Here is a 288,358-nt window from a genome sequence, read left to right on the forward strand (position 1 = left end):
CATATTTTTTTCTTTTAAAGAAGGAGAAATCCAGGAAGAGAATAACTGCAGTGGCCATGCTCAGCTATGCCTACATTTTCAGTTTGACTCATCTGATCTTGCAGTCCTTATTCAAGAGTACAGATCTTGCAGGCTCTAAAAGGCAGAGATGAGCATTCAAGGATTAAATTCTTTGTCTCTATCAATCTAGGTACAGATACTCAACACTTGGCCCCGATATGGTAGCAGTGCTAGGGGACAACACTTACGGAATAAAAAATGAATTTCTCCCCCAACATACATTGAATGTGACTGCGGCTATACAGGGAGTGAATCCAGTCCTGTGTTTTCTTAATAGATATTAGACTGATTTTTAAGAGAACCAGCAAAGATTTTGGTTTTAAAAGCTGATTCGCACAAAGAAAAAACCTCTAAATATCAGGAGCTAGCTATAAAAGCTTTGGGGAGGACAAAACAAGAGACCAATAATCACAGGAGGATAGAAAAATGCAGCAGATTTTGGTAAAGAAAAAAAATCCCCTATAAGGACAACTGTATTTAAAAATAAGGAGGAAAAAGAGGAAGAAAGCAGGCAAAGAAATAAAGAGAACTGACTCTAGGTTAGAGCTAATTCACATAGGCTGACCAACCATAATCAATTGCCCTGTTGGTGGTCTTTAAATAAAGGTCAGACAAAATTGTACCGAAATCCACATGGGGATTATTTAAGTGCTTATTTAAGACAGTGGGTTGCCTGTGGGAGGCAGTGCTCAGTGCTAGTTTCACTGTATTTCTAATAGTGTTTAATTAGTTTATTATTGCATTTGGAATTACCCCTTTCTTAGAGACTTTAAAATCTTTTTGTACTGTTCAAAACTCTCTTCCATCCACATACCTCCCCAGAGATGCTATAGAAACATACATTTTTGAGTTCAAATTCTGTATCTTCATCTTTGCATCTTATCAAAGTTCTCAGGCCTCACCAATAAGCTCCTATGCAAACAATCAATCAAAATATCACCCTCTGCTCCATTTTTCAATGCTCGTCTTCTGCCCCTATCATTGAAGCAGCATACCACGCGCTCCATGCACTTGAGAACCTTGTCATTCCAAGATTGATGATGAAATCATGGCTGTTTACCCTTTGGCAAGCTCAGTTATCAAGCACAAAGTGACAAAAATATTTATCTAGAATGGTCTGCTGACCTTCTGTTCCCACAGAAGTTGGATAATTGGAAAACATGTGCGGTAACATGGTCTGTATGGTTGCACAGGCAACAGAAGTCTGCACAGCTTCTGAATGTAACCTACATAGATCGAAGAAAAAGCTTTGGAGCAGGGACAGCATTGCTGTATATTCTCCTTGTTTCCGTAACACACTACAACACTTTAAATCAGGTATACGGCCTTGTGGACAGTTTCTCATTGGTTGAGAATGCACAGTATCTCTTTGCCAAAATACCTCATCTCCTTACCCACCCAAGGGAGAAGCTGAATCCTTTCAAAAGGCAGTCCTGTATGTGACTTTAGTACATCCAAAATACATTTTTTTTTCCAGTCTTGCAACTCAGGCCTGTCCAAGGCTTTGCAGCTGGACAATTTAAAGCCTCTAGATAGAATATATGAGTGCATTGGTCCTGTGAAAGGCTTAGGTTGAAAATCCTGTACTCCTTAAAGCAAGCAGCTTAAGACCAGTTGGTTTCGAGACTCAAAAGGGATCTGTGAGTAGCCAACATAGGTCCCTTTCAGAAACTTCTTGTTTTCCTGTTGTTAGGCAGCCTTCAGCTCAGAGCTCTCACCACCTAAGAGCAAGCACTTCATTGCCATCACCATCAGCCAGCTCTATGCGGCAGGCACCAAGGGGACTGGAAGGCACTATTGAGCAGATGCTGTCACCGCCAGTCTGCCATGGTAAAAAATGGAGGGAAGGAGCACTACATGAGAAACATGGAGCTAGCTGCTGCTTGGCTGATTGCCACCCTGCTAGCCCATCGTAGTGTCCAGTGTCAGACTGTGTACAGGATTTGAGCTCACTGAATGAAGCATGTTGTTTCAAACAGCTCATCTTTTTCTCTTGGCAATAAAGTTGTCACTCCCTGAGACGCTTGCAAGTAGCAGGCTGAACTCTTCCCAAAGGTGTCAAAGCTAAGCTTGCCTTCAGGAAAGTCTGTGGTACTAATGAGAAGAAGATATTTTTTAGGAGTGTTGGTTGTGGAAAGTGAGCCTTGGTTTTTGAAGCAGAAAAGCAGATTGACCGGCAGTCTATAATTGAGCTGCAAGGAGAGTGTACCTTGACCTACTGAAAGAGTTGAATGTTTGGCTTAAGCTGGTGTATGTATTATAGGGTCTAACTGGAATTTTCAAGACAAAAGTTCTCCAAATCTGCACAATTCACTGTCCATTATCATTACTGTGATTTTAAGCCTAATTTTACACAGGGCCTGAAATGGGAGCACTGTTGGGTTCTTGTACTGCTCACCATGATATAAATATATAAGGAGCACAGCAACATACAGACCTACTTTAGGACTGAAACTACTCTGAAAAGTGTCCTTTAAGGCAAAATTGATTTAATAATATGAGAGTACTGTAGGGAACAGTTTCCACTCTTTTTTACAGAGAGTGTGCAAGTTGGTCTCTATCTTTCACAAAATGGTATTTGATATGAACTATTATTAACTGAAAAACATAATCTGTTCAGTGAAACATGCTCATTTTCTGGTCCTAAATTGTTTCTGCTCCCTAAAAGCACCAATCCTGCAATAAATCAGAACACAGGCTCTGCTAATGTTATGCTTGATGCACATATTTATCAATCTGATAATTATGCTTAAAATAAGGGAGGGAAACAGAAAAAGGCTGACTGAGAAAGAATTCTGATCAAATGCTAGAGGCAGACACTGTTCAGGTCTGCTAGCACAGAGGTTTACAAGCAAACAGAAAGATAAAATGCAATTTTACATTTTATTCAGTGCTGTTTATTCAGCTCTTTTTCCCTAAGAATCATTATCAATATTCCGTAGTTATTTATGCTTCCATTTCTGATGGATCTTGGGCTTGGTCAGCAAATCTTTTCTAGAATAAAGCATTCTTTCTTTTCTATATCTGCTCACAGATGTTTTAGGATGAGATATTGATTATCCTGTAAATGGACAAGAAAGCAGTTGCTTTTGAACCAGAGGCTTGTTTTCCTTATTACAGCGCTAAACCACTTGCTGTTTTTTTAAACCTATTCAATCCCTTGGTTCTGTTTCACCAGCTTCCCTTCAGGGTTTGGGGGTGTTTTTTTTTTTTTTGGCTTCTCCTCTCTCTAATCCTTGAGGTTGCAAAATTCCTAGGGTATTTCACTATTCATGCTGCACAGAGCTATGAAAACTAAGGGACAAGCGTGTGTGTTTGTTTCTACATATGCTTTGAAAACTTGGTGATGCAGTGATACTGCCACTCAAATATTATTGGCTATACGCTTTTGTGATGAGTTAACCTTGGCTGGCCACCAGGTGCCCACCCAGCTGTTCTCTCCCTCTGCCTCCTCAACAGGTGGGGCAGAAAATAAGACAGGGTCAAGATACAGACAGGCAGATCACTCACCAATTACTGTCACAGGCAAAACAGGCTGAACTTGAGGAAAAAGAATTTAATTTATTACCAATTAAAAATAGAGGAGGATAGTGAGAAACAAAGACAAAACTAAACCACTTTCCCTCACCCCCCCTTCTTCTCAGGCTCCATTTTACTCCTTCACTCTCAACTCTTCTATTGGAGGAGGTGGGGAGGGAGGAATGGGGAATAGGGGTTGTGGTCTCTGTCACTTTGTGTCTGCTTTGTCTCTGCCACTTCTTCCTTCACACGCTGTTCCCCTGCTCCAGCATGGGCTCCCTCCCACGAGATGAAGTTCTTCAAGAACTGCTCCAGCGTGGGTGCCCCACGGGCCACAGACCCTGCTAGGAAACCTCCTCCTGAAAGGGCTCCTCTCTATGGGCTGCAGCTTCCTTTAGGGCATGTTCACCCGCTCTAGAGTGCTCCTCCATGGGCTACTTCACCGTGGTCTTCTCCAGAGGCTGCAGGGGAATCTCTGCTCCAGTGCCTGGAGCACCTCCTCCCACTCCTTCCTCTCTCACCTGGTGTCTACAGGGCTGTTTCTTTCACATTTTTTACACTTCTCTCTCTCACAGCTGCTGCACAGTGTTTTTTTACCCTTCTTAAATGTTATCACAGAGGCACCAACAGCATTGCTGAGGGGGTCAGCTTTGGGCAGCAGCAGGTCTGTTTTGGAGCCAGCTGAAAATGTCTCTGACTGATATAGGGCAACTCCTGGTCTCTTCTCACAGTGGCCTCCCCTGCAGTCCCCCCTGCTACCAAAACCACGTCACGTAAACCCAGTACATTTTTTGTTTTTCAAACTTCAAAAGAGTATTTAGCTTGGAATGTAGTGGCCATTAAGGATCCCTTTGAAAGTCTTAGAAATCTGATTTTTTGTCATTGGTATCAAACTACTGTGAGCTGAATCTTAAGAAAAAAGTAACAGGCTGAGAACAAGAGCCAGTTCATGAGTGCTTTGTTTTCTTGCTAAACCAAGAAGGTTTGGCCTCCTGAATAAGTGATTCACAGTCCTACCAGCTTCCTAAAGATCTGTTTGTACTGTATGCATCAGATAAAGCTGGAAGTTCATGAGTATGAAAAACAAAAGAAATCATAGGAGACAGAGAAGCGAGGGCTGAAACACCAGAAGAGTAAATAGGCAGCAGAAGTAAATGGAGGCATACTGTGTTTATTTGTGCATCTTCGACCTTACAAGATGATCTCGGTGGCCACGGAGCACATATGAGGCAGTGGTAAATTTCTGAAGTTTCTGAACTAGAAAGTTCATCATAAGCATACTCTTATTTGATTTTTATAGTCAAACATTTTTGTTTCCCAAGCGCTGCAAACTTTTGCAATAGACACCCATATTTTTAAGTGAAAATGTGTGAATGAAAAAAAATTTTAGTGCCTTCAGGCTGAAGGGCAATTTGGAGGGTGAGGCAAGCATTGCTGTTAGCAGAGAAAAATGTTTGAACTAGGAAGAGATTTAATATCCAGAAGCTGGTGTTATAATAATCCACAAGTGTTGTAACACAGTATCACATACTATCTAAGTCTTGGGTCACAATCATTCTCTTACATAGACAGTCATGGGCTCAACTTTTGCCTCGCAGTAATGAGCATCAATATCCAGATCTGTGAAGTTACACTTGTGTAAAAACTGTGTGGCTAGAGGTCGTCATTTAGAAAAGTGATGAATGGAATCACAATAATCTTTAAAAGTATTCTTGAAGGGAGCTTGAGGCAAAGCATCTCCTAGAGTCAGCGCTTCCTAAAATGACACTGTTAATGAATGCATGACAAAAGCACTTTATATCACCCACATTAAAGAAAAAGCATTTTGCATCCTCTTGACTCTTCCGTGAGCTAGACTAATAGTTTTCTGTCACAATATCCTACCACATGCTTCCAGTCGGTGAGAATAAAGCACATTCCAAGTCACCCGTTGAAATAAAGCAGCTCACCAGGGTGCAGCGTGGAGAGCCGCTTCCTCTCCTGACAACTGCTAGATAGAGGCAGCACCCTGCCTTGCTATAGCCCATCAGTGTGTATAGCTTTACACCTATTCCTTTCCTTTTCTCTGTTTACAGTGGGGTTGTAACTGACCCCTACTACTTCACACCTCCTTTCCCTTCCCGAAAGCAGCTAAACAGCTTCCAGGCTCTGGTAGGACCCTGTCTCCCGGCCCGGCTGACACTCATGCATCAAATTCTTTGACAGAACACTTCATATGCACAACTGTTGGAAGAATTTGAAGAATTTGACTAACAACAAAAGACTGGCTCAGTTAAGCTTTTAAGCTGGGAATTATAGTCCACTAATGTGCTGCTTGGGAGCTTTGGGGCTGTTCCACGCCCAGTGCAAGCCAAAAAAAAAAAAAAAAAAATTCACATCCATTTCACTCTTGTTTCTTGAGGTATATTCCAGGCTGAGCTGTCAGTGTGAGACAGGGAGACAAAGACCGGGTGACACCGACATGCCTCTGACAAGATGAGCCATTCAGAGGTGGTGTCATTAAAAAGAATGTGCCATTTTCTGACACAACTGAATACAGTACTTTGCGTACCAAAAGACAGAAAAACAGTGTTTTACCTAGAACTCTTCTCTTTTTTCTCAGAACTCTAATAAAAAACCCCATGATTCCTCCCAGCTATCAAATTATTCTGGCTTTTAAAACCTTCCTTTTCCCTTTAGCTTCTGATGATTGACTTTCCCTGTAAACTGCTTTGTAATACTCTGTATAGAGGACAGTACATAAAAATGAATTGCATTGAGTTTGATCCAAACATCATTTGACTCAAAAATACACTGAGGTTTTGGACTGGTTTTTCCCCCTCCCCATTTCTAGGTCTGACTGGCAAGCCAAATAATTTCTATTTGCTATCATAAAGGCTAAATAAAAGGGCAAACAACTCATTGCTGTTTCAATAAAATTCATGTTGTTATTTCAAAATGTAGTTCTCCTTTGTCAGTCCCCACCCCCATATACTCATTTGTACACAATGCCACTTCGACTGCTGATGCGTTTGCGTATTACAGAGTCTGCAGAAATGATGGGAACAAGTTATACCTCTTTTGGTAAACCTGATCACTGAAGAAAGGGTGAGTCTGTTGGAAAATTAGCCTTTATTTACAACACTGACAACAGTGAAAAGATGTAGCTTCTTGCTATTGTACTGAGGTTATTACCTTCCTTGTAGTAAATCTCAGGACACCCAATTAAAGTTAACTCACAGCTTGCAACAAGCAGCCTGTAAAGTTTGCTGGAAAGAGCTGCCATATTGTCATTCAAAGTACTTTATACTAAACAAGTGCAAGACAGTGATGAAACATCTAATTATCTGATTATGCTGCAAGAATAGTTTCTTACATGTACTGAATTTTGCATACCATCAACAAATCAGACTGTGTTCATCACTGACTCACATAAACAAAAAAAAGAAAATAAGATAGAACAATGGGTTTCAGCTACTATTGTTCCCAAACAGCAGAGACATTTTTGCTAGTACTTCGAAGTAACAGACCTCTCCAGCAAAGTGGAAATTCTGGGGACATCCAGCTCAGGAACAGAAGTTTGTTCTGTCCTGGTTCTGACCCTGTGTGAGGTGTGTGGTGGCCAGAGACCAGCCATCTGCATGGCCAAAACCAAGGCACCACGATGAGAATGGTGCACAGGCTGTTTGGCAGAGCTGGTGCTTCTTGGAGTAAAAAGATTTTCTATGAGAAGATGAAGAAAAAAACCCCACCCTTAGGCTTATTTCAGATTTGCCTGCCCCTGGCACTGTACAAGGAGCCCTTCGGAGGGTGGGTGAGGCCAACAGACAAATTCCTGTGGTGGTGTGATCCAGGGTGGGGATTAGCAGCTACTCCATGAGAAGGGCTTGTGCATTTGCTCTTACCCTGGAGAGATCCCATCATAACTACCCGAGAGCCATGGTGGAAGCTCAGACCTGGACAGTTAGAAAAAATGGACACATTTCAGTTTTATGCCCAGGTTTATCCCACAGCTGCTTGTTTGTTTAAACAATTCAACCAGTGACAAAGGCAGAAGAGCATCAGCAAGGAAGCTGCATTATTTTCCCATCAGCTTTTCTTTTCTGCTGATCAGGCTTACCATGGCTGGCCTGCCAGCCAATTGCACAGACAATACATCTGGTACTGCATACACAAAACTAAACATGGGTAAGGTACTCTAATTTCTTTTCCTACAGTTTGGGGCAAGACAGAGGGGAAAAAGGGTTTTTTTGATATCTTATGATAATAACAATTTCAGTGGAGGCAGTTTTTTACTGTGCCACTACTTCACTGTGAGTATCTTCACATCAGCCATAACATAGTCCCACTTCTTCACAGTCCCAACTGTCACGCCATTATACATAAATCGTGGCCTCATGGGACCCTCTTTTCCAGAAGGGAGAAGCAATTTAGCCTCCACAACATATCAGTCTCCAGCTTGTCCTGAAAAGGCTGTCAATTGTGCTGAATTATGTATAAAATCAATACGAGGTGCTGCCTGACAGAGATAGGTTGACATTAGCAATTTCGTTTTCACTGAGGGGGGTCACAAGTCTCAAATCTTCATGACCACAGAATAAGTGCCCATTCTGTCCCTGCTTCTCTAGTTCCAAAATTATACCCATTTAGTCACATTTTTAGAATTAGAAAGAAGTCACAAGATGATGATACTGTCATGAAACACCTCTTCAATTGTCTGGAATGGGCAAATTTATATACTGTTTTTAATGGGGTATTATTATAATCTGCCCTCTTCTACTCTAATTTCATTATACTCTTTATTAAATGGACATTCACAAACATGCTTTTTGTGAGGGATCCCACACAGTGTTGTATTCAAGTAACAAAAAATAGCACTCTTAAGCAAGGATTTTCAATGGCAGAGAAAAATCTCCCCTGCAATAAGATTCACAATTAAGTATGACATATTCATGTGAGTTAGGAGGACAAATAGTTTTGGGATGATCTTCAGGGAAGCCTGATGTTTTATTTGTCACTGATTATGAATCCTGTCCTTGTAAAACCACCATCACTGTGCAGGTATATTGAATGAAGAGGGACTGTGGCCCACAGACCTACAATAAATACGTATGCAGCATATAGCTCATGACCCAGCACTTTACTATATGCTTTTTTACCACTGTATGTATGACTGGAGCAGTGTTGAAATCTAATTTCATGGAGTGATCTTTTCCCTCTCCTCTAGAATGGCAGCTGATCCGATATTCCTGTGGCAGCTACTAAAGGTCTGAATGTCTAGTGGTCTTTGAGACCATCAACCAACAAAATTGCCATCAAAATTCTCTTCCAAATACTCAGTTCTGAAACAGTTTTCTGTAAAAGCTCATTTAAACAGGGTCACCTGTCATTACAGCATGGTCCAGAGTTCAGCAAACATAGCACCTTAGTGAATACAGTGCGTTGTAACAAACATGAAATCATTAAAGGACATTTGTCAAAAAGAAGTCAACTGATGATAACAACTTGGAATTGTTGTCAGTCTATTTTCTGAAACAAATGTATTAATCTTATTTTACTGGTTATTTGAGATTGTTTAGCTTAATATACTATCATACATGGCTGCAGAAATGTTACAGACGTAAATGTTTTGTCTGAGCTGAATGCTGCTTTGGGGGCATTCACAATGGGAGTATTTCCATTGACTCAGGAGCTTTGTATCTGAACCCACTTTTGAAGGGCTGTATTCTGCCACTCTTAGTTACATTCTGTAATACATTGCTCCAGTAGACATGTTAACACTACTGAATTTTGAAGTGGCAAAATTTTTCATGAGAACTTGACCTGATGGACTGCTATTCATCAAAAAGGATTGCCTTCCAGTCTCTGAAGGACAAGCCTGAAGGTTTGTGCTCAAAATGTTTCTCTATGGTCCTTGTCCCATATGAAAACCTTATTGCCATTTGAGTCTTGTCTTCAAAGAGCTATATTATTTTGTGAATAAATTCAGAAGATTTGTGATCTGTTTCCTTCAGGGTAAAATCTAGAGCTTTCCAGAGATGTTCATGGCAAAACTCAAGAGGCTGTTTTCAAAATAGTGGCATTCACTCAGTGTGTAAAATACCAAGGCACAATTCCCTGTTCCTGAGCATGGACTGGGGCTTTTTACATCCCAAACAGTAGTTTAGGCTTTAAAGTCTTTTCTCAGGAACAGCAAATATTTGATTAGTCATAGCAACAAGGATCAACAGGAAACACCAGAGTAACTAACTCAAAGTTAGAGTTTGGATTTTAGGTGCTTTGCAGTCAGAGTATTCCAGCCTCTAGTCAGTGTGAATTCTTACCACACAAAAAATGAGAAGATCAAAAAACTTGGCAATAGCCCGGAATTCTTCTGTTATGAGACATGACAGCAGAGTAGGTCTTTGAAGTTTCCTCTCCCATTCCATGAGGAGTTTTTAAGGGTTGGTTCTACATTTTTTGGTCATTTTTCTTGGTTGCCTTCATTCTGCCCAAATGAGGAAAAATCAGTTCTCAGAAAGATAGGGCACTGTATATTGCTTCCTGACTAGGTCAGGCTAAAAGATTAATTTTTGTTTATTTCTCAGTTTATCTTAAAATAACCTTGCTGAACAAACTGCTCTTTATTAACTTCAAGTCAAAACATACCAGTAATGATTCTACATTTTTAGTGTAATTCCCTCTAATCATCCTAGCACAAAAATTCTGCTTGTTTTTATATCTGCTTTATACAATGCCACCAGTAATGAATGTTCCAGAATTGGAACATAATTTTGATTATCTGGCCATTACTTTTGATTTATGGAGCACAGAGACAGCTGGGTTTTTATAAGCTCGCCCTGCAGTACTGCAGATAACAAATGTAATGTAATAATCAAACTTCTGTAACATGGAACACAGAAGGGGTGGGCCCACAGATCTGTCTATCTATATATACCCATACCATATCAACAAATTTTATCTTCAGAAGCAGGAGTATAAAAGTAATTTGCAAAATGCTACTATTCACTATTCATACCCAGAGCGAAATATGTTGCTTTCAGAACCAGTATTTAGGCTCTTCGGGAGGGGGTAAACCACCTGAAGGTGGTTTCACGAAATTACATAAATGTGTACCACCATGAGGTTTACAAATGCATTAGTGTAAAAAAAAAAAAAAAAGCCTCTCAAAAGAAATGTATTTTAAGAAACAGTAATAAATATAGGCCATTGTGAACGATGCAAAAATCTAGGTTTTTTTCTGGGTGCCACACAGGAAAATACAAAGTCAGCAAGAATGTTCCCCATTAGAAGGAAAAAAAAAAATCATTCACTTCAAGGAAGAAGAGGTTGACCATTTAGCTCAGTTACAGGAGATCGGTCAAAGTTCTGAAAACAGCAGCATAAAAGCTGGTTACAGAAACTGAAAACGGGAAAGGGGAAACCAGAAATACTCTCTCAGGCTTGCCAATAGAACTAGGAAAGTAGAATTTGTTAATGCAAACAAAAAGGTTTTAAAAATGTATACTAGGAGTGGGAAATGCAGCAAGCAACATCAGTAATTCATAAATCAAAAAGCATTCCTTTTGTTAATAAGAGGCAAATGGTTCTAAATACTTTCTAAAAATTAGTCTCTCACAAGGTGGGGGGATGAGGAGACAGATGGAAGCAATGAGAAAATAATGACCATCTTGTCCAGGTAGTGGCTGATTGTAAAGGTGACAAGGGAACGGTGGGGAGGAATGAGGTGAGACACATGGGTGCCCATGGGCTCCAGGTTTTGCATTCCACGGGTCATATGTGGGTGGCTTTTGTGTGCTCAGGGAAGAGGGGCCAGGAGATCTACAACTACACTTACATCCTCCAAGCGATACAGTTCATGACACACACATAGATGCATCCTCTACAGCCAGACCTACATGGAGGGCAGTTCAGAGAGCACATGCCCACCACCTCACCCTGACTGATCTTTCCAAAGAGCTCTATGGGGGTTGTAACTTCACATTGTCACCACATTAGCGTATGCCCTTTTGTAACAGAAAAATCAAGAGAGTATACAAACATGAAATCTGACTGTAAGTAGCTACTGTATTACTGGCAATTGCTGCATTTTTAGATGTTCTAGAAATCCACAGAGGTTGCAGGGGAAAATTACTGTTTGGGACACGAAACTATGAAAAGGAAGACAAGCCTTCCCAGCTATTGCTATGTTGAGAATACATCCTCAAGTGTTCAGCCAAACAAACAAACCAAACCAAGATTAAGACTGATTCTCTGAGGCTGTAAATTGATGAATATGTAGAGCCTGATTTAAGATTTAGCACTGTTCAACTACCTAGGTAAATTGAGGGGGAAAATTGGGAAAGCTTGGTGGTGGAACGTACCCCAGGAGGAAAGGCAGCAGCGTGACACCAGGAGCTTCAGAGAAGAGGCATTTCCAAGTTCTCCACTATACCAGAAAAGCTATTTGGCCAGTACAGAAGCATCAGGTTGGCTGGAGAGTGCCTTGCATTGATTGATCAAAGGGTCCCTAACAAGGGATGCTCTTTCCCTATCCGTATGATAGAAGGCATCTTGAGTCCCTGTGGGAAGCACTTAGCTGTTTGTCCTTAACCATTCTTCTCCTCTTCTATTTCCCAGCTGGGCTTTGTTGCTAAGGGGAAAATTTTTCATTATTCCTGTGACATATATTAAGTAAAGGGCAAATATCCTGTGCTTTAGAGAAACTCCTAGGAAAGATCCTTGCCTACAGTAAGACTGAAGAGTAAAGCTTATGTAAAGAAAGGTAAAGGAAATGAAAAATGGACGTCATACAAATCTAGGTCATCTCTGGCTGAATGAGGAAAACTGCATAAAATATGCCACCGTGGATTAGGTATTAATGCATTTGAGTGACTTTGCCGCATTTTATTTGAATAATTAGGGACTTTGCTTTTACATTCCTGATCCAGAAAGGTATGTCTGCCAAAACCATGCTACTCCTGCTAGAAGGCTCCTTAGGAGGGTGGGAGTAGTTGTGTAAGGTAGGAATTGGCAGTGGCTTACCTGAGACATCCTGAATGACTACAGACAGGTTTGAGAGACCCTTTTGGGGATGTGTGTCCCAGCACCTGTCAGAAGACATTTTCTGCTGTGTGTTAAGGTGAACAGGACTATGGCAGAGTAGATACAAACGTTCTTCAGGGTAAGGAATTTGGCAGGGTTCCAAAAAATACTATGTACCAAGAAAGAGAACTCCCAAGAAGCATTTGTGTGGCTTTTACCATCAGAGCAACTGCTACTTTGTCATCAGAAGAAAATAATTGGCTGTCTAAAATATTTTTGTTCACAACTGAGAAACACCTTCTGTCTGCAGACCAGTGCAATACAGACACAAACATCTTCCATTTAAAATTTACATGAATTTATAAACATTTTACAAAGCAGAGTCAAGCAAGACAGAATAACTTGGAGCACGGGGAAGAAGTCAGTGCTCATTGTCTGCCCTATCAAACTGATTTATGTGAGGGTTGTATATTCAGAAAGATCACAGTGAGCTTTACAGCCAGCTTATAACAGTGCTACAGCACAGCCAAAAGCACCAGTAAAATGACCAGGCGAGAACTCAAATGTCACTTGGGGTTCAACTAGTTGGAGGGAACATAAGTATGTTTTAGACTGTTATGGGATGAGTATTAACATCTTCCACCAATACTTGGCAATCCCAGAGGAAACACAGGAAGCTAGATCCATCCACATGTAGGGCCTTGTGTATCCATTTAAGATGTTTATTCCCCCAAAACACCCTTCTCCGCCTTTTTCGCCCCTGAAGTTCAGGACATAGGCTATGAAGGGCTATCACTGAAAGAAAATACAAATTGTAGAGAGGCTGAAAGTTGTTAAGGCCTTGTTTCTTGCCAGTAACTTCCCCTGGATACAGCGTCTACAAGACAGAGATAACATGTATCACTGCCAAATCCCATTTCCAAAACAAGCTCCCAGAATTTTCCAAGACAATGTGGCGCCTAAAGTTCAGCCATCCCCTTCCTGTCAGTGCAGTCCTCTGATGGGGATTTAAGCACGTATCATGGGTACAAAACCTGGTGGCACATTTCTAGAATAAGAACCAACCTGAAGCTTGATGAAAGAGGATCAGTTCAAATATCTTTTCTTCTTATAAAAGCATTTGAGATGCATAAAAATGATTTACCTTTTGTTCTGTTCAGTAGACCTAATGCTGACCTAACACTAGGTTTGAGAACCGTTGCTGCCATTTCAAAGCAGCTATAGATAGAGCTGGAAGATTGTCTGATCAAGATAAAGCTCCTATTGCTGTGCAAAAGAGCTGAGTGCTCATAAAAGATGACCTCTGCTCCATTTTAAGAGAAAAATGTGCTATAGCTAAACTGGAAATCTTTCACAAATCCTTCCCCCTCCATATCTTTTTAATGCTCAACATCAATTAAATAAAATTCATTTAGCATTTCCAGTTTGTTGGTTCCAAGTAAGAATAACAGAATTATTATGCTTAAGATACATTTTTGCCTGAATTACAGAAGATGGAAAATCGATGTGCTAAAAGTGGTCTTTTGCCCATTTAACATGCATTTACAGTTTAAATCCTGCCCTTTATAGAAGTTTTCCTTACTTAACTATGCATAGCCAGCTTTTCATTTTTAAGTCCTGCTCTACATCTTTTTGCCACACACTGCTAATTAATATGGAAATAGCTTAAAGAAGGTCATTGATACTTTTGACACTTTACTGAAAAATCAAGGCTTTGTCACAGCATCAAGCTATAGTTACGAATACATGTGATAAACAATAGCCAGGTATGCAGATCCTGAAATGCTACACCCCAGTCTGAGAGGATTGCTAGCTCTCAACTTTCATCAGGGGAGATGTGCCCATGAAAAGCGCAGTAAAGAGGAGCTACCTCACATGCAGCGTATCATGTTTCCCAACTCAGATTTCTGGATTTACCTCTGGAAGTCACAGCCAAATTATGTACATTACAGTTTGACTGCTGAGGAAGCACTGAAGTGGCACCATGCTGAAGAGCATCACCCGCAGACTAACTCCCTGCCCACCCAGCCTTCCCAGCATGGAAGGCTGCTACACCAGTCCCCACGCCCGGATCCCCTCCCGCTGCTCAAATTCTCTCAACAGACTGCAGAGCTGTGGCATTTCTGCTGAGTCTGAGCTTCACACTGTTCACAATTAGGTCCTTAATGAGTGTAAACATAGACATTAAACCTGAGCAGATTGTTGCAAGTGAAAGAAGGCAGAACTGCTGTACCTTCTATGTTTGCTTTGTTTGCAAATAAGTCATTGTAACAGATTACAAACATGTTTAGTAATGACTAGTCTCCTAATGGGACTTTTTGATAAAGCTCCATGACCATGAGCACCTCCTTGAGGGACACGATCTGATGTGCACTGAAGTTAACAGGGGCTTGTCTCTACTCCAGCGCAAGAAAGTCCAGGCAGCAGATGACTGCCAGGATCTGCAATTTAATTTATAAAACCCGCAGCATAATCACACAATCATTAAACTGTCAGTCTAAAAATGAGCCAAAAATGATGCAAGCTCTGTTATTTAGATAATGTACATTAAACCAAAGAGCTACCCATCGATGTGGAATTGAAAATTTTGAACTCCCAGAAATGGCACAGACCACTTTGCTTTCAACTGGGAACTTGCTTTCCAAATTTGTGCCAAATTTGATATGCAGCTTATTTTCAGTCCAGCAGTACTGAATGCTAAAGCTGTGCACAGAACTTCTCACAAAACTCAAATGCACTTTGTGTACTTTTATTTACTATAGTCAGGGCTGCCTAGGTAGGACAAAAAAAATGCCAAACCAAGCACCAGATCCAAAATTAGCATTTTATTCAGAACGTTGGGGTCAGAGGTGTATCATTCATATTCTGGTACACAATACAGAGGCAAAGCTGTTCTCAGAAGTCTCTCCAGTTTGAAAGCTCCTTCCCCCTCCCCTCCCTGCCCCTAAAACATATTGTATATTTACTCGTGCCACCAGTATCAGGCCAACTCCCCTCCCCCCCCTTTTTTTTGGTACAAATTATGTAAAACTTTTGTGCTAAGAACTTTTCTCCCTCCCCAAACAAAAAAAATAATAAAAATAAAAATAAAAAAAATATTGAGTACTCTAACTACAGTTCAACAATTGAATCAATGTCACTTGTTTGCAACCTGTTTTGTAAATACTTTATCCATAACGAAAGATATAAACATGCAAAAACCTGAATCCATAGTCCAAATAATACATACACATGTTCTGAAGTTTCTGCACTTCTCCACAGACTATGCCAATAAAACATTATGTACACATACCATTTTTTACAGTGAAGTGGGAAAAAAATACTAGAAATTAAAAAAAGAAAAAAGAAAAGTGTACATGGATTAAGACCAAAATGCGTCTAACATTCTAGCATAAGGAAAAAAAAAAATCAATTCTGCTACAAACTGGTGATATGAAAACTCCCTTTATTTGCAACCAGCTGCATAAGTTTTAGAATTTTAGTGAAAAAAATCCCCTAACATCTAAAACTAGAATTAATGTACATTGTTCCACCTCATGGTCTTCTCTCCCAGATAATAAAATTGTTCCATGAGGGTTTTTTTTGTTTATTTTTAATTTCCTTATTTTAATAAAAGCAATGCGATGTAACAAAAGCATGTTGAAGCATATTGTGTTTCACCTTACTCCTCCCCACCCCAACATATTTTGTCTCTTTAATGCATCATTTCATAAATCAGTACCATTAAAGCCTTAAACATAAAACTAATTCCGATCTGAAAAAGGTACAAAAAGGCACATAAAATCCCAGTGCTTCTGTACTGTAAAATTCAAGTGTAACTGAGCTCAATATTTTTTTCCAAACAGCATTGGATCACTGATATTCCACGGAGCCCAAATTGGTTTGCAGCCTAAGCCAAAGCCTTCAGCAAGCACTTGTGCTAGTAGACTACAAAGTTAAAGCCTAGCTTCTGTATGCTTTTGGGGAATATCAGTTGAAATGTTTGTACGTGTCCAAAAACAAAGTTCACTTTGAAGTTCAGTCATCACCTCCACCGTACATATCAGCAAGTTTCTTGAAACGTGGGCCCCAGTCATTTAGGTAGTCATAGTCTTGCTCACCACCACTACTTGAGGAGTTAAGAGAGCTCAAGGATCCAGCAGTGGAGCCACTTCCTTCATAGTCAAAGACTAAGAGGGAGTCATACGGTGGGGCTGTAGGGTCATTGTCGGCTGCTTTAAGTCCCTGCAAGAAGGAGAGGGAGAAAAAGACGATAAAGTTCTGTATCTGAGAAAGAGACAACACATAACTGGAATATCACAGTGTAGTTATCTATCAATCACCATGTGAGAAAACCAAGTTCTTGTTGTTCTGCAATCCGATTCAAAACGGATTTATGTTTTTGTAACTCCACCAAGAACTTATTTCAATTTCTTTCTGAATGGCCAGGTTTCTAGCATTACAGCACTGGAATTTTGAATGTAGCTGCAAATACAGCTCTAACAAAACCTTAAGAGAACATCATGGCACTAGAACTGATGCTAATAAACATACAGTTTCACAGCTACACAGCTCACAACCTGCAACATGAGCAATATGGGACTGGTTAAACAGACAGATGGGGAAGGAGAATAGACATGTTTGCAAAGATTCACTTTAACAACCATCTCACATGGCCACTGACATTGCTGGCCTGCAGTCCATCTGCATGTGCCAAAAGCCATATTTAGTTCTGTAAAATTCATGTACCTCTGTAAGCTGCTGTGAGAAAAGATACAATATGCTGGCTTAAGCCGTATGTGCTTTGCCATAACCACCCATAAGATTCCACCCGTTCTTCAGAAAACACACACACAACGACATCAAAACTAAATACACAGTTATAATCATTTTTGTTTCCTCATTTCAAAGTATTCAGGTTATCAACACACAAATATTGGGTCTTCAGTGATTATAAATTTCCACTCTCTAGAGCTGAATAGCCCAAACTAAAACAAACAAACAAAAAAAACCTGTCAGAGGAAAGTAGGGAAAGAACCATACTTCTTCCACAGAAAAGTCTCTTCTCTCCTTGTTTTCTTACGTAAGTTCAAACCTAAACAGTAATTTTAATTTTAGAGTATGAGACAATTGCTCTGTGCTTATCCTGGGAAGATTTAAAAATTGAAAATAAAAGGCTGAAACCTGATGTTAAAAGCCCTCTTGTGTTTTGGATTTTTCAACCTCACAGTTTCTTCCACATCATTAGCAATGCTTTTTCAAGATTTTCCACGTTGAATAATGGATAATATATCTTCCAGAATTCTATAAGGCTGAGCTAAGATTTTATTGCTCACTGTTAATTTTAACCAGTGCTATTTGTGCTGGTTTTATTTTTAATTTTTAATGTTTATTTATTTAAAGAATGGCTTTATTATACTCCCAATTATTTGAAGGATCAAGTATGCCTCCTTAGAATTATTTAACGTATTCTGTTTTTAGAAAAGTAGGTTTTACTCTCAACTGTGTCTACTCTAAATATGACATAATGGAAACAGATGTTGATTTTTCTTCTAGAAATATGTATATAGCTAAACCCATTAATTAAAGCATATGGCACTGATAAGGTAAAAGAGAATCTTGGCTCTTTATTGCCTATCTAAAAATCATTCAGAAGCGTGCAAAATGTACCTACAATAATTTTGCAAATCAGTGGTGGAAAAGCCCAGCATATTTATCACACTAATGACCTCTAATCAAGAACACATTTTGGACTTAAGACTATCGTTTCATGTAGTACAACGACATGAGCAGGTTATTAATAGCCTGCATTAGAAGCACAATTTTGAATTATCTGATAAGAATAATTGGTGGTGCTTGTTATCTTTCTCTTTGGAGTTTTCCATCCTGATAGCCAGAATAAGACAAAAGATTTGAGATTCCAAAAAGGCAATAGCAAGTGTTGGAAGACTTCCCTTATCCAGCTTCAAAGCTGGAAATAGTTTTAAGGCTTTCTCTCAATTTCTGCTGCTGAAGCAGAAATGCAACTTTACTTCTTTGGCAGAAACTGACCTTATAGTATTTACATCATCCCTTAAGCCTGCTTGGGGTGACAGACACCCATGCTTTTCAAACACAGGTGACAAGGAAGGAGAAAAAAATACCACTTGAACTTAAAGAGTGCTGAGGTATGAATTCCAGGTATCAATGGGTAAAAGTCATTTAGAAAGCGGGCTCGGAGAAGAAATGCTATTTCTCTGCAGTTCTGCCTAGTAACACCCAGCCAACCATGGGATACTAATTTATTAAAAATCAGTGAACAAAACATTTTCCTACATCTCTGAAGAAATTCTGATATTTATCAGCCATCCATGGCAAGAAGGCAGGCAGCCTCTCTCCATCTTTTTTTCCAAAGGGGAAGTTGGATTTCTTTCCAACTTGCTGCTCCTATCATGATCGCATTTAAAAAGAAAATGGTTTTGAGCTACTGACTTACAAGATAGCATCTCAGTAACAAATTCACTGTTTCAAAGGTTGTGCTTACTGTGTAATCCATTTCATTCAGAAAACGTAGCTACAGGCCATGTTATGAAGCTGTTGATTCAACTGCACAGCCCAAGTTACACCAACATTTGCACCTGGTTAAAACTTCCTCAGATTCATAGTATAATGACTGAACTTAGTCTCCAACTCTTCAAATGACAACCAAGTTTTCTGCTATATTTGTGTAGCAAGTTACATACTAAAATGACAAAGAATTACTACAGTTTCTTCACTTTTCCTCTGCTAAGCATATTCTCTGAACCCACCCAATGCATTGCTCCGATTTGCTGTTGGGTTCTATAGCATATCCAAAGGTGGAGTTACTGGATGCAGCTTCAGCAGTGAAATTGGCTTATGAAGCTCCCTTCCGTTTCAGCATTGCCACCTTTTTTGCTTGTTATGCCATCCCCCTTCAGTGGGTGGTACCACAACCTGCTGTACTGGCACAACTGAAAAGGCAACAAATGGCTGCCAAGAACTGCTTCTACTGATTTTGCTGCCATGGTATTGTCAATTGCTTCTGCAGAAATCTCTCAGATTTTCCCAGATGTGTTCAAGAATCTCAGAGCAGTGGAGCTGTTATAGTTATTTGGTTTACAGTTTCATGATCTGAAAACCCAAAGTTTACTAGATAGAGAAGCTTATTCAAAAACAGAATTGCTGGGGCACACACTTGGGACCAGGTGATCCTGCTGGGAGATAGCGAATCATGTCACAATTCCTTGCATTTGCTCTACCACCAATGCACAACAAGGATCACAAAAGAGCCATGGCAATACAAAGGTCTGCTTGAGACCTAGGACAAACTGAGTAGCGATCTCACTTTTTTCCTCTTCCTCTTTTATATATGTTGTGACAGCTTTCACATAAGGGGCAGAAGAGGAGAAACTACAGTGCCTTGGCTGAGGAACAATGGCAACCTTAAGTTATACTTTCCTTAGTATGTGTAGCATTCTCAATTTGTCTCAAATCAAGGCAAAGCAAATACCTCAGAATCTTGAGCTAACATGAAACATTACAAAATCTAATGCTTTTATTTTTTGATTAATTCTACCACTTAATCAGACTCAGCAGACTTTTGTTGAGAAGGGAAGGAAGAACAGAACCCTACAGGGAAATACAAAAAATTCGTTGAAATCTGAAACTATTTTTTTGCTTGACAAGAGAAAACAGAAAACATTGAGGGACGTTATTCTGCTTGGAGGTGCACTGTATCAATAACCATTTACTAAGAATGAATGAATTGAGGGTCCTCCGTATCCTCATGGGATGAGACCTTTAATTTGTAATTTAAATTTTGTTTACCTCAGGCTATGTCCTCTATTGATTAGAAATATATTCTTAACCACAAACTCTCCACCACAATATAATTTGTTTAAGATTTCTACAGACAGCATAGGTGGTTCCTGAAAACAGGATTAACAAAGGTACTTCAAACAGGCCTAATTTACACTGTCCTGCAAATCCTGACTAGTCTAAGTGTTAATTATGTCCCACACTCTGCAGGTTGTGTTTTAAAAGGCTCAAAATGGAAAACAAGGTCTATGGAGAGTTCTTAATAACACATGACTTATTTCACTGACTTGTTTGTACACTGGACTGGAAGAAAAGGAGGTTTTCCCTTCCCCTCCTTAAATTACAGATTCATCTATCCATTGAAACAGACAAAACAAGAAAGTCCCTGAGGTCATTTAGCTTATGCCTGCAAAACATATTTTGATTATAAGGCACCTCTGGAACCTTCTTATTTTAGAAAGTCCATAGCTCTGTACGTGTTATCTCAACTTTGTAAGTGTTATAAAAATACTTGAAGTTTTTATCATACTTGTAACTTGTTTTTCAACTAAGAAGTTATTAGAACACAACAAAATACTCATACTTATGTATGTCTTATTGAGTTAAGTAGATTTAATACAATGGATGACGGCTAGAAAATAATACACCAGAAGAAATAGAGAACTGCCAAAAGGAAAGAAACAAAATGACCCACTAGGTCTTTTTCACTTTTTGTTTCTATGGCTCTGTAATAAAAGTAAGAAGAAAAAAAACCACCCCGCTTGCTTGGCAATGGTAGCTAAATCCTCCAATATCTGAAATCAATGACCTATAGTTCTTTTTTGTCAAAAGTTGGAGTAATTCAGAGGCTAATCTGAACAATGCTGGCTGTGTGTCTGAGGTGCTGGTGAGCATTCAACAGACTAAATTAATTCCTGCACATGGGCCAGCATCCCAAAGGATCATGCTGATCAGTATCTCTGCGAATAGGGCCAAGTCCTCCAAAAGACCAAACTGATCTCCAAAAGTGTTGCATCTTTTCAAACCAATGGGGTAATGCAGACTTTGGTACTGAAGTACTGACAACAAAAAGGCAGCCTCTCCCTGCTTAGCTAGTGACTGTGCTAGTTTTGCGGGCGGTTTGGGTTAGGGCTGTTCAAGAGAATTATTACCCCTAATAATGTTGAAGCTGGATGCAGAGAGATATGAACTTTTGCCCTTTCTTATCTTGCTATGTTGTTTTCACAGCTCACCACATCTTCTGTATGACCTGCCCTAAGAAATGTCTGCTATAGGTTTTACCCAAGGTATTTCTTCCATTTACTCCAAGTAAAACTGAGATGAACTTACCAATTTGTTTGGGTATAATCTTGCCAGGACTGCAGGCGGAATTCTCTGAAAGTCTGAAAACCTGTGCAGCCCGAATGTTTATGCTCTAGACACTGATAATTTGTAGATTTAACTGTAATAGTGAGTACTACTGTGAAAGACTGATTTTTTTTTTTTTTCCCAATAGACTTTTTAGAATCACATTTACCATGGGAAATTTTAACATAAAACACAAATTAAGATGAAACTGTTTGAGAAATAAAATCTCCATTTTGCTCAGACTTCTGGCAAAAGAGACAGAGCATGGACAACCTCTGGGTGGCTACTGTCTGCTAGAGAGAAGGTTAGGTGGAATGCCCCATAGTAAAGTGGCACATTGCTGTGAAATCCTAAGAAAGAAGTACCTTATGAAGAGAAGAGACTAAATATATAATGCTTGAAACATAGAAACTACCTCATATAGTTTCCATCAATCAGAGAATATAATTAATTCTGAGCTAATTTACAGACAAGAAAATTGCCATGTTTTCTTCAGTTTCATATATATTTCCACAGTTAATTTTATCTTAGAATCAGCGACATTATTGACATTATTTTACTGTGTAAGAATAGCTGGGAGAAGCTTCCTCTTTTGGTAGATGGCAAGGGGAAGCACAAACAGAGGTGCTGATCTAATACAACAGACAGCAGTAAGAATATTACTCCACACTCATCTGCACTGCGATATAAATACACTGGGTTAAATCAAGACAGCATATACTGTTTCTACAGCTCCATGTGTACATGTTGATGCTATAACCTTCCAAGAGTGATAACCTACTGAAAAACAGTATTGCAAGAACAGCTTGCTAAGTAATTTAAAAATCGTGGGAGGCTGGACAAACTTTGGCCCCTTTCTGGCTTTCCTGAGAATCACACTCATTCCTTGTCTTGGCTATGTAAGAGAGTTTGATAGCTGCTTTGAGGACAAGAAAAATCTCGGTATTGAGAGTTATAGGTTCTTCCTGACCACCTGCCAGGTGGGTAGCGTCTGGTCACAGCTGTGTGAGAATAGGATGGCAAACTCTGATTGTTTGGAAGAAGACAAGGAAGCCCAAGGAAGTTCTTAGTGTGCACACTGCCTTGGCCAACAATGTGGACCTCTTATCATCCCATGTTTCCACTATTTTCCATTATTACAACTGTAATATTTAGAAGTGCAAGGCATGCAAAAATCCTTTGTTGAGACATCTCTTTCTAATACAGCCCTTCCCCAAACCTGGAGTCTCTTAAAATACAATGTTTTATGAGAATATTTGTATGTTTCCTGCTAGTCATCTCCCTCTAGGTTTTTTTTTTTTTTTTTAATAATTGCATTGCTGTATACCTTAAAAGCAGCAAACTCAATTTTCGGCAGCTTGCTAACACAAAACACTTTAGTATATTAGCCTGACTTTTCTTCAAAGCAAACATTTGCAAAAACAGTTCTGCAATACTCTGCAATACCTGTCCAGCTCTAGTTGCCAAGGAAGATACAAGAAAATCAGAGAAAATAATTAACTACCACTATTCATCTCCAGAATACAGCTTATTTTTAAGCGGTAAATTTTGAGTTAGTATTTGTTTTCCTATAATCAGGAAGCACAAAGAAACACATTCTCTATCTTGAATACCACAAAACCAATGATTTAGGACTGACCAGTGATAGAAATAATGAAACAAATAGTTGTAGGAGCATTTCTTTCAGAACTGTGAGTAATCTGGTATAGTCTGAATCTTACTTACATTTATCTTTATTAGATTGAAGAATCAAAGATCATGCAAAGACTTTTAAAGCTCTGTGACAAGGCAAGTATTAAAAGCACTTACATAACATTTAATTTAGCTGCCCTGCTCACTAATCGTATTTGATGGAATTCTTTTGGTCTTATTGAAGGTACTGTATTTCCACTATTATCTGGATTCAAAGGGTAATATATGAGGAAAATGAAAATGAACTTCTTTCATTATTAAATTACTGTGAATTAATAAATGATTTTAGGCTAAGCTATAATTTTGTTAGTCTATTTATTACTTGGAATCCATAGAATAATCCTGCTTGGAGAAACTGTGGTTGCAGCTGATAACGTATTGTGAGTGCAATTAGTACAAACAGACAGAAGTTAATTGATATATCTTCCCTTTCTGTCTGAGTGTGTTAATTAAATTTGTCTGCACTTTAAAAGAACATATTTACTTCTATCTAGCAAGACAATTTTATATGTCTAAGTAAGTTTTAAAAAGTTATTATGTTCAAACATAACAGCTACTCATGCAGGGTAAACAAAATATAAAAGCTTATCAGATCTTAGGAGGAAACTCTTTTTCTCTCCTTTACCTCATTAATGAAGTCCCCAATGTCCCCAGGATGAGGAGCAGCTGATCTGACTGGATACTGAGGTTCTGCATGGATTGGCCTTTCATCAAGACGTCTGATTCCAACAGGTTTGATGGCATCTGGTTCCACAGTGTCAGGCTGCTGGAGCTGGCTCAAGTCATAATCCTGCAAAATATAAAACAAAGGCAGTTAGGAGAATTTCAAACAATATCTGTTAGGGGGAAACATGAGGAGGAAAAACGAAAAATTCATTTCACCAGAAGTCCTGTTTTCAGGATTGTAATGCTTACTAAGTCAATAACATTGTTATTTGCATACCAACAGGATGTTATTTGATTTATACTCCCCGAATCTACCGTTTTGATTCTATTCCATCAGATTTGCAGAGCTTCTCATAAGTTTTCCATTGAGAAGTAAGGATTTGAGTAGTGCTATTAAGAGACTAAACACTTTGCCTAGTAATGATGATTTACTGCATAGAGCAAAGATGCCAAATCCAACTCTTATTTTTCTAAGCAAATAAATGCCAGATATTCTCATTCTGAGAAAGAGGCAAGCACACTGCTCTGTGGCGTTTTATAATACCTTCAAAGAATGAATTTAAGACTCCTTGCTGATTTCATGTGGCTTCCATAATATCAAAGCCAAAGGGGGAAAAAATGTTGTAAGAAGTACAAAGCTCCTCAGATTTGGCCTTAATTCTAAGCACTTTCTAAAGATTACTTGTGGATCTGTTCATTAAGTACTTGATGCTGCAGTTTCAAACTCTGGCAGACTGATGAAGCTAGCATAGCACTATGAATTCCAATAAGCAGCACGTATGTATGTAAAAATTTTAATTAGATGAATGTTTATGCACTTAAGATAGATATGCCTGAATACTATTTGTAGAGTGTGATGCATTTCAGCATTGTCATTCACCTCACTGTTGTCATGTCTAGAAGGTAGCCATGCTCTAGGGTGCCTTTGCACAAGGCACTGCTAAAAATGCATAACAAAGAACTGGGTTTAACAGCTTAAACTAAAGCCATTCACAGACTACCAGTCTCATGTCAATTCTACTGTATGCCAGATAGCCTGCCCCACAAATAATCCAGGCAGTTAAGGTACATCCTAGAGTAAGCTCCTTGATCATTAATCTCTTTTCACCAGTGTTGTTCTGGTAAAAATCTTATATATAATCTCAACTTGCTGGAAGCTGTCTGTGCAGACAATTACATTTCCATTGATTCCTAACTGGCTCCTAAAGGAAGGAATGCAAGCATTTACTTCTGCTGTTACCTCATGGGATGTAGGTCCTTTCTGAGAGTATTACTCTGTGGCTCCAAACCCAGACTTTTCAACAGGAGGTCTGTTGACAGCAGTGAAGGTAGTTTGTTGGGAGAATTGTAACTATCAAATCCACTACACCTCCTAATTTGTTACTTGGGTCCTCAGCTGACTGCACACAAATATATAGTCAAAGAAGGTGGAACAGCTCCACTGAGATCTGAGAATGCAGTTTCATATGCTTTAATTAGATTACAAGATCCTTGGGGCAGAGCTGTAACTTCTACCCCTTGGCTCTTCATGTACCAAACAGAATAGTAAGTGATCTCCATGAAGTGGTATGAACTGGAGAAAAGTAAACAGAACAGAACTTTTTATCCTTTCCCTTTTTATTACGTAAAATAAGTCAAAATAGTTTAGAGACATGCTATCGGAAAATCCTATCAAAAAGAGAAGGCATGTTATAGGATTTATAAATATATAACACAAGAGTGCTTTTCATATCCACCCAAAAGATAAAGGTGGAAAACAACAGGGAGAAATGAAAAATGCAGGTTTTATTATACTAAGCATTCATTAGGGAAGAATTCAAACAGGTATGGTTAAATAACAGTATATTAAAACAGGAGAGCCTCTCTGGTCACTTCAGTTTTTATAACGATAGAATGTTTCTTCCAATCACTCACACATGCATACTACTCTTTTTCTGATTAGCAGTCATACAGAAATGCAGTATGAATCAAGTCAGTCTAGTATCTTCGCATCTAAAGCCATCCTCTTGAGCCTATGTACAGTTGGAGACATCTCTAGGCTCTACAGCTAAAAAGACAGCAAAGATTGCCATCTGCAAGGCAACAGCAGTGCAGAATGTGTCCTTACATGGATTCCCACTTCGGTTTACTTTTCTAGGATAATTTATGGCACTGCCATCTAGCCTTCTATTAAATATATTTTGCAGGTCTATTAGTGTCTGGACAGGAAGAGAAGATCCATTGTGCTTATTACCGCAGACTATGAAATCTCTCGTATCATTAAAATCAATACTAACTGAACATCAGGTATGGCAAGTCATCCACCATTTCCCCAAAATGGGGCCATACCAACACAGCATCATGCAACAACTCCAGCTGTTTCAACATTCTGTCTTAAGTCAACTCTACTCAATTAATGTGAAGTAAAAGAAGAAGAAATATTTTAAAGAGCCAGGGTGTAAGCTGTTTAGGGCTCCTGAAATTCCATCTCTTCACTCAATGCTGCATTCATGGCTAGAAAAAATGGGAAAGCTTTTCATGTATTACTTAAAGCTCCTGAACAGACTTTAAGGTTAGTCTCAAACAGAGTTTGTTAAGACACAGTTAACTGCAGAAGTGACAGCTAAATGGAAAACTGTGGCACATCAGAGAGAGAATAAGACATGCTGGGACAGGTTGGGACAGCCAGCTTGGAGCAGCATTCTGGGTCATTACTTTTACTCAATTTCAGTCAAAAATGTTTTGTCTTTGCTCCAGTCTTTTTCCATATAACCTGTTCAAAATGACAGTCCGCTGCAGGACTAATGAGGAACAAGACTAGGCCCTCCACTGGAAACATACTTGAGCGAAGGTTGTGAGCATCTAATTCATACAGCTGCCAATTTTTGTCACAGGTATTTATTTACTTATTTATGCTGTTTAGCCCTAACTCCAGCAATAATACCTCTCTCCCTTCCTTCAGTTTGGATTTAAGCAAATCCAAACAGAGGGTTTGAGTTTTTTCTCCTCAAACTTCTGGACAAGCTTAGATTGCTGATGGAAGGGAGAATCTAGTATTAGTTTTTCTCTGTTGGAAGGTTGCTAAAACATATTTGTTTGTTCCCATTTTGCATCGAGCAAAAATTCAGGCCTTTAGAAACCAGAAATTTAGACTAGTCTGATTGTCCAAATTAACAGTCAACAAGGAAACTGAAGTCTTCCATTCTATGGTGGGGATCTAAGTGAAGCAAGCTGAATGAACCCTTGTCTTTCCCCTTGTTTATAAAAAGATCTGTTATCCCTGGATGAGACAATAAAGCTATCTTTTAGATAACTGGTGGTTACAGAGATTACAACCTTAATGCTTTATCAATATAACTCTCTTGATGTAACCACCAGCACTTCTGTCTCTTTGGTTAGCATCTCTAGCATGACTATTTGTTCTTGCTGAAAAACACCCTGACACCTGTATTGAAGCAGAAAAACTTCTGGTTTTGATTTGCTTTTAAGAAAGAAAATGAAGTCACAACGTATGAAAAGGGCATTTTATCAGAAGTTACATCTTGTGAAATCAAATAAATTGCAAAAAAGCCTCGCAAAACCCCAGCAATCCCCTCCTCTCCAAGCTGATTACAAACATTGACTTTATTAGCTATTCACTTAGTTCTAGACAGCTTTAAGCAAAGACTTACACCATCACTAGCTCCCACCTTGTATTTCTGAAACATGAGATCCCAGTGAGACAGTCTGAAACGTCAAAACCACCTAGTCAAGCACCTTACCAGATGTGTAGGCAGAAGTGTCCAAAATCCCAAAAAGCACTTTTTAAAGAACATCTATATAGTAGTTGGAAACACAGTCCAAGTATCTCAACTTGAATACAAGAAACGTCCAGAATAGAAGAAAAGGCCATTTAATATTCTTCAGTAATTGCTGATTTAGAAACAAGATAATGTAGCCTTCAAAATCTCTTCCCTTAACTTCCTCCTGTGTAAGGCAGCTGTTCATTTAACAGCACTTAAGTAACAACCCCTCATACAGGAGTCATCAGTTATGGCAGTAGGAGGTATTTTTTTTAAAAGTACCTTGCTTTCTGACTGACTGCTACCAGATTCTACAATCCCTGGGAAAAAAAAAAAAGCAAAAACAAAAAGAGGGGATAGGCCAGGAAATAAAGTCTCTCAGAAGCTTCTAGTTTTACAATGTTAACTTTTTTTTCTTCTGGATTAGCTGTTCTGGTTGTGTTTCATTTTAGAAGAATTACTTAAGTTCTTAGCAAGAAACTTAACAAAGTAAAAAATTTTACAGTAACTGGACCTGCTTTATATGAATGCATCCTGAAACATTACAAAGCAGAACTGCAAACAACAGAATCAAACCACAACTTACTAAAACTATAAATTGCTATGCATAGATGGGACTGACTTTTTTCCAGATAGGAAAACTCTGAAAATATTGGAATATATTACCTCTAAATTGAGCTTTCCACTACAAAGAAGTTTAGTTTAACACTAACAGTTTAACACTAACAGTCCTAGTACATGCAACCTGATTGACATATTCATTAATGGTTTATGAATCTAGCTTTTCTGTTATCTCAGAGCTCTCAGTATATTTCCTGGCCATTCATTAGACTGTTATACACTTTCAGGGAAGACTTGGTTTTTTTACCTCATACAGAACTAAAGCTTTGGCTATGGATGAATATAAGCCTGGACATATGACTAATATAACAAAACCACTACACCTGTTTCTCATTTTCAAAGGATGTAGTCTTTGCAAAGAAATATGAAAGTTCAGCTCTATCCCCATGCAAGAAATAATCAATTTAATTGTCACCAGATCACTTAATTTGATGGTGAGAGCTGTAAGTGTCATTCACTGAATAAAATCAGATGCAGTGGTCTAAGTGCACATAAAGCAGCATTTGCAGAAGTTTAGTGTTTCACCCACCCCTTTTACAGGACGGTGCCTTAGTGTAAACCCAATTTTATTTTTGGCTTAAGAGAATAGAGCAAACTATGACTTTAAGTACCAATGGATAAAACACACGTTCTGCTTTGCCTTTGTGGTCCAAAGATAAGTACTGTCTACTCCAATAGAGAAACGGGATGGGGAAGTAAGGGAAGAAATACTTTATACAGCTGAATGTTCCTATCTGCCAAGGTCTTTTAAAAACAAAGGAGGAGGAAGTGAAAACCAATTCTGCTATATCTTACCATTCTACCCCCAAACCCACCAAACATCACCCTAAAAAACTGTGAGAAATCTGCACACAAAATATTGCCCGAGTTCTGCAAAACACTCCAACCCACCCTAAATCTTACATCTGCTGAAATAATGGGACTCCAAAAAAAGCAAAGCACAGAGGACTGACTAAATGTAGGCTGCAGGTGGGAGGGTAGTTAAAATGCCTGCGCTAACAGTTGCTCTTTATTTGCCACTCACTTTTTGATTACCTTCTGCCATACTGCTTTTCCCATTTGTTTTTATTATAGATGCATCTGGAGTATTACAAGTTAATAATTTTTAAGATAACCAAGAAGCTAGCTTATCTCTTTTAATAATAAAAAAGGTGAAAGTTAAACTCTAGCTGCAAATAAAATGCAGTAACACGCATAGGTTCTAGACAGGATAAAATAAAACACAAAACAATTTTGTAATGGAATTATGGAAACATTACTTTTCATATGATGAGCTAAAGATTCACCAAGGAATGACAGTAATTCCTCCACAGGAGCACTGCATGAGTCACTCATTCAAAAAAATGAAGTTAATGTCTTAGTAAGCAAACACAATCTCCAAAATAACTACCTTCTAATTATAATATTGTATATTCCTAGGGATATCTTAGCAACAGTTGTTTCATTCATTATCATTAAAATTTCTGAATATATGTTCCAATCAATATAATGCAAAACAAAGGTTAGGAAGCAAGTGCAAATGATCTGAGTAACACTCAGATAGGGTGGTGAAAATAAAATATAATCAAATGGATTTATAGAGTTAATTTCAGTAGGTAAGGACCACTGTCATGTTTACAACAGAGGTTATGACAAGAACCATCACACAAGACCAATGTAATCTGATATGTAGGCGTACAGAAAGTTATGACAATAAGAAAAAAAACAAACAAAAATCCAAAGGATCACTCAATTTGTTTTTATCGATCACACACAAATGCTACAAAGCTGCTACACTTTTCTATAAAGGAGCAATTTCTGCCTAGAATTTAGATCCTGCACACATAAAAATAAAGCATAATGATTTTATTTTTAATGCTATTATCACCTTTAAGATAAATGCTACTGTTTACTTTCTCTATATAAACATGTAATAAAACATGACAAAAAGCAAGCTATTGACTAATGTCTGAATACACTTGTAAGAAAAGGTGATGTAGGAAGGAACTCTCAGAATACTTAGGAAGAAAAATACTTGCATAATAGAAAAATCATTGCAATAAAGTCTTGTGCTGAAAAGATCCGAGGGCAAGATTAAAATACAGGTTCAGAACAGCTGATCTGCAATACTTTCAAAGCATACCACCCACTTGCTCTGGCAACTTGCTTCAACAGGACCACCTGCATGAGCAAGTACTACTAAAATTCAGAAAACGCTATAGAAATGGGCTCAAAGGAGATGAGAAGATCATCTTGTGCAATGAGATGTATACAAAAGCAATTAAATGGAAAAAAATGTATCACAGTTTTCAGGTTGACATATGCTGCATGTATCCCAGTTGAGCACCCACTGCCTTGATGCAAATCACACAAATGGCCTGAGATATGCGATGAAAACGCATTAGTGATGCTTCTGGGTTGTGATCTGCTATGTGCATGAACTATGCTGCAGACATGTGCTAAGGGCTTTAACATTCAGCCAACATGAGGTTTTGGTATTTGGAATTGACATTAATGTTACAAGTTGAGAGCACATTGTGTTGGGGGAGAATATTCATCACTTGTATCTCACACCTCCAGTTTGATAAACAAGCTCTAGATCATGCAGTCCATTAACAATCAAGGCAGTGATTACCAGCTTCATGATTTGTACCTGAAGTAGGCACATCTACTTCAGAATGTAGCAAACTCTAGTGTCCCCCACCCCATACCCCAACTGCTGGGGGTTAAAGACTCAGATGCAATTAAAAAAAACAAAACAAAACAAACCCCCACAACACTTCCCCCTCCCCAAACCAGTAACCAAAGCAGTCCCACTGACTTCTACGGCACAATGCTGACTCAAAGCCTCCCACAGCCCAGCTCCTGTAAGTCAGGCAGCTGAATTGTTAAAACTATAAAATATTAAACAAAATCCTGAGAAGAATCCCCAACTTCCTATCTGGAATATCTCTGCCTCCTTCCTCCCTTGTCCCCAGCTTCTGCTAGGAGAGTGATCTTTCCCAATACCAGGAAAAAATGTTTCTGCCTGGAACGACAGGAGTGCTGTACAGCTTTCGGAGATGTGTTTTTCAGCCCGTATTTCCAAGAAACAGAGTTTAGGTGAAAAAAGTCCAGAACATTTCCAGTGTTGACAATGCTCTTCCGTGGGGAGCAAGCTAACTTCAGTTATGATCCACAGCTCAAGAGCTTTTCTGATTTAGGGAATTAAAAGCATGCTTCCCAACTGCTGTGGAGATCACATGAGCCTGGGTGCATCATGCCAGGCTAGAGGAAGATATAAACCATTCAAGAACCTCAATTTTCTTTACAAGTATTCAGTCTGTCACAATGAACATAGCAGGCCAAGATGGCCTCGGATGGGATTAACAGGAGACCTTCACGATGGAATAAACCACTCTTTTATGATGACTTCACATCATAATTCCTTGGAAATGCTAGAACAGGAAAAAAAAAAAAAAACAAACAAGACCAAGCAGGAATTCCACCTTGTCGTTGACAGTTGCTATGACTCACAGGAACTAGCTGGAATTTGGAACCCATCAAATTTGTCATGGAAGACATTACTCTGATAGCATGTACAAAGAGTCTGAAAGGAACATGCTGAGCATGCTTTATTGGTTTCTGGGTCTGCTGTGACAGCTCAGAAACCCAACTGCATAGTTTCCAAATAAATAAATAAACCCTCTTAAATAAATAAATTACTCCAAGAGCAAAACTACAAGTCTAAAAGTAGATTGGTTCAGGATGCAGAGTCCTAAATTCCATCACTTATCTTCAAGCCCTACCAGCCATATCTTCAAGTCACCTAAACACCTGGGACAAACAAGAAAAATATGAGGCCACATAGGGTAAATCTTCAAGTATTCATCCAGAAAAGCAGGAGATTTTAAATGGGCCTAAGTAATTTGCTTGCTATAAATAAGAGTAAGAAATTTTAAAAGGTACAGATTATGAAAATATCTGAAGCTTTTAAATATTAATTTTACTGAGATTCACAAGAAGCTTTGAACATTCCCTTCTATTTTGCTGCATGAGGTACATACACCCTGGGTTGGATGATTCTGTGTTTCTGAGTCACCTTGTGCACTGCCTTCTACTGAAGCTGCTTGTTCAATCAAACCTGATGGTTTTGGGGAGAGTGCACCATAAAAAGTTAATATTGACGTAAAGCATTTTCCTCTGTCTTTTGCTGATGACTTGTGGATGCAAGGTTGACATGAAATAATTTTTCTTGATTTTAATAGAGCGGTGGCAGTTTTACGCTATGAAGCCTCATTCTGAAAATAGATTTTTGATGGCAGTCTCATGATTTTTTAGAACACTTTGACAATTTAACGCTTACTTTAATTTTGAGAAAAATGTGAAGATCTTTATGGCCAATGCCTTTTACCCACGATGCTCTGCACACAGCTTTGCTTGTACAGTGTTTTGCTAAGCCATGGTTTGCAAAAATGAGATTACTACTTGTAGGGAACTTGCTGGGACATTTCAAAAGCTTAGTATTCCAAGTTCTTAAATCTCACATAAAATGCGTGCAAAACCAAGTAAAACCCAACCAAATATAATCCTCCCTCTTACCCCTGGGCACAGGTGGTGAGGAGGGCAAGGAGGGAATCAAGAACAAATGAACCCAGGAACTATTATCATTTAGTTAAGCACAGGCAGAAATCAGATTTTACAAAATGTCAAGCCAAAATAAAGTAAAATAATCTCCCTGAAAAGCAAGACAACTTATTTCCATCATCCATTTTAGATAGAAAATTAAGTGCCTACGTGAAAAGTCTGTGCTCTCTGTTCAGTCATTCTGGACATGAACAAATTCCTAACTTTGGAGCTGTGGGAGAATCTACTCCCTTTTTACCTACACAGTGATCTGAAACTCTTGCTACAGAAGTGATTATAAAAGCTTGTGATGCTTTATATGAGCTTTTGTTTTCTTCTCCTGAAATGTTTGTTATGTTTGGAGTGTGTAAAGACCTTTTAGACCCTCAGACACTATGATCTACTGCTCAATGGATCTGGAAAGGGACCAGTATACCTGAACTATGTGGCTGGCAACAAAGATAATTAATTTGCAACAGTGGCCTTAAAATTTGTCTTAAGAAAGCAAGCACAGGTTTTGTGGCTAAAAATCATTCAATTTTCTACAAAGCCCTTAAACCCCTCTGTGTCTAGGTGCTTCCTCTGCTCACTGTGAGAGGAAGTGATCCCAATTTCAGATTTCTTACCACTTTACTGCTACTCCACCCATTAACAGTTTTTCCTTTCATTGCGTGTGGTACACTCATTCACTGCTGGTGAAAGGCTTCATTTATGGATGGTTTACATCCTGTAATCTCTACAGCGTTCACACAATGTTACCTCCTGCCGCACTACCCTGACTATATCTCTCACAAAGACAGTGCTTTCACTGGAGAGGAGCACAGTACAAGATGGACAGAGGAGAGACTTCAGCACCATTTCTAAACTGTATTTTACTCTCATTGTACACTGTTACAATGCTTAAAGTTTCTGATCTGCAGCACAACCGCTCCCAACATTACTCTTAACATCACCTATGACTTCCAAATAAACAGTATATAATCTGAGAAATTTACTGACTCTGTCCTGGGGGTTGTGTGGACAACAATTAAAAAATAAAAACCACATAAAAATTGCTGAACAGATCCTCCAGAGAATTGTGGGTGAACAAGAGCTCGGGATATGTGAACTGGAAAATTAGTTCTCACAGGACTGAGTTTTCTTCATGTTTTTTTTAAGCTTGTAACCCTTCTGTGCAATAACAGATGCACAGACAGGATGCAATTCTTGTACTCAAACTGTCTGTGTACAAACAACTGGAATACATACATAGACTCAAAGGGTTGTCTTCAAATTATTTAGTAACATAAGCAATTTCCAAAACTGCATAAACTGAAGTTTCCTTTGCAAATTGCTGAAAAAGAAGGTTATGCAGACAAGCCAGGAAGTATGAACAGTTCTTGGGGATATGCAGGAAGCATGGAAATTACTAAGGGGAACACACATTTCAGACAAACAAACAAATGAGCAGAGGGAAGCTATAAATGTCCGTACCAGTGAAGTGAGACACTTTTCAGATAACTCAAGTGCTGGATGACTGTGACTGGGAATGTGTGGAAGAATTACACTTAATTTTTCAAGGCTTTTTACTGGAAAAATTTCTTAGGCTCTATTATATGCACTGTTCCCTTCATAATTGTTACAATTACTTCTACCACTAATAATGTGCATAAATCTACTGTTTGTCATGTTCATAAAGCACTTAATAAAACTCCTCTGAAGGAAGGAAATCGCACTGCTTGGAAATTCATTAACTTGGAGAGAGAGGGAGAAAGAAGCTATTCTTAGCATATACACATCACTCCTAGTCCTCTGACATATCAGCAGTGGTTCAACCAGAGGTGACATGAGAGTAAATGCATATGGCACCTGCCTGAAAAGGTATTTGAATAAACACAGATGTGCCCTGACAGCTACTTGAAACGTAAATACTTTCCAAGCTGAAATCCCCATAGTGGCCAATCTGTCAATAGCCAACATTACTGTGGATCTAGAAAGGCATTCACCCACCACCAAAAAAGGGTCATATTTGGAATAGACTGTATTAGGCATTCTGCACTAGTGATTCTGATCCCCGAAAAGGTGTGAAGAAGCTTTACAGAGTCCAACGAGAATGGATTTATTTTTCATTTAAATGTAACAACCTTAGTTGGAACACGGTCAGAATGCCGTGACTGTAAGTGGACAAGATACTAGCTTTACACCTCATCCAAAAGGCAAGCAATTGGTATTTCTGGAACTGCAAAAAAACAACATGAGAAAGCAATGTTATATTTCAGGTTTCTAAAACATTGCTAATTACCTTCAGCGTTTAATGTAAAAATTAGCTACCTATCATAATGTGTCAATGGAAACAAAATAGATAAAGTGCAGAGTGAAGTGCAAATCTATATGTAAAAATCATTAACGATTCCTCACCTGATCTTCTTCTCCACCACCTTCTTCATCGTATTTCAGAATGTTGTCCCTCACATCATCTTCTGGATCAATCAAGAGTTGCTTTGCCTGACGCTCTTTATCACGGCGTTTCATCCACACCACGAACATCAAAACTAAAACTACATTTCAAAAAGGGAAGACACAAAACCATATGTTGATTCTGAAGTACAGTCATGGAAAACCATACAGATCGAACATGAGGAGTTAAAAAAGAAAAAAGCCAAGTTGGCTTTGACTGTTCTGGATGGTTTGGTCTTTTTGTTTTGTTTGGTTAGGGTTTTTTTTTTTTTTAATAAAAAAATTCACAGAAGGCAGCTTAAGCAAGAGATGTTTAAACTCAGGCTGCTATAGGTAATTTGATTTGGAAATCAATCACATATTCAAGGTCATAAGTCACAAATCCATTCCACATCTGCAAAATAAACTTGCCATGAAACGAAGACTGACCAAGCTTCATAAACCACTGGATTCAGAAGGGATTCTCTCTAGTAATGGCAAGAATTCTAAAAAATTGTGTTATCTGTATTTTTTCTCATATGTCCCAAGAATATACAACAATCTGTATAGTTTAAGTAATTCTGATGTTTGAACATCACCAAGCTTAGGCCATTTTGGCATACAGCTCAGCAGTCCATATTGTTGCCTAAGTTTAGATTTATGTTTAGAAGCAAGAGGAATCAGGGTTGAGGAAAAAACACAGTGGCATTTTGAGCCACGTATTTTAATCTTTAATCTGAACAATTTCAAGTTATGCTGCTTGTTTACACACTAAAGCTGTTAAAGAAAACCAAATGAGAAACAAAACAGAATAAATGAGTAAATGAACTCCTAATATAATAGGCATGTTTCCAGTGACAACTATCTTCATGGAAAGAAATTCATAGGCATCTAGAACGTCAATATATGAAGAATATCTTAAAGGATTTGATAGTTTCAATAAGGCGCTGTTAATTCAATATCTAACATTTTAAGAGTATCTTGTATCAAGAAAATAATTGTACTGTGCTTGTGTACAGCCATGGGCTTAGCCAGGCTCAAATACTATTATTTTTTTTAAATTACTCTTTTCCATCATTTTGTATGTTCTAGACTGGTGCACAGTATACTCTGAATGGGTTAATCTCCTCGTTGTGTTCCACCACAATCAGAAATCAGTTAACCACAATGTGTAGGAGAGCTAGCATCTAATTTACTACACTGGACAGACACTCAGTCATGATGTTTAGTCATTTCCCTTACTGAATGCACTCAACACAAAAATAAAGTACTAGCACAGCTTTATGTAGCACTTAAACATACACGTCTCTGTTCCCGCATGGCTGCCTGCTCGTCGGGCCTTATATGAAGGGCTGTGATATATTGCTTTCCAAAATCATCAAATAGCCTACTTATATTAATCTGAAGTACAATACTAGTAACACCAGAGCACTCCTTAAAGGCACCCACTGTGAGTGGTGTCAAAACACACAGTACCAGCAGCACAAGAGAGACGAGATGTCTGGGGGCTAATCACATCTTCAACCTGGTCACTGACGTAACATAACAAGTGCCCGTGGGCATAGATGGAAAATCTCTTTCACAAACCCACTGTGGAGTTAGACTGCCATGCAAGTGCTAAGCATGATCTGTCTCACATACTCATAATCCTTTAGTATCAAAAAGTTTTCATACTCGTCCAAGACATTAAACTAAGCAGCAACACATCTTGGACTTCAGTCTTTAATCACCCCCCACCTCGTCTTTGTCAAGGTACATGGGACTAAAACATAAGATGGTATGTGCAAAAGAAGAATAGAAGAGTTAGGATTAAGAGATCTATGTACTCACTGAGCAGGATGATGATACAAAGCAGAATTGCAATGATGGCACCAGTGCCCAGCCCTGCACCAACGATCCGGTCAACGTCAGTGCAGTCTCCGTTTATGTCACATTGGCAGACTTTCACTTTCAGCACAGAAGTGCTAGATGCATGTGGATTTCCAGAATCTGTAATCACTATGGGCACATCATAGATACCAGCCTCCAGGAACCTGATCCTTAAAGAGAGCTGGGCGTGATCGCCTGTGTGTGAAAATAAGGCACTTGTTAAAAAGAAACATACTGCTTATACGGGTTTAAAACAGTATTGGCAAAATGAGCTCTGCATTAACTTATTGTTCAACCCACTATGTAACACTCAGGATAACAGACTTCTTTATTAGTGTGAACATCTTTTCCTTCTTAAAATTTCTTGTTCTTCGGGGAACTTACACTAGAAAGTGCTTTCCTATTCATATTAACTAAATTCATGTACGTTGCAAAATAACACCAAAGTAAAATACAGCAAAGCATATGCAATGGTTTCTTTAAAATTATTATGATTTCTGTAATGTTAATTACCACTAATTCGAACAATGGTCCAATTCCTCTTAATACTAGCAGGTGTGTCAGGCAGCTCAAAGGCAAACGGGCCTGCATTCGGGTCTATATCAGGGTCTACAGCAGTGATGTTAATAGCGTTAGGCTGTAGCGTTTCGCAAGTCGTGGCTTCCTTTGGATTCACTTGGGGGGCATTATCATTGATGTCCAGCAGGTATATCTGAAGTGTGCCAGTTCCGCTCATCGGGGGAATTCCTTAAAGAAAAGAAAATGGTATTGAGCCTGTTTCCAATTGCAAAGTTACTTAAATGAAGCTATACCAACACTTTTCAATTACCAGGTACATATGTTCACATCAGTTTTGGGAGTCTGTCTTTGCCAGGCCAATCTAACACTGTCACCGCTCCTGCTAGCACACAAATTCTTATGTAGTCTGTACTCAGAAAAAACTGCCCTACTCAGCAAATTCAGCAAATAACTGCAGATCCACAGATCAAGGACTCAACCACTTTACTGACCAGACAGCCAGTTTGTCTCCAGAGACAGTCCACATCAAATGCTATGAAGAAAAAGGTGCAACATTGGAATAGTTTATCCTCCGGAGAAATTCTTTTTGTAACTTTGAAGACTTATGATCACTCTTCATCACAAGTGTGCTATTTAAATTCTTTCTAATACTGACTTTCAGCACACTACTTCTAGACATTCTTGCTATCGATATCGAATGTGTGATACTTCCATAAACCTTGCTAAAGTCACACATTTATGTGAACATGTAGCACTGAATTTCTCAGTATAATTAGCAATGGTTGTCATTCCACCCCCACCCCTTCCCCATAATCTTCCAGTTCCATTTAATTTTCCTCTCCAGAAGGGAGCCAAAAGGATAGAAATAGTTGATAGAGCTTTGTTATACCATATCAGTTTGCACAATTTTACCATTTGTCTGCTCTCCAAGGTAAACAGCCTCAGTGTTTCTATTTTCCAATCTAATGCGAGAATGTTCCTAACCACACCTGTCCATCTTTCTGGTACGAGCAGTACAGCACTCCAGCCAAAATCAAAGGGCTCATTTCTGAGCAGAGATTGTTAACTGTCATTAACAAACTGACAATGAAAAGACACTTTTCTCTCTGCGCTGCTGCAGCCTGAATGTGGAAAAATACAATACCCCTCCCCCAACATGTTACTCCCCATAAAGCCCACTCATGTTGTGCATTCACTCAACTTACTGCACTCCTGTTTCCTGTAAACTCGACTAATGTAACTAAGCAGCTAGGAAGTATGCAAAGTCTGACACTAATACAGACTTCCAACTGGATGTATTCTAAGCATATCTTGTTTTCTGCCCCAGTAAAACTGAATGCTATTCAACCACACAAAAAAAAGCTTTTTGAAGAAACATACGATGTTGATACATACCATTATCAGAAGCAAGAAACGTTGCATTATACATATTGTTTTGCACATATATTGACTCTCTGTCCAAAACAGCTGTGGTAGTTATTTGTCCATTAACAGGGTCAATTTTCAGCCAGTTTGCAGGATCTGAAAGTTTTGAGTACCTGTGTATTTGATCACAAGTTGTGTTATTTATTTGTCAACATAAATATTGACAGAAAAGACAATATTTTCATTTGTATTCCGAACACATTTTTTGAATTTGAAGACAGTATTTCACAAATTTCCATTTATTAAGCCTCGTTGCTAAAATTCTTGAAAATACGTATTAAAAACCGGCCTACATTTAGATTCTTGAAGTGCCCTGCCATGTAAGTTGTCATGTAACTGGAGGAAATCCTAGAATTACCATAAACTATACAACATTCATAACTCAAGACTCAATTAAAATATTCATTAAGAATCCCTCTTGCTTGTTCTATACCTACAGAGCTGTTCACATTGACTTTTATCTTATCAGAGCACTGAGAGCAGGAGAGAGGTAACAATGGATAGAGTGTTAGAGTAGCACTAACTCACACTATTCTAGCTCTCGCAATATCACTTAAAGTTAATTTTTTAGAGGCTCTGCTTTTACTGCATGATTCTCATCTTAATCTGAAAGAGCGTCTTTCAGAACCATCCTTCTATCTGATAAATTTGCCCTTTGACATTAATCAAGTGCAAGCTATTTTAGGTCATTAAAAATGTATATTATCCTTAAGTCCTCATGCTATCATGTCTACAATGGTTATAGCCAGAAATGAGCAAAATATCAGCAACAGCTAACCAAAATTAAGAGAAAATAAAATTGTAAAAACCTTGATTTTGGAAGGAAAGACAGAAAGCAAGTTCTGGATTTTCCTCTGTATGAGCTAAAAAGCTAGGAACCTGAGTCCTGGCCCACAGCTAGTCTCTGTGCCTTAGCTCTGCAGTCAATGACCATGTTTTAAACAAGGTGTGAGAAAGCATGCTTTAAGATTTCCATGTTTTATTCTCTTTACTTTTCTCATTTAGCACAGTTTTAAACATTAGACAAATTATGATCACAGATATCGGTACAAGAGTTCACAGATGGATAACAGCAGCACTTCGCATTGCTGAAGAATAAATGAGAAGAAAACCCTTCAGATCTGGTCAACAATCCAATGTGGTTTTGCTGCTGTGTCAAAACTACTAGTTAATTTAAATTGCAAATCATCTTAGTTCAGACAAGCATGTATATGCTCTGACTGAATTTGTTGGGATGCCATGTATACTTTAACACAGATGCACAACTTCATGCTACCTTGATGAAGTGGGACTGAGCATTAAAGGATGACCCAGTTTACAGATCTATGAATGCTGGTCAGGTCACCTCTACAGCCAATAATCCCCTTAGAGAGTACTGCACAAAAGCCACAGGAGGTAGTTGGACAGCTGTGTGCTATGGTAAACGCATTCATTTCATATGCGGACTCTTTGATCCCCACCCATTCTGTAACACAGATATCACATTCCAATTGTTAAATAACTGCAAAATGTTTATACAGACCTTAGAGAGGTTTGCTGCATGTAGCGATCTGGGTCCTGAGCAGTGAAAGTTGTCAACATGCTACCAGCAAGTAGCCCTTCTTCTTGACGTACAAGCTTAGGGTTTGGAACAAAATATGGGCTCTCATTCACATCAATGACTGTAATGGACACGGTTGCTGTTGACTGAGGAGGATGCTGAATCCCCTTAGCCAAAGGCACTTGATTTTCTGCAGCTACAGTAAGTACAAACATCCTGTTTGTCTCGAAGTCAATAGGCTGGGAAAAGCAAAGAGCAGGAAGTGTTAACACTTACTCACAATAGCAATGGGCACATAATAACATTTTTACTTTAAAGCACATTTTAAAACATTACTTTTACAGCTTTTCTGAAAAATGAGCACAGAACCTAAAGGGAACACACTAAATGTAACAGCTCAACACAAGACTGGGTTGGGGCTTAGCTTAGCAGCAGCAGTGCTGAAGTCAGAACAACTAGAAACTTTGTCATTCCTGGATTTAACTTACTCTGGTACTGCCATTAGAGGTAACTGAGGAAACAAAGTAGTTTTATCTGGAAATGATGTAGAAACTCCCAGCTTTGTGCCAGGCACTCAGGTGAACAGATGTGCTTCCTGAAGAGCTCTGCTGGGGAGAGAAACCTGCCTCTCTCTGTTATGAGGAAGAAGGTTTCCTTCAAACAAGATCATGACCATACCTAGCACTGTAGATCAGAAATTCTCATGCCCTTAATGTTTCACTAGAAAGGTTCTTTGTAATCCCATCTAACCCTACTTGTGGTATACCTGCAGCTCCCATCTTCACAGTCCAGACAACCTTCAGTTTGGGGACTTCCTCACTGAGCCACAAGTTCAATTTAAGGAGGAGTAAAAACATTTTGAGGCTGGAGTTCCTCTGTCGTGCTGCATAGGGGTGACGCATTCCCTGAGATCTGATTAGCCTTAGCACTATGCACTGTACTATTCACACTGATTCTAGACTTGAAGTCGTCCTGTACCTTACAGGGGCAGTTGGCACATGACAGTATGAAGTCAGTGACAAGAGACAATCCAACCTTCATTACAGGTTGACAGATCAACTCATTGCACTGCCAATAAAAACTGTAGGCAGGGTTCCAACTGCTCCCATGTCTGGGTGCTAAAGGAGTGCTACAAAGCACAGACACATACGTAATTCTTGCTGGAAGACTGTGATATAACAATTGGTACCTCTGGGGAAGCACAGTTATAAAAGAGAGACAGTTCTTAAAAAAAATCTAGTGTGAATTACCATTATAGCTGTACAAAATTGTATCTTTTTGTCACCTAGATACTGAGAAGATTAAAAAAAGGGAAAAGAATGAAGGAAAAGAAGAGTGAATGTTTTAATTTCCAAATGGGAACATTGGCATCTCACACTTGACTTTGGAAGTGGCCAACTCAGAGATGAGACACTTATCAGAGGGCCATAAGGAAAGGTGGCTACTGCCTGCCTGGCAGGTTTAATTATAGAACCACATTGTTATTATCACTTGAAGTAAGTCACCCCTCAACACGGAGCTGTGTTGGCTAGAGAATGAAGATAGACAGGTTATTCCATAAAAGGTATTTAAATGAAGTTTTAAAAATAGCCAGTCTTTAAAAGCCTCTTGTAGAAGTAGCCTCCCACCTATCACTTTTTCCTTTCTGATTGTGCCTTGACTGCCTATATCTGTTCCTTAATGGGAACATGTTGACATAAAACCCACAGACAAGTGTGACTACTAATAGAGGCCAGAAGGTAGGAAGCTGTTCCTTTACACTAGTAACAAATACTAAGCAAATGCTTTTTCACATATTAATTCCTATCTTTTGGCAAATAAAGCTTCAAAATTTGTGATTTTCAACAACCTACCCTGACTTTTAGAATTCATCAACTGGAGCAATACCGATAGCATAAGCAAGGGAACGCTCCAAGAGACGGATCGCTAACTTCCACAAGACAGATGGTGCCCATCCATTTTACTCTCCAGAGTTGTGCTAGCCTAGGAGTTCACATTTTTCCCCCACTTATTCCATCTGCTTAATTCTCTGAAGTACAAGCATCTCTTACCTTCACAACAGTCACCAGCCCATCGTTGCTATTGGGATCGGTCAGGATGGTAAATCGACCTGCAGGGTCTCCTCCGGTCATTCGGTACATCGCATTCCATGCAGGTGTGTGGGGCTGATCTTTGTCCGTTACCGTCAGATTCGCTACGATCACATCCACCCTGTTTTCTGGTACTTCCCCATAGAACTGCAAAAAACCAAGAAAACATTTTACCTTGGCTGCAGAAGCACGGAAGAGCCATGCCATACTAAACGTTCATCAATGTTAGGGAGAACATCTCTCTTCACTGGAGCTCTGGCAGTTTATCTGATGAATACCTGAAGCCACCCAGAAAACTGATGGTTTGATTCCCTTGTCAGCTTTTGCCTTTTGGCCCAAGCAGAATACCATACCTAAGGGATATATGTTCTGCACCTACTTCAATTCTGTCTCCCAGTATGCTATTTAATAAATAATAAATATTTACTGTCTGTGAATATAATGAGAAAAGCAGGGAACGGTTATAAATATGCACATCCTTCCATTACTCCTACCCTGTACTTATGTAGTAGTACCATGTCCAAAACCAGGACAACTTACAGTCATGGCGGTGAACTCTGGAGGATTGTCATTGACATCTGTCACAGTGATGACAGCAGTTGCTGTGTTTGAAAGACCATATGTTGGGTTTCCTTCCATGTCCGTAGCTTGAATTATTAATGTATATTGTTGTACTTTCTAAAACACAAAATGACATCAACATAAGTTTTAGACAAAACCAACATTACCACAGAATAGTGGGTGTTCCCAAAATTGCACTTCGCTAAGCAATGGAGCCTATCACACTGTTTATTCTAGTTAGTATCACCTGAAATGACAGGAGCAAAGTTTGTGCCACAGGAATACAGCAGCAGGTTGCATCTAGCTATGTTGAACTACTGCTTGATATACTTCGTTATCACTGAGATGGGGACACACTGCCTGCTTCCTGCTCTCAAAAAATCAAAACCACTTTATACAGTTTATGCTATTTTCAGATTTAACAACACCTTTCAGATGGGGAAAAAACCAAGAGTGCAGTTTATACTAAAACAGGGTAAGTCCTCATTTAAGAGAACTGAGCCAAGGTAGGTTTGCTGGCCAAACGGCCACAACTGCCAAGGTTTTGTTTCAGCAAAGCACGAGTATAAAACTGCTGTTGCAACTTCTTGCGATTGCTATGGAAACCGAAGATGTCAAGGCTAACAGAGAGGAGTAAGGGGGAGTGAACAGCCACACGGGCTATTTCCATAAATGTTAAACATCCCGGCCGAAGATGGCCGCCGCCGCCTCCTTCACCGCCCCCCCGCACGTGCCATCACTAACGGCCTCTGCCCCGCGCCGCGCCGGGCGCTCCGCTCTCCCCTCACGGCTGGAGCCTGGCCAGGGCTCCCTCAAGCATCAGAAATGCCTAACAGAGACCTGACTTCCAACTGGTGAACTGTTTAAAACAAAGTCGGCAGGGCTGTGGTTAAAAAAAATAAAATATTAGAAAGATGTCTTTTGCGTAGAGTTGCTGAGAAGTTGATTTTAACTCGTTGATGGTTTCTACCGTCAGACACAAATACTGTGCATGCTTTTTCATTTACCAGTTCAGTTTCCTAGCTCACTGAGAGCTAGGTGTTATCATTCAGTTCTTTCCAACAGAAAACACACAAACGTAAGGAGTTGCTATTACTTTGAAATACCACTTTCATGAATGGTTTACTAACACTGGCAAAAACCTTCCAGAAAAATAAAAACACTTAAAGAAAAGCCTATTTTTTTCCACTTGGTACCTTATTGTCTCCCACTACTTAAAGACTGGGGTATATGACAGATTACTTCTCACGCAAACAGTTTACAAAAAGGGACTATGGATCTCGATACAAAAAATAAGCAAGGACAATTCCACAGATAATACCTAACTTTGTTTCAAATTTTGGCCAGACTCTATGACAGACATTAAAGATTTAAATAGTTATGCACCCTTCCAAGCAGCAAATATAAGCCACTGAATAAAAAAAAGTTTTTAAAATAAGCTGTATGAATCTTTTATCTCCCACTGAAGGTAATTTATGCTCACGTCCTCTTTCAAAAAGGAACCCTTGCAACACACCCCAAATGTGTATTACTACATATGCATCCCACGGTTCTTTAAAAAAGCAAGACTGATATTATTTATAGAGAAATGCAATATATATGTTTAACAGTGCACAAATATGTATATGAATTCTGGCTTGGAAAAATATACTTGCAAAGTGACCTTCAAAAGGCTTAAATAAACATCCTAAAGGTTTCCTTCACAACACCAACAAGAGAAGCAGTCACAAGGGAATCAAAGAAATATTTTTACCACTTTCATCCAGGAAAAAAAATATACTTTACTTATTGCGAAGTAATAAAATCTAGAGCAGTATTGAAGCAAATCTTGCAGCCAGATGATTCTACGTTATTGAAACAGCAGGTGCTTCTGATTCATCTGGGTCTTAACACATTGATCCCAAGAAGCAAATTTCATTAAGGAAACACCATTATTATCACACGGAGACTCAACTTCCGTACAATCTTCTTATTTAATTCCAACTGAAGCAGCGCACTAGAAACTTCCCCCCAAAAGTGCCCCAAAAGACAGTGTTTATGTGTTTTTTGTTCGTTGGTTTGTTTTTTTCCCCCTTCCCAGCACTCAGATACAGAAGATCAACTGCTAGGAATGAAATTCCAGAAATCAACAAGCACACAACTTTCCAAGCATGGGGAAATTGGGGGAGGTGGCTCTCCTCTTTTTACTGCAGGTTGAGAAGCAGCCAGAAATAAGCCGTGGAGCATGTGTCAGCAGCCTGCGCAGAGACTCTGCAGCACACATCCAAAAATGAACTGGCAGTTTCAAGAAAGAACGCAGACCTCATCAGGTCACATCTTTCCACTTCAGCATAGTCCAAATAAAAAAGCACTTCACTGAATTAACCTCACGTGAAGAAGGAATGTCAGTGCGTAAATTTAAGTACCCTGCCTGACTTCTTTGGCTCCTCCAGCAGTGAGGCAGATGTTTTAATGCCGAAGTGAATTCCACAGCAACAGCAGAGGAAGTAAGAACAGCTGGATCTCATGAAACAGCATCTTTGGGGATAGCAAGTGAAAGATTTCTACTGCCTTTAGCTGAGTCCCCTTACCTAAGCAACATTCCTCCCGTGCATGTTAGCACAGATAATGCATTGTGCATGTTAACCTAAAATACTAGCAGATGAAGAATGCTATCAGAGGAACCACTCTTTTTTTCCTTTTTTTTTTTTTTTTTTCCAAATGCCTACAACACTTATGCTCCCGTAAATAACGTGTCACATAATTTAAAATTGTGTCTATCCTATGAGTCTAATTAAAACTTTACAGAGAGAGTCAAGACTTAGAGAAAAGGACAGAATGACAGAGGTGGTAGCCCAGCTGTGGTTCATGGACAACAAGGAACCCTGTGCAATAAGGCACTCCCCAGCCCACTGTCAGAAGACCTGCTTGATTTAGATCTGGCTTTCTAGACTCCTGGTCGTTTTAATTTAATTGACTTCCATGAAATGACTCAGGAAATGAAGGAAGTGAACCAATGGCTTGGGAAGGAAACCATTTTCTCATATTAGTCTAATTTAATATTTGAATTATTTAACATTAATCATTAATATTCAACATGTACAAGAGATGTTTATAAATACTCATTTGGGTATCAGTACAGTGATCCATCAGAAAAACTGATGGCAAATGACAAGGCTTCTCCATCTGACAATGTGAGGGTCTAAGCTCTGAGCTAAATCACTCTGGTACAGTCACTAAGTAATAAAACTCAGAGTTATTGCTATGTCCTTCTGAAAGTTCACCTGTCAAAGATGACCAGGGGATTTTAAAAAAACAAGGGCAAAGCTGCCCATCATTCTTTTAATTTAAGAGGGCAATACTGTAAAGTTCAGAGTTTTCCTTTCCTCAAATCCATCCTCTTCAAAACCAACTTAAATAAAATGTTAATGAAACTTTAAAAATTAATTGCAGTATCTAACAGTGTTTAGCTTTTCATATCTTGTTTGTCCCTTTCAAACTGAAAGGCATCAGAATATTAGTAGCCAACCCAGAGCATCAGAAAGTAATTTTGTCTGTTTTAAAGAAGTATAAGCAAACAGCTAAAAGCTGAACAGCAAATCCAGTTTAAAAAAACCCTTCAGATTTAATGAGCTAAAATGAGGTTAGTGAAACAGAAGTTGAAACAAGATGTCTTGAGAAAAGATTTGTTTGGATTTTATACTTTGTTTATAAGATAATGCTTATCTCCTGTGAAGTTTTCAAGTGGTTCAAAAGCACAGTTAGTCCATGCAGTTGGGAGGGAAATATTTTTATTCCCACCTCACAGATGATGGATGAGCCAGAGCAGAGGATCTGGCACCCTCCTTCCCTAGTGGCGGGCACAGTGAAGAATTGTCTAGACAGAACAGGACTTCCCTGCATGTAGCAGGGAATTAGTGACAGTCAGATTTTTTAAATTGTTTTTAAAAAAGTTTTTGAATGTCCATCCAGGCCTTGAGACAAGTGTCTATCTATGATTTTTCCAACACTGACTGGTTTACTTCTTAGAAATGTTCTTTTCAAATTCAAAAAAAAAAAAATCGGTAATATTTTTCCTGGTTTATTGTAATAAGCAAAATTCAGATCAAGGAGTTACCGCAAATTTAAAAGCACACCATCAAGACGATTTCAAATATTTACAACCTCTCTGTGAAGAGCATGGAAGAGGACAGAAGCTCTCCTGGAGCTTCTAAAATGAACAAAAAGTATAGCCTACTCCATTTTCCATCTACTCTTTGCCCACAGAGCTCAGCAAGAGGAAAGGGCTGGAGCTGATGAACACCGCCCATTTCAGCACTCAGGCCAAGCACCTGAGGTCCTTATCTGCATCGCTGTGCTTTCGTGTGTACCTGTTCCTTAAAAGCAAACGGGCTTATGAGATAAGATCCTTTCCACAACCCTATGGAACTGAGAATGACTACACATACAGAATGCGTGGGTCCAATCTTCATCACTAGCCTAATTTCCTTTCTCCAGGTTTTTATACTCTGGGCCTAGAACAATCACCAGTGCCAACGGGATGAAGAAAAGGAGAAAGTTCAGACTGGGGAGAGGGAGAAGTATTTAGTAAATAGTATTTAGAAGTTACTAGTAAAAATGTGCATCTTCACAGTATTAAGTACAACTCGGCCTATGGGATTAAGACCTGCCATACCTCTCTGTCAAGCCCAGCTGCTACGGTGATAATGTCACCAGTCTCGTTGTTGATTGTAAACATGTTTGGAGAGGGGCTGCTCGGGGCCTGAGACAAGATTCTATATCTCAGCATCCCATTCTGTGCATTGGGATCATCAGCATCAATGGCAGTAACAGTCATCACGTAGGTTCCTAGCAGCAGGATAAATAATTGATGTTATATAAACAGTTTACTCAGATTACACAAGATCACTTACAAGCAATGGTCAAAGCATGTATTTCTTTTGGTAAACTCTGCACATTCCTTCTCTTACTTAAAACAAACTGGTTAAACCCAAGACTCACCACCGGAGTAATTAAAATACATAAGAGGAGATAAAAATACTTTGTGTTTATAAAATATCAGATTAGCTTATAACTGAAGAAGCTCCATAAACAATGAAATCCTACAATTCTGCCATAAATAACATTTCTGTAACAACACAGCTTCTCACGTTTAGATAAAAACGTTATTAATTGGGCCAAAGGAAATACACTTAATGTTCAGAATTGGTGCACATACTGATAGTGATTGAAAATCAATGTAAATAATACTCTTTCAAAGGTCTTTGAGGTGCATCTCAAATGTCAAGTCAACACTGCAAAGTGACAAAACACATCTCTTGTGCTAACCTTTCTAAAAAATTCATTTTGCACTACTGACAAATTAGGCAAGTGGTTTCAGCCACAGAACAAACTTTAGTCTGAGCCAATTAGAATTTTAATGAGATGTGAACAACATTTAGGGTTTTCTCAAGAATTCACATGAAACTGTTTTGATTTCAAATCCCACTATTTCCAAAGTCTCTGAGATTCAGAACTAGAACTGGAGCTGTTGGTATTTTGGAAATCTCTTAAACCCCGAGCTGTCAACTAAATGAATGTCAATGGCTATCATGAACATAACTGGAAAAAACTGTGACACCATAAATAGGATTTTCAAAAACAGTAACCTAAAATTCATATTCTTAAAGCCTTCTCTGGTTTAGTTTACATACATATACTTTCTGCTTTTGGAAATTAATCCTACCATGCTGAAAAGTGAATTAAAAATAAGGTGAAATAGTAAGACAGCATCTGAGATTGTGCTTATCACACTAAGACACTTTTGAAAGTGTCACAAAGTCTGAAGGTACCCCCTTTATCACCTTCAAAATGTTACTGCATACCTTCCCCCCCCACTTTGAAAGCCCATGTATTAAAATTACCTGGCTTTGATCCTTCAGGGACTGTCCCATTCCAAACCTGGTGTAAGAATTCAGGTCTATTGTCATTCATATCAATGACATTAATAACAATGTCAATCGGATTTTCCACCTGGTTTCCATTTACATCCACTGCATGCGCTCTCAGCTGCAAAAATAATCAAAAGTATTAGAATTTGCACAACATACAGGCACAAATAGATACAATAATGGTGACAGGAAGTTTCAGGCCAGACATTTTTAGCTCGATGCATTTTGTTATCTGCCACTGCTCCCTCATATTGACCTTTTAAGTTTTCAGGTTGCTAATGGAACTCCTGTTCAGACTTCTAAACTATTCTAAGTTGCAGACTTACTTCTTTGATTTGCTGAAAATTAATTTGAATCATGTAATTTTGATTAATACCAATGCCTACTGCCATAGATAATTCTGGTTTTAATAATGACCAGTAGAAAACAGACTAAGAATATGCAGGTTTATATTAAACAGCTAACAACTTACTAACAGTCCACAGGAACACTGGCATCACTTTCAAAAATTCTTTACTGGTATTTTGTGTATTGAATAGACATGAATGCATACAAAAAGTTATGGAATACATTTGTGTTACCTGGAACACCAAGGTAGGGTTTGTGACAAATCACTGTCAGCAATCACACTGAAATTCCAGGCTAACATTAAGGTAAGGTTTATGGACTGAGGTTTCAAAGATACTGAGACACTTAAATTTAATGCCCCAATTGTCAAAAAGGGCTGAGTAACTACCTTTGACAGTCAGGGTTACCTAAATCATCTTAAATTGGACAGCCAAAAGAAATAAGGAACATGGTACTCTCTGAAAACTTAAACCTATGCATCCAGGCCAGAGCCTGGCAATTGCTAGGCAAAAGAGAAACTTTCTCCTGCAGCAGTCCTGCTGAAGCCCATTTTAAATCGATATATACATATATATAGATATATATAGATATATATATATATATATATCACACACACACATATACATATATCTTCTGGCCACAAACTTACTAGGAAAGGAGCAAGAGGGCATTATTCACTGACCACTCTGGAAATGACTTATGTAAATGTAAACTCCTAAGTCAGTAAATCTTGAATTGCCAATGCCAGTTTCTCAGTAAGAATCTTATGGATGCCGGAGTTGCTCTTCTTTTGTGAGAGCCATTCCCCTCGCCTCCCTCCAGATGCCTCCTCTGTTCGGGCGCAGCACTCGGAGGGCTTCCCAGAGAGCAAGGCAAGGAGTGTTTTAATCCGCAACATGCTGGAAACTCTCTCTAGGCGCTGAGTTACTTCTCTAACTATTTCAGCATGGTGTCTCAAAAAGCAGAGACAACCGTAGGTCATAGCCTGGTCTCCCCCTTCCTTCAAACCTTCCTTTTCCACTAATACTGGAATCTGTGGCCTACTTTGTCAATTTCTTTAGAGCAAAGAATATCATTTTCATAAGCTGACAGATCTAATTTACAGTTCCATTAAAATGCTTAGATTTGCCCCTGAAAATGAAAATTGGTAGGTTCTTCTTCCCATCCATTTCTCAAATCACAGCTGCCGCAATTCTAATAGCATTCACGTCCTTATTTAAGTTGCTGAATTAAAAGTAAACTTTTGAAAAATATACAGTACAGTGGAGACTGTGATCAATGGCCTGTATTTGAAATATAAGATACAGTAACCAGATTTCAATCTTTTAACATTACTTTATCTAAATATATTTAATCACTGTTTACATATGTTAATGTATTTAAGCTGCTTAAACATAGTAAGAGTTAGCCTTAGTAAGTACAATAAATACAAATCTGCTACAAACTCTTCAAATCATATCTCATAGAAAACTAAATGCCGGCTGCTCAAGTCATGTTTGAAGCAGATGTTAATCTTCAATTTGATAATCTGATTTATGGTAAATTAAACTCTTACATGAAAAGAAGCAATCTGCTCCCGGTCTAAAGGCTTTGTCACAGACAGCTGTCCTGAGATGGGGTTGATGATGAAGATGCCAGTTGGAGGTTGGTCAGCTCCTGGGCCAGTCACACTGTACCGTAGTGAGAGGCTTTTATCACGATCGGACCTAATCTGCATGTCAAAAAACAAAGTTTACATTAGCTACAAACAACCAGTGGATGGGACTGCTGCTGAGACAAGCGGCAGCTCTTCTTTTTTTTTCTTCTTTCATCTTTAAACTAAACTTGTAAAAATAATTATTCTGGAAATGGTATACAGTTAGTATAAGGCTTGAAGTTTACAACTGCACTCTTTGTCAGAAAACTGGTCAATGATTTTTCAGGAACATAAAAATATCCCTGCTTATTTCTCATAATAGGATGAACTGTATTAAACCAAAACAAGTAAGTATTCTTACCTTAAACAGAATTGTTCAGTTTCTAGACAAAACATATACTATCATAAAACTACATAAGAAATAAAAAGTCTGGGTTTTTTTCCCTCCTCCTGTATCTTCCCAGACCAAAGCTACAGACTCTCTTCAACTACTGGCAGTAGCCCTTTGGAAACTTGCCATTCTTGTTTAAAGACTGAACTTTGGTCTCATCTTCCAAGGAAAAAATTAAAGGGCAATGCAACTGTGAGGAGCAGGTGAACCACCAGCACGTACATCAACAGAACAGAGCAAAACTATATCCTATCAACTTGGGCTAATGCTCTACCAAGTTGCAACAAATGGATCATGACCAACCAGTACCATGGTTGGAAGCCCTCTCCTGTGCTGGGCTCCCAGCAATGGCCATGTCTGTGCTGCAGAGTCCTGTGGAGCAGCTTTGTGTCTTCACCCCATCAGATCCCGTTTCCTTCTGCCTCCTGGTGCACTCCTCCTCCTTCCCCTCACCTCCACACCCTTACCCAGCTGGAAAACTCCAGTGAAGGAAACTAGGGAACTCCTGAACCAGCAGAGATCCTCCTTAACTGCTTAAGAAAGTCATTACAGCACTTATCACCCAAACCAAGGTCACCTTCCACCAGTACATGAGCACAGGGACAACTTAAAAAAACCTAACAAATGCAGCTCAACTCACTATGCAGAGGTAGCAACAGAAACCAGTCCAAAAGACTCTGATAAACATTTGGACAATGAACAAGACATCATTTACACAAAATCTCTTCAAGAGCTCTCCAAGGGACACTGAAACCACATTTCTATTAACTTCCTTACCCTGACTAATTCCTGAGGAAAAGGTCCTCTGGAATTTTCTGGTAGGTTGATTGGAGGAATAACCCAGTCTCTCTTCTGCCTCTTTAGAGGGCTGCTGTGCTTGTATTGTTGCCATGGAAATATGATGTCTTCAATTTTCTTTTGGTCCTTTCCCAGGTACAAGATAAAATTAAGCACATGTCAGAAGGAGAATTACTAGTAGACATTATAAAATAATTCAGATACAATTACATAATTGACTGAAAGGCTGTCTTTCTGCTGTATTCCTAGAACTGTTTTAATTGCATTCACAGTGCAGTATGAAAATAACCAATATTATTTACAACTGCACTGCAAAATTTTAAGAACTCCTTTTTTCCTTATTCAGGGTGGAGGTGAAATGGAATTATAAACCATTTATAGCATGGCAGTACTGTGTAAACTATTCTGCACTTTCTGAAAAGTAGTTAATATTTTGCAGAATTTAATAGTGTGCCTTTATGTATTTCTCATTAGCTAGAACTTCAGTTCAGGTAATGTGCTACTGTACATTAAATTTAGATCTGGCTGTGCTAAAATATAATTTGAGTTCCAAGAGAAGTTTAATACATACTGGTAAGGAATGTCTCAAATATTTATGACCCTATTAAATCCCATAGAATTAATGCTGTAATTATTTTAAACCTATGTCAGCCATGATGGATGCAGTAGATGACCCACTTTACACATTGGGCATTAATCTCTGCTGGGTGTCAACATTCTCTTCCTATTCCCTTCTCTATCTGCAGTCATTTCATCCTTTGGATGCCAGGACACATACAGTCATTCTAGCTTGCTTAAGGGTAGAGACAGGGTGACAAAAATGTTTTCCAAATCTTTTAAGAGAAAAACTTTTTCTTTTTTTTTAATAAAATCTAATGAAATATGCCACAGAGTAAAAACAGATGCCCAACTGAAGGCCAGATTCCACTGCTCTACATTCTGCTGATGGTAAGGTTGCCTGAACTGGATCTTTGGAATGAACAGTGCATGCCCTGGCATATCTAAGCATCTGGTCTTTTACTAGACTTTTACCGACAAAATTACAATATTTCCTTTGTTAAAAACATGCCTTAGCAGATTTAAAACAATCATTAAGTAAGCAAACAAAAAGCAGAGGATTACATAGCTTTGGTCTCCAGTGTGTTCTCAGGAAAAATGTCTTGCATAACCACACCGTCTATTTTGACATTATGCTTAAATCTTTAATGCGTACCTATTACAAATATGTCAATCTATGAATAAATTTTGCTCTTTATTTGAAAACTAAGCACTTTATAAGAGAAGGTAAGAAACAGCAGGCAGCAAGTAATAGAAAAAGGTAGTAGACCTAACACTGTTCTCCTAAAGTGTTATTTGTATATTGCTAGGTCTGATTTTTGTTATAGTATATGGTTTATCCTATGGCAGCTTCCAGCAGAGGGAGACTATCTTCCTTACCAAATAGTGCTGGAATCATGAATAATTTACAATCTCCAATTTGATTATGAAGGGACAAGACAAAGCCAATATTCCCTGCCAGAAATGCTTTCCTACTACTGCTGTAAATCTGCAGCTCTCATCTAATAAACGTGACTGATGCACTCTAGCACAGATTTGTTTATTTTGTGGTTATATTTAACCGCTTGAATAAATACTGTAATACTTTCAAGCAATTTAAAATAAATGACCATGTCTGACTTAAATTCAGGTATAAATCTCAAACTATACAAACAAAAAAGCTCAAACATAAGTGAATCCTATATACTTAAACAGGCATGTCTTTCCATGCCTTAGCAAAGCTACAGAATAACAGACTACAGAAAAGTTCTTTCTAAAGCTCCAGCTTTGCGTGCACTAGGTGCCCATTAATAAACTGCCTCATGGAGACGTGCATGATAGACAGAATCAAATCTCTATTTTTAGGTTTGTTTGTGGAGATACATTTATATGGGTTGCATTTAGTTGTTTTACCTTTTCTGAAGCTCCTGCGAAGACTGGTTCAGGGGTTAGCTTCACTCTCATTTGCCATTCTTCCTGGGTTTCCTTGTCATGGGCAGACACGATGAACTCTGTGGGCTCTGCTGAAAGTTGAAAGCTTCGCCCTGCATAGACCACACCATCTTCACCTACTCTGAAATCTTCTGGCTCACTGCTTCCAAAGTGTATTTTTTTGTTTCCATCACAGCTCTGAAACCTCACTGCAAAACACATAAAATGAAGAACAAAAAATGAAAAAGCAGCCCACTTGAACTCAGTGTGACATAAAATACATTAAGAACAAATATTCAAAAGCAGAAGGACTTAACTTGTTGCTGCTATTATCATTTGCACTTCAGGGGTCAGTCCACATAACAGCGATATCCTTCTGTGGACTGCTAGGGAGAATTTTTAACCCTAGACAGACTGCCTCTGTCTCAAAGACCCTCCCCACCCCCCAGCAAGAAAACCATTTCCCTCCATGTCCTATGCTACATTTCAGTTGGTTCCCAGTGGAGCAGCTACGAGGATTTGCACCTCAAGCCTCACAAAGAAAGATCCAGTCAAGCCAATTCATTAAAAATACTCAACAAATTTAATTATGCTGCAACCATAATCGCAAACACAACCATGCTTCCAGCGTCTTCTCTGCCAACAGGGGTAAGGCAGAAACCCAGAAGTCCGTTAAGAGATTAACTTCTGTGCCCAGCTCAGCCTGCGATTCAGCTGTATCATCCCAAGTAGGTCACCTGTGAGCTCTGGGCCTGAGTTTCCTCATCCTTCATCTACAAGATGGAGGCAGCAGTAAATACTTACCTCACTGAGAAAATCTAAGTTAAAGCCTTCACTTTTTTTCCCCCTTTTTTTTTTTTTTAAAGCTATTTCACATACCACCCATGTCCATTCATCTACTTCAGAGTTACCCATTCTTGTTTAATTCCCCCCCTCCTTCCTTTCGTCCTGTCTGAAAGATGCATATTGGAACAAGAAGTCAGTAAAACCGATTGTATAGATAATGATGTGAAGTGCACAAAACCGAACTGATAACAGGTTGCTGCTTTCTTTACCCAATTGCTTTCACTACCACTTATCTTTTGGGTTACTGCAAATAACAGTAGGTAAAAAATGAAAGTGTGCTTTTATAACCAATGATCGTTCTTTAATGTTTCCAAAGCATTATGAAATATTTTGATTGTATGGGCAATAGAAGTGCAAAACATCATTATGAAGGTTGTGCTGAAATACACATAGTGAAGATGAAGATGAAATGAGGCTTTATGCCTCATTTCAGTTATTGGACTTTTTATATTGTGCTAAACCATGCACAAACTATTTAGCTTCAAAACCTAAAGGTCCCTCTCAAGAAAAATCGCTGCTAAATGTCATGCATCATATGCTTTCTTCTGTAATGCACTGTTTCCAGGAAGGTACTCAGAAGAAGAATTGTACCATTTTGTATTTGAACTTCAAGGACTGAGCTGATGTTCAGGTGACATATAAAATTTGTTTCCTTACTGCACCCTTTCAGTTATCCAGAATCCCCCACTTGCCCTCTCCTGACAGAAAAGACTGTACTTTAAAAGGGTCCATCATGTACAAAAATGAGATAAAGCACAGCGCTCCTCCAAATGAATGGTAAAAGGTCAACCTTCTTAATACTGATCTTGCTGGGCTGGGCAGGGATACTGCTCTTTCCAGACAGCCCACAGAGTTTGAAGGTCTCCCTCCATGAAACGCCAGCCTCAATTTGGGGAGAAGAGCGTGCCACGTGCACAAAGCACTGAACCCAGGAAGAACAAATCTGCCTGGGTAAAAGGCTGAAGCCTCACCACTAGGGATCCTCCTGTGATCTTCCTTGCAGATGTTGCCTCAGGTCTTTCACATTAGCAGTGAGAGTGCTTAACTGAGATGCTAATAAATACTCAGCCTCTCCCGTAAGTTTTCATATGTATTATTCTCTGGGCAATCCCATTGTTTTTCAAGTCCATCCTACCTGCTCCATAAAGCACAACTTACTTCCTTTCCTATGCGCTACAGTCTACAGGTCTGCAAGATTTGCAGAAGCTGATAGGACCTCTGTTCACATGGGAGGAGAAAAATCAACAGGCAGAAGGTCCAGCTCCCAGATGTTGACCATCCCATCGATCAACCACTCTTTTCAACACTGAGCCTTGTGGCTTGAGTCAGCTTAACATGACAGTATGCTGAAATACAACAGCCAACTGAGAAAATGCATAGTTCTAAGCCAAGGATATAAAACTATCAGTTAAAACAACTGTATCAGTACACAGAAATCATTACCACAGTCCTAATTCTGTAATTCTGATTAGCCAACCTTCAGAGCTAGATATTCTGTATTGTTTAGCACAAAAATAAAGAAGTATCCAAGTAGAGTTTACTCAAAAATCACTACATCTAATGATTTAAGAACTTAATGACTGGACTACCAAACAGCTCTGTTCGTACTTGAGTTCAGAGGCACAGACCACCCATAACCCAGGCATGGAGAAAGCTGGGCCTCATCCAAGCATCATCCTTGCTCTCAAACAAAACTCTCAGTTAGAAACAGTTCACAGAGACTACGGGAAAAAAAAACAGCAATATAACGCATAGCTCGCTCTATGCCCCTCCTGACCTCTCATCTCGGCTACAGCTGCTCTCAAAATCTGCTCTTCAAAAGAGTGTCTCGACCCAAAGGACGAAGAACAAGCCAGATTCACCTCTGGCTCTTCTCAGACTTACTTCTGAAAAGTAGGGAGTGGGAAAGAGAAAGAATATTACTCTAAACTTTGATCATTACCGTTTTTCAAAAAGGTGAAATTTAAAATTAATATTACAGTCATTATGGTCCAAAAGACTAAGATATCACAACAATATTTTATAAAAAAATTATTTCCCAACTATTGCACAGTAGGGTAATATATTCATTTTTTAGATATTCAAATTCTTAAAGAGGATTTGTTCCCCCCACCATCTTCTTACATATGGACTCCAATAGCCAAAAAAAAAAAAACCCCAAAACTACACCAAGAAAAAAACCCACCCTGCTAGCCACTTCATTGATATTTCTCCTCCAGGCAACTGTATATTATGAAATTCAATCAAAATCCCTTTTCTTTGACAGTATCCTGGTAAAAATGTATAAAATTGTCAATGCTTTGCAAGAATTATTCTTCCTTTGCAAGGAGCACACATTAACAAATTATACTCAAGTATAACCATCTATAATTAAATTCCCTTGACAGAGTACAGGTTGTGCAGTAGCTACTCTCCCCCCAATTGCATGGTTATCAGTCTTGTAAATTCAATTTAGATCACTTTGTTTCATTTTTCAGTGTTCAACTAGTATGAACAAAGAGTGATTTCTGACTGTAGGTTTTTAGGCAAAGATTTTTGCAAAAATGCTATAGGAATTTTTTTTTCCACTGAGGATAATGACTATTTATACCAACTGTGTTCTTTCTAACATGGAAGGGAGGCATGCTTTCCAAAAGTCACTTTATGTTGACAGATCAATCGTATGGATTCTTTTCATTTTAAGAAAGGTTAACTAGATATACTATGCAGCATCTTAGTCATTTTACATGCAGTAGAAAGCGTATTCAAGTATCTGATTTTACTGCTTTTTAATAACACTCTCTGCATAAATGATCAGATGTATCTCACAATCTGTAAAAATAACTCATGGATTTTTAAATATTTCTGAGTATCTTCTCCCTCTTCTGAAAAGTATCTGCTTTTTAGAAGTATTTTATTTGAAAGCACTAGGAAGTGTTCAATCATAATCTAAAATATAACTATTTTGGTTTTAAATGAGAATACCTTTGGTCATATTGAAGCAGTAATATGCAGCATGGAAGTAAATGTAACTAATTCACATGCTCAAAATAAGGCCACATACAAGGATTTACAAAACCAGGGTCTTTAAACGAATCAAAATCGTAATTAGTATTAGCATATTATTATTGTTTATTAAACATTAGACCCTAAGACAAAAGGCCATTAGTATCCTAATTTGGGAGCCTTTTCTTGTCCTAAAACCAAGACAAGTATAATCTATTAAAAAAAAAGAATAAAAGAGGACCTCAGTGACTATAACATTCTCAAATGAAAATCTACAGCTCTGTGGTATTAACACGAGTTTTCAAGTTAATGCTCTTGCATAGAAATAATTACAACATATGCATATATGTGTAGTGTACAAATGTTAAGAACTAAACATGCAAATTCATGTGAAGTGCACTAGACAGCTACACCACTTGTACTTAGGTCTAACAAGATGAATGAGTCCTATTATCTAGAATAAAATACATGTCTAACCTCATATACCTTACTAGTAATCTTCAATTACCTAGAACCGTTTCTCAAACAATAAAACCCCTTTTTCATCTGCTCATGTTGGTTTGCAGTCTTTGACAACCTGCTTCTCTTCTTTTTGTCTTAGGCAAATAACACCGGAATTACTTGACCCAAGGACTGATCACAGAATGATATAATGGGTTATATTAGTAACATCAATTTTTCATTAACATATTCATGTACAATACAGAATATTAATACAGAATTTTCATTACTCGCTTTGATCCCGAGACAGTTGCATTGAGTTTGCCATCTGGATTTTTGCACTTTGAAAGTATCCAATTCACTTCTAGGTAACATCCACATGCATACCAACAAATAAGAAAGCGTATTTCCTTCAGTAAATACGCTGGAACGGTATTATTCCTCTTGAATGCTATTCTCGATGTCTAAGCATCAACCTCAAGGCAAAGGCTCACTTCGAGGACATTATGGAAATTGCAACAAATTCCAAGTGCTAACAACATATGCACTCCAGCAATACAGTTAAGAATGTGTATCATAAAATGGAAAACCCAAGTATATTTAATCCACTGAGGATCACTATGCAACAGATAAACAGAATAAGAAAGTAGCTTACATACAACCACCTGCCAGATACCACTTTTACCTTTGACAAAATGAGAAATTATATGGAAACATTCTGCTTGAACTGTCTAGCTACCTGCATACTTAATATCTGAACACTGCTTTCTCCAAGAACTCTCTGTATTTAACAAGGCTTCCTTCTTTTCAGAGAGAAGCTGGAGAAAACTACACTAAAACACATTAAAAAAATTAACTACTTCATAAATTAGTCATTTATTCAGACTGGTTACTTCTGTATCTGTAAGGTGATCTGTTAGTCCTACTAACAGAGTGCACATGCTCATATTTCAGCTCATGGCTTCTTGCAGTGGCATGTGAAATGCCCATGAGACATCCTTTACTACATTTAGAGATAACCTTCAAGAGAAGTGTGTTTTTGACATCATGGTGGACTGTTATAACCACAAAGAACTGAACTACATTCTAACTTGCTTTATTACCAGTAGCACTTTTAAAGTGGGTGTGAGTTTAGAACTTCCTGACACCAGCTTTAAAACATTATTTAATTTTTGATTTTTTGATACATGGGCAGTCTGCAACAGCTAGGAAAATTTCTTGTTCTCACCTGTAAGCTGAGAAAATTAGATACAGAATTTGCTGATGTGAGATAAATATGGAAGATAATCATGTTATTTTAGACAATGGCATTTTCCTACCTGTATTATAATTCAATTTTTCATTATATCCTTAAGAGATACTTCAATACACCAGTGTTGTTTCTAACAGGTTCTTCTAGTCTTTTTTTCCTAATCCCCTTTTCTACATTTATATTCATGCACTGTAGTTTATGTTATACTCCAGACCATCCAGAAAAAAATCTCAAAGCGCTACTTATTTTGACCTTTTCTGGAGTAACCAAACCTGCAACACTTCAAAAGAAAGCCTGGCTGTCAAAAGGCAGCTGCTTACCACTTCCTGAAAGACAAACCCACTAATTCAGTAATTGCTTTTGAAAACCTCTGCCTTTGTGCTTGCCACCCCATCCCACATCATGTAGAAGGCTACTTCAGCCGGTCACACGAAACCAACTGGAGTTTTGCCACTTACTAAGGGCCAAATATGGCCATTTGCTTCTAATTCCTATTTTCACTTGACTTCACAAGCTTTACAACCTGGTGCCAAGTGAGAGCCAGGCTATGAAGCTACAAGAGGGGAAAGAAAAGTGTTACACCAAAAAGTTTCAACTGAGATAGAACTGTGGATACATTCAAGCTATTTACCAACTTCAGGTGTTTCGTGATCTGACTCATAGCAGCTTAACTGTCCACATTTCCATGCCGTACTGTTTTAATCATTCGTCTATTCAGTTAGGAAAACAATAATTAAAAGGCAAAGTGATTTCCAAGAGTTATGGTTTAATTCATACTGTACACTTATTTCATTAACTGAAAGCACTTCCAGAGTGATGTGCAGCAGGCATTAGGTAAAACCTAGTATTAATATATGACTTGACTTTATGGAAATTAAGATGCTAAGTGAGTAGTCTACTTCAGAAAAGCTATAAAGTTGCATGATATTCTGGTAAAAATAATCTGTGCTAGTTACTGCAACTAACGCTCATTCAATGCAACTCTCTTTCCTGCCCCACTCCCCAGACTGCTAGTTCTAGATAGACAAATATGCATGTTTCCTAAAATAACATATTTTCAAAGCAATCTGGCAGCCTACACAACAGAAGGACAGTGGACATAGACCTCCCTCTCCTTATTTCTGCAGCATGTATTTTTCATTCTTAATCTGTACAATTGTATTTTGAGATCTTTTCAAGTATTTTGTTGCAGGGTGCAATTGGGAAATATTAAAGCCCAGTGCACACTCTGTTCTACATTAGAAGACTGTCTCCTCATAAACCCTACCAACTCAAACATGAAGGTCTATTTTTAAAGTATTTTCGTTCACAGGTGGCTATCACCAGACTGTTCGATTCTTGCATTCACAGTGAAAGACTCACACAGCTCTTTAATAAAATGCCATCTAGTTTCCAGTTCCCATAATCCTCTTTGTTTACAGAACAAAGTCGTAACAGGCATGCCAGAATGAAAATGGGGATAATGTTCTTTCTATTCGATAGAAATGCCTCTGCAGCTTTTCAGAACAGGAATACCAGCCATCAGCAAAACACAGTACTGGTATCTCAAACAGAGTCCAAATTATGTCTGATTCACTGATCCTTTTCAGTCCTTGCCTCTACCACTCACTGACGCAAAGATCTTCTGCGCTTTGACACCCCTTTTGTCATTATTTTAGAAAAAATAAAATGCAGAAAAGGAGAATAAGCATCTTCAAGAAGGGGAAGTACTTATATTTCAACAACTGCTTTTGTTTTAAAACACAAACAGGTTTCTTTACCTTTCCCTCCACTCTGTATTGTTTAAGGCAGTTTCACTATAGATGAGCCTATAGGACCCTGCAGAGTTATGTGCCAGCTTTTTTTCTAACTGATGCTAGCTGAAAGAAAACTCAGTAATAAATGTCATTTCTGTACTCTAGAGTACGCAATGCACCTTTAATACTTTCTCAAGTATACTATTCTACACAGTAATAAAAAGAAGGATTAAACACTAATCTCTTATACACATAATGCATCAAGTGACTACACCTGCTAAAATCCAATTTGGTAATTAAAAAATATATCTACTGAACAGTCAAACCAGGAGACTAAAGAGAAAGTACTGTCTCTGCAGATAGCTAGCAGAAAACAGTTTCAAAATTCAGGCACTTAATACAAACCTATTTTTACCTCTATTCATTTTTATGTGACCTTAAGCAGTGTAAGAAACAAATACCTACAATTATGGTGCAGCAATTAAAGGGCAGTTTTACTGCTACAGTAATGACTTAAGTATCTAGTAAAAACTAGATAAGCAGCTTTGCCTTTCAGTCTATCTTTAGAAAATGAAAAAAAAAAGTTAGCTTATTTTTTCTCCCCCCGCCCCTTGTTAGTAATAAGGAGAGTGAGAACACAGAATAGATGATCTTGTATGTTCTCTTTGCTAACTATTCCTGGCCTAAAGTCCTTCTAGGCTTTGGGTTTCACTTTTTTTTTTTCCCCCCTAGCTCTTCTTTCTTTCTTTTTTATACCTCTTTCTCCCCCCCTCTCTCTAGGTGTTGTTTTCTAGATTTTTTTAAACTTACTTTATTCCCTGATGCTCCTATTTTTCCTGCCCCCTCTTTCAACTGTACTTCTGACAGAGGTGCAGAAGCATTAGCAATTTCAGGCTGACAACCCAGGTTGCAACTCAGGCTTCAAGTACACCTAGGCAGAAAGGGCCTGTCACTGGAGGGCTGTCTTTAAAAAAATGAGCTAATTAACTAATTAAATAGAAATGCAGGCTCCTGGAGTTTCTGTAAAGAGCCAGGACTTGCTGAAATATCAAACAGGCACGTACTTCAAATGAGCTGATGATCTGTTTCACCAACTCAACCGTCAGCAGTTTTCCACAGTGGCTTAAGCCCCCACACTAAGAGGGGTTTAGGAACAACAACAGAACATAGGGGAGAAGCATGCACGTATCACGTTTAGGCTATATGTCACTTCTTACCATGAAAAGAAATAAAATTAGGGACTTTTCTCTTTAAATTACAGGACCACTCAGGCAGAAGCGAGTGTTGGTTTTGCACAGCATTACAGCAAACAAAAATTCCCAGCTGTGACAAAATGGCAGTGATCCTGTCAACATTCCTGCTTCCCATTTAAAAAAAAAAAAGTCTTTCAAGATGCAGGGCCATTTAATATTCTGTATTCTGCTGCATACCCCAGGATACCACCTGTCGCTTGGGAGCACATTTTGCCGTCCCTGCCAGGTGGCTATGGATACAGCAAGGGGAAAGGGGACAGTTTTCCCTAAAGCTGCTCTTCAGCTTCACAGACCAACTCACATTTAACTGTGATGACCCTCCACAAACATCAGTGCTGCTTCTCCTCTCTCCCGTCCTCCCTTCCTCTCTCTGGTCTGTCCAACACTGGTGGTTTTTGTCACTCCCCCACAGGTCATTCCTCTGTGCACACTATGGTCTGATTTTCTAAAGCTGCAATTATTTTTAATGATTTTTAAAAGGTCCTTAGTCATCCTCAAGTTACCACAGCAGCTCTGCATGCCAATTCTTCCCTGTAAGAGGGCTTCTGATATGTCTGGGGGAAACCTGGAGAACCTTCCAGTCAGCAGAGCTGGACTTGGACACAACTGCACCAGCATCCCCACAGCAAACAGTGGGCACAGCTGATCTCAAAGCAGAACTACTCTGTACTACAGGGGTGCTCACTACCTTAGCAAATGTATAATGGTGAAGAAATACCCTATTTGTGTGAACACCATGCTTTTGTATCAAAAAAGAGCAAGAAACCTACCAGTTGCTGAACAGGGTGGAAGAAGAGCAGACAGCCTAGCAGTATTTACACTGATGTGTTAGATAGCAATAAAAATCATAAATCCCAGGGATTATACTATCACCGGATCATGTCCAGTAGGCCTTGGGCAGAAAAATAGTTGCCATGGCAGCTTAATGTTATCTAGTCAGACCTCAGGTTTTTATTATTATTATTAAACACAGATATCTGACCTTAAAAAAAAATATAATCAAAAAAGCACCTGGTGAGTGGTGCAGGCTAGTACAGTGTATTCCACAGCCAGGCCACAGCAGTACTTCCTATAACAAAGCAGAGGACTCAAAAAGCTAGGGTGATATGCCTATCTCATTGTAAGGGAGTACCTGTGGGTAAAAGTAACCTCTAAATAGGTATTCTCTCCCTCTATGTATAGCTTTCATGATTTAAAATGGCAAAGGTGACATGCTAATTAATCATGAATTAATTAATCATTAAAGAGGGGGAAATACCAAGAGAACTGTCAGGAAAATGCCTGATTTCATATACTTGTAGGTACCTCCATCATGTTTTTCATTCAGTAGCTTGTTATAACATCTGTCCAAACACACCTCACATTCCCCCTAGATACAATAAATGCGTGCAGATTCCTTAAAAATAAATGAAGGAGCACTAGTATTAGCCATCCTATTTCAGTGAATTAGAAAGATATAGGAAATCATTTGACACTGCTGGCCATGGACGTTCACCTAAAACTTTGCAGCATCATAGTGAAATCTTAAAAGTCCTGCACATAGCAGCAAAGAGTAATTAGTACATATTTTACATGTTTCTCCTCTTGAGCTAAAGTAAGTACAACAATCAGAGAAAAAAAAAAAAAACAGTGCTGGGATACTCTTTAGTGACTCGCACTTACTGAATGCTCCTACGATTATTAATTACTTTTAGTTTCTTAGTTGACTACCTAGACCATATTCTCAATGAGAGGAAAACCATCCATCACTGCAACATTACCAAATCTCAACGGCATAAAAAGAAAACCAAAAGAGGAAGAGAAATATGTCTTCTTTGGGCCTGAGCTACAGACTCATACCTCTGACTTGAGATAAAATAATAATTCAAAAAGACTCACGCAAGGTCCACCTGGCTCTAGGTAAGTTAGATAAACACTAGCTGCAAGCAGAAGTAGTATCATCATTTCATGTCTGACTGCGCTATATAGTGCAAACTCTGTAAAATTACTAACATGAGGTCACTCGTATACAGCTGACACAGTTTAAGTCAAAATTAAAGCAATGCTACTTTCCTTCAAGAACATTTACCATTCTTTGCGTATCTTGTCTAGGGATTACAAAATTATGAGGCTCAAATAATCCACTTAAATTCAAATTGACAGGAATAAAATCGACAGGAATAAAAAAAGCTGTTATGTTAGGAAAAAACACTGATAAAAACTGTTTTCTTTGCAAAACACAGACAAGCGTGACAGCAGCACAACATGGTACCTGGATTAATACAGGAAGGAAAAAAAAAAAATCCTCGGATACAATATGCAGACAAATGAGAGGGATACAGACAGACTTCATTCAAGAGGCAACTTTCAATACAGCCACCACAAAATTAAGACATACCTTAGGATCCTATACCAAGACAATGTTGTGCAAATTTATGCAATTTATTCCAGGTGGGAACAGAGACAGACGTGGCTGAACAGACTCTTATTTAACAATCATGATTCAGTCCAGTCACAGAAGAACAGAAAAGAAAAAGAACAGATCTTCTGATATATTTGAAGATAAACTTTCTATGATAAATGCAGCGCTTTTTTCTTTTTTCTTTTTTTTTTTTTTTTGGTGTGTCTAGACTTTCCTATGGGCTTTCTAAGCGCAAAACACAAGACACTTGACATTCAAATTGTGTTAGATTGGAATAATGCCTGAAAATGGCAGGGCTTGACTGATCGAGCTAGAACTGAAAATTCTACTTTTAGCAAAGCCTAAGGACGGCAGCAGGATATTACCTTTCCGAACCCTTTTGCTGGGTTGAACAGTTACATGAGCTGCAAGACCAAAGACTAGGCTTACAAATATCGCAATGAAAACCCCACGTGATAATGGCTCCTAAAGGGAATAAAGGGAATCATTAGGATTCATTTATGGATGTGGCAATTAACCTATTACTGTCTGAGTCAAGACTATTTTGCTGAGCAGCAGTGAGGTATTGTACTCTATGCAGTCTTGACTTTTTCAATTATCAGTCACAACATCCTAAATTTCTTAGTAAAGATTACACCCTCCAAACGCCCAGACTGCAAAGTGTCTGGGGATTATCCCTACCGCAATCAGTATAATGGGACTGATCTTGAGAGTCCTAGGTACTAGAGGAAAGTAGTAGTAACTTCTAACATTTACAACGGTCCAAGCACCTGGATAATGGAAACATTCAGTGGTAACTTCCAGAACCAGCGCATAACAAAAAAGAAACTAAATTTGCCTTTAGAAACCCAATTACTGTCTTACTCCAACAGGAAGACATTCCTTGCTTTGCTTACTAGAAGACTAAATATTCGCTTCCAAAAGGAATCTGAGAGGAAAAGCCCCATTGTGACAATATTTCAATGGCTATTTCAGCTGCCATCTGTATTCCTCTCAATTCTTCTCAAATATTTGAATTCCCCAAAAAGACACCTGTGGCATTCACTCATGAGAACAAACATCTCTTTTAACTTCCTGTCCCCCAAAACAATACCAGTTTGCAAAGAGAATAAAGAAGGCCATGCTACACCTGCTATGTAATTCAGAAAATACTACCCAGTGTGTCCTACAGTAATGACTGCTGATGCAGAGATATTTTTCCCTAGGATAAGCATTATCATGAACATCTTGTACAAAGATCACCAAAATGCTGTACTTTGATAGCTAATATAAGCAGATTCATGATCTATCTAAATGATTGTGAAAGTTACTCATGGCAAAATTCTTTCCTTTCCTGGTGCATGATGTGAGGTTCCTCTCCAGTAAAACTCAAGACACTTAATATAACCAAGACATGTCTTTGTATGCATATGAAAACGCTTTCGGTCCATAAATGCAATAGTTTCACCTATCGAGAGAAGACAAAAGTCATTCAGTGAGACAACATACTGAGTTTCTGTTGAAACAGAACTGTAGAGCGTGAAATAGCAACCTGTCATCAGATGTTGGGAGTCTGATGTTCAGCAGCAGCAGCTAAAACCACCCTCTCCTCCCACCTACGTCTGAGGGAATTGACAGCCATCTGCCTGCAGGTCTGGCCAGTCTACATCAGGCAGGCAAGGACTGGAGTCAAACTCTGCAAGGCAGTTTAGGATCTATTTCGCTACAGTTTAGGGCTGTGTTCTAGGAAGTTTAAAAAAAACCCAACAAAACAAAACAACCCAAAAAACCCACAAACAACAGACCAACACAAAAAAGCCACAAAACAGCCTCCCCTCACACACCCTGAAAATCAAACCAAAAGGAAACCAAGGCTCACTGTTTTTTATCAATTTCAAGCAACTTCAGTGCACATGTTCTCCACTACAGTCTACTTTCTATTAAAATGTGTACACTGTAACCACAGAACGGACCCATATCCCCAACGCCCTACCTCCTTTTATACTAAAGGTGAGGAATTCCGTTGCCCTCAGGAAGATGCTTCCAATGAATACAGTCTGAGAGCCTGAAAACACAGGCTCGGTAGTTGTCCGAAAGGCACTATCCAGAACATGTGGCATCACGCATCTTCAGTTTTGTTTGTACAGACTGCTCACAGGGACAGTACTGCAGACCTTCCTACCCAGTGGGGAGAGTGTGCATGGCTGGTGCATAACACTTTGAGGTGATCAGACAGGTTAGCAAGCAGTATAATCAATTTGAGCAGCTGTCTCAGCCAAGCGCTCTGAATCCAGAATAACTTATTAAGTTGGGCAATGCCCTCAGTAAATGAGTGATGCGTTATTTTGATTTGCCTCTCAGGGCTCAGATCCGTGGTATCTAAAACTCACCTTCCCATGAGAAAGGGATTTCTGCAAACTAAACGCAGCCTCTCCAGCAGCAGGAGGAAGCAGCGAGTGAAATGGAACAGATCTGACCTTACACTAAACATCTGAGCAACATTTTAAAATACTGGCACTGAGACATTATTACTTGGTTTTGATATGCTGCCAAGGGAAAGCAAAGAGCCATTGAAAATTGAACTCCATTTAGAAGTTGCATCCATTTTTCAATAATCCTTGTAATATTGTGTCCATAACTTAAGGATGTTACCAAAGACAACAGACTATGATGTCATAAAATAATAATATTCATGTGAAAGTCTTAACAGATTCAGGCTTAGTAGCATCTTAAATCAAAAAAATTATCAAGAAACATGTAAGTGATGCCACAAATTAATTGCATACAGTAACTCGGGTATGGAGAAAGGCACTTCGGTAAAATTAACAAGACTTTTGGCTCACAAGCACACAACATGGCTGCTGTTCTTTATTAGAAGTTAACATTTTGATGAAGTTCACCACAGAGTTTTTGGTAAAAAAATGCAGTGATGTCACTTCAAACGTGCAACTGTTAGCATTCTTCCCATTATAGACATAACTTACTGATTTCCAAAACACTGGTATCACCAATCTACATGCTTTTTCCTTAACTCCTGTGCTGCTGCATGTCACCAACACTAAAATTCAACTTTTTCTTTGAGGACCAAGGAAACCGAATAACTTGAGACATCTGATATTTTAGTCATGCAACTGATTTATCTGTGGTACTCAAAAAGCCCTCAACATAAAAATCAGTAACTGCATTCAATCTATTTACAAATCGCATTCAACTGTCTCATGTACAGCTGAATAACTTTGTTTTTACTTTTGCTTACCTTCAGATCTGATAGATTTCTGCTCTTTTGCCAAGTATTTCAATGTTAACTTGTTTTACTATTAATTAATCTCCCTTTCTTTAATACACCTTGTCTCCATCACATCTTTTCTTAACCTGCCTTCTACATATGACACAACCCTATTCTCTGCATTCACATTTTTCAACTAGATGACTCCAAGGGCTGTTTGCCATAAAATGTGTCCATGTTGTTCAGGGCAATACTATTCCTATAGGTCCTTGTCTCTTAGGTGCCAGTGAGATCTTTCTATCATTCTCCCAAACAGAAAAGATGGGAAGAGAATAAAAAAGTTTCAGCTCCAAAGGTAGCAGGCACAATAGTCTTCCCAAAATCTTGATGCAGGGTGGCACAGCCAAGACAAACAGAAATGCCTTAGGAAATGGATCTCCCTCACCTGGGACGGCTTACCACATGATATTTTAGGAGATAACAACATGGGACACATCACTTCTTTCCACTATTCCATCAAATGCGTTCTCCCCATCACAACTAGAGATGCTCTTATCTAATGATGGATGAAGAGCAAACATAACTCATGCTGTCTTTACAAAAGATTCAGAAACAATTATTAAAGCCATTCTAACAAACAGGCAAGACCTAACTTCACAAGACTTCCACAAAGGAATCAGAAAGCAGCACAAAGGTCTATGAAGAAAAATTGGAAAGTAATACTGAGTAATCAAAAAAATGCATGAGAAAAATCGAAACACCACACTCAAAACACTGTCCTGAAAACCTGTCACCACTTAAACTATGTATAGAAATCTTTGTCTTCTTATTTAAAAAAAAATAAATGAGTATGACTCATGTAAATGTTTCCCCTCTTGTCCAACAGGACCATTCTCTCTTTGTAGCCTCATGAGGTCAAAAGCACAGTCGAGCCTGTGGTGCTCGTTGACCTGAAGGGAAAACGGAATGTTTAAGAACAAAAAAGCAATGCAATTTCTCTAGATGAAAATGGAAAGGATCAAGCTTTCCCTAAAGGTCTTTTCAGTCAGGTAGCAGACTTTATTCCAAAAATATTTATTAAAAATATTTGATACTTTTCTTGGTTATGGTCATCAACTGCAGAAGGCTGAGATGTGCAGGGGTTTTATTAGTGTAAGAAAGAAGGCTTTGTCCTTTTTTCACTTGAGCGCAAAATGCATTTAGAAGGCTTAATCAACAAATGTATATAACTTTGAATTAGAGAACTAGCTCATCAAAACTAAACACAGTTTTGATACTGTTTAATGATGTGCTGTAAAATATTGCTGCTTTCCAAAATTAAATTTACCACGTTTTTAAAAGGTGTATTTATGTTTCCTGACAAAGTACTTTATTACATTTAGTGGACCAATAGCCAAGTCTACATTTCTCATCTGCTCATAAAATATCATGCACATGTAGTAATGATTTAACTATTTCCTTTCCTTACCATAAATGACAATTCAAAGAAAAACAAACAACAAACTTCTTGGGGGCTTCAAATGCATCTACTCCAGAACATGTTCTAAGGTAAATAAAAACTGTCCAGTAAAGGAGGCAGGGAATGGGACATACTGTCTATCCCTGCTCCTATTAATGCTGCTTTACTGGGTGACCCCGAGGAATGTCCCTTCCCAGCCAAACAGGAGGAGCTTCCCTGCAGAAGCAAAATGGAAGTCGAGAGATGAGAGGTGAGAAGGATCCACTGCTACAGCTGCCAGGACTGAGCCGGGCAGTTTCACAGAGCACAAGGAAAGCACCATCTGAGCCTAACCACAAGCACAAGCAGTTTCTTCTCCTCCTGTAATTGCTACAGACCTTTGTCTTTCCAGACAAGAGAAACCATCTCAGCCTCTCCTCGGATGAGGAATTTATGCTCTGACACACACACAGTTTGAGAATCCAACATTAAACGACACAGAAATGCTGTAGCCCTGAGTTTTCCAGTGATGCTGCTGCAGGGGCAGCTCTGCCATGCAGGCAGGACAAGGGGTCACACAGGTCAGCAAAATATCAAGGGCAGCAAATTGTTTAGTGGCTATTTTGTTTACTGTGCGAGTGACTTTTGACTAGGAGAGGTGGTAATTCTTTCCAGCTTGCCTTGGGCAGTGAAAGCTATAAAAGTGTTTGTACTTGACGAGTGTCTAGGGAAATCAAGCTGACTCCTAGGTCTGTTTCTTTATCAAGTTTGCCAAGTGGTACACTATGTGTGGCACACTTTTATATTTTTTCCCTGTCTTCTCCTGCCCCAATTATTCAACATAACATGTCCAGAAATAGTATTAAGCATGCCAGTCCAAAAGCAAACAAAAAGCAGGCAAACAAATCCCTCCAACACTCAGTGTTTAGCAAGCTGCTTTTGCAAAGGTTTACAATTTGAATAAGAATTTGCCCTCATCTTCATAGGAAAACACAATGCCATGCAGATTCCTCGTGAGAAAAATCTCTCAGGCTAAAGATTTGCATGGTAAGTTGAAGGAAGCAATAAGCGGCTGAAAAATAATTTTACTTACAGCTTGGCAGAAGTTAAGTGACAGTGCCCACTAGCAGGCATTACCAATGATAAAAACAGAAATATGGATTTTTAAAGTTTATTTATGGACCATTTTGTAGCTTATGCTGCACTGCTATCACATGTTAAATGAGAAATTACAACACAGTTGGTGACAACAGGGAATTTCAGTAATAACCTTGAACAATGATTTTATCCTTCCCCCAAACCCTTATCTAGGAAAAAGTGCAATTTTTGTTGAAACTCCTAAAACTGAAGTCAACTGTAAAATATTACATTCTTTGAAGAATAGGAAGGTGACTTTGGCTAATACTGATCCATTTACAGAGAGGAACAACCCACCTTTCAAAATGAAAATGTTCATTTAACATGAAACACTGAAATCATTAAAAATTTAACAGATTATAAATGGTGATTATTAAATGCAACTACCAACAATAGCTCAGAGAAAAGTGCTTCGTCTTTTAGGTTATTTTGATAGCATGCAGTAGATTAAAACTAATTATAGTTTCAAGGTCTTCATCATTATGTAACTCAATGCCCACATCGGTGAGTTTACTAAAAACATTACATAAACGTGAAACAAATGATTTATGGTACAACTGAACAACTAAAGGAGGGCAGCCACAATATTAGGGTGAATTTAAGCAAGATCTGAAAAGCCTGAAACAACCAGCCATAGTCTGGTAATGTAGTAAGTCCGATCATACCCACCTTAAGTTCTTACAAGTCTATATAAACCCCTAAACCCTATAAAAGTTCAAGTAAGCCTCCCCCCCCCCCCCCCCCAACTTCTAGGCATTTACTGCAGTGCTCTGTTAAAATTGTTGGATGGTGTCTAATGTAAATTTGAGTTCATGTTGTTTTCAAAAAAACCCCAAAGATTGAAAGTGTTGAAGTAATCTTGGTATTATTTATACTTGCCTTAAATAAGGCGAGAGAGGAAAAAATTAAGAGACTGCTACAGAAAAGAGAAATGCATGAGTTTTCACTTATAATTTCATTTTAAAAGTTAAAAAGCCTTCCCAGACAGGCATCTCAAATTGATAATAAATAGATAAAACAACAATCCAAGACCAGTTTTTCCAGAGCAAAGTCACTGTGTTTGCAAAGAAAGCACTAAAGGGAAACAAGTAGATACCAGAAACCTCTCTGTACAACACACTGGTATTGATTTGGGAGAGTTTGGTATGCATGAGAACTGCAAGACTGCATCCTAGGGAAATGAAAAGGAGCTACAACACAGTTTCTGATGACTGGAATCTTTCCACCGAATGGAGGATTTGCTCCTGTGGCTTTTCCTAAAATTTCTCATGGCTAACAGCAAAAGAGGGAAGAAAAAAAAAATTTAAAAAAATCAAGGCTGACAAAGCATGAAGCATGTCCCAGGCTCCCCCCTCCTTGAAAGTATACCCCCTTACACCTCAGTTAGGCTGCTCTGCAGAGACCCTGGTAGAAAACCAGAGGAAATGTTTCTAAACAGATAGTGCTAAGGGAATACATGACTGGTCTCAACCACTGCACACAGGCAAGGGGGAAATGCTTCTGCCAAGTTAGTTATGTCCCTGGTCAGACATATCATGGGGTTGCTCTCATTCATTCCACTGCAGACTACAGCTCCACTAATACTGTCTTAATTCCCAGTCCTTTCTTACTGTCTACAGGCAAGTCCTTACTTATCTTTTCAACTATATGAACACAATGCTTGCAGAAATCAATTTTATCTTTAAGATACTGTATTCTGACATACAAATAAATTAATGGTCTACAACAAACACTAAGTGGATGCAGCATCTTCAGGATCTGAGATGGATTTGAAAGCGTATATAACACAAGCAGAATTGACAAAAGATCCTGAATAAAAATCTCCCAACTTATATAAATTATCTATCTAGATGTTTGTCTGTGTATTTTTAGAGTACAATTCAGGTTGACAACAGAACAACCACTCAGGTTGGAATTTGCCATGAAAGAATTTAATATCTTCTTCTTTCGTCTCAGCGTATGGGTCTCAGCCATTTCTGAAAGTGATAGTAGGAAAAACAGTTGCTTTACTCCTACAGATGCCCACGCTAACTACCTTGACAAGGCCCATCGTGGGGATAGGGTGTTCTTGACTGTTGCAGCTATAAAACACAAATAATTACATTCTCTACTCTTCACTTTAAGCCAAAAGAGACCAGTCTTGTATCCAGCTTCTCCTAGACAACTGTAAGGAAACAGGATAACTGTAATTCCCGAAGCTCCAGACCACAATGAGTGACAACACGTGCTGCCCTTGAAACCGTGTTTCATCACCAGTTTTCTCCAAGCAAGTGGCAGAGAAGTATGTTACACAGAAGGGGACATAGAGGGCACAGTTCTGGGGCAGATGAGCACTGGGGAAGGATTGTGATGTTGGTGCTCAGAGAACACCTCATGAATGATTCCCTGCCCAATTCTGCAAATTTGCAAATCTGCAAACTGACATGGTAACTACACAGAAATCCTAAAACTAAGTATTTTTACTATCTAAACTTAAATTTGAAACCAGCAATCATTCAAGAAGGCGGCACACATGGTCAACAAAGAGCATGCAGAACACAAGATTCAGTACATCTCTATTCAGTGGCAGGAAGGCATCTATTATCAGATGCAGAATGGGCCTGAAATGCAAAGAAAGCCAGCATTGTTGCAGGCGTTACTGGGAACATCCTAACTGCTCGTTACAATTATTCAAAGAAAGATGTGCTGGGACAACCCAAAATAATATCTTTAAAACTGATAAATCAAAAATTAATTATTGTGATAAAACTGAAACTGAAGCAGGCACATAAAGTACTTAGGTACTACCCAGAAAACTCATGGATAAAACACAGTTAGAGGTTGGCCTTCACAGGCCATCTCGGCAAGCTCACTATAGAGCAGCAGTGAAAGATGCAGTCAGCCTTTTAGACATGGTTGTCTTGGAGACACCAGAACACACTGTATTGATGACAAAGGAAACAAAAAGCTGGATGCACTTTCTAAGGCTTTTAGTCTGCTCTCTTTCATGTGGAGTTTATGGAGGAGGGCCTCCCTGGGATGGGTATGCAGAGAATGCTGGCAGCAGGACCAGCCCATTGAGGTAGAAATCCTCACTTGCTTCGGAGAGTGTTTCATGCAGCCCGAGAGCGCCCTTTATCCCTGGGAATGCGCGACATGGCAGCTCCAGCAAATGAGACTCGCATTTGCTCACTTTGAAGGTTTAGCTCTGCACGAGCGTTAAAACCGTTCCACATAAGGATCTTCAAGAGAAATACAGCAAGCAGTGTCTCCTGGTTTGTGCAAGGGCCCCGGAGCGCTCTGGGGACTCTCTCCATTTATCTGAGTGGTCTTCATCTAGGCTCCTTCCAAACTATAGGCAGAAATCTGGCAACGTACTTTGAGGTAACAAAGCTACAGAGTTTTCAGCAACTAGCAGAGGAATGGCTAGTGGCATTTAGGCTGTAACTATGAAAACCATCAATTTCTATCTCAGTGTAATCGAGATACACACGGAAAAGAATTTCAATAGAAGTTTATTTTTAAAGAGGCCATGAAGAGTGAAACCTTCCTCTTCTAATTACCAAGTAACTTTTGTAACTCTACAATGTGTAACTTCCATACCAAACTGTCAGATCCTAGCTTTGTGAAGAGATAGGCCAAGCATGTAATTTTTGTCCCCCTTTATCGTGCTTGGAGAGGATGGCTATTACCATGAAGCAGCACTCAGTTTGAATGGACCTCTGCTATGCTGCACTGTACAAGGATGTTTTCAATTTGCAGTATTTTTCATTGATAATCTAATTCAGACCTACATCAGAGGATGCCGTGACAACAACAGTTATCTACTGGCTTTAGATACATACTGTCACATGTACCTATCAGTGCCTGAACTAAGCACTAACACTTAGGTCTAGCTGGATAGTGTGACAACACAGGCCTAAATAAATATGCTGGAAGGCTCCCTGTGTCCACACCTAAACCTCATGTAGGACAGGCGTGATACTGACTGTTACTTGCAAAGAGAACACAAGGGTTGTAGTTATTTCTCACAAAAAAAAAAAAAAAAAGGAAGGTCTCACCCTGCCACAGGCTGCCTGCCTGCATGAATGTTTATAAATTTCCTGATTTCACACGCTGCTGACTTTTATATGCCCACTTCCAAATTCTGTGAGTACACCAAAAATTGTGCATGATATATCAACATTTAGTTCTGACTGACAGTAGGATGGGTAAAGATGAGACAAACAGGGAAAAATTGATAATTTTCCACTTCATAACCTCTTCTTTCATGCTGCTCCTCACTTTTGTCTGTACAGTGGATTGAAAAGGAGGAAAGGAGTAAGGCTACTCAAAGATAGGTGTTAACTCCTTGCATTCCCAGTGTGTTCTGAAGGGTTATAAAATGGACAGATAATAGGTACCTGACAAAGGCATATTGGAATAATCAGCACTACCACCATCACGCCCTAGAAGACCTCTCAACATCTTTACGTAAAACCACACATCTATAGTAGATGATTGCTACCCTCTCAGAAGTATGACTGGCAATAGCAGAAAACCTGGCTCAAATGATGCAAAAGACACTCAACTTGATGGTATCAAACTGCTGCTGGTGTATTTCCAAATCACCCTGCTTATGCAATAAAGCAACGTTAAGATCACCACCTCTTAGTTTTGGCCCTTTTGTCTTGCCACTAAATACAAAACAGTGTATTGTATTAACTGAATTGCTGACAGCAGCTGTGGTTTTGGGGACCACTAGAAATCAAACTATTTATAGATACCACAAATATGGATTTTGGAATCTAATTTCAGTAATCACATAGCTTAGGTATATCCAGACCAGGTCAAACATCATCAAGACAGAATACCTCTCAGTTGGAGAGCTTGTGATTTCAGCAAGGTTAAAAAAAAAAAAAAAATTAAAAAAAAAATATCCAGAAATCCTGTCCCCTCTATAAAGTGTACTTCAAACAGCACCCAGAACACTGGTTGACTGTACCCTTTCCAGGGCTCAGTCTGTGGTGCCTACTTTTCCGCTAAGGTTTCAGTATCCTCCAGCAGTATTTTCTTGCAGAGGCATGCCACAAACAGGACATACTGCCGCCCACATTGGCTATACCTCTTTACACTCACAGCGCGAAGCTAATACTTCACTGGTTGATGTTGACAAGTCCCTTTTTTGTATGTCTGTAGTATCACAGGTCCGTACTTGAAACAAACAAGATCTGCCCAGCATCCCAGTTTTTTCTTGGGTACAAGCCAAAAAATCCAGGGAATTTAGACTGACCGCTCATGGCTGCAGCATCCTAATGACCAGTGCTTGGTTGTTCTTTCTCAAGTGCAATCTTTGACTTCTCAATCATCTGTATAATACAAATCTGCCACCATTGCCTTAAAACAAACCAGCAGAACAAGTACAAATCTGAAAACTAGTGTTAGTTTCCCAGACTGGGCCAATCTGGCAGGAAAAAAACCTCTCCGATACACCTTTTACAATTTCTTTGATGATGAGTAAATCAATACACTTCATGTACAGATGACCTGTTCCTTGGGGTGGCTACCTCGTGTACCTGAAGCATCTGTGATAGTGCAATTCAGCAGTATTTATGAGAAAAAAAATATTCTATTTCCTCAGTTTGTAAAATTAAAAACCCAGCTATCCAACAGGGAACACCAGTGATACAATGCAAGATCCTGCCTCCCACAGAGGGGTCCGCTGCTACGAATACAGGTGAATTTTGCACTCATGGTATGATGATTCCTGCTGGGAAGTATATAGAAACTAAATAGTCAAGCTGTGCTATCACCATTTCTGATGTGGATCCCAATGGTAAAGACTAGTCTCAGAAACACACGAGTATGCTTTGATGATGATACATGAGGCAGAACACACACTATACAATATTCCTTCTCCACCCACTTTCATTTTTAAAATAAACAAAAGAAATATTACACAAGATTCATATAGTAAATGATAGCATCCATTTCGTGATGTTGCACTAGAGACACATTCTAACAGGCAGGCAAAGCAACTGGAGATGAACAAACCAGGCACTTGCATACACTTCTGCATCAACGTCACTCTTCAGGCTTGATGACCACTTGCAGCCTACCTCATTTTTTTAGACGATGCTCTCAAATGCTGCTCAGAATTGGGGCACAAGATGTTTTTACACATCGAATCCATGGACATTTGATAAAACAATTACACAACAACCATAATGTACATCTGTGGTAAGAAAACTTTTAGCTAGCCCTTTAATCTTTCCCTAGATCCAATTCAAAAACCTCAAAACCACACACAAAAGTTTCCTCCTGACTCCCAGAAAAAAAAAATTGAAAGTTCTAATCCTACTTTTCAGGCAAACTATAATTAAGATCTTCTACCACATCTATTTATAGACAGGTGCAGTTCAAAAGATAACATACTTTTACTGATAGCTGAATTGTTCCATTGTGCCCATGCCATATTGGACATCTATTAACATTATTTCACCATAGCAAAGCTGGGAAACAGCAAATTAGAGGTTAGTTCCTTAGAGAGCATTCCCCTGTGCCCTAGATCAAAATCTTGAATATCACTGTAGCTCAGTTTACCGGATCTTTTGTAAGGGTCTGCTCTGTGTAGCTGATGTACACAGACTGCCAAACTTCAAAGTCACCACTGACCCACCTACTACGTCCTGGTACAGCAAAACCTGAAACCAACAAAAAGGGACATAACTGTAAAAACTAGAACCTGGAACATTTTCTTCCTTCCTTTTCTCACAGAAGAGGGTGAAACTCTGTGCACCTATTAATATCTGGAAAATAAACCTCTGTATGTTTTCTGTATCGGCAATAATCAGCCAGCGGACTAAATTTTCACAAAATCACTGTCGCAAATAATTATTTGCAAACTAACATTAAAACTTTTATTATTAAGTAGAACAGGTCTTCTCATTCTTTGCAGCAGAAGCCACTTCCATTACTCTGTTTTACGGCAATTCTATTGCTTATTTAGACTTCAGCACTAAGGGCTACGTGACTTACGGATACAATTCTAAACACAGGTCTTTTTCCAATTTTCCAAAGCCAAACCTTCATCTTAACAGATAAAGTCAGAATTACAGGAACAAAGGGTGATCATGGAGGAATGACGTTTGTCATGTAAACATATACAGTGTTATACCACACAATCAAAAAGCATATTTTGCAGCCTTAGCCAATACAAATCACCGTGAGGTCATTTATAGGATTTGTCTGACTGACTGGAAAGCAAAGCCTGAACTATTAAAATCATTTGCATTAATACAAGTACTCTCAGTCAACAGGACTGCTTATATGCTTCGAACTGGACATATGTAAAATCCTTGTGGAGATGCAATCCTGAACTGTTATACATCTCTGTATTCATACAGTTGTTGAAATACTGAAGTTTTGCACTCCTGCTGCTAAGATCACTTTTATAGCTCTAGCTGGTATTTACATCCATGCTGTTCCTGTGGTGGAAACTGGCAAGATGAAAAATTTGGTAGGAGATGCTAATAAAAATGTATCTATGACTGATTGCTTTATTTAGTTACCTGCTTCCAAAATAGCAAAAAATCACTTCAAACCCGTCAGAGCAGGCTCTTAATACTATATTTTAACATTATTTCCTCTAGCTCATTTTCCCCTTTTTAAAATCTATGTATTATATCCCTTCCCTATTTTCTCCAGCTAAATCCCTTTTCTATTGTGCAGATGCAAAAAAAATGCAAAATGAGCCTGTATTCCTGCTGTGGGATTGTGTCACTGAAGCAGAGGGAAGTTCACTAGAATTATATACTGTCAGCTCTGCTCTACTCCCACTGATGCTTAGAAAGAGTCTTACTGTACAGGAGAGAACAGAGATGCAAAGCTCTAGCATACAGCAAATATGTATGGGGGGAGAAAGGCAAAATGGGAATCCTGGTGTATAATAAATATTACAGACGCTGACTGTGTGTGTAACAGCTTGCTAAGCAGAAGCAACAGGAATTCTAGTTCTATAATCAATGGTCTTCCGATTTGCTTCGAAATTATAGGTGTGTATAACTCATGGAGTTGGGGGTAAATCATTGCTTAAACTCAGTAACGTCAAATAAACTACACATTAACAATTAAATGTTTTTCCCTTCTAATGCAATATTCATAATATCAAGTCTGACAAGTTCCTTTTCAGCTAGACGCAGCTAAGTACACTTCACAGAAGAGATCTGGTTGCCTGTGAAGTTGTTAAAAAGACTCAGAACCACTTCAGTTCTCACAGTAGTCATTCAAGTTTCTGATGGACGGGAATCTTATTTTCAAAATAATTTCAACATTTAAGACTTCAAAATATACAGGTTATTGCTACACTTACTCCAGAGTGGTCACATTCCTCCATTGGAAATTATCTGTTAAAGAGTGAAAGTTTGCTAATAGCACTGCTGAAAAACTTTGAATTTTCAAAGACTGTATTTGTAATTGATATTAAAAGCTCAATTTCCATTTTGAGAGCAGAACAAAAGAATAAAAGACAAACACTGAATTGAAACTTCTTGTATTAACTTGTTTCCATTAAAAAAAAGTTTTCTTTGTCCTTTATCCAAAGCACTAGATACATAAGAGAACTTTACATACTTTCTAAAGGACCATCAGCAAGCACATTTTCAGAATTACAGCTTACCCCTAAGAAGATTGATATTGTTAGTAGTTGGGGATAGAGAAAAAACACAGAATGTACTCAATGTAAAACAACAGGTTTTTCTGTATCTTAGGACATTTGTATTGCCTGTATATATACACATGCTCTACATACACATACTAATAAATATATATGGATGCATATCAATGCTGCCTTAGGGAAACCAACTGTTATTTATTCCAGCCCTAAGTGAACTGTATATTTAAATCCTTGATATAGGGATGCTGTTGATATTGTACTGTTCATCTAAAGGCTCGTGTCTTCAGCTGATCCTCCAAAGAACCAGACTTACAGAAAGTATCTGGCATATATTTTACTCAATTTTCTACTCAATTTATCAAATAAATATAAACATTTTAAAGATGGCAATGACTGACTGAAGATGGTGGAATTCATTTCAACCAACTGTAGCGGGTGCAAACATGTCATTATCTGGATGCTTTCTGTACTCAACTGAAAGACAAATTGCTTTCCTAAAGGGTTAAGGCAGGCTGGGCAAACTGCCACCTAAAAATAACTCCCTTTCCACTGAAGAGGCCAGAGCCCAGACAACATACACTAGAAGCTTAACAATGAAGGGTAAGTTTTATATGAAGAAGTATCTTTCATTAGGCCAACTCGCATAGTTTAAAAAAATGACACAAGATTTGGGGCACACAAACCCTTTTTTGTTTTAAAATCCTTACAGTGTTATTTTCAGCTGGGCAAGTATTCTTATTTTGGAGCTAAGGAAAATCAAACATACAAAGTCAAAAGATTTGCCCAGGGCTACTGTGCAAATCACTAGCATACTAAAATCAAAGATCAAACAGTTCTGGATGTACATTTGGGGGGCTCCTTCCCCAGCTAACATGACTTCTCTGATACTTGTGGAGTGCTTGCACTGAACAAGGAGAGACTTGTGAAAATGCCTTAATTGAGTTTTTGCAGGGCATATTCAAATCATGAAGGTACTTCGGTGTCATCGGCCAAATGAATACATTGGCTGACCAGTTCAAGTCACAAGAAAACCACCCATGCCCCACCAATACTGTGTATGTTTCTAAAATGATCTAATACACTTACGGAAGTATTTCCACAAAGTCAAAGAACAGGCATCTGCAAGGAGGAACAAGGTGCTTTTTTTTTTTTTTTTTTTGAATAAAAATTATAACCTCACCCTGAAACATTTATTCTTGGTAAGATTAACTGGACTGAAACAAGAGCCTGTTTTTAGGCAGTGTTTCTGAAAAGAAGAGTGTGAGTCAGTACAGATCAGAAGTGGTTTATACATACAGATATCCAGAGGGAAAAATTACTGAAAAATTTGTTTACAGATCTGAAGTTGAGACTGCCTACAGGTAAATAGTCTAGATGAGAATTAGTGTCTGAGGGTGACCTGTCTTTCAAAAGTCTCTGATCTGATAGAATCCTTCCAGTGAGCTATAGCTAGATATCTGTGTACTCACCCCTCAGGGACTCATACATGAGTCCTGACCTTGAATGGATACCAGCTGGCCTGGCAAAGGCTCCTACCACCGGATCCGAAATAGCCTTGATGATATACCCACTGTGGGTTGCAATTAGCACTGCCACTTGACAAGGAATAACGTCTTCTCTAGTTTGCGTTGCAGTTGATGGGCACAAACAAAAAGCCTCCCATAAACTGTTGAGCAGTACCCAACTGAGCAGGAAGAATCTGGAGGGAAGCTTTAATAGGCCATTGAAGAAAACTGCGATGAGCCAAGTATGAAACAGCAATAGAAATAATAGTGGAAGATTGCAAAACAAAGGCATAAGGCCTAACGAGAAGATGTGCCAGTTGGAAGCAGGAAGGAGCTAACGCTGGAAAGGAGAGATCACAACGCAATTCTTAAAGCGATGAATCAGATAAAAATGCCAGGTTCCCATTGTGTTTAGCCTGTGATGCATTTAGCTTCATTGCATATCTAGGGATGCTGCCCCCTCATTTCACTGTACTCCTTGCCTTGTTCTCAGCAGATGGCAACACACTGTGCCACCAGCTCCCACTCCCAACAAAGGGGCCCCACAAACCCACACTGAAACTTGCAGAGACTCACACAGAAACTGACTGCTGATTGCTTTACTTTCTCCTCCTCTTTCCATAACCTGTAAGATATACCTCTAAAACGTTAAGTGTTAAGCTTAAGAACCGGACATCATGCCGCTAAGCGCTGCAGACAGTGAAGCAACAACTCCCCAACAAGCATTGTCTACACTTTGTAGAAGCTCTGTTTCACCCTTGGTACAACCTCGCACTGCTACGGTTGCAGGGAAGGTAGTAAGACTAAAGGGCTTTGAGCAAAGCTCATTTAGAAGATGGTGCAAAGTTTCCAATTCATGTGTTTACCATTTATGGAAAAAAGTGACTTGTGATTACAGAGGGAAATCAAGTACAACATGAAAGAGATGCTGCAAACTTTTTCCTAATTTTCTGAACCTTTGGATATATTTCTTCGCTCCGTGTTGGTAAAATCTTACATAACCACTGAAGTTACTGAAAACACACCATTTCTCTCAAAATGCCCAAGCAGCCAACCAAAACATTAATTTGGACAACTATGACAAGGCACTTCCCAATCAGGACCCATTCAGGCTTAAAAAGAGTACCAGCTGCTGAATACAGGCTAACGCAGATACAGTATCTGGCACTCCCAGTCTTAGAGAAAGACATTTCCTTCTTTAGAGAAGGAGGCTTTATTATCTTTGAAAATTTCTGAGATTTGAGGTAAGAAATGCACACAGACAGAAGGGAGCAAAATTAGCAGCTGGAAGCTGAGCCCTTCAGACAAGCTGGCAGAAGAGATCACATATTTATTCCTAGCAAATATACTAACAGCAGAAGATCCACTGCTTGGAAGGAGGTCTGTCCAAGTTATGTATGAGAGGTGTCCCTGCTATTTGTGCTTTGAGATTAAGAAAGAAATCATGAATGTTTGAATCCTTCCTCATTTCTTCTCTTCATATTTCTAATTACTTTGACTCAACCTCTTCAAAAGTCATTCTTCCACTAACAGGAGGGAGAGAAACACATGCAAGGACACAGGAGGAAGTACCAGGCTGGTCCTTCCACAGACAGAAACCTGATAACTACGGACTTTAATAAGCTCATGTTTTATGTACTTCAGTATATTAGATCAGCAGCAGATGATACAGAAGGTGGGACATGAGGAACACAGGCTGTTACAGCAAGGTTCCTAGGTCTGTCCAGGATTTGCTTCTCAAATTATTTATATAGTTCGTAAGAGTTCTTATTTAATAAGCATTTCACTAAATGGCCTACACATTAAATTCATTGATCAGAAAGAATCAGTGCAGAATCCTGTCCTGCATAAAAAAAGAATCACATCAATACCATCTGTAGAGCTATTCTCAACTGGCAGCATTGCAATGAGAAAACCTGCACTTTCTACCTGTATAAAACATTCTCACAATCTGGATATATGAAACATTTAACACTGATCATGCAAAAAAATTGTTATTAAAATGAATACCCACTATTCCTGCTGCATTCAAAAGTGACCTTTAGTGGTAACAGTTATGTCCTGCCAGTCGCATGGACAAACACAGTATCTTCCATCCTGTCACTAACAGATGATCACTATGATGATGATTTACAGTGACCACACTTAATAAATAAAATTTCATAGTGAAGAATGCAATGTTTCCCTATCAACTTGCTGAATTAACTGATGAGACTGAAATGGGATTTACAACCCAAACAGTTTGAGTAAGAACAAAAGGATTCACTCTGTTCAAAAGAAATCACTTTCTTTGCTTTTTTGGGACACCTCAGAACAAGTTAAGTTCTTCTATTTCTGAAACAGCATAGATGCAAGACAGCTGCTTTCACAGTCACCCTTAGCACTTCCAGTAGTAAATATGCCTGCAGATAAGTATGTGCCTGAGGGTTTGATTTGCCTCTCGAGTATGAAAGTTTGTGAAACTGTTTCTGTCCTTTTTAGGTTGTTACTTCAAAGGTAGTTTAAGGGTTAGAAAATGAGTATCAATTAAAAATAAAGCCAAAAGTAATTCTTAGGAGTGGAGCAGATCATACTTTTGCTTTAACAGCCTTCACAGAAACGTAACGTATGTTTCCTGCATTTCAAACAATGATATTCCAACTAGTAAACCCTTTTCATATATACTCTGTAATACATTAGGAGTCAGTTGCCCAAACTGACCATTTCATTGTAGGTTTTAAACTCCATCTCATTTTCAAGAAAAGCCTAAAACTTCACATTGCATTGATACTACTTACAAGTCCATATGTGTCTCCCCTTTGCCTTCGCCCCCCCCCCCCCCTACCGGCTTCTGAATGGTGCCAAACAACTTACTGTTTTGTTTCTTTATTAATACTCCAGTGACTTTTTGCTGAACAGAGCAAGTCTAGAATCAGGAGACAAGACCACAAATCTCAGTTTCTCTACATATATCCAGCCTAGTTGCTTAACAACTTTATTATCCTAAGAACAGAAAACTATTCTTAGAGAAACAGCATAAAAGTTACACAAAGATTTACTGTTTGGCCCTAAGAAGTATTCATTGAACACTTGGACTGATAACAATGTGCAAACAAAAAAAATATTCACCTTGTCCATCTTCTAGTGATAAACCTGCCCCATCATTTTGTATTATTTTTCTACAACTAGCTTTTCCTTATTAGATGCCAACATTCAAAACCAAATCAAATGCCACTTTAAGTACTCCCATTCATTTTAGTCTCTCACAAACCAACTCCATTGCATTTAGACATTATGTTAATATGTTACTTCTGAATTCAACTCAAGAGAGGGGGACAAAACTACTACAACTGCTAAGTGCACAAGGCAGAGGCTTGTTAGTGCTACCATTGGACAAAATCCTAGTGAAGAAAGATGATTGTGGCTAGTTTTATTCATTATTAAGGTAGACAAGACACATTCCCATGTTTACACTATGGAAAACAATCCTTTCAGCTCTGAATTTGAAGCAACCAACAAGCAAAACTGAAAAATATTTTTCAGAATCCGTTTTAGTGGATTAAAGCATCTTTTAAGGCATACATTTTATATAGGGTTAATTTTGCAAGCAATAGGAAGAAAACAGCTTTTAATGTAAGGATGGTTAGCTTCAACTCAATTACCACCTTTTCTTAAATAAGAGATACAGGTATATTTACTTCCTTAATGCTTTTACATTTCTGCTTCTAAAACAAAATTTTCAGCACAAGGTATGCTCAACAATATGTAATACGCATAATATTTTTAGCCTATAGATGATAAAGAGATGCCAAACGCCACGAGAAGCCCAGGGCTATTCCAGGAGCATGAGAAGTCAGGAAGTATTTTGGATGTCCCTTTGAACTTTTAAGAATTAAAGGCTAATCTCCTTTTTAAAAGGGAGATTGCTTAAAGCTTTCTGCAGCAGATAAAATCTTTACTAGATGAACTACATCTGTTCATCACATTTAGAGTTAGCCACACTGGCCATCTTGGAATAAAACTCAACAAATCAGGGTGGAGGTTAAAAAGTGATTATTCTGACTTCAGTCCCTGCACACCCACACTTCAGGGTGAGCTCCCCGAGTTCAATGGGGGCTTGTGCTCAGCCACCCTTTCCCAGCCCATGCTCTCATCTAATTACAATTTCTGTATCCTCTGGTCCTCCAGAACTCCCCTTACCTTCCTTTGTGTTAAGGCACTAAAGACAGTAATTTACGTCTAATTAACGGAACTGAGTCATAACGAGCTTCTTTCTTTTACGCGACTTGAATGTTAAATGTCCAAAATAGCCAATGAAACCCGGCTTTTAGTCCTGCTCCGTGTGTTAAGTTTCTGCAGCACAAAGCTGTTATTCAGGCCTCCTTGCTTTGCATACAGTCGGGGGGTCGGGGGTTATTCACACTGACAAATTCTTAAGATGGCACGCACAGAGGGGTCTCCCTGCCCGCCACCAGCTTTAATATTTTAGCTAAGCAGACATGTTGCGACAGGCTCATCCTTCGGCAACGGTCGATTTTCTCCTCCAGCTTTGAGATGGCATCCTTTTACCAGTGGTTGAATTTGACAGCACTCTTTAGGAGAGATCGATTTCCACGCAAAAAGAGACAAAAGGCGGGACTAAAGTTGGAAAGCAGGCGCACAAAGGGCTGTGCATCTGCCCAAAGAAAGGCGTGATAAACCAGTTTTGCTGCTGATCTGAGATGAACCACCAAGATGTCAGTAGGTAAATCAAGGCTATCAAAGAAACCAACTAAAGCGGGAACAAAAGCATGCGTAAAAACGTCACAAGAAAAGAAACTGAGTTGCTCCCTCCAGTAAAGAGGAAACTGTTGCTGATTCACTGAATCAAACCACAGTAATACAAAGCAAATCAACAAAATGTTTAAAGGTACTGACCAGTCATCCCAAAAGACAGGCCAAGTTCTTCTTCTGTGAACTACTCTACTTTCATCATTGTGTTCTAAATTCTATAGACAATGCTGATGGTGCATATACTACACAAATACTAATACGTTACTATAAGCAGGAAGACAAAAACCAGCCCAACCAGGACCAGGATCACCAATCCACAACCTTGAACAACTTCCTTCCTCCATATCCACGTAAGGTACCAGAACTTCAGAACAAGTTATCAAACATGCCCTTCTGTCTGCACAGCTCAGATGCCCCCCCCCATCCCCTCAACTATGGATGGAAAACAGAAAATTACAAGTAACGGACTCTGTGCTATTTTGTGGGCTAACAAATGCAATAAAGACTCCAAATTATCTTTTTAATCATTCTCCATTGAAGTAATTCTATGTGTTAGTTGTAAAGTTAGGTTTAAACCCGATCTTTTCCAAACTTATTAGAGTATCTTCTTTAACGTTAAACTACCATGCCTAATGTCAAGTGACACGTAAATAGTTATACATCCACCTACTCATTTTTATCTGTAGTTCACCAAAAGTGCAAAGTTGTGACAGCAAAAATAAAACCTCAGACTAAAGTTATTAATATTGAAATCATGTTAATATAGAAACATTCAGTGATTAGACTTTGTGTCAGTATGGTCACCCTACCTGCAGCAACCTACATTTCCATACATATTGTTGCCTCTAACTTTTCAGCCACCCTCTCAAAAAATGTCATGGAGCAAAAAATAGCTTAAACAGGCATGTTAACAGTTTCCAGCTGCTCTGATTTACCTCCCCATTCCCTCTACATTATTTTTTTAATGCAAACTTTGCTAGTAAGACAAAATGATCTTTTTTTATACTACGAAATTAATGCAGTATGATTTACTGCATAAACTTTTAGGGGTTTTTGGTTAAAACAGATTGAATATATTAAGTAAGAACTACACAGTTTTTCTTCCCCCCTTGTGTTGGTCAAAATAACTGATGCATATTAAGCTAATAATCTAGTTGCTTGGTAAAAATATTTAAATTGCTTAATAGAAGGAAAAAGTGATTATTTTTCAATTGGTTAAAAGCACTATTTGGTGAAACTGAATTACACTAAGAGCACTTTTAATTTTACAGTCATATGAAAAGAAAAAACAATGTACATTTAAAAAATCATGCTTGTCAAACATTCATTTTGTTAATGTACTATTCTAGTCTTCCATGTTAATGGCTTATTAAATGTAGTTTTCAAAGAAATCTATCATATAAAGAAAACAATTTAAGTACATCACACTATATTAAAACTAATCCTCATTTGAAAAAATACTGGTAATGAAGTAAGTTTGTAAGTTGAATTGCTTTCAGGAGCAATATGAATTCTCAGTCAATTAAAGAATTGGTTAATCAAACATTAACATTCTTAGTAAAATTTCTGCAGTCTCTTTAAACCCAAGCATACGTAGTTTTACATTTTCCCCCTCGTATACTATTTTTCTTTATATGAAAACACAGAAAAAAAAGACAACATATCAAGAACCACATATTGTGAGTTTGTCAAGGATCCTCTTCCTTCAATTAATCCAGTTCTGCACCTTTAAAACTGAGTCAAATGGATTTGCAAAGGTTGATTATCATCATTCGCGTGTAAAATGCATTTTTACTGGAGGAGTACACAGGGCAGATAAAAAGACAAGGGGGAAGGCAACTGCCGATAAAAGCATACACCAAACATGAAAAACTATTTCCAGAATCATTTTTTCCCAATAATCCAGATGAGCACACAACTAAAACAGAGAAATGGCAATTTGCTCATGAGACCAATTTGTTTGCTAAGAGCATAAGGTTCAGGCTGATGTGTACCACATTTTCTCAGAAGTTCCCAGAGCACAGTTGCCTGGAAGAGGTATTTCTGAAACAGTATACACTGTGTTTCTACCCACAAAGCACAATACAAGGTGCATCACAGATCACATCAATCGTTCCCTGAAAGAATCCAAAGACTGACCAACAAAGCTAGGCAAAATTTTCTCCTTCAGTATTTGTGAAGGACTTAAATAATATAAAATTTGGTTTCTTTAACATTCATTTTAACCACATTATTTTCTACTCTTCCATTTTAGCAATTATTTTAATATGGTTTTTGCAAGTAAACTGAATTATGAATAAAACCTTGGTGGACTGACAGTGTATCAACAGATGACGTTGTGCTAAACTCAGATTGCTTCAACAAGTGCTGTACTAGATCTGAGAGCACCTTACCTTCTCCTCCACTATGAAAACTGAATGTGAAAGTTTGCTTCCTCATGTAGATGAAAGTTTACGTGTATACAATAAGAATTTACTCCTACAATTTAGCAGTGGTGATCAACAAAATTTTAATACTAGACAAAGACGCCAGATAGGATTCATTTCTGCAATTTAAGTCTCAAATTTGTTTAATTTATGTGGCAATGTAGTCATCCATTTAACAGTCTTCCAAAGCAAAACTTGAAAAATCTATGGGAAATTCGATTTCAAGACAGGGATAAAAGATGGCTGAAAACACTGCTAATAAACTCGTATGTGTGTCAGTGTGGGTGTTTTGTTTTGTTAACAGATGTCTCCCAACAGGAAGCCCCCCCCCCCCAGCTCTTCCAAATACCAGGTTCTTAATTCTCAGTTATTGGTTCCACCTTGTTAGAAACTGTTCTTTACTTGGATATAAAAGCTGTTTTGTTCCTATGCTTAGAGAATGACCAACAGGAACAATAACAGCGACAAAAATTCAGGCTGGAAAGAACTAGTTTTAAGCCCCGTCTCTACGCAAGGCCTTTTTAATTGCTCGGTCAGGTTCGGTACTTTTGGGTTCATGCACCAACACAGCTGCCACCGATGCAGAGCTCATACAACATACTGGATGCAGCATTTTACAGCAATGCAAAACATGTGCCTCACTATTACTACAACATTACAGGACAGGATTTGCAATGAAATACCAGTGTTTTCCACTCCGGTAAGTTTTTGCCTTTATAAGGCTTCTGTGCTGGAAACACAAATCATTTCAAGGAGATTAAATTAAGTGTTTGACAAAGGCTGTTTGTTGGTTTGGGTTTTTTTGTCGCATTGGGAGTTTACCTTTGCATAATACCATTTCAGCAGAAAATGTGCAAATGCTCTGAAGAGCAAAACTGTGGCCGATGCATTTTTCCATTTCTGGGAATAAGGAAAGACCCACTTTTCCTATACACAGCAAGATAATACCTTGCAGCTGTTTACATAGTCATAATAAATAAAGAGCCAATATCAGATATCAGATCTAACTTTAAAACATTACCTCTCAGTTCTAGGATAGTTAAACAGTAACAAATTTTCATCAAAAGTTCACCATCACTGTTGCATTTTTAAAAAAATAAATAAATATGGACTTTTTGCCAATATCAACTCCAAATATTGCGTTAAAGGCACTCATCTCGGGCTTTTATTAAGGTCATAGTGATGACTACTGAGCCATCCAATCTTTTCTACTTTGGAAGAGACTCCAAATTAAAATTGGAAAAAGTCTGAAATATAACACTAAGGGCATTTAAAAATACATTACTTCAATACCTTGGGACATGGTGAATTGAAGTGTTGCCTTTTTGTTCCTTTTTTTTTTTTTCATTTCTGAATAATTATATGAACAGAGACAAGCAAAACCTCTTTTCAGAAAGGCAACGTATTGTTCACTTCAGAGCAGAGAGAATTCACATCCCAGCACACAGTTCTTCATGAGTATAGGACTCCACTGAATAACATTTTCACAGTACTGCAGACCACAGTATAAATCCTGGGTCACAATTAACATGTCCCATAGCTCTATCACAACAGCTAAAATTCCTCATGTGACCTAGCACAGTACAGCGCTGGTATGTGCTGAAGGGACAGCTATAGCAAAAACATTGTGTTTGTGACCGAGGTGGAGAAATGTATCGCATAATACATGTTTCTCTCTGGTGTTCATTTCAGAAGCAAAAACACACAGACAAAAAAAATGGAAGTATTTAATTTTGGCCAAAATTAAGCGTGACTTCCACCAGCATGAGAACAAGAACAGAATCCAATAAACTACTTCTAAAATGGCACTGCTATTTTATAGGAAAAGAATTAGGATTCCAGGGAGGTCCTCCTCTAGCTTACATTATTATTTGTTTTGGGGTATTTCAAAGCATTTCAGAGTGCTGATTTCATTAAGTGAGTGAGTTTGTCCTGCTGTTAGGTAGGTTAGTTATGTGTACTCTGCAATGCAGAGAACAGTCTAAACTTCTGCTGAGGGCTTCTATTTTCTTCAGTTCCCCATGTATGGTACCAACTCTGTGCTGTTAGAGCAGAGCAAAAGTGATGCACCTACAATTGTTATAAAAAGAGTAAAGAAAAACTGTCATCTTGAAAATATTGAACTTAAACTACAAACTGTCAGAGAAACTGTAGGGATTTATGCGGTCCACCACTTGTCAAGTTTTTTTCCTTACAGTTCTTCTCCTATTACATAAATTATTTCCCTACGTATTGAGTCTTTCAGGTATGAACATATACGCTCACACAGAAGCCAAGGTTCATGGATGAAACAAGTTTAAATCTAACCAGTCATCTCCTTACTATAGGGAATAGTTCTACTCTACATGTGGTAGTTAATAAAATGTTGAAGACTTCCAAAAGGAAACAGTCAAGCTGGAGAAAGCCAAAACATGGCAAATGAGTTGTGTATAAAAAAAAATATTTCCCATGTAAAGCAAAGGGGTGTGCTTGCAAATAAGTCTTTGCTATCCTAAATGCTCTCTATTAAACAGTATCTATAAGGATTATTTCAGTAATAAATAAATATCCGACATCTAACACCCAGGCAATTTGTTCCAAGCATTGGGAAAAAGACTTCAGAGAGAACTGTGGTTTCTGGCGATTTACGTTAAAAAAACCCAACAATTCTTTAATGATGAACACAACGTTTAAACTTGTACTACCAAACAGGGTTGTGAAGTATTACATCACCCACCGAAGCTTGTCAGAGGGAAGACTACCTGTCAATAATTATACATTCTCATATGCCTCTTTCAAGTCACAAGAAAGGAAACACAGGGTTTCCAGAGAGGTAAAAAAATGGGCATCATATCTTTCCTCAGGACATCCAAAACCAGCTAGGAACACGCGGAAGCAAGCAGTTGTCGGTATCTTTTTTTCCTTTTGTGGAGGCAAATTTCATATCCATTTTCCACTGGATATGTACTTCTCCACCTATCCAACTTAAGTCTCCTGATAGTAGAGCTTATTTTCTTAATACATCTCCAGCAGACCTTCCAAGAATATACAAACAACAGACAGAAAACGTAGTAAGTAAATAGCTATCTTCATTACAAATGAGCTTTAGAGCTGACACAAGGCAGTTGGCTGTAGAGACAAGTCATGGTTCCTCAATGCATTTCAAATCCTTATGATATTTGTTGTTTTACTCTGCCATAAAATGTTTTAGAAAAAAAATCTGCTATGCCAGGAAAAAAAAAATAATCTGAGATTGAGAGATTTTACCTATTAGGTAACAATTCTGGGAAGCAATGATCCTTTTATTTGCTTCAGTTTGGAGATCCATCTTTCCTCACTGGTGCTTACTTGCACCCAGGGGGGGCAATGAAACTCAAAACACATATTTCTTAAAAGGCTGCTGTTAAATTTGGAAAAGCATATATTATTTGGGGGAAAGAAAAGATCATTCTTGCTTGCACTGATCCATTGCAGACAGCTGCCAGATGGGACAATTCCCCAGACTGATCTGCTTTCTGATTCTGTTTCGGATACCCAGCTTTCCTAAGTAATTTTAATTGTCTGACATAAAATGTCTGGCAATAAGTCATACATATTTCTTCTGCAACTTGCCGTAAAAATTCTACCAGTTCTCACTAGAACAAGAGTTGTCATGATTTACACATTTGTAACAACCCCCTCGTTTCTGTCAACTGCTGCTTGATCTTTGTTTTAAAAACACCATTCAAACACACAAAGTGACTAAGGGTTACCAGGTCAAGAAAATACAGCTACCAAAGGACTACAAACCTACAGCCTCTTTCATAACCAGATTATGACTAAATTGCTATGCTTCTTTAAAGCATTTTCCCCTCCACCAAAAAAACCTTACATTCATTATATCTACTTCATGATGACACTCCCTTTTAAGTCAGTGCAGTAAGACTTTCTTCTTCCAATGACCTACAGGAGACAAATAGCGTGGCATATGCTCTTTGTGGCTATGTCATCCAGGAAACCTAGAGGCAGGATAATTAGTCATAAATGCTTCATCTACTCTGTTATCGTCTCTTACTAGTACTCCAAATCCTTTGTTTATCCGAGTCTAAGAAAGAGAAGAATAAAGACAAACCAAAGTAAGTTAAGCAACAAACCTAAGAAGGAGCCTGGCAAGAACAATTAATATTGAAAGATTAAAGAGCTGAACATACTGTATATCTTGGCTAAGCAACAAACGAGGGAGTCATGATAATTATCTGCAAAGTATTTGAAAGACACAGAATAGGGAGGAGGAATTCTGTAAGGCTGCATAACCCATGAGGGTACCACAAGAGCACCAGCCCGCATAGATAAGGACAAGGGTCGCAGAGTATCAGGAAAAGTCTTGAACAAGAATTGCTTACCATGCAGTTGTGTTTAAAGAAGTAACACTTCCCCTGACTTTCTTAACTTCCAAAACCCTGCATCATCTCTGGAGAAAAACATCCTTTTGTGTGGGAAAAACTCTTGGCTCATTCCAAGCTATGTGACAGCAACCAGCCTGTGTCGTTCACCTGCAGAATTTGTTTTCTTCTCTGCAATTTTGGTGTTTTCCCACATGGGCTTTGCTGGTACAGCAGGAATTATAAAACATGGATTTGGAAAGCACTATCACGGGACAGATGAATATGTTGGTTTTGTTTGTTTGTTTGTTTGTTTGTTTTAATAAAAACCACAAACAGGAATAGAAAAATAAGAAAGCCCTTAGAGAACCCTTCTCAAACATGAAAAAACCCTAACCTTTGAATTAAAAAAACCCCACCGAATCCACAAAACAACAAAATCCCCACCTACTTCCCTGGAAGAATGGGGAGGCAATACTCTGATATGCTCCAGGGATTAACACCTTACCACATACAAAGGAGTGAGAGAAATAAGAAACACTTCCCTCTTTGCTTTTTCAGGTGTTGAGTAAGATTTACTAAATCCTAGCCCATCTTTTTTTCAGTTACATGAACATCTGAAAAACATTCATAAAACCATATTATGAACCACTTTCCAGAGACAGCACTGAACAGGGCAGTGGCAAAACAGTAAGGTTGCTGAACCTGCATATTCATGCACGTGTCAAACCAGTGTAAGATAGAGCAGATGACAGAAAGGTTTAAATCCCAGGAGTTCATGTACTTCTATGTAGGAATTTCCTCACATCAGCTTTCTAACTGGCATCGGTTTAGAGAAACTATCATGGGAAAAGAAAAAGACAATGTTTTTGGCTATGTCTCACTCATGAAAGCCTGTACATGACTCCACAAGATCAAGGACAAGATAGCTGCTAAGGTTCAAGGTTAGCAACACTGGCATTCCAGGAGAGCAAATTTACATCTAGTCTTTGAATACGTCTGTGGTTCTCAGATTTACTGAACTAGAGAGGGAGATGTAAAAATACATCTAGCAAAAATACCTGACAGTCAGAAAAGTTACCTATTTGTCCAGGAAAAAAAAAAAAACAACCCCAAACAATTAAACAAACAAATGCATCACTAGATACATACTTCATAGGGATGATAGAGTGCTCATTTATACACAAAAGGAAAGACAAAAGAATGGAATTATAGCATCCTTTCTAGAAAGATGCTTTCCTGAACAAAGTAATGCATTGATTATGAACTGTGAACCAAATGCAAAAGCCGATACATCTATGAGAGTGTTAAGTAAAATTATTTTTGGAGGGTGATGGGTTGATTTGCCTAAGTACCATGAGAAAGGGATTTCTTTTATTTGTAAGTATACAGCCTATCTCTTAACAGTATGGCTGCACCAGCACCACAGGGCAAACTTGCCAGAACTAGAGCTGCAAAACTAAAGGCTTGGCTGAATCCACACAATTTTTAATATTGAATATGATAAAGAAAAATGCACTTTAAATGTAGGTTCCAGACTAAAAATGCAAGGCTAGCATAGAGAGTGAAGCATAGCAAGGGAACATAATTAAACTCATACAGTAAGCGTATTTGATGTAGATCTCACTGACGAACAATACCCTAGGAAGTACAAAGCCATTTTTACAGCCACACTTTCCAGAACACACACATTTTAGGGTGAAAACAGAATGTAGCATCCTCTGTCGACTCTTTTTTAGTTTGCTGTCTGAATCCTGTACTTACCATGGCTTTCAATTCAATTTCTAGAATAAGTCCCATTCTATGAAATGTTACTAGGCTTGTGAGAGCCTCTAATTTTAGATAAAAGGCCCTTACAATACCTTTTATGAGGTTTCCCTCCACCCTATAGGGTTGTATTTAAAAACAACATCCCTTAGGTATGGGATATAGCCTCCTAATTGGTAATAGCTTGTTCAAATATTCTAAAGCATTTTCTGGCAACACTGACCTTTGGTGTTTGCTGCTTACAGTAATTATCTTTTAGAAGGAGAAAAGCATCATTACTTTCCTCTAAATGTGATAGCTATCGGTTAATAGCTGTAAATATAAATAAGGGTCCCAAATAATGTCAGATTTATATGATGCTTTTTCCTTAAAAAAAAAAAATTCTAAGGTCAATTTTATTTTAACAACGTAACATAATAATTTTTGCCTACTGCTTTTATGACAGGGTGCTGTCCCAAAGGGCACCCCCTACAGCCCTGCCATCACCCTGCCCAGACTCTTTGTTCCCTCTGATTTTTCCCTGTAACTTAGGTACAGTTCACAGAATTTACATTTCCTTTCTTGAAGTCTAATTTTATATCTTTATTCAACACAGTGCCCCTTGGCTCCACACACCAGATAGCAATTAGATTTTACCCTGTTTGAGGGATAGCAGACTACCATGTGATCACTCCTTAATTTGACTACCACCCCCTTTAATAACCAAGTTCTTAAGCAAAACCCACATTATTTTACTTTTCTTTCTATTATTCAAGTAATGTTTGCTTGCAGTCTCCAAAACAAATGAAAAACTAAGAGAAAGAAATGCACCCAAGTTATCTGATCCCCAAATCCTGGACAGGCTGTCAAGTAAGATCCTTACTTACAGCCTGTCCTTTTAGACAGTGCCAGGATTACATTTCATCCTTTTACTACCCTCCCTCCTCCCTCAAAAGTACCTTTGGCAGAGGTTGTCAAGTAGAAGCCTGTTAAATGGGCCATCTGCATGGAGTGAATTTCATCCACAAACCCCATTTACTGCTACTCAGTATTTGTATATTTTGTTCATGAATCTTCTACTATATAATTTATGCAGTCAGTTCAAAAGTACACAGAAGTCATTAGATGAAGCTGAACATTCAGTCTACTCAGAATTATGTTATGGAACTCTTGAGCAGCATCAGAAATGAGATTATTGGATTCGCAATGTAAAAGCGAAGAAGGCATAGAGTGTCTTCGGTCAAATAGCCTCTTGCTTTCCTGTATTTCAAGTTTACTCTTTGGAAAAGAAATATAAAAAAATAGTAAGTGTAATACCACATAGCACAGCATTTTGGCCACCTCCTTTTTGGATTACTAAGTCGCTGCCTTAAAATGATCAACATCTCAAAACTTCGTGGAAAGCAAGAAGCTTTAACCTGTGCTCAAATAGCAGACATAGATGTTGGGGAAAGCATGGTTTGGCATCAAAACGACCATCACAGAATCCAGATAAACTTCAATTAAAAAAACCCTCTAGAACAGTTTTGTAAATACAAGCCATTAAAGAAATTACAACATTCTATCTTTTCTCAAGTTAATAACCCTGTGACAAATAATTTATAAAAGAAACTCAGTAAGAATGCTTATTTCTGGTCATTTTGTTTTATGAGTGAGTATAAGGGAATTAGTTTTAAGAAAGTGATCTTTTCCTGTATTAGAAATAATGTTTGTTTGTAAATTTCTAGTTCTTGTATGCACAAAAAATGTGCCACAGACAACTATGTATATACATTGATTAATTTATGTTCCCAAACCTACACACATAACATACAACTTGCTTCTTTAGCCTACCTGCACAAAGAAAAAAATTTAGTGTTTGCAAATGCCTCATTCTGAGGCAACCTTTCTTGCAACAGTAAGCAAAAACTTTCTTTGTACATTTTGGTTAGCCAGCTTGCAAACAAGAAAGGAGATAAGACAAACTGTTAACATCTTCTGTAGCTCAGCCTTCACTGTCTACCAAAAGAAAATCCTCCCATGTTGGGCCTTGAAAGAATACTTTTCCTTTAGTATCGCTTTTGTAGCTATTGACAAGATTTATGTTCAAAGAACTCCTTGTTTACAATACAGATAGTATTCTTCCATGAATTAATTCAGATTTTTTAGAAAATTGAAATGGTTTAAAAATCCACTAGCGCCATTTTGGTCAACAAACAAAACAATAACCCACAACTGGTGGGGAGGTGCTGGGCAGAGGGGGTTGGGAAGACAGAAATATGGGGGTGAGGGGGGCTTGCAAGCCAGTTAATTTAAAAAAAAAAAAAAGTAAAATCTAGATGTTCAGTTAGCATGACAAATGACGAAGAGAAAAACAGACTCATTTTCTAACACTTTAGTCTTGGCATTTGACCAAGAGGTCCCTTCCCAGGAAGAAAATAAAGCCCTGCAAGCTACCGACTGCTCAAAACATCTTTAAGTATAAACTTCTTCTGGACATTTATTCATTCTTAACATATGCCCTCATTAACTTTTTCTTCTAATTGCAATCTCAGTCAGTAGATTTTTTTTGTTTGTTTGTTTTTTTGTTAGCCGGTGCTCTAAATGGGTCCAGCAGCACAACAGTGAGCAGACAAAATGCAATGCCTGCACCTGGGGCTCTGCCAGCACCAGTGCACCCCGATGGGCTGATGCTCCGGGCTTCACCATGCGGCTGCTGCCTGACTCCTTCCAGCCCATTAGGAGAGTCAACCTCAGCATCAAAGCCAAACTCAGAGTTACTAAAAATCAGGTTTGCTTTGAGCGGGAAGGTGGTTGGACTTCTGCACTTCGTTTGTACTTTAAAAAGGTATGGTGTTTATCTGAAAACTTTTCAAAACTTGTAGTACCCTGGTAATCTCGGACATCGTTGTAGTAAAATCGACCAGTCACACTCTCCTCCCTCAGCAAATCACTAACTTAAATATAGGCTGACTTCAAAGTCTGGTTAGCCCTATCATTCTTGCAAACAAAGTTAAAAGCAGGAGTGAATTTCCCTCCCTGTTTTTAAACTGACACCACCTCTCCCCACCCTGTAATCTCACTTGGAGAATGAACACAGCCCTTCGAGTACTGCATCTTGTGGAACGGCTTCCTACAAAGCAAAACCACAAACATTTAAGTAGCTTGACCGATTATGGGGTTTATGAGAAAGTAAGTTAACTTTGGTCTTGCACCACATCCCAGGACAACAGGAGACAACTGCAGCATAACTTCTCATAATTCCTGCAGAACCATTTATGCCTCTTTGCTGTGTAACCCCCGCACTTCTGGTCTTTCATTACACTTTTAAGAATGCATGCAATCTCCTGTTAAGAATAATTCCACTATTCAACATCTCAGTTACATACAATTCTTGAGAAGGTGGAGTAGGGATTGGTTTTTGTTCTGTGAGCCTTATGAGATGATCAGTTCTTAGCAAGCAAACCTGATGTTCCAACATCACATGCTTCACAGGGCTGTTTACAAGACACAAGAAGGCTGTATGAGAAGGGAAAGGTAGATTTGCAGTGTGATCTAGTTAGAACCAATAGCACTAGAAATATATACCTTACACTTAGAAGTGTTTTTGGCATACACTAGCAATGGATGGTAGCTTTCAGTTTCCCACCTTCTGGATGTGCCACAACTTAAGCATATGCACAAGGAGTTGTCAGCTGCTCAACGACAACGGTAACCTGTTTCCATAGGAGACTACTGCTCCTACAATGCTAAAGCAAAGGTACATTTGGCTCCTGAGGTATGCACTGAAAAGATGAGGCCTTTCTGGTTTGGCAGACTGGGGATATGGAAGAGAAGGACAATGGCAGGAACAGTGGCAAGAGCAATCCTGGAGTCTGCATTTAGGAAAGCACAATGAAAATGTGAAGATGGGCAGGGCTGGGTCCTGCTTTCAGGGAGGCAGGAATATAGTGGGAATATAGGGAAAACAGATTTGGAAGTTCTTCAAGTAACTCCAGAGCCTCTTGTTGCGTGGCACGAACTTAGGCCAAAAAGGCTAATTTAGCCTACGTGCAACTACTCTGAAAAGAAATGAAGAGTGGAGCAAGACGACTCTATCAAAGAAGTTGGGGGCTATTTTTGCAATGCTCTCATTAGGTCTTACACACAAAAAACCCTAGAGAATGTCTTCCAAGGTTTGCCATGAAGCAAAACCAGCTTTTTTGAAGATACTTTAGCTAACTAGTAAGAAGGATGGAATGAACTTTACGTGGCATTTCAACAGTCCTGTCCTGTCAGAAGATTATAGACATCACAAAATATGCATACTGGGCAATGGTTAGACCACAGATAGCAATAATGATAGCCTGTGCTACATAGGGCTTTTCATTGTCAGCAAGCTTTGCAAACAAAAAAAGCATCATCACAAAGGTCCTTCCTAACAAAATTTTGCCTGGAAAAATATGAAAGAGCTTTAAACCCCTGCCATCTTCCTCCCAATTTTCCTTCTTGACCACATCCCTCTTCAGACTTCAGTTGGCAAATAAATATGCCAACGAGTCTCTTTGCTCTCAGGGAGTGTAAAAGACAACAGAAGACCACCTTGATTTAATGCAATGGCACATTCACTATGTACTATATACTATATAAATACTTAATACTATATAAAACTGCTGAACCATACTTGCCAGAGATTCACAGGTCTAAGACTGGGAAACGGAGGGGTTTAGCCTTCTCTTAGGGCAGGATCATCAAGGCAGATTCTACAGAATTAGCAGTATACAGCTGGTGTAAGAAACAGCTTGATAAAGCCCATCCCCTCCAAGTCAATATGTATTTCAGCAGTAACCTGGATCTTTAAAACAAACAAAAAACCCTACACCCACAAAAACTTCAGTTGTCACCAACTGCTAGAAAGCTCACCCCAAAGCTTTGTGAACCCACTCCCAGAACTGTCACAATATATATTTTCTATTCTTTCCACATCAAAAATAACTTCCATGGTGCTGTACCTCAGTGTAGTACTCTCCTCCCATTAAAGATTTTCTTTGGACATTTTAAAAGCTGGGTTACTTTAACAGACAAAGGCTGGGTTGCGCATCAGGTCTAGCCACCTAAGGATCAAAGATTCTTCGTATTACTGTCTGGTCCCTTTAAATTAACAAACATACACGGTTTTACATAGACAGACAGACGAATGAGAAGCACAAGACTTTTGCTCACATCGTAATGATTTTTCCCCACCACTACCACTTTAAGGTTATGTTGTTTTATTTCTTTTAACAGTATTTTTTTGCATCACCTTTGCATGTTTTATTGTCATGCACTGCAGACTGCACCAGTACAGAAACAAATGATTTCTCCATCCAACATGGCAGAATTTGACCTCAGTTCTTCCTCTTTCAGCTGTAAAAGGATGCTCACAGAAACATGAGACAAGAGTTAGCTACCAGAAGTATTAAAAGTTATTAGAAGTATTTAGTATTTAAATCTGCACTGCCTGTTTCCCTTGATGTCTTATTTTTTGCTTCACTTTTGACTGAAAATGTCACTTTTGTGTTTTAACTTAATGCATGAAACAATGATGACTACCCATTACAGGCTCCTGTAGGCATCCAGTCTTTTTTATTTCCTATCTCTGCTCTGTAGCCAGAGACAAAGTCACTGGACCAAAATAAGCCACAATCACTTTCTGCTGACCAAAGGTGCCTTCAGTATCCAACCTCCATGCAGCTGCGGCAGGACGGCAGCTGGACATACGGCACATGCACCTGCGCGCCCACGGCCCATCGGATCTGACACCGAGGTGACAGCTAGAGATAAGGGCCATCAACTCACTGCCACACCGCTCATGTAATTTGCTTTAAATAGCCTTGGTATCTGTACCCTTCAAAGAGAAGTTTGATGCACATGCACCTTCTGGTCTCACTCTGAATTCACTCACTCGATACTTTTTTATTTGTCTTTATTTTCCACAACTTAAAAAAGAACTGTATTTAAGGACAGTAACTTGTAGCAACAAAAAACTTTCTTCTCCAAAGCATAACTGTAGATTAACAGAGGCTAAAAAACTAAAGAAGACGACAAAAAAAAGAGGGGGGTGGGGGGGTGTTAAACCATCATCCTCAGCTTTCTCCGTGCTAAAGATACTGACAGCAAAAGGTCAGAGGTTACTGAAATCTGTCTTCTATGAGAAGTTCAACTCTGAGCCTCTGTTGGGGTAAGTGGAGATCCCCCGTTTTTCTTACTTTTTCTTTACAAAGGACTATTTCAGCCGAACATGTAAAAAGACTTTATGTTAGGGTTCCTTACATTGTCTCTTATGCTGCAATGGGCGAAACAGAGAGCTGCTCTTTGAAAAGACTTACTTTTCCTCTCTAAAGGCTATTCTACTTGAGACAGTCTCTGGAAGCTTATTCTATAGCTAGACCCTTCTTAAATAGAAAGATTATCTTCTTTGAGACTTGCTTTTTACTCTTTTTTAAACGCACTTTCAAGAAATGCATCTCAAGTCACCCAAGACTTTGAAGATTGCGATTGAGCCTTCACTCCCACTGCAAGGGTGGAGCACAGGTCTAATCTTCTTAGATAGAGATTAGCCTTGCTTGGTAGAACTGGTGGCACGCTGTGCCTCAGTAATCCCAGCGGCCCACTGCCCTCCCTCCCACGGCACACAAATTCCACCATACCTGGGGGCTGCCTGTGCCTCTGCCTCTAGTATCACGCCTGTTGGTGGCCAGCAATATCTCACTAGTATGTGTGGCTCCATTCAGAGCTATCTGATCCCAGAGCTTTCCTTCCCAGGTGCACAATAAAAGGTTTCTAGGTCAGACAACCAGACTCATCATAAACTCAGATGGAGCACAGCTGAAATAAATCTTGCTATGACCTGCCGGAGCACAGTGCTGGTAAGATAGAAAATACAGTACTGAAGCAGTGACAGGACACAAGCTACCTTGACCAATAATACACACAAAGCCAAGTAGTATGGCAAACAGACTGTGACAAATTAAAACATTTAAGTCAACAACGTTTTGTTTCTGTGAAGGCAACCAAATGACTTCCATGAGCTAGGTACTTTTTATTGGTAGCCTTCTGTATGCACGATATCCTTTGGAGGGCAAAGGCTGCACCATGGGAGATGACAAACTGGACTAGGTATCAAAAACTGATATTACATAGTGAGCTGTTGAAGGCCACGGAACAAAAGACAAAGGCTGCACAGCAGATTACATAAAACCAAAGGGGGTTTTGGTTTCTTTTTTAAAAATCAAAGCCTTTAGTACACAGCACATTTATTGCATTATTGAAAAGTCCATCCACATCCCTTAACATTTTTACTAGGAAGTTTAGAGCAGTGATGCCTGAAAACTGTAAACACTGCTCTGCATTTTTAAAATCATTCTTAGCATCCAGCGCTAGAAATCCTGTTCTTCCAAAGTTGTGCTTACTATCTAAGTCAATGTCATACAGCTTTAAAAGTGTTCCTATATACAAAACACCAATGCTTTAGAAATTCAGGTAATGAGGAATTTAAGTATAAAGACAGACAACGCTAATACCTGTGCTGGATTTGTGTGATGAGGGAAAAAAATATGAATATTTGCACTAGCTTATCTTTTTTCGTTATACAGTTATGTACATCATACATCTTAACAGTCAAATGAACCCTGAGAAGAAAAGCTGGTATTGCCGGCACTGTGTATGTGCTCTACAAAGCCCACAGATCATTTACAGACTTGGTGAGATGCTAAAATTGTCTGGGCCTGGTCTTCCAGTGCTCCTCACTCCTACAAGGCTTTACGTGGCTAAGCAGGAAGCAATTAAGTAGATAGGAGAGGGGAAGGAGGAGAAAAAAAAAAAAAAAAAAAAAAGTTAGTTCTTGGCCCTTTTTGGAGAGATGGAGAAAGCAGGCAGGTAATACTCCTGAGGGATTATGGTGGCTGAACAAAGGCAGGGACCTTTTTGGCAGGTGCCATCTCCCAGCCCACCTCTCCTACAGCAAGTACAGCAAGTACTCCACCTCCAAATCACCTCCAATCCTTTGGCATTTCTAATGACACACAGCAGGGTCTGGGCTCTTGCTCCCTACAGCAACAGCAACTGGAAAGTGAAGGGATTCACGAGAAGTAGTGTGATGTTCCCTGCAGAGTTCCCTGCAGCTCCTACATTAGGATCAGCTGAGATGTTCTGCTCTTCAGCACTGTATGGCAACATTCATCTTCAGTGTTAACCACTAATTTCTACTAAGTAAAATTCATTTTAAGCTTTGAATGCAACTTCTGTGTTGACTGAATGACAAAATCTTACAATTTTCTGCTGCTTCAAGAACATAAATGAGAAAAAACAAAGCAATGCATCTAACGAGAGCCGAGCTTATACTTATATAACTTAATTGCCATTGAGGTACTGCATTTACCACTTGAAAAAAACAAGACATCCCTTATTTTCACATCTATTGCAGTTTGACAGAAGTACAAAAAAACCCTTATGTTTAACTACCAGTCTTAACTTGTAATGGTAAGTACACAGGAAACTACAGATTTCCATATTTTCTCTCACCATGAATTTCCCAACTTGTGACTTGGAATAAAAGAAAAATCTGTGATGAAGTCAATCAAATCACTGAGACTTCTCTCTCAAGTCTGGTTTTTCCTTGTGCTTTCCTCCTTCCTCAGAACACTTGCAGTAAGACTGAGATGCACTTTAAATATCATGAGCTATTTACTGATCTCCACTTAATAGATGCACAGATGCAAATATATCAAAATTGTTTCTTTGAAAATATTCACATTCAGTGCCTTGTACAGCATTCCAGAAAACCAAAACATTACCAAGTTTCTAGTACTCCTTGAAATTACTCTACTTTTTCCAGTATTACAGTCTACTTCTGAAGTTTTGGACCATGACAAGTATTCACCCATGCAAGGCAAGCAGTCACTGAATTCAGATGAGGAAATCATTCTGTACTACTTCTGTCTAAATACTACACATTTATTTTCACAATGTTCTCATAGAAGTACAAAATATTTCAAGTGTAAAGGAAAAATAGTAACAAAGAAATGTCTCATTAATTTTTTGACTCAACAATGACAGCGCGCCCCCCCCCCCCCCCCCCCCGCTTTTAAAGTCTGCTTAGGAAATGAAAATTATTGGCAGAGCCACACTGTATTGCATCGAAAAGCCCCCTCTGGCCACAGCTGTCAGCTTTTACTTTTACAATCAGGATCTGCCCATGGGCACATAGATAGCTTGTAGCTAATAGGCTCATTACAAGTCAAGGGCAAATAAAAAAAATATTCCATAAAACCAATATGAAACATTAATATAATTTAGGATGTTTAGATTATGCAGTTGCGCATCAGTATTCTAATTACAAAGAAAAAGTACTATCAAACGTTCAACTTTAAGTGAAAACCCATACCAGGAAAACATGTAAATCCTAAAAAAAAGCAAGCAACAGAACTCTTGTCCACTGGTTCAGATTAAAATAAAATCAGATATCAAAAAATCTTTATCTGAAGAAACACGCCTATGCCATCAGATACATTGCTGTTCATCATACACAAAGGTACAGTAATTATTAGTTTCCAGACACATCCTTATTCCCATTTCTCCCTGAACAGGAAACCAGCATCACTGTCACACTCCCTGTAACATTTATATAACATACATTCTGGAAAAGAGTTGCAAGTTATTTTTACATAAAAAAATCTATAGAGGATTCTACAGAATCTCCCTTTTCCAGTTGAGATAGTCCAAAAAAGCTAAATACTAGAAACTTATTGAGTCTGTGGTTGATTTTAGACTAGCCAGATTTGCCTTGAATTTCAAGTATTCTCAGAAACTCTGGAACTTATTTTCCTCTTTCTTATACCACATTTATAATTCTGTAAATCCACTAGTTTTGCTGAATTACTTTTATGCTGACCACTAATTTAAGAGGAGAAGTAGACTGTGTTATATAAATATCTTTGGAGTAGACAGTTTAAAAGGGGGCTTTTTTTGTTTTTCTTAATGGGAAGTTTTAAAAATACTGTCCAAAACAAATCACAGCATGCAGCTTAAAAAGGAAGCATTCCTGTTGTTTTCAACACAAACTTAATCTAACACCATTACAGGTCACAGGGAATGTTTCTTTTTTTTTTTTTTTTAACCCCAGTTGCCACAGTAGAAACACCTGGAAAAAGACTTCAGCCTTAGCTGAAGAGCAGCAAACCCTGCCACCACAGAAACTTACTGCAGAAAACAGCTGTAGACCACTTTGGAAGTCCCTGTGGCCAAATGGGGAGCCCTGGGGTTCTTCTGCCTTCTGCCCCACAAAACACGACCACCCCCAGCAACCTGTCGTGCCTCTCTGCTGAAGACAGTGCCTCGCAACACCGGACAGAAGGGCATATGCATCCTTGTCTTGCTTCTCTAGTTCTGCTGCTGCTGCCTTGGCGTCAGCACATCTTTACTGATAATTCACAGGAGGGTTTGACCCTCAGAGGTGAAGCCCAGGCAGGCAGCCTAGGTGATCAGCCCTGCTGCAGAATGGCAGTCTCCAGCAGAGAGCCAGCATGGATACATGGAGGCAGCAGCATCCTCAGCTGCAGCAGGAGGCTCCAGCAGAGATGTACCTCAAAGCTCTTCACACAGAAGAGTTTGAGGCACGAGCGTGCCGTTGAAGCCTCTGGAGCACCCTGGGTAGACTGCCGTGTTTTAGACCCCTGGTAACTAAAGAAAGAGTTCATGAGGGGGTGCATGTAAAAGTGGCTTACAACTATGGTAGTCAGCTTTGCTTGTTTAATTTTGTCTTACAGATTTGCAGTAAGAGCTACGACCCTTCTTGTCTGAAGAGACTGCTGCTTGTTTAGGGGTTTACTGCTGGATTGTCACAGTGGAGGGAGAGGGACTGGACAGACTGGAGAAAAGATTAAAATGCTGCACATCGTTATCATATTTCACAGAAGGACTTGAGTTAATGGTGAAATATCCATGATTTATACATTCATAAAAAAATGTAATCACAGTGAAAAGGTCATCTTATTTGCATACTAGATGCTCAAATCAACCATTTCGGTTCTGCAGATCTAAAATGACAGCAAAGCAATACTTCTGGCCAGTGAAAGACACAGGATGAAGACCTCAGTGCAGGATGAGCAATATTTACAGACAGAGCTAGGATGCACTTCTGGCATGACAATTAAAATGACTTAGTCAGAAGATGCTGCTAAAGGAGGTGGTCTTGCAGACCAAGGTCCCATCACCTTCTTCTCCCAGAAGGCACTGCAGCACAGCTGCAGGACAAGTTGATTCATCCAGCCGATCCAAGGGAATATCATTCCTCTTTTGCTCCAGGGTAAGCCTGCCGTTTGATCAGCCAAATGCATTGATCCATACTGAGGCTGCACAACCACTATATCCAGCGCAAAAGAAGCATTTGGACCTCTGGATAGGGCTAGGAAGAGATGTGGGACTGCCCTCTCCAATGGTAATTTACCCTTAGATCACTTTATTTGTAATCCAGAATTCTGCCTTAGACATGAGAAGGCAAATCTGCCTGAGCTTCTCTATCGCCAGTGAAGACGCACTGGGTTGTCGTCGTCTTTGAAGTGTTGTGACTGGCATCAGTGAAGTAGTACCATTCAGACCCTCATCAAAACAGCTCTTTCTGCCCACCCCCCAGTCTACCACCACTTTTACAGTACCAAAACAGAGACCAAGTTTTAATTTAGCTGCCTCCTGCACAGCAATGCAAGTGCCTCTGCACCAAACCTCCCAATGCATTTGGGTCTGACAAGTAGGCCTAGTATCAGCAAATCTTATTTTACTGCGCATCTGGTTTATGTTTGTCTCTCACTAGCAAGATAAGCTTCTCTATTTGGGAGCTGCTGCTGCTCTGCAGTTCTTACATGCTCCAAATTGAGGGAACTGTACTCTTACTGTGAGGGAACTCGGGGCAATCAATCTCCTAAATTGGCCTCCTAAGCTTCCTGGCCATTGTCAATAACCCCTTAACTATCCTTTTTTTTTTTTTGAAAGCAAGGATACCGCCTAGAATCTGCAACATCCATCTCGTAGGACTTTGGACACCTGATGATTCAAGTCATGGAGACACTAAGAATTCTGCAGTCTTCAGCAAAAACATTTTACAAGCTAAACTTTAATTTTCATATTCACTACAGTGAAGAAAATTTATTTTGAACATTTTGTAGGAGCATCAATTCAAAAGATGAGAAATACCACATTCATCTGCATGCACACAAGTTTGGAAAGGCAGGAAAGAGACTGTGTATAAATGAGTATTAACCCCCCGGTCATTTTATCAGAACTAACAACCCAAAGCCACTTGCCTGTCCCTTACTGAGTATGACAGATCTGACTGTCCTCTTGGCATCTCCAGCTCTTTCTAAAGGTTTGTCTAATGTCACGATTTCGTTAATAAACATTTTCCCTTTTGTTGCTGGTAAAATTACCAAAGTTAACAAAGTATGTTGATATAAAATGTGTAATGGTATCAAAGCAGTTTGCATTTACCACACAAAGGTGACCTTTTTCCCTCTCTCAGTTTATGGCACAGTACACTCAGAATTCAATTTATCCTGTGGCAGATCAGTGCATGGGTAGCAAAAATTTTTAAAATGAAAGACAGCAAGATTCTTACTAAAGCAATAATAGAGAGACTTGAGAAATCTAGCACCAAACAAAGACCTCTAAGCAAACAAACCATGTTTTGACCTTCAGTGACATTTTAACACTATGTACAGCCTGGAAAATTCTCTGCATCATAAATACATGTGGCTGACAGTCATTATTAAAGCACTTGTGTAACAGCTTATCAAACAATTCATCTACCTCTACACCTTTACAAAGCTACACAAGAAGGTATTGCAATTAAAAAATATGTATAGGGAACTACATAAAACCCTTACCAGACTCTGCTCATCTGCTAGGCTCATATTCACAGTATTTTAATTATCTGCAAATTAAAAACATCAATTCTGACCCAGAGGAATAAACACAGACCACCTCCACCAACAACAATCAGGAAACAAACTGACAACATAGTGTTCCAAAACTCTTTTGGATTTCTTTAACTAAAGCAGTTATCAATTTATTTCATGGTATTTTCAAAAAGAAGTCATCATGAAAAACACGTAGCATCCAGTTCACAGATAACCTAGAAGTTCATAATACAGGATTTTCAGAGTTTGTGGAGGAAACTAAGAAAGGTTACAAGGTTACTCTATCCCTATGTGAGAGAGAGAAGAAAAAAAAAAAAAAAATTCTTCAAACAATCTCCATTTTGCTTCATTCCAGAAAAACAGGCACCTTCCTATCCCCCCTCCAGTGATCCTTACCAGGGAACTGAAGCACCAAGTTCATTACAGCATATTGATCTACCAAACAAAGCGGCCCTCATCCATCGATCGGCTCCAGCCAAACCCCGCGCTGCCTGCGAGGCCATGCGTAGCACACAGCTGTGGATCACTCAATGAGACAAGCAGCACAACACGTTTTCCTCCCCAAATGGACCCAGGCAGAGCATTCTTCTATGGTATGCAACAAAAGTCACACAACCACTTTCAAGCAAACAGCAGGCAACCTTCAAAAACAGCTTTTCCCAAGATCTTATTTGGTTACCCTAGAAAAAGTTTAAGTACCGCATGAAAGTTGATAGTCACTTACAGGAACTAACGTTCAGACCTTACTTCTTCAGTCTATTATTGATGTCCTGCATGATAAAAGGGGCTTCAAAAATTAAGAAGCATCTTTGTGTACTTTTATGGGTGCTGTACGAAGAACACACAACTCAATACTATTACGACTCAATAACTTGCCTTTTCACAGAATCACAGAATCATCTAGGTTGGAAAATACCTTGAAGATCATCCAGTCCAACCATTGACCTAACACTGACAGTTCCCAACTACACCATATCCCTCAGCGCCATGCCAACCCGACTCTTAAACACCTCCAGAGATGGGGACTCCACCACCTCCCTGGGCAGCCCATTCCAACGCCTAACAACCTGTTCTGTAAAGAAATGCTTCCTAATATCCAGTCTTTTCATTTGAAATCAGCTGGAATATAAAAACTACAGATTCATGAGACAGTGGCCACCTTAAGTCTGGCTTCATCCCTGCGCTATGACCTGCCCAGCAGACCAGAGCAGCCACACGAAGTTTTGCTGGGATCACAACACATATTTCTCTCTTGCAATTGGGTCCTAAATCTAGGTGCACCTGTGCTTTTGCAGGCTTTGCTTCCTTTAAACAAACCCACTGAAGGCTAACAAAATCTTTCATTTTAGTGCCTACTTTGGCTTTTTGAGTTTTTTTTGTTGTTCACCATCTGTAAATTACAGAGCCTTTGTTGCAAAAATCAGGAGGAGGAAATAACTAACAGATCATTTGCAGTTCTAAGAACTGATAAAATCACCTTCTCTGAGGAGAAAATGATCCATTTTTATAAATAATGACACGTATCTTTCTTAAATATTTAATTTGCACACAAGCACAATGACAACATTTTAATTGAATGAGACTTGACACAGTCAGAAGTACAGATAGCGACATGCAGCATGAGAATGAAAGGGGTTTCTTTTGTTGTTTAAGTTTCAATGCAATACAGACTTCATTCTGGTTCTGGGAAACACGCTGAATCAATTGCGGGTAGGCAAAAATACCTCAGACACCTGAAATGCTAGATGTGCTTTTCGCTTCAAGCTGTTGTAACTCCTGCCCTCATATATCTCAGCTCTGCATAAATGCACTCCAAGAGGTTAAAATTTCACTCCATTTCATTGCTTCTCTCTTCTAGACAGCCTGGAAAGAACTGTGATATTGACCTTCATTCAGCTACCTTCATACACACGAACGCTCTCTGCCTGCACGTGCTGCCCCAGTTTCCACTAATTTCAGCAGTTATTTCTGCTCTTATGTAATAAGTACTTTTCCAACACAAACTCCTTCAGAAGAAATCAGACCAACCAAGGCTCTTTTTGCATAATGTACCAAGCAGCTATCAGCTAGTAGCTACTGGATGCAGATGACAGACTGGATTTGAACCTGTGACCTCTAAGGGACCTACACTCGCCCATTAGCCATCCCCTGAGAACTGAATTAATCAATTTTTTATAAAAGCACAAACATGCACTAAAGCACTGTAAAGGGAAAAATGCAGTTATTTGAACAGAAAAGTGCATACTGAACAGCAAAGCCAAAGACTTTCACTGATGTATTATTTCCATAGTGTAAAAAACATACTACCTGCTTTATAGAAAACTCTTAACACAAGTTTTTTGGGTTTTGATTTTGTTTCATTTTTTTTCCCTTGAAGAAGTCAGATGATAACCAGCACTGAAAACTAAATCTATGCAAAGAGTAATTGGATTTAATGAATGAACAGTGATAAGAATTTGATTTAGAGAAGTATGTTCCAAAGAACTTTTAGCATAAAAAAAACACCATGGACAGCTGATGGAAGGAGTACATGGGGATGACCCACTGATACAGTCATACTTCCATCTGCCAACAAACAACATGCTTACAGAGGGTAATGAGCAGTTATCAGTGTGTCAATGACTGAGAGATGTTTTATCAATTAGAAAAGAAAGAGCTTAAAAATATCCTGAAATCCAAATTTTAAATGTATGATCTGTATTTACCTTTGCCCACAACAGTTTTTATGCAACAGCTTTGCTGTATTGTGGCTCTTTGTAGAAAAGTAAGTTTACAAACTACTTGAGCCAGGCATTAAGTTAACTTAAAGTTTAAGAACCTGCACTCTATGTAGCAGAAAACCCTACAACACAAACACCAACAATATTTTGTGTATCCAGATTCTGGTACAAAGTTTGGAAGTTAAATGGCTATACAATACAGCAATAATTTTAATAATGAACATAAAAATGATCTAAATCCAGGAAAGTCAACAGAGTAATTTCTGCTAAACTCAGCTATTCAATCAAATCCTATGTGCACTAGTAGTTGACAAAACCTCAATGAAATACACACCCAGTATTATGTTACTAATGTTTAAAAGCCACTGGCTTGTGGAAGGGATTTTTTTTTCCTCTTCTCATGTGCTTGAACCAAAATATTGACCTAATGTAACCAGTGAGCCACCATTAATAAAACCTCTGTGCTGAAAAACAACTAGGAGCTCACCCTCCACCCACACATAATTTTGATACAGGTATGCTAAATGCAGAAACCAAAGTCTATTTACATAGATGTTTTGCTTGTATTTGATTGCCAGTTTACTTGTATTTGAATATCAATTTGCAAGCTAATTAGAGAACATTGCTGAGCCCATTACAGAAAAATAGTGCTCCACCATTAACTGCAGTGCTATCTCACTAATTCCTTTAAAGACTGGCTTCAAACACCATCTTCATCTCCATTCAAAACAATTAGCGTACATTTATTTCACATTTTAAACTGCAGAGAATCAAATTTTTAAACACTTTAACAGATTGCACTGCTATTTTAATAGCTTTTATGTTACAAATTATGCTTTTAGGGATTTGTAACTTTCCTACTTAAGAGAATGTTAAACTGGAACTCACAGAGGGTCTTAAATAATTCCTCTTCTCTACAACCTGAGAGGCATGTGCCATTAACTTTCAAAACCAAACAAAACCTACTCCTTAAAAGGCAGCACAGTGCACAAAGAGCTTGCTCCTGCAGGGGAGCAGACAAGATCATCATATCGGCCACTGCTCAGAGATCTGCCAAAACACAGCAGGCAGTAAAAGGGAAAAGGAAAAATTCAAAATGGGCCAGTTTCTGAAGCTCTGTGAGCAGCTCAGAGGAGGAGGAGATGCACCCGAGCAGTCCTGTGCTGTGCTGCTACTCTGCCCGGAGCATCAGTGCCCACCATCAGGCAGGGGCTGCAGCAAGGTGAGGGACAGCGGCCATGGGCAGCGCTGGGTGCCCTGGTTCTCCGGGATTATCTGCAGCTGGGCTGGTGGGTTAATGGGATTGCTCGCTGTCATCTGCAACCCAGCTAAGAACCACAGGCGCAATTCGCCACTATGCCTGGACAGGGCTGGGATGCAGCAGGCAGCAAAGGATGGGCAGGGAACTGATCCTCAGGTGCACAATCCCGGAAAAAGTTAAAACAGCAGGAAGAAGTCTCCTGGTTGCAGGGCTGGGAGAAAAGGGAGAAAACAAATCAACAAAAAAGCGCCTCACAGCGAATCTAACACAGTGGAGTCTCATTCAGCTATGATCTCCTTTTCTCTCATCACCCCTAACAGACCCCTTTCCTCGTTAACTCATCTTTTCCACAGCAGGTCAAAATCAGTAAACCAAAAAAGCAAGCTGACCCAGGGAGAACTAGCCCACCACAAAAAGCAGGGATAGTTTAGGGTCAGATCTAACTCACTTACCCTGCAGCCACATCACTGTGATATATTTATGACTCGAGGAAAGAAAGTGGCATTTTTGGTATACCCTCTCCTAGCTTTACTTAAGGCTGGCATTTTCACATGGACTTAAACTGCACATCTATAATTAAGGTGAGAAACAATGAAAAAAGCATTATTGGTACCAATTCACCTGTGGCAAGAAGCAGCAGTGGGTTTTGAGACCACTCTCTAGGCACTGATGGACTCCACACGCTCAAACCCAGTGCTGCCTCCAGAAAAGCAGACAAGCCATGATGTGCAGCTATAGATACTTCTTTAATGAATCTCGTATCCTGGCTGTAACGTCAGTTTATCTTCAAAAGGCTCTTCCTTGTGCATGTTCTGATCTTGGCTGAATACTCAGATAATTAAGTTTCTTGGCATTAGCATAAATTGCAAAAAAATGGGAGATGTGGGCATTGTGTTGTCATTCTGATGTGGAAAAGGCCTAGCAGTTTCTCCTAGAAAAGCTTCTCAGCAGTATCTGCTCCCTTAATTCACTTTGGTGAGCTCCACTGGGTCCTTGGCATTTCCCTCAGGATGGATATCAGATGCCCATGACTAGCTCAAACTGGATGTCATTAGGAAATCTGAAAGTACTCCAAGGTATTTTCCTTCCTACCTTAGGTTGCTTCTGTCCTTTTCCTTTCAACCAATGCCAAGTTTCTCTGTTCTTTCTAGAGTTGTGGAGTACCTGTGCTTTCCTTTCCCTCTTGAACCACACCAGGGTCTCTATTTTTAATCTCCATCCATTCCAACATCCTTCATCACCCAGATTCTTCTGCTTCCATCCTTTCCCCAGCCTCAGCACCATTCTCCACTCCAGAGTTTCACCCCACTCATCCCCCAACATTATTCTCCTTGGCCTCTGGAGGACAAATCATCCAGCTGGGGTATATGGAGAGGAGTGGAAAACCATCCATGTTGTGTTAAGTTGGAAATATATAAAGGACACCGAAGGCCAGTTACTCCTTCTACAGCCTAATCAGAAGATAACAACAATTCTAGTCATTTCCCTTCTATCCAAAATCTTGACACTGTTCCCTTGCACCTTCCTACTGACCCTCCTATATTCTCAGTTCAGCAGGGCTGACTCTGATGCCCAGGTCACACCCTGGAAGTTTGGAAGTGAACTCTTCCAAAAGCTGTAATTTCCAGATTAAAAAATGCCTTTGAGTGTCACAAGTTAAACCAAAAGCAATGAAACTGCCTCACTGCATTCAACCAAAATCAGAGCAGTTCAAACTGTACTTGGATTTGTCAACTGACATCCAAGTGTTCAACACAGTAGTATTTGATTTAATGTAGTCATTAAGTGTTTAAATACTACTGGAATTTATCTCTATTTAGTATGGCAATATGCTCTGTAATAAAGGGTATTTTCCTATAATATCGGTTCAATAGGATGTTCTAGTAAACTTCTCTTCCAGATTGTTAGAAAGATGACACGTCAACAAAAGATGTATTGTACTCTTAAGTGAGAATTTGAATGAGTAATTACACATACCATGTGTCTCACGTTATGCTAACACAGATGGCCTCACCTGAGTTTTTGCTCCATGTATTCCATATACTAATCTACCCACATAAAGAAATAATTTTTATTTTTTTAATGCAGCTGTTGCAAGCAACAGCAACTTTTCTTCTATCACTAAGTAATTCTCCCATACCTAAGGGCACCTTTGTCTGCTGGGGAGGCTTTCTGCACAGCTTGGCAACTGCCATTCCTCCCAGCTTCCCCTAGAGCACAGGTCAGTCTTGGAGAAGGCTCTAACTATAGCAATTCCAAGAGAAATACTGGCCCCTTGGGAATCAAGGCCAGATGGCATAGTTTAAAACAGAGCTAAGGCTACACTAAATGGTGTTAGAAACAGTATCAAGCTAGACCCAGCTTCAGAGGCAGAAACAAACATCTTCTTTGCCATCCCCTGTTCAGCCATACCCAGAGCTTACTTGAGCAGCTGACAACTCAGCTCTTATAATTTGTATTTCTGCACGCAGAAAGGACACTACATTTGAGATCCTCGTAAGTAACCAGCTGAATATAGGAAAAGGGAATAAGTACTAATTAATTCAGTGCATTCCAAATAAATGCACCATAAACAAAAATGACTATCAGAGCTGGACTAATTAACTAAGATAGTAATTTACACATCCCAGAACACTGCAACCATTCAGGATTTCTGTAATTTCTCTGTAAGTGTATTTTTCTCTTTATCAAGATGTAGTTATAAGAGTCTACACTGGAAATAGAAGCAGCATTCCTTTTGCAGGAAATAAGGATGAGTCAAGTTTTTTCTCTGGAAAAAGTGGACAGCCCAGCTGAAGTGCCTCTACACCAACACATGCAGCATGGGCAACAAACAGGAGTTGGAAGCCACTGTGCTGCTAGAAAGGTATGACCTCGTTGTCATTACTGAAACTTGGCTGGACAAATCCCATGACTGGAGTGCAGCTATTGACAGCTACAAGCTGTTTGTAAGGGACAAGTGAGGAAGGAGGGGCAGAGGTGTTGCCCTCTACATCAAGAAATGGACACTGTGAAGAACTGTCTTTGAAGAATAGCCACAAGCAGGTTGAAAGCTTATGGGTAAGAATTAGAGACCAACACGACAAAGGGAACCTTGTGGTTGGTGTCTGCTACAGGCCGCCTGATCAAGGGGAGCCTACTGACAAAGCCTTCATACTCCAGCTGCAGGAGGCACTGCGCTCGGAGGCTCTTGTTCTGCTGGGTGACTTCAACCACCCTGACAACTGCTGGAAAAGTAGTATGGTGAGCTGTAGGCAATCCAGGAGACTCAGGAATACACTGAGGATAACTTCTTAAGTCAGGTAATAGACAGCTCTACCAGAGGGTATGCGATAATGGACCTGATGGTCACCAATGCAAGTGAGCTAATCGGTGACGTCAAAACTGGAGGCAGCCTGGGCTGCAGTGATCAGGCACTGGTGGAGTTTGCAGTCCTGAGGGATATGCGTCAGGCGGAGTAAAGTCAGGACCCTGAATTTTAGGAAAGCAAACTTCCAGCTGTTCAAGGAGTTAGTCAATAGGACCCCCTGGGAAACTGCCCTCAGGGACAAGGGAGCAGAACAGACCTGGCAGATCTTCAAAGACACTGTCCATAGAGCACAAGACCTCTCGACCCCCAGGTGTAAGAAATCAGGAAAGGAAGGCAAGAGATCGGCATGACTGAGTCAAGAGCTGTTGGTCAAACTAAAGGGCAAGAAGAAAATGCACAGGGAGTGGAAGCAGGGACAGGTATCCTGGGAATAGTATAGGGATGCTGCTTGGTTGTGCAGGGACAGGACAGGGAAGGCCAAGGCGTGAATGGAGCTGAACTCGGCAAGGAATGCAAAGAATAAGAAGGGTTTCTACAGGTATAACAGCCAGAAAAGGAAGGTCAAAGAAAGTGCAGCCATCCTGATGAACAAGACTGGCAAACTGGTAATAATGGATAAGGAGAAGGCTGAGGTACTCAACAAATTTTTCACCTCGGTCTTCACTGGCAACCTCTCTTCCCACACCTCTTGAGTGGATCAGCTGCGAGACGGGGACGGGGGGAGCAAAGTCCCTCTCAATGCAAGAAAAGATCAGGTTTGTGACCACCTGAGGAACCTGAACAGACATAACTCTATGGGACCTGACGAGATGCATCCTAGAGTCCCGAGGGAATCGGCTGAGGTAGTTGCCAAGCCACTCTTCATGATATCTGAAGTCACAGCAGTCAGGTGAGGTCCCTAGTGACTGGAAAAGGGAAACACTGCACCCATTTTTAAAAAAAGTAAAATGGAGGGCCCTGGAAACTACCAACCTGTCAGCCTCACCTCTGTGCCTGGGAAGGTCATGGAACAGACCACCCCAGAAACTATGCTAAGGCACATGGAAGACAGGGAAGTGATGCAAGACAGCTAGCATAGGTTCACCAAGGTCAAGCCTTTCCTGACCAACCTAGTGGCCTTCTAATGTAGGAGTAACTGCATCAGGGGACAAGGAAAGATCTACAGATGTTGTCATCTATCTGGACTTCTGTAAGGTCTTTGTCAGTCCCACACAACATCCTTCTCTCTAAATTGGAGAGGTATGGAATTGATGTGTGGACTGTTCACTAGATGAGGAATTGGTTGGATGGTCACATCCAGAGTAGTGGTCAACAACTCAATGTCCAGATGGAGATCAGTGACAAGTGGTGTCCCTCAGGGACCAGTACTGTTTAATATCTTCATCAATGACATAGTGGGATTGAATGCACCCTCAGTAAGTTTGCAGACAACACCAACCTGAGTGGCGCAGTTGACACGCCTGAGGGACAGGATGCCATCCAGAGGGACCTGGATAAGCTCGAGAAGTGGGCCCGTGTGAACCTCATGAAGTTCAACATGGCCAAGTGCAAGGTCCTGCACCTGGGTCAGGGTAACCCCTGGTATCAATACAGGCTGGGGGATAAAGGGATTGAGAAAAGTCTGCGGAGAAGAGCTGAGGGTACTGGTGGATGAAAAGCTGGACATAAGCCAGCAACGTGCATTCACAGCCCAGAAGGCCAACCATATCCTGGGCTCCATCAAGAGAAGTGTGGCCAGCAGGTCAAGGGAGGTGATTCTTCCCCTCTGCTCTGCTCTACTGAGGCCCCGCCCCACTCGGAGTACTGCATCCAGCTCTGGAGTCCTCAGTAAAAGAAAGACAGGGACCTGTTGGAGGCAAGTCTAGAGAAGACCCACAAAACTGATCAGAGGGATGAAACACCTCTCATGAAGAAAGGCTGAGGGAGTTGGGGTTGTTCAGCCTGGTGAAAAGAAGGCTCCAGGGAGACTTTATTCAGCCTTTCAGTACTTAAAGGGGGCCTATAAGATGGGGACAAACTTTTCGGTAGGGTCTGTTGCAATAGGACAAGAGGTAACCGCTTTAAACGAAAAGAGGGTAGATTTAGACTAGCTGTAAGGAAGAAATTTTTTACAATGAGGGTGGTGAAACATTGGAACAGGCTGCCCAGAGAGGTGGTAGATACCCCATCCCTGGAAACATTCAAGGTCAGGTTGGACGGGACTCTGAACAACCTGATCTAGTTGAAGATGTTGCTGCCCACTGCAGGGTGGTTGGACTAGATGACTTTCAAAGGTCCCTTCCAAACCAAACTATTCTATGATTCAATGATAATAGCGAATTTAGGATTTTTTTAACTACAAAATGTATTTCCACCTCTAATCCACATATTCTGTAAAACCAAAACATTTTTTTTAGTACATGTTTATAGGTTTCTTTTAGAATGACTTCTTATTTAGAACTCAACTGATGAATTCTTTGATACTGGATATACAAATTGATCCACATACTACAACTCCGTAACAGCTTTCAGGTCCACCGAGGGATAATGGAGTTACATTTCTGAAACGTTTGTCCTGTGCGCACATCTAAAACATCACTGAATTTCATTACTTACATTTATTCTTTTTTTATATATATAAAATGTACTACATACAAGTTTGCAATGACAAAAACAACAACATTAGTCAGTAGCTTAATACTAAAGAGTAAAATCAGGTATCACGTACAAATCAGACATAGAGCTTTAAAGAAATTAAAGTGAGAAAGAAGGAGTCACCATTCAAATAGATATTTTACCACTGTTCAGTAAGGTGAGCATATGTTACATATACTCTAGGTTATATTCTATGTTTAACTAAGGAGTGAGGAAAAGGAAGTAAGGAAACCACATCTCAAGAAAAGCAATCTCTTGCTTCAGCAAAAGAAAGCTCTGATTTTCAGGGGACAAGTATCTGAGAATACATTAAGAACTTGGTACATGAATAGACAACAGGCATCATAAAACAGGCACTGTGCTAGTGTAGTTAAGAGCAAACAGAAGCATCTCTTCCAATCCTGGATAGTAAGCTCAATAGTGACACAGAAGAATTTAGGATGCTGTGGGGTACGGAAATAGGACAAAACAGGAAAGCTGTTTAAGAAAAGAGGAGGAAAAGGATTAAAAAGGCAAGAGACTGAGAATTGGAATGCAACTGTAATGTAAAATAAATCAACAAGGCACAGCATCACCAAGTAACTGCTTCACATGGAAGAGAGCAAAACTAAACCTATTAATGTTAAGCAGGACTGGGAAAAAAATATAAATATATTCCCCACATAAGGTTCTAGAAAAAAAAAAACAAACTTGTCACTCCTACTACAGCTTAAAAGAACAATAATAATAATAAGGATGATATTTTGGGTTTTTTGGGTTGTTTTTTGTTTGGTTTTGTTTTGGTTTTTTTTTGGGGGGGGGGGGGGGCTGGGAGGAAGTGTACATGAAGAGGATGTCAGAAAACAATACATTGGGGAAGAATTTAAACACTTTTTCCTTAGCTTGCCAGCAGCTCATATAGAGACCCCATCCATCTGAGATTCTTTGGCTGTCTGCCTGGAAGGAACTTGTCAACTTGTCTTTTTGCTCAAGGCAAGAAGATTTCAAACAAAGTGGTTACCAATTTTTTTTTTTCTGTGGGAAAACAAAAAAAAAAGTCCAAATTTTTTTTTTGTGGGGAAAGACTAAATTCCCCTCTTAGGAAATATGATTCTGCTAAAAATACTTTGTCTAACTCTACTGTTAATGTGCACCGGAATATTAAAGCCACCAGTGCATGCATGCTACCATAGTAAGAATACAATTGTGTAAAAGTTGCTTATAGAAAGGAATGAGACATAAGCCTTAAAAAGATATGCTGCTGACTTCAGTTTTAAGCATGATGACTTTTTTGAAAGGAGTTTTATTCTTAACTGATGATGGGCATTTTTATACATAGAATAATAAAACACCATTAACAGCAAAAAAAGCCAAGTGGCTTCATCTGGGACAGACAGCACCCATGTAACCTCCTACGTCATGAAAAAAACATTAGTTACTTTTAAATGCCAGGCAATTCCCAAGTACCACATTCCCAGCAATGCATTTCAGGATTGTTTCAGACCAACTGATATTTTTGATGGTAAACTACAAAATAAGTCAGTGGGAATGCCAAAAGCAAGTCTTGTCACTCAGTTTGAACGCACCAAAATAAGTATTATTTTCTAAGCATTTCACGGCTAGAAAAGGCAGCAGGGACACCACAGCTCTGTTTAAGCATGCAAGACCTTTGAGCAAAATCCTAAAGGAGTAGGAGTGAGAGTTTATCCCAGATAAAATGGTTAACTCCATTCATTTTATGGTTTCATGAGCACTTGGTACCAGGCTCAAAGAGGAGGGAAGGCTTAAGCGTGTCTCTTTTGGCAACACAGTCAGCTTGCTCCGGCTTAAATAGCTCATGAAACTGCGCTGTTACTCATCCATAATCACTGCTTATCTCAGTGATCAACACCACAACAATTTTTTTCTTTGTCACTGCGCAACTCAAAGAGCTTCAAAGTATTTTAGAGCTACACAACCCTCGAAGGATACATTTAAGAATCTTGTCTAAGCAATTAATTTGCTTAGCAGAAAAATAACGTATTTAGTAACAGAACAAACTGTTAAAAGCATCTGAAAGATAAGAAACTAGTGAAGTAATTATCAGAGTAAGAATCTCTAACTTTATGATTCTACAAACCACCATTCAAGTAGCCTTCCCAAGTGAACAAATTTAGCAGAAATGCATTATTTGTATATTAAAATTTGCAGGATATAGAACAAAGATTAGATAAACACGTTGGACATACATATCAAACTGCCACAAGTACTTTTTCCTGGATGAACGACAAACTGCAAAACAACCAGCATAAACAAGGGCATTTAATATATTAAAAGGAACTCTCTCTTTAACTTAACCTCTTCTCCAAATACTACATTTTATGTATGGTCCTCCAAACAGTAATCACATTCTATTCACAGAAACAAGTTATAGGTACTGTGCCTGTAAATTTGGGTTAGATCTCTACTTCTACTAGGTGATGGTTGGTGAGTTATTTGCATAGGACTTATTTTCTCTTTTTAGATGGTGCAACATTTAAGTCCTAAAATACTTCAAAGTATATTAAATTCTAAAAGAACTGGAGGCCCAAATAACTCCATGGTTTTATCATTAAGACACTTTCTAGAGGTTCATGAAATTTCTTTTGTTTCAGAAATTATTACTTTCTTTTTCCTCCCTTTACAGAAATGAAGGCAGTAGTTCTGAGCTCACCTAGTTCCTTGGTAAAAATCACTGTAATTTCACTGAAGTGAGTGGTACCAAGTGGAACAACATGTAAAACATAGAAATAAATTCAAAACTAGACCTATCATACTTAGGTTACATGCATCTAGTGATCTAGTATTGCATCTTGAAGTCATCCTTGCCAGACTTTGTGCAAGACATCAGCTTTGAAGAGTCTCCAAGCCTATGACCAGTGAAGTCTGTACCAGGGGAACACAGGAGCACAGGACACCGGTGACACCATGCCAGAAGGTGGTAACAGGACATGGCCTATACTGCAGGCTACCTCCTACGCAGCTCAGTCACGACCTATTAAAGGAGTAGTTTCCAACTTCTTTTGCTGTGACTTGCCAACTAACTGCATCCTTTCCCTACAAGGGATTCCCTGTTTCCTCATCCTGAAACCAAGGGCAGCCATCTTTTTCTTTTCTTCTATCCACATTAATAAATGTAGGGGGTTTTCCCTTTTCCAATTTATGTTATTCTGAATATATTGCTCCACCAATTTTTCACATATTGTAACAACTGAACACATGGATACCAATTGAACACACAGTGGCCTCTCATACCCTCATGCACAGAAGGAGCAATTAGTAGATGCTGACATACTATCCTACTCATATGAACGAAAAAAGCCATTATCTAATTATAAAGACTTTTTTTTAAAAAAAACAAACAAACAAAACAAAAACCACAACAGGAACAAGTCCAACCCTCCCTCAAAAACAAGCACCACCTGGATACAGAAATAAAGAGAAGCCTCTCCAGAAAATATAAAGTATCATGTAGTGCATGGTGGAACCCTGCCCCATACTCTAAAGATTTCTTGTAATAATACTTTAAAAAACAGATATCCTATGTTACTGTAACAACTGAAAGGCACAGATCAATAAGTCATAAGATAGCATTAATTTTATTTAAGTTTTGGTGAATAAGATGGAAACTGAAGTCCTCAAGAGGCTTGCCCCCCACTGTGCAAGATAAAAGCAAATGAACGAGACAGATAATAAACATATGGTCATTTTCTTGGTCAGTGTTTTAAGAAGTAACTTGTCAAGAAAGCATCAAGTCAGGTTCAAATTATTCTGCAGCTAGCTGAGAGGACCATAAAGCCTCTATGCTTGTGGTATCAATGCACAAACCGAAGGGAAAGTAAAGCTTTGACTTCTAAACCATACAGAAAACCTACAGCTACATGTCTCACTCCTGAATTCATACTAGTATAAGAATGCAGTTAGACAGGCAAGGCAACTGAGAACAGAATCAGGCCCATAGTTATCCCTAAGAAGCAAATGTCACGCAACTATACTTAACTTGCGGCGTCATCTGAATCCAGTTTAATAACCAGAAAATAGGCTTTTGACAACAATAGTATTTCAAAATGACAGCGTAATTAAATTTAAGTCAAAGCTATGCAATGACGGACCATATGTTTATGTGTAACCAGCAAATTATATGCTTTTAAGCATGCCTGAATTTTCAGAAGAATTAACCACCGCAGTAATGCAGCTGAGGAAACAGTGGTAGGAAAAAAACTACCCCAGGTCATTTTTCAACCAGCTGATATGATGTGATACACACTGTATGCCTCATACAGTTTTTCCAGTTCCCACTTCCCTAAAATGCTATGTGTTTTAACACCATTCAAGGACAAACCAACAGTCATGCTCACTTCCGAGAAGCAAGGGAAGGGACTGTGTGAATGCAATGAGTAGTGAGAAAGGAAGTCAGCCTGCCATCTCAAGTTATTAGTTCAGACTCAGTTAAGGCTGGTCAGTCATTATCACCAGATTTGCAAGACCAATGCCAGCAGAGAATTAGTGGGCAGTCCACTGTGGTTCCCAGCTGGCGGGAAAAAGACGGGGAGAAACTGCAGAAAGGATCTCGATTCCATGAAGAGAAGACAGAGTAGATCTCAAAACTTGTGTTATCTCCATTTTAAGATGAACTGACAGCATTATAATTAACCAGTAACAAACATTTGGTGACTTCAAGGTGGCACCTTTGGAAAGCCCTTATCCACTGTGCTCTGTCCCTGTTTCTGCCCCTCTCTCCAGGTTTGCACATCACCTACCAAAGAAGCTCTTGGTGCCAACAGCTATTGCAGGAGTCTATAGTAGAGTCATCTATTAATTCTCATGTGGTGGGAAAGTGAGGAAAATTCTCTTTCCTCTTTATTATTTTCTCAATTGGCAGAACATTTACTTTAATACATGAATTTCTAAGCTATCCTTTAATAAAAGTCTGTGGTGGTAGAACATACTTCCTTGAAAATGAACAGAAAAAGCTTTAATAACTCAAGTTTAAATATGCTAATCAATTCATCCTGCATTCAAGTTTCCATTATACTTCTAAAAAAGCACAAAACAGGTCTGTAAAATATAATTAAGGAGAGACTGCTATATACAGCATGTAAAATCAAGACTACAGCTCTCACTTCATTTGTTTTGCAGACTCATTAGAATTTTTTTCATTTAAATGTCTTGATCTGTCTAACCACATTTATATGTGAAACAACAAATTAAATTAGTCCTTATTTAAGACATATTTGAAACCGTCTAAAACTGATGTTCTTAAGTCAGTTCCACAATTTCCAAATTAGATGGAAAAAAATAATTATGTTATCAGTTCAGAAAAGAGCCAAATTAATGCACATTTTAAAAAATGTTCTACTCTCACAAACTTGTATGCTGAAACTTAATTGATTGGCAAATCTAGGAAAGATTCAGAGCACGTGCCTCTTGTGTCCTACAGATGACTACACTATTCCTGAAAGAGACACACAAAAAGAGCAACAAACCAAATTCCCAACCCGGACAATCCGCAGGCAGATGTGCTCACTGCAGCGTATCCCTGGCGGAGGCAAGGGCTTGCACTCGCCAAGCACGCTGCAAGCTCAGGAGCGGGTCATCCTCAGCCTGGGCACCATGCCATTGAGATGCAGGTAGGTGCCAAGGTGAGAGCGCAGCACACCCTCCACGAGACAGCTCCGGCACTGTCCTGCCTCTCCCGGCACGGCTCCTCACAGAGCCCGCAGTGCTGCGTTCACCGGCCGAGGGCTCACCAGCAACTGCACTCTCGTGTTGCTGCCTGTCCCGTGTCTTGCTTTCCATATGTGCCTTTCCTCAGCTTGCCGGGAAAAAGCAGTAAGGGAACTATCTCTGCATTAACGTGAGCACTAGGACTTGGTGTTAAGTGCAGTACTTCTATTGGAGATGTAAAGCAGAAGAGAAATTTCCTTTACCTCCTCATCATTCATACATGGGCTCTACGTACAGACTGACGGCATACGTATCATCAGCGGTAGTAAGAAACATCAGTGTGAATGCTGTGCTAAGAAAGAAAATTAGTGGACAATCACAGGAAGGTTCACAACATTCAGTATTTTCAAATTACAGTCAACAGCGGTGCACGTGCTACCACTAATGCCACAGATTTTCCAAGTCCTATGACAGTAACCAAAAAAAAAAATAATCGCAGAGCAGCTGATGTTCTTTCCTGCAAGAGTCTGTGCCCTATTTAAGGATGAAAATGCTCCAGAGTGATTTATGGTTACAACTAGAGGAAATTTTTTAAAATAAATAAATAAATAATCAAAACATCTTTTCTAACCATACCGTTGAGAAGAGGCTGTCCTCCATGTACACTCCTTGACACCACTGCACTGTGAACATCTTCAGGAAATCCAGTCTTGCATGACATATCTTCACAGGTTGCTTTTATCGGTGCCTGAAAGGCAAGACAGAATTTATGTAATACTCGCCACCCTCATTCACTGAAGAAACATTCCAGTTGGCACATACTCCATTTTGCTGCTGTCTTGTACAAGCAGCATCTTTGTTTCTGAATGGCTGCAATTAGGACTGTGAGGGCAAAGGGTTAATCTTTCTGATAACTGGAATGGAAGGAACAAATCCCACTTGTCTGGTAAGATCTAAATAATACACAATCTTGATTCTTCTGACAACTGAACATTTCCACTAAACCAGTCATTGAGACTGAAGGGGAATCATAGGGGGAACAAAAACATTCCTTTCTCTGGAAACAAATGTTGCACAAAACCCATCAGCAACTTTTTCATAGCCAGATTACTTCAGAAGAACGGCTTCAACCGCTGATGTAAAATGCTTTATTTAGTGTATTTCTATGTGAAGTTCCACCAGAACAAGTAAACTAAGATAAAATGCTACATTTGCAGTAACTTAGCAGAACTTATATTTGCGTTAGCATTCAAAAGGATACCATATAAAGCCAAATGTTTCCAATGCAATCTCATTCTATTTCAAAGGGATGTTAAGTTAAAAGGAGAGCAGCTCGTTATTAAATTTGCACAACAAGGGGAGAGCAGAGCCACTGAAACTGTTTGTTCTCTCACTTGTTAAGAAAGTTTCCCCTCAAATCATGGTCTTAAAGAGTTTCATAAATGCCTTTTTATTAAGAAATATAATACAGCATTTGGAAACTTGTTTGTTCTGTAGTGTTCCATGTTCAGAAGATACTTCTGATGGCTAAGCTGGTTTCCCAGACAGTTTGTTGCCTAGTTGAAAAAAAACCATCCAATTTTCTGTGACAAAAGACTGAAGTTTCTTTTCAGTAGATTCTTTTTGTCTTTTAGTGCTGCACAAAACAGCCCAGTTTACATGTGGCTAAGTGACCATACATGGCAAAACCCCTTTGATGCTGTGTAAGGCAGAGAGGCCAGCTCGCATGTCAGCCTGGGCTGAGACACATCCTAGAAACTGCAAGAGTCCTTGCACAATCTGAAACACGCCTACATGCCAAGTGAAGGCCTATCCATGTGCATGCCCAGATGTAGTATATGGTCTTTGACAGCATGAGCAACTGTGCTGCTATATCATACCTAAATCTGATTGAGACTTAAATTAGATTTTCCTTTTTACTTTCCCAGATGGGCTTCCATCAAGTAGACCTACTCAAGGCTGTGCAAGCATGTCTGCATACACTTGGCAAAGAAAGCCCTACAGGAAAAAGAAAGAAGGGATGGAGAAAGGAGATGATGGTGTTATAACTGCTTACCATAGTAACCTCAGGCAAACAGCATTAAAGAGGAGGTGGGACAGGAGCATCTCAAACCACAAGGGTTTCCTCAGGGAAGAGGGGTTGGGCAGCAGTGTCATCAAGAGATCTCCACTGACAGTCATGGCCAAGCTCAGCACGCCAACCCCTATTAGAATAACTTTATCACTAATACAAATAGGGATTCACAATATATTGTGTTGAACTTACACCAATACAGTCCTAACTAAGCAGCTCAACACTTACATGACAAAAAAAAAAAATTAAAAATTTACCAGCTCCAATATAATGCCCTGTCTAGGTAAGCACCCAGGGAAGACAGCTCATAATTATCAAGTGTCCAGTTAAACTGTGGTGTGGGTTTAACTGTGACTTAAGTACTACACAGGTATCTCATCGACAATTACTTACACACTTTAAAATGTTTGTATGAGAACTCTGAAGAGAAAGCAAACACAAAGCAACATCTTAAGCTGCCAGGGGACCACGTTACCTGCAAAACTGGAACTTGGATCTGTAGCTAAGCTTCAGCACTCCATTTACACGAGGAGTTTTTTAGATAAAAAGATGGTAAATCAAAAATAATTACATCCCAACTGCCAGTTTCCTCAGTTTTAGAGCTCAAATCACAGGTGCGATAATGTTTCCATAATTTGAAAGAAAAATAGTAAGACTTGTTTAAACAACTCCTGTACAAAAGGTGACCTCAAAGTAAATGTGATCGAGGGGGAAAAAAAAAAAAAAAAAAAGCTTTTCATGGTATCCTTGAAACAAAAAGGTCCTGGTTGGGCAGCTGAGGAGATAGCTGGATTTTGAACCAGTCTACACTGATGTGCCTGGGAATCTTTCAGCTTTTCCAGCAATCTATATGTACTAAACAGCTCTTATAAACTGAAACAATGCCCACTGAAACAAAGGCAGAGGGACATGAATAGAGAGCCTTCTTTATTCTTTCATTTGTAGCCATCAATTTTATCCGGAAACAAAAGACTGTACTCTGCTCTCCAAAAACAGCCCTTTGTAAAGATTGTTTGAGCATAAAAACACAAGGGAAGGAAGAATTCAAATTTTCAGCAATTCTTAATCGCCCTACATTAAGCGTTTTGAATTAAGTAGAAGTTGTAGCTTCAGATACACTGGGTCATAACAAGTTCAGCCTAAGAGTACTGCAAGACTTAAACCATTTTAACTCTAAGCAAAAGAGGATGCCAAAATATTTTTATCCCCTTATCTGGGGCAAAAGGGGAAAGCTAGTGAAGATTATGGGGCACGTTATTGTAATTTACAGGATTCTGTGTGATTAGTACAATTCCCAAGACTATTTCAAACATAAGATAACATTACTTGTACATTCATCTACAGAAGGACACTACTTAAGAAACTCTTTTAAGATGGAAAGCAATTACCTTAGCTTGTACCCATATAAAGCCTACTTAATGGAGTTACAAAGCTTTGAACAAGCTCAGCACTTGGAAAATTCTCAAGTACTAACAGACTTTGCTAAAGCAAAATAGGGTTACTACTGAAAACCTATTCTGCTTTCCTCATCCTTTATGGCTTATTAATCATTTTTAACCACAAAATTAGTAACAAGCATTACTATCTCCAGATGCTGGAGAGCTAACACCAAGTCAAACATGGTGTCAGATCATGCATATAAAACTCAGTACTGTAGATCTCAGATTAAATGCAATAGGCAACTGCAATTATGAAGCAACATGATGTAAATTAGAAGTCCTCTGTCAGTGTTATTATTCAATCAATTAAAAGAATTGGCCATTTTGATATACTTATGGCAGTTAAGCCTGCAGTTTTCATACCTTGCTCCTCAGTTACTTTAGTTTCATACCTAGATATCTGAGTGTCTAGAAAACTGTGGTTTAATGTCAAGGCTGTATTCCAGCTCAATTAAAAGAAAACAACCACCTGTTGACTATTTCAACTTCATAATTCTAAAGGATTCATGTTTATGTCTTTTTCTAAACACCACCAGTAGGAGTATTCCAACAATGTAGGCCTCACACTTGTGAAAAGATTGCAAATTAAAACCAGAATAAAGTCAGACAGGATTGCTTCACTAGTGTTGACAGTTCTGGACTAATACCTCTTTCCAATTCCCATACTTTCTAAAAATTAACCACATTTCGAATGTAATTCTGTAGAGAAACATCTATTTAAAAATACAAGCTCACCACACGACTGTGGAAGCAATTTTGTATCACAACACGCATCCTAAATTTGCAGAATTCAGCTCTTAAACACAGCCTTCAAACAGGGTTGATCTTCTCTCTGCATATGCCATACACCACTGGAGTTCACTAGTAGCTTTTAATCTGAAATATCAAAGTCTCTGCTTTTCCACTGTTTGCATCTGCATGTACTACAACATTAGATTTCTTAATATTGATTGTACCAAAGCGCAAGGGAAGTTGTTTTTGAAAGAGTGCTTTCCTTTATACTCAATGTAGCTTACTTCTATATGAAAATAAGCCTAGGTAGTAAAATGAGAAATGGAGGGGTATGCATCAGAGAAAATATACTATACAGTTATAATTGGACATAGTACAGCTGCTAGTTGCCAAGCCCAGCCAATTCACAGGGCATTATTGTGCGAAGCTCAAAACATCTGACATAGTCATATGTATGACAGAGCAGGAACAGGGTATTTGAGCCCTCCCTCCTTAATAACCAACATTGATTTGCAAATACGACAGTAATATTCAACTTAAGCACAGATCACAGAAACATTTGTGACTGTGTTTAAAGACTGTGTGTTTCTTCATTAATTTAAAAGCCAAGATGATACCCAACACTCATTCACAACTTGGGTAACTCCAGGGATCGTTCTAACCATTTGTAGTTTTGTGTACATACATCATCTGACACAGTGGGATATGCTACACAAGGTGGGTCTTATTTTATGACGAGCTTCTACTCACTACCATAAGGCATATAAAAGATACTCTGCAGGATGACAGACAAGTCTCTGAAACGCTTTAGATGCTAAACTTGAAAACATTCAGCAACTCCTGCTTAATCTCCAACTTGCTGCAAAGAAGAGGTGCAGCAGTTTATACCCTCACGGTACTCAGTACTTCAGCAAATGTAGTCAAGTACAATTTGTTTTCAACTGTAGATTGCAACTGGAAAAAAAGAAAAGTTTCTTTCATTCAAATTGTTCTGGAAGCCAAAAGCTTCCAAAGTGGGTGCCAGGCTATGTCCTCCCAGAGTTACAGTTACACCAGAAAGTGCTTTCGTTACAGCACCTTCACTTCTAAGTAGTACTCCATGAACCAGGAGATTTTAGATCAGAAAATGCAGCTTCTTAAACTAAGCTCTCACACACCTTCCCAAAATAACAGTATCTGCAACTTTTATGCTACCATCTGGTTTAAAATGAGTTGCCACCACTGGTTACTACAGGTTACCGTAGCTTTACAAATAAGAGAATTGCACAAACCGTGTTTGTAGCCTATTTTGTTAACCCCAACAGAGAGACAACATTAATTTGCTTTGTATTAAACATCAAGACATTTATTTGGTATACTCCACACAGCACAAAGCTAACCCGGTTTGGTCTTTCCCCTTCCCCAAACTAGTAGAACATGGAGTGCTGCGTCTTCCAAGCCATGTGGTTCTCCAGATGAGCCACAGCTTCTATCAGAGAACGATGTCTTAAAATTTCAACTGCAATAACAAAACTAAATGGAATTTCTGTAAGTCTACATCACATTTTTTAATATAAAAAACCCCCAAATCAGCCCTGTGTTTGACTATACATTCTCATTTCTCTAAGAGAGGAAACGACCTCTGTCCGATTTGGTAACAGCCATTGTATTGCTCACATTGGACATCTCTGCCCATGAAAAGTGCTGCTAATGCGTACAAGAGGATGCTGCGTTTTCCCCACCTTCGGGGGAGGCCTTGCAAGGCCTATCTGGAAGAACTCTTTTGGGGGATCACAAAATTTTAACTATGTCTTCAGCTGCTGGGTGATAATTATATGCTAATTATAAGGAATGGAGGAGTCCCCAGAGGAGTCTGTTGGTAAAAATATTTTTTTTAAATATGTCAAGGAGTGCCTAGAGGAGAGGATAAACGCGCCTTTTGGAAACATGATATTTAATTAAATACACGAATACTGACTAAAACCAAATAATTTAAGTGAAACGCTGAAAAGATTTGGCAGCGATACACCTTCCATCTTGGAAGCTGCTGATCCCGTATCTGTTTTCATAAGCCATTTAAAAATAGAAAGCCTAATTTCCCCACTTTATTCAGACAGAGCTCCCACAATCTTTCAGTGAGAACAGCAGGATCAAATCAAATGATGAATCATGCAGACTTGGTTATATACCTCTCAAGGTGAACAGCAGCACGGCCCAACACCCAGGTGAAAAAGGTCCCTCTCAGATAACTCACAAACTACAAAAGCGCTTTAGCAAAATACAAATCATCCCTAAACTCAGCCTGCAACAATGTACAACACCTTTTTTTCCCCTCTCAAGACTCACTTCTACATATGCCAGTATTAACTCAGCCAACCAGTGAGTCTCGGTCCAGTGCTGGGTGAGAAGTGCTATCATAATTACCATTGCTATTGCAAAAGATGTTAAGTATTCCTTCTGCTTCCATCACTCTCCACCCCTGATACGTCTCATTGCATTCCCATGCACAACTAGTGCCACTGGGTTAGTGGAAGCACACAGGCTGTTCTGTAAGGACACTACAGATTCCTCCTATGTTTTGTAACAAAAAGCAATTTAAAATGAAAATGCCAGGGAACATTAGAGGTTGCACAGCCTTTGGGGCATAGACCCATGTTTTGTATGTGTACATTGTTTAAAATAAATTAAATTCTCATCCTAATGGGAGTGCTGGTGAACTACTGAAACTATTGCAAGTTTTCTAAACTTTTTTTTTTTTTAAACCTAAAAAAGCATTTACAAAACCAGTGAGAGACAGAAAGAGATTAACTGCTAAATGATCCTCTTACTCAGGCAAGAAAAGCCATTCAACAATTCCTGCTCCTTACCACATGACAAGTCCCTTACGCAAGACTGTCTGTATTGAGTAAAAATAACTTTACTCACAACTTCCTCAAGCTATTTTTAAATATACACATGCACTTCTGTCACAACTAAATTGTCTTATGTCTTACAGTGTTATTAAAAAACCTAATAAATGAAATTATTGACGTAAAAGCGTCATTGAAACTAATTAAGATGGGACACAACAGGGCTCTTCAGTGATGTTTCTGGGAGTTCCTCCAATTTCTGGGAGCATAACGAAAAACAATAGATGGGAAGTTTTTGAATTACACATTCTCAACTAGATGTAGTTCCAAAATATGATCATTTCAGGCAATACTTTATGAACAGATATCATAAAAACCTATGAATTAATCTTTCTAGCATATTAAGTTGCATGCCTAGGTAGCAGTACTACCCATGAAGCAGTAGACTTTCTAGAAAACACATACCATTCCTTAAAAAGAAATAAATTGACAATACAAGAGAATCTATACCTTCTGTTATATCAGCAGTATATTTCTGAGCTTGCTACAATATCTACTCAGATAATCAGAACTTGCTTAATACACAAAATTATCTCCTGTTTTGTCAGCCAATGATTTCCATTCCAAAAATTCGCTGTCGACTTAAGTGACCTTATCTGTCCTGTAACAGATGTAAAAAGCAGTTTGAAAAAAAAAAAGTCTTTTCACATAATAAATTTTAAAATAATATAACCAGTTTAATATCCAAAGAGGTAATTTTTTTTTTTTTTTTCAGTTCTGAAATTATCTGAATTCTGAGGATGTGTCAGCGGTATCACTATCACCTAGACCAGACAGGCAAGGATTAGAGAGCTCTTTGCTGCAATATCCTGGCACATTTAACTTTTCAGATAGATTCTTTGAAGACAAAGCAAAACCAGAACAGAAAGATCTACACCCAAAAAGGCTGAGCCACTCACATAACTATCCTGTTCCGGGGCTTATGAAAAGCATTATAAAATGCATTCAATTCACTTTGAAAAGAGTTAACGATGTTGGAGTCTGATTTGTTAGAGAGATGTCCTGAAACTCATTTTTGTGCTTATACAATCACATATTTACTACATTACTTAAAATAGACTGATTTAAAAATAATAATGATCTAAGACACAGGTGTGTTCTGAGAGACAGAAGATGCACCCACAATAGGAGATCTCACTGCCACTTCTGCACAAAACTGCATTAATATGCCTCACCCCAGTTCTGCCAGCGACTACTGCTGGGGGTGATTACGTGAGGGGTGCAGCTGGCAAGAAATGCCACTGCCGGATTCTCAGTGGAGGCAGCTTAACAGGAGTGTCATTTAGGGTAGTAGCTTTATCACCTGGATACATTCGCTAAGACCTGGAATAAGACCAAAACAGCCTGCAGAGGATAATAACTTACACCCTCTGTCATCGTAATTCAAATTGAAACCAGTCACCTAGGCACGAAAGGCTCCAGAACTGCTTTATTGTTTACTTGTTTCTGAATCGGACGTCCACAGAGTGATCCAATCACCTTATACATTAAAAAAAAAATATTCCCTTTTTGAGCACTTAATTTCTACTCCCCTTTCCAGTTCATTTCTAACTAGCAGTCGTTTCATTCCTGTAAATTCATGCTAGCTTTCCCACTGCTTCTTCAAATCTGTTGTTATCTCAGTTCTAAAAACTGGAACGGTTGTTTTGGCCAGAAAAGCAAGCCTCACTCCTTTGATCCTCTCTTCTGTCAGGTTTTTTCACATAATACTTTCAGATGCATACCGATCTGTTAACCAGAAAAATAAAGTGCAGTTTTCATTCCCTTACATCCCATACATGTTACATATTGCCAAAAATCTAAAGCCCTATTTCCTGAACATAAACAGCACCTGCAGATCTGCCTTAAAACCTGCTTCCAGTTATGATCTTTCCAAGTAATTCCATAACGACAGCTTTTCTACATCCACCAATGAATAACAAAGTCATCAATATCTCTAGAAAATAAAAGTAGATAGCTCTTGTGTTGCAGAGAAGAACAACTAAGTAGAAAGGTTCAATGTTTCAAAAGAACCCGATACAGATAACCTACAAACCAAAAGTAGTAGGGGTATGATGACAGGGAAAAAAAAAAGTTAGCACTGCATCTAGCTTGTGAGGGTTCTTTGCAATATGCATGAAAGAAGTCGGAAAAAAAAAAAAGCTTCTTAAATGAAAGTGTTGTACTGACACGGGTCTATAAATCTGATTTCATACGCAAGTTCCAATTTTGTTACACACTATTAAAAATCAACCCTAACCTGATTTAATGGATACCCAAACAAGGGGGAAATTGGATTCCCCAACCGTAACGTGCCAGTGACACTGAGTGATACCTAAAAGCAATATGGTTAGTTCCTGTCCTTAATTCATAGCTTGTGCTTTAATTTCAAACCTGCCCCGGGTTGAAAAAAAGATGGAGTAAAAGCTTACTGCAGAATTCGTGCTTTAAAGATTTATTGAGATAGGAAGACTAAACAGAACTGAAAGCACACACAATAAACAGCACATAAGGACTTGCAAAAAAAAAAAAAAAAAAACAACAAAAAAAACCTGCACGTACAGATTTGCTGAGATACTAGCATTTAGAGGAGGAAAAAGAAAAGGCAAAAACCCAGCCCAATCAAAAACCAACCAGTACAAAACAAGCCAACAAACAAACAAAAACCCCCCAACACAACACCAGCCCGTAAGTGGCATAGCACAAGTTTCCGCGCAGGGTGGCTGCGTTCACGTGGAAGGCGCCCATGCCCCGCCGGACCCTGCCGGCCCGCGGCGGCCCGCCCCGTGCCCTCTCAAGGGAAAATCCCCGGCTGCCTGGAGCAGCGTTTCAGCACCTCGCTCGCCGGGTGGCAAGTCACCGCGCCCCGAGGGCGGCTCAGAAATCGCGGGGAAAGGCTCGAACGCCCGGGCGCCGCGTGAGGGGACGGGGGTGTCAGGCGGCGGGGGGAGAGGAGGCGGGAGGCCGGGAGGCTCCTGCCCCCGCTGCGGCGGCGGGGCGGGCGGCTGCGCTGCACCATGGACAGTGGCCGCCGCCTCCCCCTGCCCTGCGCCAGCCGCTGCGGGCGCGGCGGGAGGGCGCCCCGGCCCCGCCGCCGGCCTCGCCTCAACCCGCTCCCCGGCCCGCCAGAAATGCCCCAACCGTAAATGCTATTACGAGGCGATGATCTGCGCCATCTGGCCCTCAGACTTACCGCCCTCTCCACCCCCCGCGCCGCGCCGGATACGGGCTCGGCGAGCACAAAGCGACGGGGGAACCCACCGCCGCCCCCCTCACCTACCCCCGGACACCGCTCGCGGTCCCCCCCGGCTCCGCGCTCGCTCCGGACACCCCGCGCCGCCGGAGACCGGTCCCAGCCCCGCCGCCGGGGGGGTGTGGGGGGGAGCCCAGCCCAACCACCTCCCCGCGGGCACTGCCCTCGCTGCCCCAAGCGGGATCCATTTTGTCGTCCCCGTACTCCCCCCCGCAGCGTCCCGTCGGTCCCGTCTCGCCCCAGACCCCCCCCCCCCCTCGCAGGGGCGCTGGCCCGCGGACCCCGACTTTCTCCACGGCGAGACCCCGACCCCCCCGGGGCACCCCGGCCGGCGGTGCCCGGTGCTGCCCCACGCTCGGGGCAAGCGGGGAGCTCCCCCGACGAGGCCGCTGGGGGAATGCAGCAGCAGGACTTTCATAATAATAAATTAAACACTTCGGAGCCCGAGCCCGTCCCAGTGGAAATTCCCGTTAACGGCGGGGGGTGGGGAAGCCCGGCGCCCAGGCGGAGGCTGATTAAATTCTTCCCGGGAAGGGATTAGCGGGCACGGGAGCCGGGGGCGACCGAGGCACTGCCCACAGGGGCTGCTGCCCCCCGGTCCCAGACGCCTGAGGAGGGGCGCGGGCGCTGCCCCTGCCCGGCACCTCTGTGACACCCAGCACCCCCCATTCCCCTCGCGGGGGGGTGCCATGTCCGCTCCGTCCCTCCACACTCCGCGACTTTGTTCCCCCCACGCTCGCCGCGGGGCCGAGGTCCCGTTCTGCTGCCGGCCGAGGGGATACCGGACACCCCCCCTCCGGCACCTGCTCTCCCCGGAGCGAGGGGTGGGAATCCGCGTCCCTTCAGCGGCGGCGCCGCAACCCCTCACGCCCCGGGGACCCCCCTCCCTCTCTCAGCGGGCCCCGGGCACAAGCTCCCCTCGCCCGGAGCGCGGCGCCCGGCGGCGGGGCTGCCCCAGAGCAGGTGGCTCCGTGCGAGCGGCCCCCAGCAGCCAGCCCGGGGCACCCCGGCCGCGGCTGCCGCCTTCCCCTGCCCCCTCCCCGAGACCCCCACCTCGGCGGCGGGGCCTCTCCCGCTCCCCCCCCCCCCCCCCCCCGCTCCGGGGGTCTCCCGCCTTTCCCGGGGACCGCCGCCCGCAGGGGAACAAAGAGACGCAGCCCGGCCCCGCGCCCCGGCGGCGGCGCTTACCTGCTGCAGGGCCGCCAGCAGCATCAGCGCCAGCGGCGGCAGGATCCGCGGCGGCGCTCCCGCTACCCGGCACATGGAGGCGAGGAGGGGCGGCGGCAGGGCGGCCCCCAGCAGTCCCGGAGCGCAGCTGGGGCCCGCGGAGCGGGGCGAGGGGAGCGGCGGGGAGGGTCGGGCAGCGGCAGCTGCCCGGGGGCTGCGGACGGCGTCTGCCCCCGCCTGCCGGAGCCGGCTGCGCGGCGCTGGGCTGCCGGCTGCCGCTCTAGCTCATGGGCAGCGATGCAGCGGGGGAAGAGAGAGACAGAGAGAGAGAGAGAGAGAGGGGCGGAGGATGGGTGAAACTCAGCTCTGGGTCAGGCTGCTTTTCTCTCTGCCGAGCCCCCTCCGCGGTGCAGAGGGTGGGCAGGGAAGAGGAGGAGGAGGAGGATGGGCGAACAAAAGGCTGGGAGATAAGAAAGAAGTAGTCGCTGCTGCTGCGAGGCCGGCGCGGCGGCGGCTCCCCGCGGCTGGCTGCCTTCCCCACGCCGGGATCGTGCCCGCCTCGCTCCTCCCGCCGGTGCCCCCCAGCGAGCTCGGGCAGGCGGCTCCTCTCAGCGCCTCAGCCCGGGCGCGCCAGCACCGCCGCTGCTCCGGCCCCAGCCCTGCTGCATGCTCGCCCCGCACTTTCTCTCTCCCTCTTTCTTCTCCTCCCTCCACCCCTCCCCCTGCAGGCAAAACCCTCCGCTGAAGCACAACGATAACAATACCCCAGCAGCCTCTGCCTGCCGTGCCTGTGTGTGTGTGTGTGTGTGTATGCGCTCGCCCGGTGCCTGCCTGCCTGCCTGCCTGCTGCTGGCAGCTCCCCCTCCGCCTCCCGTCGCTCCCTGTCGGCCGCACGGCCAATGGGAACGGCACGGCTCGGCTCGGCACGGCACAGCGAGCACCGGGGACCGCTGCTGCCTGCAAATAGCGCTGCCCCTTCTCGGCCCCCGGAGAGCCGGCGCGGGGGCAGCCAACGCCGATTCACCCTGCGACGCCAACAGCTAAGGGCGGGTGTGTGTGTGTGTGTAATAAATTCCAACCCACCAACTTGGTGTGCTGCAGTTGTTTGGGGGGCGAGGGGAGAACTTGCTGGGGAAGGAAGGACCCGTCCCCGCCGTCGTCGGTAGGGGACGGTCAATGCGGCGAGAAACTGCGAGGGCGCCGGTGGTGCCCAGCCCGGGGGCGCCGGGACGCCCCTGCCCGGCACCCGGCTGCTTGGCGGCTCGGCAAGTTTCTCTCAACTGTTTAGCCGGTTGGCTTTTATTTTCCTTTTTCCATTCGGTTCTTACCGGGTTTTGTTGGTTTTGGGTCTTTTGGTTGTTTTGGTTTGTTTTTTTGTTTTTTTTTTTTTTTTTTTTGTTTCCGAACTACCTGCTGAATTTTATCAGCAAATGTTTCAAAAGCTTGGCCGGGGCTGCAGTCCGCGGGTCCAAAAATGTCAGCGTGCATAACGGAACTGGGGAGTGTTGCTGAGTGAACAGTTACGAGAAGCAAGTATCAGTGCTGGGTCATTTGCAGAGCTGGCAAGGATTTTCTCTCGCCCACAGGTCACTGAGCAAAGTTGTTTTGTGTCCATGCATCAGAGCTCCCATCCTGGGACATAATAAGGGGAGGATTTGTAGGCATTGGCCCCTAGACAAGCTCACGAAGCAGTGATTCAAAATGGTGCGTTATTTGTTTTAAAGCATCTTGTTTTACACTTGAACTTGCAAGAAAAATACTGCCAGTTTCTGCCTCCTCCCCCCCCCGCGCTTTAGAAGATAACGCAGAACACCATGCTCATGTTTTGAAGGGAAACAGCGGATTTGCTTTTATATTTTCTCGGGCAAAGGCAGGGTGAGTACATGCTCGTACGCTGCTGCTTTCATTAGCTTCGAAATTGCAAATACCGGTCACTTCGAGCTGCGATGCAGCTGTTTACCCAAGTCAGGGGAAGAGGGAGAAAAGGCCAGAAGCGCCGGGGAGACGCGCGCCCGCCCGTCGCCTCCGCCGGGCCGGGCCGGGCAGCGGGGAACGCCGGAGCCACCTGCGAGTCTTACAAGCCAAATGAGACTCAGCCGAGGAGAGGCAGCAGCAACTAGAAAAAACAGCCCCCCCCCCGCGTGGCCTTTTTAAAGTTGTAGCCCATGAAATTATACGGAAGCCAACAATTGTGAAGGACAACAGAGGGAACCGATGTTTGGTAATGAGTTTCTGGATTAGAATTTATCCTAGGACTGAAAGAAAGTAAGCAAGAGGGGCAAAGCTGATGTTTATAGCCTGTTACCAGGACGAGTTTCCCGGGTTTGCACCTGACAGAGTATCTGTTTAGTCTGTTTAGCTTGGATTTGCTTATGAAATGGTGACTTTCCCTGAGTAGCAGATTCCTGTTTGTATTTTCTGGTAGGTAGAGATAATATTAACATTTACTAATGACTGTATTTGAGCATTTATTCACTCTCACAAGTGTTCTACAAAATGCAAAGCACACAGTATAAACACCTCCATAAACCAACTGTCCGACAAGAGTAATTACCTATCATCTAAATGAGCCTGGCCCCTCATAGCCGTCAACCCATCCATCCCTAAAAGCCTGAAAAAATGAAAGGCTCTGCAGCATATTTGGAAGGTTACCACATCTAAGCTCTGGCTGATGCTTCATACAGTTCTGCTGCTGCCTTTAAATTTACTTAGCAGAAATAGTAACACTGACAGAAAAATTGCTCTCACCAACATCATTTTAGTGTATCTTTTAGCCTTGAACGAGTTTCTATCATGCAGTTGGCAACCCTCATTTACACAGTTGTAACCAAAAGTTTCCTCCGGCTCATAAGAGATTCCTGGGTACTGTTCTGGGTACTGTGACAAAGAGAAACTAACAGAGCAGAGGTGGGTTATACCTTTTGAGGTATGAACTCCACACCGCATCCCTTTATGGGTGAGAGGCATGTGTTTGTGAGAGCAGAGCAGAGGAGAAACTTGTGCATTGCTTCCAGACATGGGTGATTCCTCGAGGCTTATGCTATTTATTTGTAGCATAAGCCCAAGAGAACAGGTTTTTTTTTTTTTTTTTTTTTTTTTGTTGTTTCCCCCCTCCCCCCCGGAAATAATCTAGCATTAAGTAGGCATAGCTGGAGATTCGGAGTCAGAACTGCTACTAGATTGAGATCATCAACCCTTTTAACGTATATCATGCAAAAGCCAGCAAACAGTGGCAATTTCTGGCCAAGATTCAAACAAGTGATTTAGAACTCAAATGGTTTATCTCATAACTCAGCCACAGATTGCATTTATGAGTGTGTTTTAAGTAGCATAAAAATAATGGACATAAGTTAATGTTCAACCTAGGAGATCTCAAGGGCTTCCAGAAAAACCTTGTTAAAATTCCATGATTAAGTTGAAGAGAGGATTAGGGTAATTCCCATGTTAGTCATGGAGTTGAGTCTCTCTTTCAACTTGTCCAAATTAATTTTCATTCCTAGGGTTCATAAAAATTCTGTAAAAAATGAATGTTTTCAATTTGAAACATACTAGATTGCTCGTGGCTTCAAATATTTTGGAAAAAAAAGACCTTTTCCCTCGTGGGGCTATCCTTACATTTAATCTGCCAGGTACTGCCACTACTCCTCTCCTCAATTCAAATTATGCAAATTAAGAACTTTACTGACAGTTTAGGCCTTGATCTGGCAAACATACATGTGATCTCAGCAAATTGAGTCACACTGCACACAGGCATATGCCTAAGTATTTACGAGATGGAAGGATAAATGTACCAAGTGAAAGTACTAAGGACACATTAGTTTACCCAGTTTCCTTGTATTCTTCATCACATATGAAGAAATATTTTTATTTGTTATAAAAAACTGCACCTAATTAATGGGTCTGAGGGCATTCAGTGCTTATTACTGAGTTTTATCACAATAGTGGAAAAAACAGTGATAGTTTATTACTATGACATGAGGGGTTGCACACACTATTAGCTAACCCAGGTTCCTCAGGATATTCTTTTAACAGGAAAGGAAGAAGCACTAACAAAAAAAATCTGACTTTTTAGGACAGTGTTTTTTAATTTGGGCTCTGTGGGCCCCTTGAGACCCCAGGCTTATCCTGAGTAGTCTGTGACAGGCAATGGGGAAAAACAAATTTGTATATTCTATATAGCAACTTCACACATGTAAAATTCCTAAGGGGGGGAGATTTTTCTGAATTGTAAGATTGTTAGTTGTTGGCAACACATGAAAATGATTGTTTTAGGAAGTAGATAATTATGCATGGCCAGGGAGAATGCAGTTTTATGTAGATAACGTCAAGTGGGAAAGAAAAAGTGAGTGGTACAGATTCCAGAACAGCTTAAACATTTTTAAAATCGGGATAATTAGAATGTTGTTGTTAGTGCTGCTGTCTTTCTCTTACTTCAGTAAAATAAGTATGACCCTTTGAATTTTCTGGTCTGAGTGTTTTTCTAAATATGCTTTTTCATGTTAATCACCTGTGTGAACTAGGATCCCCATAAATTATAATTGTCCTTTTATTTAAGGAAATAGTCCCAGAAAGAGGTAAAAAAAAAAGGCACTGTTAGCAGTGAGTAATATTTTCTTGACCGTATCTTGTAATTTGTTACAGAACTTAAGCAAGTTGTCCTCATGGGCTTTTCTGCCACTAGGATGACCTAACATGTATAGCCCTGCATATTTCTCCAGCCTGTTTCTTACATCAAGACAGTGCAAGACATGGAAAGGTAACTACAGCTGCAGCAGTTAGTGGGCTGTTCTGCTCAAATGTGAGTATCAACTCGGTTAGGATGAAAGAATGTTGTATACAGCAGCTCTGTTTCTGCTTTAGCAACCCTTGGCAACATAAATCTGTTTCTATTGCTATGTATATATGATTTGGTGGAAGAAGATGGTTTTTTCTGTTTTCTGATAGCTAAATCGTATCTGTCACCATAGTTATATTTCTGTTAATTGCTAGTAACTTTTGCAAAGGATTTCTCTAAGGAAAAGACGCTGAGCATATGTAATCCAGATGTGATACAACATATTTGCATATTGTGTAATTGGCTTTCTGTCTATACCCTCAGTGCGATGATTTGGGAATCAACATAGTCAAGCTTAGTGCTTATAATTCATTCTTCCAGAGATCTCATTCAGCATCATTGCCCAGTGCGTGCAAGCTGTTTGGCCTGGAGAGTTTCTATTGAAAATCAAGATAGAGAAGAAGATCTTCTGATCAGCATGGCATCTCTATTCAGTCGGATATCTTCAACAACAAAAAAATTCTTTTCCAGAACAAGGCCTTAATCATATGGTGTGATAAAGGGCTGAAAGGAGGACGACTTGTAACAAGGGCTTATGATAATTTCTAATCACCACAAAAGAAAGTTTTACAATTTCATAGAACTACTTCATGTCGAATAGGCCAGTAGAAAGAGGTGGACTTGCCTCTTAAAAAGCTACCTTCAATAAATAAATGTTTATTTTTTTAAATTTGCTGATAATTCACTTACTTGAAGTATTTCCTTTTTCTTGATTGGCTTTCCAATGAAATCAAGTAATCGTTTTATTGTCTTGGGATCAGAAGTCTCACTTTTTTCTGACTCGTGCAGTCTGCAGCATCCCAGACTCCCTCCTTAGCCATGGCCAGAATTCACTGGTGTGAATGAACCTGTTGGCTTCTCTGAAAATGCATGTATTTAACACCTACAAAAAAGAAAGACTGGAAATTTCCAGAAGACCAATCTTATTACTCCTGACTTTTAGGTAATAAAAATTAAGAAACTGGAACCCTAATTGTTTATGGTAAACCAGCATCGCTAATAATTTAATGAAATTGTTATAATTTGCTTTAATGAAATTGTAAGAGCTCTCATGTGGATTGCATTATTAAACAGAATTTTTGACACCCATAGTTAGATTTGCCTAATGTTTTCTATCCCCGAATCTTATTTTTATTTACTATAATATTTCATTTTTTTTAGTTAGCAGATTGAATTCTCTGGGCTAGTTGCCTGTTTCAAGCCAAATGCTTTTTGAAAACTTCAGAAAAATCCTTTGTCCTTTTTGAAGAATGAAATCAAGGAAAATATGTAATTTTATTTTTGTTACAAAATTCTTACTGCCATCTCACTGAAGGATTTCACTCCAGGCTCTGGAGCATAGAGTTTAACTTTGGGAGGAGCATGATTCTTACGTTGAGGTTGTGTCTTTTTCAATCGCTGTAAAAGTTGACCAAAATCTGGTATTGTTACAGATCTGAAAATTATGTTGTTACAGTTCAGAAGTGTTTCACAGCTATATCCCCTGATGCATCTGTCTACATCTAATATATCTCTTACTCCTCCAACAACTGCTGTGTTGCAAAAATTCTGCAAACAAGCCATCTTCATAGAATGAGTCAACGTCCCCTATTTGGAGGCTGGAGGAGCTGCTCTGGAGTTTCCAATGCTTTCTGTAGCATTAAGCACCGTAGCGATGGTACAGACTGTTTTCATGAGTTTGTTGCCCTTGAAAGGCCCTGACAGCGTGGAGGAGGAGCCGGGTCTGACTGATGTATCAAAGGGTGAACTGAAGGGAAGGGTTGAGACAAGACTTCTCTCAGATGCAATACTGAGGAAAAAAATTGTAGTGCTTTAAGATTTCCTCACAACAGAAGCATATGGCTTCCTCCAGTCAAGAAACTGTTGTCAATATAAGCAGTAGTTACACTTCATAGATACTTTCCTTTGTTGTGGATTATAATAGTGATAATTATGTTTTCCGTAGGAAACATGAAGATAGAATGTAAAATGGCCTGGCATGATAATATATGTTATTGATACCCTTTTCCACTTCAAGGGGAGAAAACTCAATTACGAAAACTGAATTTTAGATCACAGTCAGTGTTCCCAAAAATTGCAGGTTAAAATAAACATATTACTTGGTCTGTTCCAAGGATTCAAGAAGTTTAGAGCATTTTAAAAGTTAGGAAATTGTGGATTCAAGCATCTGAAAAATTGTTTTTATTGACAAGTAGATTAATAATAGTAGTGCTCTTATTAAAAACATTTACAATTTGTCTGCAGAAATTCAGTCCAAGTTAGAATTTGACACACAGTGAAGTAGCCAAGTATTTTACATACTTTCAGAGAGATCTGATGATTAAAAAAAAATCTTCCTGTTTTTTTAGTCATTTTTACATTAGTCGGACTTCAAAATGGCTTTCTTCTCAAAAATGACATTTTGGGGATCTTCTGTTTTGCAGTAATGCAAGGCTAAAAGATCCCCAAATGCTATCTTAATTTACATGACTGTGTCATTAACCTGAACTTTAGGAAATCTCTAAACATTTATTCATAGGGGAAGAATAGTCTCCCTTGGTTACATTAGACCACCAGCAGCCTGGAGACTTGGGGTTTTATCCTTACAGTGCCAGGTACATCCTGTGGAAGGTCCAATCTCTGCAGCACAGCAGTGTCTGAAACTAAGCTCTTCAAACAAAAAAAAAGCCTTTTCCTGTGGCACTGTGGTTTGCTCTTAACAGCTGCCTACCTTGCCTGTCCCCAAGATGTCTCCATCCCCAGAGCTGAAGGGAACACGTGCTTGTACCCCACTTCACCAGTCTGCAGCCCAGTGCGTTAGTTTGAACTCATCAACAGTGTGAGCTAAACAGCTGAGCAGTACCCCCAGGTAGCTACTGGGCAGTGGATTTAAAAAAAAACCATGGTGACTCTGAGGCCAAGGGGCAGGAGGGTTGTTTGGATTAAGGTGTTAACAACTGTCATGGCAAGATGAGCCAGGGCTTCTTTGTCAAAGCCCTAAATCTACATCATTCCTCTTTATAAACCCCACACTGCTGCTTCTGACCTTAGGATCAATGGGAGTTGCTGAGTGCTCATAATTTCTGAAAGTTTGTCCATTTTTTTTTCCAGTCTTAACAGAAGTATTTAGGCGTTGAAATTAAGGATTTTTGTTTTTTTTAATCATAGCCCCACATTTGTTTCTGTGTAGAGGAGCACAATTCAGTACCTGTGCAGATTTTGAAAGTAAATAAATGAATACATAAATCAATCTAGGACTTTAGTTCTTTGGCTTTAAAATAGAATCGCTTTTTCTCCACTGCTAATGGATCACATCCACTGTATTTTATATTTTCTGAAGTCAGAAGGGACCATTTTCATAATTTATTTTGACCTTATCAAAACACAGGCTTAAGAATACTGCCTAGTGATTTTCCTAACAGGGCCAGTAACTTGTGCAGAGCAAGGGCATGTTTTTGAGGCAGACATGGAAGTTTGTGATTTAGAGTGACAGAATCCACCACAAGTCTTGTTACAGTTAAATTTTCCCAATGAATACGGTTCTTCTGTGGAAAGTCTTACTTCACAAGTCAGGGACAGACACTTTTTCCACCTAGGCCTTTCTTTGAACCACTTTGGAGAGGGTGCAATATCAGCTGCTGCTATAACCTAGTCTGTTCACAGTTCCTGAGCTGCAGGCAACAGCAGGGAGCTCAGCATGGGCTAAACACCCAAGTATTCACTTTGATTTGCAGAAGGATTTTACATCCAGCGCTGAGCTTTGTGCTGCTGCTACCTGATCTGATGCTACTGCGGTGGTATCTACATTGCACCACAGTTATTGCACAGCCAAGAGTAGTTTTTGGAGAAAAACAAATAAATATTGAAAATGCTTATATGCCCCACAGGGTTTGTAGTCAGGCATTCTTTATGCATGCTTGTGATTCACCTTAAAATTGTTAGATTGGAAATGTTATATATTCTAGATTAAATGAACAAAAGTTATAGGCTGACCTTTGATGTAATATTGGTTATAAAACATTGCTGAAGTAGTTGCTGCTTGAACTATATCTTTTTTTTTTTTTTTCCAAAAACCCCCAATTTTCATTTAAAAATTACTGGTGATGGAGAGTCTAATGTAACCTGTACTAACTTGTTCCAGTGGATGGTTACCTCCCTCTTTAAAAATGTCTGTGTCATGAGTAGGCTGCATTTATCTAACTTGTCTGATTTCCAGACATTCACTCTTGTTACTTCTTTCAGCAATAAGCTGAAGAGTTGCTTTTTCATGTGTCCGTTCCCTGTATTGGAACTGCAGACCAGTTACCTTTAATAAGTTAAAGCTTTTCCTCATTAACTAAATTAAAGTCCTTGAGTATGTAATTAAAACACATAGTTCCCAGTCATTTAACATATATTCCAGTTCTTCCCTGACCCTCTTAATTTTTAACATGCTGCTTGAAGTATTGGTGCTAGAACCGTACACTGTTTTTCACCAGCAGCTGTAGTCATGTGAAAAACAGAAGTAATTCCTGTACCAGATTCCTACTCAATGCTCCCATGTTCACAAATAACAGTGATCACATTAACCCTTTTGTCACACCGTTGCTTTGGTTATTAGATGACTCCCCAGTCAGAACCAGTTTCCCAAAATAGTATCCTTGCTCTGAAACACACCCTTCAGTATTTGTTCCCAGGCATCTGACTTTTACAGGAAGAACCCTCATTTTCCTTCGCGCTGAAGCTTTTGTAAATACATTCTTTGCAGCTCCACTTCTGGCAGTCTTCCACTTCCATCCCACGCTCATCACTTTACATCTCTCCGTATTCTCTCCTCGCACTGATTTGGAGTCATCATGCCCAGATTGCCTCTACAAATATACGCCCTTGGGAAGCCAGGAGTGCCCCACTCCACTGCTAAGTAATAGCGAGTTTCCATATCCATTAAAGCAGCCGTGTCCCGTTTGATTCTGCTTGAACATATCCTAGGCTTCTGAAGAGAAGCATGTGTAATCCCACCTGGAGATGAGTCAGTAAATTGTAAACACATATGAGATTTTTCAGAACTAGTGAAGAAATCCCTCTGAATCTGGACCTCGTGTCAATGGTTAAGAAGTGGCAACAGAGAAACTGAAGGATTAGAGGACCAGAAGAGGACTGCTGATATTGGACATGCCACAGTTGTGAGGTGCTGGATTGTGGCTGCATCAAACCAAAGAATTATGTGGTGTTTAGTTATCCAGAAACCCCCAACTCATATTATCCATGGCTGTACCTGTGCCATTGTCTGCACTAAACACCAGGACTTGTGTTGGCTTGAAGTTTTGTCCCTGTATGTTGCTGTGCCTCACATCTGCTCCTTCCTGGTGCTGTTACCTCCCTAGAGTCAGTGTGCTGTGTCAGCTCCATAAACTTCAGCCTGAAATGGATGACTCTGTTGAGCAACATTTAAGTTTTGGAAAGGGTTCGTTCTTTCAGTGGCTTCTGCACATTTTGCATACGCATCCTTATCATGACTCAGCCCCCTCAAATCACAGTACTGGCTCTTCATGAGGAGTAGTAAGGAAACAAAAATCTGGCAGTTATTGCTGCTGAAGACAGTATTTTGCTGGGTGCTGGCCAAAAGCAAACTCCTGACCATTGCTTACAAATACAGAGGTGAGCCTTTCTCCCTCCCATGTTCCTCAAGATTTAAACATTTTGGGGATTTTAACTGCTCTATTATTCTTTGATGGCAACTTCGTGATGCAGGTAAACAGCCATTCATACTCTTCTCCCTTTCAACTCCAGTGAACACATATGAATGAATACAAGGCTGTAAAAGGCAAAATATCCATTCACAGTATCTCCCCCCAAATATCTTAACGTGCCTGCTGAAGCAAGTGACATAAGGTGCTCATCTAAAAATAATCTCTAAATTTGTTTTCTTCCAATAAAGCCAAAGAATCCTTCATAAGAGAATTTCAACATGTGTCTCCTTCCTATCTGGTAAGTATTCCTTAACATGGGGCTTATGGAACAGCAATTTCCTTCACTTAATTAATGTGAGAACCTTTTAAAAGTTGCATGCTTCTGGGGCCCAGTCTCCTGGTCATCATTTGTCCCGTGGAGAACAGGCAAATGGGATTTATATAGGTTTAGGTGTCACTTCAGTATGGAGATGGGATGTGGCTACAGCTCACACGTGGACTTGGGGAATTTAAAGTATTTGTGAGTTCTCCACTTTTCCTCCAAAAAGCTGACAAAACAGGACTTTGGAGGAAAAAACCCAACCAAACATGATGCTTTGAAGACGAAGGATGCTTATTGTAGTGACAGATCCAGCATGAAAGATAGTGAAAGAATGTTGGCTCATGATTTCATTAGTGCACTCAGTTTTTCCCGCTACTGAGATTTCATGACATAAATGGCCAAAATCACATTACAGAGACAATTCAAACATGAGTAGAGATTTTTAAGACATTGCAAACGCTTGCTCTTAAACAGTTACTGCAGAATGCTATTAATTTTGCAGTGTATTTTGCAATTATTTGTAGGTGTAATGAAAAAGAACTGAAAGCTAAGGTGCACAGACTTCAAGGAAGAAAAACTCTCCTGTGCCTGCTCAGATCGTTAGTATTTCCCTGGATCGTTCCAGCAGCTGGAGTGCGTCTATGGTTGGGAGTAAGATGAGGAAAAGGTCACGATAACGAACACCCTTGTGCATCTTTCCAGTTTGCCTATTGGCTGTTTTGAGTAAGATCCTTTTATACCTCAGGAAAGTCTTGCCTCTGGGTAGTATCCACAAAAGTAAGAATAGCTTTGACGAATGCAGAATGCTATTAGCAACCATCTGATTGGTTTTCTTTTTTCTACCTACCCACTGAAGTCTAACATTGCTGGTCAAACACCCAGTTACTGTCACAGAAGCTTTAAGTAGGAGAAAACAATTTCAAATATAGCTCAGCCTCTCAAGGGAAGTCAAAAGAAATCCCAAGGTAGAAGAGTGGATGGAAATAGCTCCCCAAAACCTGTGGGGGAGGTGGGAAAGAGGAAAAGGATTATTTTATGTTGTTGGCACTGATCTTATGAAGAGGGGTCACCATGTGCTTGGGATATTTCTGTAATGCTGCAGCTTGTGTAAAGCAGGTAGCTCTTCTCCATTGAGAAGCAGACAGATCTCCACAGGAAAAAAAAAAGAAAAAAAGATCTATTTGGGGCATTATTGTATTTGGGGCATTATTGTATTTGCTCTAAGAGAGCCGTGAAGAGGCAACTGAGAAGCAAATAGATTCTTATGCTAGAGCCAAGGGACCAAACTGGAGCAGAAGGCTCTGGAAGGGGTCAAAATGAAGACAATGAAAGGAAAAATGGTGCCAATGGACATCTTCAGCAAAAGACTGAGGAGCATGGCCCTGAGCTCTGCTGCCATCACTGTGGGGAGCACCCTTTCAAGCAATGGCTATAGGACCTTCTCATAGCAATCACTTGCTCCTTTTTTCCTCCCTGCAGAATAAAACAGTCCTTTCCACACATCCTTGGGAGAAATTCAGCATTTAACCATAAGTGGTCCAAAAGCATTTTCCATTTTCAAACTAAGCAAAATGAAGCCAAACTATTCTTTCTTCTGCCTGAGGAACCCAGAAAAAGCACCATATGCTGGGGAACTGAAAATAAACCAGATATTCCCTACTGAGGTGTGAAATCTTGACACCATTAATATCCAGATTATCCAGAGAGCAGATTTTCCTTTGGGCACTGCTGGAAATTAACCCTAGTTCTTGGCAACATTGATGTTTCCACATTAATATTAGTGAACCTTCCTTAATAATTGATGAAGCCTCGCAGCAACATGAAAAAACATCTTGTCCTGTAGATGAAGATTTTGGCTTGAAACCTTGCTGAAGGTTAGTCATGTACTCCCCTCTATGAGTCCTAACAGAATCAGGAATACAACCATACAACACAATGCATAGGTCTCTCTGAACAGCCAGAGTTACTGATAGGACACAAGAGCACTGCTCCTTCCAGTACTTCTGATCTTCCCTATGATTGCTCCGCTGTGATCTGCTCAAATAGTTAGCTAAAGACAAGCAAGCAGTAAGTAAATGAGCTTTCTGATTACAATGAGGTGTGGAAACACCCCTGCAGATACATAGGAAAGCAGCCTTTGTCATCTTGAAATCCCGTTGCCATTGTTGGCAGCATCATTACTCTGGTCCTTCTGTTACCTTATCGCAGTAGCAGAAGACAACTAGGAAAAGCTGCACCATGTTCTGTAGAATTATCTTCTCAGCCTGTTACTCCTCCTCCATGAGCCATATGACCATGACATCTGAAGGTACACAATACTGCACAGTGGTCCACCTGCTATAAAACTCTAGTTGCGTAGGCACAGCCTATTTGAATTAAGATTTATATTCACAGCATTAATCAAGGTTTCTTCAAGCATCCCAACAGCAGTTCAAAAACATAGATGGCAAAAGTAATGGATATCCAAAAAGCAATGATGAGAGTGTTAGTCTGAGTCATAGTTTGAAATTCCTCTCTTCAGGGACTATCCTGCACTGTGAAAAAAACCCCAGCAACCCAAACATGAAGGATAGAGGTCTGTGGTGGAACATCATACCATAGGGCATCTTCTCAGACTATAGAGTAGCACATTTTAAAAAATTGCATTAACACTGAGACTACTGTAAACTGGTGTTGTAAATTGATATTTTTGATATTGCTAAATTGCTTTGCTAAAACTGGTTCATCTTATGTATGGTCAATTACAGGTGCAGAAAAGTGTGTGTGAAGCATTTCTTCAGTTCATCTTATTCATTATTCTTTATTCAAACCTGTACCAAAAAGTATTTAAAAAGTACTGAGAAAATCTGTTTTATTGATTGTCATGGCTCTCCCCTAGTGCATTCTTGTCTAAAAGCTGGACAAAACACCATAAACACACAGAACTACAGAATCAAGATTGAAATTAACCCCAATGCAACTTAGTGGGACCATTTAAGCAGTCAGAGTCAGCATGGTTTTACACCAAAAAAGTATTTTTACAAGGCAATATCCTAACGAACAGAATTATATCAGTGTTTAGTACAAAATAACGTACATTATCCTAGCTATATGAAGTTGTGATGGAGTATGGTGCCAATACATGTTAAGAACTCTTTGCACAATCTTAGCATAAATTAACACACTGCCAGTGTCAACTGAAGGACAGCATTAATTTTGTTCATGTCATGCTGGGCCTGAAGAAAACTCCTAATGCAAAATATTGAATATAATATCAAAGAAAGATTTTGTTTGTTTCAAACTAAAAGGAAATGAAATAATAATAATCCTGTTATCACGAGGCACTCCACCCAGGTAATGATTCATCTAAATTAAAACAAAAAAAAAATTAAAGAAAACTCACTTTTAAAAATAAAATAAAACAAACGCCATACCTCTGTTTGTGTTACATGAGATACTTGATTGAAGAATCAGAAATATAACTCTGGCCAGCCAATACATTCATCTATCTACACAACCATCATAGTTTTATAGATCTCTAACCATCTAACAATCAGATCTGTTATTCTTTATTTGTGGAGAGGTGTACAGAAAAGACATGGGGATATCTCCTTAGTTCTTACAGAGTAAATAAATCTTAAAATAAGCTCCCAAACAAGCAAAAACTTTTCATTCGTGTCCTTCTATATTCCAGGCATTAAGCAATGTCTTTTCACATGTCTTGCCAACAGTTCAGACATGGCACTGTCAGAACTCCTGTAATCACCTTAAAGATAGATAACCTTAAAGCTGCGAAAGCCTCAGAGGCTTGGATAAAGAAGTCTGCACCTGCTTTACATTGTTGCCTTTATGGCCAAGTTTTTTCAGCTGGTGATTCTCTATTATAAAATCTTTGAGTTTCCATAGGTGTTAAATCAAGCACTATATAGAGAAACAAAAATACAGACATTTTAGACCCCCTAAAAATTAGGCATGGGGATAAGAGTTTGCTTTGACTCACTGAAGAAGCCTACTCTTAGGATGAACTGGCTAATAAAATCTCCAAGTCACTGGAAAAAGCGTAGTAGTGAATATTTTGAGCGTATACTAAATGGTCACATTCAAACCCTGCTTCTCCTTGGTGAAGTCCAAGCAACATTTGCTGCTAGGAGTGAGTCCATTGACTTCAACTGTCTTTAAATTTGTCCTGATCTAAGCCTCTGCCATTCCTCTGGCTCCTACTGTAGGGAATGAACAGTGTGCCCTCTCCTGTATTGCACTTTACTTATCCTGTCTGCTCCTTCACTTGCCTTGATCCTGTATGACCAAGATTTATCCTAAATCCTTCAATTCAGCTTCAAGTTAATTCCCATTGAACTCCATCGATGTTATCACTTAGCTTCTGAGCAAATGTTGCATGAGGAACTGGCTACTACATTATTAAACAAATGCAGCCGAGGTGATTAGACTTGAACAGCTGACTGGCGTTGAAGTTCTTGTTTTAAAGATTCCTGTAGTTATTTTTTAATCAGTCTAGAAGTGACGTATTGCTAGATGAAAGGGTGCATAGGCAATCAATTTGTTTACAGAGGAAAATACAGAAAGTCTAGTATTTATTATTTAGTGCTCCAGCCACTTACATGTGTGTGTATGAATTATGTACTGTACTTCTGAAAAAAGAAAAAGCACAATATGAGGCAATTTTCAAAGACTAACAATGCTGACAGTGTGTGTCCTTTTAACTGAAGAGTCTTTTTCTTCAGGTCTCTTCAGTAAGAGGATAACTTCTTTAAAATAACAAAGTTAATTGTAGCTAGCACTGAAATGATAAATAAAAGATTTGACTCTCTACGGGAGGCTATTTTTTCAACTGATAAAAGGGGAGAGATGTCTGACAGAATAATGGGATTAATTTTAAAAACATGCTCAGCTTTGGACATTATGTCCAAAAGCAATGACATGATTACTGTTGTCTTTAAAGAAAATTCAAAAGTTTAATTTTAAGGAAAACACTGGCAATACTAAGACAGGCATTTGATTGGCTTTGAGGACTTAATAGACAGTTTAGTTACCTTTCAAACTGATGGCTGATGTGCCAAAGGGTACATTTTAAATAAGTTGTCTGGATTTCACAATCTCAGCTACTGCAGGCTTTACTGATATATTTGGTAACAAGTCTAAGTTTTCTTGAGCCAATTGTTTTGGGTACCACCAACTTTGCCTGTCAAGCAACATGGGGAAGAAACTCTCAGCTTTACTGTGCTGATTAAAAAGGAAAAGTTAGTCATGTTTTTGAGGACTTTCTTTGAAAGTGAGATTCTGATCACCTTGAAATTAGTTTATTTTCCAACAGTGTAAAGGAGTATTTTGTCACATGAGCACACAGCTGTCTGCAAAGAAGCATTTACATGTTCACACACTGAAGCAGGGTAAAGATGTTTTAAGAAGCTATTTTGAATTTCCTGACCTTCACAGAACTGAAGTTTCAACTTTAATCAGTGCTAACACAGCTTCTTTCTCCCTCACCTTTTCACAATACAATAAGATTTTATTTGAATATTGTAGTGTGGGTTGTAAAGTCCCAGAGAATTGAAGTGGCAAGTCTCCAGGATCTGACTGTGCTAAGGGAAGAGATAAATTATCTTTTTTGAAGGAGTGAGCAATTGCTTCATGTTTAAAACCTCTCTGCTATTAGGAATGTAAAACAAACACTTGGATTTTGCACTGTGACCTCCCTACAATGTCCCTGAAGAGAATCACATAAATGTCAACTAAAGCAGGCCTTCACATAGGATGGACTTTGAAATGATTTCCAGAGAGAGTGGGGGCTTCACCAGCTCAAAAAACAAAATTTTTGAAAGACGTTTTGGGGACAGGTGCATTATTATGCATTACGGCAACTGAACTCTTCCAACTTTTGTTGTTTTAAGCAAAAGAAATGTTAGGAACATTTTAGATTAATATTAATATAACTTCTAGCTCTGAAACAGAGGGCATTTATAACATTTTAAAAATGAATAAAGTATGCTTTGAGAAGCATTCTTGTTATACCAGAAACATAGTTTTAAGCAGACATATTGTTATTCTTCAGTATTTGTCTGTCTCTCTCTATGTAATAACAGAGTTCTAACATTAATAAACAGAAACCTAAGTAATATAAGCACCTCTACTTAGAACATTAACTAAATACTAACAGTCCTTGTCATTGTTAAATTTTAAATCTTCATTGCTAAATACAGGAGACAAAATAATTTTGTACAACTGCAGAAACCTTTCTCCCCTAGGTTCCTTTCTTTTCCCCTCCAAGACTTTTTCATGCTATTTTAGTGGTAGCATAACATGTTAACTTCTTTATGCTGCAGTTTGCTGATATGAAGTTTTATTGTACATGTTAATATAGGAAAGCTACAAGAAAGTTCCTTGATCTTCTTCCAAGTTTTAAATACCAATTTTAAGCAGCAATGGTCTCATTCACTAATTGCTGTTTATTTCTTACATGCTGCTGTATTTTTCCTTTTCTTATTTTCTCTCTCTACCACGGCTGAGTTTTTTTAATTGCAGCACAATTTTTCATTCTGCTCAGGTCAGTTTTATTTCCCTCCTTCCTCCAACTTTAATAATATTTGGACAGAAAAATACTGAGTGCTGTGCTATTTTTGGCTTTTGATAAAAGTAGGCAATATATTCTAGCTTTGTGTTAAAACTAAGGTTAAGTAGCATTATAAGTAAGGTGTGGACCAAAACTGCAAAAGCTGCTTAGCTAAAATGTTTTTTTCAAGAGGTCTTCTTCGCATTCAGGTAATAATTCTCAGTGATTCAAAGCTGGGATCTCATTGCTAAAGAGAAAAATTCAAATATCCTTTCTATTAACAGGTTAAAAAAAAAGAAACAGAAGAGCAAAATAGCTCTTTTCTTCCTTTTTTTTTTTTCCTGCTTCCAGAGATGGTATCTTCCTGTTCTAGTCCTACTCCCACATATTCTTCTCATGCCTTCTCTCCTCTACAAGTTGCTCCTCTGCTTTGAGCCTCCAGCCTTTCCCTCAACTTTGCCTCTTAGGTCAAGAAATGAAAATGGAAACATTAATGAAGATGCAGGGTCTCTTCAGGCATCCTGGAGGCTTTTCTAGAACTGCTTAATGCTTCAAGGGAAATGAATAAGCTTCCCTGTAGTGTTCTAGTGTTACCAAACTGAAATTTAATTAGCCTGTATGTTCTTCAAGGAAAGAAGCCCACTCTCACTTTATGCTTCTCTGTGTGTGTCTATGTGTTCATATGACATCTAGCAAAATGGGGTCTTAATTCTGATCCAAATCTAAAAATTGTTCACAAGATAATCAGAAAAAGCTTGTATTCATTAAATGTTCTGTGTTCATTCCCTCTCATTGCTTGCTTTCTTCTCTGCATAGTTTTTCTCCATCTTTCTCTATTTCTTACACTGTATTCATAATGCAGTGAAATGTTAAGGTATTTAAACCAAAATAACCCAGTATTAGATAAACCAAGTACTAAAATTGTGGGCTGTCTTTTCCCAACTCCTGCTCTTCTTTATATCCAAAAGATATTAATGATGGTAATAAGAGGCTATTCAGAGTTTCTGTGGAAGGTGGAACATAAGTGCAACTTAATAATGAGCTTCTTAGCAAAACTTCTTTTGACATGCCTCTATTATTGACACTGCTTACCAGGCTCCTGCTGAGTTTAGGGCCTTTTTGTTCTGAGCACTATGTAAACAAAGAAGAAAAATAATTCCTGAGCTAATGAGGCTAGTTTTAGACTTGTCAAAGGGAGTGAAAGTAGGAAGTTATTCTTCATCTTCAAGAAGGATGGTGAAGAGGGATTGTGTACGTTCTCCTTGAGAGTATCTCTAGCATGGTAAGACTTGATTTACGAGACTGAGACTACAGAAGATGTTATAGTTAAATGAACCTGTTAAGACAACCACGAAAAGGAAGCTCTGTAAATTGAGTAGATGCTGTTCTGTGTATTTTTAAATTTAAAAAATCCCAAATTTCAGAAAAGTTGGAGGAAAAACAACACTTAAGACAGGACTTTTCAGTAATCCACTGTTACATAGTACTTGAAACTTAATAAACGTTGACTTATGCTGTTAGAGTTCTGGTAAGTACTTACATTACAGTTATGTTTGGAACACTCTGCTGAGGTTTTAATAAAAACAGACAACTTGGAACTGCCAAAGGAAGTTTTATTTAACAAAAACCTTGCACATAAATCCATATAAAAAGCTCTCGGTAGCTAACTGAATAAATACAGCAGAACACCCATAAAAGGCTTGAAAACCTCTGTTACAAGTTTGTATTACTTTGTTGTAACTTTTATGTTAAATAAGCCACTTTAATCTCAACTCTTTAAGATACAGACGAGCCTGTTAGGTCTTCAGTTCCTCTTCCATTTTTACTCCACATACCTGCTACCTACTGCAGGTATAAAAGAGCAGGTATAAAAGATTTTTAAATTCCTACTTCCCTCTGTTCACAAGGCGGGAATAGAGGACAGGTTTGCATCATAGGGAAGAAAGAACTTTTATAAGGACAAAACAATTTTCAGTCTCACAATCTTACTGAAATTTTCTAATTGAGAAGCTAACAGTAAATATTAGCACCTTCCAAACAGTACAGTCTCTTTTTGAATCATTCTTCCCCTCTCATCACCTGACTTGTCAGGGATTTTTGTTGGCACGTATGCAGCAAATATAAGAAATGTTTAAGCTGGAGTTATGGTACAGAAAGCATCATCAGAAGGAGATAGATGTAGAGCATTGAAATTTTTATCAATTTTTATCAATTTACTTTGTAAAGCTGTAAAAGCAATTAAGTCACAGGATTGGCCTTAAAAACATAAACCAATATTGCCTCTGTACAAGCACACATGCTCAAATTTTTTCTAGATAGGTAGTTTTCTGTTATCCAGTGTGGCTTTACAAAAAACCTAGGAGTAAACAGCAAACATTGAATCAAAAATAGACATTCTTACCTTCTAAGATTGAGGCAGGATGAACAGCAACGTTCTCCTTTCCACTTCCAATATCCTTTCACACGGTCAGGAGAACTCCTGTCTCTGCAAGTTTCATAACTCTGATGTTTTTCAATTCAGAAATTGATTTCTAAACTCAGCAGCAATACGATTTCCTTTAAAAAATATTAAATTCAGATATTTTCTTAGACTTGTGGATTCTTTAATATTTGAACTGAATAATAAACCAGTCCTAGATGATTTATTTTCTTAAAGAGTTTTTTATTATCAATGCCTCAATGGCTATTTTCCTGTTCCAGCTTTTGCAGATATATCATAGACTTCTCTGTACTGTCTATCTGGTCACATGCTGTTCAACCGTTGCCAAAACCTTCTTCAAATTTTTCACTAATATAACCACAGTATAGAGAAATTGTCACATTTATAGTGTTACAAGAAATAATAATCCCTTAAGACTTAATATACTAAAAAGGTGAATAAAACAACGGCCCTCAAGATGGCTGAGCCTGTGAAACTCAGCTTTAAAGACTGTTTTTTTCTTTTCATTGCTGTTGCTCTGACTTTGCCATCACTTCATCTTGTACTGAAGAAAACATAAATTGCTTAACAACAAAGTAAAATTAAAGAGAATTTCTAACTCCTAAAAGAGATTAAAGTATATTCAATCTCAAGAACATTTGTTGGGAAGCCTGCTTTGCTCACATCTTTTGCATCCTTCCACCCACAGAAGCAACTGTAAAAACTGAATTTTGTATTAGTCTGAGAAAAGAAAACCACAAAACCAAAACTGTTAGCATTTGGAGAGCAGGTAGGTGTGCATAATAACTTTTTCTATCTCTATTTTTTTTTTTTTTATGGTTCATTTATGTGGTGACATCCACTGAAATGTACTAATATTACATAAAGCAAAGAGACTTGAGGAGGTCTGTAATTTGTTTTCAGTGGGAAACATAAATTGTACAATCTCTAGGGAAGATTGCTGAGGGGATGAAAGAGCTCTATTTCTTTCATTAAACAGGCCCAGTCATATGTGTCCACCAAAGAGGGGAGCATGGTTCCTCTACCTGCTTCTGTGGACCACCCAGCGATGCTGCATGCTGCATACAGCTCTGGATCAGCACGATACTGCTATCATATCACACCCATTATCTTTCCCCCATGAAGGTCTTTGCATCTGCATTTTGATGCACTCACCTGTATTATTTGTATTATTTCAAAACACAACGTCAGGTAGCTCTCAGAAAAATGTTTATGCAATTCCCACAAAGCATAAAAAGAATGAGTTTGAATTTTATGGACTGGGTACAAACTAGCCCAGGTTTCTTTTAAGTATCTGGTACAGAAAATCCAAGCATGTTGTTATGGTTGCATGACAAACTGTGCTTTAGATCCTGCTGGGATGTTTATCAAATGACAGGTTTATTGTCCTTTACCCCCTACAAAAGATGAAGCCTTACAGTCCTGTAGCTCTGTATTCTCAGCTGTGTTAGCATTATGGACCCAGTTATATCTGGCTAAAGCAAAACCCTTCCTGCCAAAGAATCTGTGATCAGCACACTGGGTAAAAATGACTCAAATTGAGGTATTTATTCATTCATTCAAAGAACATAGAAAAGTAGGGAAAAGGTAGAAGTTAGGTATATACCCATATTTCCTCTTAACAACATCTTAATCTTTATTTTCAACACTTGTTAAGTCAACTTTCACCCAGTTGTGGTCTGGAAAAATAAACTAAGGTTCTGCAGTGTGCTTTATTGAGCTAGTGGTAACTTCACAGTGATACAGTCTCAGCCTTAGGTCAAGAGGATTAAACTGAGCAACACTTATAGCTGTTCATCATACTATTTCGTCCGGGTAGTGGATGTGCATTTGGCTGCCTCTAAATCTTAGAAAAAGTAGCAAGTAGGTCAAGCTTCCTAACTAGCGATAATACAGGAGGACATCTGAAGCCATTCCTAGAGATCCCAAGCCTGAGTTTTAAATCAGTGAGAATTGTCATTGGAGTTCCACTGCACAGAATCAGTTGTGCACAGCCTTTTTTCTCATTTAAATACCATGAAATCTAAATATATTATGTGAAGGGGGGGAAAAATTAAATACTGAAATCTCAGTGTACATGTTTGGTGCGCAGGAAAACCGCAGTGTTTTAAATGAAACTAGGGTATTAGATGGTCGACTGAGTGCAGTTCTAGGTGTTACGTTTCAAGAATGTTGTGGACTAGCTAAAAGTGCAAGAATGAGCATAATCCAGAATTTGGAAAACCTGACTTTCTAGGGAAGACTGCAAAATCATGACATGTTTTCCAAAAGGAAAAGAGACAGGGAAAGGGCATGATTACAAACTTCAGATATATAAAGAATTGCTTGTTGTCCATGGACAGTAAGGTAGCATAGGAAAAGAGAATGTGCAAGGAATTGGCGAGGAATTAAGTGCTCTCAGGCCTCCCAGGTCTCCATGTCTCATAACAAGGACTGGGAGAGGAAAGGATGATCAAGTTAAGGGCTGCCTAGATAAGCTGGATGTATGGGATTGTGTGGGATACCTCGGAGGGTATTAAGAGAGCTGGTCACTGTGAGGCTGCTGTTTGTCATTTTTAAACTCGTGTCCTACCAGCATTGCCACTTGCCAGTGCAATGAGATCTTCACTATCTCACAACTTGACAATCAAAGCTGGGGCACAATTACTGCTATCCATTAAGTTGTCTGACACCTAACATGATAAAACTCTTAAGAATTTCACCACTTAGATTCCTTTAATTACTTTAAGTTGACATGATGCTATTTATGAACATTATTAACAAGATACTACTTATGAATATTAACATGCTGCTACTTATGAATATTTGCATTACAGCAAAATTTGCAGTAAATTTATTACCAGGTCAGTGTTCTTTTTTTTATTCTGGAACTAATTTCTTGACCTCTTTGGGTCCACAGCTGAGGGTCAACAGTGGCCAGATTTTCCTGTTCTCTCATCTTTCTGAGCTTCTCAAACATCAGTCAGCCTGGGCTAGAGTAGTACCTGAAGCAGTAGGCTGAAAGGCAGGGTATATTAGCACTCTGCTAATTTGCCTCTCTGGCTGCTGAGCCAAAGCACACTCACAACTTCCTAGCTTGGAGTACAGCCAAAATAAATCTGTGACTACATTTACCCGAGCAGATACACACTTCAACATTTAATTCCTTTTTACGAACATCATTCTAAAAACCCTCTCCTCTTTCAGCGTAGGAAGCCTCTGTCTTTATACATGGCTTAACATCAGTGTTGCCAAAGGTAGTGGGAAACAGCAGCCATTTTGAAAGAGAACAATTCTTCGTGTTTTGCTGTGAAAAAAAAAAAGTGCACTGGCTTCTAATGAAAGTAAGTTTCAGCTCTGTGTTTTTATTTCTAGTTCAAAGGCTACCCGTGTGCCTACTGCACTGCATCTATTCTGTGCAGAGGCGAGGAGGGCAGGATAAGGAGGGGTGTGTGTGCGAGCATGCATTTAAATAGAGTACGGCAAAGGAGAGCACATGCCCATGCTGGGGGTATGGTCCTGCAAGGGAGGGCAGGTCGTTGTGAGGAAGCCCAGTGTGGATACCTCAGGCACGTGGGCTCCTGTGCCACCAGAAAGAGAAAGAAAGGCATACTTTCATGTGTCCTAGAGAGTCATTCCTTTTAATAAACATTCCTCTGAAGGTGTGGATCCAGATGAATGCCTGAGTCGTAACTTGAGGTTATTGCATGATTTCACTGGGCATCAGAAATGGGCTGTTATCCATAGCCAGTGCTTAATTTTTAGAATTAACTTTTAGCATTTTTTGTTTATATGTATTTTGTACTTCTAAGCTCTATTTTGATTATGTTGTGTATGATGATTTTAGGCAGAAAAATACAGTGGCAGTGGTCAAACAAATTTTGAGACGGATTTTTGAGCAGAACCACTTCTGGAAGAATCTATTTTGACAAGAATTTGACGGTTTCAAAAATTGCAAATCGAAGTTCTTTGTCTAGAAAACAACAGAATCAATCATGAGTCAAAATAATTTTTCAACTACAAATTTAAGTTAATTAAATCAAACCTTTTAAATAAGTTCATTGGTTGCAATTGATTACATTGTTGACTGAATTGTTTAAATTGAGCTGAATTGTATGGAATATTCTTGAGATCTCAATTTTTTCTTGATTTGGAGTGAGAAGAGATCACAAAATCTTGACCTTTTTTCATGATGATTAAACTGTTTCCCATACAGTTTTAATTTCTAACAGTATAAGAATATGTTTTACTATAGATTTCAGATATAAGCTGTCGACCTTAACTCAGTTTTATTGTAGGTTTTTATAGCAAATTTATTAACTGACACAAATACATTAAGACTTAAAAGGAGACCATATTGTAAGCCAACCACTGATATAGACAAATTGAGGCTTAAATTCTATCTCAGCTCCTGTTCTCCCCTTCACCTTCCAGCACTTCATTAAATGAAATGATTAACATTGATCACATACAGTTGTAGCAGAAAGTGGCAAGATTTCTAAAGCCATTATTTCATGTGGCAGTTTACCTCACTGTCTTGTAGACACCTCTAAAATGTTGTGTGTCCTGCACAGACAAGCTTTACCTCTATCGTAAAATTGGCCTTGTGTCTGAAGAATAGTACTACCAGCCATTAGTTATCATTTGAGAGCTTTAGGTGATTTTTTAGTTACCTTGGCTCCACACCAAGAGTTGTCTGGAAGATAAAGACTGTGGCCCAGCACAAGGAGTGGAAAATAGGTTAAATGTGCTCATGGTAGGTTACATTACTGAGGACATGTACTTCAGCTTTTTTTTTTTTTTTTCATTAGCTTTCCTAAGGGCTGATAATTTCCTGTCCAGGTAGCTTCCTGCAATGAAGTTGTGATGGGTCAAGAGGATGGTTGACATGTCATTTTCCTCTGGGATGTGATGGAGGGAGGAATCACCACCAGATTTATATTATCAAATAATTTTAATAGAAAATACACTTCACAAATAAAGTTGTGGAGGAACCTGGTACAAACAAATGCTCCAAAACTAAGTCAGGTTGACTGACTGCTGACACATACTTTCAGCCAAAGTGCACTCAATCATGGGAAAGCACACTCCACAAAGTATGTTCTGCTTACCTGCATGTCCTTTGCCTTGCTTTGATTCAACTCCATTTGGCTATACTTCATTCATGAAATGAGATGATCTGATTGCCATCCTAGTGATTAATGCTGAAGATGAAGTAGAGCTAAATGTTAACTTAAAATATCAGCTCTATCTCTGCGTTTCTCAATTTTTCCATAATCCTGATTTTTTAAATGCAACACTTTTTTTGAAAATTTGTTTGAAATGATATTGCTTTGCCATTGGAAAAATACCTGCTAACTAGCCATGTCCATTCTGTGGTATAACATTGTGTGTAACATCATTGTTCTTATACTATGAACAGATACCAAGAACTAGGTAACTGTATTACCCATTATAAATTGGAAAGATTCAGTTTGACACAGTTCAGCATGTCAAAAGGGAGAGTTAATGAAATTTAGGTGGGCAAATAGGAGACAGAGGAAAGGGTTAGGAAATGATGCAAGTAATCCTAATGGTTTTCAACACAAATGAAGCAGTGTGGGGCTGCAGTCATTTGGTGCTAGCAAGGTCTGGTACTGTCCTTTTCCTGATTTCTCCTGTATGTGGAAGGACATTTCAGAGAGATATCAGCACAAGTGTTTAAGGGATATATAATGTCATTGATACCCTTTGGTTAGGACTATGCTTGAGAGCATATCCAAATATATATGTGTAGCAATATACAGGTGTGTATTATGCATACATGCATGCATACATATATATACACATATATGTGTATGTATATATAGACAGATGTGTAATATGTAGTTAGCTGTATATTTAGTATGTAATATTGTTCAGTTCGCCATAGTAAAAATGACCAGTTTGATCACTCCATGTCATCTATATATGTATGTAGCTTACTGGGGGGAAAAAACACATTTTACTTTGATCTGAAAGGTGAATGAGATATGGTTTGTCCTGATTCATTCCATGTCAGTACAAATGCAACCTGTATTTTAGCTGGAGAATTTTTATTGTGAGTGGATGGAAAATGATGTATGAAACAGAAAGAACATAGTTTAATTTTTTTTAGGCAGAGGCTGAACAGGGAACATAGACTGTTGGATAAAAAAGCAGTTAAAAAAAAGTCTCTTTTGATTTGTAAACTGAGCAGATTTAATCTGGAAATCACCAAGGGAAAATAAATACAGTACATGATAGATGTCATTTTTATAGTGTCATTTTTTTTTGACCAGAGTTACATTTTAGCAGTTCTGCTGACATGATAGATGTTCCAGAGGAGCCTTGTGCCTCGCAGAATTTTAACTGCAAACCTTTATACTTAACACATATCTCCTAAGGCAATAAGGCACACCGCAATCAACACTAACACCATTTAAACCGGCACCAGCCAGAAACTACAGGTCTGTGTCAGTTATGATTGCTGCCCATTAATGCAGTCCTTCGTTATTATACCACCTATTAGTTTACCACTTGTTATTATACCACCTATCTCTAGGTGGTACGAATGCAGTTTGCATTATCCAGTAGATGTAAAATGAAATTATATGCTCATAGAAGTGTTATTATCTGCACTGTGTTGTTTCAAAATCATGCAGACTTGAGTGATTAGTCCCATATGGGAAAAGAGAACTAGCAATGGTTTCTAGAGATTTGCAGGACATGCATTTGATGCAGTGCGGCCGCTAGAATAAGTGGAGAGCCTGAGAGGTGATAATTTTTAGAGAAAGAGTACAGCATGAGAAATGACAGTAGGAAAGTAAAAGAAATGAAAAAGAGGAAAAGAGAAAGTGCAAAGTGAATACTGGCACTAAATCCAGCAAAAAGTGGTAAAGGAAAAAAGCAGATATCCAGGGGAGTGAATAAGCCTTTAGTTATCCATAAGTGGTCCCATTACCAATTTAGAATTCATTACAAGCATTAGCATGGCAGCCATCAGCATCATTTCTGGAACCTCCTTAAATGCTTTCTTTCATCCTTGTGAAAACCTCCAAAGCATAGCAATACAGCGTACCTGGCACAGTGCCAACTTAGAGCTTCTCAGCTGCATAGCAAAAACAGAGTTATACTACCAGAAAGCTGAAAAAGTGAGGCCAGGCCAACGTCCTCTCCTGTCTCTGGAATGGGTGGAGATGGGATGCAAGGGAGCCATGCGGAGAGAGGCTTGTTCCTGAGATGGATGAGGGGACAAGCTGTGTTCTTCTGGGGGCACCTTCACCCCAGACCTCCCACTTGGCACCTTGGCAGCAGGAAGGGCATCAGCGGTCAGGAAGATCTCCAGGGCTTTGGCATGGCAGTCTGCTTTGCTGAAAATCTATTGTTATCCCAGCCACACTATGGCTGGATTCCTTCTACTGCCAGCTGAAAAGCAAGGGAGACTGACCAAATGTCTTGATATTTTGGACATCTCTGGTTTCATAATATCTGATAATACGTGAATTGGTGTTATCAGTGATGATAGCTAAGGAAGCAGCAATGGAGATAGGTTGAGTTGAGAATGTTTGTTGTCAAATGGTGTTTGCTGAAAAATACATTTTTGAGTACAGCTAAACCTTCACAGAAAGTTGTACTGAATTTGATGTACAATTATATTTGATAAATGTTGCAATATTTTAATGTTCGGTAAATATGTTTATTTGGGTTTGCCTCAAATATTTTATTTAAAAATTTAATTTAAAGTAGCCATGTAAAATGTGTTAATAAGTAAGAATGTCCAAACCAAAGTGAAACACATCTTTTTAAGTTGGACAAAATGTTTCATTTTACAAGAAATAGACAATAAGCAGTAAATGTGGGAGAGATTAAAAAAAATACATCCTAAAATGAGAACTATGCCTCTAGCTTCTCTGAGGACTGCTGCTCTTTCTTGTGTCCTTGGAAGGCATTTGTGCAGTCATCCAGTAATTGAGACAACATTGTTTTTTGGCATTTTGTTTTACTGAGGGAGTGGGTCCACGTTGCAGATAACTGAGTATCTATGTTTTAATCAAATATTGAACTTGCCTGGGACACTCAGAGATTCAAACACATTTACAAAGACAGTCGTACTGATACAGCATCCTTCATGATGACCCTCAGAGTGTCTTTAGGGAAACAATATTCTAACAGTATAATGTTTTCTGAGAAGCGTGTTTTTTCCCTTGTAAAAAGGAGCAAGAGAGTTTGAAGTCAGCTGGGATAAGCTGGTGTTAGTCTGAGGATCTATCAGGAAGAATTCTGAGCCGCATTTTGCAAATGGCGTTAATCTCAGAGACAATTTTGGTTTAAGAACATATGGCATCCTAGCACCAAAGCCAAATTCCAGGCCTTGTAGAATGGTGCTCTGAGTATGCTTGTTGGAAATTACCTAGGGGCCAGTAGTGATATGAAAGGACAACACAGTAGATTAGCTATTAAAGGTATAAATAGTTGTTTATGTGTAGATACATAATCAGCACCCCATGCTCTTCTTCTTTTGCTCTTTTGTAAGTACTTATTTCTGTAAAAATAATTTGTTTTGAGGAAGTTTAAATCAGTGTCTAAAACTTCTATAATTGGTTCGGTTTTGTTCTTGATATAACTGGAGATTTCTTGAAAGATAACAGAAAATTGTATCCCCTCTGACATCCCTGTTCACGATGAGAAAATAATCAACTTTTGTCTGAATTCTGAATCTAAACTTCTGCATTTCAAGAAGGTCCTATGTCCTATATCTTGATTATGTTTCCTTCTCTTTCACCTGTTTCTCCAGATAAATGTGAAGAAATGTTTACTGCATGGCATTCACTGCTCCTGGAACACATCCCTAATTTCAAGGCTCTTTTTAACTTTTGAGCAAAGTTTTTTGGACATTTAACATGAGTAGTCTAACTGATCATCTTCAACTTTATAATGACACCTGATGTTCAAAATGCAGCTTAAAATACAGTCTCCTTCCAGCTCGCCACTTCTGTATCCATCAGGTACTGTTCAGTGACAGTGCTGGGTTGAATGAGAAATAACACGTACTTGGCCTTTGAGGAGTTTCCGTGAAGACACTTTGACTTTGAAAGTGTAGAAGAAATCAGCAGCTTAGCTGGGTGAGCCTTACCTGCTGTCAGGGAGCAGTTGGTGCAGGCAAAAACATTGGTCTTCCCTTTCTTTTTGCTTTTCATTTCATCTTGTTGAAGCAGAACAGCATTTTTCCTAAACAGTAACATTTCAGTCCAGAGAATTGCTAACTAACATTTATTATGCTGAGTGACTGTTGGTAATGTACTGCATGCAACCTAGTTCATGAAAGCGAGAAGATTCCTCAGAAACCTTACAAAAGTACTGAGTGCAGTGTGATTCCTGAGTAGTAACAAAAGACGAGAAAGGGGAGAGAGGCCACAAAACTGGTGCGTGGCATGGTGAGCTTGTAGCTTACATTGTATTCATCAAGTGTAGATATCTTCATTGCCAAAGTCCATGTCTCAGCAGAAAAGGACCATTAGGAGAAGTTAAATGCACAAGATGGTCTCCAAGAGAGCCCTGCATGGACTTGGCTTGTGTTTGGAGCATTATAGCAAGCACAGTGAAAATAATGGGAGGTCTGGGGTGCTGAAGCTGGTGTTATGTACTGAGAGTAGGTGATGGTCAAACACTGAAGTCAGATAAAGCAGCGGCAAGCAGACTTGGGGATCAGTGTAGCAGAGAAACAGGAGGCAAATACATTCAACCAGGGATGTTTAGACCACTGGTCAGCAAGTGTGATTTCAGCAGTAACATCCTCCTAAGCAAATAGAAGCAACATGAACTTCAGTGAGGTCAGAAAAGATATGGTTACAGCAATTAAGCCTGGAAGTGAGAAACCTACTTGAGACTATTGTTACTGCAGTGACCATTACTACTGTTATTATTTGCCAGAACAGACAGAAATGACCAGGTACTGTGTTTGTGGGGAACAGAGTAGCAAGGTTTGCATTTGACAGACAGGAAGCAAGGCAGCAAAATATAGTGCCTATGTACGTTTTAAAATATCCCAATAGCCTGTTTCTAGGATGGCATTAGTATGTTATTGTATACCGAATGAGTCTCAGAGGTGCCATGTACTTGTGAGCTCACCATCATATCATATTTCCAGCTCATCCCATCAGTTCCACGTGTTTTACATCTGTTGTAGAAACCGAAAATCTTATTTCAAGCCTGGCCTTATTCTCTTTAGCTATTAAATTGCCATAGTTTATTGTAGAGAGTTTAGGTTTTTCATTATTTGTTTGCAATAGAGGAATTTTAGGGGAGAAAAAAGCACAAAAATTATGTTCGTGATTGGAAAAAGCTTATCATCTAAGATGTACAAATATCCTATGCAGCTAACTCAAGTGGTGGATAGTATAAGGTATGTAAACCATATGGAGGTGTTCACCGCCACCAGTCCTGGACTTTGGCAAGTCTCTCCTGTACAGGAGAACAAGGGGCAATAATTTTAGAGAAAATGAGAGTGCTCATGGTAATTGAGAGCCTCTCAGGAGAGACCCATCTGAAAAAGGGAACACAGGGAAGAGGAAAAATAAAGTTTTCCTTGAGGGATGATTCTTTCAGTTAACAGACAACCTGCTAGGCCAGCAGGCCTTGCTTCAAATGATGCAGGAAAGAACAAAAAGCTGGAGAGCTCCTCACTCTGTCCCAGCTGCTGGTAAGGTGAGGATGTCCTTTGCCCTCTGGCAGGGATGCTGAGTAGGGTTGGCCAAAACCCAACAGTTTTGCTTTGTGAAAAATCTTGAGGTGGTTGAGACTGACGCAAGATGTCAGCATACACGAGACTGAGACTTTCTGATAGCTATCATGGAAAGAATATGATGAATCTATTAGCCAGTGAAATAAGCCTTTTATAGGGGAATGACCTGTACAACAGAGTAAGGACATGTGTCTGACTCTCTATGTGAGTATATTGTGTGTATGTGTGTGTGTGTGTGTGTGTGTGTAGGTATCAACCAGTGTATCTTGTCCCCACATCATGCAGCCACCAGCTCTCAGACAAGGGAATTCTTGTGATGGGAAACTGGATCCCTGCTTGGCTCTGCCTCTCCTCCGGCTAATCTCATCAGTACAACCAGCCCAGCATTGCTGACTGCCCTCATCAATGTTACTGTTTGTTACTCACTGTCATGGTGCTTACCCAGTGAGGAATTTGTGCCTCCTACAAATGGAGTGGAGGAAAGCTAGAGCAATACAGCAAGGGAGGAGGGAAGCTGGTTGTTTTTTCGTTTTTTACACTGCTTTTCACTTCAAACTTCTGTGACCAAACCCAGCTTCTTCCCCCTGCAGGAATCCCATTATTTCACTTTGAAAACCTGGTCAGTCTGCTCATCATTAGGTTAAATCAGGATTCCCTGTGCTGTGCCTAATGTGTTACATGGGGTTATATTCAGTAATGACGCTTAAAATCCCTTCCGTTTTAAGTTTAAATTCTTCTCTACAATTAAATCTTACTTTCCTGACACAATTATTCTAGATTATTTTTAAACAAATTTTCTGTGGATGCGTTTCCCTTGGTACTCTGAGCTTCACTCTCCTCTCCCCATCCTGGAGTGACTTGGAGCCCCAGTGTACTCCTTGCCCCTTGAGAGAATATCTCAAGGACAAAAAAGCTGTCAAGTGACAGGAACAAAGCATGGGGAAGTGCTGGTCGTCCTCGCTCTCCCACCAGTCCCTAATAAAGAAAACTAATAATGCCAATTTAGGTAGCCTGTTTCTACAACTCTAGTCTCATTATTTCAGCAAAGCAGTGTAAGCTGCCAGCTGCATCTTTTATACCTCCAGTCACACTTTGCAGAGGAGCTCTTTGCAGCTATTTTGAAAGTGAGTCGTCCCCCCCTCCTCCTCCTTTTTCTTCATGTTGCTTTCCTAGCTCCTGACTGAAAGGAGAGTAGGGAGAGCTCTGCATGCAAGGCTGAGGAGGACAGGCGGGGGGGGGTGTGTGGGGGGGGGGTGTGGGGGGGGTGGGGGGGTGAGTAGCAGCAATCCCTTCTATTACCTGTGACATTTTCACACTTTTTTACTAATACCCTGCTAATTAGAAGGGTTCTCATTAAGCTTATCCTAGTTCCTTGGTTTAAATGCAAACTATTTGTTATATCCAGCAGTATAACCTACTGCTGTTCTGAATAAGAGCCTTTCTGCCCGCTTTTCGACTGCAGAGCCCTTTGGGCAGCCATCTCCTGGTTCCCACCGTAGCCCTGATTCAGGGGATGTGCAGAGGTCCTCTGCAGGGCTGCAGCACCGGTGCTGCTTCCTATCTCCATTAGTGCTGTCCCTACTGGCCTCGAGCCAAGTTTAGCCCTTGCTCAACACAAGAAAAATCCAAGTGTTTTTTGGCAGAAATACAAACCACTTGGAGCACTTTGGCGTATGGATGTGAAGTGTTTTACAAGCATCCTTAGAAGCCCGGCACAGCTCTCTGTATCATAAATTTCTGTAGAGTGGACAAGCCTTGAGAAAATACCTAGGAGATGAATGGGAGGCAACTGACAGCATAATTACTGATTTGGGGAAAAAAGAGGCCAGAAATGGAGGGGAGAAGAGATTGTTGATTGGGCAAAATTTTAATAGTGCAGTTCGACCAAGAACTGGAAATCAGAGAGGAACTGAACACATTTTCTTTTTGAGATTCGTTTTTTCCCTACTGATAAAAACCCCTAAAAATAGCTAAAATCAGAATGATTTAATTTCATCAAATAGAACATTTAAATTTAGTAGAAATCAAGTTTTCCCAAATTTAGTTTTAGAATTAGAGTTATTACACTACCCTTATTTTACTGTTACTTCCATACCACACAATCCTCCAATCTCCCTTTAATTTGCATGGGGACAATAAGAGGTTTCTGCAGAGACTATATTATATTTCTGTCTGTACAAAGTCTCTGCATCATTGCATTCTTCAGCATGCTAATGTCGATACTAGTATTTTCTGCATTAATTTCCACATTTTTATTTCTTAACTGATGTCTTAGATGCAGACCACAATTTAATTCCATTTCATCAGAAGTGATGACAAATGTTCTTTGGTGTAACTGAAAGATGATATCATAATATACTTTGTGTGCAGCGCTCCCATAAGTACATCAACAGCCTATTTTTCTTAGCCATTTAACTGATGGAGAGGAAGAAAATTCCTGCATTAGAGCGACCTAAAAAGAAAGCAAATCTACTGACTTAAATTCTTGTATCGGTTTCACTGTTATGAATCTGGAGAGGGAAAAAAAAAAAAAAAAAGAAGTAATAGCATCTTTTTTTGTCTGTCCCATTTTTATCACTTGAAGACTCACTGATCAGTTAAGTTTCAATAGCTATGGAGCGGGACATATTTGTGAAGCTTCCTGAAGATTAGTGGGTACTCAAGACAATAAAGCAGTGATAGAATGACCCCAGTTAACAGGTTTTATCTTGGCAAGGAACTTATTCCCATCTGCCTTAAGGAGCTTGAAAGTAAAATAAACAGAAGCTGTCAAGGTCTTGGGAGGTGTGGACATCACCTCTGAGTGTTAGTAGTGCAGTTGCACAGAGCTGAGGAGGCTCAGGAAAAACTTGGTGGTCTCTGTTTAGCTCTTTTTCCTCTATTGCCTTCAGACCACACCAAACTTGTCCCACCACTAATTGACATGGCATAGAACTTCAAGCCAAACTATAGCAAATGGTTAAGTGGCTTTATATCCATGGTTTGTCATACAGGACATACCCTCAAACATAAGGCAGAGAGCACCAAGAGGTGTTCTGCCTCCAGTAAGGCTCTAGAAAGTATATATGCAATCACATCTCTTTGTAGGGTAAAACTTGCCCTCCCTACATTCTGCTCTTCCGTTAGTGCATGGGGATACAGGTTTTGTGGTGAGTGAACTAAATGATGCTCCCCACTTATTCTTGATACCTCCTTTAGGGAGAGGACAGACAAATCCTTGTGCAGGGCTCCACAGCTGTTTACTGCTTTCCTGTTTTTGCAAAACAAATCTCCTTTTCTCCTATAATAAACCATTTACCTACAATTAGAAAACGATTCTGTAATGTTACCAGTTTATTGGAGGAAAATATGGGAGGGGAGAGAAACTGGATGAAACTATGGGATGAGAAAGAAACCAGATGAGAAGTATTCAGGAAAAGTGGGCATTACATGTATTTTCCTAGCATGGCAGTGCTAAGGAAAGCTTTGTGGAAGGTATGGATGTTTCTTCTCTGAACAAAAGAGACATTCTCCTTCAGTCTTTTATCTGGATGACTGCCAGTGAATCTTCAGAAAAAGAGAAGAAAAAACATTGACTTCTGAAACTTAGAACAACCTCATAGAGGCTGGAAAGAAACCTGAATGACGACCCCAGCATGGTGAGATGCAGCACAGCGCAGCCTGTGGACAGAGAGGCACTGGCTGAGCCTCCCATCCCCTCCTCCTTCACTCTGATGGCTACTCGTAAGTTCCAGGTTTCTCCAGGGGTTGCTTCTCCCAGGGCCACCAGCAAGCTGCTCTTGGAAGCACTGCTTACCCTCTGCAGCCAGAAAGAGCTGGGCTATCTTGCTCATTTTACCAGCATTTACCAGCATGGCATATTCGGACTACAACTGATGAAGGAGGACTCGCATGAGCATTTTATCCACTGGATCTGAGGGACTGTCGGTCTTCAAGCGAACAGTGGGAGCCCTTGAGGAAGGAAATGTCTTCAGCTGGCACTCCTAATATTGGAAGATGATAATACATAGCCTTAATTGCAACCACTGTTTAAAAATACACTGCTAGAAACTTTAGCAAGGTGCAAGAAAATTTTAAGGCAGTAACTAAAGACAAACCTTTAGGCTCTTCAGTTATTCCCAACCTTTGCATGTGTGTGGGAATTCATTGTTAGGGGCACTGAAGTGTAGGCTACAGGATGCAGCTGGTAATGAAAAAAATGGTGGTTTTGATTGCTTCACCTTCAACAAGTAGAACAGGGAACAATAAGGCAAATGGGGACATCCCTCCACGTGGTGAACTGACAAATATCAAACATCAACTAAAGATTAAAAGTAATTGTCATATATACTTAGTCTTTGTGCTTTGATATAGACTAAGAAGAAGGCAATTTAATCAATTTGTTATACCCTATGTGATATGCATGTCTCAGAAGTTTGTTGTTTTGAAGCTGGTTTTGAAAAAAAGAGAAAGAAAAAAAAGACAAAGAGATTTCATCTACAGATAATATGCTAAAAGTGGTTATCAGAGAGGCCTAGAAAAACATATTATTAAGTAAAGGGTAGTAGAGTTTAAAATAATAAGACTGGAGGTTAACATGATAATGAAGTTTGGCCAGATAGGTGAGCAGGAGTCCTTTCACTACATGGCATATGTATCATTCCTGCCTCCTGGAAAAGATATTCTATACACACTACATTTTTCTTGTGAGGATATCTGGATTAACATTAGTTTATCCTTAATCTTTTTTGATGTGTCTGTAAACTGTCCTTCCTTAATGATACTCTATCTTTAATTATGTTTTATTTATTAAAAAAAAAAGGTCATTAATATATAGCAGGTCTAACCTTGCATAAAATCTCTGTTAGAGTAATACATTAGACTATGTAATCTGCCACACAAAACTAAGATGAAGACCTTAGTTTGCTATTTCAAAAATGTGGCCAGCTACAATTCACAGCCATAGCAAAAGAAAACTGATGCTGAAAATTGGCACATTGAGATATTCTCACTGTTCAAGTCCAATTATCTCCTTGGTAACAAGTTCTTTCATTCATTACATATTGTATTGTCAGAATAAACCATGTAATAGTGCTGTATCTGGGTCTGTACTGCTCCTGAAAATATGGAATATGGAAGCATAAATATGCAACCTGCTAATCAGTTTCTTATGCTTGCTGGAAAATTAAAATATCCCTGTGAATCCAGATCTGTCAGATGACAGTACTCTTCATTCTCATGTGTACTTTCCTTTTAGATACGAGTCAGCAGAAGTTAATGGGCTCTAAGTTACTCACTGACTGGTGAAAGAAAAGACTCTACCTGGCCACGTTTTAAAATCCACCTCTCACAAACAGATTACAATTTCACCACGCCTATAACCTCATTCAACTGAACATATTTTATATATTTCATGCTTTTATAAAAGTTGAGTGGACTTTACCTGAAGCACAGGTGAAATTTGCTGAAGTGATTTACATAACACTTCAGACTCAATTTATGTGGTTGCAGCTCTGTGTGCTGAAGGTATATCTTGATGTTGTTGATTTTTGTGGGATTTTTGTGACTGATTCCAGCTTAACTGTAATTAAGATAATGGTTGCTGGGGGCTGAGAGTGAAAGAGGCCATTCATTCAATAATTATCAGATCTAGTGTCAAGGAAACTGCTATGTGTGAAAAAGAACAAGGCAGAACTAGGTTATTACAGCCTTGCGTACGCTGCTATCTGTTTCGGGCCAAGAGCCAAAAGCATTTCAAGGTCTAAAACAGCATCCAGAGATTTCAGCTGGAATAGGAGCCCATTTCTCTTTATTGCCCAAGCACATAGGAAGAGATGTTCTGCCACCAAAGACTTTTCAGTGTTGCTAAAACAGCAGAAAAAACAGAGATGTGATGGAAATATGAAGGCAACTGGGACTGGAACATGGCTTGTATATGGCTTTGTTATGGCATCTCTTGTCAAGTCATGGAAGCAGTGAAAGAGAATACCTGAGTATTCACCTCTCGACTGATTCCTTCTGGATGTTCAGGGGACCTGACGTACCATTTCTTGGGCCAAGGAATAATATCATATAGTGCCAGCACAGTTAGAAACCAAGAAAAACATAGTATAAGAATGATGGCCACAGCTCCCTTGTGTAAGAGAGAGTATTACCATTTGTAGCAGGAGCTACGTACCTTTTAGGTTAGAGCCTGTCAGCCTGCTTACATCCTGCTTGGTAAGTTATTGGTATTAACTTGGCATGTTCTGTCAGTCATTACCCTCAATGTCAATCCTAAGCTTTTCTTGGTAGTAGCAAAAGTGGGAGCCTTAGGACAGACAGCACTGCTGTGCATGAAGTAAGTAAGAAGTCTGCCCTCCTCTGATAAAAGCCAGTCGCTGTTAGAGTGACGTCTGCTGCTGCTGCCAATGGCACTCCATGCAGGGGTGGGTTATTTGAAGGAATCAATCTAGTGTAGGCACTTAGTTATTGCAAAGTTGTCATTTTTTAGGTTGGATATGGAGGTAGTAAATTGGGAAATGAGCCAAGGATGAGATACTAATATTAGGATTCACATAATGTCCCAAGGACCAAATATCTGAATATCCCAGAGAAAGCAGTGTCCTCTAAAGTCATATGAAAATTCAAAATCAATGCATATGTGGTTCAAAATTGCTGATGGGATCTAACTGTATCAGCACAGTTACATGTATGTGAACTCATGTACATGTGATAATTTCATACAAAGCAGAGATTTCAGGGGGGCTTCTTTCATCTGTATTACATCACACAGGTGATGCTTGCTTGAGCCCCACTGTATACAGCGCAGCTGAACCACATCTGGATTTACACAGGCAAGCACAGTAGTGTAGTTTTATTCATAAGCACTCAGAAGTGTTCCTAGCCTGAAAGCTCTTCAGCTACATGTTATATGTATATGTTGGCTGACAAATGCACACTCTGGAGTGTGTTAATGGTTACTTAGGAACAGTTGCACTTTCCTTAGCCAACTTCAGCTGGCATGTTGCCTGAACACAGAGATCTTCCCAATTGCAGGGAGTGACATAATTATGGGACAGTAGGTTCATGAAGAAGAGACATTATTATTGTATTGGACTCTTCAGAGGAAACTGCCACAATCAGCAATCTGATCTTGGACTCTCTGCCATTTTGGGTATTTCTGTTTTATCATCTGACAAAAGGGAAAAAATACACTAGCAGTGCTGCTTTTCTGCTAACCCTTTCCAAGTTTAACATCAATGGGATTTGCTGCAGTTTTTTTTTTCATAATGACATGAAGAGAAAAGAGTTACTTACTTAGACATACTGGGAAAGTGTTTTCTCTTATCACAGAGCAAAAAGCTGCAGCCTAAGCAACAGCTCTAGAAAGGTCTGGGAAAAGTCTTTCACAACTGGACATTGAAGTAATTTCTCATGAGAAAAAAGAAAAAAAATATTAGTTCAGTAATATCTTGTTTTCTTCTCATAGGTCCTGATTCCTGAAGTTCTCTGTTTCAGTGTTATGCATCCTGTCACATGGAGGAGAAGCATGAAATCAGTATTTATGAAAGTGACTTGAGTGATCATTCAAATACCCTTCTCCATGTAATAGTAAGCATTGAAAGGATGCCAAAGGGTGACCACACACTACCCGTTGGAATCTCAGTTAGATAAGAAACCTCTGATTCTGAAAAGAGGGAGGTTTTCATTCCCCAAGGCAATGATAATGCCACTTAAAATATCCCTATATTTCTGAGCTTTGAGCTAGCTGCTGTCCTCTGTAACTTCAGATGTATTTTAGGATTACTACTGTTGAATTTGGAAAGAACTTGAGGGTTTTAATACAAATATTAACGTCAGAAGAGAATTACAGATATGCATATTACAGGGTGCTTTCACAAGATTCTGATACTAGAAGCTAAACAGAAATTAAAGTACTTCCAAAAGGAATTTGAGTAGGGAATAGCGATTTTCCCAGCCCTATCAAAAGTTTATGAAATCTGTTTGATGTGTGTTTTTGAGGAGGACAGAGAGCTCTATGTCTAAGTTTTGAAATAAGACACCCAAGTAGGACACTATTAACTTTCCACAGTGACTTTTAAACAGAGGTGAACCCTGTCTCCCACCATTAAACCATGGCAAAATTCTGATTCATAAAAAATACTGCATATCCACAGTGGGATTTAATACTAGGGCTGTAAAATCTAGGCAGGTGGAAATTTTATCAACTCAATACAATTTATAAAGGTATTTTTTTTCATTGGCCTAGCTAAACACTGATAGTTCCTACTAAATTAAAGGCATTAACAGAGTTGGTCCTGATGGGACTGAGGTTATGCTCTGAATCTGACAAGAATGGAGCTTTTTCCCTTTGCTAGTGAAGCTGCTTCATTCCACATGGTCTTGTCCCCCTTAAATAGGCACTTTTCCTGCAAATTACTGTCATTGCTCCAGCATTCCTTTAGTTTCGCTGGCAATGGAGACGCAGTATATATATAGATCTTAGCAGCTGACAATATTTTAAATACAACAGTGCTTGACCAAGGCAAATCTAGACTTTATAAACCTACCTTTATTACTCATTCATTTTTTTCCTATGCAGGTGCTTTCTGCTGGTATCATAGGTCGGGGCTTTTCTTTCCTTTGGAGCTTTTTTTCTATGTATTATGCATGTTTGTGTATTTATTTATTAGGAATGTATAAAACTTATTTGACTGAACTTTGTTCCAAAGTGACTGTAGCATGTATCATCTTTTGCAAGTTAGAGGTATCATAAAAGACAGAGACTGCCCCAGGGCACCTGTAGTGAGATAGACATGAGGGTAAAAGAACAAAGACACATAGGAAATCTGGCTTCATGAGTTCTCCTCCTCATGGAATTATTATTATTATTATTGTTGTTGTTGTTAAATGTAGTCTCCTAAGGGCTGGAAATCCAGTGCTCTTTAAGTTACAGCCTTTGGTATGACAAATGTGTTTAAAAAGAAAAATATGGTGAGAGATTACATTCCCTGAAGCTGGGGATATTTCTTACAGCATTTCTTCTTCCCAGTTCATTATCTGTATGGCTCATTGTCCCTGTGCTGTGTTTCCCATAGAGAGTTAAAAAAGTGATAAACAAATAGATCTCAATTTAGCAGCAGATCCTTCTGGGACAATATTTGTAAAGCTGGAATTTTTGCATCTTCAAAATTTCCTGGTGATTTTATATTTGAACATTTTTCAGATATGAAGTCTTTTCATATCAGCTTGACAGGAAGCAGTGCATACCACACTACTGCAAAGTACCTAGAGTTTAAAATGAGAGATGAACAACCTGGCTTAGCAGGGAATGCAGGAAGAATTTGTTCAGCCCTCAAGCCAAATCTCAAACCAACCCCAAACTAATTTGTGTCTGGCTGAATGTTGTCTTTGAATCTTATTTGTTCCAGGGTTCCCTGGAGAAAGAAGATAGCAGTGAATTTTGAGCTGCCTCTTATGTAGGGAAGCCCCATAACTCATGAGATTTGAAAAGAGCATCTGGTGAAAGCCCAGCAAGGGGTTGAAAAGGATGCATAAAAGACAGAAATAGGGCCCAAGTTCCTCAGAAGTTGTTTATCCTGTCTGCTAAAATGTCTCTTTGGCTGTTTCTCTGAGTCATGCCATGATAATAACAATACTCTGCACTATTACAAGAGCGGTTGGTGAGAGAAGAGAAAAAGTAAGGTAGTTCCCTTTGCTCTAAGGCACCCTCAGTGAGTAATACATACGAGTCTTCACATTCAATTCCAGCTATCTTCAATAAAAGGATTGTTTATTTGCCACAGGGTAGAAAAACAAAGGTAAACCAAAGAAGAAATAATCAGAAAATAAAAGTTAAGCAGACTGTAAGCACAATAGACCAGATTACTTCAGGGATACATTTGACCCAGCTAAATATATTATCGCAAAAAAAGCATTCAGGCTGGTCATGAAAGCTGACATCTTAAAACTCGTTTAGTGTCTAAAGTTAGGCACCTGAATCTAGATTGTGAGTGCTTTAAAAAAAAACCCAAACAAAACCCGAATCTTTCCTAAGGTGGTCACATTTCTGCAGTTCTTATAAATATGAGCAGTACCTGAGGGGAACTGTGTTTCGCACCTTTACAATTCAAGAGCTCCACTTGAGACAATCCAGCTCAGAGCTGTAGTGAAACTTCGGGGCATAGTGTCACTTTGGGACCTCTCTTCCCTGCCTTCCTGCCCCTGGAGATGCAATGAAAATTCAGTAAAAGACACAAGCAACCAGCTTTGTAGCTGGATTACACTGTGTTTATTCCTAATTTGCAATATTTTTGCCTTTATGTTGTAAACTCTCCCGTCTCTTCTAGCTCCTGCCATCTTACTTGCCTAAACTTCCTAGCTTCTCTGTGGGAGTGTGGAAGTGGGCCATGTCCAAGCAAGGATTGTGAAATATAAGCGGTCCTCTCCTTTTCACTTATGATATACTCCTTTTTTTTAATTTCTGGAGAAAAAGCTTCCAATTCCAGACCTCTTGTGGAAGAGATTCAATTGCCGTAGTTCAGATCCAAAAAGCTGTACAGTATTTATATTTCCAGTAGATTTCAGTGGGAAATTAGGGAAGTGAAGAAGAGTTAGGAATATTCTCATGGACCTAGAGACAGTGATCAGTAATGCAATACATGTCTCCCAGTCAATCAGATGGAAGTTGGTTTTGCTATAACAAAAAAAACCTTTTCTACTGTAAAATTGCCTTAGCAGATACTGTGGAAACTGCATGATCTGACCCATGCTTTTTGAACAGTGTAAAGCACATTTCTGTCTCATTATTTCACATTCAGTTTTGGTTCACTCTCTATTTGTATTGTTTCTAACATTAATAATTTGCGTTTAATCAAATAATTCCAGTCCAGTTCCATTGTATAAATTGGTCCTCCAGGTGTTCAAATAAAATCCCATTAGTGTATTTTCTCTCAGCACATCTTGGGATACAATATCCCATTACTATGAAAATGGAAATAACTGTATTCCCAGGCAGGTGAAGTGTTGCATAGCATAACTGCCGTGCTACTAAATTTTAACACTCAAATTTTCTTATGCAATATAATTCATATCAGAAATGCAGGACAGTGACTGTCACACATGGTATGTGCTGTAGTTTTTTTAAAGTTTTAGCAAAAATCAATCTAGCTGCATGATCTGTGTGAGCAGGAACCCACCTCTTCCATATGTTCCAAATTAACTGCTGCATTCATATGAGCAAAATGGAGCTGGAAATAGAAACTGGAGCCCAGATCCTCCTTGGCATAAACTAGCACAGTTACACTGAAGCTAAAGGGCATGGGTTGATGTAAACAAGTGAGGATATGACCCTTAAAATTTCACTTATTTCATTGTCTTAGCCACTAAGAGAAGAACATCTCTGCTTTGCAGAATACAGGCCCATTGTTTTAAAAGATGGAAGAGAGGGTGTCCCCTTTGGAAGTGCTGTGCTGTACATCTTCTGAAAAAGTCTTGGTAGAAAATTTAAGAAACCTTAAGTCATTAATTTTTAAGATCTTTATATTCGTTCACAGTATTGTTAAGCTTTCTCAGGCTAGAATATTAACTGTAGAAAATGAGGAATCTCAGCTGTCTTTGTCAAAGTGTGATTGAGTTAAAGACACCACGCTGACACAACAGGGAAACCCTGAGAGAGCTCTGAAGGTTGGGAACAGCCAGAAGGGATTTATTTACCAAAGGCAAATTGTGCTTGAGTAGCCTGAATGCCCAATCAAACCAGGACATGGGCTCTGTGGCTAAGCAGAGAGCAATGGATGTTTGCCTCAATTTAGCAAAGCTTTTGATATACTCTTGCACAGTACTCACATAGCTTCATTGAGGAGATAAGGACTGGATATGTAGTAGTGGTTAATGACTGGAAGTCTAATTGTCAGCAGTCTGATGTTCCTGGGAGGTTGACACTGGGGCTGATCCTGTTCATCATCTTCATCAACAGCCTGGGTGATGGGCTAGCATGAATTACTCCTCTGCAAGGTTGTGGATGGCACCAGTCTGGGGGATGCAGCTGTCATGCTGGAGGGCAGGGATGCTGGGGAGGGACCTCAACAGGGTGGATGAATGGGCAGAGAAGAATCTTATGGAGTTCAGCAAAAGCTGAATGGAATAACCCCATGCATGGGCACCATCTGGGATTGACTGGGGAAGCAGCAGTTCTCTGGAAAGGGACCTTGCAGTCCTGGTAGTCAGTTAAACATGCCAGCAGTGTGTCCTTATGGGGAAGAAAGCTAACCACATCCTGGGCTGTGTTAGCAAGAATATATCCAGCAGGTTAAACAAAGTGATTTTCCCTTCTGCTCAGCCACACTTGGATTACTGTGTCTGGTTTAGGGGCACCTGAAAATAGTTGTTGACAAACTGGAAAGAGTCCAGAGGAGGGCTGCCAAGACACTGAGGAGACTGGAGGATGTGATGTACAATGAAAGTCTAAGTTTTTCTCTGTGTGTGTCTAATTGCAGTCTTCCATTACCTGAGGAAGGGTTATAGGGAGCTCAGAGCCTGACTCTTCTCTGATGTGCACAAAAAGAGGATGAGGGACAACAGTGACAAGTTGCAGAAAGAGAAATCCTTACTAAAAAATTCTCAATACAAAGGGTGTTGAGACAGGTTCATGTGCATAAAGGTGTATTAGCAAGGTCCATCCATAGCTGATGGTGTATATCAATTCTGATTATGAAAGCTACTTTTTGGGAAAAATATAAGGATAAAGAAGGAGAAACAGACAGAAACAAGGTAGAGGGGAAACTGCTTATGGGCCAGCTGGGAAGGGAAGTGATGAGGGTCCCCAGAGGAGCATCCTCCCTGCATGTTGTCTCCTACACAGCAGGATTCCCTCATAGTAACTTTCCCACAGTAACCCTATAGTTTCCACCAGCCCTTGTTCAAACTCCTCACTGGTTGTTCCCACTGAGGAACGTTAGCGCTGGTTGGAGCACACTTTGATGAGCAGCAGGTGCTGTGCACTGCTTGGTAGCTGAGCTTTGTGCATGCACATTGTTGGTCCCCTAATGTAATCTAAACACTATGGCTGAAAGAAAAAGGGGAGAAGGGGAGAAAGAAGGGGTGATTGTCACACCAACAGAAGTAACTTCCTGTGAGAACCCCCCCCAGCAACGCTGTCGTTGTTTGCAGGGGCAAGAGAAACAGCATGAAGAAACAGCATGAGAGCAACGAAGGAATGACACCATGACAGAGGGTCTAGAAAACACTGTCCTGGCAGCTTGGGTGAAAGTGTGCAAAGCTGGGCATGAAAAGTCAGTCTACAACACTGCAGGCAGATGACCCTTTGCAAGCCAACAGTCTACGGCATCTAAGGCACTGTGCAGTGAGGCTTAGGGGAAGAATCCTTCACCAAGAGAGTGGTTTGGCACTGGAACAGGAGCCCAGAGAGGCTGTGAAATCTCCTTCAGAGACACCCAGAGCTTAACTGGACAAGGTCCTGAGCAACCTGACCAACCCTCGAAAGTAGCCTTGTTCTGAGTGCAGGCTGGGACTAAGTCATGCCCAGAACTCTCTTCCAACTTAAATTTCCCAATGATTATCTGTAAATAGTGTTGCATCACTATTCTAAATGTATTTCAAATGTGGTGACTGAAGGCTTAGAATCTTGTCTAAAAATTCCTGTAAGGGGACAAGACAGAGCTCATGTCCCACTGAACGTATTTTGATCTGCACAGGAAGATGATTAAAAAACTGATTATTTTAATTGACATGATTTTTATAGGGGCTTCATCTTTTTTACTCTCTTTGGATTGTGACTTAAGAAAAATTTAAAAGGTGATTCAAGCATAAGTACCAAACACACTGAAGGTTTTGCAGCTATATTTGACTCAATAGTGACTTCAAGGAAAACTATAATAATGAAGCTTTCTTAATGTCATGAAATATCCTTAATAATACTATTCATAAAAATAAAAGTGTTTACTGCTTGAGCTAAATGCCTCCCCAACATTAAAAAATCATCCACACATATCAGTTCTTCTATTTTCTTCCCCAGGCTTTCCAATAGATATTCTTGGAGAGATTGTCTTTGCCTAGGTTTATAAAAGGGAACAGGAACAGGTGAGTGCATTTATGTATAATATGCATCTTCAGGGAGTTATATAAATTAAATCTGAATTCTTTTTATTTACTATAAAACAGAGTACAGATAAATGAGGCCCTGTCCATATTCTGGGTGAATTTAGTCAATCCATGTTAGGATCAAATTTAAAAACAGCTTCCAGCACAGTGACCAGCCACTGTGTAACCTAGCCAGCTACATTACAAAACAGTTTCATTAGAGTTATGGTTCCTAACTAGCATTTGAGAACTGTGGGGGTTCTTTTTACATGCTCTAGAATGGAAAGTGAAAGGGTTGTGGGACTGATGTCATTGCTGTATGGGTGAATGGACTAAAAGACTTGAGTGAGCTGGAAAGTTGGGATGGTGTTATAGTTCTAGTCTATATCAGATGCTGGAGATATTCCTATGCAGTGCTAGATCCAGCTGTTGAGAAAACTGAATACATATTTTGCCTATTTAGAGCAAAATTTTCATCTTGGCAGTGCAGCCTTAAAGAAATTATGTCTTTTTTTCTCTCTCTCTTTTTTTTTTTTTTTTTTTTTTTTTTTCCCATCTGATTAGCTCCATGGACAGTTGAATGACTGATGGTTACAGACCATTCCAAAAATTATCAGAACCACACTGTTTTGTAGTGGAGGGAATTATTCTGTGCAAGTATTTATTTACAAGATACAGTGTAGCAGTGGTGGTCCCTACATATAAATGCAAATCCAGAGCAAACCATGGGAGATCAAGATTATGCTTTTTCCATATTTAGAAGTTAGCCAGGGGGACAGTGCCATTTACTCTGATGGAAATTCAGCTGTGTACCTTTGCCTGGGAGAATAGAGAAGGAAGTCTTTTAAGGTGCTTTTGGAGATGTGTAGGCTGATCCTTAGGTCTAGATATGCAAGGGTTAGCCCTATCTACTTCTGAGGTTACCAAGAAGTCTTTTAAAGTTTTTTGATTTTATGCTTTGGTTATACTTATTCTACTTATTGAACCAACAAAGCTTTATGGAAAGGAAAACCAAAACAAGAACCTGTGAATATCTAATCCTAGGTTCAGGGATGGGAACTGGGTAGTAAAGATATCTAAGCTGTTTTTCTTTTCCATTGTGTCTCTTGGTCTGCTGTAAATTAAACTAGAATGAATAGGACTATTTCATTGGGCAGTAGTTCACAAAATGCAACCGCTAGCCCACCTATGCCTGGACACACTGGAACGGTACCGTGGTGTCTGTTACACCTTCTTCATACCACTTCGGAAGAACACAGCAGTTCCCAGATATTGGGGTCCTGCCATTAGAGCAGGTTTCCAGCAGCCAGTTGAGCAAGGCTCCGTAGCTGTGAAATAAGGACATCGAACAATGTGAAGTTGGACTACTCAAGTTGCATTAACCTTGTAAATAAATATGAGATGCTATGGATGATATGCTTGAGTTTCATGCAAACTGAACATTATGTAAAAAGAAAGTCAGAAAAGAAACTATGTTTGCAGCATTTTATCTTTGTACATCACTTTCTTGATTATTCCCTTGTTCCTTTGCTGCTTGTATTCAGGAGCAGTAAGGGCACATAAGAGACTGAAGAAAGCTAGATCATTGCTCACCACAGGAGGTATGTGTAGCTCTGGTGCTGGCAGTGGAAAGCATGACAGTGCTGGTCACATCCTTCTGGTGTGTTTTGAGAGATGCTCTGCGGCCACCCTTAAGAACAGGCTGTCTGTCTGAACAGCAAGTCTGCAAGTGAGGTCTTACGTACAAGAGAAGGTTTTCTTCTTAAAATTCAGTCAGCCTGAACATGCCACTTGGCTCAGTAAGCTGCCCAGTCGTTTAGCACTCACACCACCAAGTATGCCTAGCCAGCAGGTCTGTTAGGCCACTGCTCGCTCAGGTGATGGAAGAGACGGTTGGAGGGAATCTGAAAAGATCATCTAGTTTTAGCCCATCTCCTTGATCTAACCATCCTTATACTGAATACTAGAAGTCTGTCCTGACTATCCAATTTTTTACTGTCAAATGATGCAAAACTGGGGGTGCTATACTTACCGCTGGATGATTTCTTGCTTACTGCCCAGTCTGCCATCAACCATGCACTGCTGTATCTGCTGCAGTAACATTGGAGGAACCGAAAATGCAGGAACTGCCTGACAGTCATGTTTTCCCCTGCTTTCTTCTTCATTGCGGAGATCAAGAGAGGACTAGCTAATGTATTCTATTGTTAATTTGCCTTTGTAAGATATTGTTCCCTGAGCCTTGAGATAGAAGGGTATATCTTCTGCTAATCCAATCCTCTAGAGGCATTTTAGTAGCTAATCTGGTTGAATCAAATCGTTCCTGCTGCATATGATTAATTTTGGGCCAATTTAATTTTTATTAGTCATGGGTTTCAGTCACCTATAGTTGCATGACTATAATTGCCCTTGAGCACATGGAATTTCTTTGTAGATTTGATTTGAAAATACATTGGGGTAGCCCCACTTCCACTTCACCTATCTGTGCACTGCTAATCTTATCGTGCCTAGATTTGCACCCTCTTAAATATAGGTTGATAAAATAAAACCTTTACAGACGAAATTGGTGAGTCAATTTGCCTTCCTAATTGTGGGATTTCTCAAGTGAATTTAGTGCTTTAGAATGTGGTGCCTATGGCACCCATGAAAGGATTAGTTTATGAAGGCCAAGCTTTTAGAAACAACCCAACAATAGTGCCTTATCCTCGGGATCACTTATCAGTCAATGGGAGTTTGTTCTCAGGAGGGCCAGAGCCAATGGGTAAACTCCTGTTTATGCTAGCTGAGGAACTCTGTCTCAATGTTTGGATAAATTGTCACTTTGTATCCTGCTGGAGGTAGAGTAGTACGGGGAGCTTAGAGGGGTCTTCAGCTTTTGCTCGTGCAGCTTTGAGTCGGCTCGCTCCTGCCTATGCAACAGAATAAATTTATTTTCACACGGAGACACGTTGCCTTATCTTGTGCTTCCCCCTTTCCACTCTTCCAGATGTATCAATGAAGTTAGGGCATTCCTGAGAAGTGCATGGGTCTTATGGGACCTAGAAAACCTGGGACTTGACAATGAGGATGGCAATAATGGCTCTAATGAATGCCAGCAGGGATAATGATTTTTCTGTTGTGGACAGTGGAGAGAAAGTGCCAACTCACTTAATAGAGGCAATGGTACCATTTTTTGCCAGTGCCAGCCAGGGCTGGTTTGGAACTAAAGACCTGGAAAGGTTCCTGGTACCATTACACCACCCACAGGCACCCAGCTGGCTTTTTAGGGACTGGATTTCTGCATCTCATGGTGAACATTAGGTCCTAGATAGCCATACTTGATTGGCATGACTTGAAGAACTGCTTCTTGTTTAACGAATATAGTGTAAGAAGAAATGAAGGGAAAGCCACACTATCTCTTCTAATAACATTCGCTCTTTAATAAAATCCCATAGAGGTGTAGCAGACATTGGTGGTATTAATATTATGCGACTTAGCTGATGCTAAGAAGCATTTGGGAAAACTTTGACTGACTGCCTCATGCAGTTGCTAATGAGGATATGTCACTTACAGGGATATGGCAGAGTAAAGAGGTTTATTTTTCAGTATGCTATCACCCTGTCTGAGAGACGAGAGAAATATTCAAGCAAATGGGAGACGTGAGGGGTTGTGAACCTCTGGCCTGCCTCAGCTCTGATGACATGAGGCAGCTACCAATGGCCTCCTTTCTACCTAATAGTGGTGATGCTGTGAGCTGTGGGGTGTACGTTTTTGCATGGAGGTGAACAGCCAGGAGCAACAGGAGAGAACACAGCCAAGGGCCACTTTCCTAGGCAGAGCTCGATGAGAGATGGCTTGAGGCACCCAGGGGCGCTCCTTGTGTAAAACACTCCCCCCCAGATGAAAGCATAGAAGAAGTGTTTTAGAGACACCAAAAGTTTCAGGATATAGCTCTGCCTGCCTCTGAGGAAGTGACTTGTCACCCTTGAGACTTCTGGCTGACATACTCTTCTTCCATTAGCCACCTACTTTTCTGTGGCTTCTCTGGGAGGAAATAGTTCTGCTTTTGTCAAAGCACAGGAAAAGGGATTTATTTATTTGTTTAGATGTTTTTCTGGGCTGTGTTTTTTTCCCTCTGACAATGGAGGTGGCTGGAATGTGTGAACAGAGATAATGTGGACAGATTGATCTGCACTAAATGAATCTCGTGACAGCTTCTGTGAGAAACCTATTTGAAATGTCTTTATTATTTTACAACAGAACTTCAGCCACAGGATTTTACCAAGGATACAGTGACTTATTACATTATGGGCTCCAATAAACTTTGAATTCCAAAATGGATACAGTCACTATGAAATCACATGCATGAATTTTTCAGATTTATTTCCAACTTGGAGTGTATTTGCAAGTATACAAATCTTAATAGTATATTTCACTTAATACAACTAAATTCTCATATTGTCATTGTGGGAAGTAATGTGACACCATGTTTAGTCCTGTTGAAGTTAATGAAGCTTTCTATGGTCAAAAGTGTTTTCACCTTAGTGTAATGCTGAATAGAATTCATTGTTTGGAATGTATGCTTTTCATTGTACACTTTTCAATGTACACTTTTCATGTACAACTCTCTCAACTGTTTTGAAAAACAGTGGTAAATACTGTCTTTAGGGATCTACATTTTTCTATCCAAATAAATAAAACAACGGAAACCCAGCTGTAAACTTCAGGGTTAAAACATTTCTGCATTTCTGGTCATGCCCTTTGTGGTATCTTTCAGAACGAGGGTAAGCATAACTGGAAACCCATAAGTACAGTTTATATGCATTTTAAATGGGCTGAGCTAACGTTCAATTTAATTGGAAAGAGTCCTGAATGCAAAGCAAAACCTTCCCACACTGTAGAAATCCATATGTTAAAATACTTCATTTTTTTAGAATTTCACAGCGCTATAGCCAAGAGTTGCTAGAACAAGGTCCCTGTGCTGTCCTGTTTTGAAAATAAACAAATTGACAAATCTGTTCTTTGTGCCGCAGTCACCGGTTCCTTGGTATATTTGCAAATGCAGAAACATAAAGCTGAATAATCTGCTTCTCTCAAGACTGCGCATTAGGCAATTAAGGGGGTATGTTTGCAGGCAGGCACACTGGGCATTAGGCACACAACTATTAACAATAATAAGAATTGGGCATTTAATTCCCTTCATAGGGATGAAAATGTATCTCTGCTGTTTAATGCAAGCCAGTGTAGTATTATGTGATAAACATGGATCAATAGAAAAGGATTTTTAAATTTAGAATGCCATTCCTCTACCACAGAATTGGCAATAGAGACTGTTTCCCAGTAATAGAACCAGTCTACCTCTGCTGAGACAGGAGCAAAGTTATCTGAGGAAGTAACAACAATGTCATTTATTTTAATGAGCCTTGTTCTCCAACAAATGCTGTTTCCGGACTCTCGGGAAGGTTCCAGTAATGCTATAAAAAATGAAAAAGAGCCCTATCAAATGCTTGAGCGTGTCTGTATTTATATCAGCCCATATCATGGCACATAGCAGGGCTCTACATTCAGGCAGTAGCAGAGTCATCTAACCAGGTACGTCAGGGGTTGTTACAATGTCTATCCTTGTTGGATATTCAGCTTTTTAGCTCAGCTGATAAACCGATTGTTGTGTATTCTTAGGTGATTCATCTGTCTGCTGAACACTAAAAACTGCAGATTCAAACTTCTCCAGATGGATATTAAAAAACCCTGTTACTTTTAGGACATTAGGGTTTCATTATCCTCAGCCCGCTCCATGGTATTTTGCTATACACCCTTTTGGCTTGCCAGTCCCTGTCCTGATTGTCCAGGGGGAAAACCCAACAAACTGGCTTTGCTGTAGGGTTTGCCAGTGTGAGTCCAGGGAGAAAACCAAGCTAAAACCAGCACACAGGCTACATTTACTTTAAGCTTGTATTTCAGCAGTCTGGCAAATTCAATGGGAAACTTAATTTCTAAACATGAACATTATTGAATTGCAGAAGCTATATTTAGGTCAATCTCTTAATGCCAAAATTATTAGACTTTACCAGGAAAAATACATTACCAACTAGAAACATATTAGCACTACTTGTGTTAAATGGAATAACCATATTTTAATGCACTTTTACCTAAATCTGAAGACCCAGTGTTTACTTCTGACCTGAGAAGCTTGTATCTGGATGTTTTACAAGTACTTTCTTTATCAGGTAATCACTCAATCTGTGTTAGACAGATATTTCTGTTAGGGGAATGCTCTTGCCCATTTTTTCCCCTGCCTGTGCTGCTTCTTTCTTCATGCTAGTATAAGTGTTATGGTGAGGGAGAGCTTGTTCAAGAAACTGATCTGGGAAAAATACCATGCAGAAAAAGATGAGGGAAGTTTAGAGAATGTAAACATTTGGAAGCAGAAGAAAAATTATGCAATGGTATGGAACCAGTATAAGCATGTGGTGAAAATTTAATGTTCTTTTAGCAGGCATGTTTTTTTGAGCATGCTAGTTGGAGTTTCATTTACAGCAATGAGTTATCATGCCTTGTCAGATACAAAGCTGTGGGTTTATTATAGATTAACTCATGACATTTTTAACTTTCCTGAAGCAATTTTGAAATGTAAGTTAGTGTAAAAGCCCAGAAAATGTTTGTTCCATGAAGTGGTAATTGATGAAAAAGGGTTTGATGAGTCAAAGAAGTTATGGACCTTTCACTGGGGATTAAACCCTATTCGTAAAGAAACTTCTTGCTAGCTAATTGGGGTTGTCGTGCTTTATGATTCAGAAAGAGTGGGCAATGCTTGTAACAGTGTGAAAAGGAACTTGAGCTCAGCAACAAAATCTTTTCTTCCTATACACCAGCAACAACTCATTCCTCACGCCTCTAAGGAAGAAGAAACTTAAACTGGAAAAAAATCAGAAACGCACAGACTTTTCATGCAAAGTCTGCATAGTATTTTTCTGGACTTCTCTTTTAGAAGAAACCGTCTAAGATAAAGCGTCATTGCACTGAAGAATTCTGCGGTAAAGATGGCTATCGGTTGCCCTTTCACCTTGTCACTTCTCTATTCTGAGCTTCAAGAGAAGGTGATAAAATATCTTGCTGGCAAAAATGCTACTTTATATGTGGTTTTTCATTGTTAAATTCTATCTTATATATGAAAGGCTTGCTAAATATTAAGCCCCAATTCCACGTGTGATGAAGCCTTTATATTCTGTTGTGGTGTAGGTTTGTAAAAGGTCAAGCTAAAGTATTCTGAGTCTAGTCTCAATGTATATTCTATGGACAGAAAGGATAAAAAACTTATATTAATAAAATTTTTTATTAAAAGCATATCTTTATTTTGCAATCTCAGCCTGTAAAATTCTCTGAGATAGACTATTATCCAAGGTTAAGCTAAGGTTATCTGTGTGGTATTGGCAGTTTATGCTGTGTCACCCTTTCCTGTGCTTCTTAGATAAACCCAGTGAGTACTCAATACACAATTTTAAATATGTAGAATAAAATACCAATCCCTTTGAAGTCAGTGGAAGGTTTCTCAGACAAAATATCAAGGCAGTTAAGATATTACAAGGGATAAACAAAACCCACTTAATTGTTCAGATATCTATTAAGGGTCAGTGTCTTAATGCAGAAGCATAAAGAGAGGATTTTTTCTATCAGAGGCAGTGCTACCAAGGTGAGGTGTCTGGTCAGGTGTATCAGAGGACACAGAGTATAAAACATGGATCCCATTGAAATCAGATGTCCATGGCTCATTACTGGCAATGTATCTACTGCTATGACACTACTCAGAGGAATGAAGGAGCCCAAGCTGTTGTTCTGAATGGACACTTATCTTTGACACTGAGAAACTGGTTGGTGTAAGCTTGTTAGAGCAACAAAAAGAAGGGAATTATCCTTCAAAAATAAAGAACTGATCAGATTCTTCAAATGCTGTGAGTCTAAAAATGAATCTCTTACCCAATCCTGCAAATAGTCCTGCCTAATTTTATAATTGCTCTAAATTAGACTAGCCACATGCTTACTGCTAAACTCAAATCTGTCTGCAGGATCTAACATATGTTAAATCATGTGTCTGATTCCCTGCAACCTATTCTGTAACTCAAAAATGCACCAAAAAGCTGTCCTGTAGTTTCTACTTATCTACTGACAATGGAAAATAAATCGTGACTGTGTTGCTGAAATTTTTGTGACCCAGGAACATTTTCCAAGAAATGTGTTTGTACAAAAACCCACAAAACCCAAAAAGGAGGGGAAATCTGTGTTTTCAGTGAATATTTTACTCTTCTGAAAAAAGCAAGAGCTATAATGAAAATCACTTTGCTCACCATAGAAATACAGCCTCTATTCACCTCTGAATAACTATTTTTGGAAGTTCCTTGTTATAGCTGTAATTGACAGACTGTGAAGAGTCACTTCTTTTGAACATGTTGAACCTTAGTAATTCCTTTTTTTGATTTTGTGAAAATACAAAATTAAGTGTGATTATTTAAGTATGTACTCCATTTGGAAGGGAAGTCGTTTACAGCATATTGAAGGTAAGAAATAAAATTCAGGTCACACTTGTGAAGGACTGTCCTGATTTCTTTACAGATAACTGATTTCAGCATGTAATATCAGGCACTCAGTTAATTTGCAACTTGAATTTTTACTCATGGCTTCTTGACTCAAGCAGCTTTGTTTTTCCTGGATACAGTCGCACAACGCTTGGTTTCTTTACAAGTGAGTGGGGAAAGCTCTGTTATGATGTTGATGCAAAACCCAAGTGAAATTCCTTGTAAACCATCTAGTGTAGGCAGGCTTACCAGCTACTTCTTTTCTTTTCTAAGAGTTACTGTCTGCATCAGGCTAAAATGACTGGTAACTCAGAAAAACCTCAGACCTCCATTAATTCCAAACTTAGCCATTGTGCAGCCCTTGATTCGGTGAGTGTTAACCTCCCATGCTGCCCTTTAATTGACCTCAACATTGGACTTCTGGAGCAAACACTGATAAGGGGTGAATGACAGTTCAGCTGCACGCAAGCTCTGAGCTAGGTGACTGAGTTGCCCTGACCTTGCATATCACCTTCTCTACTTAGGTGATGCTGCGGGCTGTGACCTTTATGCTGAAGGTGCTGAGCTAAAAGCACCAAGCCTGTCTCTTTCAGTGCCTGGGTTTGCTTCCAAATGTCAGTGCTTTTATAAGGATGGGTAGTAGAATCACTCTTTTGACAGGTCCAACAGGAAAAAGAGTAAAACAACCCCAAACAACCTAGGAAAATACTGCTGCTTTTTAAAATAGAGCAAAGTTCCACCGAGTGTACTCCACTGCAGAGTCACGCGGTGTCAACGCTTACCCTCCCATAATCAGTTGTTAGCTATCATCTCCCTACTTTGGTAGTTACTTCTCACTTTCTTAATCAAATTGTCATAAATAGGTCAGGAATTCTTGCTACCGGTTTTATTCAACAACACCTCTTTATCTCTTACTTGTCCTAAGTCCTATCTAATTTTCTCTTACTTTTCCATGTGCTCTGTCCTCATGACAATCACTTCTGTTTGATTACTGCTGCAAGGCCCTGATTGCAATTCTTCACTGATGAGAGAGTTCCGGGACTTGAGGGATTAGGGTTGTATTCCAAATTCTGCCAAAACCATCCTGACCTCAGATAGTGCATTCTGAAGACACATCCTGATACTTTTAGTCATGCAGAATATTCATTTATTCCAGGAGGAAAGAGTAAACAGGAATCAGGGAAATGAATCCCCAAATGATTTTCTGTATTACCTGGCAGATTTCAAAGGTTATAGTCCACAATCATTTTTTACTCAAGTTTACCTCTGATAAGATAGTGCTTCTCTTGTGGGGGACTGAAGGTATATCTCTGTTAATGATTGTGTGATGGTCCACAGCAAGCTTTTCGAGGATGTGATTGCTCTCTGACACTGGTCTGATAAGTGCGAATAGACTATTAACAATCTTAGTTCATTAACAATGGACCATGTTGTTTTGGTTTCCTTATTTCATCATGGCTTGGCTTTCACAGATTGCGTGTATTACAATAGGATTTATTTTATACCCTTACTAAAACCAGTGGTTTATAATTGTAGGATTATATGGAATAATTGTGGCATTCCCTGCCTCACCATGGGAATTCAGCTGTCTTTCCGCACTGACCAAAAGGAGATGATTTTTCTATGGGTTAATGTACAAGCCTGGGAATTGGGGAGTCCATCTTTTATTCCCAGCTTGTCAGTGATTTACTTAGGGATTTCTCAGCACCTCAGTTTTACTAAAATAATGGTATTACTTACCTTTTGATAGGAGTGCTAAGAAAATCCCTGGATTGTTTGCTGCTTCAGTGAAAGATGAGGTTGCTCCACACTTAATGAGGGCAGATTAGTCATTTAACTAATTCAGCAAGCAATAGCTGGAGACATCATGCTCGTACAGAAAGTTACAACTTGAGTCTTGGTGTTCAGCATTGTGCATAAACTGAGTATTGCTATTGTCCCAGCCCTACTGGGTGCTGCCTTCCTGGGTTAAATAGGAGTATTGGAGGCTGCTGTGGCAATCTGAACACCTGAGTCTATGGGACTGTATGCAGCATCTCACGTTCTTTGAATCTTTCTCAATTAAATTTCCAAGCTGTTTAAAATCTTCTCATTGTTTTTATCCCTTCCCCTCCTTACATGCATAAGTATACAAACATACACACACACACACACACACACACACACACACACACACTCTCTTAGAGACTGTCATCTTCTCTGTCCTCTTTGTCCAGACTGGCAAAAAAACCCCAACAACAAAACCCAAAACCAAGAAAAACCCAACAATTGAGGAACAAGGAAAGTTTTTAAAAAGATATTCCCTTTGTAGATAAATTGTTCTAAGGGATTAGAAATTACAAGGCACATTTGGTTTCATTCAGGAATCATATGGTGAAGCTAATTTTTTTTTTTTTTCAACACCCTCTATGCATATTATCATTATGCCAAGAGTAAGTGTACAAAGCTTCCTCCTCTATAGTGAGAGTGCTTAGGTATATAATCATATTAAGATGACTAAGGAGAGAAGACAGCTCTCAAGTGTTTGGAAAATGCTTTTAGATTTCAGGAGCTGTTAATCCTATATATATGAATATACATACATGATATGCATGCATACATATATATATATCTGTACACATGCATATAGCGATAGCCCCTTCTCCCCTCCCTCCATACACCAAAAAGACACCTCAGAGTGTCCCTTTCACAAGCTATTTTATCTCACAAAGCATTCATCTCTCCAAATGACCAGTTTTAATGAACATAACCTAGTCCTCTCACAAGGTACAATGAAGTAAGTATCAGAGACCAATTAATTAATCAAGCTAGTAACAGGTTATGTCTACACTGCTCCACTGTGTATATTCACAGCACAAGCCATTGCTTCTGCTGTTCCATCTTTGTTATTTTATTTTTTGCTTTCTACCCTGCAGCAATAGCAGCAGCTCTGATTGCAACAACCAATAGACATGGTTGGCAGGGTGAAATGTAAAATAACAAAACCTACAGTCTGGCTAGCTTTGTGGATAATATGCTGCAACAACCATTTCCTGCCCATGGCTGTGTCAGCTGAGCCATCCACAGTCCATTTTTTCATTGCTGTTATTTTTTTCAGTGTCTACGAAATCAGGAATGGGACACAGCATGCTTGGAATTTGGCCAGTATCCTGTTGAGTTAGTAGAATGGAAAGAAAATAAAAAGTACACTGACCCAATTTCTTTGACTAAATATACTGGGCCATAACAGCAAAAGCTATGTATGTGTTTATTCTTTAAATCATTCTTCAGATGAAATGGCTTAGGACAATACATTACAAATGGAGCTGGAGATCAGGGAGTGAAGCCTTCTCACCAGGGTCACCATTAACTTCAAATGGCTCTTTACATCACACGTCTCAAAGATTTAAAAGTAGGCTTCATTTTTTCTTTCTGTTGTTTTTCTACCTGATTTCATTCACTGAAAGTTTCTATCCACTTTTTTGTACCTGTTTTAATTAAAGGAGTTGTTTGTTCTTTGTTAAAAGATCAGTCAGTGTGTTTTGCCTTTACGTGAAAAGTACCTACATTAAGGATTTGGGGAGACTGTGCCCCTTTGTCTCTGGTGTGAGCAGAATGCATCTGGTTGCATCTGGAATTGAGGAGAAACATAATAGCACAATCAGTTAGTTTTTCAAATGCAAAGTGGAGGATGCACTTAAAACCCGATAATCATCTAAATCAAACAGCTTGTGCCTACCTTCAGGTCCCCCACACCTGTGCCATTCATCGTGCCATCCCAGGCAGTGCACTGTTCCAGCCAGGAGTGTGCCAAGGGGTTGGCTGCTCTATTCTTGGATCTGTGTCCCAAGAAGGGCCAAACAAACCCTGTGATCTCTGTCTCAGGTTCCTCATTCATAAAATGGGGACAATGATCTGCCTCTGTCTTTGCAGAGCACCTGGATATAGCTGAATGCAAAGTGGTAGGACACAAGGGGAGCTAAGCAGAAGTGTTCTCGAGTGCCATATGGCCAGCCAGGTTGCCAGCATTCAGAGCTAAAGAAGCCACAGTAAGTTATAACTCCACCCTCAAAAAAAAAAAAAAAACACCACCAAAACCCAAGTCCAAATAACAAATAAAGAGTTAATTTAGTGCTAATAAACAAAATGCATTTTAGAAATCTTGGCCAAATAAATGTTCCCTCACAGCTCCCCACCTGCTGGTACTGGCAGAATAATATTAGTACCTGCAGTATGGTGCACAGCTCCCCCTCCAATACGTCCCTGCTTTTGTTTTCTTCAGACCTACAACATAAGGTCCCTGTCTTATTGCCCTCCTGCTTTTCAGTTTTCCTTTCCAGAGATACACCTAGAAAGTTTAAAAATTGTAGAAAGAATTACGTACTCAGAGGGAACAAGAGAAAAATATAGCTATGTCTGTGAATTTGTATTTGACTTGGGTCTGAGCTTTTGCCTAATGCAGAGATCGTTCAAGTTGAATCCTCAGCTTTTTTTTTGGCAGCCTCTGTCCTCAGCTTTAAAACCCTCTGCCATGGGGAGCAGAGGGGCCAGACCTGAAGAGAGAGGGGAGGGATTGAACACCTGAGTGAGGGCAAGAAGGACATTTTGATGAAACTCGTAGAAGTGTCTGTCCAGGAGAGTTTTCCTTTCCCATATGACAATGAGTGAGTGTGAGCCAAGGTGCTTTAAGGTATTCTGCTTGTGTTGGCAGAGGAGTGAGGAAGAGTGGTCTCTCCAAAATGACGTCTTGGGGAGTTCTGTGGACAAAAGCCCAGGCTAAGCCATGTGTTGGTATTACTCCAAGGATCCTGAAAGCATGAAAACAGGAATCCCAGGATCCCAGCAATTTATCAGTTGGACCCTAGCTGTCCTTGAGGGCAAGGGTCCTCCGTGTCGTGGTTTTACAGGCAACATCTGTTTTATAGAACACTGCTGTTAGCAGGGGCTGGGTGAGCAGAGCTAACAGTACAGTGGTACAAGGCCTGGGCACTGGTTTCAGGCAAACACTGTTATTTGGTACATTTTTATTTTAAATTTTCATTGTACATGAACCCCCAGCTAAAGTCTATTCCTTGTAAGAACTGACAGAAGTAAAACTAGGCGAAGGAAAGCAGATGGCAGAAACATGTTGTTGGAAAAAATCAATAGTCCCACTTCTGATGCATCGATATTTGGGTGTGGACAGGTTCAGAATTGATGTTTAAATGTCAGCTGGGCCCAATTTGCAGCATTTCAAAGCTGCCTTTGTGTTTTGAATTCAGCTGGACTGAAGGTCAGAAGTTTTACTAAGTATTTGACTCCAATGATACACTTTACAAACATTCATTTTTATTTGAAAAGATATTCTTTTATCTTGTTCACTGGTAGTAGCCAAGGTGGAAGAACATAGAGCAGGCATAAGTTCAAAGCTTGGTCAAAGGACAACAGTTGCTTATGTTATCTTGACCTGAAAGCTCCCATCATTGCTCCTGAAACACTAGATAGCTGCAAGTCTGAATTTTTCCAGTGTAGAATCGTATCATATCAAGTTCTTTTTTGTCCAAATCTGTAAAGATACTGTGGCCAATAAAACTCTTCACTGAGTTGGTTGTTTTTGATGTGTCTTTTGTAGTAGAAAGAAGACTATGAGGCTATTTAATAGAAAGTGTTGGTAGCGCAGAAAAGGAGAACATACAAGATGTGTATTTCCTTTTTAATACTATATATTTAAATTACCAGAACTTCAGGTAGTACAATGTGGCAAAGTCTCTTTAAAACTAACAGAAATGTACATTTAAAATGAAGAGTTAGTTATGCACCTTAAAATGCAGTAGAAACAAGAGCAACATAAAATTATATATATATATATAAAATCAGTGTTTCAACCAATAGAATAGTTTGGTTTTTAAATTAATTTAAAGATGTTGTTTCACTACTTTGATATAGTTACCAAACAATATTTTGGATATGCAGAAATAATAATTCAGTTGTCCATTTCACATACCTGAGCACAGTACTTCCTTCTTTACATATAGGAGGCACTTCATGAAGCAGTAATTGAAGTTTAAGAAAAAAGGACATAAACAGGACTTTGCTAGATAAATGCAAAGGGACAGTTTTAAACCTATTTGCTTTAACTGAAGCAGATGTCAGACAGAATACTGTGAAAAAATTTTGCCAGGCACAAGTGGTGAGATTTCCTATGTGCTTTTCAAAGGAGCAAAAGACTACATGAACAAGACTAGTCAGGATGGGGAAGTCAGGCTTCAGAGCTGATAATAGGCTAGAGTTCCCCTGAAATTAGTAGGACTGGAGGGTGTTCAGAGTTTTTCAAGAGAGTTGCATTTATTTTCATTTTGGATACATTACATATTAAGAATGACAGATATGTGGCAAAATAAAGTACTGAAATTTTACTTTAAGATCTGAACTGAGAAGATGGAACAATGCTTGTCACATTTAAAAAAGGCTTCAAAGGAAAATCCTAAATAGTTAACGGAGACACCAGAAGGAAACAAAATAGCTGAGCTTCATAAAAAAAAGCCACCTATATTTATAGCTGTAAACCAACAAATCTTCAGAACTTTCTGAGTAATAAAGGAAAAGAATTATCTCAAAATCCCAGGCAGAAAAAATAATTTGAAAGTGTGCTTTTTGTAAAGGAAATCTCAGACACGCTTGTGTTAAGCAGAAGATTCTGTCTGTGAGGAAGGGGCTAGGAAGACACATTCAAGGAAAACATTCCCAGCTTGCATGGCACAGCCACAATAGGTTGTCCAGAGGATCAGAATAGGACACAGTTATGAAATCATTCAGACATGCTTGTCCAGAAGTTGTGTCAACAGAATTGTGGTTAGGACCAAGCAGGCAAGCAGTTTCAAAAAAAAAACCAAAAAAACCACCCCACTAAAAAACCCAGCTTCTAATCCCCTTGTAACAGAAAAAAAAAAAAAAGAAAAAAAAAGAAAAAGGAATTTAAAAGCCATTGTAAGGTGTGGTAGCTTGATATTAGAATACTAGAGTAAAAGTTGGAGGTTCAGCATGTTCAAATACCTGTTTAAAACAAAGATGCAGGGATGGAAACATACCACGAGATACCCTCTCTGGAAGAAAGCTGGGTCCTTCAAAGATTCTTCAGTGCTATTGTGAATCCTGCAGTGGGGAAGTTGTAGTTTGTTTATGAGCCTCCAAGAGTTGAAAGGTTGTGCCAGGTTTTCCTTGTCTATTTTACAATTAATTAGAAAGTATAAAGGACTTTCTTGTCCTCATTCATTGTGGGTAAGAGGAAAGAATAATTACATAGAGCTCTGAAGAACCAAAACAAAAGAAAACAGAATCAACTTTATGGCCATGTGCCCCATTCATACCAGACCTTAGAGGCATGTTATGTCTTTAATGTTGTTAAAGAAAACTTCATTCACAAAGACCATTTTGACTTTCTTGGAATGACATTTTACTTGCAGAGATTATTAGTGGTTGGTTGGCTTTCTTGTTTGTTTGTTTGCATTAGAGGAGTCTGTTAAAGCATATTGGCTTAAAACAAAAGTCACCTTGGTATCAGTTGCAATAGCCCCACAAACAGTGCTTGGATTTGCAGCACTAACTGGCAGTGTGATCTGCTGTTTTTTGGAGGCATTTGAAGGTTAAAGTTGAACCTATCCTTAACACCACTAACCATGGAGCTTCTTCTTAATCTTAGCTATTCAAAACATAACATTCTCTGTGAATTTTCCCCCTGTGTTTAAAACCCAATCTCATTCCCTACCCCAATATTCCTGTTAGGTTTTGTGATTAACAGCCCATAGCTTGGAGTTTATGACTGTAGAGGTCCCCCGTCGCACAGGAGTCTCTGTAATGCCACTTACTCCATGTGTACTCTCCACACTGTGGGTAAAGGGGAGACTTCATCCCCCAGGGTTATCTCAACAGTATCTTCCACAAACACATCCCTTCTTTAAAAGAAGAAAGAATCTACCTTTTCAGCTAGCTTAACTTTGTCTAGACAGCAAATGCAGCCATGTTTTATGTAGCTGATTTAGCTACTCCACCTGACTAAGCTAGAGCAAACGTGATTTACAAAGATTTTCTCTTTATCCTGTGTTTGTCTTTCTAACTTCTGTGGCTGCTTATCTATGCTTGTACCTGGGAAACCTGGGAAACTCTAAGCAGCTATCCCACACCACTAGTTGCATGCCAATCATCTCAGCAGGGATATACTGGTGGTAAAATGAGACTTTGGGGAGTCTAATGAGTAACGTGCAGTGCAGATGATGCATTTTTCTTCATTTTCCATTTCAAGTTCTTATTGTTTCTTCATGTGATACAGTTTAATCTGCTGGTTGTACCTTATACAACAACAAAGTGTTTTTACAGATCAGAATAGGTGTTTTTCTGCCTTCTTATTAATCTAAAGAAATAAGTATCTTGATGAGAGTGACCTTCATTATACCTCAGACCTGATCGTTGCTCCCTGTGGGCTCCATTACCTCAGTGAAAGCAATAGACAAAGTTCATTCAATAATTAGAGGGACTGGAGTTGTTCTGGTCTGGAAACCTGACACCCCTGCTGTGCTGAATGGCAGTGTACAGATGAGGGATTCGAGAGCTAAAACAGCAAACTAAATTAAGGCTGCCTAAGCTCTGCCTTGTGCATTAACTTGCAAACAAGGTGGGGGCACAACAAAAAATGAGTGATCCTTTTCTTTAGTAGTAAATCATTTCCAGTTAGGATGTGTTCAAACAGGTACATGTGAGCTCTCATGTGTGATTCAAACCTATGGTAACATGAGATGAATACTCTGTGTAATAAAAAATATTGGTTGGTGTCCACTGACAGGTCTAGTACTTACCCAACAAAACTTGCTGTATTTTTCTGTGCAACTATGTGTTTAGAAAAGAGATTGTACATAAGAAATTAATATAATATGAAATATGTATAAATATGTATATTTGCATACACACGTGCACATAAATATGTATGTGTGCGTGTCTGAACTAATCAGTGCATAGCAAGAGTACTTAATACAAGGAGAAAATCTTTCACTGTTAAATTCATGTGTTCAACAGCATTGCCCTTCTATGTTACCACCTACACCTGCCCTGAAGGGGTATCTGGAAGCGTGGTCTACAGGCAGCCTGTCCTATACTACCCAGACATAAACCAGGTCAGGACCCAGGGCAGCTCTCATGATACAGAGTTTGTTTGAGTACGTCTCAGAAGGACTGCATTAAGCTTGGATTTTCTAAGAAACTTAAAGCCATATATAGATGTTCTGGAGAATTGAAGGCCAAATATGAGCGAAGATGCTTAAAATGGGACTTTGGTGGACTTCGTGCAATGCTGACCTGCTAGTGGGTAACACAGCCCACCTCTAGCTGTGATGTGTGCCAAATGGTAGTGGTGGGCTTTGTGGCTTCTGTGGCCTTTCACAACATGGTAGTTCTCTGGAAAAATTCTGCTTACCTTTTGCCTTTCTGCATCTGCTTATGTTATGGTCCAGTTATGGCATCTGACTCACACACAATCCCCAAACCAGGAAGAGTTACTGCATGTGGAGGTGCTCTTGCTGCACACAAATCCATATCAGCCATACAGGGCACTTCCCAAATGTGACTGAGGTAATTTCATCTTTAAAATGTGTTTTTAAGCATCCCACTTCCCCAGAGAGTATATTAACAACCATCCTTGGTTAGGTGGCCTTGGGAAGGGGGGTAGGAAGGTGAGGCTGCTTTTCGTCTCCCTGTTTGAAGCAGTGCCACTGTGCAGAGGGGAATGTCAGATTACTCCACCAACCTTTCTAGCTTTTTGAGTCAGATTTCTGGCTGAGGGGAAGAAACGAGCAGAGCCGCTCTCAGATGCCTGAGTAGTGGGTGCCTCTCTCCCCAGGCTCCCTGAGGAGCCCAGCCTGCCCTCATCTGAGGAAGAGGGGGCCCCGGGCAAGAAGGAGGGGTGAGTCATTTGGTTGCATCCACCTATTTCAGCTTTGCAAGGGATTAGAGCAGCTGTATTGGAGGGGGGTGTTACTGTGAAGATGCACAGGACAGAATGGCAAAGTTCACTTTCTAATAATGGTGCCATCTTGAGCAATCTTCACCCCTTCACCTATTTTCTTCCACAACAGCCATTCTTTTCACTTTTGTTTATGCTTGTTTATTTTTCAAGTGGGAGCAATTCCTCTATCTGGGTTGCAAGAAGTGACAGTGCCAGGAGAAGTGAGGGTGTGGTGGGGAAAAATTAGCAACAGGAGAAGAAGGTAGGTGGAGACTCCCAAAAGGGTCTTAAACCACACTGCTGCTGAATGAAGAGCTATTGCCAGAGGGTGCCACTAATTGTTTCCATCATGACAGCAAATGTCTTCTTGATTCTCCACCTAGTTCTTTCCATCTTTCCTTTTTTTGAATGTTACTCCTTGGCTTTTCTTCTCTTCTCTGTTGTTTTGCCAACCCTTTTTGGATCCCCTGCTCACAGATGTGTTTTATGCTACAGTTACCAAGGACATGGGATTATACCTGCCATTTTGTGACTCCTTGGTTTATTATATCAGCTGAAGGAGTCCTCTCCTGCATTTGTTTCTTCCTGGTGGAGATTATTCCTTTGTTTTAGGCTGTTTGGATGTGGCCTCCGACACATTCAGTGCTGCTGGGTATTTAAGGGCCACCTGTTAATCCTGTCTGGTCACCAAGCTGTCGCCAGCCTCCACCTCCTCCTGTTTGCGTGGCTGTGGGTGAGACAAGATAAGCAGAACGTACAATGTGCTAAGAGGAAATTTATACCATATTTGACAGCATTACCCTGTTGATGGCTGCCAAGAATATGACTGGCATCATTTTCTTGGGTCTTTCTCTGATCTCAGATGTAAATTTGATATGTGTTCAGGCAAGCACATATTTCAGAAGAATTTTAAAGAAGAATTTATTCCACATATAGCTGTATTACAAGTATTTACTCTGCTGAATTGAACTCCAGTCATCTTCACAATTTCTCTGTGTTTAAGGTGAGTAATCATGGTGTCATCTTTATTAGTGCAACTATTTATGGGAACTGGAAATTAAAAATCCCAACTGTGAACATTCAAGAAATTTACTCCCACATTCCTGTGTGGGAAATGAAAGAGAAACCTGATAAGGGTCACCTATATAATTGTGGGTGAAAATAATCCACCTGTGTTATAATCTGTAGTTAGCAATAGGAACAGTAGAGTATTTTTAAAATTTTTTAGTTCTAACACATGGTACTGAGGTCCTATTGCAATGACCCATTTTGAACAAAACATCTCCCCCCTACCTGCTTTTATAAAGAACATCTCTACATTGTGCCTTCTTAGTGTCAAATTTTCAAAATATTGCCTTACAGGCATATAACACCACAACTCCAGCTAATTTCTAAATGTAGTGTGTGCTTATACTCCTGTACAGTGGTTTGTTTATAAAGAGGAAATTTTCAAAGGAAGCAAAGGCAGCTAGGTAGATTGATAGAATTACATGTCTCTTTTTGCTTTGTAAACTCCTTACTTTAACACATTGTGACATCAAATATACACACATTCTGTATTTGCAATTTTCCATACCTGATATATGCTTTGTCTAGGCAAATTTCTATACTCCCTCTTGATGAAAGACAGAATATTTACTTAGTTTAAGTAAACAGATGATATATGAGGTCCATCATTGCTCGTATAACTGAAGGAGGTATAAACCGCCTCACCCCTACGAGTTGTCCAGGCCCCGTAAAAACATAAAAAAATAGTTAAGAGAACAGAGAATGAAAACCACATAAATATTAAATTTGGATTAAAAAAATAAATTATTAGAAGTTTTCTTCTATGTAGAGTATGCATGGCAATAGAAAAGAGAGCAAAGAAGCAGTGCCAAGGGGAAATGGTGTCCTGAGCCCCTTTGCTACCATGTGTCTAGGTAAAAGACCACTTTATTTTCTGGGATGAGGTCAGCTCCATTATTTGCTTTCTCCACGTCAGAGGTTGGGTGTAGAAATATCAGTGTGCTTGACAGAAAGGAGTCAAAGGAACACAAAGCAGCAGGGTGACAAAGTGGCATACTAGCTCCTGGACTGAGTTAACATGTCACACAGAGCTGCATGACAGTGTATAAAAAGAAAATGCAAGAACTACAGGGAGAAGGGGACTCTTCACAGGACTAAGGGTCTAGTCCCTCTGAGCTTTTGTTAAAAAATAATAAAATTATGAAGAAAAAAATATACAGTAGCAGATAGTACTGAAAGTTCAAGGACTGCTTAACTCCAAAGCTATCTCATCAGAAAACAAGATAAAAGAGGGGGTAACATCAAGGGCTGGAAAAGGAAGGGTGGGGAAGGGGGGAGAGGGAAGAAAGAGAAATGTGGATGACATCTTGCAGCCTGAGAAGAAACAAAAAAATTATTGGTACTTTCCAGTCAGTCACCAAGACAACGGCAGATTGGATTTGGAGCTGCCTGTAATAATTTATGACTACTTTGTCTTGGTTGGGTTATTGTGTTGTTTTGCCTGCTTATGCTGGATTCATTAGATTGGCAAGAGCTTCAGCCAGAAAAACAAGGTAGAGGGATAAGAAAGGGGGAATTTGGGGAAATTTGGATCTACAGAAGAGTGATATAAAAATACTGGTGAACTTGAAAAAGGTTACCACTCCTGTTGTTTTGTGCTGTGATTTCTTCCCAGTGGTAATAGAGAGAAAGAGACACACAAAGACAGTGACAATGAAATCTCTTGTTGCTATAAAAGGACCTTCTGGTCCCTGTATCCACTGCTAATCTCAAGCTCCTAAAAAGAAAGGTCAAAAGTGTGCCGGGACCTAGCAGGACCCCTTGGCCCTGACAGTCAGCTGGAAGAAGAATCACAATGTTTGTACCCCTGAAGGGCAATGTGGCAGGTCCAGAGCTCGGAGAGGTGGGAGGTGTTAGAGAAGCTGAAGCGATGGTCCTGCAGGAGCTGTGTTGCAGTAGCATGGTACGTTTTGAACACAGGAATGACAGTGATAAAGGGGAAGCTGAAAACAGCTGCCTGAAAACACTAGTTCAAAAAGCAACTTAGCAGTGGCATAACAGAGATGGACAAGCATCAGGCAACATAATGCACTTAGGATTTCAGTTGGTTGGAGGATTGAGAGATGGAGGCTGGTGGTGAGGGAGGGTACCCTTTCCCAGCTGGCAAACAACTGAGTGACAAAAATCCTGTTAGTCCGTTCCTGCTGGGATACCCACACCTGTTAGAGGCAAAGATGGTAAATTGCACACAGAGGCAAATTGCTCACCATATGGTCTAATTTCCTTTGGAAGCAGTGTGTGGCAAAATGCAGAAGAAACCATCCTACAGCATGCAAATCAAATGCAGTGTTATGGCACTGGACCTGTTAGGCTTGCTTTTTCAAAAGCCAAAGGTTTTACTGGGGATTGGCTGTCCTGCAGACTTGCATTTCTGGGACACCTCAGAGGTATATTAAAACTTCCAAGCAACAATAGAGAGTATTAAAAATGGTAGGGAAAACTCTTTTGCACCTCTGAAATGGATGCTAGAATTCAACTCCTGAGCACCCCAAAAATGGTAGAGGATCTGTCTGTTCTGCTCCGCCTATAAACCTACCCAGCTTCATCCCCAAAATAACCACACTTCCCTGAGGTACTTAAAAAAACCAAAACCCACTGTTTCTCCCCGCTGCATGCCCAAGTTCTAGGGCTTCAGTAAAGTGACAAATGTGAGGAAGGTACAGTTTGGTATGTGCCATGCTTTGCACATTGCACTGATTTTATTACCTCCAACATTTTAAGCTGACAAGGTAGAAAACATCCTGTCCCTATGCATAAAAAGGACCAGTTCAACATGCGGGTGTCTGAACCGTCAAAACTAGTGCACATCCCATTCAAACGTATTTGTGTCAATAACCTAGTATTGTAGCCCAAGTGTTTGGGTTGAACCATCCATTTATATGCCTGTATTTTTCTTGACTTGTAGCCTTCCCTTTCAGAGATATTATGGCAGACCTCTCTTTCCTCCTGAGGCTGGAGCCAGCTTAAAATGTTACTTTAGGATTACAATAAATAAATTTACCAAAAGAAAAAACCCACCAACCCAAGAAAAAGAAATGGCAACTCTGAACCATTCATCATTTTTCCTTCATTCCTTTTTTTCTCCTTACAGCTATTGCAGTAGCCCTTTATGAACCCCAAATGTTCCTTGCTCTTCTGTGGCAAGCACTTTGGAATTGTTTATTAGCTTGGAAAACTGTTTCTGTCTCTCAGGACAGGCGTCAGTAGAAGATATCTGGGATGAGTAGTCTGTGAAGAAAAGTACCTTTATGCCTTAGGAACTGATGAACTATTCCAAATGATCCAGTGCTATGAACCATGCTGAACTGAAGACCAGCAAATGTTACCTTCCATCTCTTCTAGTGACTTTAGTGTTGTCTTCATTATCATCTTCTGTTCTCCCTTGCCAATTCACTCAGCAGTTTGCCTCCTGTGCTACATACCAGCTGACAGATGTATCCTTTTCATTTCACATACTCTTAAAGCCTTGGGCACTGCTTTCTGGAGATATTTATACAGCTCTGGGACCCAGTCGCTGGAAAAGTCGTTTGTACTGAATATTTGTTACATGTTCTACAAGATCCCACACAGTCTTACTTTGCATAGAGTAAAACAACAAAAAAAAAAAGGTGCTGATGTTTTGTATGTATTTTGTATGAAACTTAACAATACACCTTGCTATATTCTGACAGTCTTTCAAAGGTTTTCTCTGTAACAGTATGAATTATATGAGAAACAATTTTCATATATGCCACAGTGCCTTCAAAACCTATGTACCACCAAGTTTCTTCATTTTCTAGAAGCATAGAGAGTGAGAGAATGTCTTCCTCCTGCACATCACAAGACATCTCTGTGTCCTCATGTCAAATGCTGGAAGAGGAAGGATATCTGCAACAAAACACGCTGCTGAGTCTGTTCCCCCGCAGCAGTCAGTAAGAGCAATCAGTCATGTGCTAATTCTGCTAGCATAATTTCTTCCTCTTATTTTAATTGATATGGGACAAAGTCTGGAACTGGTATAAAGATCAGTTATTTTTATTTTGAAATTCTCTCTTTTCCTATGTGTGTATTTCGCTTTCAGCATACCTTACAGATATATTTGCTACCTACTGAATAACCAACTTCTGGCTCTGGCAGAGGAAGGTGGCAGAATCTGAAGGCTCTTTTGCTGAGTGTTTTACCACTGTTCTCTCATTTAGATGATCAGTGTAGAAAAAGCAATAAACACAGAATATTTGAAATATGCCATAGCAGAACCCTTAAGGTAAAACAGCTGGCCTTTGCTTCAGTTTCTAGGGCAGCATTTTAATAAACATTACTCATGGTGATTATGGAACATTTTATCAAGGATACATCATTTCCAGCATTATTCCATTTTTGAGTCCATATTAGCATAATAACTTGCATTATTAGTATAATTTGAGATGTTTTAAGGACATGGCTGGAGAATAAGAAGCTCAGGCTGGAAGGCAACTGATTGCCAGTTGCTTGTCTTGCTTGCCAGGGCCAATTAACATATTTCTTCCATTTTCGCCTTTGTTTGACTTATCAAAATACAAATGTGCTGCAGACTTTCAGAATCACTTAGGCTCCTTGTTCAGGCTTTAGAGGCACATAGCAACATGAAGCACATTCATGCAGATTAAGTGCTCTTTGGAGTATTAGAAACCACTTAATCTGTATAAATATGCTTCAGGTTGCTCAGTTTTTACAACACCTTGAGAAGGAACTGCAGTGGTTCAGAAAAGCGTGTGATGCATTATTTAAAAGAAGATATATAATCCATGATAAATTTATCTTCCAAGTGACTATTGTCAGAATCATAGTTTATTTTTTTATATTTTGTACTTCATTGCACTGTGTTAATGCAAGTGACAAAGGGAATTTCCTATTATATACTCTATTACTTTCAAAATTCTGGTTTTATCACTGTTGATTTAGAAGATAAGCATGAGAGATGTATAAGTACTGAACAATTTTACTTTATAAATTTGTGCAGCAGGAAGGATTTACACTTTAAACCAAAAAAGGTAAACAGTATTTATTTTCTCACCTAGCTAAATATGTTAGCCCATGCATAAAAAAGCATAACTTTTTAGTTTCCATTGACTCTAATTTTCATTTGCAGTAGAGCTGAAAAGAATGAGGTATGAGACAGGTCTAAGAACATCATATTGGGATGTTAGCTATTTTGCTTTAGGGGTTTACAGTGTCATTTATTCTAATAAATCTTCACAGTATAGTTTAATTATTGCCAAAAATAGAAAGCATGGTTGCATTGCACAGCTTTCCCAGAGGACGTCTTACGTATCCTGAGATAAATTTAAGCTCTATATTTAATATATTTGCAACTGTAACTGTGTCGTATTCTGAAATCCCTTGTTATTTGAATGCTTGCAGAGGCTGTTCGTAAGCAGTGACATGGACAAGATGGTGTTCATCATAAAATGCTCATCCCAAAGAAGTAAATAAGAATTCTGGAGACTGGATGCCCTTTGAAGAACAGAATTAAATATATTGAATTCTAATTTTAGTGACAACTTTTGAGTTTTAGTGTCAATAAGTACCTATTATGGGAAAAAGCCTACACTCTGTGATTCATCTTGAAGGATGATTGAGTAAATGCCAACCTTCCCTACTTGTATTTCTGGGGCTATTGACACCCTGAGTTCAAGTGCAACATCTGTTCCAGGTGTGGAAAGCCAGTGCTAGCTGCTGGAGGCGAGTGCCATGCTCCCTGCCCTTCACAAGTGAGATCCTTCATTTGCTTGAGGTTCTCCTGTGTGGGCAATAATGGCCACAGTTGTTTATATTTGGGCCCCAAAGGAGGACTTCCCCTGCCACCTTGATCATAACCTCACCGCATGTTTAACAGCTGCTGTCAGGGCTGCCATGTTTCCTGCCCTGATAGGTGTGATGGAGATGGTGGGAGCAGGGGAATGCTTATTTGCATGTTAAGGCAGGCTGAAGGCTCATTTGAAAAACATTAAATAACACAAATGGGACTTGCAAGGGGCAGAATGTGGCCCATTTGCTGGGTGCAGAGTTGAATTTTAGCCTTCCTTTGCTCTTTCACATAAAATAACTGAGGACGTGACCTTAGTTGTGAAGAGAAGAGTTGTGTGTCTGCTCTGGGTCATTTCATTGTACCTGTAACAAAGTTCTTTGTTTTACAGAGATTTGTAATTATTTTTTTTTCTTTTGGTAAGAAATCCAAATGTTCTCTTTTGTAAAAATAAATTTTAAAAAATTACAAAGAAGCTTTGGAAATTCTGGTGTTTTGCTGTGATAAGCAGTATCCAACTGCAGTAAACTGGGTGAATAAGGCTTCTCAAATAAATTAAAAATGGATTTTATAAAAAAGTGAGGTAAGTAAGGTAGTTTACCTAATTTTCACCCAACTTAAGGTGCAGGTTGCATTGTTTATGAATTGCACAAAAAATACTAATATTTTTCCACTGTAGGCATGGATTTAGTTCTCTGGGTTATATCCAGTGCAAACACTGAAATATGACCTCTGTTGCACAGAGGTCCTTTGCCAGAAGCTCACTGCAGAAATGGGCTTTAATACTTTTTGCATTGGATTTTACTCTACTGTTGGTTTTATCATTCTTGATCTCTGCAGATGTGCTTTACTGTCTGGATCATTTAATTTTGTTAGGCAAACGTGCTTCATTTTTTAATCATAAAATGTTAGCATGCTCTTCAATAATAACTGTTTTTCCTTTCAGAGCAACTGATGCATAAAGTCTAATCTTTTGTAGTTGAAGGAAGATGTTCTTTAAGAATTGATTTAGGGTCTGCCTTTGTCTTACTAATTTTTAATTACATGCAGTCAGACCTGATTAATCTGAATTAGTATGCAAAGCCCCTTTTTAAACTAAATAAAATCAGATTAACAAGTAAAGGATATATACAAGGATGTGTTATAAGGTTGGTTAAAAGTGAAATCCTTCTTCTTCTTAAACATACAGACATTTCTGTCTGAACAGTTTATGTCTTCTAATCGGCCATATAGTTTTGCTGTGTTACAGAGCTTTAATTTCTTTTGACTTTTGAGAGAAGCATCTAGACATCATAACAATATTACGCAATAAAATGCCTCTGTAGGATTTTATAACTGAAACTTGATTTAACAATATCAGTGCAGCCAATGCCTTTATGAACACAAGTGTGTTTAAAGAGGTGGTGCTATGTTGCAATTTCAGAAGTCACTTTGCTTTAAAACAGTGGCCAGTGCAACCTGATATGAATTAAGAGCAGCTGCAATGAGAGTGAAGGGCCCCCCTTTCCTCCAAGCTCTTCTGCCTTCTTGCTCCTGGACGCCCATTTATTTTGTATGGGCTTTGGTGCTTGTTGGAGCACAACACAGCACCTCAGATAACTGAAATGGCAGAAAACAACCTGGCAAAAGAGTGAATATGGACTTACTTTTGCTAGTTGAGTAAACTGAAAGAGTTTACCTAGGGTCAGTCAAGCATTGAAGTTGATGAGATGGAGAGGAGAGGGTAAATGTGTAGCAAGGGGCCAGGAAGGGGACTGGAAGGAAGAAAAGGAAAGAGGGAGCAAAATCTCCATCTTCCAGATGCTGTGGACCATTTGTCAGCTCAGTCATAAGGAGGCCAAAGTCAAGTCTGCAGCTCAGCGATGTGCTTGAGCACCCTGTTTAGCTCACAGGAGCAGCCTCACTGAAGTCAGAAGGATTGAAGTATGTGCTTTAAGACGAGGTAGATTCGACAATCCACTGTGGGCATCTGATTAAAATGTCTCCTGACTCTGCCCCATCATTGCCTCTCCACACACGTGCCCCTGCTTTGGTGGGAGCATGCAAATGTCCTGGGTTTTGGCTAATAAGAGCAAACATGCTCTTCTCTGGGCAGAGGCCACAGGTATGCAGAAGCCTCCTTAGATACAACTGCCTTTTTAAATTGCAGCCTATTATATTACTACTACACAATTATTTCTATTTGTTAGAACTGCACAGTACTGTAACTGTGCATCTCATTTCTATGTCTCATCTGTGTTTCTAAAACAAAATGTAGCATGTTACACTATTAGCATTATGTTGGAAAAAATATTTGAAAGGCTTCTCAAATACAATGGAAAAGGTTACTCTAGCAGGACATTGGTTATTTTATTTTGAAATGATAAATACTCATCTAGTAGAGGACAATAAGGGCTTTATACTTGACTAACTCATGCCCTATTTATACTACATTTTGCCGTGATGTATTTCCGTACTATGTACAATAAAATACAAATGATTCAAATTCATCAAGAAGAGATTAATTGGCATGTAATAGGGGATCTGGCTACTACAGTGGCAATCTGCCAGAATGAAAGAAGGAAGAAACTTGTGGAGAAGGGGATGTAAAAATATATGTGAGTGCAAAAAGCCAGCAAATATGTGGAAGCTAAGTCCAACTATGTGACTTCGCTTATATCAAAGAACAGTAGTGATATTATGAGATTCCCAACATGGAATGATTTCTAAGGGTTATTCATATATTTCACTTTATTTAAGCTTAAACTGAGTTGCTTGAGCAGACAGGTGGAGATTTGATATGGTTGTTTGGAAACTGTAGGAACCCAGATGAGCAGAAACCACAACCATGCTGGCATGCTGATCATATCTCTTGAAGTTGAAAGGCCTAACACTGCAAATCCTTGGTTCTCTGATTAGACACTTTGCTTAGCTGGGGCCTAAGTCAGGAAAATTCATTACTCTTTTCTTCTTTTTTCTTATTTTCCTATTCCTTATGATTATATTCCCCATTCATTTCTTGTACTGCTGTAGATTTTCAACAATGATCACATTATTGGTCAAACCCAGACACTCTTTCCCATCCCCCGTCAAAAAAGAACAGACAGAAAGGCTGTACAGTTTCTTAAAAATCTGCGGTTGCACTTATGAACTTTAGCTGTCAGGCACTTAGATGCAATGTTTTCCAGGAGGGAATACAAATCTGTCCATTTCAGTGCTATTCTGCTTGCCCTTAATTCTCTTCCTTCATTCTGGATAAATAAAAAGATTAATTCCCACACATTCCTGAAGCTCTGCTTGGCTCTAAATTAGATCAAGTTGGGAGTTTTGCTCATTACAGCTCTTCTTCCCTGCTGGCAGAGAGAGTCTTGTCTTTGTCACTTGTCTTCTGCCTGTCCTCCTGTCCTTACAATTCAATTGTAAATCCCACATGATCATCATTCAACCAAAGAACAGACTATTGGGGCTTTTTAACATGTTTCTTACTGTAAAATATGTACAAATAAATGCACATTACTTCCAGACAAACCCTTATACTGCTAATAAATTTTTAGATGCATAGAAAATAATGCAGTTGAAAATACGGTGGAACACAAATTTTAAATGGCTGCTTATCTCATTAGAACAGCATTTCAGTATTTCAGTGTGCCAGAGTGTCACTTCGGTTTTGTGGGTCCTCCCCTTCAAGAAGAATTACTGTCTCTCCCTATGCAGGCATATTCTGCGACAACAATTCCCACCATGTTTTTAATACATATGTATATACATTTCAGATGCATAAAAAGCTATACATAGTATGAATCATCTGTTTCATAAACTTGACTATGCTGTTGTCAGAACCTATAAAAATAAAGTGACAGGCAGACCTTAGCAGAGTGTCTATCCACCAGCTATTGTGAAGACAATCAACCACGTTCAATCTTCATCACCTTGGCTGGAAACCTGCCCCTGGAAGCCAGAGGGAATACAGACATGCAGGAAGCCAAAAGTTTGACAGATCTGATTTTTCAATAACCGGGAATATGTGTTTCATATCAGAGGTCTTTGAAAATACCTTGTCAGTCCCACCTTCCTATTATACTGAAGGAGCTTCAGGCTGAGCAATTTTGCTGATTACAGCACCAGCAAGACTGACCAATATGATAGCATGTAGAAGCATTGCTGCTTTATAAACGTTGCAACTTTTCTAAGAGCTTCCTGAAAGTTTGTGCAGACTCCTGAGGTACGGTATGCTCCTACACATGGGCACACACGCAGGAGGTCTCTTTCCTGCTTGCCATTCTAGATGGCTACAGACAAGCATCCCTGAAAGGATTCTTCAATAGCTGAATATGTTCATATTATACTCAGTGAAGTCAGGCTGGTATTGCTAATGTTTTTTGTTGTAAAGCCAACTGACAAAGAAGTCAAATGGTAAATGATGGCAGTAAGTTCTGGTCTTCTTTCACCAGAAAAAAAACTATCTTAACACCCTGTTAAAGGATTGTCCTTATGCATGCTTTTTTTAGAAAGGTGCTAAAATACCAGGACTGGTCAACACAAAAGTGGCCAAACCACATGACAAACTGGCTTACAAAACTAAGCAACTAGTCCTGTGAACAAGGAGCCAAGGATATTATTTTAGCACTTTTCTATCATCTTTTTTATCCCCCTGTAAAAGTGCTAAGATTATTTGAGTGGCAAGTGTGGACACAGGGATTTTGGTTATCACTAGATCAGTCAGACCATATTCATTTTCTCATCCACAAAAAGTGTAGGAACAATAATAAAATAATCCCCAAAGCACCTTTAGGAATTTATACAAAGCCTTTTTTAAAATAATGAAAAAGTAAAAATAATGTTGAATTCAGCTTCCAGAAAGTAAGACCTGTGTCTATGAAGAAATTATGTGAAATTTGATGTGATTTTGTGTGGTAAGGTTTATGATCATATGCTTGCTAATAAGTCCTTCTATATTTGCACAGCTGAGCTGAATTTCACACAAGAAATTTGGATTTAGGTAAAATTAACAGGTGTCTATACTGAAAAGCATTTATGAATGAGAACAAGAAACTGTGCTTATCTTGTTATTTCTCTTGAACTAGCAAGCTCATTAAAGACATTTACAAACAGTTTAATACATGCTTGACATCGAGCCCTTATTTAGGCTTGACTTTAATTATATGCAAGTTGATTTAGAGCATAGGTTGAAGCCTCCAAAAGTGGAGATAAATTTCCATAATGTAGATTTGTCTGAAATTCAGATAAGACACAGACAGGTGAAATGTTACATCATATTGATATATAATACATGGCTTTTTCTTCAAAATTGTCATCTGTCAACCCCTATGTACTGGTTACCATATTCAGAGACATGGGAAAGTTCAGGAAGGAATAATTTTCATTTCCTAAATTTCAATAACCTCAATTCTGCCTAAATATGAGACATAAAAGCTGTCTGAAAGGGAAGAAAACATTATTTTAAATTAAGATGCAACTGTAATAAACATTTGTCTAGCATAGAGGCATTTCTGAAAGTGAGAAATGTGTATTTAATATAACACTTGTAAAGGTAGACAGGGTTTAAGGGGCAAAATGCTGGTGAGATCTACTCAGCTGTGCTTCTGTTTCCCTAGTTCTGCACTGGAAGTCCCCTTGCTTCTATTGAAAAACAGCTTGAACAAAACACTAATGAATATACATAGATGCAACAAATCCTGTACTGGCACAGGAACAGATTTTATGACCTAATAGGTCTTTTCTCTCTCCAAAGGCTATAATTCTCTGAAAAATGAATCCCTTTCCATGGAAAAGTGGGTATCTACTGCACAAAACAATACTATTTTGCAGAGTGATGTGAGTTGGTTATACTATGTAGAGCTCCCCTACACTTCGAAAAAGGTAGAAAATAAACAGATAACCAAGCTGTTAACAATAAAGGCCCCGAGAGCATAAATGATTTTTTTTTTTTTAAATCACATTAAACAATTACCCCATTTCTAGGCAACCCAGGCTGCTGCCTGAATAGTTTTGTGTTTTCCATAATCCCACTAAAGTCTTACGCAGCCTTGCCGAATTTAACTTCTTCAGTTTCCTATTTGTATCCCTGTACTTTCTCAAATTAACCATTATCCTAGTGATGTTGAATTATACAGAACCTTTTGATTAAAGTGCTACCAAACACAAGGAACCTTCAATGTAACTGAGGTTTCCACAGGGATCAAACCAGCCTCATCTGCTTCTTTATGCTGAATTACAGAAACCATGTGACATGGCATACATTCCTCGCTGCTTTGTCAATCCAAAACGTTGTTTAAACAAGAAGGTACTTTGGCACTGAATATAATTCCCAGAAGTACAAAGAAGAAAATTTCAGAGGGGTATGACTCAACAAACAGCCTTAAAAAAAAAAATCTACTTTCATTTCCTGTTGGAATCAGTAACAAAATAAATTCCCCTTTTTTTTTGACCAGCATCAAATTAGCTCTTTCCAATGTGAGCCAAACTCAGCTGCTGTTCATTTGGTACCGCTTTCCTTTGTGCTTTAGGCTAGGCTATGCAATTAATTTTTACTAAGGTCTGTTGAGTAATTTTACTGAAGCCCACTAATTTTTACCAAAGCCCTCTGGATAATTTTATTCAGGCCTGCTCAGCAGGAAGCTGTTCTGGCTCCAGCTCCGATGGTCTAGCCAAATGCTGGATGCTGCCCTCATATCTGGGAACAGTAGCAGTGTGTTGCATGGGCTTCTGAAGAGATCAGGGCATGTTACGGATACAGTGGCAGGAACATGCCTGCGATCTGGGTGAGGTCTGCTCAAAACTGCTTTTATTCCTAATTCATCTGGAATCTGTTGTTTGAACTGATGCAGTGTGCATTTTATTCAGCTGACATTTTTTTATCCCGTGTTGGTGTAATTCCGTGAAGTTTACAGAATTACTTTTATTCCTGGTATTGCTAAGGAGGGAATAAACAGGTTCTTTACTCAGGAGTTTTCCTTAAAGCTCACTATCTGCTATTTGTGACAGTTTATCTCACAACCCTTTTTGGATGCAATGATTATATTATTTGTGAATGCATTTTGTCCTCCTTTTCCATAACAGGTTAAACTGTAGATATTTCAATGCCTTGACTTAATGAGGTCTTTCCTAAACTAGTAAGCACAGTTTGCTAATTCCTATGTATGAAACAAAAGATAAATACAGAAAGTAAGAGATTTTTTTTCCTTCCTTTTCATGTGAATAATGTTTTAATAAAATTGTTGAGAAGTTGTATAAATCTGTAGAGAATAAAGGCAACTGAGTCATACCCTTTATAGTCATGTATCTAAAAGCCATTCTGAAATCCATGGGAGCTGGAGGTACTTCAGGGACAGAAGATCAATCCTTTCTTAAGTATAAAAACCTCAGAAAAATTTCAATTGTCCAGAACATCTACTTTTGCCTCAAACCATTGCTTGACATATTGATGTGTGTATTTTCTATACGCTCCTTTAAACGGACTGAGGAATCAGATGATGCAGGCTTTGCTGCAGAAAACACACACTCCTTTTTGAATATCATGATAAATTGTTTCCAAAAAAGCTCTACATTACTTAGGAGATATTATATCCCTAGTGCTGTGGATACCACAAATCTCTGTGTGGGAATGTTTTTCTCTTGCCCCCTTGATATTTTACAGATGATGCAATCGATGTTGTCCTTCACTTGTAAATAAGGAGTCCAGAGAGGCAGGGACTTCTGTCATTTACGTACCAGCTGAATCCACAAAGCCTAAAAACACTAATCTCTCATTGATTTTTATGGAGTGCTGGCTCCTAAATGCTTTTGTGGATCTTGCAAGTCATATTTGACTATTACCCAATGCTGTTGTTTCACGTGGTCCAGGAACCATTTGAGGAGTATCAGCAAGGATTACAGAGTCCTCGGAGTGGCGGTAAGGGACTCTGGAGCGCAGGTAGTTTTTTCACCAGTCCTCCTGGTCAAAGCAAAGGGGTTTGAAAGGACCAGTCAAATCTACCGAATCAACAATTGGTTACAGGACTGGTGCCACAGCCAGGGGTCGTGACTACTTAGACCATGGGAATTGCTTTGAGAAACCTGGACTACTGGAGGCTGATAGGGTCCATCTGTCAGAGAAGGGGAAGAGCATCTTTGGTCATAGGCTTGCCAAGCTGGTGAAGAGGGCTTTAAACTAAGGTTGCTAGGGGAGGGGAATCTCAATCCATCCCAGACCTACCAGCTTGATGCCAGTGCCAGCAATAGATGCCCAGAGACTGGAGAGGGGTCACAGATCAGCAGGAGAGCACCTGAGGAGCAGCACAAAGGAATTCCAGCCACTCTAGCCAGTAGGTCATTTTCATGAGGGGCCCAATTTAAACGCCTCTGTGCAAACGCATGTAGCATGGGGAATAAACAAGAGGAGTTAGAGACGTGCGCATGCCTGCAGGGCTACGATCCTATTGGCATCACGGAGACGTGGTGGGATGACTCCTATGACTGGAGTGTTGGAATGGAAGGATACAGGCTCTTTAGGAAGGACAGTCAGGGGAGACGAGGAGGGGGTGTTGCCCTCTATGTCAATGACCAGCTGGAGTGCATGGAGCTCTGCCTGGGGATGGATGAGGAGCTGACCAAGATCTTGTGGGTCAAGATTAAAGGGAAGGCAGGGACAGGAGATGTTACAGGGGGGATCTGCCGCAGACCAGATGACCAGGAAGACTGAGTGGATGAGGCCCTCTGTAGACAGATAGGAGCAGCCTTATGTTCACGAGCCCTGGTCCTCATGGGGGACTTCAACCACCCTGATATCTGTTGAAGGGACAACACAGCAGGGCATAAGCAATCCAGGAGTTTCCTGGAATGCGTTGATGATGACTTCCTTCTCCAAGTGATAGAGGAGCCAATGAGGAGAAGTGCTATGCTGGACCTTGTTCTCACCAACAAGGAGGGGCTGGTGGGGAGTGTGAAGCTCAAGTGCAGCCTTGGTTGCAGTGACCATGAAATGGTGGAGTTCAAGATCCTTAGGGCAGTGAGGAGGAAGCACAGCAAGCTTGCTACCCTGGACTTCAGGAGAGCAGACTTTGGCCTGTTCAGGGATCTGCTTGGTAGAGTAGCATGTGATAAAGCCCTGGAGGGAAGAGGGGCCCAATAAAGCTGGTTAATATTCAAGCATCACCTCCTCCAAGCTCAGGAGTGATGTATCCTAACAAAGAGGAAGCCAGGTAAGAATGCCAGGAGGCCTGCATGGATGAACAAGTTGCTCCTGGACAAGCTGAAACACAAAGACTACAGAGGGTGGAAGCAAAGACAGAGAGCCTGGGAGGAATACAGAGAAATTGTTTGAGCAGCCATGGATCAGGTTAGGAAAGGTAAAGCCCTGATAGGATTAAATCCAGCCAGGAATGTCAAGGGCAACAAGAAAAGCTTCTATAGGTACTTCGGTGATAAAAGGAAGACTAGGGAAAATGTGGGCCTTCTCCCTAAGGAAATGGGAGACCTGGTTACCCAGGATATGGAGAAGGTTGAGGTACTCAATAACTTTTTTGCCTCAGTCTTCACTGGCAAGGGCTCCAGCCACACTGCCCAAGTCACAAAAGACAAAGGCAGGGATTGGGAGAATGAAGAACCACCCATTGCAGGAGAAGATCAGGTTTGAGATGATCTAAGGAACCTGGAGGTGCACAAGTCCATGGGACCTGATGAGATAAGTTCATGGGTCTGAGGGAACTGGTGGATGAAGTGGGCAAGTCACTATCCATCATATCTGAGAAGTCGTGACAGTCCGGTGAAATTCCCACTGACTGGAAAAGGGGAAACATAACGCCAATTTTTATAAAGGGAAAAAAAGGAAGACCTGGGAAACTACAAGCCAGTCAGTTGCACCTCTGTGCCCAGCAAGATCATGGAGAGTATCCTCCTGGAAACTATGCCAGGGCAGATGGAAAATAAGGAGGTGACTGGTGACAGTCAACATGGCTTCACTAAGGGCAAATCATGCCTGATGAACTTGGTGGCCTTCTACAACAGGGTTCTAGCATTGGTGGATAAGGGAAGAGCAACCGATGTTATCTACCTGGACTTGTGCAAAACATTTGACACTGTCCTGCACGACATCCTTGTCTCTAATCTGGAGAGACATGGACCTGACAGATGGACCACTTGGTGGATAAGGAATTAGCTGGACAGTCATACTTAAAGAGTTGCAGTCAATGGCTCAATGTTCAAGCAGTGACGAGTCACATTCCTCAGGGGTCAGTACTGGGATCAGCACTGTTTAACATCTTTGTTGGCAACATGGACAGTGGGATTGAGTGCACCCTCAGCAAGTTTGATGATGATGACACCAAGTTGTGTGGTGTGATTGACACGCTGGAGGGAAGGGATGCCATTCAGAGGGACACTGACAGTCTTGAGAGGTGGCCCCGTGCAAACCTCATGAAATTCAACAAGGCCAAGTGCAAGGTCCTGCACATGGGTCAGGGCAATCCCAAGCACAAATACAGCCTCGGCAGAGAATGGATTGAGAACAGCCCTGAAGAGAAGAACTTAGAAGTGTTGATTGACAAGCTCAACATGACCCAGCAATGTATGCTTGCAGCCCAGAAAGCCAACCATATCCTGGGCTGCATCAAAAGAAGCGTGACCAGCAGGTTGAGGGAGGTGATTCTCCCCCTCAGTTCTCGTAAGACCCCACCTGAAGTACTGTGTTCAGCTCTGGGGTCCCCAACATAAGAAGGACATGGACCTGTTGGAGGGAGTCCAGAGGAGAGCCATGCAGATGATCAGAGGGCTGGAGCACCTATTTATGAAGACAGGCTGAGAGAGTTGGCGTTGTCCAGCCTGGAGAAGAGAAGGCTCTGGGGACACCTTCTAGCAGCATTGCAGTACCTAAAGGGGGCCTACAAGAAAGCTGGAGAGGGACTTTTTACAAGGGCATGTAGTGATAGGACAAGGGGTAATGACTTTAAACTGAAAGAGGGTAGATTTAGATTACATATAAGGAAGAAATTCTTTACTGTGAGGGTGGTTAGGCACTGGAACAGGTTGCCCAGAATGTCTCCTCCTGGAAGTGTTCAAGGCCAGGTTGGATGGGGCTTTGAGCAGCCTGATCTAGTGGAAGGTGTCCCTGCCCATGGCAGGGGGGTTGGAACTAGAGGACCTTTAAGGTCCCTTGCAACCTAAACCATTCTATGATTCTATGATATTTTCTTTCCTTTATTAAGTCAATTATATGGCTAAATTCCTTCAAAATCCAAGAATAGTGTTGTCACTCTAATGTATGCTTTTTGATCAGTACTTAAAAACTTGTCAGTGTATTTTACTGCTGTGCTCAGAAACATAATTACATGTTTTATAAAGTATAATCAATATTAGCACACTAAGGTAGAGAACAGTCTAGATCTCTTAATTTGCCTGTTTTCCATATTAATACATTTTTCAATATGTTTGGAAACATTTGCAATTAAATACCATCATGACTTAAGGAAATGAGAACAGCCTGGGTCAGGTGTCCTAGCTTCTCTTGTGCTTCCTTAGAAAGAAACACCATTTGAGATTGCTTTATATCTGACCCATCAGAGTAGTTTTACATCTCTTTTCTATAGCTAGGGCAGTGCAGAACAGCTAGAACATGCTGGTGACTTTGGCTCATTAATTTTAACTAGACACTGGGCCTGAAGGTTGTTTAATACCTCTGGACTACAGCTTTGTCTGCCTCTTCAGAGGCATGATTAATGCAGTTAGCAGTGCTGTGTCTAGAGTGTCAGTCTTGTGACTAACACTTTTCATAACCACACTAAAACACAGCAACGGATGCAGCTACCCAACAAGCAAAAAATACATCCTATCAATCTTCTATTTCTTTGCTGCACTTTATGGCCAGTTTGTTTCATGGGAGACACTGGGAAAATCAGACCCTGTGGGCAATGGTGGAGGAACAAGTTTGCTCTGCTCTGCCAACTTGCAGTAGTCTCCTGGGAGCAGTTACCAGACCTATGAATCACTGAAGTAAGCTGCTATATTGGCTGCACCCTTACTATACAAGAGCAGTGCATGGAAGAATTTGCATGGAGATCCTCAGCTGCTGTTACAAGGCTTTTTTAAGTATCTTGCAATATCAAGAGTCAACCTAGTATACCTTTAACTTCATACTTAAGATCAATGGGGCAACGCTATCATAAAAATGAGGAATGTAGAATGCTATTAATTCAAGAAGGTACTCGGTTTAACAACACATTACCTAAAATATATTGTCTACTGGTTTCAAAGTTAACACAAAAACATAACATGCAGGTGGCTCGGTCTGTGAAATAGGTTTATGTCTGGAGGTGTCCTGATTGTTGCTGGAACACCATCAAATTCTCCTCTACTCATAAATATCAGTCTTTCGAATGATCCAGGGCAGGGCCAGCTATAAAAAATGCTGTTTGCTATTAACAAATGCGGTGCACTATCCAAACCAGATTAGGGAACTCTAGGAGTTGGCCATGAATACACAATTATATGATTTCAGCAGAGGCAATATATGCTCTAATATTAAGAAGGCACCATGGGATTTAAGAACCTATCCTACTCAAAAAGAAAATCAGATTTCAAATATATTAGACTCAGGGTAAACCGAAGTCAGGTGGTACCACTAATCATTAATCTGCATTACTGAGATACAAGCCAAACTCATACACTTTGCACCTCAGGGCAAATCTGGAGTTATTTAAAAAAACACCCAACCAAAACAAAACCACTTTTGCCAGTATTGGGCAGTCATGAGATACCATAGGATGTAAGATCTCTGACCCTGCACCAGGCCCAGCCATTGCAAAATGATACAAATATGTGATTACTCAAATCCTCCCTTATGATTAAAACTTCACATTTACTTTTCAAAATGTTTCTTTTGTGTTCCTTCCCCCTTATCTGCTCTTGCTAACTGAAAAGATCAGAAATGACAGTCTACAGAAGGGATGAGGCAAAACTCTTAACACTTCAAAGTCCAAGCACATCAGAGGCGGCAGCAGCCCTCACCAGCCTCACCTGCCTCCCAAAGAGCCCATGGGAGACATCCACACCCATCAGTAGAAAACTGTGCGTCAGCCTGGCTCCTCCCAACCTCCCCCCTTCCTGCGTGGCAGCTAATAAGGGACCTCACTGCAGAGGGAGAGATGCTATGCCTGGAGGCAGCTGCTTTCAATAATGCCCATTTAAACTGGTATTCTAGTTCTGCTGCTCTTCATTCATTGTACGTCTTCTGCATGTCCTGCTTTTCCCTTAAAGCTAAAAATGTAGGGGCCTACAGCAGTTAATAGTCCGTATGCATTCATTAAGAGGGTGCGAAGAAGGTGAGGCTATAGTTTCTCTTTATGGGTGCTGTTCGAGGAAAGAAAAGGCGACATGAGTACAGAAACTAGCATAAAATTAAATCTTGTGAAACACACAATCCTACATTTACTTTTGCTCATTTAACCCGTTAAATGGGCTATTAGCAGGCCATAACTTTTCCAAATGTCTCTGCATAGACCAGCCCTCACAGTGCTACCTCCTTAACACTTTTAGAAAAAGTAAGACAGCAAAGAGATTTAAAATTCATTTGTAACTGGGTTCTGTGAGTAGTAGTGCCCTGCGTCTTTATCAATGTGCCTTTCAGTCTTGGAAGTACAAAAGTGAATGTTTTCCTCTTACCACTTGCCCCCTGTTAACAGAGCAGTGTACAATTGTCAGCTCTTACGGACTGTTTCAACAGCCACAGGCTAAAAATTGGAGTCAAGCAGAAAAGGAAAACATGATCGTTAACAACTGTGAAACAGCACAAATCTGCCTGTTCCCTTTGGAGACCTGCACGTTGTTACCTTTCTGTGGTGACAGGCCATGAGGAAAATGAGGAAGATATTTGGAAGAACATTTAAAAAAACACGGGCAAGAGAAGTAAACAAGCTAGCAGCAGAGAAAGTAGCTTACTAAGTGCTTACTTGTTGGAGGGACTCTCTGTCCACTCCAGAAAGCTTTGCTTGGTGTTTGCACAACTTGCATTGGCTTCTTGAGCCATAGTGCCATTTCTCTCTCTAGATGTTTGCGTCTCTGTTGTCCTTACATACCCCAGCTTATCTGCTTTGTCTAATTTTCTTAGGAAAAGCGAAATAAAAACCAAAATCAAAAGAAAGGAGAACTTCTATCAGTACATTAAATGCTTCAGGCAGATTTTAATCTGGAAAAATGTTAAGGAATGAAAGGGAATGCATAAGTGAGCATCTATGAACAACAATAAAATATAGTGATGAGAAAGTACATGTAAAAGAGAGCTAAGCCATCAGCAGAAAGCCCAGAGGTTGCTCCTGCAGCACACAAATGTCCAGCCTGATATTTGAATGCCCAAAGACATATCTATCAGTTGCTTCCTCAGTGTACTGTGGGCAGCATTCTTTAACAGTTATCCTAATAAATGGTTTGAGGAAAATGTCCTCTTATTTTCCATTGATATGCAAAATGTTTCCTTAGAGGAAAAAAAATAAAGCAAGCATGAATAAGTTTAGGCTCTTAAATTGTGACATTCCTTACAAGTGAAAATCTGGGCCAAGAGTCAGCTAAATGCAATAAATATATCTCCTGGAAAGAAAAAAAAAAAAAAAAAAAGAAAGAAAAAAACCCAACCAAAACCTAACAACTCTGAAACAAAGGGTAAGATAGAGAAAACAGTGGTATAATTTATTATTTCATTGCATATCTGGCTCCATGAGAGCAATCAACATTACAGCTGAGCACCTTCACTGCACCAATCATTTAGCTGCTTCTCAAAACATCCCTCCAGGTTGGTGTTGCTGATTCTGTTCCACAAATGAAGTTCAAGGTTATAAAGGAGCATAAGGAGGTACATTTCCCCTTTGTGTTGGTTATCTGCATCGACAATCCTTTTAAAGTATGAGTAGGGAGAGGAAAAAGAAGCAGAAAGAGCAGACTATAACTAAAACCTCTAAACCCTGTCAAAGGTGAGAAACAGGTCAGGAGGCAGCAGTGTCCAGGATAAAAAGAAAGCCTTGCTGTGATTACTTTCTTCACGGAGATAAAAAGGACCAATCTGGGGCACTTAAGACTCTTCATTGCTGTGGGCAAGTAACTTGCTCTGTTATTGTGCTAGGTTGCAGGGTTAAGCCAGGCTTCAGTCCTCATGGCCTTGACTTCCCACCCGTGGCAAAGCTGCAAGCAGGCTTGTGTTTATCCGCTTTGAACTTTGTAGCCTACACATGTAGTTTCACTGTACCTGGCGGCTATCTTCAGTTATTGCTGACATGGTCCTTCCCTCCCTCCTTCTGTGGCCCTTCTTTTGTGGCGGGATTTTGGCAGACCAGCCCTAGCGTGGTATTAGGTGCTGCAGGAACCGAACCTGTGCATGGGACACATCTTCTGCACTAATGAAAGGGCCGTACTCACAGAACAGTAATGTTTCTTGCTGTGGCATCAGCTGCAGTTTGCTAAGCCCTTGCTCTCCTGTGCTGGGGTGTTGGGAGCCCTTCTGTGGGTTATGGGGGACTTGTGGAGTTTGGTCTCTGATTCCTCGAGGACCAAGTATCTACTACAGAGCAGCCAGTGGGGAGAACTGGACTCAATGATGCCAGTGTACTTCTCCACAATACCCTTGAAGAAATGTGGAAAAATCACATCCTTTACATATCAAAAATCAATCTTACTTCTATCAAGGTTAATGGCAAAGTTGCAATTTATTTAAGTGGAAACAAGATCAGGTCCCGGGTGGCTGGAATTAGAGCTTGGAGCAGGAAAAGACATTGAAAATTAAGAAGGTGGTTGTGGTTACATAGACTTTTTCCATTGTCGTGGTGGCTGAAACAGCACTGCAGGCACTTGTTCTTGCCCTCTTTGTCACACTGACCCCAGAGCTTGTACATAGAGCTAAATTATGTTTCTGGGTGGAAAACAAGAAGTTTTGGTGGGGGTTAATTTTCAAATGCATGAGATCCCTCATGAAGTCCATTCTGTGCTCCCACATATGCTTTGCAGACACAACAGGGGTGGTGACAGGGAGCAGGGACAAGTGGCCAGAGAGGTTGGGAGTTGCTTAAACTACTTTTAACACCATCTCACTTTTCATTATTTCTTCCTACTCTTTTTCCTGTTCCCATTTCCAGACGTCAAGTGTAAGAACCAAATGATCTTTCATCTCTTCTTGTCATTGCTGGCTGCAATGGGCCGGTCACCTTCTATCTGTCAGAGATGATGGCTGTCTGGTAGTGCTGAGGGCAAGTTCGGGTAGATGAGGTGGCAAAACTCTTGTCCCACCTGGAAGTCAGAAAGTTGGCTAACACCTTCACAAGTATTCAGACTTTATGTGCATTGGATACTAGTGTGAATTACTGTCACTTAGCAACCCACAGTTTATCACTTGAAGTACAATAGCTGCCAAGGTATATGTCCTCAGGCAAATATAAAGTGAGCTGGTTTACTTAAGTCTCTTTTATAGAAAGCTGAACTAGGGCAAATTGCCTCAAATTTCCTGGGGCAGATCACTATGCTGATGTATGGTGACCTGACTTTATATCTGAGCCCTTAGTCCAATAGGAAGCACATGAATATTTTAAAGGATCTACTCCTAAATATTAAGGCATTATTCTATATGTCATCAAACTACTATAGTATGACATTCCCTTCTGGGAAACGATATGCTGTAACTTATCCTGCTTTACAGTTTATTTGCCTTCCAGTTTTTCTCATTTTGCCCCAAAACATTCTTGTCTCTTAACCTTCTTTTAAAAGTGCCATTACTTTTACAGGTCCATTGCCAGCTGCCCTTGCTGCTGTTGGCCCCTCCTCCCAGCTCCTCTGACTCAGCATTTCGTGAAACCGCACTTGGCAGGAAACAGACTTTTAGAGGGACCAACTGTAATTTAGACAAAAAGACCATTAGCTGGACTCAGCAGCAATAGCAAGGCTGCTTTTGTGCTGCTGCGTTAAAGCAGACTGAGGCCAGGAAGACATACATTATTTATGTTTACTAAGTTTTGGATAGGCAGCTTTTCAAAACTTGCCTTGCTTCTTATGCAGTATTTTGCTCAAATAGATTATGGGCTCTGGTGAGAGATCCTGCTCCCTGGCACTAAGCAGTTAACGTTTAACAAGGCCCAACCCACAAACCCACAGATGTTTCTGTGGGCCCTTCAAAAGAATGTGGTATTTTCTAAACTGGGAAGACCATAGCATGTGGCAACCAACATCAGCATGATCTTTGATTCTGGTTCCTGCTCCCTGGAGACTGGATTCCCTCCAGAATTGCCTGTTTTCCTCATTAGGACAGAATTACTGTTTTCTCCATGGCCAACCAGCCACACACTCTGTTTGTATCTCCTCTTTTGGATGTCAAACAGAGGAGAAGAGCAGAGACAGTTATGGACGATATATTTACTTCTTGTCAAGGGGGGATATTTCTATTAAAAGAGCAGAAGTCTTCCCTGATACAGTCAAGGTCTCAGAGTTGTCAAGGTAGATAATATTTTAAAATATATGGCTTCTGACAAAACAAATAGAAGTTTGCCATAGGAACAGTCAAAAAGACTATTCAGCCTTTATTTTAGGTAGACTTTACAGTATTAAGGACAGGTCAAGGATAATGAGCTGTGATTGTAAGAGTCAGGTAGGAGAGAAAGATGTAGCGATGTGTCATTTCAATCAAGGGTGAGCGAGTTGGAAGGCTTTTTGTCTTCTGCTTGTCAAGGAGAAATCGGTTTCCTCCTGTAGTACCATCATTGCCCCGCAGCAGATATTGGTCTGAACTGGCAGGTTCTGCTCTTGTTTCTGGACCTCTTGGGAAGTGGAAGAGCCCACTGTAGCTTTTGATCTACTGCAAAGCCCAACTGCAAAACAGCATACTGGGCATTGCAATGCGGTGGAATAAAAGCCATCAGCAATTAAACAGGATATTCGTGACAGTGATTGAAAATGACTTTATTTCTTGCTGCCTTTGTTTAAAGAATGTCCTTTCCATATATTCATAACGTACATGACAAATGACTGTCTAGCTGTGGGGGAAATAAATAATGCTCTCTGTCTCCGATGGAAGGTTGATCACCAAATGATTAAAGCATAGTTGTTTAAGGTTATTCCCAACAAGGACCTGCTAACTTCTTTGTTATTGATGTTTATTTGGGCAATTACACCAAAGTACAGTAAGTATGCAAAGAGAAATACTTTTTAACATAGTATCTGAATTCATGCATGCATGCATATATAAATAGATCTATGTATAAGCAATATTTTAAATGTCTGTCTGACAAATAAATTAGTATGGAAATTAGCATGAGCAAATGTAAATGAACACATATTTTTTGCATGAACAACACATTCTCTCATTGGAAAATTTGAGCCTAGTGGCTAAGTAAATTCTGAGAAATGTTTAGGGTATTTTTTCCATCTTTTTTTCTGGGGAGGAAAGAAGTGCCAGCAGGTGTGATCTGGCAGCACAAATTAAAAAATACAACAAAAAAACCTAATGCAACAAGTTGGAACACCTTGATCTCACTGGAAAAGAAATGCCCACCACTTGAAGTCTTCTTGCAGGACTGTTCCCCTTCCACAGATCCTATGGATTTTGTAATCTATTAATTTGAATAGGAATTGGTAAGGAAATACCAAATCTGACAATCTGAGAATGCAGCTTTTTAAAACAGCTCTTCAGGGCTGCTAACCTGTTTGTGATATATCCTCTCTTCTCAAGTAAAACCCCAGTTATTTTAAAACAGAGCAGAACTAAAAGCAGTATGGACAATCAACAGATCTGATTACAAATTTAATGGCCTGATTCACCCCTGCTCTGCTTCAATTTTGGAGCAGTGTGAATCCAGTGCTTTTTATCTCCTCAACCCAGACACAATCTGGACAAGCACAGCAAGGAACAAGTTTCTGGGAGTTTAAGCTTGTTCTGCTTTATTCGTTTTTCTGTTTTTGAGAGCAGCTGTCTTGGAGATTTGTGATCTTTTCTAAAAGCATGACCATAGTGATCATAAGGGCTTGGTGAATTTACTAACCCTACTTGATTAAACCCTCCTTTGACTCTATATTGAAAGAATTAGTTCAGAAGCACAGCTTTAGATCTCCTCTACCATGTATTTGCCAGATGTAGGATGAACTTTGTAAGCATTTTGTTCGTGCTTTGGATTTGAACAAGAAATATCAAAATATGTAGAGTAGAACACTACAACCAACACTAAAAACCTCACTGAGATTTCTTATTCCAGGTCCTGAACTTTAAAATGGATCATCTAATGGTCCCCAGCTTCCCTTGCAGTCCAGAAATACATGTGTGACCCTGGCTCGACAGTTAAGTGACAAAAAGTCCTGTGATGGAGATTGTATTTTAGTCATAGCATCGGATATTTCAGAAAAGAGATGAAGCTCATAAGATCTCCAATGAAAAGACATCTAAAGGCTGAACATTTGGCTCAGAACAAACTCAACCTGAACTGAACCTGTAAGATGTGGAAATAATCCTTTCATCGCATCTGCTTAACTATTAGCAGTGATTTCTTTTGTTTAAATATGACCAAAGCTCTCCTCTCCATCACTCTTTCCTTTTTTTTTTTGAGGGTTTTGTTTTCCACAGAAATCAATAAATTAATCCTTGATAATCCAAGAAAAAAATAGAGGCAATAGTTCAAGCCCTTTTACGAGTGTTTAGAAAAATGAGATACAACTTCACCATTAAAACTCTTAATTTTCTGTCCAAATTCTAATACATACTGTATGATGTATAACTTGTAAATATTCACAGCACATGAGTGGGCTGCCCCTGGAAATTGCATGGCTTGAGCGCAGCATAAACTGGCAATTGTAACATGATTAAATGCAAAGGAAAAGGAAGAATTTCTTATGACATTTCGAAGCTTCTTATAGCACACTACATTCACCTATAATTGCCAGCCAAGATGTTACCACAGGGCCATGGATTGTTATTTAAAAGGCTTATAAAGGCTTTACTTTCCTAAAAATAATGATGAAATTAAACATTGTCATTTAAAAGCTTTTAAAAACAGGCTCCTTATCTTCTCCCATTCAGCAGCAGTGCCTAGTTTAGGAAAATGAAGGGGATGTGCATGATTAGCTAATGTCAGATGATATCCTAAATGACACTGTGTAGAGATTAAGACACTTGGATTTTTCTAAATGTGTATTATAGTGCTATATAAAGGTGCAAAAATGACAGCTCTGGAGTCTGAAGACTCCTCTTTACCCAGCAGTGGACAGAAGACAGGATCGTTCAGTCTTTGCTTCATTCAGGCTATTCCTCATTTGTCTCTTACAGCTGCCATTCAATTTCCAGTCAGACAAAGTTTGCAGTAAGGATTTCTCGGGACACATTAAAAATTAGATTAAAAGTGGAAGACCACCGATATCTTTTACTTAGGGCATCCACTATCAGTAGGTTTTCTTACTTGAATCCATGGTCTAGTAATCTAGAGGTAGAGTTTCATTTTCTGATAATCACCTACATTATAAAATTAACTTTATTGTTTATCTGCTTCCTAGATGAAAATGTACCATATAACATGCAAAGCCTTGAAGACAGGTTTTGGTGTGAAAGTGTATTTGAGAAGAGACTGGAAACAATTTCCAGAAGTGAAGAAGCTGATTTACATTTAAACAGACTCTTTCTTCAGAAAGGAAGTTTACCTGGAGTAAACCGCTGGGTGGGAATGTCCTTTGAAAGGATGTTAATTGTACCTTGGTTCAAAGAACTCTTTGAAAGTCCTGTAATGCAATTATGCTAAGTTAGAGGAAGTTAAAGGATTGTGTATTGGCAAAAATGCAGTTAGAATCCCAGTTGAAGTCATGTGTCAGAAGTGCTATTGATGATAACATTGACACCTGCCTCTGATAACTTCAAAGTCTGCTCTCTGTATGAATGTAAGTTCACTAAGCTCAGCTAGCGATAGGACAAACCAAGACAGAGATACTGGCCCAGGCCTTCAAGAAGTGTAAATGGAGCTATGCCACTTAACAACAGCACATCAAAACCGAGCTCAGCACCTTTTAACATAGAGGATACAATGTCTGCACTCTACCAAATGAAGCCCAACATCTGTAGACCTACAGCTGTTAGTCACAGACTGAAAGGGATCTCTGTGATTATCGGCTTTCTCCACGCTGGTGGAAAAAATAAAATTGCTCTGTGTGAGTTTCTGAGGAAAGACTGAGTGTAAAAGACAGCTTCCACGTTGGTTTCTGAAGTCATTGTGGTTCTAAGTGTTTCTTTCTATCCTTGTGGGGGGCCATGTTCAGACAGAGTGATGGCAGGTTTTTTGTCTGTCCCACAAAGTGCTTCAGGAATACTGAATGAAGTCTGAACTGATGAATGCACCCAGACCTTAACCTTTGGGAATAAAACTCATTACTCTATGTATTACCCAGGGTTTTGTAAGCTGCTGTTTAACAAAAATGATTGTGTATTTTGAGTCTGCTTTGATAGTTTCTTTCTTTTTAAACATAAACCTGATATTTTATTTAATTGCTGCTCTGTTCTGCCCAGGTCTGTGAAATGCCAAGCTAGAACTGAAGAAGCCCAAGTATCTCCTAAGATGACACCCCCTGTTTGGATTTGGCTGTGTATGTTGAGTAAGAGTGACTTCGCAGAAGTACAAAGAATGGGAATATTAATAAAGGCTCTATTAACCTTTGTAGGGGATTCCAGATTTTAAAAATAAGGTGGGAAAGGGCTAGATCTTTCTTCCCAAAGCACTTATAATTATTTGGTTCAAAGTCTGCCCTGTCACAGACTCTCTGTCTTTGGGTTCTGGTCCCTTGGTTTCCCTTCTGTGCACCAATCGAAACATGCAATGGTTCCACCTCAGTCACAAGCATATTTCCTTTTTTTGAAAAAATTAGGGAATAGGAAAGGTGCAGAGCAGTCTGGGCCTTCCCCAGTTTGGAGTTCCCATGCAGATGAGGCACACAACAAGATCTAGGAACAACAGAGCTCTTCTGGCTTCCTTAGCAGAGATGCAGCCAGACGAGCCCTCAAATGTTACGGGACCCAGGTCCTCACTCTCCAGTTTCAGTCTTTTATTGCTAATCTCCTCAGTCTTGAATTCTGTCCACAGCATAATTTAAGAGTAAGAGCCATGGACTTCACATCTGGAAATAATATTGGATTTTAGAATTTAGAATTTTACAAGGGAAAATACCCACCCTGGTCATACAGTCTTGTTGTGTACATACTCCACAGGTGATTTTGATCTATTGTTCAAATGAATTATTAGTGAAAAATCATATATAAGTGTGGTGAAGAAGAGAAAAAACACCCCAAATGCTGTTCTAGTGGAACTGAAAAATATGGAGTCATAGAATCCAGATGACAAAAATAGATTAATTTTTCATGTAGTGCACTGCGGTTAATCCTTGTGCTCACAGTATACTTTATTTAGAATCACTGCAGAATTCCTCTTCTGATTTTTCTCCCTGAAATTAGCCTGTAGCGCTATGCTTCAGACTTCACAGGAGCCTAAAGGTATTTGATTTAATTTATATCTATGAGTTTTGTTCTTTGTTCATTTATTTTAATCACTGTTGGTTTTCTCTCCCTTTGACTATCCTAAGATTTTTGTTCTGATACATCATCGGTTATTATTATCTAAACTGTTCTCCACTGAATTCAGGTTCCCTAAAATTTCAAGTACAGCAATTTCATTTAAGAATGAGTATCATTAAATGGAACTGCTGGATTAAACTATCTCAGAAGCAGAACGTGGAGTTATAATTTTTATATAATATTTATAATGGCAATTCCAATCATCATGCTAACACTTGAGTATTTTCTGAGAATTTTCAATTCAGTGTTTTCAGATATAATTATTATTTTAAAGATTATGTAAATGTTCTAAAATTGTAAAAATTATAATAATGTGTTAAGTTGGGTTTTTCTGGTAAACATTAGAAATGCACTATTTCATAATATGGCCAAAGTTAAATTGAAATATTTCACTAGAGTGTAAAAATATTTCAATACTGAATATTTAAAAATTAACATGATCGATGCCTATTGGAAAAAAAATAGAATAGCATATTCCACAAGTTGAAGCTGACTTATCCATTTGTATTTACTTATAAAGTTATCACTTTTCTGCGTGCAACTACATTCATATTTTTAGATATTGTATGGTTTGACATTTTGATTCCAACTGCAGATAGGCACTATGCCTTCAGATGGGTCTCTGCCAGCTAAAAATATGGTCCTAGATAAGTACATACAACCTCCACATTAGTATTAGTGACACCCAGAAATAGATTGCCGTGTCGAAATAATTGAACTCCAAAGAGTTCTGTAGCATGTCCATTATTAAGCTAGATCCTAGCTTGCATATACGTAATAGTATAAAGCTGAACAGCCTACATATCCAAAGGGTTAATGTCTGCTTCCATTAGAGAATGGTGGTCTGGTGCAACATTGCAGCTCCTAGCAATTTAGGAGCATAGAATACTGGTGAAAAAGGAGTCTCTGGGTCATGGAACCAGGTCCTCACACCATGGTGCTTTTCATGGATGATGACATCATTCAATACCTTTTATAAAGTGTCTAAGTTCCAGCTTAAAATTGATCATTTGCTTGATGCTTACACTATCAGAAGGCTGCTCCAGACTGTGACTCCTCCAAAGTTAGAAAACTTGTCATTTAAAATTAAATCGATCATCAGTGAGTCACAGCTTTGTCTTAAACTCTATGCTGGCGTGTCTCGCATTGCAATGGAAGTCATTTCACCTTTTCCCAAAGAAACACAGTGGAGGCTCCCTGAGCAGATGGATGAAAACCTCCGTCTTGCTAGAACAGAATGAACACAAAAACTTCTGGTTGCTGCCAGATAATCTCTCTAATCCAACTATTGGATCTTACTCTGCATGAGATGAATCAGATCTTTGATGGGAAATAAAAGCCTTGTCTGCATTGGTGTGATAGATGATCTTTTAAAAAACCAGAGGGATGTTTAATTCTTTTACATACCAAGCTCTGAATATCAGACAGCATTCTAAGGTACCTTACTGTTTCAGAGTTCAAAGACTGTAGAGGATGTGGCTGCCTTGCAGAAAGGAGAATTAGAAAAGGAAAGGTTAAGATTTTAAGTATTTTTCTTCCTATTTTGCTCCATACATTACATTTGCAAGTTCCACTCAGGTAAATCATAAAATTGTAGGAAGACATTTTGGCCACAAGGGATTACTTGTTGTAGGCTTCTTCATCTCCCTCTGCCTCTACTTAAACTGTTACTGCTGAGATAGGTGAACCTGTATTTGTTGTGTCAATATTGGTGAACCAGTGTTGCGAATATTTTTGTATTCTGCACACAGAGAGTGCTGTCCTGCAAGCAGAAGATGCACTTGAGAATACTTCAGCCCTGGCAGTCAAAGGTTTCACCAACATTGCTTCACTGAGGACAGAAAATTCAGCAGTAGCTGACTTGCAGAATTCCCGAAATACCATTTTATTCCAAATCTAGGGTGTGAGAACTTTTGCTTTTAAGCCACTGTGCCAGGTAGTTGGAGTAAAAGATGTTATAAAAGCAGCATTTACTTATCTGGATTCCTTGGATTTCTCTGCCACTGTTTATAATGGGATAATCTGGTGATCAAAAAAATGTGAAAAAGCCTTTTGCAGAAAGCAGTAGAAAGACATTTTATGTTCCTCTTTACTGATTACTGTTGCTTGATGGTAGGAAACAATTATTTTAAGTGGATTACTTCCAAAGAATAACTTAATTTGATAATAAAACAAATACTACTTTCCCATTTATTGATGAATCAAGCAAGGTAATTGGATTTATTACTTCTGAATTTATGAGTAATTCTGTTTCCAAATCACATATGTGTTTCCTCCTCTGCTTTTATGTTCATGAGGAGATGACACTTATTTATTCCTTCTCTTTCTGGCAGAAATTAACTTTTTTGATTCAGGACAGCAACAGTCTTATGCACTGCTTCTGAGCTCAAAATAGAGTTAATTTATACTCACACAATATACATCCTTGCTGGAGAAAAGTGAGCTTCAGTCATTCTGAGTAGCTAAAAATACTAGCTAATTAAAACATCTTGCATTGATGTCTATAATATGCACGGTAACAGTAGAATAGTTATAACAACGTTATGATGCTGTTTTGTACTACTTCATAACAGGGGCCTGTAAACTGAGAGGCCCCTGGAACATATATCCCAGCCTGGCATGCCTTTGATGGGCATATACAGCTAATCTGGGGAGTGGCTGTGCCAAGGGTTGTTGATGCTTCTCCTCCCTCTGCTTTTTAGCTGGATACCAGAAATCTACCATGCTGAATCTTTAGAAGCTTTTAGATGATTTAAGACATAATAAAATCACAGATTTTTCAGCTGACTGAATTAATATTTGGTTTTAGCAGTAATTAATCTTGTAGCAGTTTACACTCCTAGGGCATCTTTCACTTGGAGATCTCACATCAGTTTGCAAACATTAGGTAAACTTATTAGACTCTGTACTTAAATACTTCATTTGTTTTACAGGGATGGTCTGCACTTACAGTGGTCTACCAATATAGCTATACCCACTCATACTAACACATTTCTGAAGTGGAAATGTGGCTTACACTAGAAAAGCAGTTCCTTGTTTGGTACAGAGTAAAATCTGTTCCTTGAGGAACTATGTCTGCTTATTCTGGTTTAAAGTGTGATTTCTTTTCATACCTCTGTCCAACTAAGTAATGCTAGCAAAACTTTTAAGAGTAGATCAAATCATGAACTGAAAGTGCTAAAGAAGATCATTCAAACTCAGATTATTTTCTTACGTAAAGGGCAAATGACCTTTGTGCTCAAAATACATTACTTTATTGATGGGTTTCATTGATCAGCATATGCCCTTAGTCCCACTGATAAAGATGCAAATCTACATTCCCCAGCTTCACCACATTTACTCTGCATCAGTGTTGTCCTCTTGCCTGACAAAGCATTGCTCAGAAATGGACTTCTGGCGCTGAAAGAACACATCTGTAGAGCTTCAATTGAATAGCCAGCTTCTGTCATTTGTAACAAAATTGCATCTGCTGAAAATCACACAGTTCTGCTAGCTATCATGGTTTTACCATGGATCTGATAATATTTAGACATTTTTTCTGGTCTGCCAGTGTCAGCCATGTTCTTTAAGGGTGGTCAGCAGTGAATGATGATTCACTTGGGAGTTTCCAGGGTTTCCAGGCTACCAAGCCCCATTGTGGTTTACAGCTGAAACATTTCAATCAAACTTTTCCATTTGTAGATGCCATTTGAAGCCAGTGCTGCACTTTCATAATGTTTTTTTTTTCAGATGAGAACAGAATGTGGTGTTTGAACTGAAATTATATTCTGGGGTAGGAGAGAAGCAAAGACATGTTATTTGTTAGGAAAAGCATGCTATGGGCTTTGTGGTACTGTGGGAAAGTTTGTTCTTGCTGAGTCTACTCAGAGTCCCAAATCCCACATCATCCTGATTCCCACCATGTTTTCCTCTACTTCCTTCCACATAGTGACAGAAAAAGTCAGATCTTTTAGACTAATCTAATATACTCTTTCCTCCTCTGTCTCTTCTGTCTCTTCCCATTGCTCCCAGCACTGGAGGGACTATTTCTGGCCATTTCAGGGCATCGTAGGGCTTTCTCACATCACTTCCAACACATTCCTCACCTTCGTTCACCCAGGAATAATCTGCTGTATTTGATCTCTGTCTCAGGTCACTCGTCTCACAGCTATGTGCCAGGTCCATGCCAGTGAGCTGTCTTGCACGGCAGAGCTTTGTTATACAGGCTGGTGGGTCAAGTTTCACATGTTCAAAAGGAGTTGGTGTAAAGACAAAGAGAAACAGCATATGTTTCAGTGCCAGTAACACATAATCTACCTTATCAACTACACAGCGTGAATATCTTTATCCAGCTGTGTTTATATATTATTTTCATTAATTATGGGTGTTCCTAACACTGGACACAAACAAGGACACTTTTTTTTCTGTTAGGTTGCCTTTTTATTAGTCCATTGTTCTTCCAGATAATAATATTGCCCCCCATTAACTGGCCAGTGATACATCACTTTTTTTTTAATAAATTTCAGAATACAGCCCTGCAAACTACCTCTCTCTGGTTCATCACTTATGAAAGAAGACACCTTCTTCTTCTGTCCACCATGAATTAAAGTAAAATTGCTTATAATCCATCCTTTAAAGCCCCGTGGTCAAATTTATTCCTGGCATCACAGCAAGGAAAGAGCATAATTGCACAATGGATTAATTTAGTCTCATGAGTTTAGCAGTGCTTTGAAAGCTTTTTGATGTATGTGTTGTATTTTATTTATCATTTTTTCTTTTGGTTTACTTTTTTAATACCAATACTGTTTGGGGGCTGTATTACTAACATGAACTTTGTAACACAGACTGCACAGAACCCTAATAAAGCTAACGGCATTTTAGCCTTTGCAAAGATTACACACAGTGTATAACCAGCAAAAAATAGTTATTTTTCAGACATATGCATTCTGAGATCGGAAGTACTCATGCATTTATTGACTACAGGGAAGCTGTTTGAATTCAGACAAATGCATTTCACACAATTCATTTCAGGGCTGATTCATTTTATCTGCGTGTCTCCTGTGCCAAGTGGGAACATTAGGCCTCTTTAAAAAATGATGGGGGATAATAAATGCTCCAGGCATTTGTTTTGCTGAGATGAAGTAATGGCAGAGAAACATATGGTGAAATATATTTTTAATTACTTTTCAACAATGTTAAATGTTTTTTCCTTATTTTCATATTTAATGTTCTTGATCAAGCTTGCTAAATAGGCAGCTCTTATGGAACACACCGCTTTGTGCAATAACACATGACTAATTTTATGGGCAATATTATATATCACTGTGTATCAGCAACATATTCGCTGTAGAATTTTGTTTATGATGCTTTGTGCCATCCAAGGAAGCCGGGGGGTGGGGGGGGACCTGTTTTGTTCCTGTTTTATTTTCTCCTCTGAGCCTACAGCTCTCAACTTCTTTAGTTTCATTTTCTTATATTTTTGTTTGTGCGTGTAAAGCCGGAAATATGCTGCTCTTCTGGTAGACTAAACAAAAGGAAATCCACCTGGGACCAAGAGGAGACACGAGCCTCCCTTTTAACAACTTAGCTTCTAAATCACCCTTCCATCCCCTGCCTTCATCTCCCTCCCTGTAGTACAGACTTCACACTGAAGCAAAGGGAACACAAAGGACACCTGTGCCCTACTAAAGAGAGAAAAGCTGCTAGTGCCTAAAGGCTAAAGCTGAGCTGAACATATTATGGCTATGGAAGTTGGCTAGGCTGCAGATATACCTGCGTAAGGGAAATATGAGCCTATTGCGCAAAGCCAGCAAATAACAACTACAAAGTAACTTACATCACAGGATGATGGCAGGGGGGAATCAAGGTACAATTATCACCGCTCGTCTGTGCATATATATCATCTTGTTGGGATGTATAGAAGTGTTCCTTCAATATAAAATATTAAAAAAAGTAAAAAAAAATGGTAATTTGCTGTCAACACTTACAGCAGGCGACCACACTCTCCCTTCACTTGTTACAGAGCTTGCACAAATTCTTCTTTTTCTGCAGACATCACAGTCATCACCAGTGTGAGCAGAAGGATGCTTCTTGTAGCATGCCCTGGAGATCAACAGACAGACCTGGGCTATTTCAGACCAGTGAGTCCTTTCCAGAGCTGAGAGCTCCTCACAGAGACTGCTCTGCAACCATCACCTTCTTTTTCAGCTTGAGTGGCTTTTCTTCTTGCAGTCGTGGCAGTATGGCAGGAAGGAGATGGCATAGCTCTCTTGCGTGTCCAGTGCTTCCTTTCTCACTGCTAGTGATTCAGAGGATTAAATCAGCAGGATAAAAAGTAACAGATGGGTATTTCATTCATTCCCTGTGTGTTGAAAAGAGCTTCTAAGAAATATAGCCATTGTTATTATTGTGACCTCCAGTATGGTGAATGTGGATTTCAGTTTCAGATGGGAGGAGGATGTCTCTGGGTGTGGGGAAGTGGGCACAACAGTGGAGAGAAACACTCCAGTGATGTTTTATCCAGATTATTCAAGCAAAAAGCCAGTTTGTAGCAAAGATCAGTGCACTGAAGATATACACGATACTCCCATTTTTCTCCATTTCTTCCCCTTCTCCTCAGGATCCAGCGGAGAGAAGCAGAAGCCAAAGGGGTTGGTAGTGGGAGAGGTGAACCCCAAGTACAGCTCCCTCAATGAAGTGCTGGCCTCTCAGGCCTGTCCCTGGTACTGGGAAAAAACTCAACAAAAAAAAGACCAAGAAGTTGCTTGTGGGAGAAGGAAGGCCATGGCAATCAGTGGCCTGGCTCCCACACTGCCTGAAGATGCAGAGGGGGAACTGGCCAGTTCTGAGACCACTCATACGAGTTTTGGGACACTCTCCAGGGAGACCTTATTGGGGACTTTCAATACCTAAAAGAGGCTTATAAGAAAGATGGGACAGATTTTTTAGTAGGGCCTGTTGCAATAGGACAAGGGGTAATGGTTTTAAACTAAAAGAAGGTAGAATTAGACTAGATGTAAGGAAGAAATTTTTTATGATGAGGGTGGTGAAACACTGTAACAGGTTGCCCAGAAAGGTGGTAGATGCCCCATCCCTGGACACACTCAAGGTCAGGTTGGATGCGACTCTGATCAATCTGATCTAGTTGAAGATGTCCCTGCTCCTTGCAGGGGGGGTTGGACTAGATGACCTTTAAAGGTCCCTTCCAACTCAAACTATTCTAAGATTCTATGATTTATGGCAGAAGAGGGAACTGTAACCTTTCCACCCCTAATCAGTGGGGCAGTCTTATGCAGGTGGTCTGCAGAGAGGGAGGAGAGGATTTCCTTCAGTTCCCTCTCTCCCCAGGTTGCTTGTTGGAGGAGTCCCAGAGTGGACCCAGGGCTTCAGTCGCAGGGCAAGGGATGAAGGAAAGCACCTCCAGAAACAGCCTCATTCTTGTTTTAACAGATACCAAAGGGAAAATAGTAGTCCTAAGGAAGAAGCTTTTGCCCAGGGGTTCATAACCTGGGAGTGCTGTGGAGCTTCCAGAGCCCAGATGTGATAGAGGACATTAGCTTTTCCAGAGTCTTTGCTTTTAATCTCCACATGTGAAGAATTGGGTCAATTGTGCGTGGCCAGAGACAGCAGTTCCCCTTGCACTGTAGCTTTGCGTGCTGGAGATAACACTTTCTATAAATCAAGACAGGCTGTAAAAAATGACAAAAACTGTGAAGTTCAGCTTGCCAGGAAACTGTTATCATGTATGTATACTTTTTTTTTAAGAAAAAAACCCCATTTAATATCTACATCCTGTTTTATCAATCTTTCAAAACCCCTGACAGGGATGTGAACATTGCTCAAGAGCTATTATATGTCGTGATTACAATTTGTTCTTTTTGAAGAGGGTGATGTCTAAGTCGTTTTTGATGATTACATTTCCTTGGTCTATATTTATTTGAAAGGCACTTTTCAAACCTGAGAATTGTTTCCAAACAGTATGCATAAATGATTAGTACTGCTTTCAGTTTTGCAGTTTGATCCCTATTCCCTTTAGATGTTAGTCTAGATGTGAAGACAATCACCTAGTGCAGAAAGAATAGATCTTAACCGCTCCAGCAGCTGAAAGAATTGGAATGATTTAAAGATAAAACCAGGCACTTCCTATAGAATCAGTCAGAGTTCTGGGTTATAAAATCCATGTATACTTTGCATGTGCTAACAATGTGGTGTTTACTAGCAGAATGCTGTGTAAGTGACTAGTAAATACCATGGCTTCAAACACACAGATTTCCTGTTTCGAGCTTCATTCTATCCCCTACATGCAACTTAGTCCTACTTTGTGGCTGCTATGCCACAAACCCTAAATTATCTTCTAATTTTTCAAATTCAAAGGAAACTCTGTCTATTTAATGGTTTAATGCCTCTCTAAAGAATCAGGGCATTTTACACCAGGCTCACCAGAATGCTTATCCTAGACATCTGCCTTTGAAAAGAAGGTTCTTCATTGCTCCAGTAAGGAAAACATTCTGTGAGTGGTGGAATTTCTTTTCCAGCTAAGTGACAAGGAACATGTGAGTTTGGATAAAATGGGTGTATATACTTTCTTTCTTGTCATTTTTTGTTTTAATAGTGCATTATTAGTGTCCTTCACCATTTGAAAATCAGGAAGGAATAATTTTTCTTGAGAAAAGAATAGGTAACCACCTAGTGAAATGTCAAAACCAGACAATCATTGTGTTTTGATAGCATGTTATGTGCTGAAGTCTATATAGCACTTCATATATTCTGATACATTTTAGACTTATATTTATTTGGAAAAAAAATTAGGGAACAGTTGCAAAACTTAGCACGTGTTCCAGAAGAGGTATATGAGTAGAGGGACTGATTTTTAAGGGTGCAACCATAAGATGCATGTGAAATGAGCACAAACTAATTTTATCTGTCAGCACTAGCAGCAGTGTGGTCTGATAGCTTTTATATTCTCTGCCGGTTTTTGACCAGTCTTCCCCTCTGCAGATGCTGTTCTTGGAGCTGTTATTTCTCCTCCCCCATCTGATCTGACACCCGTTTCCAAATTTAATGTGCTTTCTATCCTTTGGTTCTTGAATGACTTCTTTTTTCTTTTTACCTCTTCTGTCATTTAAGGCTGCAATGTATATTAAAACTCACAAAACAGGCTTAATGCAAACCAGACTCCAAACTGTCTCTGTGTAATGTGGACATGTATGATTGGGAGCAATGGGACAGAGTTTCTTCAGTTACTGCCGGGACATTCATGTAAGAGTCAAACATAATTTAAACAGACATTCTGAAATGCAGAAAAGGAGCTGGATTGTGTACACACCCCTCCCCCCCCCCCCCCCCCCCGCCATTTGGTGACAATGTGACTTGAAGCACACCTGATGTCTCAATCCTTTTGCATGCCAACTGTGGCTGCAAAGCTGGAGGAAGGAAGCACATCCTGCAATTTTAGCACAGGGGAGAAAATAAATGTTTCAAATCAGAGAAGTACTGTGGGACAATACAGCACCATTATGCATGGAGATGCAGGATGACACAGCTGGAATCATGCCTATGGTATCATGTGACACTAAAGTGTTTATCTGGAGTTGCTGTGAGGGTGGAGGGAGGCATTGACGTGACCTCTTTAGTCCCCCGGTAAATCCATTCCTAGTCCTTCCTTTAAAGAAACTGAAAATGTCCTTCAGAGGTCCACTGTTCATCTATTTAAAATTATTTGTAAATCCTTTGCTGAATTTGGGCTTACATCAGAAGTGGGCTGAAAGAAGCAATGAGCCAGATCTGTGAGACAGACCAAATAGAGTCTGTATAACACGTACCCCCTTAAAAATAGTTACTGTCATCTTCTAAAAGCAGTAACAGAATATGAGTTGTAATCTTAATGTTCTTACATTGTCAGTTTGGCTCTAAGCTACCATATAAGGCCAGTTTGTACATGGGGTAGGAGCATTAAAAAAAATAATTGACACTAGCTGCTTTCCTCTATCCCTTTCCAGTCAATGATTTTCTAGTTAACTCCCGCTAATGTTTGTCAGCAATTTCCTCAAGGATCTTTTTGTATTTCTTTTTTTTTGATCTTGCTTTGTTCTGGCAAATTTGCCTGCTAAAGAAACTGTTTAATTTCATGGGTCACAACTGGAAGAACACCTGCGACTGCCCAGGTGAGGACTCACTCCAAGCCAGAAATGGTTTTATAGTCAGCTAAAAAGCAACAAATGCACACCCCCAGAACTGCGAATTTCAACACCTCTTCTGGCAGTGCATGCAAGGCAGTATAATTTTTGAATGCATAATAGTATTTCTAAAATCCAATTAAAGATCTTACTTTCAAGATATCTTATTTTCTGTTCCAAATAATCTGCAGTCTACAGTATAACTTTGTCATCCAGAAGAAAGCCTGAAATTAAGAGAAACATTATATGATCCTAGCATCTATTATGCATCTTTTTATTTGTTGAAGGCTTGGTGTAGAATCTGCTTGTTTCCAAGGAATGAAAATTGCTTATTATCCTGGATAATGAAAGAGAATGTCGTCATCTATAATTGTTAGTTTAGGATACTTACTGTACCCTTCTATTATAAACGGGTTTGCATAAAAAAAGCTTCAGTAAAAGAAGCAGCTTTTAAAGATTTTCTTAAAAAAAGAGGGATTTGTTTGCAAGTGAAATTTCTGTGGTTTTGACTGCAAAATGTATTGGAACAAGTTTCTTAATTGACAGATTGTAACTTGAATATGAATGCTATTTACTGAATGCAATCTGTGAATATTACAGTCTTTTTTTTCAATGATCATAAGAGTGTGCTTCTATATATACACCTAAGTATATAAATATATCCACCTGTCTATGTATGTCTGTGTATGTAGGTGTATTGTATATGTGCTTATTGCTTTTTTTAACACAGTTTTGCAATATCTAGGCATTTTTTCAAGTATATTCCTTGTTTTATTTCCCCTGATTAATCTCTTGCAAGATAATCTTTACAGGGTAAGAAGGTTTGCATTAACACCCTCTGCCTGAATATGACAGCTCTGTAAACAGCAGCTGTATGGGGTCAGCCATGAGATCTAGAAATCAAAACTATATGGGCCTTAGTCACAGCTCATGAGACAAACACTATGTGCTGGAAATTGACTGCCAGACAGCCTCTATTTGATAAGTTGCACTAGACTATATGTCACACTTTCTACAGCAGTAGTATTTGACACACACATAAAAGTGCCTGTATGATGAAAAAAAAAAAAAAGGAAGAAAAAAAAAGAGAAATCTACTCTGAACTCTAGGTGGAGGATATTAAAATCATTCAACTAGAAGGACATTCTCAGAGGAACAAATGTGTGTGCCTAAAGGGTTAGAAAACCAGTTTAGACCTAAACCCCTGTGAACATCAGGTATTCAGAGCTGTTAGCTCTTTCTGCAGTTGAAGAACCGGGCTTTAAAGCTGTGACTGCAGTCAGCCAGTAACAATTTATGCCTGCATGGGAGAAAAAAAACTTCAGCACTGGAACAGTGAACCCAAAGAACTACAAGATGAAGAAAATGAGAACTTTTCTAATAAGGAAAATAATAGTAAAAAGCAGTGTTAGAATTGGTATCAGCAATCAGTGCAAGAGTTCATATAAAACTCTCCTCCTGCTATCAGTCATGGGTTTTTTCATCCAAGCCAAGATAGCCTTCATCCATCTCACTGACATGTCCTGCCAGGCTCAGGGTAACTCAGCCTCTGTGTTGGATACTGTTGCAGGGATGTCAGACTCAAGCAAGCAAGCTGCAAAATGGTTGGAGTTCATTTCTAGGCACACACAGAAGTGCGACTCCCCCATGGTTAGCAGGTATAACGTGTCCCTGTGAGCACGCAGGCACAGCTGGGAGCCAGCTTTTGACTTCTGTCAGTGTCTAATTAAAATTATGCTAATGCTGACAATAAAATTACAACTTTGTAAAACAAAACAAAGAAATGTGTTTACCACAATGCTAAGTGTTTTATTTATCTATTGCTTCTCTTCACCTTCTGACAGAAAATTATGGGAAATGTCTACAGCAAAACTGTCCGTGGCAGTTCTTGAGACATTTATGTGGGGATTTCAATTTAAAAAGCTTGAAAAAACACCTGTGCTTCTCTGAGCTACCACATCCCATTTTTTCCCAAATTCCAGCCTCCTGAAGGTGAAAATCCCCAAACCCCCAACCACACTGTAGCTCCTGCTGTACTCAAATATCTTTGCATGCAATGCTGAGCTTTCCAAACCATTTTAGCCATTCTTCCTATACTTTATGGAGATCCTAATTCATTGCTCTCATGGCGTGCAGGAATGATGTTACTTCGTGAAGAGCTAGAAAGAAGTTCACCTGGTATGGGAGTTGACAAGAATCTCTCTTTCTACTTTAGAACTTTTGAGTCTCCATCTAATTAGTTTGTACATTTCTAGGAAGTAAGCACCATGCTGTGCTTGCTTGCTTGCATCAAGCCAGACACACTCCAGCACAACTCAGGTGCTTTATAAAATACAGTTATAAACATAGGTTTTTTTTTTTTTTTTTTTTTCTGAGGTGGTGGGGGAATGAGAGGAATGTTTTGATCCCATAATTCACCAGTCTTAGAGAAAAGCAGAAAGATTCATATTCCACCATTTAAATTGTCACAAGTTGAAAAGCTTGGATACCTTTTATTTATAGTGCCTATATTATTTTATTAGGGAATCAGACAGGAGGGATCTTCTTCATAGTGTGGCGATGGCTATGAAATTGATCTTCAGGGGGAGGTAATCTTGGCAGAATTTGCAACAACAGAATGTACATTCTCTTTCTGAAGCCATTTGATGTTATGAAAACTGGATACTGTACCTGTGATGATAGAAAAGGCCATAATTTCAGGATAGTCCCAGCTCAGCAGTTGTGACTTCCAGTATTTCAGTCTGCAGGCTGTGCTCAGACCTGGAGTCCACAAATGAATAGAAGGTGGTCTGTAAAACAAATAGAAATTCTGGAATAAAAACCTCAACTTCACCCTTTTCCATATATTTGACAGTTTTGTTCACTACCTGCTTACAACTGCTGTCAGCTCTTTTGCTAGATATGTACATACAGGAGGAACCTTGTTCTTTTACTTTTTTTCCAAAATGATAATGTGGTGCTGGGATTGAGGAAGGTCAAGAAATACAACCCTTTGTAGCTTGCGCACACACACAAAATTTGCGCGCACCCACACAGATTGCAAGCGCAGTGTGTCTGTATTTGAATCTGAACCTGAACTCTTGGATCCAAAAGCCATCGCTGTGCCTGTCAGCTCCCCTCCATGGCCTCTAGCACTGTATGGTCAGCAGTTCTCGCAGGTGGAACACGTTTGGCAGGAGCCCTTCATGAGCACTGCTGTGGCTCCACGGCTGCAGGGAGCACCCGGAAGTCCCCAGTTTGGCTGAGAGATGGAAAGCGGCCGATCCTCTGGCTTCATTCCTCATGAGGGCTGACTGAGTTCCTCCTGCTGTCTGGGTGCTGACATTTAGGAAATACCCAAAGAGTTGGTCTTTAGGCTTCAGAGAAGTTGTGTATCCCACCTCACATCACTCCCACATCCAGGGGAATTTCACCAGGCTCTGGGACAGAGGAGGATTTGTTATGATTAGGGATGTTCTGCTACAGCTTATGACATTTAGTTGCCTTCAACCAAGCACAGAAAGGAGGGGAAGTTGGCTGAGTCCTAATGCTGTGACCTAGAGAAATTATTTCAGGAGAGGTTGGAAGCTTGGTTAAATTATCATTTATGAGACTGACAAGGAAATGCTCTTAATAGCATCAACTGTCCCAACCTACTTGATCTGAGCTGTTGGGGTCCAGGTTAGAAGGTCATCATTGACTACAAAAGAGGATCATTTCTACCTTAATGAGGCAAAGATGGCTTATTTCCGTCTAACAGATGGCAGTGGATATGAGTCATGCATCTGTCTGGGATGTATTTTTCTGAACAAAGTAATTTGGCCAGCAGCTTCCAATAGCTCCATGTTCTTCTCTGTGGTTCCAGAGTTTGCATGTACTTCATGGATTCTGATCATATACCATTATATCACATTTGTGAGGAAGGAAAGGAAACATATAGTGCTAAAAACATTTTTATCTGTATTTGAAAGGATCATATTGTTTCAGATCACAAAACCACAAATGTGGCACCTGCTTGAAGCCCTTATGATGCCTTTTTACTCTTCATTGTTTTTCTGGCAATGCTCCAAACTGCAAAGGAAAATGCAGAGGATGCTCAGACTGTTTGTATATTTATGGAGTTAATATGACTTTTAACAAGTTATTCTGAGAGTGCTGGACCTTTTGCTAATGGGTTTGCATCTTCTAGTTATTCACGAGCTCTGATTGGGATCTCTGCTTCAGTAATCCCCCAGTGTGGATTTCTTGCTGCCCGATAAAGTGAGCTTTTGTGATGCAAGTGGTCCCTCAGAGCATGCAGAGAGTTTCTCTCTGCTGCCTGTTTATGAGAAACTTGCAGAAAATTATCTTTGAGGCTTATACCTTTCTTCACAGTTGAGGTGAGCCATGGGATTCAAACGTGTATACACACTTGCACACAGTGGAACCGCTCAAGCCTTGCTTCCAGAGGGAATCAGGCTAAAATGCAAGCTGACAGATTCAGAAGCAGGGTCTGTCTCCAATTTGATTTTAGAAGTTGATTTTTCTTTTGATTTTAAGAGCTGCTTTCTGAAGGAAGTAATGGATTTTTTAAGAGAAAAATCAATTTGCTGGAAGTATTAAGTATTTCTTAATTTTTTTTTTTTTTTTTTTTAGCAAAAGACCAGCCTCTGGACATCACCAAACAGAGGGCTTTCCCGAGAATGCAGGATTAGTCTGGGATATGGCATTAGCTATTTCTTCTCTAAACAAGTTTGAGCACTATTAAGGATAGTGAAACACCTGCTCTTTTTCAGCCTCTGTCATGAGAGGACTGAGCTTTCCTTGAGCTTAGTTAGGTTAAGTTAAATTGAAACTAAAGTGAGGAACAAAACAGCAACCTTTACCATACCTGAGATTATTTTGATACAGGTCTAATTGAGGAAAGAAGATGAATCAAGATTCTATGTACATCCTTGAGAAGATAATTTCAAGATACTTCTATCCAGATTTGTAAGGAAATGCAGGTTCCATGGTCACAGTGTGTACTAGTGTTCTCTCCAGTAACTTTCAAACCTGCTGACAATTTCAACTAGATTTGCTGGTAAAGTAAAAATTCGAAGGATAATAGAGCAAATAGCAGCAATTATTCTATTTCTCACAGGTAAGTATATGTTTGTGGGTAAAACTTTCTCTCCACCTCCCTTTCTAGTCTTAGGCTGGCATGGTTGATGAGTGAAGTGCTTTTGGATAGCACCTCCCCTCCCATTTTCCCCATATTCCTGGAGCTGTGGACTGTGCCAGACCACTTCTCACAGGCAGTGAGTCTAAGCACTTGAGTATACAGCAATTTCACACCAGTTGGAATAATGTTGCAGAGGTAGGAAAAAAAAAAAAAGAAAAAAAAAGAAAAAAAAGGTTTTTTTTAAAATGCATTTGATGCCTTTTGCCTTGAAAAGATGCCCAGCAGATTTATCAGCAGAAGTCAGATTACTTGTGGAGAAAATGCTATGGAAGAAGGGAAATAGATTGTTGGCTACATAGATTCACCTGTTTTCTGGACAGACTTCTATACACAATGAAACACGGTCTAGAGGCAGTTCTGTTACACTTGATTCTATACCAAGGCGAAGTGCAAGCTCAGTTGTTTAAAGGCACATATATGTATACATAACCCATGTGTCATAGATTTGGCTAAGCTCCCTGGCTAGACATTGACCAGACACTAGAATATGTGTGCTTTAAGCCTTGAAGTCTGAACAAAATCTGTATAGTCCTAGGATTAACTTCAGTCCTTGAGATTTGTCCTTGCTTCATATTACCCTTTCCCAAATTTTAGCTAGCATAAGCATGCTGAGCTACAGCTCATTTCTCAGGTGCATGTGGTGCTGTAAACAAATTATCTTTATTCTCTGCTAAATAGAGCAAGAAAATCTTCAAACCTTCCTAAAATAACAACTCCTCTTTATACTCCCAGTGTGAGTTTCTTTTCATTCTGTGACAATCTAAGCTGCTTCTGCAGCTCATGAGTTAACTCCTGTTTGGCTTGTCCCCAGGTAAGTCAATGATTCTCTTTTCAAATGCACCCATCTCCTCTTTCTTCACTTCCTTCACTCTCTGCTTTTTGGGTTTTTTTATCCCTCCCTGTCTTCCATATCTTTGTTTTGCCTGTAGCAACTCTTTCTGGCTCCAAACTCCCTCTCTATGGAGAGATGAGCCTCTTAAACTTCAGTTTCTCACTGTCCCAAGTGTTTTCATCTCAGCAGGTAACCATTAAGATTTAATTACTAACTGCTGCCTTGGTTCTGGAAAGGCTGTAATGCAGACCTTGGTCAGCAGTACATGTGCATGGGGATATCCCAAAATACACCTGACTTCTTAGTAACAACTTCATAATATCAGCCAGAACTAATAGATTGTGCACAGACTTTCCTCTGCTTAAAATGTAAACCACCACTTCCTTAATGCCCTACGATGCAGCTATACAAACACACAGATTTTCTTCTTCCTCTAGCTCATTTGCTCAGCACTCAAGCACCAATTTAGAATGACTGATCTGGTTTTAATCCAGATGGCTTGATGTAGTGGTTTCTCTCCCTCACACTAACTCCCTCCCTCCTCTCCTTCCCCTGCAATTTGTCTGCATTGTTTGGTTCAGTTTTACAACCTTTGGGTAGGACAGGTATTTTGTTCTCTCCCTTACTGGGTACCTGATATTTGTGCTGCAGTTGTCTGCAGAGTCTTTCAAGTCACTCCCAGAGACATGGTGTTTAAAGGCAGCTCTGCTGGGAATAGTGTTAGAGAGGCACTGATTGTCTCATGATGTGGCATCACTCCTACAGGTAGCAGGTATTTTTCTGGCAGCTTGTCTTAAGCTTAGAGTGATATAGCATAACTGATGAGGGGTAAAGATGTCTGCAATACATTAGTGGAGCTCTGCGAAGTAACCTACACAGCATTTGCCTAGCTCCATCTTTACCCGGTATTGTAATCATGATATTGGTAATCTACTGGGCACTTCTGAGAATTAAGAAAAAAAATACAGCAAAACTGCTCATACTCTCAAGGTGTATGTGTGAAGATAATGAATATTATTATCCTCTCTTTAAAGACTGAAAGACTGTGCATAAATGATTTACCTAGGGCCCCAAAGGAGCCTATGTTTGACTAGGGAACTGAACTTTAATTGTACCTGACTTTAATCCTATGTTCTGACTGTACCTCCCTCATTACCTGCCTGTCCATTTTCATTAGCGCTCATATCCATCAGACTCATTAATAAATCTGAGAGGGTGTTTTGTCATGGCTACTAAACAAAAAACTTAATTGAGACCTAGACTTGAAATGTTTACTCGCCTCAAACACCTATTGCTTAAAATTGCTGTCATTTACACTGAATGCCAGGTGCATTATGACATTAACCATGACACAGTTAATGTCAGCCATTAACCTCAGGTTATAGTCACTGAATCGCAAGTGGTTGAACTACTGTGTTTTAAGAGACTACTGCCTACAACTGGAAATTACTGTCCCCAGAGGGGACAGTCCTGTGACAGTTTCAGTCAGCCTAAGAAGTCAGCATGTCCATGGTTCTGCCTTTATTGGCAACTCCTGAAAGATATTTCCATTCCTTTTCTTTTTCTGGCACGAGTACCTGTATATACATCAGGATGAAGCAGTTCAGAGAGATAAAATCACCCCAAATGCTTTTTTTTTTTTTTTGAAAGGGCTGATTTGATTCTCTGAACTGGCTTACTCTCCAGTCAGTCAAGAAATAGTGCTAGCACATCAGTGAGTGCAGGATCATTGTCTGCTCTGGTTTACACTTCCTTAAACAACCTCAGCTGAGAGGCTGACGGTTGCCCACAAGGGCTAAGAAGGTCCCAAGTCCTTGCCATGCAAAATTAAATGGACTAACTTGAGCACCACTGAAAACTAGCTAGAAATAGACAAATGATCAGTGTCTGTCTGAAATGAAGAACATTAACTTCTTATAAGTAGCTATCCTGATGATTTGAGATTGTCGTACCCTGCCTACAAACTTATGTTGGACTTGGGGATAGTGGCTGGAAAGCTTATGACCCCAGTTATCAGCTCCTCTGAAGTTACTGCCTGAGTTCATCAAGTGATATGTTTGCTTGGTGGTTGAAGTTCAAACCAGAAATATATGATAGATTAAATTACTGCCCTTGGTTATGCATACCTCAGGAGTAGACCTCCTCTGCCACCTCTGTAATGAAGTCAATCTTTTTTGGGGAAGGTAGGAAAAAGAGGCTGGGGAAATAGCTTCCTCAGCTTACTTTGGAAGGAATCATATACCAGAGTCCTTGCCAATGGTTTAACACAGCTGCCACCTGCAGCAACTGCTGGTGAAGAAGGCCTCACTTAAGACGGGTGTATCCATGAAGGATTACTTCAGCAGAACTGAAATCTTGAAAATGCAGAGAGAAAAATGAATGAATTTTTATTTACTGCAGAATATAATTTGAAGTTTGACTGGAACAGTTTATGAGTTTGGATCAAGTTTAGTCAAAGATATTTTACAGAAAAAATGGGAAAATCATGTTTACTTTTAATTTAAAAGTTTACCCTCACTTTTCAGAATCATGTTTTAATCCAGCCCTCCTTTCTTATGTATTACTGCCCTAACCTAGCGGTATTGCAGGTTTAGTTTAGGAGCTCTTGTTGCAGCTGTTCTATTTCAAATAACTAATTAAATATTAATTTGAATAGAAGTTCCTTAACCGTCAGGCACTAAACTCAGTCTCTCTTCCTCCAGCTCATTTTTGTGACAAAGGACTGAGCTGGATTAGGGACCAAAGGAGTTTCATATCTGCATGGGCTTTCATTCAGCTTCAGATGTAGCTTCTCACCACAGCTAAGGGGATCTATGAAGTGACCAGCTGATCTTAGGAGCTCCTTCTGCTCATCTTGTCCCTTAGACCAAAATCAAGGTTTATCTGCTCCTCAACTGAGACTATTGTGGTTTAAGCCCAGAGAGCAATTGAGCACCATGCAGCCACTCACTCTCTGACTCCCCCCCCGCCCCCACCTCCCCACCCCCCTGCCCCACCCTGGTAGGATAGGGAGGAGAAAATACAACAAAAGGCTTGGGAATTGAGACAAGGACAGGAAGGCATGACTCATCCATTATGGTCAGGGGCAAAAAACGGACTTGACTTGTGAAGAAAGAACATCAATTTAGTTTGATCACCACCTCCACTAATTTACCAATCAGAGTAAGACAGTGAGAAGTACAACCATATCTTAAAAACACTTTTCCCTCACCCCTCCCTTCTTTCCAGGCTTAGCTTTGCTCCCTATTTTTCCACCTCCTCCCCCTCGAGCGAGCGGCACAGGGGGACAGGTAATGGGGGTTGCGGTCAGTTCATCACACGTTATCTTTGCCACTTCCTCCTCAGGGGGAGGACTCCTCACACTCTTCCTCTGGTTCAGCATGGGGTCCCTCTCACAGGAGACAGTCCTCCATGAACTTCTTTGGTGTGAGTCCTTCCCACGGGCTGCAGATCTTCCCGAACTGTTTCAGCGTGGGTGCTTCCCACGGGCTGCAGTCCTCTCAGCAACAAACTGCTCCAGCATGGGCTTCCCTCAGAGTCATATCCTTCCTCAGGCGCAGCCACCTGCTCTGTCTTGGGGTCCTCCACGGGCTGCAGGTGGGCATCTGCTCCACTGTGGACCTCCATGGGCTGCAGGGAGACAGCCCGACCTCTCACTATGGGCTGCAGGGGAATCTCTGCTCTGGCACACCTCCCCCTCCTTTCTTCCACTGACCTCAGTGTTTGGATAGGTATTTCCCTCACAACTCCTCCTCCTCTCAGGTTCCCCTTCTTAAATATGTTATCACAGAGGTGCAACCACCACCGCTAATTGGCTTGGCCTTAGCCAGAGGCAGGTCTGACTTGAAGCTGGGGGAGGTTCCAGCAGCTTCTCGCAGGAGCCACCTCTGTAGCCCCTCCCCTGCTACATCCGCCCCCCTCCCCCCCAACCCAACCCAGCTGTTCATGAAGTTGAACAACTAATTCTACCAAACCAAACCCTAAGTAAGCCAAACCCAACCCTATCAAAACCAGTAATTTGTGGAGTTGCTTTAGTTCCTGGAAGAGTGGCCATATAAATTTTGAGAAGTACCATAGTTTGAGTAAGGGAGGGAGTTGATCTCATGGAGGAAAATGGGTCTTCAGCAGCTGTAACTTAGGTCTGTTGAAACTGTTGTGAAACTGGATGTCAGGAAGCAATGTACCACAGGGTATAGAGAGCTGGGAGTGGGGGTCACAACATGGCTGGCATGACAGCGCCCTCACACACACAGGATGTAGCTCCATGGTTCCCCAGCAAGAAGAGAAGAGCAAGTCCAGTGATGGTACCAGGGTCAACCATAGCCCGGATCACCAGGCAGGTCCACAGGGATGGGGCAGGTCTGAGGAAAAGCTTGGAGATCAAGTCAAGGTCAGGATCAGCGAGGTACATGGCCAGCACGGACACACTGACAGGTAGCTCAGGCAAGGACCTGAGTGTAAATGCAGCTCTGGAGCAAACAGGGAGGGATGGGGATGAGCAAGGCTTCTCCCAGCTCATCTTGCACAGCCCTCTCACAGTGTCCTGTTCCCATGTCCCAGGGTGGCTGTGCCATGACAGTGCTGGCTCTAAGGGCAGGCAGCCAACCACTGGGTGGGGGGAGCTTGCAGACCCTGATGTCACCCTCAGGGCCAAGCACTGGATGTGAAAAATGGAACCATAATCTACTGGTGTAAATACACATGCTATTCTTGTTCATTCCCACCTCTTCCACCCTAAGCCATGCTGCTGCAGGCTGGAATGCCAGACTTACAACCAGGTCCCTGAAATCTTGCCATTTAAAAAAACCCCCAACAAAACAGCAATAAAGTATATCCCCAAACCTATTAAAGCTCCTCAAGGCACCTATACCTGTAACAGAAATAAGTGGTGGAAGGAGGACTATTGGGAACATGGGAACTTTTTAAGTTGCCTTCACTGACAAAGAAAACATCCAGTCAAGACAAACCTTCAGGCTCAAGAAAGGTCCGTTGTGGATTTTAGCCTTTTAATATGGATAGTTCTCTTCCTGTTGCACTTACTACATGTGTGTTTAATTTGACAATACATAACATGTTCATGTTCTCCATCAACAGTATTGCCAAAGAGCCTTCATCTGTTTAGAAGAAAACTATGTTAGAAACAAAACAAAGCAAAATAAAATAAAATAAAGCATAGGTGTGCTTCTGCAAGAGATCGCTTCCTTCCTCTGCTTCCGATGGTGTTTTCAAGCTCATGAAATGTATTGCAGCACTTCAGGTCACTTTGCTTAAGTCACCTTCCATAATGTTGCACAGTTAATGCAGAAGACTAATAATAACATAGACTGATGATTCACAGAGGGATGCACCTTAGAGGGTACATAGAAACAAAAATGCTTTCCTAGGATTGTGCTGAGGAAAAGATTAATTTGACGTATAAATCTATTACATAACTTTAACAGGCCTCATTATCACCACTAACAGCAAAACCATCAACAACAACTTTTACTGCCTGAAGTTTTCTCTGGCACTGCACAGTAATTATCTGACCTGTCTTTAAGGTCACTGTGTACTGTGGTTGTATTTCAAGTTGTTTGAGACTACTGTAATTATTAAATGTATTGTGGCTGCATAGTTCTTTTTAGTAGGAACTCCCAGGAAAATAAAATGCGAGTGCATTTATGGCCTCAATATCTATAAAGCTAACTAAATACCTTGGAGTTATGCTATTTTAATCCCAAAATCTGCCAGTGGATAGAGAGAAAGCTCTAGTTTTAACTGTGTCTTGTAGTCCTGAAAAGTTTTCTTCTTCCTCTTATCAAGGCTGCAGAATGCACACAGCAGTAGATATGCTTGACGTTATCTGTAGGAGGATAAAAGCCCACATGGCAGCTACTCTGTTCTGGACAATTTTGAAGCTGTTGGGAACTGTTTCTGTCCTTTCAAAGTATTACCACATACACATCAGGGTCTGTGGTATTTTCTGGCCTAATTTAATCAATGTAATGTGGAAGATAATCTTTCAGACTACCACATGATGTGGGATTTGGGTCTGGCACCCTTCAGTTTTGAATTTCAGTGCTCCAAGACGCCATCACTTACAACAACAGAACCGAAATCTAAAGGAAGAAACAGAACTGATTATCATAAATTAAAAAACTAAAAATGTGCAGGGAAAAAAAAAAAGGCAAGAATGACATTGCTCAGTATTAAGCTGGATGTTCAAGATTTGCCAGTGGAACAGATAATTTTTTCTTTTCTAAGGCCAATATAACAGAGAAAGTATTGTTAAATAGTTTCATGAGGTAGCATTAAGGTGTCTTATGATTTGCCATTATTTCCTCATCTTCCCCAATAAACAGAAATCTGCAGTTACAGAGAATAAGACATTCATTGAGAAAAAACAAAGCTATATTAGCTAACAAGTGCTGAATAATATATGCTGAAACCCAGTGTAGAAATATGTGTTGCATTTTAATGTGCATAAAGCTTTTAACTTGTGGAGTGACATTTAAAAAAACATATTAATAAACAAGGTTCCTGTCATGGAATGAGTATAATCACAATCTTTAACATTTTTTATGTAGCCAGTTAATATGTGGCTAGCATTCAGATGCCTGTGTGATGGATGACTTAGAAATGATGTAGATCTTTCTTCTAGGCAATAAGCTGCACGCAGGGTCTTTCTAAGTTTCTCTGTTAAAGGAAACACAGGGGTTGTCCTCGACTTACTGCCACAGTAGTAGTTAATTAGCTAACATCCATTCAAAATGCTCAAGTTGTCAATACAATGCTTAATTTGGATGAAAACAACCTAAAGAAGGTTTATGTTTGCCAAAGCTTTCCTGTGATGTCAGTTAGTCTACTAAAAGCTACAAAGCTTCTCTCTTTCATACTGTTTGACCATCATGACTGCAACAAAACTACTATAGTGGGTAAGGATAGTTAACCATATGAACTCACCAAATGATTAGGAAACCTACTTATTATTAACATGGGTACACAAGAGATATTTAATATCTGTAGATGTGAATCAGAAAAATAAAAGTAGCTTTTAGCATTTCAAACATTTGGAACAATGGTATCTGAATTTAATGTTAACATCTATTTATGATGCCACTCATATATTTCAGGGTGGGACAACTCTCACAGGTTGTGGCAAAAGGTGGCTGTGGGTGTTAAAAACAGGGACATGCCTTCTAATTAGAGGTATTCAGGTATATGTCTTGCTGTGAATAGTCTAACTTCTGTTGAGGAAAAAATAGAGCCATTATACATATATTAGGGTGATATAGAATAAATGTTTAAGAACAAAGCTGTAGATTACTTCACTGAAAGCTGCATGTAATCAAGATGTTTCAACAGCTGAATTGTCACAAAATGACCACTTCTCCTCCAACATTATCTTTTTGTGTACTGTTTCTTATCAGGCTAATTTCTTATGATTTTGTCAGGAAATGCATTTTCCTTTAGGCAACATCTCCCAGCAGTGGTCAGCATGTATCAAATCAGAACTGGAAAATGCAGACAGTTTACATAAAATTAGAGCTGTAGTCTAATAGGTATTTTGTATGTGTTATACCAAGGTTGGGATTGTAACAGATGATATATTAAAATGTATAATTATTTTATTGCTAAATCTCCATTCTGAGCAGAAAAAAGGAAGAAAAAATGAATTTAATTTATTCCAAATATTCAGTATTTTCTCCACTTGCTAAACTGTGCCCATAAAATTAATGGAGATTCATCTCACTCCTAAAACTCTCCTTTTAGGTTTGGAATTATATATGCTGTCACAAGAAACTGAGGGTGTTTTGGTTCAGAAAAGAGATCAGAACTATGTAAAAGCTTAAGAAAACAATAAATAGAATATTTGAAAGTGTTACACAATGATATAATATTATTTTTATTACCTTGATATAACCTTATTCCCACTCTGCATTGTAATTGCCGTGTTACAAGATAATGTGAAAAAAATTGAAGAATTTACATAGATTAAAATTAAAATGTTCAAAGCCCAAATTAATGTTGCCCCAAAAGAGTTTGTATTTGTTTTAACAACAAGGCATTCTGAGTTTTTTTATCAGCAGTATCTTTTCAGTGCATTTGCAATGGCAAATCGCTTGCCCAGGATATGTCTACTGATACAACAAACACGTATATTTGGAAAAGACAGCAAAAGAGAAATTCAATTCTCTGATTGAATGATCGACAGAGCTAGCTAGCAGGCACACACTGGAAGAGATTTAACCTGTGACACCACTGCTATTTCAGACTTCAGCCTTCCCCACAATAGTTGAACAAGTAAATTTATGTCAATTTTACTGTCAAAAAGACTTGGATTTTTAAACATATGCTAACAGGAGCATATTATTAAATATACATATAGCTATTAATAACCGAGTTCTCAAAATAGCAAGAATATCTTGAATACGGCTCATGGAATTATAGCTGGCACAATTTTTTCCCCTATGCAGTATAATGTTCCAACTGGGCTAGGCTTGCTCATGTACACACGGTGTATGTATATATATATCTATCTCCAAATTATAGCAATGTATTTGCATTCCAGTAGTATTACTTGAACAATAAAGTATTATTCAAGGTGAAGAAGAATATCATGTAGCCCATATTGAAATATATAGCTAACTGTAGAATGCTTCTCTCCCTCCTTTGCCTTCTGAACTTCACATTTACAGTGGGACATAAACATGCACATGGGCACTTACTGCAGATGTACTGTAAATCAAGACCATGATTTATTATATATGTGGGGAAGGAACTGTTTCTAGTTTTATGTTTGAATAAATGAAGGGGTCCTGGTGCAACCCATGAATGCTACTTTTATATTAATAAATAGGCTTTTGTTCTAGCTGTGCCTCATGAGAGTTTTAGAAATGGATCATAGTTCAGACTGAAACCCTGTCACCTCATAGTACTGAACACTAAACAGATATTGATGAGCAACGCAGAGTACCTGTCACTAGTGTCTGTTGTGGCTGGCACACAGCACTAAGTCATTTATATCAGCACTTGCTGGTTACCCAGAAGTTTGGTTGCTATGTGTTGGTACTTCCAACTGTATGCTTTGAGTAAATCTTTTTTTCTGACTTCCCTTGGTGGATTCCCATCTCCTGCACAGGGAGCTATTGCTTCCTTTGGTAGAGAAAACCTCTCAGAGGCATGACCAGGAGAAGAAACGTTAATAAAAGGAAGCTTTCTGTGTTGATTTCTGTGTTGATGACCCAAGAAAAGGCTGCTCCAAACTATGACAGCAGCTGAGGGAGTTGTAAATATTTTCACACCAATCCCTCTTTCAGCTGTAAAGCAAGAGCTGATTTGGCTTAAAAAAAGAACAAAAGTTGAAAAATGCTTAAGGAGGTTCAGCAAATCTTAGCTGAAGGAAAACTGCAAAAGTAGGACAGAAAGCTGTAGAGGTATTATAAAAAAGTGACACTATTATGGCTGCACACTGACTTATTTTTGATGAGGTAAAAACTTGGTTGATTCTGATGTCTGCAAAATAGTCAAACTCTCAGAATCAGTGTAAAAAGAAATGGAAATATCCTGTGTGCAATAGAAGCAACTGCGCCAGGTCTGATTTGAAGCTAAATACATATAGACATTTTCATACAATGTACATGCTGGCTGCTGTTAGCAGTCATGATGACTCACGTACTGGCCCCTGTGGGAAGGCCATTGCATAGTTTTGTTAGGGGAGAAAACACAGGCTGTATCTATGTTTGTGACAATTCCCAGCTGGCTTCCATGCTAGTGACAGAAATAATTACATAAATAGATTTTTAGCTCTTTAATGCCTCTGACAGTATATTGCAATGAGAATACATTTCCAGAAAATCATACAGTTTGTTATAACATTTTAATGTTTTATATGTGATTTATTACTACTTATTATTTATTATGCCTTCTTCTACTGTGAATATATTTGCACTGAAATACTCTATAGGGAAGAGTTGCCTCAAAGTAGAAAATGAAGTAACTGTGAAGTGACGGTTCCCTGCACAGGATATACCTATTACGTAGTCAGACTACATCTATTGCAGTTCAATGTATAGCTCTATGATTTGGCTTACTTCCTAACCAGTTTCTAACTATGGAATTGACAAGTTCAGTGGCAGGGCCTTTGCCAGCTCTCTTGTACAATAAGGTAAAAGTCTGTGCAGATTAAAAGTTTTCACCTTAAATCTTTCTGTGTGCAACGAATGTGCTTGTCAAATCAGACTTCTCTCCATAAGCAGAGTAAGTAGGTGTAGTTGAATGGTTGCAAATGACTGACAGAGAGACGGTCAAGCAAGTGCAATGTGACGGACTATTTCTCAGAATGTAGCCCCACATATATAGCCCATATAAGTGTGTATGAACACTCTTCATCATAGGAAGGGTGATAAGTATGGCTTACTAAACTTTCAGCTGTGTGACAGACCTGGTTTATCGTCTCCATCACGGAACGCTTTGTGATACCTTCACTTGCACAGCCACCTTTTCTGGTGCTGGAAAAGTACAGAGTGTTACGCTCTATATGCTCTTTGGTGATAATGAAAGTGTATATTGTGCTATCTATTCATAACAAGCACTTAAAGGTGAAATCATTTATATATTGGCACTGCTTTGCAACCAGAAGTTCAAGGCGGGTAGCTCTGTTTAAATGAAGGGAAAAGAAATTCTTGCTAGAAAAGTTAAGAGTTCAGCAGTGGAAAGGCCAAGAAAACAGAGAAATCTGCTCTTTAACTGTCTTTGTCCATTACACAGCAAGACATTAAAAGGTACAGATTTATTTCTCTGAAAAATCTGACAGTTAAAAAGGACAATGTCAAGGCATTTGATATACATGGACAGGTTCACTACTGTTCTCTGGTTGCTTTCTGCTGCTCTAGTAAGGCAAAACAGCCATAAACCCAGCCAGATTTACAGCTGCTTTGTTTGCTAGAGCAATGAAAAACCAGCCAGGGTGTCCCAGTGAAAATGGCCCATATGCTGCAGCCTAGATTCTCAACAATAGGAACCTAAATCCACATTTAGGTGATTAAATAAGTGGCCTGCTTTTCTGAAGTGCTGAGCCTACTTATGTCCCACTGAGCCATTAAAGAAGAAACTTGAGTTCCTTTTTTTCTGAGTTGCGAGACTCTACCTGCAGTGGCTGTGGTGTGAGGCTGCACCTGGGGAGTGACACACACAGAGTGACTGTTTTGAGGATGGGGCTTGTAGATGTCAGAACACATCTGCAACTGGTAGGTGATTTGAAGAGCAAGGTAGTGTTTGGCAAAGAGCTGGATGAGGTGTGTACCCCTACACCCAGGGGTGTGTGGAGAAGAACAGATTAGGTGACATGCACTTGGCACTTGAGAGGTGATAGTTGTGGTTCAATGCGTAGCAGCCTGAAAAATCAGAATGTGTCTATGTGAGCCTAAAAATGGTTTTATGAGAGTAATTAATCCTAATAGAAAATACACATGTTGTTAGCAAATTGTCAGTCCTTGAAAGTTGGACAAGAAAATGCAGCGTGTCTTTGCTTCTACTGTGCGTGTTTTCCAGCGATGCTCCTCGTTGTGTTGATTTCTACAAGGCTGACAAGGATTTCTCTTGATTCTAGAGAAAGCATGAAAACTACACCTAACTTTAACAAAGAAATGCATGTTGCAAATACAGAGAGAAACAAAGATAGGTTGGATTTTGGACCTCTTCCAAATTTGAAAGTCAACCTTTAGGCAGGGGATGTAGGAGAGATAAAAACAAAATAAAAAGAAAACAAAAGCAAAAAACATGGCAGTGGTGCTCCTTTAAAGGGATTATTTTTAAACCCTTTACTTTGGGAGTGCAATGAGCTGCATTGTTAGCTTTTGGGCCCAAACCAGAAAGTTGGAGGCAGAGCTGGTTCTGAAACAGATTTCTTACAGCCAAATCAGAAAGGTTTGTTGCGATGTGAACTTCTTGCACTATTCAACTTTTCCTCCTACGCATTAAAGGACCAGATTTGTAACTTGTTCAGATCAGTGCAGAACAACAGACTTCAGCTGAATGCAGTTTATTTTATGTCAGCTGAAGATATGATTTTCTCTGCTAATTTTTCCAGTTTGTATCAGTGACAATGGACCGATGATCCAAACATTCTAGGATTTAAGAAATGCAGCCTACATATGGAGCTTAATTTTGCATCCAGTCTTTTGCTATAAGCAGAAGGCAGAGGATGTTAATTTAAATACCTTGATTTTCTATGGATTTCTGAGGGAAGGCAGAATTTTTTTGTTCCTTTTCATTTAAAACTCATTTCTAATTTTCAACATCATAGAATCATTTTTAACTGAAAAAAGAATGTGACTTCTTGATTTGCCAAAATGCACAGTAAGTAAGGAGGAAAACAAGCACAAAACACTATGGCAGTAAATTCTAGATTTCAAGTATTTCCTTTAGCTATGATTGTTCAAATAAGTCAAATGGTACTGTTTAATCTCACTACTATAATCTGATAGACTGTAACTTAAAAACTGAGTTTATCACACTATAGCCTGTCACTGAAGCAAAATCTAGTATGCTTGTTCTAGTTCAGAAGGTTAAGATAAGTGCCACGGTGATTGTTGAAACAAATGCATTACAAAATTGAAATGATTCTTCACTGAAAATTTCCTGGAGCAGTTTTTATGCTTAGCTGAGAAATTGCAAAAAGAAATGAGCAGAAACTTCAACTTGTAAGTGGAGAAGAGCACAGCCAATCTTAAACTGAATAGATCTTAAAAAAAAACCAACCCAAAACCCCTAAACCGATGTCCCCACCCCAAACAAACCCCCCATCCAGTCTCTTCTTTCACATGCTTTGAAAGATAGTGTTCATGAGCAGCTAAGTCTCAAATCCTTCCCTTTAAAATATCTAGTCTGGGAAGCATGGATCTAAAATATTTTATCAGCTTCTGTTAGAATCAAGAATCCCCTTAGTACCTTACCTTCGAAGACAGAGTGATATCAGAGCGAGGGGCAGGGGAGGCAAATGTGCTGCTGTTCCACATGTGCTCAGTCCCCTTACAGAGTGTCCTCCGGGGGATTTTTCCATACAGTATCTAACCTTAAACCAGCCTTTCCAAAGACTTTAATCTGTAGCAGAATGGGGTATCATAAAATGTGTGTTCACCCTCAGGAGACATGGCAAAGGTTACTAGGCATTATTGACCTGCAGTGTAATAATGTCCCTCAAGACTAACCTTTAAAGCTTTCAGTTCTGAGTAAGACTAGCTGGATCTTTTCTATGTCTCTGGGAATATTATAACTTTTCATAAAGCTATGTCTAAAGAATACTGAAAAAGGGCAAGAGGAAATTGCCACCTTCTCCGAGACAAGCCTGCAAGGCACGCATGTACGTGGCTTACACAAATCTCTCTTCTTTGTTAAGCTGGTTGGTCAGACTGTTATTGCCAACATCAATATGATTTTGACAATGGTAGGTAAGAACAGTCTGGCTATGTAACATCTTCATCCTTTCATTTCAGTAAATAGAATGAGGATTAACATACAGTTTTACTGGATCCATAGTTGGTGTACATTGGCTAGCTACTTTGAATTTGATGGAGCTAAAATGTTTTACATTAGTTGAGAATCTGGTCTCTAGTTTAGATTTCCTGCATTGCTAAAGGCTTTTTTAAAATAAGAATGTCCATTATTTTGCAAAATTAGGGAAATACAAAATTTTCATAAGGTGCAACAGATTGTAAGACCTGTCTTTTTTTCTGTGGAGGTATATTTTTCAGGCCAGAGATGCCTAATTAGTGGTATAATGGCCTTCATCTCAGTGAAGGAGACATCTTCCTCAGACAGACAAATAGTGTTTTAATTTTAAAATGAGACAAAGCTTGTAGCAGAATTTTTTGAGAACATCTAAGCCATTTAGAATCACAGCTCATGGAAATTTTCCATTTTGAATAGCCTGGTCTTGTGGTTTCACAGAAATGGATCAGGGTACATATGACAGAGGAGGGCTACTGGGAAGGGCAAATTTATTCCAGTACTTCCTTCCTACAATGTCAGTGGAATTTATTTATTTATAAAGCAGAAACTGGATGCCCCTTCATACTCTGGTGTCATTCAGTGATATTGACATTTACAACATGTGCTGGAGTTGCTTTTCACATCAACCATCAACTGCTTTACCAGTTAGTGAACCAACTCGGAATGTTAATCATAAAACCAAAATCCTTAAGGTATTTTATACCTAGATTATTTTACAGAATATGCTTTATGCTGGAAATTATATCTATGACAGCTTAAGAAAGATCTGTCTACTTTTTGTTTTTCTGTGTCAACATTTAAAAAATTCTGGGGAAAAATCATCCCCAGAAAATCAGAGTCAGGTTCAAATGAGAGAATAATATCAATAATATGCCTAATAGTGCCTGTCAATCTCTTTTCCAAATTTGATAAGAAATACTTGACCTTGCAGAGAATTCAAAGTTAACCCTAACTACACAGAACGAGAAGAGAAGGGTATTTCATAGAGAACATTTGAGTTCTATCTCATTAAAACTTCATCTTATGCTGTAACACATTTTAACTATCAGAAATGCCAGGAAATAAATCTATGCCTTGAATTATGTGATATATATGAAAGACCTTGGTAATTTCCATCAGGTTCCTAATAGACAAATATCCATATCATGAAACTGCTACCTATTAGAAAATCCAAGGAATGAAAAATGAATGGGATCTGCTTCCCTTAAAATTTTCCTTCAGAAGACTGGCTGTAGTAAAGAGCTCCTATAAAGATATCTCCTGTAAGACCTGCTGGAAAGCAGCACTGTGTGCGTGCTGATGCTCAGTGGCATATGGTACTTGAAAATCATAGTTTAGGAATCACAGTTTCCCACTCAGATATTACTTTGGCAAACTTAATTTTTCTCCTTTTCCATCTCTGTACAAATATTTAGCTTTTTAGCCCATGCATTATTTAAGTAAATAGTGTAAAGGAATTTTTTGTGGTCATTAAACTGTTCAAATCTATATTGCTAACATATTTCTTCCTCCACTGGTCTGATTCTATAAATTCCAGTCATAACAAATACTTCTTCATTCAAAGCTAAACCTCTTTCTTACTAAATGATTTAAATGAGTTGAATTTTTTCGAAGGAAGAAACCCCAACCTTTCCATAACTGAATCTGGAGCACTAATAATCTATTTTCTTTCTTTTAGACCATCAGCTTCTAGGTGAGGCCTTTTAATTTGGCAACATGAGAAAGGTTGAGGTATTATGATGTGATGAGAACTGGTCATAATTCCTTTTAACCTCAGACTCTTTGGTCTGTTAAGTTTCAAGTTTTGAAATGAAAGATAGCAAAAGAGCTGAACAAAGAAAACCATCACCACTACCAAAAGCAAATAAGAAGGATATTCAAACTAACAAGTGCAATAAATGTTTGCATTGACAATTAGTTACCACTAAGTACCACTAAACAGGTAATTTTCAGCAGGCTAGCAGCTAGTGAATATAGGTTATAAAGCCAGAAAGCCTTGTTATGTCAATTTTCTTGCTGGCAATACAATCATGTTGAATAACTTTCTCCTCTAAGATCATTAACAGTGTTATGGAAAGAGCCATATTCTTATTATCAAAATCAAACATCCAAGGCTAATGGTTCAGTAACACTAAAACCTATCCTTATTTTCTGTACATATTGATGTTTCTGTCATTGCAAATGGAGTGACTTTATCAGCTGAGTTAGAGGTGGCCTAACATTCTCTTGTGAACGAACTTTCTTATTATGGTTAAGCAAACTCCAGATCAGTTCAGAAATCAGTCCATTAGCTGCAAAGTTGTGGAAGGGAAGAATTTGCAATAGGAACTGACAGTTGCTTTTTAAGATAGAAATTGGGGAACACTCCTGAATGTAATTGGTAAGGAAGCAGCAGTCTGCAGTCTCAGTTCCTTGAGAACTGTTCAACAGCAGAGCAAGACTTGCAGAGTGCTTTTTCTTCCCTTTTGGTGACTGGAAACATGGCCTAGCCACTGCACATGGTCACTAAAAATCTCACAGTTAGCTTGCCATCAGTGCACAGGTGTGTCCTGCTCATTATTGCTGCTGCTTAACTCTTATTGTAGCTTTGAGAATGCTGCTAAAATGCCCTCCAGCCCAGCTCCCAAACCTATACAGTGGCACTCTCTGCAAAGCTAAAAGCATGGCCTCTGCCACTTCTCCAGTTAAGTCCATTGGTCAAGAGGTGTCTAATAAAATACCAAGATATTCATCTGACTCCCTGCAGGTGAGTCTGTTACTTCCAAAAGACTTCCAGATCTTAGACTGCATACAGAAAAATATCTGGCCTTGCAGGTCCAGCATAAGCCCCAAGCACTCTTTTGTGGAAACCACCTCATTTCTGGTTCCCTGTTTGGCTAAGGCAGTTAAGCAACTACTCCATTGTATGTCATGGAGATGTCACATTATTGTCCACATGAAAACTGATCGGCCCCAAACAGACTCCTCACATCATACCCCACAAACTAATGCTCAGAAAAAATGTTAGGAGGTGAGGAATGCAAGTGTGAATCTCCTTGTGTTATGGACAGTCCTGTCTCAAAGGCATCAATGTGGAAAAAAAGTAGGAGTTTACCCCTCGGGATTTGTCTATTTGACTGGCTGATTCCTTCCTAAGGTGAGGGTATGATCTTTTGAATCGTACTTCTAAGGCACTTGTTTCTCTCATATTATATAGGGAACACAGCTCATAAGTCTGGATTTTGTATGATACTTATGGGGACAGGTTCTTTAAAACAAGCATCATGCTGTATAGCATAGATATATCAAAGTTTTTGGTCAGGCCCTTGGGGAACCAAAGGCTTAGGCATATTTGACTTCAGTTGGCAATCAAAGCCAGTAGAAAGCACATTTAAGTCTGGAACAAATACCACTGTAGCACTTTGGTGCTAAACCTGCACATGGGTTCTGCTTCTATCATTACTGAAGCAAAATGTAGTACACTATCTGTTAAAGACTTTTCCCAAAAAACCTCAGAAGTTGGAGAAGTAATTTCTTTCTTCTTCTCACAGCTGCATCTGGTTCAGTGTAAAATTCATAAGTGAGGTGCACATTTGCAGGAGATGCATTCTGCAGGATGACATCTCTTTTTCAGTTTACTATTATGTGAATATATACAGCAAATGCATTCCCTTTCTATAGCATACCATTTTTAGAGTTTGACTTTTTGCCCATTTCATCATATCCCTGTATGAACAAATGGGTAAAATGTGTGGTCTCCAAAGAAGGGTGATACCTTTGACCTATGATTTCCAGGGACCATAGTTTGAGAAACGCTGGAATATGGAATATTCATACACAGTTCCTGTGGTGTCTCTAGATAAAACTCCTATTTAATGTTTGATGATGCAATTTCCAAATAGTCTTTTAGTGGAAGACAGTTGGTGTTTGGATCTAATTTCATATAAAGAATAGGGGGTCAGAGTGCTTGTACTGGAGTTTGTTCCATGTCCACCCCCAAAATATTAAACCTTTTTTTTCCTGATAAAGTTCTCTGCAGAGTCTTTGTATCGCACCACAAGTATATATTTTAGATGATCTAGTATCTTCCTTGGTGAAAGATAATATATAAATGCAGTAATTTTATTACATTCATAGCATATATTTTTAAAAAGCACGGTACTAAGATACATTAGTGCAAAATCGTTATTACAACAGAAACATATATTTTTAACAAGTGATGAAGCTAATATAACAGCAATTACTGATGTAATTCACTACCATAATAAAGTAATTTATTTATCATAATAAATTATCTCAGAATTAGAAAATAAAATATCACTTTAGCTACAGTCTGTCAGAGGGGGCAGATTTAAGAATTCTGCTTTATATGAGACATTGGAAAAGTCAGATTGGGCAATTTTATATTAGATAATTAAAGGCCTTCTGAAAGCCAGCCACATTTGGAAGAAAGAAAAGAAAATGTAATTCCCAATGGAGTTGAGAATCAACTTCCTCTTTAGAATAAAAAAATAAGTCTGAAACAGAAAGAAATATTGTGGGGTTTTTTGTTTTGGTGGTTTTGTTGGTTTGTTTTTGTTTTTTTTTTTTTTAGGTGAAGAGAAAACAAGTGTAGATCTCAGATTTTAAGGATTAAGTTATAAAAAAACCCCTCAAACTGATCCTCCAGTATTTTGCAAGAAAGCCCAGTGTGTTATGAGGGAGTAAGAGAAAGAGAAAGAGAAAAAGCAACATTTTTTTTGTACACTTACAGACCCTTTAGGGATTTTATCTGGGTACGCCGGGTGAACAACACAATGGAATTATACCATAGTCTCTCCCTCACCACATGTTTAAATTATACAACAAATGCTTGATTGGTGGCTTCTTTGTGCTGAAAAGTGCCTGATCACTTCATACCCATGGTAAAAGAGAACCTTTCATAAAGGGAAGTGAGTTAGAAAATAAAACAACAGCACACAAAAATTTGGCAACAAAATCATTGTGAGAGATCGAAGCATCCTCTCAAATATAAGCAAGCAACCCCGAGAATTGGAAACAAAAGATTTCAGATAGCTTGGGAATTTGGCTGCCTTTGTGGCAGATACAGTAAACAGCTTCAGAAATTATTGTGTATTTCTGCTAATCACTTAGGCCATAAGATAACAGCTAAGTTGACATTTTGTGTTCATGAAGTGAAACTGCTTACTCCTGTTCCCTATTTTCTGTCATTTTTGCAAAACAGTGACTGTCAGCAGTGCACCCTGAGTACAATAATGTTACAGCACATTGGCAAAAAGACAACCTTGAGACTTATGTGCCCCCAAATGCAAGTGCTGTCTGAAATTCTTTCATGTTTTAAAATGATAAAAGTTACTATCTTCTCTGTGCATCACCTAGTAAGAATGCAAAGAGTGCAAAAAAACCCTGGTAGTTGAAGGTTACTTGGGCCTTCCTTTTTTAGAAATATGCCCAGCGTTTGCTCTTTAGCTTGCTTTCTTATCACACTTCAATATGTAGTTCCATCACTGCTGTTTAGTGGTAATTTCATGACTTGGTGTTAGAATTGGCTTTGGTATTAGAAGTGATTTAAAACATTTCTTCCTCCCCTTCATCCACAGATGTACACTTCTGTTTGCACCCAGAGATTGTTGCATCCCAGTTTTGCTGATAAAATTATTGAGACCACACTGTAATTTTCATTGATGATATAATCCTTGTTAAAAAAAGCTCCCTTTTTGGGGAGATAGAAGTAGTGTTGTAACTGAAGATGCGAAGAACCATCGATCTTGCGTTCAGATAAAAGTTTGCTCTTCACTAGGTGATGTAAAAACTCACTCCCCTAGATACAGCATAATATTGTTCCAGACCATGGTCTTAGACATTCAGAAAATAACACCTTTCTTCCTGTGCCCCCTTCCTTTTTCTTTATTAAGAAATGCAGGAAGATTGAAATGATCTATTCATTGCTTGAAGGTAATATCACTCATAGTCTAATGTTTTTTTCTGATATTATGCTTTTTCTAAAGTCACAATTAGTTTTAATGCACTGAATCTATCACAAGTATCACTTTGCTCTAGAAAAAGAAGAAAAATTTTGAAAATTACCTGCCCAACCTGTATTTCACATTTCTGCCTACACATAAATAGATGCTTACTGTTATTATCTTGATTAATTTTACAGGCGAATGTGTAATTTTAATGCTGAAGAAAGGCTGCATATGATCTGCAGCCACCCATTCTACCTGTCTCAGTGTAAACATCTGTAGCCTCTTTGGAGGAAGCACATCTAAAATAGGAACAGGTTTGTGTAGAAATCCTGACAGTCCACCCTTTCCCCTAGTGAAGTTATGGAGATTTTGCCAAGGGGTGGGGGAAAGATTCTCTTGAAATCTTGCTGGATGCTTCCATCAGTGATATGGAAATTGTCAAATCACATAAGGAGTAAATATGGAAAGTATATTCAATTCAAACATTTTGGGAAGCAGAGAAAGAAAATACCTAGAGACATGAGAAATAAACTATATGGTGATAAAGGAGAGCAGAGGTGGATGTTTCCATAGGAACCAAGAGAAAAGAGATTTGTCTATGTTCAGAATCACTTGGATGACATTTAGAAAGGGGTCAGCAAGTTTCTTGTTACAATTCTTCCTTTTCCTTGCACTCCTGAAAACTCTTTAGATATTTGGAAAGTAAAAAGAGTTTGGAAGGTGGACAGGACTTGAGACTAGGGTAACAGCAAAGTTAATGCTGCCTAAACTTACATGAGGTCTTCTATGATAGCAAGCATCTTTAAGTGCTAATAAATGCATGTATATATAAGAAGCTAATGAGTACTAACTAGGCTACATGTGTCTTCTTTGGATTGTTGAGTCTGTGTGATATGGAACCTAACACTTTTCTCCTTCTGCAAAATGATGAGAAAGCAAGTAAATCTCACCACAGCAGAACTGGCCAGAGGAAATATTACTATTTTTACATCCCTAGATGTACCAAGTAAGAGCTTTTTTTTTCTATCAGGGGATACTCTGACACATGTCCAGGCAGAAAAATACAATTTGTTTAGAGAACAGAACCAAAATTCTTCCAAAGCCCAGATATTCTAGGAGACGGAAGTATGTGAGATGCCTCACACTGAAAGAGATCTGAAGCTGAAGGCATGCAAATAGCTAAGTAGGAGTTAGCAATGCATTGCAGTGGCAATAAAAATAATCTGATCTTGTGCAGTAAACCAATGGAACAATCATTCTGCGCAGCAGCATTGTTATTGTAGCTCTCTGGTCAGATCACACCTGGACTATTGCCTTCAGTTCAATGGAAGGAGGGAGTTAAAGATGGGGAACAATTAAAAGGTCCCTACATTTTACTTAACCAAACAGCAAATATGGAAATGGATGAGCTGATATACCACAAATATAATTGTGAAATAGGGTGAGGAAATGATCCAGACTTAGAGTGACATTATGGTTAAATAAATATAGGCTGCATATAAAACCAGTGTATTTTTTTAATGGAAGTATCTTCTGCATGGGAATGCCATCATTTTTACAGCAAGCTTGGGGACAACACCGGAGAGTATACGTCAGAGAGCAATCATGCACTAGTAGTTACAAGAATGCATTTAGCATGTCTTTCTCATTCTCATTATTATTATTCTATGAATCACATTCAGCTATAAGAGGGAGGGGAATAGTGAGTTGCAGGAAAGAGGGAATCATGTTATATGCTCCTCATCAGGTCTGTAAATGACTGCATGAGTTAATTTCTTTGTAATCAGGAATAAAAGGAAAAATATAGAATGTGAAGTGTGAGGTAAAGGTCAGTGGGAAGTAGTCCTAAGTGCTCAGAGTTCTGCCATGAAATCACAGGAGCTTTATCAAGTGACATTGAATGGGACGTCTCTTCAAGGAAATGCATTTTCCAGAAGTCTGGACTTATTTTCCCTACAGCTTGAATATCTGTAGACCCCAGAGATGAGGTTTCTGGTAATGCTGCTTTCTTAAGGCCACACATCAAAGAAAAGCTTTGCCTTGAGTTGACATTAAAAGTTGGTGAGAAAAAACAGAGGAGACAGTCAGACTGTCCAGTTTGGAGTCCCTCCAGACCAGCGGTGACATGAACATGGCCAGGCAGAAGCCAGCTGAGAACCTGGATTAATCGGGGGAGTTTGTTACCTTTTTCACTTCCATATAAAACAGCAGCTGCTAGCCTTGTTAAAATGGGTTTCAAACTGATTCTTGACAAACTCAGATGTAGTCTCAAGGCCCTTATTCTTTCACTGTCATGCAGATTATTGTTGTTCTGGTGATCCATACTAAAATCTTGAAAATGACACACTACAGTGTGTCAGAAAGTCAGTCATGTAAAAAGTCAAGAAGTAAGCTAGTAAAGAAAATTCACATTATCCTTACTGGCTTTGCCAGTTGGTTTCAATGAGAATGATAAAGTTATGTTTCCTTCACTGGCACTGTAGTTCTTTCTTTAGTTTTCTATAAGCCTGTTGTGGAAGACAGAATTTAAATGTCATGGATCATTGCCAACAGAAAAAAGAAACTTTTCTTGGGTGGGGGCAGAGAATGTCAATAGCTTGTTTGAGCCTTGGATTCATTTTGCAGACACGCAACTCAATTCAAGGAGATTTGGTAGGATGAGATAAACAAGTGTTGACAAAACGTAGAAAGGAAACAGACTTTCACATACTTATGGAAGGTAGGTAAGCTGCTTCTCTGAAAGGAAGCACTTTAGAGGCTGATCTCATGCCAGGCTTAAGCTGCAGATTGCTATGTAGCTTGTCTGTGTTTCATTCCTTTCCTTGGGTTAGACATGGTTTCTCATCCTTCCCAAATGAAAGGCGGGATGGCAGAAAAAGGAGGGGAGTGAACGATGTCTTTTTATTCACTTTTGATGGTATCAGAAAGAGATGATCCAAGTGTAGAACTGATTTATGTGAAAGCTATCCATACACAAATCACGACAGTCTGAAAATATATCTAAAGGAAAGCCCTTGATTTTAATGCTGCACATTAAGTGGAAAAATTCAGCTCTCAAACATTCAGTTCTCTTTTACTTTTCTGCCAAGAAATCCATACAAATTTCTGTGCTTCTGGGCTAAAAAAGAGTGCTTTACTAAAAGAGACTGAAGGATGCAGCTCTCTGAGCTATTTTACTCCCTGATTTGGTAAACAGATTTTAATGGGATAATTTACATTATTAAAACTAATCACACCATTAAAGTATTTGTCTGAAATAGTGTCCTATGCATTACTGAGATCATATTTGCCTGAACAGGAAACAAGATTAGGGCTTTGCAGACAGAATTGTCAGTTCTGATTGGGTGGATTTGATGTAATATTTCTCTCTCATTTTGAATTTCCTTAGTTTAAAGTTAGATTCTCTTCTTGGATTTGTCATCTTTCACAGTTTTTTCCGCTTAGTTACTGCCTATGGAATCTGTACGCAGGTACTAGTGCAGAGTATTAGTTAACCTTCATTTTGAAATAACATTTCCTATGTAGATTAAATCAGGTTTTGATCAGGGTGACTGCAGAACAACTCAGTTCAACTAATCTAGTGAGTTGTATTAATGTGAATGACAGTGGGATTTGTCTTCCCAAGTGGGATAACAACTGTGGAAGGTTGCTCCATCTATGTAGGTTTTTCTGCTTTTATCAAGGCCAGTCTGACACTAGTAATGCATAGTTTGAATGAAGGGTAACCTGTCAGGGAATAGAAAAAAGGATAGAAGTAACTTTTAATACATACATCCTGTGCACAGTTTCTCATTGTATAGATTTTTATATCCTTAGTTAAGCCCAAATATTAAAAAAACTAAGGACAAGACTTATCGGTAGACTAATATGAAAAACTCTACCTAAATTGTGAAGCATATATGTCAAGTAAACATGAAAATTAAGTGATTGAATGAAGTGATGATTTCTTATATATGTTCAAAGACCTTTGGGTACACAGTTGTCCATTTACGTGTATTGCTCGCTATAGGAAATACGTTAAATGTGTCCATGAGAATCCATATACAACTCAACTTCTCCAAAATGAAACTCTCTACATGTAGCTATTGTATTTCCCAAAGGACTGACTATTAAGGTTTCTTAAATCCTCTTTAGAGTAGCAACATAATTCAATCCAAACACAAATTCTCATGAATGGTGCTCACTATATGTTATGGTATATTTAAAGTGTTTTAGCTTCTGTCTGGGAAATAATAATATCCTGAGTCTTATGTAGATTTTTCCATATGTTTTTGGCTCAAGCAAAATAAAATAGAGGAGAAAAAATGGTGCAAGGCTTAACCTTCTGTCTGTGATTAACAACTCTCAGAGACTTTACACTGTCTGATTAAAACAGTACAAAAATGCTGACTGTACCATATATGCAATAAACAACTCCATGTTGACATAGTGCTAGAGAAGAAAGGTGAAACAACTTGAGCCATCATGTTAATAAAACCCTTAAATTAAGAATGTCTGTAAGTTCTCTTTTAAAGCTTTCTTAAGAAAATGAGTGAAAATGTAACTAAGCAAACAAGTATCGTGATTCTTCTAGCAAGCTGGACCAAAGATAATTCAACATTGTATGTGGTCCATAACTGAAGCTGGGGTGAAGGAAGGTGAAGTACTGCTCAGTGAACCCTAGGATACCCAGCGACTGCTCTGTGTTTGGTTCCCAGAGCCATTCATGCCATTCAGCAAGACTTGAACCAGGCTTTTGTGGCATAAGGATGAAAATAACTAGCGTGAAATCCATAAACCAACTCTAGCGCAAAATAAATGTCATCAAGAAAAAGAATCAGGACCATCACATTCATAGTCAAGGAGTCTGCACATCTTTTTGCTTATTCATTGGCCAGTAACAACAACTTCAAAAGATTCTATTTCCATTTACTTTGACAACAAACAATTCAATCTATAGTTATTGAAGCTGGTTATTTCAATATCAATTTATTAGCAGCATTAACATGAATGCTTATTATTTTTAAATGTGAAACAATGTCTTTGTCACTAATTTTAGAACTAATTTTAATTTGAACTTGACATTAATATAAACATGACAATGCCACTTTGCCACTATGTATTGCCATCATGTATTTTTATTTTCTCATGAGAACTGACAGAATATGATTCATAATGACAATATTTATATAAGCCTATGAATAACAATAAGGATTTGTAATAATATTAACATACATAACGTCATCTGTATTGAATCTGTCAACATTAATAACTTAGATTTTTTTCCCTATGTGGTATACATTTTCATGTGTCTATAAATGTCTTCATTAATATACATTTATGATTACTATTAAGCTTATGCATAGTCTCTTTTATTATGCAAATAAGGGTTATAACATACACTCAAAGACAGTGACTCTCCATACATCACTTTTATCTTTAATAAGTCCTATAAAAAGCAAGTAGATTAAAAACTCATCCCCTTTAATTAAAATTGGTTTGTGTTCTTGAACTAAAAATGTTCATAGTAGAGAATGTCTATGAAGCTATTAATTACCTAGCTCTATTTATCTATATAAAATCTCTCACAAAAAATTATGCCAAAAAAGTATTTTTCAGAAATGACCAAAAAAAATGAAAACATTTACAGCTCGGAGTGAAAGTTTTATCTCTGCACACATCCAAGTATAATTGGGAACAATAAGACAGTCACAAAGGTGGTTCTACATGATGCATAGTTGTTGGAGGGCATATGGTACATTTCACTCTTAACTGAGACTTTTTCTATCCTTTTAGTACTTTATGTTAGAATCTTAACAAGATTTGTTAGTCCAGTTTGTTTTCTTTAAAGTACAGTTGCTAAAAAAAGCCAAGGAGGAAAACTAGTGTCACAGCCATCTGTGAAAAGTGCCAGAGCAATAAATGTGTTGAATAAATGTGATGAGATCTACACCAGTAGCGATGAAGGTCTCTGGGGAAATCTTCATATGCTGTTGATCTTCTACTGAACTGGACCATCAAACACATCACTAACATTACGTGGAAATAAAGCTTTTTTCCTCCATCTTCCTTACTGTGTTTAAGAAGAAGAGCTCATCTGAACAGATTAGTAAATAAACTATCTCAAGATTAGGATGTCAGTGACATCTTTTAACCCCAAAGTATTTCTAAATTATCCTTCTGTTTTTGTGAGAGTACAAGTAGATTAAATAGTCCCCATTGTCCAGGTTGAGATAAAATCTACCTGGAAGTGAAGGTTTTGATTCAAAAAGCTACTTCAGAGTGTTTATAGTAAACTCATATGTTTGTACTGAAATTTCAACTTGGGAGGTTTCCTGAATGGGGATTTAAGCCAGTTGCCGAAATCCACAAAGGTCAGTATACAGTAACATGTAATGCAGAATTCCTGAGGCTCAATACCATACTTCTTTCTCTATCCTGTGTCATCACTCATTAGCAGATATATCTTGTCATGTATGATTAAAAATGTATTAATTAAAACTACTATGTCAAAAGGTTAACGGTATGATTTATGCTATTTGATTATGAATGCCTTCAGACAAATGTTAGGCTGGATTCCTGTTTACACCAGAAGATGCGTTCCCTTTTAACTAAGAAAGATGAGTTTTACTAATGAAAAAGAGGAAGGACAGGCTGAGAATACTGCTTTTTCTCCAAAATGGCTTCAAGGACCCTTTGCAGGTAACCTCGTACTGGGATGGGCAGGGGGAATCTTGCTCTGGGAACTGGCCAGGCAACTATTGTTGCATATAGGGTTGAAGGAGGGACCATGGCGAATGACTGCTGCTTCTGGAAGGGGCTTCCCAGCCCTGCACTGCAGCACTCCAGGCCACCCGGCAACACAACCTGTCTCTCCCCTTTGGTGGCAGCCATCACAGCCAAGTTCAATGGCCAAATGACACAGCCAGGTTTTGGCAGGAGTAAAGGTGGGAGTGGGATTATTTCCCTCTTCTCCTGATCCATCTGCTGTTTAAATGGTTGTTTATGTGTCTATGAGTGGCTTTCATGCCAGGGTCAAATGTGGACAACTGCAATTCAGTTGTAGGAAATGCTATATGCAGTTACTACTATGGATGGCTGCTGTCACAGCTGTGAATACTGCAGTACAAGGCACACTGTTTCAGCAGTTACCCAAAAAAACTGCTAGAAGTAAAATTAATCAACATGATTAAAAATCTACCCAAGAATTTATACTCACTAGTGGCTTTGGTTTTGGTCCTTTGGAGCCCACATAGCATACTAATGGGACCATCAGTGGTTCACTTGGGTTAGGATACAGTCTACCACATATCTTTATATAAAGGTAGGTTAGATTTCATGTAATCTATTGCATTTCAGTTCCTTGTTCTCTTGGTTCTGTGCACAAGATCTCTGGAGGGCAGAATCAACATGGAATTGACTAGTGTGCTGGTTTTGGCTGGGATAGAGCTAATTTTCTTCATAGTGGCCTGTACAGGGCTATGTTTTGGATTTGTGCTGAAAACAGTGTTGATAATACAGAGATGTTTTCCTCATTGCTGAGCAGTGCTTACAGAGAGTCAAGCCCTTTTCTGCTTCTCACCCCACCAGCGAGAAGGCTGGGGGTGCACAAGACACTGGGAGAGGACACAGCTGGGACAGCTGACCACAACTGACCAAAGGGATATTACATGCTGTATGATGTCATGCTCAGCATATAAATCTGGGGGAAGAAGAAAGAAGGGGAGGACGTTTGGCGTTTGTCTTCCCAAGTAACCGTTACACATGGTGGAGCCCTGCTTTCCTGGAGATGGCTGAACACCTGCCTGCCAATGGGAAGTGGTGAATGAATTCCTTGTTTTGCTTTTCTTGAATGAGCAGCTTTTGCTTTACCTACTCAACTGCCTTTATCTCAAGCCATGAATTTTCTCTCTTACTCTTCTGATTCTCTCATCCCACCTAGGGGGAGTCAGCAAGCGGCTGTGTGGGGATTAGTTGCTGGCTGGGGTTAAACCACGACACTAAAGAGATGAATTTGGTCTTGGTCAGTTCTTATTATTTCAACAGGGTTGAGTGGAGCGTTTGTTATCACTCAAGATCCTGAGATCTGAATCACACCAGGTGAACCCTGGAAGCAATGGAACACATGTAGAGAGTGTCTTTCTGTCCTGGTTATTATTTTAAAACTATATGAGAGAAAGGGTAAAAGGAAAAACAGCTAGGGAATGAAAGTATATTGAGATGGCAAAGTTGGATGGAAATGGGTTTTTTTAGGCATGTAGATGCAAGAGAGAGATATTTTATCTTTAATTTTCTGAACTATAGTTTTTGTCATTGGTATATCAGTTGTACTCCTTCGATTAGGGTCCTTTGTTCTCTTCAGGACTCTACATGCTGGATATGCTACTGGAGTGGGAGTTGAGGGTAACAGCTAAGGAAAACAATATTTTCTCATGATCTAGGAAAGATATCTCAAGCAAATCTGGTTGAAAAGTTATTGACCTAAGTTGGTTTTTTTCAAATATTCAAAGAGAATAATCCATGACACCCCCCCCCCCCAACATTCCTTAGAGCAGTCATTAAGAGCCCTGCTTTAAATCCCCCCAAAAGACTGAAAATCTTGACAGAAACCCTTAATGCATGTTCTGTCATATAGAGTAAAAATAATGAAAAAAGTGTTAGGTATGAAATAGTATGCAGAATATTAGATTAGACTCTTCATTTGTAAGTTTTCATAGGTACGCAAGTCTTGTTTCTGCAATATGCATTGTGCAGTTGAATGTCTGTGTTTTATTTTTGTTTACAATGCAAACTCTCCTATTATATAGTAAGAGTCATGAATTCAGTTAAGAAAATTGAATTTATTTTATAAATCCTACTGATAGTTTCCTCATAAGATAATGGGAATCTGCTAGATCTCTGTTGTATAGTAATACAGTACAAATCTTTGATTAGGTGTTTTTAAACTCTGTATATTATTTTTCATTTGTTCAAAATGCCATTTTGACACAACCTATTATACCACTGTAACTGTTATGTATGTAGACAGTTTTAGAACATTTGGAAGTAACTTACTGATCAATGCTTGATTATTCTTGCTTTTTAATGAACAACTAAATCTCAGAACATTTCCATTGTCCTTATAGCCTACTCTAAAGCCTACTGATAAGCAGTTTAATGGATTTCAATGGTCTGTAACTCTAAGACTTTATCAGAGGGACTTAAAGCCATGCACAAGCTGTAAATTATAGCTGACTTACTCAGGAAGTCACTCGGTGTGTTATGAAAGGATGACTTTATAAAATTGAGATCAACCTTTATAGCTGATGAAACCAATTTAAAAATATTTTGAAAATTTCCTCCTATCTTTGGTTACTGTTTAGTGAGTTCTTGCCTGAGTTGAATTTATGCTTTGGATCTTCTTTATTTTACAGCCATTTATAAAGAGCAGGACCAAGTTGGTGGAGAGCAATCGTTCCCTTCCTGGGAAAATGGAATGATACTGTTAATATATCAGCTGCAAAATATTCATGTTAACCTTTACATTGTCCCCTGCTGGCTTCAGCATCATCATTAACTGAAGTGTGACTCACTTCCCTGAAGATAAATTGTTCCATTTAAGAGGCCACATCAAGAACATGACCTGCAGAAGTGGGGAAGAGGGCTGTGCAGTTTTGCAGATGCCTCTTAAAGAAGTGGTATTGGAGCAGGTGATGCAAATAAGGGGAACATAATAACAAAGGTTACAACTCCATTAGGCTATACTGCCCAGTCAATTGCTCTTACTCCCATATACCCCATGGAATACCCATGTGAATAAGTGATATGCAGAGGTACTGAAAAAGCATGAGAAAGCTGCAGGCAGCTGAGCTGTCTATCTGTTTGCTATAGGGAAGGGAGAGGCTGTGGGTGTGCATATAAATTAAACTGTTAGCTGGTCTTCTGCACAAGTTTTGCTGTTAATCTTCCCCATGAAATGACTTTTCATGGCCTGTCTCCTTTCAAGAGGAACCTCATGGTTTGATGTAATTTAGAACTGTCCTGGCCATGCTGGATTCATAGCAGCATTACATGTTTCAGCCTCAGCAGTTCATCAACTCATGTTGAAAAAAACAAACAAGGCCTAGAAAATAATTTTTTAAATGAGACTAATGTACAAAAACTGATACAGTCATCAGCTAGGTCTTCTCAAACAGTTGTATACTCAGGGCTGCAGAAAAAGAAACAACCTCCAATAGTTAAGTCTATATAATACCACAAACCGTGTAATTGATATAATTTAGGACTAGTTTAAATAAAAGTGCCACCCTTACCAGGGCTTCTGTGAACTTCTGGACATAGGTTTTATTCAATCTTGACTTTCATAGTTGCTTTAAATTATAGACCTAAACTAAAAGAGCAACATATTATGAAATGCCACTCTATTGCAGTACAATAGGGCCAAAGTCGTGTTAGGGCTCTGATGGCACATAGGAGAAGAGGAGACTTAAGGGAATAAATACCCAGGATTACATTACAGCATAAATTTCAGCAGTCTGAAATGCAACTCACTGAAGGCAGAGTTTGTCTTAATGGATATAATTATTTCCAAGGCTTACCCTCTTGGGGCAGTTGAGCTTCTCAAAAACCCCTTTCTTTTGTCATTCTGTTTGCCCTTATCCAAAACTATATGCTCTAAGCCAATGTAACATTCAAATAATGAAAATCATCAATGCGATGTGTTGGAGAAGTGTTATTATCCTCAATTTTGCATGTGGAGAATTGAATTCGTGGCAGAAGTAAGAAGAATTGATCACAGTTTCACCTAGAAAGTCTGTGGCACAGTAGGGAATAGAATGCAAGGCTTCGAAATCTAAGGTTAATTTCCTAACTTCTGACCCATCTAACCTCCATAATTAGTCTCCTTCCCCATGTCCCAGCTGAGTGTGCCTAAATATAAGATATTGTGTTGATCCTTGATTGGTTCAGTTTTCTGTTGGCTGCCTCCCATAACTGCATTTTTATTCTGTCTCTTTTTTACAAGGTTTTCCTTTTTCTTAGGAGACAGCATTTAGAAGGTAAAGATTCAGTTGATTGCTGGGATAGTCAGTTATAGTGCCCCCAATCTCTAGTGTTGATTCAAATTTTGACAAAATTGTGCACTACATAATTTTGAGATGTGACAAATCTAGTATATGAGATAACAAAACAGACATGAATTTCACCTTTGTTTTTCAAATACATAATTCTCAAATTTAATCTTCAATTAGAAAAAAGAAGAGAAAAGAGAAAGAAGAGAAGAGAAGAGAAGAGAAGAGAAGAGAAGAGAAGAGAAGAGAAGAGAAGAGAAGAGAAGAGAAGAGAAGAGAAGAGAAGAGAAGAGAAGAGAAGGGAAGAGAAGAGAAGAGAAGAGAAGAGAAGAGAAGAGAAGAGAAGAGAAGAGAAGAGAAGAGAAGAGAAGAGAAGAGAAGAGAAGAGAAGAGAAGAGAAGAGAAGAGAAGAGAAGAGAAAAGAAAATGTGTTTATCCACCCTTTTCTTCACCAGACCTACTAGACAGGAAGATCTTGTAATGCACTAGTGTTGAAAGGCATTTGATTGCCAGTTCTGTCATCTTTAGCTGACTACATTCTTGCTTTCAATGCATAAGAGACTGGTCAGGGAGGACTTCATTTGGATGGAAGAAGAAAATATTCTTTCTCAGATAGAATGAGGGCAAATCTAGTCATCTTCAACAGCTCAATACACAAGCCCCAATTATGTCAAAGCAAAGGCTTAGTGAGATCAGTAGGGACAGAATTTCTGAAGAAATCGATATAAGTGTCTTAAAAGGTTAATGTTCTTGCTGACTAAGACCTCCAAAATTAATTCTTTTACAAGTAGTTTTGCTGAGTAGCCTCATTTGAACCCATATGACCACAAAGTCATACAAGAAGTATTTTATCCCACTTTCCATTGATCTCAGTTCTGACTTTAAATATTCAAAATTTTAGCAATCATAAAATATCCAAATGTGAAGAAGTTTCTGCAGTTAACTGAAGCTGACTTTCAAAGCTATGAGCTTTTTGATCTCCTAAAGATCTGAGAGCATTTTGTAGTTTACACTTGCATAGAGGTGTTTCAAAAGAGATATGATCATCTCATGTTCTTAAAACAACATAATGAGTTATTTTTATTTTTTAAAATATACAAAGCATTTGTGTGATTTTTTACCAGAAAACCCTAAAGGTTTATGAGACAAAAGATCCAAAATGCATTAACTTTGAAAGAACATGAGTACACACACAAATTTTATATTCATAGTTTCTTTTTCATATAAAAAGTTGAAGTATTCCATTAAATTTAAGAAATCTGTAGCTCAATGCCTTTTCTGAATCATATTTTCTGTCATCTTTAGTGAAAGGAAATACATATAAAGCTTAAGGAGCAAGAATTAACTGGTAACAGAAAGGTTGCAGATTAAGAGGGAATACTGAAAATTCTTCAGATCTCTATTTTGTCTGCGATGTATGATTTTGGAAAAGTTTGTGTGTTTTAAGCAAGTAAAAATCATAATCAAGAGAAAAAAATGAGTTGAAACCATTTTATAAGTCAAAAGCCTTTTTTTCTGAGTAATTTCTAGTTTGCATGAATAATCTAAATTACTTGAACTCATCAACAAAGGTTAGGATACCCACATTTGGAAATAATTGAACTTTGCTGAACCACCAAACATATAATTTCCACTTAACTAATTGTTTTCAATGATTTTTTTTTTTTTTTTTTTCCCCCCCAAGAGAATGAGTAGGTCAGTCAGTTATATCTGAAATATCTGATATGGAAAGAAGACACATTCTTAAACATTCTCCACACACTGGTTTTCTTCTCTAGAAGTGAAATAATGAAACATTTTTAAAAAATGAAATGAATTTGCAAGACTGTGCAGAGTTGGCAATGGTTTCTTATTGTTTTGCCAAAAGAATGTTGAGAATTTTGGTCATGCTTGAACTGAATACTGTGATTTATTTCAGAGGATGTGTTATTCAATTTGGTGCTCAGTTTCCTTTTCATAGTTTTTGTACATATATCCACTGAGAGCAGAAGTTGCTGGGCCCTGCTTATGATTGTTTGGTATTTCTTACAGGTGTACTATGTGGGTTCCTTTGAGATATGTAATACAAATCTTTCTTTGAGCATGTGTGGCCCAAAATTGAAAAAACCCCAAACCCTAAACTCCCCCCTCCTAATTTCTCCAACAACTATTTTCAAAGCAGCTCTCCAGCTCCCTTATCTCATTAGTACACCTGACGGCTCTACCCAGCAGCTTTCCCATCCCTCTCCAGAGCCCTGACAATGTCCAAAAAGACTGCTATAAGCAATGTGTTTGGCTATTGTTTCAAGTGAAATATGGGCAGAATGTAATGTAGTTTGAGTATCATATTTTTCTTTACTACAAGCTATTGTCTGCCTGAACATATGTCTGATGAAACTGGAGAGCCTTGTGCTTTCCTGAACTACTAAGTACCATTTTACTTACATAAAACTATTAAACAATATATGATGATTAAAGTATATACATATATAAAACACATATAAGGATATAACATCTAGAAAATGCCAATATCAAGATTGTCTGAAGAACTATGAGCTTTTTTCTGCATTAAATGTCCACCTTGTACACATGTTATACTTGGTTTTCCACAGGTCTTGCTACTACCCTACTATTTTTTGGTAGGGTGCTGGTGTCATTCGTTGCAGAGTACTGATAGTGTCTGTTGAACTATTTAATACAGAATTTGTTTTCATTATGCACTCCATGCCCTATTACCCACACCATGTGTAATTCTACTCTGGTGACAGAACAGTTTTCTTCCCCTTGCCTTGCTTGCCTGAAGGCTTCATCCACTTTTGCTGATTAAAACTTACCAAGGCGCTAGTGTGATCAGCTCAACCAGATTCTTTTCCATGAAAACCAGTGCATAAAGAAATAGGGGGGAAAAATTGGAGTAGTAGAGATGGTGTAGTTCTGAATCTTGTTCCATCATACCACTGTATGTGAAGGTGATCCCAGGTGCAGAATTTATGTGTAGCCAGAGAGACATGTGATGTTTTAAAAAAATCAGCCTTCCATCAGGCTTTTTTAGTTAGCCAAGTACTGCAAAAATGTTTGCCTTATATGTGTAATGAATTTATCTTCAAAATGTCCATTAGGTAATGTAAAAAGATATTCTCAATTTGCATATGAGTAAGAAGTGTACCGAGAAGCTGCAGATTAAACTTTCAAACACTGGAACACAGAACCAATGATTTTTCAAAACTTTTAACATATAAAGCATTTTCTATATGTAAGTTTTTTCCCATGGATTTAATTACAGCTGTAATTATTCAGGAACTCTGTAAAAGAGAACCAAGGTTCTCAAACTGGTTATCCAGAAAACAAGAAATTAAGAGACCCATTTATGAAAAGCTTAATATAAGTGACTTGACTTATCTGACACATGATTTGACAAAATTAGACATGGAATTCAGTTCTTTGGTCAGAGTTCAACTATCTTAAGCATGCATTCATTCATGCACAGTGTAGGTGAATACCAAGGAGCCTAAATGTCCTTTTGTGCTTCACTGGCATTTAAATCTCCATTCAACTCTTAAAAATCTACACACAACTTAAATTCTGCTGTCAATTTTTCTTCAGTGCCTCTTTTGGGTCTGCTCATAATGACCCAAGTCCAAATACAGTCAAGTAGCTCTGTTCCAACTTCCCAGCCATCTCCTGGAATGAAGAAGGTAATGCTGTATACTCTCTCCCACAACATCTGATGCAGTACTTCTCTCTCAGAGGAGAAAGAAACAGCCAGCAAGAGGAGGGAAAGCAAACTGAAGAGAGTGATCTGAGCCAGAACTCCCACCTCCTCAAGGAATCCTCTAACCCACAGTGAAGCCTTCCCTCCAAGGCACTGTGATATTCACAAGTGCAACAGATGCTGGAAGTTAGAACTGCTTGATTTTTGTTCAGTTTCCTACTTATATGCAATGTGCTGTGCTCTCTATCCTTACAGATGGGAGGAAGGTTACCCGACCGATTTTTTCTGAATATTTTGAGGCAGGCTGAAACGTCATGTGAATGCAGGGTAGTAGGCTGCTTTTTCTCACCAGAGCAGAGGAAGACCTGTCTCTCTAAGCAAGTAGTGTGGCCCAGGGTAACAGTGAAACACATTGAGACTGCATCCATGGTGTACGCATTGCAGGGAATTGCCTTAGATGAACTCTTGTCTAGTTCTGTGGGTTAAATGTCCTTTGGTATTTGGAAGCCATTAGGTACATTTATGGAGAACTTCTGGTTTCATTCCAAAGTGAACTAGTTCAGGTGCTCCAAGACAGCAACTTTATGCACTCCTGCCCTGAATTAAAAAAACAATGGACATGCTCTCTTCAAATCCTGGAAGGCAGAATGGGGCTACGAAGGAGAAACCCAAGAGGAAGAGACTTGCTAGTGTGAATACCTCCTTGAAGACCCTGAGAGGTACAAGGAGCAACATACTTCAGGGAACAGAAGCAGAGCTGAGACTCCAAGGATATGGAAATAAAGACCCCTTTATAGGAGCACAGAAGGGTCTGCATAGAGCTTGCCTGATGCAAGAAGCTACTCAGAGTTTCTGTAATGGAAAGAAGGACTGGTTGAAAAGATATCCACTATGCTGGGATCTAGAGGACAGCTGGCAGATCTGTCTTCATGCCTTTTATTAAGTGTCTCTTTCCCATCAGATATAAATTTCAACTATCAACAGATCTAGCTTTTTCTAGTTTGTTACTTCTGTGTTAGAATAAAAATTAATTGTGTAAATGGGGAGTCTGATGTGCCTTTTTGTGTTTTCAACAACTGTTAAAGGGCCTGTGGGTTAGGGTTTCTGGATCTGTCAGGTTAAAGAAGTAGTTTGAGACGTGTTCAGTCTGCTGTCATTTTGTTTAGCTTACGCTCCTTCTTGTCCCTCTGACTTTAGTAAAAGAACCAGCAGGAACAAAATGGATTTTGTGAAACATTTCTCTATGTCGGTTTTCACACATGATTTCATCCACAGGTTTTCCACCAGATAAAGGGGTGTTCAGTCTGGCTGTCAGTTTTTATCCCATTCCCACTGGAACAAAACTTGCTGGCAACAAATACCATCTTTTTTGAATGAGGGAGACTGAAAAGTGAAGTCAGATTTTATTTCTACATTTTAAACAAACTTTTTAATCTGCTGTGCTCTTTTTTGTTTTAACAGTGATTGTATTCAGTTTAGCATTCCAAGCATTTCTTCCTGCAAAGTCCCTCACCAGGTTTTGAAAACACTTTTTTCTTACAGGAGAAATATTTCACACACACTCCCCCTTTGTCTGAAAAACAGAGTCATGTGGGAACTAATTAATATTCACTGAAAGGCTGTTTTCACTCAGAATTAATACAGCTTTATTTAATTTATGACATCACATAACATGATAAATTATGAATTAAAAATATCATTATTCGGTGTATGAATGCTTGTCATCCATTTTGATAACAAATTAATCCTAAAGCTTTGCGAAAAAAGCTTCTAGCAGCACACAGTAACATCATTAGTAGCAGAAGCTCAGAAAGGTCCCAAACATTTGCAAATGGTAATCCCACATTTTGCACTGCTCTGCTTTGTCTGGCTTTCGTGATTTACTAGATTTTCATATATAATATATTGTATTCAAAGCTAAATAGAGTGAATTGTTTGACACTCAAACAATAGCTCTTCTGTAGATAGCAGGATTTATATATGACACATGCATTGCACATCAGTTCTATCAAGGAAGGAGGTAAGGATACATCTACCAGTACTCTATCAAGAAACTCACTTACAAATGACTAATTTGCATATCTGCCCCAGCATGCAATTTTAAATCTTTTTGAAATTATTTCTTATAATTTCCTATTGTGCATTCATTTGCTTCCAAATGCAGCCAGACATGAAAAAATATCCTGCATACACCTAGGTGTATGTCTACAAAGAGCCTCTAGGTTTTGGGAATATTTTTTTCTGTTATTTTGTATTTCCAGTTCTGATTTCACTAGAGATGATGAAGTGATGAGCTAGAAAGAATAACACAAAACTAATTAAACTCCTTTGTATCCCAGACTGTCTGAATTTGTTTGGCTGAAGTTTCAGTCAAAAATTTGTGCTTTTTCTTCTTTTAATCTGAACTGATTCACCCATTCCAGTGAATACAAGAATAGATTTTCTGTCTTTGTATGATTTTTGACTGCCTGTAATCTGAGGAAATGAAAAAGGAATGAAATGACTTCTACATTTGCTGTGGGACTGTACTTGGCTGAAATTCTTTCTTTGGTACTCAGTTGTTAAACAAAGGATCCCGAGAACAGTTTCCAGCTTATTCAGCATTACACATAAACTGAATCAACAGCACCTCTCGGTTAAGTTTCTAGCTGTGCTGCTTGACTGAAATATCTCACACTGCATCTGATTTTCTCTTTTTAATGACTATAGCTGTTACATTTTTTGTTTAACCTAGGCTAGATTTTCAGTTATGGGGAAAGCAAATGAAAGTATGGGGCAAAGATCCAGCACTACAGAGACATCATAAATTCCAGTAATATGAACCAGATAAATATGGCTCAGAAAAACATGGTGAAACTTTATGGGTGACATTGCCTTTAATATGCTTTGCAGAACTTTAATAGCAGCAAGTTTTGGTTGTTCATTTCAGACAGGAAAGGTGAAATGTGATTACAGCTACAGCTAATTTGGGTGGTCTTTGTATGGCTACAAGTCAGTGCTTGCCTACCTTATTTACCGTGAGAACAACTATTTGTGGTGGGTGAGCTGTATATTAGAGAAAAAGAGAGGCAGCTGCAAAGAAAGAAAAAGCAATAGTGAAGGGGAAAGATTATTCAGAGGTTTCTGCTGGAGGAAGAAAAATAATCGAGGAAAGGGCAAACTGGAGAAGATTCTGAGGGTAACATGCCAGTGCCCAAGGCTGAACATCTAAAATAAAATGCATTCACTGTAAACAGTTTGTTTGTTGCTTATTCTGGTACAAATCATGTGAGTTGCACCAATGTCTGTGAGAGGGCAAGGTGTTTCGTTCACTGAAATTTAAAGAGCAAGCTGGTTTACAGCTGAGTGGAGAGGATGGAATGGGAGAAAGTAAATATGAGACAAGTTAAACCCTGGGAAGTTTGCTGGGGTGATATGTATGTAAATGAACACCTAGAAGATGTTTGGTGATAATCAGAGTTTGACACTGCAAAATGCTTTAGTATCTCTATGACACACATTCAACAAAGTATTTGAGCACATACAATTTCAGAGTCACAGATAGACTCATGGAAGACACTGGGACAATTTCCATAGTTAAATAAATGCATATGTTTAGGTAGCTTACACTGAATCTGTGTATGCCATTCCAAGTGCCAGCTGTAAATTCTGCACTTGTAAGGAACAGCGCATTCATATGTGCTAAAAGCTCAGATAAAATAAAGATTATGGAAGAAAAGATTACTCGTTTGATAGACATTGGAGCTGTATAAATTTAGCCCTTTAGTGCAGAAAAAAAGAGAGAATGATTAATATAGCAGTTGCTCCAATGACGGTTCAGTGAAACTTTGAAAATATCTATTAGATATGTATTGCTGTTGTCTTAACTGGATTATCAGAAACAGCACATAGTATGCCATTAATTTATTCTGTTTAATGATTGTTTAAACAAAAGGTTTGTAAATTGATCCTGACTGCTTAACAAACAATAGGTTACATTGCTAATAGGTAGCAGAAAGAATGCTTTTTTTAAAGACACCAGGTAAACCAAAGGAAGCTAGTTAGAGTAAATAATTTTTTTTTAATTGAATGTCTCTTCCATTTGTAACTCTTGTAAATATTCCATTTTCTAAACCCACAGTAAGAACAGGCTTTTTATTGTTAAATTTATGAGGGAGAAAAAAGTATCATTCCCAAAGAAAAGACTGCTAAATTTGTCTTTTTTCTTTTCTTTTTTTTCTCCTTCATTGTTTTAATAGAAGTCTTGAGGTTCATACAAGCAGTCAGTTCTGGTCCTGTCCATGTAAAACAGGAAGACATAATTTCTTATCAAGAAACAGCTAATACCATAAATATACTTTTCAAATATGCAACCCTAAAATCCAGAAAATGCTAACACTAACATATTGTAAAGCAAGACAAAGCAACATTTTAATGGCAGCCTTAATTCTGTTGCTGTTCCAGCAGTCATTCTCTGTGCAACATATCTGCTATAAACAAAACCAAGCTTTTTCAGGTATAGCAATGGAGTGTTCATGATTTCACCTTTGCTGACCAACAAGAAATCTGAAAAAACATAGGCCTGTTTTGAAGAAAGTAGAAAGCATTCAAGGTGGAAAACAATCTATAACCTTGATTATGGATTCACTTGGTTCTTCTATACATATGCCAAAAGTCCACCAGGAAACATGGAAACCAACACAACACACAGAATTTTAACACAGGTTTGTCTACTTTTTCATTTACGGTTGTTGCTGTCACAGTAACACTCAGGACTAAATAGGGTCCTAAGAGTCTGACTAGTTGGCTAGAAACTATGCCATAAAAGTCACTGGGACGCTTTTTTTTTTTTTTTTTTTTTTGAGTGTTATAACCGTGGTTGATAGACCTGACTCCTGTCCACTAAACTTGCCTTGGTCCCTTTATAACAGTTTTTAGTTTTTCTGTATACTGCTTTCCCAGTTACTAACTGGAGGGAAGAGGATGTCCTCAGAAGCAGATCCAGACTTGAGCTCTCAGCTCGCTAGAGATGCTGACTAGTAAGACAACTGTTCAATACAATTTCAGTTATTTTAAACATTGTTATGTTTATTCAAAATCACTGCTCCATTAATGCCTATGCTTCCCATAGCTCAAGGCCTGCAGTTGGAGTCAAGGCACTGCCATCAGAATCACAGAATAACAGCCCAAGTACCTGCCTGAGGTTTTGTATTGTTTTCATACATTTAACTATAAATGCATATTTTCCACTATCTGCACTGCAAAGTAGAACCCCAAAGCCTTATATTTTGCCTCCTGCACCATCACCCAGATGGGTGGGTATGGTTTTTATTCTAAAATCTTTATCACTGTAAAAGAGAGGAGAAGAATATTGTCTGCTTTCCAAGTAACATGTGTACTGGCAGTGAGAAAAATCTTGTTTTGACTTGCAAAACGAGCACATTTGATAAAGAAGTCACTGAGGGAGAATAAATGTGAAACACTGAGATATCATTTTTATAGCATCACTTTTCTGATTATAACAGTCACTTTTTAAAAAAGTAACCTTAGCAATAATTTTATTTATTGTTTACATCTACTTTGAGTAAAGCTGAGACATGGGAATGAAGTAAATAGTACCAACAACATTTCTGAATAAGATAAAAAAACCTGTATTTATATTCAGCTGGATAGGACAAATGCAAGAAATAACACAGAATTTATACTCCTCATGTGTGCATATGGTCTTTGTTTTTTTCATTAACTCAAGACCACTTTACATTTTCACATATAATTGGCTTCATACATTAAACATGCTACAGACGGAAAATGTGAAAAAAACCCATTAAACCAGCTTGAATTATTGTAAAAATAGATTTGGAAAGTTGACTTTGATATCTGTTGCAGTGTAGGGACCTGAGGGGATGCAGTAATAAAACACAGTGCTGGGACAGTGTAAAAATCAGAAGAACTTTGCCCCTGGCCTCTTCCTGGTGTGGAAGTTTTAGTGGTTAAATTACAAAAGTGTGGTAAGGTCCCTTCCAAAGGGAAATGCAAAACCAGACTCCAGAATACTTTTTGGAATAGCTGCAAGTTTTCATTAGATAGCAAATATTTTAGGAGAAACGAGAACTTATAACAGCTTCTTGAAAACCCAGTCTTCCTGTTACTTGCTTTCATTACTCTTTGTTTTTTTCTTCTCCCCCAAACTCTATCATAATAGATCAGATCAACTTGTCTTTCTAATTTTATAAAATTTATAATAGTTACAGTCCTTACAAGATGAGGCTCGAAACAGGTATTATTCATAAAAGCAATGTAGTATATGATATTGACCATGTTTTGAATGATGAGGGTTGACCTCCATGGGATCAAATGATACCTATGGCTTCCTTCAATCCTAAATTATCCTATGAATCTATAAAAAATGTATAGTTAAGATAATGATGATTAAAGGACTAAAAAAGATATCTTTACCTTGGTCTACATCCAGGCAGGGAGGTTAGAAGCTCTGGAAGTAGTAGCCATAGACCAATATTGAAGCCTTGCCCCATGGCCAGAACTCTGAAGCCTGGAAAACATTAGTGTTTTCCAGGGTCTGAACTTGAGACCTGAGAAGTTCTGCAGCGTGGGCTGCCATGTATTGTCTCCTCATGTTAGTAACACTTCGATTAAAATTGGGTCCCTTGGAGGTGTACGATAAGCCTGCCTTAATTTGTGTTCCTCTCTCTTCACTGAAGTTAAAGACATCATAATGGCAGCACAAATCAGGCTAGAAGTGAGGAAAATATCCCACATTTCTGAGTGAGGAAACACTCAGAATGTAGTTATGAAACTGAATCCATACATAAGCACTTTGGGGTTTGTTTTCTTCTGGCAAAAGAACAAGGAACAAGCTAAATTTTGACCTACAGAAAAGGAACAAAAGTTTTACTCGTTGCTTCTCTGTTGTCATTCAGTTTTGTTTAGCTTTACCTTGATTAAAGAATTGTAAAATAAATCTTATGGTCAAAGTATCAGTCAAAATTAAAGCTTAGAAATTAAATGGTCTTGCTTTTAGTTTAATTTATGTTGGTGAACACAGAGGTGGGGAAGGGATAAAGAAGAGATAGAAGGGTGTACTGGTTTGAGCCCATAGGACAACTGAGCACCATGCAGCTGCTCACTCACCCCTTCCCCCTCAGGAATGGGAAGAAGAAAATAAAGCAAAAGGCTCAGGAATCAAGATAAGGATAGGGAGGATGACTCGTCCATTATGGTCATGAGTAAAAGACAGACTTTTTAGAGGAAGAAAAGGAACATCAGTTTAATTCAGACACTAACAACAACAACAGACAGAGTGGGACAGTGAGAAGCATTACCACATCTTAAAAACACCCCTCCCTTCTTCCTGGGCTCAGGTCTGCTCCCGATTTCTCTACTGCCTCCCCCTCAGTGGTGCAGGGGGCAGGGAATAGAGGGTTGCAGTCAGTCCCACACTCCTTCCTCCTCAAGGGGGAGGGGGTGGAACTTCTCTCATTCTTCCCCTGATCCAGCATGGTGTCCCTCTTATGGGAGACAGTTATCCATGAACTTTCTCTGACATGCGTCCTTCCTACAGGTCACAGCCATTCTGGAGCTGCTCTGGCGTGGGTCACCCCCACGCGTCGCAATCCTCACAGCACCGAACTACAACAGTGAGAGCTTCTTCCCACAGAATCCTGGCCTTCTTTGGGCACAGTTACCTGCTCCGGTGAGGGGTCCTCCACGGGCTGCAGGCAGATATCTGCTCCACCGTGGACCTCTGTGGGCAGCAGGGGGCAGCTCTGACATCTCACCACGGGCTTCAAGGGGGTCTCTGCATTGGCGCACCTTCCCTCTCGTTCCTTTTCTTCCACTGACCTGGGTGTTCACATCGGTGTCCTCCTCGCAACTCCTCCTCACAACTCCTACTCCTTGTCCTAGGTTTCCTTTCTTAAATATGTTATCACAGGGGCACAGCCACAGGCGCTAATTGGCTCGTCCTTGGCGCACAGGTGGGTCTGACTTGGAGCCAGGGGAGCTTCAAGAAGTTTCTCACAGGGGGCCACCACTGTAGCCTCCTCCCCTGCTACCAAAAACCACAAGACACACACACACAAACCCAGCACAAAGGGAAAGAAAAGACCAGGTCTTCATGAACAGTCACTAATTTCGAATTATTTAAATTAAAAAAACAGAAAAAAAAAAAGATTGACAAACAGAAAAAAGAAAATATTGACACTTTTAGTTGTCAATAAAGTGGTTTTAGCTTTCTAATATTTTATTTTTTGTTAAAAACACCAAGGATTTTCAATGGAATGAACTGTATTTTTCAGGTTTTTGAAAACACAAGTTCCCTGGGAAAATAAAGCTTGTTTTTTTTTTTTTTTTTTTTTTTTTTTTTCCCCTACAAATATCTTTTGATAAAGAAGTTTTAATCAACTTCAATTTATAGACTTCAACTACTTAACTGTTAATACTCTGTGGCCCCTGTGACATACATTATATTAAGTAACATGAGCAAATTGTACTCCCTAATGTGATGCATTGTGCTGAGCATCCCTTATCAACAGGAGATACACATAAATACTTAACGATGTATGTTGAGTTTTGCACTCAGCCAGCAGCCAGTTGCCATGTGGTCGACCGTTTACCTCCTCCCTCCCCAGTGAAATAGGGGAGGGACAAAAAGAAGAAAGTTCATAGGTTGAATAAAAAGAAAGAATTTACTAAATATAACAAGAGAAAAACAGTAACAATAGTAAGTCCAAAAAAACGGGTAAAATGCAGCAGTGGCTTACCAAGTGTGGTGACTGCTCCCCACAGCAGCACACCGACCACACCAGAAAACCAAAAATGGCTCATGCACCAGATAGAGCCTGTGCCAGCCTGTATACCCTGGGCATGACATCACATGGTATGAAATACTCCAGTGATCAACTGGGACCTGGCCCTCTAGCTGTGCTCCCTCCCAACACAAGGAAAGTTAGCTCTATCATGGTCGAAACCAGGACAATGTATCACTAGCAGTTCTTATTATTTGTAGACTCAATAGACATTTTCTGATGCAGCACCTTTTGAAAGATTTGCTGGAAAGGTGTGAGGATGAAGTCTCAGAGCATCATAAAAGATGGGTAATGACCCCTGAGTGTAAAAGAAGGCCAGAATGTTTGCAAGCAGGAAAACACCACATGAAATGTAGAAAGTCTAGAACATTATCCAGTTGGTGGTCGGTCTCGAGTGGTGTCCCCCAGGGCTCGGTTTTGGGGCCACTCCTGTTTAACATCTTTATTGATGATCTAGATGAGGGGATTGAGTGCACCCTCAGTAAGTTTGCAGATGACACCAAGTTGGGTGGGAATGTTGATCTGCTCAAGGGTAGGGAGGCTCTGCAGAGAGATCTGGACAGGCTGGAGCGATGACCAACTGTATGAGTTTCAATAAGGCCAAATGCCAGGTGCTGCACTTGGGCCACAACAACCCCCAGCAGTGCTACAGGCTTGCGGAGGAGTGGCTGGAGAGCTGCCAGTCAGAGAGGGACCTGGGGGTGTTGATTGACAGCCGGCTGAACATGAGCCAGCAGTGTGCCCAGGTGGCCAAGAAGGCCAATGGTATCCTGGCTTGTATCAGAAATAGCGTGGCCAGCAGGGACAGGGAAGTGATCTTACCCCTGTACTCGGCACTGGTGAGGCCGCACCTCGATTACTGTGTTCAGTTTTGGGCCCCTCACTACAAAAAGGACATTGAATTACTCGAGCGTGTCCAAAGAAGGACAACAAAGCTGGTGAAGGGTCTGGAGCACATGTCGTACGATGAGCGGCTGAGGGAACTGGGGTTGTTTAGTCTGGAGAAGAGGAGGCTGAGGGGAGACCTCATTGCCCTCTACAACTACCTGAAAGGAGGTTGCAGAGAGCTGGGGATGAGCCTCTTTAACCAAGTAATAAGCAATAGGACAAGAGATAATGGCCTCAGGTTGCACCAGGGAAGGTTTAGACTAGATATTAGGAAGTATTTCTTTACAGAACAGGTTGTTAGGCGTTGGAATGGGCTGCCCAGGGAGGTGGTGGAGTCCCCATCCCTGGAGGTGTTTAAGAGAGGTGTCGACATAGAGCTTAGGGATATGGTATAGTTGGGAACTGTCAGTGCTAGGTTAACAGTTGGACTAGATGATCTTCAAGGTCCTTTCCAACCTAGATGATTCTGTGATTCTGTGATTCTGTTAGTGTGGACACTTTGAAAGACCATAGGGACAACAGATTTGCTTCAGCTAAATAAACAGACATCCCTGAACATCCTGCCTCCAGCCATCATCCTGAGGGATCATAGAATCACAGAATCATAGAATGGTTTGGCTTGGAAGGGACCTTAAAGGTCATCTACTTCCACCTCCCCTGCCATGGGCAGGGACACCTTCCACTAGACCAGGTTGCTCAAAGCCCCATCCAACCTGTCCTTGAGCACTTCCAGGGAGGGGACATCCACAACATCTCTGGGCAACCTGTTCCAGTACCTCACCACCCTCACAGTGGAGAATTTCTTCCTATATCTAATCTAAATCTACTCTCTTTCAGTTTAAAGTCATTACCCCTTGTCCTATCACTACATACCCTTGTAAAAAGTCCCTCTCCAGCTTTCTTGTAGGCCCGCTTTAGGTACTGGAAGGCTGCTAGAAGGTGTCCCCAGATGTAGGTCTTCCAGTGTCTCATGTCTTCTAGTCCCATGTGGATACCTTTTATACCCTAAGATGCCTCAAGCTGCAGTACAGACCTATATGTGGGCAAGTGAAGCAAGTTACAAGAGCTTAGGGAGAAAGAAAGTTAACACAAGATTGGATGGCAACACTCTTTGGATCTGGGGAGCAGTGTAGCCGGTCTTCTTCTGTGACTGGGGAATACAAAAGAAAGCTTCAGTAAGTTCTGGTGACACTGATGCAAGTCTCTGTTTCTTAGTTCTGTTCCTTCTTTCCAATAAATCTCCTCCCCCATTAAGAAGTTTCTTT

At 39.5% G+C, this 288,358-nt stretch overlaps 1 protein-coding gene and 1 long non-coding RNA gene across 3 annotated transcripts; one reads left to right on the top strand and one right to left on the bottom strand.

The window, feature by feature from the left end:
- Window positions 1-15,392: 15,392 nt before the first annotated feature.
- CDH2 (cadherin 2) lies at window positions 15,393-135,398 on the bottom strand. Of its 2 annotated transcripts, XM_074880094.1 has the most exons (17): window positions 134,665-135,397; window positions 125,168-125,315; window positions 123,748-123,859; window positions 54,502-54,728; window positions 52,531-52,677; window positions 51,282-51,437; window positions 49,352-49,496; window positions 48,124-48,296; window positions 43,449-43,586; window positions 42,870-43,055; window positions 40,801-41,057; window positions 39,249-39,391; window positions 37,848-38,081; window positions 37,296-37,529; window positions 35,448-35,587; window positions 24,044-24,208; window positions 15,393-16,806 (listed from the first exon to the last, which is right to left on the bottom strand). In XM_074880094.1, the coding sequence occupies exons 2-17, from the start codon at window positions 125,168-125,170 to the stop codon at window positions 16,600-16,602; spliced, it is 2,667 nt and encodes an 888-aa protein (XP_074736195.1). In that variant the 5' UTR covers window positions 125,171-125,315; window positions 134,665-135,397; the 3' UTR covers window positions 15,393-16,599. The 2 variants fall into 2 exon arrangements, with proteins under 2 accessions (XP_074736195.1, XP_074736186.1); XM_074880085.1 differs by lacking the exon at window positions 125,168-125,315 and having other exon boundaries at window positions 134,665-135,398.
- Window positions 135,399-135,722: 324 nt separating this feature from the next.
- LOC141948080 (uncharacterized) lies at window positions 135,723-140,568 on the top strand. The gene is made up of 3 exons (XR_012630358.1): window positions 135,723-136,518; window positions 139,285-139,441; window positions 139,799-140,568. It is a non-coding gene; the product is annotated as an uncharacterized LOC141948080 (long non-coding RNA).
- The last annotated feature ends 147,790 nt before the right edge of the window (window positions 140,569-288,358 follow it).

This window comes from Strix uralensis, chromosome 1 (assembly GCF_047716275.1).
Source record: "Strix uralensis isolate ZFMK-TIS-50842 chromosome 1, bStrUra1, whole genome shotgun sequence".
NCBI lineage: Eukaryota > Metazoa > Chordata > Aves > Strigiformes > Strigidae > Strix > Strix uralensis.

Excerpts from the sequence above, each read along its gene's own strand:
- CDH2 (XM_074880085.1), bottom strand. The coding sequence starts at position 134,739 with ATGTGCCGGGTAGCGGGAGCGCCGCCGCGGATCCTGCCGCCGCTGGCG. Across the intron at positions 123,860-134,664 it reads TGCTGGCGGCCCTGCAGCAG|GCACCGATAAAAGCAACCTG; the intron begins GTAAGCGCCGCC and ends CTTGCCTTTCAG. Across the intron at positions 24,209-35,447 it reads GTGGTGGAGAAGAAGATCAG|GATTATGACTTGAGCCAGCT; the intron begins GTGAGGAATCGT and ends TATATTTTGCAG.